Source organism: Notamacropus eugenii, chromosome 3 (genome assembly GCF_028372415.1).
Source record: "Notamacropus eugenii isolate mMacEug1 chromosome 3, mMacEug1.pri_v2, whole genome shotgun sequence".
Lineage (NCBI taxonomy): Eukaryota > Metazoa > Chordata > Mammalia > Diprotodontia > Macropodidae > Notamacropus > Notamacropus eugenii.
This window is the reverse complement of record NC_092874.1, coordinates 222,439,871-222,683,351: the sequence shown is the minus strand read 5'-3', so window position 1 is coordinate 222,683,351 and position 243,481 is coordinate 222,439,871. Positions and strand designations below refer to the sequence as shown.

Sequence of the window (243,481 nt, the reverse complement as noted above, 5' to 3'; positions counted from 1 at the left end):
AAGTGTCTAAGGCCAAATTTGAACACAAGTCTTTCTCACTCTAGGTCCATGCTCTATCTACTCTGCCACCTTGTTGCATTTAAGTGCCTACTATATGGTAGAGACTGTGCAAAGTCATGAGGATACACAGAAAGGCAAAAGACAGTCTCTGCTCTCAAGGAACTCACAATATAATGGGGGAGATAACATACAAACCAAAATGTACAGATAAGTTATAGACAAGATTACCTGGAAATATTTAACAGAGAGGAAGCATTAGAATTAAAAGGGACTGAGAAAAGTTTCCTGTAGAAGGTGGGATTTTAGCTGTGATCCGAAGGAAGCCAGGGAAGCCAGGAGGCAGAGATGAGGAGGGAGAGCATTCCAGGCATCAGGGACCATCAGAGAAGATGCCTAGCACTGAGAGAAGGTGTGTCTTTATTTGAGGAAGAGCAAGGATTGTCAATGGACTGAAGACTATATGAGGGGAAATAAGGTAGAAGAAGGCTAGAAAGGGGAGGAGAGCATGTTACAAAGTGCTTATTTTGGTAAGTTTAAAAATTTATTTTAAACTTAAATACAGAAGAAAAGAAAAAAAAGCATTGTCATGTACACAGAAGAACATGAGAGGTTTCAGTATAAAACAATATATTTACATTTCAAGAATTTTGCTGGGTAAAGTACTCTTGGTCTTAATCCCAGCTCTTTTGCTCTATAAAATATAGTATTTCAAGGCCCATGGTCCTTCAACATAGTAGCTGGTAGGTCTTGTGTAATCCTACTACATTTAAATTCCTTTTTCTTGTTGCTTCCAAAATTTTCTGTTTAACCTGGGAGCTTTGAAACTTGGCTATCGTATTCTTGTAACTTTTCCTCTTGGGATCCTTTTCAGGTGTTTTTGTTTTTTTCTATTTCTGCTTTGCCTTCTTGTTTTAGAACTTCAGAACAATTTTCTTTGATAATTTCTTGTGATATTGTATCAAGATTCTTTTCTTTAATCCTAATTTTCAGATAATCTGACTATTCTTATATGATTTCTCCTTGATCAGATCAGGTTGTTTTTGATCAGATCAACCACATCAATTGTTTTTCTGATGAGATTTCACATTCTCTTTTATTTTTTCATTCTTTTGCTTTTGTTTTATTATTTCTTTGTGTCTTAGAATGTTATTAGTTTCCTTTTGACCAATTTTAGTTTTCAAGGTATTATTTTCTTCTTTAAATTTTTGATTTTCAATTTCAAATTGGTTGACTTTCTTTTCATAATTTTCTTGGATTGCTTTCATTTTTTTCTTAATTTTCCCTTGATCGCCTTTATTTGATTTTTAAAGTCCTTTTTAAATTCTTCCAAGAAATCTTTTTGTGCTTGGGATCATCTAATGTTTCTCATTGAAAGAGGAATGGCTTTTTATGCTTTGTTATCTTCCTCAGAATATGAATCCAGATCTTCTCTATCCCCATAGTAGCTGTCTATGGTTGGATTCTTTCTCCTTTGCTTAACTCATTTTTATTTTTTGTTTTACTTTGTTTTTAGCAGTTATTGGTGTGACCAAGTTCTAGTCCTGAGGTATGGCGAATAATGCCCCAAGCCTCAGGTCCTTTTCCTATTATTTTCTGAAATCCGTTCTGGAGCTAAATCTTGGGCTTTCATCTCCACTCCTAAGCCTCCACTAGAGCCCCAGGTCGTGCTGTCCTGCAAGTGATCTTGCTCCCTGTGGTTCCTCCAGTGGCTGCAAACTACAGTTGTCCTCTCTGCTTTGGAACTGAAATCAGGGATTCTGCTCTCCTGCAAGTGCCCACAGCCCTGAGGGTCCCTGCCTCGGTGCTACTGCACTCACCAGATGTGTATTAGCTTCTCTCTTGCAGCGGCAGGATGCGTCTGGTCCACACAGCTGTGCTTGGTATTCCTCAAAAGTGAAAGGTCCTTCAGTTTTCTCCTACTCAACTGTGATCCCAGACATTGTCCTTGAGGTGAAAGTTTCTAAGGCTGAGTCTGCCTCCCAACCCCAGCTGCCCCCAGGGCTTGTTGTTTGCTGATTCTGCAGAGCTGACCTGGAGGTGTTTGCCTTCTGTCAGGCTGAACCTCAGTCCCTGGAGGTTAGGTCTTTCCTGGGGTCTTCTTAGGTGATCTTAGGAAAATAGCTGCTTATCCCTGGCTTTTATTTATTACCACTTCTCCACATTCTCTTTGAAGCAATATTCTGTCTTTTTCTGTGGAGGAAATTTGGAGAGATGAAAGCTTTCTGACCTACTCCTCCAAATTCCTAGAATCCTGTCCTATAAAGCACTTTAAATGCCAAGCAAGAGATTTTGTATTTGATCCTGGAGGCAATAGGGAGCCACTAGAGTTTATTGAGTAAGAGAGTGACATGGTTGGACCTGTGCTTAAGTAAAATCACTTTGATAGCTGAATGACTGATGGACTGGAGTGGGGAGAGACTTGAGGCAGGCAGGCCCTCCAGCAGGCTATTGCAAAAGTCCAGGTATGAATTCAGAGGAACTGTACCTTGTTGGAAACAATATGAGGACATCCTTAATGGGGCATTCAGAGTTAGTCGGCATGACCTGCAAGAAGATCCAGCAAAAGAGATTGAGAAGGAGTGGTCAGATAAGTAGGAGGAAAACCAGGAGAGCACTGAAAACCTAGAGAGAAGAGACTGTGAGTGTGATCAGCAGAGAGGTCAAGAAGGATGAGAATGGAGAAAATGCCATTAGATCTGGCAATTAGAAGATCGCTGATAACTTGAATGCTTAATAGATACATGTTGATGTATCTATCTTTGCCTTCTACTCTCTCCCTCAGTGGGCATTGATGGCCATGCTGTTCTTTATGTTATCACTGCATTTTTTAAGATAATCGATAGAGCCGTGGTTCTGGGCACTAATGGTATGAGTAAGAATGGGACCATATTAATATCTTATTGCAGAGCCTAGAATTGTAAAGAAGATGGATGATTGTAAATATTATCCTAGGAAATTATAAATGTGATAGTTTAACAACTTATTGCTTCCCATTATACTCTGTTGCTCTGTGAGGACAGCTGTCTGATTGATATAACTTGGAGATCTGAGTAGCACCTGAGTGTCCTTATTGCCTTGAGAGGTGAATAAGGTTTAATTAGATACCTCTCACTTAAGCCAATAGCAGTTTCAATCTGGAAGGCACTTTTAGGCCTAGAAAGAGACCACTAGTTGGTACAATCAGCTCCAGATGGGTTTTGTGAGTGCTCCAAATCATTTCTAATCTAGGGAGCCACAAGATAACTCTCCTTTGCTTATTGATAAATGTGATTAGTGAGAATAAAACATGCTCTGAGGTCCAGAATTTCTTGAATGATCAGCTGTGGACCATATCATCATCACATTAATATTGGTGTGACAGTTTAAACAAAAAAAATCAAGACTCTCTCTGAAGTTTGGCAATGGATTTATGCTTTAGAGGTTCTCAGATTTGGTATGTCCTTTCTAAGACAGTGGACTGATTAATCCTTCATGATGTGTTGGGAGATTAGTCCTCTGAGACAGCCTCCATTCATAAATTGGAATAATGCTGGATATTTGGTATGAAATACTTTCTGACCTTTCCAGCTATCCCATGCAGTATACACAGAATTTAGAGATGAAGATATCATTGCAATACACAACAAGATTTGTAGGGTTATACAATGAAAAGGAAGTACACTTCAGATGAGAGTTAGGACTGTATTGGAGCAGTTTGTTTGGTCCTGCTCTATATCATTAGGGGATTGCCAATTCTTCCACTTGGTACTATGCTTTTCAAGGACCTCAGGGACATCTCAGGTCATTGAACTACAAACTTTAAAAATTCTGGGGTGTTGTCTGATTTAGTTAGAGTGTCCTCCTGATTCCCAACCTAATCCAGGGTTGTTGTCATCTGGTTGTTCATTCATGTTTGATTCTTTGTGACCCTGTCCATGGAGTTTTCTTGGCAGAGGTACTGGAGTGATTTGCCATTTCTTTCTCTAGTAGATTAAAACAAACAGGAGTTACATGACTTGCCCAAGGTCTTATAACTAGTAAGTGTCTGAGGTCAGATTTGAACTCAGGTTTTTCCTTACTCCTGGCCTATTGCTTTATCTACTGAGCCATCTAGCTGCCCTAGTCCAGAGTTAGAATAATACAATGGTAGGTCACAATTGTAAGTATCTTTGGTTTAATCCTGATGTGCATTCCTGTTCTTGGGTTGGCAGTTATATATCCTAGGTATTCTTGGCTTTCCCGTGATCTGTACTTCCATCTTTCTGCCCTGTGTACACAATTATTGGTCTCTCTCTCTCTATTGTTCCTGGTGTGCTAGAAGGCTTCTAGTGCTTCCTCAGCCTGGACTTTTCTAACTTAACCCTTTCTCTAGTGTCAAAGGCTTCTGACTTTTTTGGGTGGTACTGTACTTACTGTAGTTTCTATTTGGATTTCTTGATCATTACTCAGTACAATGCCCTTTTTTTTTCTAAAATAAATCTTTGTTGGAATATTTGCACAAGAACTGGGCTATTCTGTTCCTGTGTACTCTTCCATGTTAGCTAAAAGTCCATATGAGACATATAACAGACATATTGAGAAATGTCTGTTCATATTCTTCGAACATTTGTTTTTGAGGAATAGTTCTTGTTCTTAAATATTCAAATCATCTCTCCATCTTGGATATCAGACCTTCATCAGAGAAATTTGCTGCAAAGATTTTTTTCCCCATTTAACCTTTCCCTTTTAATTTTAGGTATATTGATTTTTTTTTTGTATAAAAACTTTTCAATTTTGTGCAATCATAATTGTACATTTTCTCTCATAATGATCCTTCCTATCCCTTGTTTGATCAAGAGTTCTTTCTTTATCTACAGTTTAAAAATATCTTCTCTGTTAATTTAATTAATTTATGGTGTGACTTTTTACAATCTGGAACTAAGTTTGGTAAATGATTGAGATACTACAGGTCAAAACCAAAGTTTCTTATCTTTTTTGTATTATGATCTCTTTTGTCAGTCCAGTGAATTTTGTCATTATTTTACCTAGTTCTATAAAATAATCTTTTGGTAGTCTGGTGGTTATCACATTAAATCTCTAAATTAATTGATGTAGTGTTGTCATTTAAAAGATTAAATTAGTATAGCCCAACCATGAGTAATTAAATCTATCTCCAATTTCTAGATGTCTTTATTTTTATGAAAAGTGTTTTTAGTAGTATTCATATAATTCCCTTGTATTCCCTTGTATGTAGAGGCTCAGACCTTTTTCATCATGGAGGGAATTTCCCTCATTGGATTGTGAGCTCCTTATAGGCATGAATTGTACTTGCCTTGATTGTGTCCCTAGTACTTAGTACAGTTTCTGGTAGACAGTAGTTACTTGACAAATGCTTGTGGACCTGACTTGATGACTTGACATTACTATTGACAATATATAGTTTCAGATTATAAAGAGTCATTGGGATTGTTACTAAGAGCTTCCTATTTGTTCCCATGATGACCCTATTAAGAGCTTGTTTTCATCCTCACTGAAGCAAAAAGAAGCACCTTATACCATTTTGAGTTGATTTACTTGCTTTTCTAGGTTATGTGAACAACAAGATGGTAGATATTTTCTTCAGTTCCCATGACCTCTCAAACCTCTCTAAAGTAGGAGTTATGTGTAAGAGATAAAGAAATTTCAGGGTCTCCACGGTCTAGGACAGAAGTCACCTAACTATGGCTGAGATCATTGAGTAGAGAAACAGGCCTGAAAGAGCATAGACTCAGCCTCACAACACTGTTAATAAGTGAATCAGTGTTTTTTGTGGGACTAAATTACAAAATAGGAGGGGACATAAAAGAGGAGAGGGAAAAAGGAGACAGAAGAGACTATGTGATGTATCCTAATTAAGTTAGAGGTTAGCAGTGAAGGGTAAATAACCACTGAAGGAGAGGGAGGGACCAGGAAAAGGGGTAAAGAAAGGAGGAAATCTTGTTTCAGTTGTGGGAGGGGGAGCCATTCCATGAGGGAACAGTGATATTCCACAAAGAGAGATGGGGACCTTATAATGTGTATAAGCTATAGGAATTTGGTGCCTAGTCCAGTTATCCTGCCTTGGGAGAAAGAGAATTGGAAGTCTTGGGAACAGTTGATACTAGAAAATGAAAATTTAAAAACTAACATGTGAAACAAGTAAAAAGGGAAGAAAGAAAGGAGAAATGTACTTAACTACTTAACTGGGAGAAAAATAGGGGAATTATCAAATAACTAGATAAAAGCAAGAAATCGAAAGGGATGATAAGTTAAGCAAAGTTCTGAAACTTGGGAAAAGAATAACAAATGGAAGAGGGAGGACTTGAAGGAGAGAGGAAAAAAGCCAGTGAGAATAGGGTTGCCTTAAAGTAGATGAAGCTAAAACTACTGAAGAGACAAAGTGCTATGCTTACAGAACAAGAGGGAAGAAAAATGCCAGTTTTGAGGAAAAAATTTTAAGTCAGGTCAAGAAGCATTTATCAGGCACAAGCAACAAGTGTGTACCAGGAAGTGCTGGAAATACAAATACAAGTGGAGAGAGATATTCCCTGCCCTCATGAAATTTAAAGAAACTGAAAAGCAGGGAGAGAAAGAAAGAGATGAAAGTATGAAGGCACCCAGGATGGGAGCTGTGAAGGGAAAGTCAGAGTCAGGGGCGCAGTTTAGAGTGGAATAAGGGCACAACTATCCTGAGTGTCTTCTTTAAAATGTAGCTTCTGGAAGAAATTAGCCGGTCAGAGGAGAGAAATTGCAGGGGTGGTGGGTATGTCCAGTGTGAGAAGTCCAAGCAGTGAGCAAGCTTCCAGAATTAGTAGATTTCTGGGGTATTGTAGAGTCCAGATATCTCACCCATAGCAAGAAAAGGATATTCATCAAGTTCAGGCATTGTGGACATTTTGAGATGATTCAGTTGAGTTAAACTCCCCTGCCTGGATTGCCCGTCCATGATCCACCAACCAAACATGTTAGATTCAAGTAGAAGAAAATATCAACCTGACTTTTATAGGTTTTAATGTGAATGGATCGAACAATCGAATGAAATGGAAACAAGTGACATGTTGGATAAGAAAACAAAATCTTAACCTGTTGCTTCCAAGTAACACATTAGAAAAAAAAGACATACACAAAATAAAAATGAGGGGCTAGAAAAAATTACTCTACATCCATGAATCCAAAAAAGCTGAGATTGTGACTATGATATTGTGAGAATTGAGTGAACCATAATGACTCCATCTTGTGATTCAATTCAGGATCTAGCTCATTTTCCTTTCTCTTCAATTATAGGTCTAGTCCAGCTTCTGTCTTGTGAGAAAGCTTTATTCAGTTATGTGAACTGTGAGAAAACTTCATTTGCGTTGTTTGAACCTAGCTCTGCATAGCTGGGAAACTGGACCACCTCTACCTGGTGCTTAGAGACTCTTAACTAAGAACCTAAGTTGTGCTGACCAGAAACCCAGTCAGATCTGAAGACTGATGCAAGGAGTTTTCTCAAAATTACACATCTCAAGCAACCCATTTGTTTTATCTGAAAACTAGCCCCATGCTGGTCAATAAGCTACTGTTTCCATGTTCCTGTGATTGAATCACTTGGGGGAAGTGAGATACCTCTTTTTCTGATTTCAGGGAATTACATCTGTTCACTCTCCCCCCTACCAATTCTTGAAACTCACTCATACCTCTCCCCCTAACTTAGAAACCCCCTAATCTTTCCTCCATTTAGAAATCAGATTACCTAATCTTGTATCTTGGTTTATTTCCTGTTGTTTTCTTTTAATGCATAAAAATCTGTCTCTTCCTATATTCAGGGCACAGTGCTAAACTGAGAAAGCCTGATCTCCATTTGTTATGTAATTGGCATATACTGCTCAATAAATCAATATGCTTGGTAGCTTAATCTTTTGTTTCCTCATTATTTCAGGTTTCACTTATCATACTATCAGACAATGCCAGAACAAACATTCTAAACCTAAAAAGGGATAAATAAGGAAATTACATTATGGTGAAAGGAATCATTGACAATAAACCAATATCAGCTATTAAAATTATGTGCTCCAAATGTCTTAGCATCTAAATTTGTTAAGGAAAAATCAACTATACTATAAGAAGAGATAGGCAGCAATATAATAGTGAAAAGAAATTTTAACATCCCTTACTGGATTTTGATAAGAAAGATACACAAAAGGGAAAACTAGAATTGAACAAATTACTGTAGAAAACTAGAACTAAAAATTTATACTGCCTTCTAAATGGGACTGCTAAACAATCTATCTATTTCTTAGCATCACATAGGAATTTTAGAAAAATTGAGCAGGTGATTCTATGCCATTAGGGCACAGAGATATTAGAAACAAATGTAAAAACAAGCAGAAATAGTAACCATCCTTTACATACCATAATGTAATAAAAATATAAATCTATTCAGGGAGCGTAAACAAAAACAGATACAAAAGGATACTAAAATGAAATGCTAAATAATGAGTGAGTGAAAGAACAAATCATAGAAATAATTAGTAATTATGTAAAAGAAAATTATAGTTATCAGACTGCATACCATACTGATTTACTCACATTTTTCCCCCAGTTTAGTAATGTTCCATTTCTTTTCTTCATTGTACCCTTTTCTTGGGCATGGTTTGGGTATTATAAATTGTTTTATGCTAGAGTCTTTGGAAATTACCCCTTTTCTATTTAATTAATTTATTTGTTTTCAGTTTTCAATAATCACTTCCATAAGTTTTAAATTTTCTCCTCCTCCTTCCCCACTCCCTCCCTGAGATAGCATGCAATCTTATATGGGTTCTACACTTACATTCTTTTTTTAAAAATTAATTTATTTGTTTTCAGTTTTCCACAGTCACTTCCCTAAGTCTAGATTTTCTCCCCCCTCCCCCATCCCAAAGATGGCATGCAATCTTATATAGGTTCTACACATAAATCTGGTTAAGCACATTTTCACATTGGTCATGTTGCATAGAGGAATTAAAACGAATGGCAGAAATCATGAGAAAAACCAAACCAAACCAAACCAAAACATAACACAAGAGAAAATATTCTGCTTCATTCTGCATTTCAATTCCATAGTTCTTTCTCTGAATGTGAATGACATTTTGCCTCAAGAGTTCTTTGGGAATGTTTTGGGTCCTTGCATTGCTGGGAAGGGCTAAGTCTATCAGAAACAGTCCTTGCACACAGTGGCTGTTATGGTGTATAATGTTCTCCTGGTTCTGTTCATTTCTCTCAGCTTGAGTTCATAAAAGTCTTTCCAGGTTTTTCTGAAGTCCACCTGTTTGTCATTTCTTATAGCACAATAGTATTCTATTACATTCATATACTACAACTTGTTCAGCCATTCCCCAAATGATGGGCATGCCCTTGATTTCCAGTTCTTGGCCACCACAAAAAGTGCTGCTATAAATATTTTTGTACATATGGGACCTTTTCCCATTTTTATGGTCTCTTTGGGATACAGTCCTAGAAGTGATATTGCTGGGTCAAAGGATTTTTGTAGCCCTTTGAGCATAGTTCCAAAATTGCTCTCCAGAAAGTTTGGATCAGCTCACAGCTCTACCAACAATGAATACTGCTCCAACTCTCCCACATCTTTCTATTTTGTCATGTTAGCTAATCTGATAGGTGTGATGTGGTACTTCAGAGTTGTTTTGATTTGCATCTCTCTAATCAATAGTGATTTAGAGCATTTTTTCATATGACTATAGATGGCTTTAATTTCTTTCTCTGGAAACTTCCTGTTCATATCTTTTGACCATTTATCAATTGGGGAGTGACTTGTATTCTTGTAAATTTGACTCAGTTCTCTATATATTTTAGAAATGAGGTCTTTATCACAGACACTAGTTGTAAAAATTCTTTCCCAGTTTTTGGAAATTATTCTTAAAGCAAGGTTTTGGAATGACATATTCCTTTACAAGCAGAAAGGGAAGAGAGCTTAAATTTTGCAAATAAAGGAAAACAAGGGGAAAAAAGGGAATAAATATTTCCATAGCCCCTTCTTTGTTCCAGGCATTGTGCTTAGTGCTTTTTACAAGTATTATCTCATTTAATCCTCATAACCTTGAGAAGTAGGTACTATTATGATCCCCATTTTACAGTTGAGGAAACTGAGGCACAGAGAGATTAAATGACTTGCCCAATGTCACACATCTAGTAAGTGTTTGAGACTGGATTTGAACTTAGGTTTTCCTAACTCCAGGCCCAGTACCCTATCCATTGTGCCACCAGCTGCCTCTAAAAGCATTGCCTCTTCTCATTCTAGGAGAGACTAAGAGACTCCCTCTGTCTGTCTGTCTGTCTGTCTCTCTCTCTCTCTTAGAGAGAGATGAGCAAACATTGGGAAAAGATGCCAAGAGCACACAGTTTGAGTTGGTAGCTTCAGGAAGCTGCTGCTGCTGCTACCATGGCAGTCCCATATGCCAGGGACTGTAACTGTAACAGGGACTGTGTAACTGTGTAAGAGGGAGACTGGTCATGGAGTCTGGAGTCGACACTTGGTGGCAGGTTTAGTTCTAGTTTCATATCTGGTTGGTCATTTGAACAGAATTGAATAAGGATACAGAATCAAGTCCTAGAAGTAGAAGCTAGAGGCTGGAGGCATTGTGGTGGCTGATTGATGAGTTGGCATTCAAGTGGCTGCCTGAATCATCTCTGCATTTTGGGACTCCAAGGAGAGGAAACAAACTGGGGAGAAAGAATCAAAAAGAGTGGCTGGCCAAGGTTGGTGTTGAATCTGACTGAACTGCACAGTGACCATCAGGCCTTTGTCCACTGGGGCAGATGAAATGGCTAAGACCAGAGCGTGAGGTAAACCCAGTCAATGGTGAACTCTTTGACTGAGAGTGAATGTTCGTGGTGAAGTTTCTTTCACCTTTCTGTTTGAGGGTATGAATATCTCCTTAAAGGTTTTGCTTGCTCTTTTAATTTAATTTAATTTAATTAGTATCAAAGCTGGCTAAATAAAGGATTAATCCCAAGTTGTCTTTATTGTAAGGCTTCCTCTTGATCAAGAATTCATACAGATGGTGAAATGTTTCTTTCCCTTTCTCTCCTTACTCTCTGAGAGGAAGTTTTTTTCTGTTTACTTATTGTTTTAATTAGTACCAAATCTGGCTAGATGAAGTATTGATCCCAACCATTCCTGGTTTTGTGCTTCATTATTTGTGAAGAGCAAGGCATAAAAGGGGGGATGGGCTGTTAATGACATGTGCTATATACAGATAAAGGAATTATAGAGATAAAGAAATTTATCTAAGATTTAAGGTCTAAGTTTCTTCTGGAACCAGAGTGGCAGAATGAGGCAGGAATTCACCTGAGCTGTCATAAATTCCCCTCTAAACAACTTTGGAGTAATGCTTCAAAACCAACTTTGGAACAGTGAAGTGGTTTTCTAGCCTAGGACAGCTTGGAAGGTCAGCAGAAAAGGTCTCATGGTGGGTGTGAGGGGAGTACAGTTCAGCACAGGTGGCACCCAAGCAAATTAATGGCAGGCTATACCCCAGGGAGCCAGCAGTGAGGCCCAGAATCCCAGGGGAAGCCAGCAGAGAGGCCCTTCCCCAAGGTCAGCAATGAGGCCTTGCCCCCAAAATGGGTACATGAGTTAGACATACAGGGTGATACCAAAAGCAAATTAAGGAAGAATGGAATATTTTACCTATTAGATCTATGGATAAGGGAAGAATTTAGGACTGAACTAGAGATACAGATCATGAGATTTAAAATGGATAATTTTGATATTAAAAAGTTTGCACAAACAAAACTGATGCATTCAAGATTAGAAGGAAAGAAGAAAGCTGAGAAAAAAATTTTACAGCAAGTATCTGATGATGGCCTCATTTCTCAAATATATAGAGAACTGTGTCAAATTTATAAGAGTACAAGTAATTTCCCTATTGATGAATGGCCAAAGGCAATGAACAAGAAGTTTTCAAAGAAATCAAAACTATCCATAGTCATGTGAAAAAATTCTCTAAATCATTTTTTTTGGTATTTTTAATTATTTCTTGACATGGTAAAAGATTTTTACATTACAACCCAGGGAAGCTGGGGTAGCATAAAGATTAGGGAAGCTGGGTGAGAACATCAAAACAATCCAATGAACAACAATGCATTTAGAAATATTCAAGAGAAATGCAAATTAAAACTACTTTGTGGTACTACTTCACAACTATCAGATTGACTACTGTAACAGAAAAGGAAAATGACAGATGTTGGAGTGGACTGGGGAATATTGGATGCTAATGCATTGTTGTTGGGGTTGCAAACTGATCCAGCCATTTTGTAGAGTGATTTGGAACTATGCTCAAAGGTATGAAATTGTGCATACCCCTTGATCCAGCAATATCACTGTTAGGTCTGTATCCCAAAGAGATTAAAAAAAGGGAAAGGACCTATATTTACAAAAATATTTGTAGCAGCTCTTTTTGTGGTGGCAAAAAATTGGAAATTGAAGGGATGCCCATCAATTGGGGAATGGCTAAACAAGCTGTGGTATATGATTGTAATGTAATACAGTTCTGCTATAAGAAATGACAAGCAGGATAATTTCAGAAAAACCTGGAAAGATTTATGTGGACTGATACAGAGTGAAGTTAGCAGAAATAGGAAAACATTGTACACAGTAATAGTAATGTTGTAGGGTATTCATCTATGAATGACTTCACTATTCTCTGCAATACAGTAATCCAAGATAATCCCAAAGGACTGATGATGAAAAATGCTATCTGCCTCCAGAGAAAAAACTGATGGAGTCTGAATGTAAACTGAAGCATAGTATTTTTCACCACCTTCTTCTTCCTCCTCCTCTTTCTTCTTTTGTTTGTGTTTTCTTCCACAAAATAACTAATTTGGAAATATGTTTTACATGTTGAAAATAAATAACTTATATCAGATTGTTTACCATCATAGGGAAAGAAGAGGGATGGAAGAGGAAGAGAGAATTTGGAACTCAAAAATAAAGTGAAAAAAGAATGTTGAAAATTGTTTTTACGTGTAATTGTGGAAAAAATAATCTAAAAAAGATTTTAAGCACATAGTGATAAAATAAAAGGCAGGAGTAGAATTTATGTTAAAAAAGCAGGAATAGTAATCATGATTTCAGACAAAGTTAAAGCTAAAATAGATTTAATCAAAAGAGAAAAATGGGGAAACTATACTATGTTTCAGTAATATTATTCAATATTGTTTTAGACCATTTAAAATAACTAGACAGTATAAAATACCTGGGAGTGTACCTGCCAAAACAGATACAAGAACTATATGAACATAAACATAAAATACTTTTTATATAAATACAGTCAAATCTAAACAATTGAAGTAATATTTGTGCATGGGTAGATATAGTCAGTATCATAAAAATGGCAATTTTACCTAACTAATCTATTTATCTAATGCAATCTCAATTAAATTGCTAAAAAATTATCTTACTGAGGTAGAAAAAATAATAACAAAGTTCATTTGGAAGAAGAAAAGTCAGGTACTTCAAAGAAACCAGAGGAAAAAGATGTAAGGGAAGCAGATTCAGTAGTATCAGACCATAAACTGTATTATAAGGTGAGAGCATTGTTGAAGTGTAAAATGGATATTTTTGATTAAATTAAAATTTTTGTATAAATAAAACCTATGCATCCAAGAATAAAAGGTATGCAGAAAATTGGGGGAAAACTTTCAAAGACAATCAATCTCTCAGACAGGATGTGATTGCAGAACCTGTGACTTAAATCCTTGATTGCAGCCTTTTAATTGAGTGAGTCTAGGTTTTACAGAACATATCCTTTCATTAAGAGGATTTGTTCCGTGCAGTTTGGATTCAGTCAAAGGACCATGTTTGAGGACCTAGAGGGTAACATGTGGCCTTGAGGCTGCAGGTTCCCCACCCCTGGTTAGAATATTGTTGTGGTGTAGGAAATGATGAGCTGATTGATTTAGAAAAACATGGAAAGACTGGACTTAGGAAGCAAAATGCTTTCCACCTTCAGAGAAATAGATGACAAGTGAAAAGAAGCATAGTATGGTCTTACATATATGTGTAAGAGTGTAAAGGTGTAATGTGTGTATATGTATAGATATCTTTGTATATATCTGTATCTTTCTATCTATCTGTCTATCCGTCTATATCTCATTGCTTAGCTGTAGCCTTCTTTAGGGCAGAGTAGGGGGAGCGAGGGGAAAAAATTAAGCAAAAAGTACATAGCAGAGAACAAAAGAAAACCTAGGAGGAAGCAAAGCTGGGCAGCTTTGACAACAATGTATTATATTCATTATGTAGGTTTTTTTTTTTTATATAGTCTTTCTTGAAATGGAAATTTATTCCTTTATATTGAATCCTCTCTCATGTTCTGCTGTACATATAGCATTTTTTTCTTTTCTCATTTTGTATTTAAGTTTAAAAAATTTTAAAATTTACAAAAAAAATTTTTAAAAAACCATTTAAGGCCTAAGGCACAGGTTTCTATCCTGGCTGGGGTCTTGTGTCAAGTGGAGAGAATTAACTGATATTGATGATTATAAATCTTATAAAAATGGCAAGTAGGGTAATGAGCCACATAAAGTCAGAATGTTAAACTTAGGTTGGGGTTCCCAATATTTTTCAGTTGTGTGCCCCTTGACTTTTAGCCAACCTTCTCATACCCCCACTTTAATAAGAAAGAAGATAAATTCTAGAATTTACCATATATATGTGCAATAATTACGGCATAACAAACTTAGAGAATTGGAAGGACCTCAGTGACCAGAAGTCTAGTCCTTGAATGGAAGTGTTAGAGACACTCTTGACACTAATGAGGTATCAAAGAAAATTTATTGCAGCAGAGTTCAGAAGAATTGAATGCCTTGGCCAAAGTGGGCTCAACCCCCCTCTTTTAGGAAGGAAGAGTACTGAGTACAGAAGCGAGATGAGCTATATACAGTTAATTCGAAACAAATCTTCCCATCAGGGGTCGGATTGGTCAGTTCCCCTTTAGGACACCAGTTTCTTTACATACCCATTACATACCTCCTTAATATATTTCTCTCTTTCATTAACATATGAAATGTGCCTAATTTTGTGCTTTTTATTCCCCTGGGCGAAGAAATTAATATGCAAGTGCAAAGAAGAAAAACTTTCTCCTGGTTATTCCCGTTCATATTTCTGAACCAGGTCAGGCCAGATCGGCCCCTATCCTGATTCTGTGGTTTTCTGAAGGCTGCTGTCTGTTTCCTGATTGGTTGAGTCCACCTGTAGTCTGCTAGCCTTCTAATTATCTGACTTATTCTCAATGACTTCATCAACTAATAATAACTTCTGTAGAAATTTCACTTTTTGCTGTCTCTCACAGAAGGAATCCTTACTGTAACATACCTGGCAAGTAGTAATTCAACCTCTGCTTGAAGACTTCTAAGAAGGGGAAACGCAATACTTCTTGATATGATTCCATCTACTTCTAGGCAGCTCTAATTGTTAGAAAATTGTTCCTAAAATCAAGCCTAAATTGGCTTCTTTGTAACTATCTACCCACTACTCCTGATTCTGTCCTCCTGTACTAAACAGACCAAATCTAGCCCTTACTCCGCATAACAGCTGTTCACATACTTGAACACAGCTATCATATCCCCCCTAAATATTCTCTTCTCTAGGTTAAACATGTTCAGTTCCCTCAGTTGATCTTCATTTAACTTGGACTCAAGGCCCTTCGTCATGACAGTTGCTTTCTTTTGGATGCTTTACAGTTTATCAATATCCTTCTTAAACTATAAAATCTAGAACTGGACTGAATATTGTAGTTGGAATCTGAGGAGGGCAGAGTACAGTTGTACCATCATTTCCTTATTGATGGTACTTATATCCCCTTAATGGAGCACAAGACTGACTGCATTAGCTTTTTTGGACTGCTATATCATATTGCTGACATATTGACATACCTCTAGCCCACTAAAATACTTATATGTTTACCAGAAAAACTATGATCCATCCATACCTCCCCATCTTTTACTTGTTTTGTTCATTTTTTTGTGCCCAAGTGGAGGACTTTACATTTATCCCCATTTAATTTCATCTTCTTAGAGTCACTTCAGTAGTCTAGTCTCTCAGGGTCCTTTTAGATCCCGCTCATTTCATCCTTTGCATTAGCAGTCCATCCCAGTTTTGCATCCTCTGATAATCTGATGAGCTATCCAATCAAGATCTTAATCCGTCTTTATAAAATGTTAAACAATATCAAGCCTAGCACGGATGCCTGGAGACCTTCTACCATGCTGAGGCAGGGAAAGTGTTGCAGCCCTGACTGTTGCAACAGCCAGGACACTTCTTTTAGAGAGTTCATCAACAAGAGCTACATAGGCATCCCATTAACAGTAACAAGGATAAGGTAAACAGAATGGCATTTAACTGTGATGATGTGGGGGGGAGGTCATCTTTAGTAGCTGTACTTACCAAGTAAAATATCCACATTGATATCAAAGAGCACCAAAATTATGCCCTGAGTTATAACAGGAGTCTGTGTAGTTATTTACAGTCTGACTCCTAGGTGGGGTTCAGGCCTGAGTGGGGTAAATAAGCTCAGTAACCTAGGCAAAGTTCATAGAAGGAAAGGAAGCACTTTCCAGCTCCTTGTGAACTGAGATAATGGAGTATCTAGCAACCATGAGGATGGTCAATACTCTAGTCATGAATGAACAGGAACAGTGATGGGTTTATGAGATAAAAATCCTGGAGTTCCAAGTGAGACAAAATAGTGAGGGAGTGAGAGCTACATAGTCATACAGTTTTCCCCCTGAGGCATGGGATCTTATATCAGGGTGACCAGCAATAGAATGATTTTGGGTCTTTGCCATAAGGAATAAAGCCAGTAGTGAATGGGAAACCAAAAAGGTTAGGGATGATGTGATGTGATAAGTTCTGTTGGATTAAAAGGCTAGCAACTGTAACAACTCAGAGGCAAAAGTAAAGAGGGAAAAGCCATAGCCATGGGGTCCAGATGGGATCTACAGTACTCAACAAAGAGATCCTTGCCTGATAGAGGTAGAAGGGGAAAGGTGATGAAGTTACCTGTTAACTGACCTCTTTATTACCTAGATATGGGAGGTTAGTTGTTGGAGCCTGAGGACTCAGTTCTTTAAAGATATTCATTCTTCTAGTATTCCATTTTCTTATAGAGTGGTTATTTCCCAGGGAGCTCTTACTGCTGGAGAGTGGCTGCCCTAGCATCATTGTCCCAATGGGGAATGGTGAAATCTTCCTGGTCCTTTTGACCAACAAATGGAGATCCCCTGCTCCCTCTAGAAAGAAGGGACAGGAAAGTCACTGAGTTGATGGACTTAAAGGCTATAGGGGTTTTGCTACTTACTGCATTTTGTTTCTCTTGACCTTGAGTATGGTTGTCAGTTCTCTGCTTTGGTTTCTCAAGGGTCTCTTCCTCCTAACCTCATGGCACTGTTTTCAGTTCCTTTTGGATTACTCCGAGGAGTCCCTTAAAAGAAATAACACTTAGTGTCCAGGGGACATTTATTAAGGGTTGATATCCCAGAATAGTGCTCAAAATTACATAGAACAAAATAGTTCCAAAAAGTGCATGAGATCTCTTCTTTATTTTGGTTGCATTAATTTTTGACTAAACCATTCCCTGTCTCATCTGCGAGGATGGTTTCAATGAGACTCTTCTGAGTTTACTCCGTCTATTGGACGTCATCCAGGGGTATTGATGCCTTTGGCCATCCAGCTTCAGTCTGGAGTTTCCTTAGCTTATCATTGAAGAGAATGTAGTGAAAGAGCTAATTACAGTTCTGCCATGTAGAGTTGTAATTCTCAAAAACATTCTATATCAAATTGCTTGCCTTCGTAAGGTGGGGGGAGAAGAAGGAAGGAGGGAGAGAATTTAGAACTCAAAATTAAAAAAAAATGAATGTTAAAAATTTTTGTTTACATATAATTGAGAAAAGAATTAAACACAAAAGAATCTTAAGCATCTCTTGTAATTTATCAGGACTCTGTGAGTTTGGGGAAGTTGGAGTCAAGGGTTTTCAGGTCTGTGACTGACCTAGGGCTGGGAATCAAACCCCTGGACCTTCTGGCATTTGCCTTAGGTGGGGCAAAGAGGGAAAGATCTTGGCGTATGTTTGAGGTGCTCCTCCTAGTGACTACTGAGGGGAGATGGACCTTGGCTGCAGTGCTAGTTGCTTGAGGGCTCTAGAGGGGAAAGGAGACTTAGGAAGAACTCCTTAAAGGAAGAATTAGTTGGGGTGCTGTTAAAATCACTGAGCAGATGGAAGGGCATTAGTCTTATTAGGCTAAGGAAGCCTTATTTTTAAGGGTGTTCTGGTTTCGCTTTATTGCTTTTATTATAAAAGGAAAAGTCGTTCGGAAATCTTTTGACAAAAAGGCAAAGGAATATGTGGCACTCAGAAAAAGATACAAAGCAGTTTTTTTTTAAATCAAGTGTTTGAACTCAGCCTGGTCATCCTTAAAAGCACTTCATTCCTACAAGAGTAGAAACAGGGAACGGGACTGATTGAACCCTGGGACATACATGCTTGCAACTGTAAAACTGTACAGTTTAGGACCCTATAAACATTATTAAAATCTAAAATTCTATTGTCTTTTTATAGAAAGGTTTTTAAGAAATATATCAAAAGGCCTGCTTTAGTGACATGCTTGTTCCATCAGAAAATAAACTCCCAGCCCCTTCCCAACTTGTTAGTAACACAATTAAGATGATTTGGCAACTCATATGTTTAGCTACTCCTTCCCTCCCAATTCCTCCACCCCCAACAAACACATATATGCGCGCTTCAATCAGTGGATGCTTGTTAAAAGTACAGACAGCAGAGGCCTCTTGGTAAGTGCTGCAAGAAAGAGATTGGTCAAGAAACTGAATCACAGCTGAAGTAAAGGATGGTGGACATCAAAGTAGGCTTTTTTGTCCAATTCTTTTCTACCACAAATAACTTTTTGTACTTAGCAGGAAAGCTCCCTGGAGAGAGAGAGAGAGAGAGTGAGCCAGCTGCACTGTAAAACCAGGACTTTATTATCTTGAAGCAGGTTCAGGTATATCTACTTGATATTTTTCTTCAAGTGAGAGTGGCTGATGGATGGAAGGATGGTTTAGCATGTAGAAATGAGACTAAAGTGGAGGGTGCAGGATATTCATTCAAATGGCTGGCTGTTCTAGCTGATTGTCATGAAGGTGGTGGTGACTAATCACAGTAGTCATTTCCATTCTCAGGCTTTGCCGGGGAGACCCTTTAAAGTAGGTAGACAACAGAGTCAGGCTGGGGTGACTTCCTCTGTTGAGACTGAAAGATTAGGGCTAAGACTGAATATTTTCATGCTTGAGACAGGGTTTTTCCTGTGAGTCTTTATGTCCTTTCAGTTTGGGTTCAATATTGTGTTTAGAAGGTTCTTTAAGCCAATCAAAATGCATTGACTATTGAACTTAGGGGCCTTTTGCCTCTCTTAGGTGACCAATCATGTCAAAGTTGAAAATTCCAGGGAAAACTGCAGTTTGGCCTCAACCTGAGGAAGAAGTTTCCATTTGTTTAAGAACTTTCAAAGTTTGGAGGACATAGTATACTTGAAAGAAGCTGGTATTCCTTTAGGAGGCAGAGAGGAGAATACATTTTTGAGGCCTTGGTCCTTCTTTCTAAAAATGAAATGTCTCCTTTATCAAATACCCTCTTTTCCCAGTGACTCAGAATGGTAGTCCCCCAACCCTTGGTGTGCTGGATTCTGCCAAGTAAGTGAGTTAAGTAAGAAGAAGGGATATGAGGCTGAACAACCTCTCTCACCAGCTGCCCCTTTCATTACATTGTAAACAGTGTTACAGTAGTTAGCTCAGTTGAAGAGGAAGTTTCAATAGAATGGTCTCTGTACATCAGTTTTGGGGAGTTTATTTTAGATGAAAAGTTCTAAGCTCAGTCACAATTGTTCCATTCTCAAGTTAGTAAAACTTTTTGATATTCAGGGAGAGGTTGGGTTCTCTGCCTAATCTCACATTTATCTCTCTCTTGTTCAGCAATTCTCAATCTTTTTGGTCTCAGAACCTATATATACCTTTAAAAATTATTGGGAATCCATAACAGCTTTTGTTTATGTGGGTTATATCTATTGATATTTGCCATATTAGAAGTTACAACTGATAAACTTTTAAAATATTAATTTATTAAAAAATTAACCTATTACATAGTAACATAGATAACATTTTAATGAAACATAACTATCTTTTCCAAACCAAAAAAAAATTAGTGAAAAGAGTAGCACTGTTTTACATTTTTGCAAGTCTCTTTAATGTCTGGTTTAGTAGAAGACAGCTGGATTCTCATGTCTTGTTTTCTGCATCCAATCTGTTGTGATATGTTGTTTTGGTTAAGTGTATAACAAATCTGGTCTCATACAGATATGTAGTTTTAAAAGAAAGGAACATTTTAATAGTGTTTTCAGATACTTGTGGATATTCTTCTTTGGAATTACAGCAAAACTTGATAAGTGGTAGTTTTGTAAAGGTTAGTAGCAACGTGTAATCTGAAACCACATCAGTGAACTTTTTGTACCCTGTTACATTAAAATAAGCTCATTGTTCTCCTACTTTGAATGGATCTTTTACTCATGCATGATTTTGTAACATCATGCTTTGATCTTTTGAAAAGTATTGGTTCAGTGAGTTATGCAGATCTTCCAAATTTATGCATTTCATTATACAATGTAAAAATAAATCTCATTTGTTAATATCATTACCTATCTCAGAAAAGTCTTTAAGTATTGGAAAGCTGTCAAATTCATGACTATGAATAAAAATCTATTGCATGGTTCACATTTATAGCCTATTTATTGGTACATATGCTAACTAATGTGATGGAAATACCAACTAGACTTACATTTCTCAATGCATGCACTCAAACTTTATTAATCATTATGGGCAAACAGTACAAAATTCAGCCCAAGAACAGACCACCAACCTGTTTCTTAGAAGTCCAGATAAGTCTCTTATACTAGTGCTCATGACCAAAGTTCGCACCTTGACCTGGTATGGGCTGTGTGTCTCCCTTTGAAAGGGTTGTCTGGCAAGTCTGTCAATCAGCACTGCCTTCAAACCAAGGTGGGCTGCCTAAGTCTCAGTGCTGGGAATGCAGAAGTCTATTCTAATTGCACCTAGGAAGAGGCTAATGGCAAGGGCTTACTATGGGTTTCTTAAAGTTCTAACTATCGTCATTCCTAATTTATTTACCACATAGTTTGATTGGTAGTTAGTCCATTACATAAGACAGTGATCAAGTATATGTGGACCCTCTGGTAGGAGAGACCACCAATGGAAAAATGTAAACAAGGGTCTGAGAACAGATTTGAACTTCTCTGTTTGAGTCCAAACCCAGTGCTGTATCCACAGTGCCAGAGTGATCAGAGCAATAATATCTTAGTATTATTATGAAAATAGTTTTAACCGCCTCCCGAAAGGCTCTTGGGATCCCTGGGGGATCTATGAGAACTTTAAGAACTATACTTTGAGAACTGTTGCTTTAACCCTAGGCTTCTTTGTGTTGAAGCAAAATTCAGTTTACTGTGAACATTTGAGTAATAAAACAGCAGATTATATCATAGTGCTTGTGGATAGATAGGCGTTGGGAGAGGAAGTTAGGGGGAAAAACATTTCTATATCATGATGCCTAAAACTAGGGCCTCTCCTTGAGGTGTCCCTTCTTTGCCACAATTCAGTGCTTCATTTGTTCCATGCTTGCTCCAATCTCTCAAATCCAGATAATAAAATCTTCTTCCCTGATTCTGAGATAGATTCTTCCTTTTAGAAAAAATGCTTAGGATGTAACCCAGGCTCTCACACAATGGCTTTGATTGATTCAAGGAGGGGTACAAGTACTGATCACAGTCAGTTCTTACTGATTCCATTGGTTACATTTTGAGTTCCAAGTTGTTTCCCTCCCTCATCCTTCCCAATCCTGCATTAGAGAAGAAAAACATTTCTATGTATATATACATTCACACATATATGTATATACATATATCTATACATATATGTATAGATAGATACAGAGAGTATATATGATATATATATATGCAGAACTATGCAATACATTTATCTATATATCAGTTATTTTTCAGAAAGAAAGGTCGATAGCAATTTTCTTCATAGTTGATATGAAGGGCAGCCAGCAGATGTAGTAAACAGAGTAGCAGACTTAGATCAGGACTCATCTTCCTGAGTTCAAATCTGGCCTCAGACACTTACTAGCTGTGTGACCCTGACCAAGCCCTTAACCTGTTTTCCTCAGTTTCCTCGTCTGTAAAATTACCTGGAGAAGGAAATGGAAAACTACTCTAGTATCTCTGCCAAGAAAACCCCAAATGGGGCCACAAAGAGTTGAATATGACTAAAAGTGACTGAACAAACTACAAAAAATTGTTATGAATGATCATATTATTCCGAATAGCTTAGTCATTCACAAGTACTCTTTGAACAATATTGCTGTTACTGTGTACAAGGTTCTCTTGGTTCTGCTTATTTCACTCTGTATTGTTTCATGTAAGTCTTTCCATGTTTTATTAAAACCAAACTGTTCATCGTTTCTTACAGCATAGTAGTATTCCATCACAGTCATATGCCATAACTTACTAAGCCATTTCCCAATTTTTTTACATTTTGTTTTCTCAATTACATGTAAACAAAAAATTTTAACATTTAAAAAAAAAATTTTGTATTTCAAGTTCTTTTCCTCCCTTCCTCCTATTCCCCCTCCCTGGGAAAGCAAGCAACTTGATATAAACTATACTTGTGCATTCATGCAAAACATTTCCATATTAGCCATGCTGCAAAAGAAAATACAGGCCAAAAAATTTATTAATTATAGTCTTATAAATCTGAGAAAGTTCTTTATATATTTGAGATGTGAGACCTTTGTCTTATAAGCTGTCTATAAAATTTTTTTCTCTCAATTTTCTGTTTTCTTTCCAATCTTGGCCACATTGGTTTCTTACAAAATCTTTTTAATTAATGTAATAGAAATTATTAATTTTATACCTCACAATGCTCTCTATCTCTTGTTTATTCATTGTTCTACTATCCAGAATTCTGATAGATAATATGTTTCATGTTCTAATTTTTTTATGACATCTTCCTTTATGTCTGAGTCAGGTATCCATTTTGACCTTATTTTGGTAAGTGGTGTAGGATATTAGGCTATGCCTAATTATTATATTAGAGCAATTTATTATTTAGATTATTAGAACAATTATAAATAATTAATTAATAAAATAAAACTATTTTTTAGAACAATTATAAATAACAATTTTTCCAGACTGCTTTCCAGCTTTCCCAACAATTTTTACCAAGTAATGAATTCTTATCCCAAAAGCTTAAATCTTTACATTTGTCAAACACAAGATTACCATAATCATTTACTACTGTGTATTATAGGTCTACGCTGTTCCATTGATCTACCACTCTGTTTCTTAGCCAGTACCAGACAGTTTTGATAATCTTGCTTTATAAGATAGTTTGAGATTTGGTAATGTTAAACCTCCTTCTTTTATGTTTTAAAAATCAGTTCCTTTGATATTCTTGACCTGTTGTTCTTCCAAATGAATTTTATTATTATTATTTTCTAGCTCGGTAAAATAATTTCTTGTTAATGTAATTAGGATGCCATTGAAAAAGTAAATTAGTTTAGGTAGAATTGTCATTTTTATTATATTGGCTCTGCCTACCCATGAATGATTAATATTTCTCCCATTACTTAAATCTGACCTTTTTTATATAAAAAGTGTTTTGTAATTATGTTCATGTAGTTCCTGGGTTTGTGTTGGCTGGTATACTCAACAGGTATTTTATATTGCCTCTAGTATTTTAAATGAAGTATCTCTTGCTATCTCTTCTTGCAAGGTTTTCTTGGTGACATATAGAAATGCTGATAATTTATGTGGATTTATTTTATATCCTGCTACTTTGCTAAAATTGTTTTAAATAGCTTTTTAGTTGAATCTCTAAGTATATCATCACATCATTTGTAAAAAGAGATAGTTTCATTACCTCATTGCTCATTCTGATTCCTCCAATTTCTTTTTATTCTCTTATTGCTATTGCTAGCATTCCTAGTACAATACTGAATAATAGTGGTGATATTGAGCATCCTTGCTTCACTTCTGTTCTTATTGGGAAGACTTTCTAGCTTATCACCATTACAAATAATGCTTGCTAATGGTTTTAGGTAGATATTTCTTATTATTTTAAGGAAAAAAATTCATCCATGCTTTCATAGATTTTTTAACAAGAATGAGTATTGTATTTTATCAACATTTTATTTTCTATTTTTCTGCATCTATTAATATAATTGTATGATTTTTGTTTCTTTTGTTATTGGTATAATCAATTATGTTAATAGTTTTCTTCATTTTAAACTATCCCTGCATTCCTGATATAAATCTCACTAGGTTACAATGCATTATCTTTGTAATATATTGTTATAGTCTCCTAGTTAGTATTCTATTTAGGTTTTTTGCACCTATATTCATTAATGAAATTTGTCTATAATTTTCTTTCTCTGTTTTTGCTCCTCCCGGTTAGGTATCGGTACCATATTTCATTCATAAAAGGAGGTTGGTAGGACTCCTTTGCCTATTATTCCAAATGACTTATTTAACATTGGAATTAATTGATCTTTAAATGTTTGGCAGAATCCATTTGTAAATCTATCTGGTCCTCATTTTTTTTTTTTTAGGAAGCTCACTTCTGTCCTGTTCAATTCCTTTTTCTAAAATAGGTTTGTTTAGAAATTCTACTTCCTCTTCTGTTTATCTATGCAGTTTATATTTTTGTAAATATTTTTCTATTTCACTTAAATTGCTAAATTTATCAGCATATAATTGGGCAAAATAACTCCTCATAATTGAATTGAATTGATTTCATCTTCATTAGTAGTATATTCATCCTTTTCATTTTTTGATACTAGTGATTTGTTTTTTTTCTCTTTTTTTTTGAACCATATAAACCAATGGTTTTTCTGTTTTCTTTGTTTTTCCATAGAACCAACCTCTGGTTTTATTTATTAGTTCAATGGTTTTCTTACAATCAATTTTATTAATCTCATCTTTAATTTTTAGGATTTCCAATTGGGGATTTTTAATTTGTTTTTTTTTTTTAGTTTTTTAAAATTATATACCTAATTCATTGGTCTGCTCTTTCTCTATTTTGTTGAGATAAGTATTTAGAAATATAAATTTTCCTCCGATTACTGCTTTTGCTATATTCCATAGATTTTTGTATGTTGTCTCAGTGCTGTCATTCTGTTTAATGAAATTATTGATTGTTTCTATGATTTGTTCTTTAACTCACTCATTCTTTAAAATGAGGTTGTATAGTCTTCAATTAATTTTAATGTGTTTCTATAGTCCCTTATTATATATAATTTTTTGTCTTGTGATCTGAAAAGGATACAGTTAATATTTCTGTTTTTCTGAATTTAATTATAATTATTTTTGCCCTAACATATGGTCAGTTTTTGTAAAGGTACTACTGATCAAAAGGTATATTTGTTTCTATTTCCATTCTCTTCTTTCCATTTTCTTCAAAAATGAAGGACAAACACAACCTATGAGTAGTTCCAGCTGCTTGAATGGAGAGTCAGCCAATTGGATAACTCAGTTCATCCTTTGCCTCCCCTCTCCAAAGGAAGGTAAATCTTGATGGCCAGAAGCTGCCCAGTTAACTTGAGGTTTACTGGCTAGATTCCTTCCTGTCTTCCTATTTTCCTTCCTTCCTTCCTTCCTTCCTTCCTTCCTTCCTTCCTTGCTTCCTTCCTTCCTTCCTTCCTCCCTTCCTCCCTTCCTCCCTTCCTCCCTCCCTTCCTCCCTCCCTCCCTCCCTCCCTCCCTCCCTTCCTTCCTTCCTTCCTTCCTTCCTTCCTTCCTTCCTTCCTTCCTTCCTTCCTTCCTTCCTTCCTTCCTTCCTTCCTTTCTTCCTTCCTTCCTTTCTTCCTTCCTTCCTCTCTCTCTCTTTCTTTTATTCTTTTTCTCAAAGACCAAACCTTAAACCCATTTCACTTTGGAGCTCACAGATTGGACCACAATAGGTCCCTGTCCAAGTTCCACTTAATGGCTATATTTTGGGCCCTCCTGGATCAGAGTGAATGTCAATAGTAACTATTTCTCTTTTGGCCAGCAACCCTGAGGGTCTTCTCCACCCAATTTGATTTTTTTTTTTAATTAAAAGGGCCATCTCTTGACTCACTTCTTAAAGAGGCCTATTTGTTGAATGGACATTACCTCGCTCAAAGTGAGAACCTAGAAGGGCCAGGGTCTCCCATTGCATCCTGGGCCATCTGTAGTCATCCTGATGATTATCTGGTCACTGGACTTAGATGGCTCTGAAGGAGAAAGTGAGGCTGGTGATCTTGCATAGCCCTCCCTCACTCAAATCAGAGTCAACTACAAGTCATGTCATCATTTCCCTGATGTCATGGTCCTCTTTGAAAATGAAGGACATTTTACTTTTAACTACTGCCTCCTGAATCTGAGTCTTGAAACTACCTAACATTTTAAGGAAAGCTCCATTCATTCCTATGTTCTCTTATGTTTTGAATAGGAATTGGTGTTGTATTTTGCCAAAAGCTTTTTTCTACATCTATTGAGATAATTATATGATTTTGTTGTTTTTGTTATTGATGTGGTCAATTATGCTGATAATTTTCCTAATATTGAACTAGCCCTGAATTCCTGGTATAAATCCTGCTTGACCATAGTATATGATCTTTGTGACCTGTTGTTGTAATCACCTTGCTAGTGTTTTATTTAAAATTGTTACATCAATATTCATTAGTGAAATTGGTCCATAAATTACTCTCTCTCTCTCTCTCTCTTCCTCTCCCTTTCTCCTCCTGAATTTGTTATCAGCACCATATTTGTTTCATTGGCCCAACTTTTACAATGGTATTGATGGTCCATTTGTACCCAGCCCCTTTAATTCCATGAGCCCAACAGAATTTGCCACATTTTAACTATGTCATACTTAATTTCTATTGGACCCAAACTAACAAGACTTCAGGGAGTAAAAACATGCAGAAACAAAATATGAAACAAATATCTGAGAAATGACGATCCTGTGGCTTAAGTGGACCCTTTCTAGGAGGGCAAAATGTGTCTCCTTACCTGCTAATGAAGCTATCTTGTGGGTGCAGAGACACTAGATCTTAGACATCTTAATAGGATCTCTAAATTGTGGCCTTAGACTACACTCCAGTTTGTCAGGTAAATCTTTCAAAGTTCATTATGTGAGACTGCCCAGTTGGGGAAGGTGCATAGGAGAAGATTCCACTAAGATTAGAAAAACTGCTGTTTCTATTCAGTGAGATAAACTATACAAGTGTGGGATGTTCCTTTTTCAAAGAAATGGGTAATTTCACCACTTTTCATTACAAAGTTACTCTAACTCAAACAAGAAAGGGTCACATTTGCCCCAGACTATAGTCTGTAATTTTTCACTAATGTATTGCTCTTTGGCCCATAGCACTATATTTTTCTTATACCTATTCTTTGTCTTTCACATGACTTACAGTCTCTCTGTCCTTCAGTATTTTGCCAGGCTATTGGCTCTTCTCTGACTTGAGTGTTTTCCCTTCTTAGTCTTAACTCTTTAGTTATCTAGTTCAACATCACACTTTTGGCTACTCTCACAATCCTGGATGACTTCCACCATCAGCTTCCTCTGTTCTTAATTCCAGTCTGATGAACAGAATTGGGGAAAATCATGAAAATGCTGCATGGATACAAATTTATGTTCCCTGATATCAAATAGATCCTCAGGGGATTGCAGCAAAGGAGTCCTTTCACTCCTCCTGATAGATTTTCTATCCCACTTCCCAAAGATTGTTTTTAATTGTCTCTTCTAGCCTCTCATATTATGTATCCTCAGTCCTCAATTTTACAGATCAGAATCTTGCATTGTACTTTACTGAAGATATACAGACCATTTGTTTGCTGTGAGCTCCCTTTTCTCCCCTTTCCTACATTTCATAAACCCTTGACACCATTTTCACTATCTCTTCATTTATCCACATTCTTACAAAGAGGTAACCCTTCTCTGCCAACCTTTTGATTCCATCCTCTCCTATCTTCTCTAGCAAATTATCTCCATAATCATCCTCTCTTGCCCTTATCTTCTGTGTCTACCTCTTTACTTGCTCTTTTCCTGTTGCCTACATTCTCAAATTTCCATTCTTAAAAAACAGACAAACCTTCTCTGGACTCTACCATCTCCACAAGCTACTATCCAATATCTCTTCTTCCTTTCCTAGTCAGATTCCTAGATCAAGTTCTCCGTGTTCATTGCTTCCACTTCCCTCCCTTTCATTAGCTTTTCAACTTCTTTGCAATATGGTTTCTGGCTACATCACCCGACCAAACTTCTCTCTCCAAAATTACTAATGATATAATAGCTAAATCTGGTGGCATTTTTCAGTCCTCATATTCGTTGACCTTTCTTCAGCATTTGATCTCGTTGGCCCCTCTCTCCAGCAAGATACTCTCTTCTCTCTGGGTTTTTGTTACTATGTACTCTTTGAGTTCTCCTCTTACCAGTCTGACTGCTCCTTTTCATCATCCATATACCACCCCCTGACAATAGATGTGCCCCAAAACCCAGGCCTGGGACTTCTGTCCTCTCTCTGTTCTTTTTTTCTTGTTTACTTCATTAACTCACATAGATTTAATCATATTTCTAAGCTCAAGACTCAGATATCCAGTCCTAGTCTTTCTTTTGATCTTCAGTCATGCATCATAAACTGCCTGTTGGACATTTTGTACCGGATGTCTCATAGATATCTCATTCTCTTTTCCCTGCCAAATCCACCCTTCCTCCAAACTTCCTTATCCCTTTTATGGGCACCAGATCCTTCTAGACGTCCAGATTCACAGTCTCAATATCACTCTCGGACTTCTTCATTTCACATAATACACATATCCAATCAATTGCCAAATGTTGCCATTTCTACCTCCACATTGTCTCTTGTATCTGTTCCTTGTTCTACAGTCGCATGAATATCACCCTAATTTAGGCCTTTATCACTCACTTCTTTCCAGGACTATTGCAAAAGTCTTCTAACTTGTCTCTCTGCCTTAAGTCTATTTCTATTCCAATCCATCCTCCACATAGCTGATAAAGTGTTTTACCCAAAGTTTAGGTCTGACCACGTCATATCCTACTCAGTAGCTCCAGTGGCTATATATTATCTTTATGATTACATATACACTCCACTGTTAGGCATTTAAAGTCATTCGTAACCTGTTTTCTCTTACCTTTTTGTATTTATTAAATATTATTATTATTTTATTGCTATTCATGCATACTACTGCGCTGGCAAACTGGCTTTCCTATTGTTCCTCACACATGGTATTCCAACTCCCAACTCCCTTTGGGAAAGGAAGAAGAACCAAGATGGTAGAGTAGCAGGAAGAAATACAATGATCTTTGCCCTCCGTTCCCCTTCACTTCTCCTAACAGACTGAATTCTGATCAGGAAAACCAAGAAAAAAATAGTAGTAATTTTTCCAGCCCAGGTCAGCACAGGGTTTCAGACAGAGAAGTCTGCAAACATTGGGCATGGGGTCTGACTAGGGGCATGGGGGAAGAGCATTTTAGCTAAGGGAGAGGCTGTTCACCAGGATAAGAAGACACCCCTGACTTAGCAGAAAAGGGCATCAACTTGCATAGAGTGCAGGAATAGGGGCAAAATGGCAGCTTTTTTGCTAACTACCCAGTTCTGGGTTACAGATCGAGGGCAACTAAGGAAGGGGCCTAAGCCAAGGGGAGGCTTTCTAGAGTGAGGCATAGTCATAGACCCTAGGCTGTAGACTTAGCAAAGAGCAGGTTCAGTAGCAAGCAGCAGTTGTGTGGTTCTAATCCCAGGAGAAGTCCCCATTCCAGCTTCTAGTTCAGTCTGAATATCCAAGCTGTGGCCAAAGGTTATTGACTTCACCTTCGCAGCATCTCTCAGATATACCCCCTTTACTCTTCTGAAACTGTCACCACCCTAGTCCAGGCTCTCACTACGTTACACCTGGACTATTACAATAGCCTGATGGTGGGTCTGCCTGCCTCAAGTCACTCCCCTCTCTAATCCATCCATCATTTAGACACTAAAGTGATTGTCCTAAAATGCAGGTCTGATCATGTCATTTCAATCCCCCCTCTGTAAACTCCAGTGACTTCCTATCACCTTCAGTATCAAATACAAAATTCTTTGCTTTGTAATTAAAAATCTTCATAACTTAGTCTTCTCCTACTCTTTCAGGTAGAAACCTTACTTTCCAACACATCCTCTTCAGTCCAGTAACACTGAGCTCCTTGTTTTTCCATGAAAAGACCCTTAGTCTCTGAATTCTGGATTTTTTTTTCTGGCTGTCTTCCATGCCTGAAATTCTCTCCCTCCTCTTCTCTACTTCCTGGCTTCCCTGACATCCTTAAGTCCCAACTAAAATTCCATTTTCTACAGGAAGTTTTTCCCAACTCCTCTTAATTCTACCACCTTACCTTTCCTGTTTACCCGGATATAGCTTGTTTGTACATGTTTGTTTGCTTGTTGTCTCCCCTGTTAGATTGTGAACTCCTTTAGGTCAGAGATTGCCTTTGGTTTCTTTATTGTGCTTGGTACAATTAGATGCTTAATAAGTGTTTATTATCTGACTGACTGGACAGAGCTTTCAGAGGAATCACCAAGGTAGGAATCCTGTATCAGAGGGCAGTTCTGTCATTCCGAGCCAGCAGAACTTTCCAGCTTGGTGATAGTGGCTGAATCTAGCAGCAGTTTACTGGAACTACAAATGGGGCCAGCATTTTTAGGCCTATTATTCAGGCCTAAATTTGGAATTTGCAGAGCTCATCCTATAGGGCCCTCCTCCTGAGGAAGATCACTTTGGAGCAGTGAAAGCTTTCAAGTCTCCAGCCTCACCAAGAAAAAAAAATTCCTTGAAAATTAAAATGGAAGCTATAAATAAAAGCTAATAATGTCACATGATAGCAAGAAATATTAAGAAAAGGTCAAAAGATTGAAAAAAAAATCCTGAAGAAAATGTAGTAAAAACAAGTGATCTAGAAAAACAGATTGAGGGGAAATAATTGTAGAATCATTGGGCTACCTAAAAGTCATGACAAAAAAAGTCTAGGTATCTTATTTCAAGAAATTATAAAAGAAAACTCCAGGTTTCTTAGAATCAGAAGGCAAAGTTGGAAATAGGATCTACTCGTTACCTGAAACTCCAAAATGAAATCTCCTAGGAACAAAACTCAAAACTTCCATATCTATCCAAAAATATTTTAAACAACCAGAATGAAGGTGTTTAAGTACCAAGGAGCCATGGTCAAGATCACATATGATTTATCAGCCACCAATACAATATAAAGACCTGGAAAGGTTGGAATATAATATTACAGAAGGCAATGAGTATAGGTTTGCAAGAATAACTTACCCATATATAACTTATATACCTTGTGTATAATCTCACAGGGGAAAAATGGAACAGAGGACTTAAATGAGACAGAGGACTTTCAAACATTCCTGATAAAAAGACCAGAGTCAAATAGGAATTTTGAAGTGCAAACATAAGAATTAAGAAAAACATAAAAAGAATGTACTTGCTATTCATTTCTGCCTCTAGAATCCTTGGTTTACTTTAAATCTCAGCTTTTTTTTAACAAAAATTAATTTTTAAGAAGCTAACAGACACACAAAATGAATGCTTCCATATACTAAGTAGAACAGGAAGGGACAACTTCACATGAAACTGCAAATACTTATTCCCTACAGGTTGATTATTTAAAAAAAGATTTAATAATGTAGTATTACTTTCCTTTTTAAAAAATACACATTTATTTTTTTTAAAATTCATTAAAAAAATGTTGAGTTCTAAATTCTCTCATTTCCTCCAGCCCCTCCCCCACCCATTGAGGAGGTCAGCAATATGATATCAATTATACATGTTAAATAACACAGAACATTTCCATATTAGCCAGTAACATGTTACTTTCAAAGCTGTTTTACTTGTCTGCATTTCTTTCTGAATTTTTTACTCTTCTCTTCTGTACTGATAGAGATGTTTCAGTGGCTGATAGAGAGCAAAGTAGAACTAGTATAATATAACTAGCGTAAAATGAAAACAATATGAAGGAGAAAAACAACTGTGAAAGTGCTTTAGAATTTTGATTAATGCAGTGATAAATTATGAGTTCCAAAGACCAGAGATGAAACATGCCGCTCACCTCTTGCCAGAGAGGTGATGATCTTAAAATGCAGAAAAAGATAATGTAATGCAGAAGAAATATATGGTCAATGTGGGAATTCTTTTTGCTGGACTAAACTTGTTGGTAATGAGAATTTCCCTCCCTTTTTTCTTTTCTTTTCTTCAGTGTTGTTTTTACTGTTTAAGTAGTTCTGGTTTTGTAAATTTAACTGTGCCTCAGTTCTTACCTGTCTTCCCAGGTTTCTCTAAATCTTTACCTTTAGTCATTTCTTAGAGTGTTTTTTATCATATTGTCATTCTATGATTTGTTTGCCCATTCCCCAATTGAAAGACTTCCATTTAGTTTCTAGTTTTTTGCTACAACACAAAGTGCTGCCATAAATATCTTTGTACTTCTTTATATTTCTGGGATATGCTTAAATTTATCACTAGGTCAAGGGGTATAGTGGCTTCTGGGGGCAATTGTTCCAATCGTTTTCCAGAATGTCTGAATCAATTCATAGCTCCAACAACAATGTATTAGCATGGCTGCCTTCCTCAGCCCCTCCAACCGTTGTTATCTTTTTTTTTCTGTCATCTTTGCCAATCTGGTGAGTTTCATGTGAAAGCTCAAAACCTTTTAGAATTTGCATTTTTCTTATTAATGATTTGGAGCATTTTTTCAGATAAGGTTGATATCTTTCCTTTCTTATTTTGAGAATTGTCTGGTCATGTTCTTTGATCTATTGGAGAATAGCTTTTGCTCTTATCTAATCTATTTTTATATATCTTGGAGATCACACTTTTATCAGGGAATTTTTTTGTAAACATTTCCCCCTAATTTATTGTTTCCTTTATAATTTTAACTATATTGATTTTGTGCAAAAACTTTTCAGTTTTATGTAATCAAAATAGATCAAGTGCCAAACTGAAGATCTGAGTTCAACTCCTACTTTAAACACTAATCAGCTATGTGATCATGGGCAAGCCACTTAGGGCTTCAGTTTTTCATCTATGAAAAAGAGGAGTTCTGCTTCAAGATCCTTTCCATCTCTAAAGCTGCGATTCATTTTTTAACTCCTGGGATGTTCCCTATCCATTGTTTAGTTAAGGACTCTCCCATGGTTGTAAAAAGTATCTCTTTCCCTGATCCCTTTATTTATCATGACTTTACATTTTGAACTTATGCTTATCGACGATGTGAGATATTGGTATAATTTCTTTCAAAATGCTTTCCAGCTTTCCCAGCAGTTTCTGTTGAATCCTAACCCCAGTAGTTGGAGTTCTTGGTTTTATCAATGACTGTGCTATGATATTATTTCATCTTTTTAAAGCTCTATCTTAGGGGAAGCTAGGTAGCTCAGGGAATAGATCACGGGCCCTAGAATCAGGAGGATCTGAATTCAAATCTGGCCTCAGAAACTTGTCACACTTACTAGCTATGTGACCTTGGGCAAGTCACTTAACCCCAATTGCCTTGCCTTCCTCCCTCCATAAAAAAGGTCTATTTTACATTGTTTTATAATATACATAATTATTAGTCTAGTAGTATATGGATAAAACTTATGAATAAGTTACTATACATTTGTAAGGAAAGAAGGACTGTTTCTCTTCCTTTTGCCCTTCCCCCACAGCTCAGTTAAAGTAATCATAGGATATAATCATAAATGATGAAGTATTAATGCATTAACAAGGTATTCCTTCATAAAGCATGAACACCTCTCGGTGTTCTCGGTGAGTCATAAGGGAACTTCCTCTTGTTCAGTTTTGTGATGTGGAGCAGGAGGACAGTGATCCAGTGCTGAGGTCTTACAAGAGAAGAGGAGCGCTGGACAAGGGCACTCGGAATCCAAAACAAAGAATAGTGTTGGATTGAAATGGCTAACTGCTGGGTGAAGGTGGTAGGTATTCACCAGCTCACCTTGGAGGGACTTCTCAAGGGGTGGCCTCAAACTTGAGAGAGGTTCAGAAAACTTGGCAGATGCAGCACTTTTCATGATAAGTAGGGCTGAGAATTTGAGGGCTAACCATATAGCCAAGCTCCTGGCTTTTGGATTTAACTAGGTACTGGTCAGAGTTCCCACCCTGTCCTACTCTCCACCTGTTACAGGTGTAAAAACCATGATTCTTAGCACCATCTGTCTCATGAAATATGAAAGTATGCAGGGGGTGGGGCATGGAGGCTTACACTTGTAATACCAGCTGCTGGGGAGGCTAAACTTGTAAATTTCTTGAGTTTAGGAATTCTGAACTGCAGTTGACTGTGCATATCAAGTATCCACATTAGGTTTGGTGTTATTGTGGTAAGTCTTTGGGAACAAGGAGAAATTACCTCAGGTTGAACACAGAGGATGTCAAAACTCCTGTACTAATCAGTAGTGGATCAGCTCCTAAATTTCAGGTCTAGATAGGGAGAACCCATCTTTAAAAAAAAAGAGAAAGTATATAGGTACTCAAAACAGAAGACAGATACATTCAGAATGTGTAACAGGTTGACAATATGGAAGTGAGGGGATTTAAGAAGCCAAGAAGAAATGCAGTCAACATTTGGGGAAGAGATCAAGAAAAACATGCGTCCAAAAAAGGTTTGAAGTTATACAAAATACTTGTATGTGATTTAACTTGTGAGCCAGCATTGTTTTAGCTGTGGGCACGTGATACCCTCTGTTTTGCCCTGAATGGGCTTCCGCTCTCATTTGCTCCTTAGGTTTCTCACATGGCAAATAGTTTTATCTGGGAAGTTATGGATAGGACATTAAACATCTGTATCTGAGTCCTGGTTCTGTCATTTAATAACCAGAGCATCTTACTTCGGCAAATCACTCCATCCCTAAAATAAAGGAGTTGAACTCAGTAACCTCAATAACATCCCTTCTAGCTCTAATATTCTATGATTTTTTTAAACTGGTCTAAATGAACATATGTTGTAGCTGAGTTGAGAAGTTGTGGTGACTGAAACATATAATTCTTAAGTAAAACTTGAAGAGGAGGGAAAGAGAACCAAGAATAAGACCTGGATTATAGCAATTATGTTTTATTAAATTCTTTGAGGATGAGGCTCATGTCCATTCTTTTATATTTGCTTCCCTTTTGACCATTCCTCTCTATCCCCTCTAGCACACCACACATGAAATGCCTACTATTATTCTCTATATCTAGTAGGCACTCATTGAACACTTACTGAGTCAATGACAGTGCCACAGAAAATCCATTCCGACATCACTTGAATTGGAATTCTATGGTTAGCAACCAATCTTGTTATCAGTAGACCTCTGGGAGCAGAACAGACTCTTGCTTGCTACCTAGAGGTTCTTTCTATTGGCGTTTGTCTATATTCTATAATGAGAGAGGAAAGAATCTCCAAAATATCAAACATGCCTATCAAAGTTCATACCATGAAAGAAAGTTCAGAATCTGAAGTAGAATCTGAGAAGTCTACAGAAATAATACCTTGTAGGCTTCAAGTACCTGACTCAGTGAAGACAGTGATATGTAGACTAGAAGAATCTCAGCTAACTCGAGCCAAAGAGGTAGGTAGAGAATCAGGTTTCTGATTTAAAAAAAAAGATTTAGTTAAATGGTCTTGGAATTATTTTAATACCATTCCAAAGCTGTCTTTTGGGAACAGCAGTATTTTGAGGAGGCAAGAGAGGGAGAAGATGGACAATTTATATATGTGGGTAGATTTGTTTTCAAAGGACTCCTCTTACTTCCAGATGGCAAATTTCATCTGACTCTGTAGAATTCTAGCCAACCTCATATATATATATATAAGAACACAGGCTTCAACTTAATGTTCATTTATTTTGATAATTTGTTAATAATCAATATTAATGTCATTTTTACAGCAGTAGTTTGATGGCTCTAAGAACTCTATTCAAGGCTGGGGAATGTAAAAAATAAAGTACAAACAGTGACACTTGGAACAGTAGTAGTTCCTTCCATATTTTAGTTTTGAAAGGAGCACTATCATTATGCCAGAAATACAGAGAAATAGCCCAGAAAAGAAATAACCCAGTATTGGTTACACCAGTTAATTATACAAGTTTTGGACCTTTCCTAGGAGCTCAAGACATTCATTAAACCCCTAAATTATCCCAACCTGGGGTGAAGGATTCAAGCAGAGCTTGAGGCAGAGCTTTTTATCATCTGAGGATATCCTGGTTCTTTTGCAACTTGGAGCAGAAGGTAGACAGACTGTCCCTTCCACCCCCATATTCTTAGACCCTGATATGATTTCAGGAGAATGAGAGGACTTTTACATTAAAAAAAAACCCAAAACTTTCCTGCCTGTTGATACCTGAAATTCAGCTCTTTTCTTTTACTCAAGGCTTTGTGTCTGATCAAAAATGGAGATGACTATGAAAAAGAAAGCGTTAAGAATTATCAGTCTTTTGTAGCAGCATATATAACATTTAGCATTTAGGAATGAGCTCAAGGGGACAAAAAGGGAAGCTGAAGAACAGGGGCTGAGGATGAATTTTGCCGCTTGACTTGCCTCCAATCATTCTACTGTTAGGTTGGAAAAAAAAATTCCCCTAGGCATAGAGGAGGAAAGCAGCCATTCTATCCTTTCTAGCTACTGACTAGCTTTTCCTTTAGAACCACCAGCTTGGTGCCAGGAAAGGATCATTAGATTTGGAATCAGTGAAACCAGATTAAAGTAATAGTTCTGTTACTTTATAACCTTAGGAAAGTCAGTTCACCTCACTTGGCTTTAGCTTCATCCTCTTCCTCCTCTTCTTCTTTTTCTTCTTCATCATCATCATCAGTATCATCATGATAGCTAGGTGGCACAGTGGATAGAGCACTGGGCCTAGAGTCTGGAAGACCGGCTAGCTGGGTGACTCTGGGCAAGTCACTAAACCTCGATTTACCTCAGTTTCCTCATCTGTAAAATGGGGATAATAACAGTACCTACTTCCCAGGGTTTTTGGGAGGAACAAATGAGATAATAGTCCTAAAACATTTAGTATAGTGCCTGGCACATAGTAAATACCATTTAAATGTTAGCTGGTATTTGTAGCTAATACATATAGTTCATTGAGATATACATAGTACCTTACGTATTTTATTCAATCCTTACCACAACCTTGAGGGCTAGGTGCTAGTCTTCATTTTCTAGATGAGGGAATTGAGGGAGATTAATTGACTTGCCTAGGGTCACACAGCTAGTAAGCCTGAGACCTGCCAGAATCCCAGTTCAGAACACTATCAGTAGGCCCCACTCCCTATTTATAAAATAGGACTAGATGACCTCTAGGCTCTAGAGATCTAAATGTCTGATCCTTTACCCTGAAATATATGTACTTGGGAGAACTATTGAACTGAATTAAACTGCTAACTGAGCTACTCAAAGACCTCCAGTGACGAGCCTGCAGTAGTGAGTGACATGAGGCATTTATGTAGTATCTATTGTTTTGCATTTAACTTGATGAACTGGATCCCCTAAATTCAGGTAAGGTCAGAGGGCCATGTATTAGCACTTGGTGAGGGTGGTCAGATGGATAAATTTGTAAACTGACTAGTAGGGTCCTAGGATTCTTTTAATGGTTGTATGTATCAGAGTGGGAGGGAAAATAGACTGGATCATCTCTAAGTCTCTTTAGAGATTCTGCAGTTAATGGCCATCAGATTTGCCATGCCATCACGCAGTGTTCTACCAGCCAAATGAGAGAATAGAATGTACTGTATTTACCTCAAGGAAATGAATTGGTAATCCCCTCATGAGTTCAGCAAGGATTTATTGGCTAACAATTAGGTGCACATTTCTCAACATGTCTAAAACAGAACTCATTATCTTTTACCCCAAATCTACCCCTCCTCTAAATTTCCCTATTTCTGTTAAGGGTGTCACCATCCTTCCAGTTACTCAGGCTCATAGCTTTGGTATTGTCCTTAACTCCTCACCCTCATGCTACATATTACTCACTTGTCAAATCTTGTTTATCTCCATACCATTTCTAGCATCATTCCCCTTCTCTCCACTCATAAAGATACTACTCTAGGTTATTCTCACGTTTCTTCTTGCCTAGATTAGGATAATACTTTCCTAATTGAAAATACCTGCTTTGTGACTTCTCACTCCAATCCACTCTTCACAAAGCAGTCAGAGTGGTTTTTCTGAAGTGCAAATCTGACCATGTCGTTTCTCCCCTGGTCAACAAACACCACTGACTCCCTATTACCTGGAGAATAAAATATAAATCCCTCTTTTTGACACTTAAAACCCGAACCAACCAGGTTTTAAACCACCTTTCCAATCTTGCACATTATTTCCTTGTATGAACACTGTGGTCCAATCAAATTGACATTCTTGCTGTTCCTTATACATGACACTCCTTTCCCTTGCCTTCTAGTTATTTGTAGTATGGTAAAAAGAAGACCGAACAGAAAATTAGGAGATTAGGGAACCTTATCAGGAGATGTGATTTTCAGTCTTTTCACTATGCTATACTGACAAGGGTCATAGGATCATAAATATGGATCTGCAAAGGGACCTTAAAGGTCACCATGTCCATCTCTTTCATTTCACCAGTGAGCATACTGAGGCTCCAAAAGATTGTCCCAAAGTTACAGAGCTAGTAAGTAAAAGAGCTTGGATTTCAACTCATGCCCCCTGCCTCCAAATTGAATATGCTTCTCACTGTACCACACTGCCTTTCCATTAACTTCCCTTTCTTTTCCCAGTCCTGAGTTCCCTAAACCTTAGTGCTTTCTTATGCTTCCTTTTCTAAACTTCCCCATGGAACTCTTCTGTTCCTTCCTCTCTCTTTATGACTTTAAAATCTAACCCTCACCTGTAAACCTTAGTTTCAATTGCCAGATGGATCTTCCTCTCTCCTGTCTGCTTCTGTCTTCCTCTTTCTCCTGTGAGTTCATCAATAGAAGAAATTCCCCCTACCAGTGCAGGTTGGCCATTGTCTTACAACAGTGTTAAAGAGACCTGTTGTACATTACCATGGTATATCCTGTCACCATCTCAAACTCAACCTGTTAAAAACTTGAGCTCAATTATCTTTTTCCTCAAAGCAGATTCTCATTCTTGACTACTCTGTTTTTAATATAATCTTCCAGCCCAAGTGCTAACCCCTCTAGAATAAATACAAATTTCTTTTTTTGGTATTTAAAGATACTTCACAGTCAAGTGCCAGACCACCTTTCCAAACTTATTTTTTATTATTCCTCCTCAAAAACTATAGGTTCTAACCAGAGTAACATATTGCTTTTTCCTGTATGCAAGGATGTATCCATCCCTTTCTTCCTCACCTTTGCATAAGCTGTCTCTTTCCTTTAAGATTCTCCCCTTCCTCATTTTCTATCTCTTGAAACTCCTATAGTTCCCTTCAAATATCAGTTCATACAGTACCTCCTTTGTGACTTTTCCTCTTGCTACCTACTTGTTGTCACATGACTATTTTCTCCCATCACTTTAAAGCCCTTGTATCTGTAGCAGGTTTTTGGAGATCAGTGTCTGCTGGCATATAGACCTTTCTCACTGTTTGCCTACTGAAGCCCCTGGGGGTCACTAGATCATGACAGATCAGATGGTCCTCTCTCAGGACTGTGGGAGAAGGAAGGAGTAAAATCTCATGAGAGGTGGGAGATGGACATGTAAGGGGGTGGTTGTCAGGAGATCTAGGATCGGGGGTTGTGTTGCTACCTTGAAAGAGAAAAGGATTGCAGCCAAAATAATGCAAGAGGCCAGAGGACTGCACTGGCCCTTGCCACTGCCTCCATGCTCATGCAACTTCAATACCAATGCCATATCTAGTACCTCAGTAGCTTCAACCATGGTGTGGCTGGAAGAGAGAGGGAGAGGATGGGAGATAAGCCATTCTGGAAGACCACCCAGTGCTGCAAACACTGCTGTTCCTGCTGCCCTAACTGGGAGCAAGAAATTGAAAAAGGCAGGAAAGAGAAGAGAAGAAGCATTTTTAATGACCTGCTCTGTTCTAGGCACTGTGCTAAGTGCTTCACAAATAATACCTTATTAGACATACAATCCTGTAAGATAGCCACTGTTAATATCCCTTTTTTACAGTGGAGGAGACTTGAGGCAGGGAGTGAGCAGGTGAGTCACTTGCTTCAGGTCACATAATGTAGTGTGTGAGGCCAGATTTGAGCTTAGGTCTTCCTGATTCTAGCCTCAGCACTCTGTATCAAAAGATAGTAACTAGACTATATGGAAATCACAAAGACTAGATGCAGACTGACTTTAATTATCTTTGGTACTGAGAATAAAATTGGTGACATTACTCCTTTCTTATTTCTTGTATCACTTTGGCTCTAGTGCTTTACCTATATCCCCAATATCATATATATGTACGCACACAATCAATGAATACAAATTGTCCGGGACATGGAGTGAACCACGTGAGAGGTGATGTAGGATCCTCATGCAACTTCTCTTTTCATTTAAAAGAACATCCTATCTCCTCCCAAAGGAAGGAGTAAGAGTGTTGACTAAGGAGAAACTTAAACCCATGAAGGCCACTGAAGGAAACAGCTCTGGAATCTTAGTGTTACCTTCATGAGAATGGGGACCAAAGAGAGAAATTAGCTAGTTCTCAGCCCCAACCACACACACACACACACACACACACACACACACACACACACATTTGGATGTACATATATATGTATATTTGTGTACAATATAATATGCACGTAGTATATATACATATATGTACACATGCAATATATAGTATTACACATGTAGGTATGTGGGCGTGTATTATATACATGTATATTACACATATGTGTTTATTAATTATGTACATGTTTTTCTCCACTAGTAGAATATAAACTTGAAGGCAGGGACCATTTTTTTTCTTTTTTATCTTTGTATCCCTATGCCTAGTACAATTTCTTAGTAGGCCCTTAAGAAATACTTGTTGAATTGAGTCAGACCTCCCCAAACCCCTTTTCTTTATCCCTATTACTTATACTTATTGCCCTAGGTCTCTTGCCTTGCATCTTCTCTAATTTTCTCTCATTTCTATCATTCTAAGAATCATTAATTAGCCCCTTACTTTGTACTCTGCATAGTGAGTAAATTTTTATTGTGATTACAACCTTCTTAAATCCTCAAGTTTTATCTTATCTTCTTATTTTAACTAAAACCTGATTTTTCCCTAGACCAGTATATCTCAACCTGTGAACCATGGCTCAATTTATGAACTGTGGGGTTATTTCAAGGGCCTGAGATTTCATGTAGACACCAAGCATGACTTTTGAGTATGATTTCATTCCAAACAAAATATTTATGTCAATGTTGTGATTAAGAAATACAAATTCATTCTATAAGGTCACTGAATTCATAGTAGCTTTTTTGTGAATGTATGTATTCTCAATGATTAATCTGACTCCTATGAACTTTTTAGATTTTAACAGGAGTTCAATGGATAAAGTGCCAGGCCTGGAGTCAGAAAGACTCTTGAGTTCAAATTTGACCTCAGACACTAGCTGTGTGACCCTGGGCAAGTCACTTAAACCTGTTTGCCTCAGTTTCATTATCTATAAATGAACTAGAGAAGGAAATGGCAAACCACTCCAGTCTTTGCCAGGAAAACCCCAAATAGGGTCATGAAGAATTGGATACAACTGAGAAATGACTGAACAGTTACTTCATACTTTAAAAGGTTTGGAATCATTGCCTTATACTATACCACTTTTCCTGAAGCTCATTCTAATTTGGGCAACATGCCTTAATCTCTGGAAATCACAAGAAGAGTGATGGACCTATTGCCAATTCCAGATCATTTTCCCACTATCCTTTCTGAAAATCTTTTTTTTCCCCCTTCAATGCCTGACACCTGCTCTCACCAACTTCTTCATATTCTTATTGCCACCGTCTATAATTTTGCGGTGGAAAGAGAATTGGAACTGATTGAAGAAGCTAGGTGGCACCACAGTGCACAGATCACTAGACCTGGAATCAGGAAGACTCAAGTTCAAATCCAGCCTTAGACTCTTACTAGCTGTGTAACCCCTGGACAATTGATGTAACTTCTGATTTCCTCAATTTCTATAAAATGTAAAAACAAAACTGTAAAATGGATATAATTACAGCATTTGCCTTAAAAGTCGTAACTTCAGAGGACTGATAATGAAGCATGCATGACTCCTACTTCTTGGTGATGGACCATAGGTGTTGAACAAGGCATATACTTGAAGTATGGACAATGTGTTGATTGCTTTGTAAAAAGACAAGGGGTGTGTGTGTGTGTGTGTGTGTGTGTGTGTGTGTGTATGTGTGTGTGTGTGTGTGAAATCTAGTTGGGAAGTACTAGTATACTAAGAAAGTATTAATTTTTAAATTAACTTTAAATTTTAAATTTAAAAATTTAAACATTTCTTAAATTCAAAAAATTAAGTGTCTTAGAATAGAAAAACAAAATACTATTTATTTGCTTAGGGGGCACTAGATGGCACAGTAGATTGAACCCTGGGTCTGGAGTCAAGAAGACCTGAATTAAAATTCAACCTTATTCACTTACTAGCTAGGTGACCCTGGGCAAGTCACTTCACCTTTGTCTGCCTCAGTTTCCTCATCTGTAAAATGAGGATAATAACAGCACCTACCTACCAGGATTTTTGTGAGAAAAAAGTATGCTTCAATCTGTATTCAGAATCCATAGTTCTCTCTCTGGATGTGGATAGCATTTTCTACCCTGAGTCTTTTGGAATTGTCTCATTGCACTGCTGAGAAAAGTTAAGGTGGTATGATCCAAGGAGAGGTGTTTACTCCTCTCCTGGTCCGTCCTCTGGTCTGTGAGTGACCACCACCACTCTTTTCTTCTGGAATTGTAAAGAGGTTCCCCCCTCCACTGCTGCCACAAGTTCTGCTGTGTTAGTGCTCCTCCTTGCGCTAGGACTGGCATCCATGACTGTGACCCACATCCATGTATGGGCAAAGCAGTAGAGTCCTGCCTCAATGCTAGTAAACAAGCCTCTGCAATATCCTTCTTACCAGTTGTTCAACCTTGTTACTGTCTGTGTGTTCAGAGGTCCAGAAGCAGCCACTGCCCTGACTGCTGCTGCTTTAGTTACTCCCAAGGCCTTCTCCTGGTTTGCCAGGACTCTACTGGCATGGCCTGCGCTGGGCTGTGCTCCACTCTCACCTAAGTGTGACAAGACCTTTCCTGCTCACTTTCTAAGTTGTTTTTGGCAAGTGTGGGCTGAGAAGTCTGGCAACTGCCACTGCTGCCAGTGATTCAGTCTCCCCAAGGCCTGGTCCTAGTTTGCTGGAGCCTGATCTTCACAGGTGTGGCCTGTGCTGGACTGGCCTGTGTTGGACTGCTCTCTTCCTTCACCTTGGTACAACGGACCTTTTCTGCTGACCTTCAAAGTTGTCTTGGCTGGAAATTTGTTTCATTCTGTCTTTTTGTGAGTTCTTCAGCTCTAGAATTTTTGTAGAATCATTTTTAAAAGGTATTTTGAGGGGCTTGGGAGAGGAGAGCACAGGTGAGTCCCTGCCTTTACTCAGTCATCTTGGCTGGCTCCCCCGCCCCCCCCCCCCCCCTTCTTAGAAACTTTAGTGGCTTTGCTATTGCCTCAAAATGAAATTGAAATACAAATTCCTCAGACTGACACAGAGTCATAATTAGGAAATGGAGTATCTGGGGCCAAATTCTCAGCTTGGAAGGGGAGATATTGGCCCCAGTGGATCCAGTTCAAATGCAAATATAGTAGCTTGTCCCCTCCCCCCAAACTCCATACATAAGCTAATGATCCCATTTTCTCTCTGATAATAACCCAACCACCTTGGGGCCGGGAGGGGGGGGTTTGGATCAGAAAACCAGATAGCACTGGAAAGGAACAGTACCCCTGGGTTGCAGTGGGGAGGAAGTTATTCTCCCACCCAGAGTGGGAAGCTAACCCTGCCCCAGAATTTTTTGCACCTGGGCAAAGCCCTGGTTATATGACTTTGACTTAGTGTTTTAATCCATTCCCAATCTGACTCCAGAATATGTTTACTCCCAGTTTCATACACTTTATGTTCCAGCCAAACTAATCTATTGACTAGTCACTAAACTTGGAATTCTATTTTTGTGTAAAGATCTTTATACAAGCTGTCTTCCATGCTCTTCCATTCTCTTCAAATTAAGAACCAGCATTTGTATACTGCTTTTATATACCCTAATCTCATTTGATCCTCCTTATGGTCCTGTGAGAGGATGCTGTTATTTTTTCCATGTTATGGATGAGAAAACTGAGGCAGAGAAGTTATGATTTTCCTAGGATCATACAGATAGTAAGTGGGTGAGGAAGGATTCAGACTTGGGCTAACAGTATTCACAGTGCCACTTAGTGGCCTGTGAGGGAAATAGCGTGTGGGTGTCTTGCTCATAAACTATTTCTTAATACCCCTTAGTGTTTAGTTCCTAGTGCTCTTATGCACCCTCACCTGTGCACTTCCCTTTAACAAACTGTCAGCCAATAAGCAATTATTAAGTGCATACTATGTGCCAGCCACCATGCTAAATTCTGGGTCTACAAAGAAAGGCGAAAACAGTCACTGCCTTCAAAATACTCACAATTAGTCTCTCCCCTTCCTCCCCTTCCCTGTCTCTTCCCCTCTCTCTACTGCCTCTCCTTCTCTGTGTCTGTCTCCTTCTCTTTCACTCAGTGACCCTCTCCATCTCTGACTCTGTTCCTCTACTTGTGTCTGTGTGTCTCTTGCTCTCTTAAGTGTTAACAAAGGATTTCTGGGGTGATATAAAAATAATAATTTTAATTCAGAGGCAGCAGTGGAATGATGGGGGGAATTTCTTTGCCAAACTAGAAGCTGCCAGAATGCAAGTCTTACAGCAGAGACTCTGGAATCCAAGGAAAGTATTTCTGAGCAAAAGTGAGTTTCTGGACCAAGCAAGACACCAAGTCATGGTCTGAAGGAGCTAATCTGAAACTTGCTCTTTGTAAATCCTGTGAATCATGTGGACTGTGTCTGAGGTCGTCTGAGGAGTGGGAAAGACTATCAGTTGACCGTAAATACTTTCCCTGTTTGTGTATGTGTGTGTATATCTATGTATGTGTTTATGTGCATATGTAGTACATGTATATGTATGTTGTATATGTGTATATGTTTTTATGAATATATGTATGCTAGTGTGTATGTGTTCCCAAACTTCAAGGATTGTGTAGATATCTGAGAAGGTGGGAGACTTGTCAGAGAGATAAAGACAGTTGTCTTGACTGAATCCTAGGTGTGGTACTCAAAAAAAGAAAAGAGTTCAATAAAGCCTGTTCTATGTTCAAAGTATTGTTTTTTAAAAATTCATTTTATTTTAATTATTTATTTTATTTCCAACCCACTTCACCACTCTACCCTACCTCATCACTGAATAAAGAAAACCTGCATAGTCAAACAAATCAAATTCCTGCGTTGTCCATGTAGAAAAACACATCTCTCTCATCTTAAGTCTGTCACTTCTCTGATAAGAGGTGGGTAGCATAGGCTTGGTCTTCAGTCCTCTGCCATCGTGGTCGATTATTGCATTAATCAGAGTTCTCAAGTCTTTCAAAGTTGTTTTTCTTTATAATATTATTGTACAATTTTTTTTCCTGGTACTATTCACTTCATACTACATCAGTTCATATAGGTTTTTGCCATTGTTTTCTGAAACCAGTATCATTGGATTGACGAGTATGCGGTGGGAGTAAGGTGTAAGAAGAGTGGAAAGGGGAGGGAGCATTAGTTAAGAAGGGTTTTGAACACCAGGGGATTTTGTATTTGATCCTGGAGGTGATAGGGAACCGTTGGATTTTATTAAGTGTGGAGGTGATAACAACTAATAAACTTATCATAGTCAAGGATATAAAAGATTCTCTGTCTTGAATTGCCAGTCTTTCATTACATTCTAAATATTTAATAGTCCTTTTGTTTTAATTTCTTTTAAGTGTTGCTCTAAATAAATTGTTATATACTTACTGCTTCCATTTTGCAGGAAAGGGATGATGCCTTTGGTGGGTGGAGGCACCCCAGATTGTATGTTCTGAGAGAAATTGTTCAGACAGGTTCATATTTAAATACATCAATTTTTAAAATCCTTGTCATGTTTCATAATATAACTGACATTTTAAAGCATCGGAGTCAATTTTCTAATTATTATTATGGTCTATATTTTTCAAATTCATAAAGGATTTTCTCTTCTTACACACATTCTTGAAAAAACTGCTGTTGTCTTTTCTCTCAGTTTAAAAATCTGACATTTCTGCCTCCCCTTTCTCACAGACCTGTTGAGTAAACATTCTTGTAAACAGAAATAGAGTTGAAAACTCACAAACTGAGACTTTCCAATGTACTTTTATACTTTTGCTCAACTTAAGCTAACCCATAATACTCTTGGGAATGCACATTTAAGCAACTATGAGATTTAACATAAAGAGTTTCTTCAGGAGAAGTTTGCCCCACCCTAGACCACAAAAGACCGCAGGTTCTCGACTATAAATTACACCTCAACACAGTTGAACAGTAATTGCTTTTGTGCCCCGCAGATTCCATCCATTCCAATCACAGTGGGTACTTTTGAGGGAAAAGGAGCAAGAGCAGGGAGGAAAGCAGGGAGAAAATACATTCTGGTCTGGGTGCATTTTTGCACAAAACCTCCACTTTAAAGCAGAGTAGATCCTAAAAAACTGAACTAGGAAATTCAGCACATAAAGCAATCAAAAGTCATTTTCATCACATTTGGAAACCCACATTAAAAAAAATTCATGTTGTCTCATTTAGAGTTACATATTTAGTCCCTTTTTATTTTTCAATACAACATATTTTGAGAAAAGGAGGTAGAGAAAATCCCCTTTTTCTTACTTTTTGTCCCTTCTCTCAATTGGTTAGAAAGGGAGTGTAAGAAAACTGCTGCAGGTGTCCAACCACTTAAATTCAGAGAAGTTTTCTTATTAGAAAGAAAAAAAAAAACCACTTTAATTGTGCCCATACCAATTAGGGGCTATCTCAGCATTCTCACTAAACGAAACAAGTCTAGGTCCCTTTATATGCAAAAAGTTCAGAGTATAAATCAAAGATCTTAAATACCTAGAACTTTGATAGCATCCCTTTTCCTACATAACAAAGATCAGATGACTAACTCTGAAAACTTCTATCCTAAGATTTTGGTTTCAGGATTGCTGGGAGAAATATCAACAGTTTTAGACATGCAGATGATACCATTCTGATGGCAGAAAATGAAGACTTAAGAAGCCTTAATGAGGGTGAAAGGGGAGGGTGTAAAAGCTGGCTTGAAGCTTAACATAAAAAAAACCCTGAGATCTTGGCAACTGGTCCTGTCACTTCCTGACAAGTAGAGGGAGAAGAAATGGAAGCAGTGTCAGATTTTATTCTTGGGCTCAAAGATCACTGCAGATGATAACTACAGCCATGTAATTAAAAGACAAATGTTCTTTGGAAAGAAAGTTATGGCAAATCTGGATAGCATACTAAAAAGCAGAGACATCACCTTGCTGACAAAGGTTCATATAGTCAAGGCCATGGTTTTTTCCATTAGCAATATGTGGCTGTGAGAGTTGGGCTTAAGGAAAACTGAACACTGCAGAATCAGCCTTCTGAATTGTGAAGCAGGAGAAGACTTTTAAGATTCCCTTGGAGAGCAAGGAAGTCAAATCAGTCAAATCAGTTCAGGGAGAGGATTCTGAGAAGATGGCAGAGAAGGTCAGAAAGCTATCAGCTCTCCAAATTTCTTCACACATACACACACACACACACACACACACACACACACACACACAGAGAACATCAACTCAGAGTGAATGGAGAGCAACAGAAGTAAACAGGAGTAGGGGTAAAGCAGTCGTCCTAAGACAACTTGAAAAGACCCCAGGAAAGACTTGGCATCCAGGTACAGAGATTTAGCCTGAGTGAAGGGCAAACACCTCCAGGGTGACTCTGCAGAATCAACAAACAACATCTGGAGTTGGGAAGCAGCTTCATTCTTAGGAACTTTTACGTCATGGACAATGTCTGGGGTCAGACAGTTGAGTAGAAGACTGAAGGACCTTCTGCTGTTGAAGGACACCAATCACAGTTGTGCTGATCAGAGGCATCCCAAGCTGGGCTGCTGCTGCAGGGGAGAAGCAACTAGCGTACACATGGTGAGTGCAGGAACAGAAGGGCAAGGGACTCTGCTGGCTGCGGGCACTTACAGGAGAGCAGAGTCCCTAATTTTAGATCCAGAGCAGAGAGGACAGCTGTGGTTTGTAGCCACCTGAGAGACCACAGGGAGCAAGAGTGTTTGCAGGACAGTGACTGGGGTCCTAACTGTGGCCTGGGGGTATACAAGAGTGCCCAAGGCTAGGCCCCAGGACAGAACCTAAAAAATAAAGTAAGATTGGGACATCATTCCCTACACTTCAGAACTAAAACAGCCATATTAATAGCTGCTAAAAAAGATAAAAATAAAAATGAGTAAGCAAAGGAAAAAGAATCTAATCATAGATAGCTATTATGAAGATAGAGAAGATCTGTGTTCCTATTCAGAGGAAGAGATCAGAGCTTAAAAAGTCACTCCTTTTTCAATGAGAAATGTCAAATGATTCCAAGCACAAAAAGAGTTTTTGGAAGAACTTAAAAAGGACTTTAAAAACCAAATAAGAGAGGTTGAGGAAAAATTAGGAAAAAAAATAGCAATAAGAGCAAAACAAGAAAATCAAAATTATGAAAAGAAAATCAACCAACTGGAAATAGAGTATCAAAAACTTAAGGAAAAAAATAATTCACTGAAAACTAGAATTGAGCAAGAGGAAACTAATGATATTGTAACACACCAAGAAATAATAAAATCAAAAGAATGAAAAAATAGATGAGAATGTGAAACCTCATCAGAAAAAAAACTGATCTGGAAAACAGATTGAGGAGAAACACTATAAGAATAGTCGGACTCCCTGAATGATATAATAAAAAAAACAAAACAAACATGATATAATCTTACAAGAAATTATCAAGGAAAATTGTTCTGAAATTCTAGAACAAAAAGGCAAAGCAGAAATAGAAAAAATTCACTGATTGCCACCTGAAGGAGATCCCAGAAAGAAAATTTACAGGAATATAATAACCAAGTTTCAAAGCTCCCAGGTTAAGGAGAAAATATCGCAAGCAACAGGAAAAAAATTTTAATATCATTGAACTATAATAAGGGTTACACACCACCTAGCAGCTACTATGTTGAAATAGTATAGGTCTTGGAATACTATATTTTGTGGAGCAGAAGAGATGGGGTTACAACCCCAAGAGTAACTTATCCAATAAAGTTAAGTACAATCCTGAATGAAAAAAAGGACGTTTAACAAACTGAAAGACTTTAGAGTGTTTGCGACAAAAACAGCAGGGTTTGATGGAAAATTCAACATATAAGATCCAGGAGAAATATGAGGTAAACATCAAAGACCAATTATAAGGGACACAATATGGTCAAATTGTTTCCTTTTTATTTGTGAAAATGTTATTAGTACTCTTATGACTGTCATCATTGTTTGGGTAGTTTGAAAGAAAGGCTTGGGCTGAGCTGTGTGTGATGGGATGATTCTAAAAAAATAAAACTATAAGGAGAGATGAAAAGTAGCAATTATCTCATACAAATGAGTTTTGAAGGAAGAATTGACACAGAAGAAGCAAGTTGGGGAGATGGCGGGTAGTGTCAGAACCTTACTCTCACTGGGAATGGGTTAAAGAAGAAACAACATACACACACACACATATACACACATATACATACATATATACAGATATGGGTGTATGTGTATACGTGTGTTGTATGTGTATGTTTGTATGTATAAAAGTCTTCTAAATTCAAAAAGAAATAAGAGGGCTAGGGGATAGGATGGGCAGAGAGGATAAGGAAGAGAGTCTCAGAGGGGTGGGTAGAGTTAGGAATAGGAGGGCAAGGTAGTGGGGTAGAAGTACAAGGAGGGATAGGGTAAATAGGGTGAGAAGGCTAGTGAAAAAAATAGGAAGGAAAAAATACTCAAGTAATTATAGCTTAGAATGTGAAGGGGATACATTTACTCATAAAATTGTGTTTTCAGGAAACAATAAAAATGAGAGCTACACACAAAGATAAAATAGTAGAGTTTGTTGTGTGTGGAAGGCAGGAGTAGTGATTATGATCTCAGACAAGGTAAAAGCTAGAATGGATTTGGTTATAGGGGAAAGGTGGGGAGAATACACTGTGTGTCACTAATATTATTCGGTATTGTTTTGGACCATTTGGAATAGCTGGACAGCACAGGATACCTGAGAGCATACCTGCCAGGGTGGATGTGGGAACTTCACCAAGAATAGACCCTTTATCTGAGTAGAGTTAGATTTGAATAATTGGAGTGATAAATGTTTGTTCATAGGTAGGTGAAGCCAATGTAATAGAGTGTGGCAATTTTACCTAACTAATCTACTTGTTCAATGCTGTCTTAATTAAGGTACTAAAAGTTATCTCACCAATTTAGGAAAAGATAATAAAATTTATTTGGAAGAACAAACAGCCAGAAATTGCAAAGAAACCAGGGAAAGAAGATGTAAAGGAAGGAGATTCAGCAATATCAGACCTTAAACTATATAAGGAAAGAGCATTGTTGAAGTGTAAAAATGGATAATTTTTATTATTTTAAGTTAAAATTTTCTTGTATAAGTAAAGTCCAGTGTAACCAAGAATAAAAGAAATATAGAAAACTGGGAAGAAACTTTTATTGACCATCTCTGAGATAGGTTGTTATTGTGTTGGAATACTGCTGTGGTGGAGGAAATGATGCGCTGGTTGATTTAGAAGAACATGGAAAGATTTGGACCAGTGAAGAAAGATGCTATCCATCTCCAGAGAAAGAGGTGACAAGTGGAAATAAGCATAGTATGTTTTTACATATATGTAGATGAGTGTATATATGTATATATGGGTATGTTAATAGATATCCAGGTATATATATCCTTGTTTAATTGTAGCCTTCTTTAGGGAGGAGTGGGAGGAAGGGGGGAAAATAAAATAAAAAGTACACAGCAGAGAACAACAACAACAAAACAGCCTAGAAGGAAACAAGAAGTAACTGAGTAGCTTTGAAAACAATGTATAATATTTATTATATAAGTTTTCTTGAATTGGAAATTTTTTGTTTTATATTGAATTCTCTCCTTTGTTCTGCTGTGTATATGGAAATGTTTTCTAAGTATTAAAGTTTAAAATGAATAAAGTAATTTACTTAAAAAAAGACTATTCACTGGAAGATCAAATACCGAAGCTGAAGCTTAAATACTTTGGCTACATAATGAGAAGACAGGATTTATTGGAAAAAATCCTGATGTTTAGAAAGATTGAAGGCAAAAGGAGAAGGGGATGGCAGAGGATGAGATGGAGAGATAGTGTTATGGAAATAATAAACATGAACTTGGACAGAAGACTTCGAGAGTTTATGGAAAGGCCTGGTATGCTAAGGTCCATGGGATCATAAAGAGCTGGTACCACCGAATAACTGGTCAAAAAAACAAACAAAAAAAAAACCAACCCAAAACCCTGTTCAGAAGGACTGAGAGGTATGTCCTTGTAAATTCTGTCTGCTAAGCTCACAAGTGATTCTTTCCTGTTCTCCTGAAAACTCAGCCTTTTAGCTTTTGGTTTCTACTGCCCTCTCCAACATCTGATGCTTAAGAGCCTCAACACTCTCTTTTACTTGGCTGTGTTAGCTTCTCTAGCAGCAGAGCAGCGGTACATATGCAATGTATCATCACCCCTCCTTTCTCCTACCTTGGTATTCTAGCCCCTACTCCCATATCACTGTTTATCTGAACAGTGATGTATATGTTTCTATACACCTAGGAATGTAGATTCTTCAGTTTCTTCTCCCCTCCCACCCTCTTTCTTCTCTGAATGATGACATAGTCTCATTCTGGGACTCCCCACATTCCTAACCTTGATGCCCAGGGTTGACCATGGATAGTCTAAATTTAGGGATTGTGGGGAATATTAAGGCAATAGCAAAAATAACCGAGAAGAGCTTTACACTTTTAATCCCAATAATATCCCTGTGGAGGATTCTGGGAAGTCCTAGAATCATGGATTTGATTTGGGTTGAAGCCACTTTGACATAGGCTAGAGCAATACTTTTTATATGAACTCGAGTTCTTTGGGAACTGGATCAACAACTGGATGTTGTATTAACTGGTGTTAACCAATGGTTCAGCAAACACATGTAAGGGAATCTGGTGGCCCGCTCAGAAAGCAGTCTTTCACTACATGTCTGAAAATAGAAGAGACTTTTTGTTCAACCTGTCTACACAAATGTGTTTAAATTTTTCTCTCTTTTTTGTTATAAGCTTAACAAGAATAAATATAAACATTTCAATTTGCAACAGAAAAAGAAAATTCTGAATTAAACTGTGAATTTCTAATACATGTAACCCCATTTATGATAAACCTAGGACAGTTTTCTGATGGAGAGCCCCATTATGGATACTGTGTATACAGAGGGATACATGACTCCTGACTGGGAGAACTTTGAGACTATAGTGCTGTTCAGGAGAGAGAGAAATGAGACAAATGTGAACTTCTTAATAGTGGATGGGAGATCTTCCTAGAGCTGTAAACTTATGGAAAAGCAGTCCTTCCCTGCCTGCATGTGCCTTCCTTTTGTTTAGAGCTGGCATCTCTAAGATCAGACTCCCTCTCTCTTCTTCCCCCATCCCTCTTGATCATTCTTTCCTTCGTTGAATTGAGGTTTTAATCTGGTTCCAGCTCTTCTGATGCTATTATTTGGTTTAAATTTAATCTGTATAACTTCTGTGATTTCAGCTTATTTTCTGAAAGAGCTTTACTATAATAAACCTCTTTCATGGTCTTTTGTGTAACCAGGGTTGAGAGAGAGAGAGAAGGAGAGAGAGAGAGAGAGAGAAAGAGAGAGAGAGAGAGAGAGAGAGAGAGAGAGAGAGAGAGAGAGAGAGAGAGAGAGACAGACAGACAGACAGACAGACAGACAGACAGAGACAGAGACAGAGACAGAGACAGAGAGAAACTAAAACTAAGCTAGTCATAGTAAGCAAAATCTTACCCTCCACTTGGGAGCAATCTGGGAAAGTGTCAATTATTCCTGGATCCAAAATTACTGTGTCTGCAGATTACCAACATTTGAGGTGTGGAAGACAGATATCATTGTAGCCTAATATTCATCCTTGAATATAGGTCAGAGAATCGACAGTTATCCCACCATGGCCCTCCTCATCCTCCTCACAAAGGCAGAATTTGAATCTCCTTTGGAGAGGTGGGCTAGATCCCAGATCAGATGTCTGTCCCTGATACTTGTGGGTTGTCTTTGTTTTATTATACAGATTCCAACACATATATCATATATACACACACATATACACACATATACATATCTTGTTATTTTTAAACGTATATTAAATTTAACATGATAGTACTAAAGCTTTCTTCCTTTTCTTTGTCCCCTTTTGAATCTTCTTTTACTTTCTTCTGTATATTTAAAAAAATTTTTTTTGATGCTTCCTCTCCTTTCCTTTCTTTTTCTTTTCTTTTCTCTTCTGTGTCTGTGTCTAGAAACGTATGTCTCTTTTTGATAGAGTTCATCGCTTCCCTGTCAACGTGGTGGAAAGCATGCTTCATCCATCATCAGGTTTCTGGAATTATGATTAGTCAAAGTTCTTAAGTCAAAGCTGATTTGCTTTATATTATTGTAGTCATTGTGTTGTATAAATTATTTCCCCATTTCTGCTCACTTTACCTCGCATTAATAATAGTTTGCAATAATAATTTATAATTTTGCAATAATGATGATGATGAGAATAAGAATAGCATTTATATAGTTCGTACACTGTGCCAGACACTGTGTTAAGTGCTTTACAAATATTATCTCATTTTTGTTCCTTGTAACCTGGAAAGTACATGCTATTATTTTCCCCATTTTATGGATAAGAAAACTGAGGCAAACAGATGTTAAATAACTTGCCCAGGGTCACACAGCTTCAGCAGTTGAGGTTGGATTTGAATTCAGGTCTTCCTGACTCTAGGCTCAGCAGTCTGTGGACTATGGCACCCCTTAACTGCTAATTGGCCATCAGTTGAGACAAATCTTCCCTGGTTTCTCTGACTTCTTTCCTTTTGTTATTTCTTATGGAATAATAACATTCCATTCCATGTATATATCGAACTTTATTCAGCCAATTCCTAATTGATAGGTACTCACTTTTTTCTTAATTTTTTACTACCAAGAAAAGTGTTCTTACTATTTTTGTATAGGTGAGCTCTTTTCCTCTGCCTTTTATTTTTTGTTTTCTATGCTTAGTATTGCTGGGTCAAAATATGTACATTTGGTGATTTTTAAGGTATGGTTCCAAAGAGATTTCCAGAATGGCTAGACCAACTAATGTGTCCTCTAGTAGTCCCTCCCACCATTGTCATTTTCCTTTTTTGTTATTTTTGTCAATCAGATAGGCATGAGTAGGACCTCAAATTTGCATTTATTTTCTATTAGGAATGGAAATAAGCATTTATATAGCACCTATTGTGTGCCAGAACTGTTTTAAGTTAATAATCTTATGAGGTAGGTGCTATTATTATTTCCATTTTAAAGTTGAAGAAGCTGAACAAAGCAAAAAGTGCACAGCAGAGAAAAAAAGAAAATTTACAAGGAAGCAAAAATGGACAGCTTTGAACATAATGGATAGTACTTACTATATAGGCTTTCTTGAAATGGAAATTTGGTGCTATATATTTTGAATCCTCTTTTACATTCTGCTGTGCACATGGAAATGCTTTTGTTTTCTTGTTTTGAATTTGTTTCAATATTTAAGTTTACAATATGTTTCTTTTTCTTTTCTTATCGTGTATTTAAGTTTAAAATAAAAAAAGAAAAGAAAAAAAATTGAGGAAACTGAGAATAAGTAATTTGCCTTGGTAAGTATCTGAGGCCAAATATGAAGTCAGGTCTTCCTGACTCCAGGCCCAGTCCTCTATCCATGGCACTACCAGCTGCCTATTAGTTATTCAAGTCATTTTTAATATGGTGGTTGACATATGATCTTTATTTTGAGAATTGCTTGTGCATATTGTTTTTCAAAATTATTTTATTTGTTTTCAGTTTTCTACAATCATTTCCATATATCTTAGATTTTTTCCATTCCTTCCCCCTTCTTCCCACTCCCCCCGCCCTCCCCGAGATAGCGTGCAATCTTATATATGTTCTACACATACATTCTTATTAAATACATTTTCACCTTAGTCATGTTGGATAGAATTAAAATGAATGGGAGAAATCATAAAACAAAACAAAACATAGCACAAGAGAAAATGGTCTGCTTTGTTCTATGATCCAGTTCCATAATTCTTTCTCTGTATGTGGAAGATGTTTTGCCTCGAGTCCATTGGGAATTTTTTAGGTTCTTGCATTACTGTGAAGGACTAAGTCTACCAGAAAAATTCCTTGCACACTGTTGTTGTTGCTGCATACAAAGTTCTCCTGGTTGTGCTCCTTTCAGTCAGCGTCAGATCATATAAGTCCTTTCAGACCTCTCTGAAGTTTTTCTGTTCATCATTTCTTATAGCACAATAGTATTCCATTGCATTCATTACCACAACTTGTTCAACCATTCCCCAATTGATGAGCATCCCCTTGATTTCCAGTTTTTGGCCACCACAAAGTGAGGTGCTATAAATATTTTTGTATATGTGGGACCCTTTCCCATTTTTATGATCTCTTTGGGATTCAGTCCTAGACGTGATATTGCTGGGTCAAAAGGTATGCGTATTTTGTAGCCCTTTGGGCATAGTTCAAAATTGCTCTCCAGAATGGTTGGATCAGCTCACAGCTCCACCAACAATGAATTAGTGTTCCAACTCTCCTACATCTCTTCCAACATTTGTCATCTTTCTGTTTTACCATGTTAGCCAATCTGAAAGGTGTGATGTGGAACCTCAGAGTTGTTTAGATTTGCATCTCTCTAATCAATAGTGATTTAGAGCATTTTTTCATATGACCATAGATAGCTTTAATTTCTTCCTCTGAAAACTGCCTGTTCATTTCCTTTGACCATTTATCAGTTTGGGAGTGACTTGTAGTCTTGTAAATTTGATTCAGTTCTCTATATATTTTAGAAATGAGGCCTTTATCATAGATACTAGTTGCAAAAATTCTTTCTCAGTTTTCTACTTCCCTCCTACTCTTGGTTACATTGGGTTTGTGTGTGCAAAAACTTCAATTTAATGTAATAAGAATTATCCATTTTGCATTTCATAATGTTCTCTATTTCTTGTTAGGTCAAAAATTTCTCCATTCTCCATAAATCTGACAAATACACTATCCTTGCTTTCTTAATTTTTTTTTGTAGTATCAGTCTTTATAACTAGATCATGCCCATTTGGACTTTATTCTTAAGTACAGTGTCAGGTATTGGTCCCTGCCCAGTTTCTGCCACAGTGTTACCCAGTTTTCCCAACAATTTTTGTCAAACGATGAGTTCTTATGCCAGAAGTTGCAGTCCTTGGGTTTATCAAACAGTAGATTGCTTTATTCATTGTCTACTGTGTCTTGAGTACCTAACCTATTCCAACTGTCTACCTCTCTATTTCTTAGCTTGTACCAAAATGGTTTTGATATTTGCTGCTTTATAATACAATTTGAGATCTGGTAGGGCTAGGCCACCTTCCCTAGCTGTGCATATTCTGAATCAGTTCTATATCTTGGACATCAGGCTTTAATCAGAGAAACTTGTTGCAAAGATTTTTCACAGTTTGATGTTTCCCTTCTAATAACTATGTTGATTTTGTTTATGCAAAAAATTTTCTATTTTAACATAATCAAAATTGTACATTTTATCTTTTGTGGTCATCTCTTCCCTTTACTTAGTCAAGAAATTTCCCTCTCAGAAAGAGAGAGAGAGAATAGAATAAATAAGGGGGATAGAACTGAGGGAAATACAGTTATTCATTCACAGCATGACTTATGGAAGTGTTTTACATCACTCCACATATACAACCTACATCGATTTGCTTGCTTTCTCAATGAGGAGGAGGGAGAGAGAATTTGGTATTCAAAGTCTTAAAAATGAATGTTAAAATTGTTTTTGCATGTTTTTACATTTTTACCCCAGGGGAATATAAAATACTAAATAAAATTTTTTTTAAAGGCACTCAAATTTTAAATGTTTATATTTCCCCTAAAAAAATTTCCTCCATCACCATAGTTGTGAAAATATCTCCTTTTCCTTTAATTTTTTATGATATGTCCCTTTATATTAGGTCATGCATCCATTGGGATAATACTGTTTTGTGAGATCCTGGTATAAACTTAATATTAGTTTAGTTTTCCAGTTTTCCCAGTAGTTTTGTTAAATAGAGCTCTTACCTCAGTAGTTGTTATTCTCAGTTACTAAAGACTGCATTACAATATTTGTTTGCTTCTGGGTCATATTTATCTAATCTGTTCCATTGATTATTTTTTCTGCTTTTTAGCTAATACTAAGTTGTTTTGATGATTATTGCTGAGTAACATAGTTTGAGATCTAGGATAGGTAGGGCCTTTCCCTTCCCACTTTTTTTCGAATTATTTTCCTTGAGAGGCTAGACTTTTGTTTCCCCAGATGATCTTTGTTATTATTCTTGTTAGTTCTCCAAAATAATCATTTAGTGGCTAGTTATGGCATAGAATAAGTAACTTAATTTAGGTACCATAACTTTTATTTGATTAGCATGGCCCAAGAATGAGTAATTACTATCTCTAGTTATTTAAATCTTTATTTTTTTCCCCACAAGGAGTGTTTTCAGTTGTATTCATATAATTCCTTTTTGTGACTTGGTAGGTGGACTCCAGATGTTACAAACAGTCTCTAGTAATTTTAAATGGAATTTCTTTTTCTAAATCCCCCTTTTGGATTTCTTCATAATATGTAGAAAATTGTTGATTTTTGTGCTTATTTTATAATCTGCTATTTTAACTGAAATTTTTTTAAAATTAATTTTAGTTGAATCTCTAGGCTTCTCGAAGCAAATCATATTATCTGCAAAAAACTATAATAATTTCTTCTTTGTCTGCTAACCCCTCAATTTCTTTATTTTGTCTTACTGCAATAGCTAAGTATTTTTCCAAGTGTACCAGATAATATTGAATATACTTCTTTTACTTCTGATTTTATTGGAAAGGCCGCTAGTATTTCTCCCTTGAATTAAGTTAGCTTTTCGTTTTAGTAGATAGATAGTGTTGGCCATATTAAGGCAAGTCTATTTTTTCTTTTTTTGTTGTTTTTCAGAGGGGTGTAGTATTTTATCAAAGGCAGCTAGGTGGCACAGTGGATAGAGTGCTAGGCCTGGAGTCAAGAAGAACTTTAAATCTGGCCTCAGATGTATACTAGCTGAGTGACTCTGGGCAAGTCCCTTAACCCTGTGTGCCTCAACTTCCTCATTAGTAAAATGAGCTGGAGAAGGAAATGACGAACCACTCCAGTCTCTTTGTGAAGAAAACCCCAAGAAAACCCACACAAAGAGTATGGGACACAATTGAACAAGAGCAACAATTTTATCAAAACCCTGCATCTGTTGATATAATTATGGTGCAGGGGAGTCTGTATGAAAAGCATCATCATTGCATATAGATATAGTTTTAACAAACTTTATTGCTACTCACAAAGGAAAGAGGAAGACAGCTGCTAGCTGAGAGTTTCAGTGTATGTCTTATAGTGCCCACAGTGACAGTGAGCATAACCCATGGAAGGGGTATGGTATCCACACTGCAGCAGGAGGCCCTGAGATCAGTACTCAACCTTATGTATCATTTTAAACAAAGAACCAGTATGATACCAATGAGAGACTGTTCTGTTATCTATAAGACCAGTAAAATGAAGGACTTCTCTAAGTTACCTAGTAAGGAGATTGGAATGCAAAGCAGGGAGATAGAAAAGAAAAACAGGGACATAGAAAAGTTACCCTTCCAACAAAAGGCTAAAAGGGCGGAGCTGGGACTGGTACAGTCAAACCATGTTTTACCAGTTCATGATAATATTTGATTTTTATTATTTTTGTTATTATCTAATATTTTTGTTAATATTTAATATTGAACCAATCTTCCATTCCTATTATAAATACAACCTAGTCATTGTGTATAACCTTTTTTAATGTTACTAAAAATCTCTTTGTTAATAGTTTATTTAATATCTTTGCATATTACTAGAGCTTTTGGTCTATAGTTTTCATTCTCTGCTTTCTGTCTCCTCACTTTAGGTATCAGGACCATATTTGTCTCATAGAAGGAATTAGTAGTGTGTGGGATAGCATGACCCTCCCTTACTCAAATTGACTGCTCAGAGGAATCTCAAAGTAAAAACAGAAAATCTCCTTTATTCGGTTCTTGTGAGAAGCCAGTGGTCCCTTCCCCAGTAAAGCTGGAGTTGGGAGACGCCTTACAGAAGCAGAATGGCAACTTATATAGACCCTGACACAGAAGTCCCCCTCCCACCGCTGACCATTATTCTCATTGGCTGAGAAGCAAGGTCTTACATTCTAGGCACGAAATCTAACCAATCCCTTTTGGAACCCGGTTCAAATTTCCTGCTCCCGGACCGTTACAAAGCCCGTGAAAATACACGTCATCATATGTAAATTAGGCATTGAAAACATATGCAAATGAAGCATTGACAACTCATGCAAATTGGGCATTGCAAACTTATGCGAATCAGGCAGACCAAAGTGAGGACTGCAGACTGCATTGCGCATATGCAAATTAGGTAGTGAGGAGTTAGTGAGCCATAGCCAATCATTGATCCTAATGCACTGTATAGCCTTATATGGAAATCACCTGACTCTGGAGGAATCAGAACCAGGGCCTAAGGTCTCTTCGACTCTAGGGAGGAGTCTCATACCCCTGAGAAGTCTTCACTAAAAGTGTTCCCATTCAGTAGTGTGTTATAAAAGCAATATTACCTCTATCTAGGGTAGGCTAATTTTTTCTTAAAAGATAATGAAATTTGTCTCACAAGGAAAGAGCCAACTACTGAGTTAGCTTCCTTGTCACTCGAGTATAAAACATAGTATAAGAGGAGCTGGCTTGCTCTTAAATCTTAACATATGCTGTTAAAGTGCATTACCATAGCAAAAGTGAAGCCAGGGAAGTTGCTTCAGATGGAACCAATGCTATATTCTTTTTTTTAAAATTTAATTAATTTTTTTAACTTTTAACATTCATTTTCACAAAATTTTGGGTTCCAAATTTTCTCCCCCATTTGTCCCCTCCCCCCACCCCAAAACACCAAGCGTTCTAATTGCCCCTATCACCAATCTGCCCTCTCTTCTAACATCCCTCCCTTCCCTTGTCCCCATCTTCTCTTTAGTCCTGTAGGGCCAGATGACTTTCTATACCCCTTTACCTGTATTTCTTATTTCCTAGTAGCAAGAACAGAACTCGACAGTTGTTTCTAAAACTTTGAGTTCCAACTTCTCTTCATCCCTCCCTCCCCACCCATTCCCTTTGGAAGGCAAGCAATTCAATATAGGCCATATCTGTGTAGTTTTGCAAATGACTTCCATAATAGTTGTGTTGTGTAAGACTAACTATATTTCCCTCCATCCTATCCTGCCCCCTATTGCTTCTATTCTCTCTTTTAATCCTGTCCCTCCCCAAGAGTGTTGGCTTCAAATTGCTCCCTCCTCCCATTGCCCTCCCTTCCATCCCCCCCCCCCTTATCCCCTTCTCCTCCATTTTCCTGTATTGTAAGACAGGTTTTCATACCAAAATGAGTATGCATTTTATTCCTTCCTTTAGTCCAATGTGATGAGAGTAAACTTCATGTTTTTCTCTCACCTCCCTTCTTTTTCCCTCCACTAAAAAGTCTTTTGCTTTCCTCTTTTATGAGAGATAATTTGCCCCATTCCATTTTTCCAATGCTATATTCTTGCTGAATATCCTTTCTATGTCATTGCTAAGTAAACTTCTGATTTAGGCCTATGAGTGCCTTGTTTCATTTCAGTCCTGAGCCTGAACCACTGACTTGAGTCAGTACTGGTCCAAAAGTTTTCGTGTTAGTTGGAGGAATTATATTTTAATGACCTCATAGCTGACCTGTTTGGATGAAGTGAGGGAAGGTCAGGATCTCTGGGCAAGCAGAAAGAATTCCATACCCTGTGGCTATTGCTCTATACCTTAAGACATATCAATGGTATAGGGAAGGGGCCCCCACTGACCTGTGAGAATTAGGAAATAAACTGTCCACCTGGGTTCAAGTGTAGCCCTAGAGACTGAAGGACCTTGGTGTTCCAGCAAGGAAGCTCCAGGATGGTCAGGTACGGAATTCTCCTCACCCCTGCATGCAGAGACTGGAAAACAACAACATAGTACCAAAGTAAGGAGTCAGTGAAGTAGCAAAGTTCAAAAGAAAAAGGGCAGCAGTAAGGGTTTAAGAGGAAGCGTAGAGTAAGAGAGGGATTAGTTATAATTAAAACAAACTTCAACTATGGAAGGCAGATTTTGAAGGGACTTTAAATTTAAAGAAAAAAAAGAAAAGTGAGAGGAAGAGAAGAGAGCTAGTAGAGGAAAAACAGATGACAATTTTTTAAATACTACATTGTTCTTTGTAAAGAGACAGGGGGATAAGGAAACAAAAGTATAAGGATAAGATGGAGGAAAATGCATAATTAGAAATCATTACTGTTAGTGTATATAAAGATTTGCCACAAATGGCATAATATCTAACTACTTGAAGGAAAAGTTAATTTATTTATGAAGAGAAATAGACAGTAAAACTATAATAGTTAAGTGTTCTTCCAGTGTTCCTCTCTGAGTCTCAATCAGGTAGATTCCCTCTTCTACTTTCACCTTCAGCTAGTTCTGTTTATTAGCTTTTAAAGTGTGTGTGTGCCCCTCTCCAAAAAGAATTTCTCTCACACTCTTCATTATCTATTTTCTTTTTCTCTCTATTCTAGATTCTTATGTACTGATTCATTAATTATCTGGTCTCTCTCTTTCCTTCTGTATTTTTCATACAGTCAAAGCTTCCAAGATATCCATTCTAGGCTTTCTCCTCTAAGTACTCTCTGCCACTGCCTTATAGGACTTACCCCATGAATTCCCCCTTTCCATGGTGCCTCACTTCCAGAACAATACTCATTATTGCAGGGCTCAGAGAGGACACTGCCCCATGGTAGGGCCTCTTTCCCACCATGTCCCTGAATATGCAGTCCACCATTGATCCATTCCCTCCCATTTACCCTTCCCCCCCCCCCACATTCGATTCTAAATCTCTCTGTCTTTCTGCTCACTTATTCCTCCAGATGCCAGTTGCCCCAAGAGGTTCCAACTCCACTCCCCATCCCATGACAAGTATATTTTTCAGGAACCAAATCCACCAGACTCCATCCAGTGTAAGGTCCTCATCTCCCTTCACTGACCATCTCTCTTCACCCATAAGAGCATTCATCAATGGAACCCCCTCCCATTACTAAAGTAAAGCCTCTTTCTTCTCCCCTTTTCAAGATTCCCCCACCTCTTACCCACTCTTTGGTTACCTTCCCCTTATAACCAGCCCTTGATTCAACCTCAGCATATCACATGCTCCTCTCTATACCCCTGCTCTTATCCCCCCCTTTCACATATCCTCCCTTGTTTTAATGAAATCCCACAAAAAATGCACTAATTCACCTGTAGCTTCTTTACTGTTACCTCTACCAGATTTCCACCTTCACACCTGTCTCTGTGTACAATTATAAGGAAGTCTTTTACTGGTCTGTTTGTTGTCATTCTGTTGCAGTTGCTGCCCTTGCTTACTATGTGTATTCACTTCTCCTGCATTTCTGTAGTTTGGGGTATTTGAGAAGCAAATAATCTCTTTGTTTTCTTTCTTAAAATGTATCAAACTCTTCTTTATTATTATTGAATGTTCATTTTTTTCCCTGTATGATTAAATTCAGACTGTATCTTGAGCTCCTTTGTTCTTTGGAACACACTATTCCATTCCCTCCTACATTTTTAGTGGGCACAGAATAGTGTTGTATTATTTGAATGTCTATTCCTTTGTATTTTAAGGTCTTTCTCTTGATGGCTTGCAGAGCTTGTGGTTTCTGAAGTGAATTGTTAAATTTAACCATTATGTGTCTTAGAGTTTGCAGCCTTGGATTCTTTTCTGGAGGTGATCTGTGAATTCTTTCAATTGGAATTTCATTTTCTATGTATCATGGAGGAGAAAGTGAAGCTGATGACTTTGCACAGACCTCCCTCACTTAAATCTGATTCACTTACATGTCATGACAACACCTCCCCTGATGTCATGGCCCTCTTTGAGAATGAAGGAGAAACTACCACAGCATTTTCTATGTTCAGAAATTTTATATGATTTTCTTCTATTATTTTCTTTATTGTGGTGTTTGGGTTTTTTTTTCTTGACATGTTCTTCTGGGAGACCTTATGGTCTTTAGGTTTTCTCTATGTAGTTTAGTGAGCATATTTTCTTTTAGTGTTATTGGATTTTTTTGCTACTCTTCTTCTAGATAGTCCTTCACTTCTGTGTATTTATATTTACATGTATTTACAGTCTGTTGTTCTCTGTTTTGTTTCTTTGCATCTCAGGGTGCAGATTCAAGTTTTCCTGTTTTGCTCATTATTTTTGCTGTGCAGGGCATAAATTCTCTTCTTGTAATTCTCATTTCTCTTTTAGACCACTCAGGAACATTGTATTGTAATCCCATGTTCTCAAATTCTGCTTTCTCAAAGGGTCTGCTGTCTCATAAAGTGTTGGGTCATTTTCCTTTTGTTTTGCAGTTTTTATTCCTAGATACCTGAACTAGTTTACTAGATCTGGAGGCCAGATTTCCTTCTGTTGTTACTGATTTATCAATTTATGTTCAAAATCTTTAAGTTTCTTTTCCCTGAAATCTTTAGTAATTTTAGTCTTCCCTCCCTCTCCCTTTATTTTACTATCATTTACTTTCTTACTCCCTCCCCTCTGATTGTAGTTTCCTTGGGGATTGGGTCTCAAAGCATCTCAACCTTCTCCCCTGTTAGGAAATTAATGATTCACCAGCCTAAGTCTTTGTTCCAAGTGACTTTTTGGTGGTCAGAACTGGCTCCAGCTGAATGCTGTGCTCATTCCCTCAGGCTTGGTGGAGTGTTGCTCAGCCCATATATGCACAGTTTCTTATCCTGGCAAACTGTCCTGTTCCCTCTGTTCTTCATTTCTCTGGGCCAACATCAGCAGTTCAGAGCTTTGCAGCTCTATTTTCCCCAGTATTGGGAGTGCCACTAGTAGTTCAGTTTTGCAGCACTTGGTGCCACAAGGTTATAGCCCCTGGCACATTTTTGCTTCTGAAGGGCTATATACAAGTTAGCTTTCATGGCCCAAGCAAATATCCACATCCTGGATCTCTAGGGATCTCCACTGCACTGGAAGAGTGAGGGGGAATCTGGGTGTGGGATTGGATTTTAATGTAAACCTGTGTTATAACCATGGATCTTCTAGTTCAGTCTCAATACTGGTAGCATGGGAGGTGGGGGAGATATACTATGTGAGTTCAGGGTCAGTAAGGATCAGTTCATAGGTTTTTTGTTTAACATTCTTTTGGATTCTGAGTATCCTAGACTATAGAGACAGCTGAAGTTGCTTGATCTTTGGAGCATAATTTCTGTTTTGGAGAAGCTAAGAGGTTGTGGGAATCAAGAAAATGTCCATACTCTATCTTGTTGCTCATGTGAATCAGAAATATCTTTTTTAGTCTTAAATCTTAGAAAAAGATAAAAAAGAAAGAAGTTAGCCTGAATAGAATTTTTAACCATTAGATGTCATAAATTGTTGGCAGTTACTGAATGGGAATAGAAAGTTATATACATATTTCTAAGGTGTCTATGGAACTTTTACAAAAATTGACTATGCATTAGGGCATGAAAACCTCAAAAGTTCACAAAAACAGAAATATTAAACACTTATTGGCCACAGAATGTATTGCAAATTACATTCAACAAAGGACCTTTTAATAAAGAATTGAAATGAATTAAAATTAAAATGACTTAATCATTTAATCTTTAAAAATTCATGAACTAAAAAACATCATAAAACAATAGAAAATTTCATTAAAGAAAATGAGACAATATTTCTTTTAGACACTTCCATCAACAAAAAAGAGAAAGAGCAGATCAGTGAATTAATTAGATGTGCAAGTGAAAAAACTAGGAAAATATCAAATTAAAAACAATTAAACAGGAATTCTGAAAATTAAAGATTAAGAAAATATAAAACAAACAATTAAATCAATAAGTATAACTAGAAACTTTAAAAAATAGGTAAACCATTAGCTACTCTGAAAAAGGGAGAGGAAAAAGAAGTTGTCAGTATAAAAAAATGAAAAAGAAGAAATCAACAAAAGCAGAAGAAGAAAAGGAAATTATTAGAAACTCTTTTGCTTATTATATGCCACCAAAACTGGCAATTTAAATGAAATAAATGAATATACAGAAAGTATATAAAACACCCAGATAAAGAATAAGAAATAGAGGATTTAAAAAATCTAATCCCAGAAAAGAAATTGAATAAACCACAAATGAATTCCCAAAGGAAAAAAAATAGTCTCAAGATCAGATGGATTTGCAAGTGAATGCTATCAAACATTCAAAGAACAATTTATTCTACCATTACATAAACTAAATGCAAAAAGGAGAAAAGAAGAAATTCTACCAGATTTCTTCTATGATGCAAATATGGTCTTTGTCTAACCTAAGGAGAGATAAATCAGAGAAAGAAGATTGTAGGTGAATATTCCTAATAAATATCAGTGCAAGAATTTAAAATAAAATAATTGGAAAAAAGCATACAGCAACACACGCACACACACAAAATTTTTTTTAACAGGTAGCATTTACTTGAGGAATGTGAGGCTGGTTTAATATTAGGGAAACTACAAACTATATTAATAGGAAAAAATCATATGATTATATCAATGTTTCAAAAAGCTTTTGACAAAATGCAATACTCACTTCTGTTAGGAAAAAAATTGGAATAAATGGAACTATCTTCAGTGTATTAAATAGTATCTGTTTAAAACTAGACCCAGATAGTAGAGTAGAATGAAATAGTATGGCTCAATTCTATCCTACCATTTAGCAAATTGATTACTAAGCTGATTGGTTGGTTGTTGTCCTTCATTCTAGAAAAGGACCAAAATCACATCACCTTGATAAAGTCAAGTTTCAATGTGTTCAGCTGTCTGATTAGACCAATATGAGCTCGGAATGCTCTACCACAGATTGGGCACAGATAGTCTGCATGAATATTTGTGTAGATTCTCCAAATTTGTACATCCTACATTTCCTTTGTGCTGTCTCAATTCTGCTTTAGAGCACAGCACCCTTTCTGATGTGGGCATGCCATGGTGAGCAGTCCTGTGCCAATGTCTCCCATTTTGCACAATCAAATCCAAAGTGCTTGAGAGAGACCTTGAGAGTGTCCTTGTATCGTTTCTTCTGACCACCACGTGATCGTCTGCCCCATGTGAGTTCTCCCTAAAATAGTCTTTTTGGCAAATGTACGTTTTGCATTCAAACAATGTGTCCAGCCCATCGGAACTGCACTCTCTGAAGCATAGTTTGAATGTTTGGCAGTTTAGTTTGAGCAAGGACCTCAGTGTCTGGCACCTTATCTTTCCAGGTGATCTTCAGAATCTTCCTAAGACAGTTCAAATGAAAGCAATTCAGTTTCCTGGCATGGTGCTGGTAGACTGTCCATGTTTCACAGATGTACAACGAGGTCAGCACAACAGCTCTGTAGACCTTCAGTTTGGTAGTCAGTCTAATACTTCTTCTTTCCATTACTTTTCTTCAGAGCCTCCCAAACATTGAGCTAGCTCTGGCAATGTGTGCACCAACCTCATTGTCAATGTGTACATCCCTGGAAAGTACCCTACCAAGGTAAATGAACTTATCTGCACCATTCAAAATGTCTCCATTTATTGTAACTGATGGTTCCACATATGAATGGTGTGGTGGTGGCTGACGGAGCCACCTGTGTTTTCTTGGTGTTAATTATTAGGCCAAAATTAGCACAGGCAGCAGAGAATTGATCCATACATTGTTACATCTTAGTTTCAGAGGCTGCATTGAGTGCACAATCATCTGCAAACAGAAAATCATGCATCAACACTCTGTCCACTTTGGTCTTGGTTTGTAGCCTTTTCAAATTGAAGAATTTACCATTAGTATGGTAGCTGACCTTGAAGCTGTATTCATCCTCATTGAAAGCATTTGACAACATGGATAAAAACGTCATGCTAAAAAGCATGGGAGCAAACACACAACCCTCTTTCATTCCATTGATGACTGGGAAGGCATGAGAGCATTTTCCACTATCCAGAATCCGGGCAAACACGCCATCATGAAATTGATGTACAATACTGATGAACTTTTCTGGGCAACCAAATTTTGATATAAAATTCCATAAGCCCTCACGACTAACAGTGTCAAAGGCCTTGGTCAGATCTACAAATGTTGTGTACAGACCTCTGTTCTGCTCCTGGCATTTCTCCTGGAGTTGCTGGGCAGCAAACACCATATCAGCCACTCCTTACTTGGCCCTTTTTGAAGCCACACTGATTCTCAGGTATATGACCATCTTCCAGGTGAAGGATTAGTTAAGGAGAACTCTAGCAAGAATCTTGCCAGCAATGACTAAGAGAGAGGAACCCCGCCCCCCCCCTGCTTCCCCCCCCCCCCCCCCCCCCCCCCCGCCCCAATGATTGTCACAGGACAGCCTGTTTCCTTTTCCTTTATAGAGAGGGACAATGGAGGCATTCTTGAACTCCTGGAGATAACCTCTTGCCATATAACCTGGAAAATTTCAGTCAACTTTTGCATGAGTAATGGTCCCCCTACCTTGTAAATCTCAGCTAGAATAGAATCAGCACCAGGTGCTTTGTCGCATGAGAAGAACCTAATGGTACTAAAAAAATCTCTTCACCCAATCCTGGCCTGATTACTAAGCAACATCATAGTGAAGGACTTTCAGACTTCAAGTATGAAAATTCTGAAAAGTGGAAGTGAAAAACTTAACCTTCAGCTGTCTTAGCAAGAGGATATCCCCTGAGGACCTGAGGTGAAATGAACAGACTTTGGTGCTAAGGTTAAAAAAAAAGAAAAACCTAGACAATAAGGAAAAAAGAAAATCTTAGTGTGGAGAAAAGGAATCCTAAGCTCAGACTGTTATCTGATTTAAAAGAAAGGTCCTAAACTACACAGCAGGAAGAAATCCTCTGAGAGACTAAAGCAGGGGTGGGCAATCTGAAGCCTTGAGGCCATATATGGCCTTCTAGGAACTTGGATGCAGCCTTTTGATTAAGTCCAACTTTTACAGAAAAAAATCCTTTTATTAAAGGAGATTTGTAAAGTTTGGCTTCAGTCAAAGGGTTGCACTTGAGGACCTAGAGGGCCACATGTGACCTTGAGGCCACAGGTTTCCCACCCCTGGACTAAAGTGAAATTGACAGACTTTGGTGCCAAGGTGTTTTTTAAAAAGCCTACCCAGTAAGGAGGGAAATACACACACACACACACACACACACACACACACACACACACACACACACACACACACACACACACACACACCCCATTTTTGGAAGGTAAAAGAACTCATTTGCTCAGGCTGATCTGAAAGAAAACAGATTGTGGAAGGAAAGGACCTTAACCTATCTCCTCCTCTCCCACAAATAAGATACCTGAACTAGATCTCTCACATTAGAGGAGGACATCTTTGAATTTTATTTTATTTTTTTATTTATTTTATTTTTTTATTTTGTTTTAATTTATTTATTTAACTTTTAACATTCATTTTTACAAAATTTTGGGTTCCAAATTTTCTCCCCATTTCTCCCCTCTGCCCTCCCCAAAACGCTGAGCATTCTAATTGCCCCTATCACCAATCTGCCCTCTCTTCTAACATCCCTCCCTTCCCTTGTCCCCATCTTCTCTTTTGTCCTGTGGTGCCAGATGACTTTCTATATCCCATTACTTGTATTTCTTATTTCCTAGTAGTAAGAATAATACTCCACAGTTGTTCCTAAAACTTTGACTTCCAACTTCTCTTCATCCCTCCCTCCCCACCCATTCCCTTTGGGAAGCAAGCAATTCAATATAGGTCATATCTCTGTAGTTTTGCAAATGACTTCCATAATAGTCATGTTGTGTAAGACTAACTATATTTCCCTCCATCCTATCCTGCCCCCCCATTGCTTCTATTTTCTCTTTGGATCCTGTCCCTCCCCAAGAGTGTTGACCTCAAATTGCTCCCTCCTCCCACTGACCTCCCTTCCATCATCCCCCCCCAACCTGCTTATCCCCTTCTTCCCCACTTTCCTGTATTGTAAAATAGGTTTTCATACCAAAATGAGTGTGCATTTTATTCCTTCCTTTAGGTGAATGCGATGAGAGTAACCTTCATGTTTTTTCTCTCACCTCCCCTCCTTTTTCCTCCACTGAAAAGTCTTTTGCTTTCCTCTTTTATGAGAGATAATTTGCCCCATTCCATTTCTCCCTGTCTCCTCCCAATATATTTCTCTCTCACCCCTTAATTTCATTTTTTAAAGATATGATCCCATCCTATTCAACTCTCTCTGTGCTCGTGTGTGTGTGTGTGTGTGTGTGTGTGTGTGTTTGTGCAATCCCACCAACTACCCAGATACTGAAAAGTTTTAAGAGTTACAAATATTGTCTTTCCATGTAGGAATGTAAACAGTTCAACTTTAGTAAGTCCCTTATGACTTCTCTTTGCTGTTTACCTTTTCATGCTTCTCTTCATTCTTGTGTTTGAAGGTCAAATTTTCTTTTCAGCTCTGGTCTTTTCATCAAGAATGCTTGAAAGCCCTCGATTTCATTGAAAGACCATTTTTTCCCCCTAAAGTAGTATACTCAGTTTTGCTGGGTAGGTGATTCTTGGTTTTAGTCCTAGTTTCTTTGACTTTTGGAATATCATATTCCACACCCTTTGATCCCTTAATGTAGAAGCTGCTAGATCTTGTGTTATCCTGATTGTATTTCCACAATACTTGAATTGTTTCTTTCTAGCTGCTTGAAATATTTTCTCCTTGACCTGGGAACTCTGGAATTTGGCCACAATGTTCCTAGGAGTTTCTCTTTTTGGATCTCTTTCAGGAGGTGATAGGTGGATTCTTTCAATATATATTTTGCCCTCTGGTTCTAGAATATCAAGGCAGTTTTCCTTGATAATTTCCTGAAAGATGATGTCTAGGCTCTTTTTTGATCATGGCTTTCAGGTAGTCCCATAATTGTTAAATTGTCTCTCCTGGATCTATTTTCCAGGTCAGTTGTTTTTCCAATGAGCTATTTCACATTACCTTCCATTTTTTAATTCTTTTGATTTTGTTTTGTGATTTCTTGGTTTCTCACAAAGTTATTAGCCTCCATCTGTTCCATTCTAATTTTGAAAGAACTATTTTCTTCAGTGAGCTTTTGAACCTCCTTTTCCATTTGACTAATTCTCCTTTTTTTTCCATTTTGTTTACTAACTTCTTGGTTTAACTCATAGTCATTCTTTTCCCTGGACTCAATTCTCTCTTTCATTGAATTATTTTGTTCAGTGAGCTTTTGAACCTTCTCCTCCATTTGGCTAATTCTGCTTTTTAAAACCTCCTTCTCCTCGTAGGCTTTTTGGACCTCTTTTCCCAATTGAATTGGCCTCTTTTTAAAGCTGCTATTTTCCTCAGCTTTTTTTTGGTTCTCCTTTAGTAAGCTGCTAACTTGTTTTTTAAGGTCTTCTATTTCCTGAGTCAAGTTTAAGTCCCCTTTGGAGGGAGGGCCCTTGACTTCCTCTGACAGTATGCCTTGTTCTTCCTCATCTGAAGAGATGGGAGGAGACACCTCTTCTCCAAGAAAGTAACCTTCTATGGTCTTATTTTTTTCCCCCCTTTTCTGGGCATTTTCTCAGCCAGTTACTTGACTTCTGAGTTTCCTCTCCACACCCACCATGCCTCCAGATCTGCCCAGCTAACACTTGGGATCTGAGATTCAAATGCTGCTCCCCAGCCTCAGGGCTTTCAGTGGGGGTGGGGCTGCTATTCAGTGTGAGATTAAGTTCAGGTGCTCAGGTGGGGGCAGGGCCACCACACGGGGCTCAGTTCCCTCAAGGGGTTTACTTGGAGACCTTCAACAATGGATCTGAGCTCCTGCTTGCTTTGGGAGCCCCTGTCTGCTGCTACCTCCGCTGCTGCCTCCTGAGGGGACCTGGGTCATGGGGACACCCTGCTCCCCTCTCAGCAAGCTGAAAAGACCCTCTCACTGACCTTTGGCGCCTATGAGTGGAGGACCCTGTGCTGCTGCTGGAGATTCTGTCCCTCAAGCCTGCTGGGATCTGCTCCTCTCAGTGCTGAGTGGCCAAGGCAGGGCTGGGCTCTGCTCCAGGTCCAGTGCACGACAGACCTTTGGTGTTGGTTTTTCAGATCTCTCTGGAACAGAAATCTCCTCTACTCCATTGTTCTGTGGTTTCTGCTGGTCCAGAATTTTTTGGGAGTTCTTCTTTACAGGTATTTTATGGGCTGTGGGTTAGGAGCTAGCATATGTGTATCTTTCTACTCTGCCATCTTGGCACCTCCCCCAGTCATGATAAATTTAACCAAAAAATAAGCAAGAAAGAATTTAAGGACCTGGATAGAATTTTAGAAAAATTAGATACATTTGGTTGCTAGTAATTATTGAATGGAAATAGAAAGGAATATTCATATTTCTTTTGACACCTTTTTAAAAATTGATAAACCTAAAACACTGGCAATAAAAAGCCATCCCTATAGGAAGAGACAAGCAGAGATTTTACGAAATATCAGATTATAGAATTCAAGGAAGCCTTCCAGCTGTTTAACAGAACAGGGGATAGGAAGGTCTTGTATAGCCAGCATGGGGATGTGATATGTATCTTGGACCAGAACCTTAGCAATGGTAAGGTACTCAAGGTCTTAAGGAATCCCAAGAGTTATGAGATGAATGTGAAGGTGCTGGACTTTTAAACACTTTCTTCCTGTGCTGCAGACAGTGACAAAGACTTGGGACCAGGGCACACATGAATACTAGGTAGTGGGAATTTGAGTGTTGGATAAGGAGAATGGTAGTGTCATAGCAACTGAAATATGACATGTGCTCATTTCCCTGAGTCAGAAGATCACAGAGGAAGTAGTGGAAGTGTTGGTGGCAGAATATGAGGATAGCTATGGTTACATAAACTATGAAAACCTAATCTAGAAACTGTTGAAAGACAGAATGACTTGCCTCTTCTCATAATAAACTCTCAAACTTTGTGAATGTAAAAAATCTTCCCCTTGCTTCTGATGCAGCTACATTCTCAGGGGTATCAATATCCTTACTCTCAATTCCCATCATATGTCCTCAGACTATATGTTCTCAACATTCACCAAATAAACTTGTTATTTGTTCCTTTTAAAAAAATCGTATCTATGGACATAAAAACCTCACAAACAAATGCACCACAAAAGAAGAAATATATGCATCCTTTACTGATCATAAAGCAGTAAAAATTATGTCAAATAAAAGGACTTTGAAAAAAAGTATAAAAATGGACTGGAGATTAAATGACTTAATCATAAAGAATTGTTCAATCAAAGAACAAATCAGAGAAATGATAGATGATTTCATTAAACGTGACAACAATGAGATAATATTTCAAAATTTTTTTATATAGCAAAGCAGTCCTTAGGGAAAATTCTATATCTTTATTGTTTTAGTCAGTTATTTTAGCTGTGTCTGACACTTAGTGACATCATTTAGGGTTTTTTGTTTTGTTTTGGTATTTTTTGGCAAAGATGCTGGAGTGGTATGCCATTTCCTTCTCTGGCTTATTTTTCAGATGAGGAACTGAGACAAACAGGGTTAAGGGACTTGCCCAGAGTCACATAGCTAGTAAGTGTCTAAGGCTGGTTTTGAATTTAGGAAAATGAGTCTCCAGGCCCAACACTCTATCCACTGCACCACTTAGCTGCCCTTTTATATCTCTAAGCACTTTTATTAATGTAAAAGAATAAGAACAGTTCAAGGATTGGGAATTCAACTAAAAATAAATAAAAAGATTCTGTCCTCTTCTTCTTCTATACTACATCAGGTGATCTCATCATCTTCTATGGATTGAACTACCATCTCTATGCTGATGATTCTCATATCTGCCTCAACTTCTCTGCTGACTTCTAATCTCACATTTCCAAGTGCATTTCAGAAATCTCAAAATGGATGTCCAGTAGACACCTTAAATTAAACATGTCCAAAACAGAACTTCCCAGTAAATTCTTCCTCTCTCCTGTTTTCTCTTTTATTATAGATGGAACAATATCTACCTAGTCCCTCAGGATCATAAACTAGGAGATAACCTTGACTCCTCTCTCTTTCTCTTACTCTCCTCCCCCACCCAACATCCAAGCTCTGTTGATTTTACAAATGCAACATCTCTCAAATCCCCCTCCCCACCCCTACCCTCTGTCCTCTGACATTGCCACCACTTGTAGCGTAGAGGCTCATCACCAAACACCTAGACTATTGCAATAGCCTGCTGGTGGGTATGCCTGCCTTAAATCTCCCATTTGAATGTAAGGTCCTTGAGGGAAGAGGCTGCCTTTTGCTTCCTTTTTGGTATCCCCCATGCTTAGCACAATGTCTGCTACATAATACGTACTTAATAAATATTTATTGGAGGCAGAACCAACAGGGCAAAGTAAAGGCAGGGACTTGCCTGAGTTCTTTCCTGAACTCCTCCAAATAACCTTTAAAATATCACTCTAAACAAATTCTAGAGTAGCAGACCCTACAAAAAGATGTACTGAAACAAATTTCCAGCCCTAAACAACTTGAAAGGTCAGCAGGAGAAGTTTGTTGCAACAGGGTGAGAGAGGAGCACAGTCAAGTGCAGGCCACAGACTGGGCCCTAGGAAAATCCCAAGCAGGGCTGGGACTGAACCACTTGCAGCAGTGACAGTTGTCAGACCTCTCAGCCTACAGATGCCAGAGACACCTTAAAAGGTCAGCAGAAAAAGTCTATCACTCCTGGATGACAGTGGAGCATATCCTACTGCAGGTCGCCACAGCAGAGCCCTGATCCCAGCAAACCAAGAGCAGACCTTAGGAGGAACTGGATCAGTAGCGACTGCTTCTGGAGCTCTCAGCCCACAGAAAGTAAGGAAGTCGAACAACTGGTCAGAAGGATATTACAGGGGTCTTTCTGCTAGCACTGAGGCAGGACTCAATACTCAGATCCAGGTCACAGTCCTGAGTAACAGTCCTAAGGTGAAGAGGAGCCTGTGGCTATAGTGGAGGGTGTACCCCTCTTACAGTTCCAGGGAAGAAAAGAGTATTTGTGCTCACTCACAGACCAGAGCACAGACCAGGAGAGTAATGAACATCTCTCCTTAGATCATACCACTGTGGAAGAACTGAAAACTTTCAGGTTCCTAGGAATATCTCTGAAAATGGCTGCACAAAACCCTAAAGCTTGGGACAGTAAACTCTCCACCCTGGAAGCAGAGCCCTACTTTAACAAATAGTTATAAGTCAAGTAATAAACTGGGAAAATTAACAAACAATGGAAAAAACTATTGAAAGTTATTGTGATGACAGGGAATATCAAAAAACACATACAAAAGAAGACAACAAATTCATAGGTCTTATATTTGAACCCTCCAAGAAAAATACTAATTGGTCTCAAGCCATGGAAGAGCTCAAAAAGAATTTTGAAAATCAAGTAAGAGAGGTAGAAAAATTGGGAAGAGAAATGAGAGTGATGCAAGAAAATTATGGGGGCGGAGCCAAGATGGCGGAGTAGAAAGACGCACATACACATAGCTCCGAACCCACAACCCACAGAACGGCTAGAGGGGACCAACTCACGGTGAATTCTGCACCCAGAGGCCACGGAATATTGGAGCGAGGGAGATTTCTGTTCTGGAGAGACCTGCAAACCTCTCGTTGGGGGTCCTTCGCGCTGTGGACTGGGCGCCGGGACTGGGAGCTGAGTGCAACGCTGAAGCGGCCATGACACCGTGAGGAAAAGATCCGAGCGGGCTACGGGGATGGGATCTCCAGCGGCCACGCGGGTCCCTCCACCCACAGAGGGACCTGCAAACCTCTCGCAAAAGGTGCGTCGCGCTGCAGACGCGGAGCCCAGCCCAGACCTGCGGCGGCCATGGCTCTGAGAGGTACAGATCCGAGCAGGCTTCAGAGACGGGATCTCCAGCGGCGGCACAAGCCCCTCCACCCACAGGTGACGAGAGTCGGTGAGAGAGTCTCTTTGGCGGGTCGAGAGGGGAGTGGGGTGCCCCCATGATTCGGGCCCCCCCGGGAGATAGAAGCTGAGAGGCGGCTGCAGACAGGGGCTCCCCAAGCAGGCAGGAGCCTGGATCCATTGTGGAAGGTCTGTGCATAAACCCCCTGAGGGAACTGTGCCTGAGAGGCAGCCCTGCCCCAACCTGACCATCTGAACTTAATTCTCACACTGAATAGCAGCCCTGCCCCAACCAAAAGCCCTAAGGCAGGAAGCAGCATTTGAATCTCAGTCCCCAAACGCTGGCTGGGAGGACCAGGAGGCGAGGTGGGTGTGAGGAGAATATTCAGAGGTCAAGCCACTGGCTGGGGAGAATGCCCAGAAAAGGGAAAAGAAATAAAACTATTGAAGGGTACTTTCTCAGAGAAAAGACACTTCCTCCCTTCCTTTCTGATGAGGAAGAACAATGCTTACTATCAGGCAAAGACACAGAAATCAAGGATTCTGTGTCCCAGCCCACCCAATGGGCTCAGGCCATGGAAGAGCTCAAAAAGAATTTTGAAAATCAAGTTAGAGAGGTGGAGGAAAAACTGGGAAGAGAAATGAGAAGGATGAAAGAGAAGCATGAACAGCAGATCAGCTCCCTGCTAAAGGAGAACCAAAAAAATGTTGAAGAAATTAACACCTTGAAAACTAGCCTAACTCAATTGGCAAAAGAGGTTCAAAAGGCCAATGAGGAGAAGAATGCTTTCAAAAACAGAATTAGCCAAATGGAAAAGGAGATTCAAAAGCTCACTGAAGAAAATAGATCTTTCAAAACTGGAATGGCACAGATGGATGCTAAGGACTTTATGAGAAAGACAGATATCATAGAACATAGCGAGAAGATTAGAAAAATGGAAGATAATGTGAAATATCTTATTGGAAAAACAACTGACATGGAAAATAGAATCAGGAGAGACAATGTAAAATTTCTGGGACTACCTGAAAACCATGATCAAAGGAAGAGCCTAGACATCATCTTCCATGAAATTATCAAGGAAAACTGCCCTGAGATTCTAGAACCAGAGGGCAAAATAAATATTCAAGGAATCCACAGAACACCGCATGAAAGAGATCCAAAAAGAGAAACTCCTAGGAACATTGTGGCCAAATTCCAGAATTCCCAGGTGAAAGAGAAAATATTGCAAGCAGCTAGAAAGAAACAATTCAAGTATTGTGGAAATACAATCAGGATAACACAAGATCTAGCAGCCTCTACATTAAGGGATCGAAGGGCATGGAATAGGATATTCCAGAAGTCAAAGGAACTAGGACTAAAACCAAGAATCACCTACCCAGCAAAACTGAGTATAATACTTCAGGAGAAAAAATGGTCTTTCAATGAAATAGAGGATTTTCAAATTTTCTTGATGAAAAGACCAGAGCTGAAAAGAAAATTTGACTTTCAAACACAAGAATGAAGAGAACCATGAAAAGGTGAACAGCAAAGAGAAGTCATAAGGGACTTACTAAAGTTGAACTGTTTACATTCCTACATGGAAAGACAATATTTGTAACTCTTGAAACATTTCAGTATCTGGGTACTGGGTGGGAGTACACACACACACACATGCACACACGCACACATACATAGAGACAGAGTGCACAGAGTGAATTGAAGAGGATGGGATCATATCTTAAAAAAAAAATATGAAATCAAGCAGTGAGAGAGAAATATTGGGAGGAGAAAGGGAGAAGTTGAATGGGGCAAATTATCTCTCATAAAAGAGGCAAGCAAAAGACTTATTAGTGGAGAGATAAAGAGGGGAGGCGAGAGAAAAACATGAGGTCTATCTCATCACATTCCACTAAAGGAAAGAATAAAATGCACACTCATTTTGATAGGAAAACCTATCTCATAATACAGGAGAGCGGGGGACAGGGGCACAAGCAGGGTGGGGGGGAGGATGGAGGGGAGGGCATGGGGAGGAGAATGCAATCCGAGGTCGACACTCATGGGGAGGGAAAGGATCATAAGAGAATAGAAGTAATGGGAGACAGGATAGGATGGAGGGAAATATAGTTAGTCCTATACACCACAACTAGCATGGAAATCATTTGCAAAACTACACAGATTTGGCCTATATGGAATTGCTTGTCTTCCAAGGGGAAGGGGTGGAGAAGGAGGGAGCTAAAGAAGTTGGAACTCAAAGTGTTAGGATCAAATGTAATGTTCCTACCACTGGGAAATAAGAAATACAGGTTAAGGGGTCAAGAAAGCTATTGGGCCCTACAGGACAAAAGAGAAGACGGAGACAAGGGCAGGGAGGGAGGATAGAGGAGAGAGCAGATTGGTCACAGGGCCAATAAGAATGCTTGGGTTTGGGGGGGGGAGGGGATAAAAGGGGAGAAAATTTGTAACCCAAAATTTTATGAAAATAAATGTTAAAAGTTAAATTAAAAAAAAATATAGAGAGCATTAAAACAAAAAAAAAAGAAAAGAAAAGAAAATTATGAAAAATCAGCAGCTTGGTGAAGGAGACACACAAAAAATACTGAAGAAAATAACACCTTAAAAAACAGAGTAGGTCAAATGAAAAAAGAGGTTCAAAAAGCCAATGAGGAAAAGAATACCTTAAAAAAAAGGAACTGACTAAATAGAAAAGGAGGTCTAAAAGCTCACTGAAGAAAATAATTCTTTAAGAATTAGAACGGAGTGAATGGAAGCTAATGACTTTATGAGAAACAAAGAATCAATAAAACAAAACCAAAAGAATGAAAAAATAGAAGACAGTGTGAAATATCTCACTGGAAAAACAACTTCACTCCAGGAGAAATAATTTTAAAATTTTTGGATTACTTGAAGGCCACGATAAAAAAAGAGCCTAGACATCATCTTTCAAGAAAATTATCAAGGAAAGTGCCCTGATATTCTAGAAGCAGAGGGTAAAACAGAAATTGAAAGAATCCACTAATCACCTCCCCAAATGAAAACTTCCAGGAATTTTGTAGCCAAATTCCAGAGTTTCCAGGTCAAGAAGAAACTATGGCAGGTAGTCAGAAAGAAATAGTTCAAGTGTGGTGGAGCCACAGTCAGGATCACAAAAGATTTAACAGCTTCTACATTAAGGGATTGGAGGGCTTAGAATATGATACTCTGGAGGGTAAGGGAACTAAGATTACAGCCAAGGATCACCTACCCAGAAAAACTGAGTATAATCCTCGGGATGGGGGGAGGAGTGATGGATATTCAGTGAGATAGAGGACTTTCAAATATTTTTGATGAAAAGACCAGAGCTGGCTAGAAAATCTGACTTTTAAACACAAGATTCAAGAAAAGCATAAAACAGGAAAGGTAAATCATAAGGGACTTAATAAATTTAAACTGTTTACATTCCTACATGGGAAGATGCTATTTGTAACTCATAAGACCTTTCTCATTATTAGGGTAGTTAGAAGGAGTATTTATAGACAGAAGGTACAGATGTGAGTTGAAAATGAAGGGATGATATCTAAAAAAATCAAGAGGTGAGAGAGGAATGTACTAGGAGAAAGGGAAAGAGAGAGATAGAATGGGGTAAATTATCTTACATAAAAGATACAAGAAAAACTTTTACGTTGGAGGGGAAGCAGGAGAGGTAAGAGGGAAGGAGTGAACCTTACTCTCATCAGAATTTGCTTAAAAAGGGAAAGACATATACATGGAAATCTATCTTACCCTACAGGAAAGTGGAGGGGAAGGGGATAAGAGAAGTAGAGAATGTAATAGAATGGGTTGTAGATTGGGGAAAGGATTAGTCAGAAGCTTTTGAGTAGGGACAGAGTGAAAGGAGAGATCTCTCATAGAATATATGGGGTGATAGTAAAATAGAATAGATGGAAATAGAGTTAGCAATATTAAAGAAAACATTTTGAAGCAAGTTTCTCTGATAATCAAGGCCCCATTTCTCAAACATATAGAGAACTGTCAAATTTCTAAAAATAAGATCCATTCTTCAGTTGATAAATGATCAAAAGATATGATCAGTTTTCAGATAAAGTGATCAAAACTATCTGTAGTTATATGAAAAATACTGTAACTCACTATTGATTGGAGAAATGCAAATTAAAACAATTCTGAGGTACTTTCTCATATCTATTAGGTTGACTAATAGGACAGAAAAGGTAAGTGACAAATGTTGGAGGGGATGCGAGAAAAATGAGACATTAATGATTTGTTGGTGGAGTTGTGAACTGATTCAACCATTTTGCAGAGCAATTTGGAACTATTCCTAAAGGGCTATAAAGCCATGCACACTCTTTGACATAGCAAGACCACCACTAGGTCTGTACTCCAAAAGGGATAAAAACCAAAAAGGAAAAGGACCTCTATGAACAAAAATATTTGTAGTATCTCTTTTTGGGGGGTAAATAATTAAAAGCTGAGGGGAAGCCCATCTAATGGGCATGGCTGAACAAGTTGTAGGATGTTATTATGATGGAATACTATTGTCTTATAAGAAATGATGAGGATGCTCTCAGAAAAACCTATGAAGACTTGCATGGGTTGATGCAAAGTAACAGCAATATTGTAAGATGATCAGTTGTGAATGACTTAGCTATTCTCAGCAATACAACAATCCAAGATAACTCTAAAGGAGTAATGATGAAAAATGCTACCCATCCCCAGAGAAAGAACTGATGGTGTCTGAATATAAATTGAAGCATACTTTTAAATTTTTTTTTATTTTTCTTGAGTTTTTTTGTCTGTTTTCTTTCACAACATGACTAATATGGATTTTTTTGCATGACTATACATATATAAACTATATTGAATTGCTTGCCTTCTCAATGGGGATAGAGTGAGGAGGAAGGGAGATAATTTGACACTCAAAGTTTTAAAAATAAATGTTAAAAGTTATTTTTCATGTAACTGAGGGAAAATAAAATACCAAACAAAAATAAACACAGATAAATAAAATCCTTAAGAAAAAAAATTTATTGATTGAAAATACTTGAAAAACAACAAAAAAAATTTTAAACTACACTTAAATGCTAAAATAAAAATCCCAGAAGTTAAAGAATTGGCAAAATTGAAAACAAAACCCCATGAAATTAAAAAAAAATTAATTTTTAAAACTGTTTATTTTTTATATTAATTTTATTTATTTTTAGTGTTCTACAATAACTACCATATAACTTAAATTATTATTTTCCCCTCCCTCCCTTTCCTCCCTCCTCCCTCCCCAAGATGGCCTACAATTTTGTATAGGTTCTACACATACATTCCTATTAAATACATTTTCACTATAGTCATGCTATGTTGAAGAATTAAAATGAGTGGGAGAAATCATCTAACAAACCAAAATGCAACACACACACACACACACACACACACACACACACACGAGCATGATCTGCTACAATCTGCAATTGAATTCCATAGTTCTTTCTCTGGATGTGGAAGGCATTTTGCCTTAGAAGACCATTGGGAATTTTTTTTTTTAAGTCCTTGCATTGCAATGAAGTTCCAAGTCTAAGAGAAAAATACTCTCACACACTATGGTGGTTGCTGTGCACAGAGTTCTCCTGGTTCTGCTCCTTTTACTCAGCATCAGATTATATAAGTCTTGCCAGGCCTCTCTGAAGTCTACCTGTTTATTATTTCTTATAGCACAATAGTATTCCATTACAGTCATATACCATAATTTATTCAGCCATTCCCCAATTGATGGACATCCCCTTGGTTTCCAGTTTTTGGCCACCACAAAGAGTGCTGCTATAAATATTTTTGTACATGTGGGACCCTTTCCCATTTTTATGATCTCTTGGGGATACAGTCCTAGAAACGTTATTGCTGGGTCAAAGAGTAGGCATATTTTTATAGCCTTTTGGGCATAGTTTCAAATTGCTCTACAGAATGGTTGGATCAGCTCATAACTCCACCAACAGTGTATTAGTGTTCCAACTCTCCCACATCTTCTCCAACATTTATCATCGTCCTGTTCTGTTATGTTTGTCAATCTGATAGGTGTGATGTGGTATCTCAGAGTTGTTTTGATTTGTATCTCTGTAATCAAAAGTGATTTAGAGCATTTTTTTCACATGACTATAGATATCTTTAATTTCTTCCTCTGAAAATTGTCTGTTCATATCCTTTTACCATTTGGGGAATGACTTGCATTTTTATACATTTGACTCAGTTCTTTCTCTATTCTAGAAATGAGGCCTTTATCCCTGAGATTAGCTGTAAAAATTCTTTCCCAGTTTTCTACATCCCTCTGAATTTTGGTTGCATTGGGTTTGGTTGTGCAAAAAATTATCCATCTTGCATTTCACAATGCTTGCTGTCTCTTCTTTAGTCAAAAATTCTTCCGTTCTCCATAAATCTGATAAATACACTCTTCCTTGCTCCACCAATTTGTCCGTAGTATCCATCTTTATAGCTAGATTGTGTACCCATTTGGATTTTATTCTTGTGTACGGTGTCAGGCATTGGTCTATGCCTAGTTTCTGCCACACTTTTATCCAGTTTTTCCAGCAATTTTTGTTGAACAGTGAGTTCTTATCCCAGAAGCTAGGGTCCTTGAGTTTATCAAACAGTAGATTGCTATATTCATTGTCTACTGTGTCTTGAGTACCTAGCATATTCCACTTGTCTACTCTTGTGTTTCTTAGCCAGTACCAAGTGGTTTTGATAATTGCTGCTTTATAATATAATTTGAGATCTGTTAGGGCTAGGCCACCTTCCCTAGCATTTCTTTTCATTAGTCCCCTTGATATTCTGAACCTTTTGTTCATCCAGATGAATTTTGATACTATTTTTTCCAGCTCTAGAAAATAATTATCTGATAGTTCAATTGGTATGGCACTAAATAAGTAAATCAATTAGGTAGAATTGTCATTTTTATTATATTGGCTCAGCCTACCCATGAGCAACCGATGTTTTTCCACTTATTTAGATCTGACTTTATTTGTTGGAAAAGTGTCCTGTAGTTGTGTTCAGATGGTCCCTGGGTTTGTTTTGGCAGGTAAACTCCCAAATATTTTATAGTGTCTACCCTAGCTTTAAATGGGATTTCTTTTTCTATCTCTTGCTATTGGGCTTTGTTACTAATATATAGAAATGCAGAAGATTTGTGTGAGTTTATTTTGGAACCTGCAATTTTGCCAAAGTTGTTTATTATTTCAAGTAGTTTTTTACTTGAATCTCTGGGATTCTCTAAGTATATTCTCATATCATCTGCAAAGAGTGATAACTTAGTTTCTTCTTTGCCTATTCTAATTCCTTCAATTTCTTTATCTTGTCTAACTGCTATAGCTAACATTTCTAGTACCATATTGAATAATAGTGGTGATAATGGACATCCTTGTTTCACCCCTGATCTTATTGGAAATGCATCTAGCTTATCACCATGGCATATAATGCTTGCAGAAGGTTTTAGGTAGATACTGCTTATTATTTTGTGGAAAGTTCCCTTTATTCCTATGATCTCCAATATTTTTATAGGAATGGGTGTTATATTTTGTCAAAAGCTTTTTCTGTGTCTATTGAGATAATCCTGTTACTTTTGTTGTTGATATGTTTGATAATGCTAATAGTTTTCCTAATATTGAACCAGCCCTGCATTCCTGGTATGAATCCTACCTGATCATAATCTATTACTCTCATGATAAGTTTCTGTATTTATTTTGTTAAAATCTTATTTAAAATTTTTGCATCTATATTCATTAGAGAAATAGGTCTATAATTTTTTTCCCCTGTTTTGGCTCTTCCTGGTTTAGGTATCAAAACCATATTTGTATCATAAAAGAATTTGGGAGTACTCCTTCTTCCCCAATTTTCAAAAATAGTCTATATAGTATTGGAATTAACTGTTCTTTAAAAGTTTGATAGAATTCTCTTGTAAATCCATCCAGCCCTGGAGACTTTTTCCTGGGGAGTTCATTGATGGCTTGTTCAATTTTTTTTTCTGAGATGTGGTTGTTTAAGTATTCAACTTTCTCTTCTATTAATCTGGGCAATTTGTATTTTTTTAAACACTCATCCATCTCATTTAGGTTGTCAAATTTAGGGGCATAAAGTTGGGCAAAGTAATTTCTAATTATTGTTTTAATTTCCTCCTCATTGAAGGTGAGTTCATCCCTTTCATTTTTTATTTTAGTAAATTGGTTTTCTTCTTTCTTTTTTTAAATCAGATTGGCCAAAGTTTTATCAATTTTATTAGTTTTTTTCATAAAACCAACTATTGATTTTATTTATTAATTCAATAGTTTTCTTAATTTCAATTTTATTAATCTTTTCTTTGGTTTTCAGTATTTCTAATTTGGTATTTACTTGGGGATTTTCAATTTGTTCTTTTTCTAGCTTTTTCAGCCACTTGCCCAAGTCATTAATCTCCTCTTTCTCTATTTTATTCATGTAGGCATTCAAAGATATAAGACTTCCCCTAAGAACAGCTTTTGCAGTATCCCATAAGATTTTGTAAGTTGTCTCATTATTGTCATTCTCTTGGATGAAGTTGTTGATCGTTTCTATGGTTTCTTGTTTAACCCACCCCTTCTTTAGAATTAGATTATTTAGTTTCCAATTAATTTTTGGTATATCTTTCCATGGCCTTTTATTACATATAATTTTTATTGCATTATGATCTGAGAAGGATGCATTGACTATCTCTTCCTTTCTGAACTTGATTTTGCATGGTCAGTTTTTGTATATGTGCTATGTACTGCTGAGAAAAAGGGATATTCCTTTCTATTCCCATTCAGTTTTCTCCAGGGAGCTATCATATCTACCTTATCCAGAGTTTTATTTACCTCTTTAACCTCTTTCTTGTTTATTTTGAGGTTAGATTTATCAAGTTCAGAGAGGGGGAGATTGAGGTCCCCTACTAGTATAGTTTTGCTGTCTATTTCTTCCTTCAACTCCCCCAATCTCTCCTCTAAGAATTTGGATCCTATACCACTTGGAGCATACATGTTTAGTAATGATATTGCTTCATTGTTTATTGTGCCTTTTAGCAGGATATAGTTTTCTTCCTTATCTCTTTTGATTAGATCTATTTCTGCTTTTGCTTTGTCTGAGATTAGGATTGCTACCCCTGCTTTTCTTACATCTGCTGAGGCACAAAATATTTTGCTCCAACCTTTTACTTTTCCCCTGTGTATATCCCCCCATTTCAAATGTGTTTCCTGTAAGCAACATATTATTGGATTGTGGCTTTTAATCCATTCTGCTATCCGTCTCCTTTTTATGGGAGAGTTCTCCTATTCACATTCACAGTTATGATTACAATCTGTTTTCCCCTTCATTCTCTTTCCCACTGTTTGTGCTTTTAGTTCTCCCCTCTCCCTTCCCTTCCTCAATAGGGTTTTTACTTTTCACCACCACCTCCTGCAGTCTTCCCTTCCTTTTTTCAGCCCCCCTACCTTTTACTCCCCTTTACCCTTACTACTTATTCCCTCCCTTTTAGCTTCCCCTCCCCTTTCTTCCCCCTTTCCTTCCTACTGCCTATAGACCTAGTTAGATTTATATACTTTATTAAGTTTATTGCTCCCTTCTTGACCCAAATCAGATGAGAGTATCCCTCAAAAAATGCTCATCTCTCTCCCCTCTTTTCCTCTACTATAATTTTGTACTTCTTCATGTGATGTAATTTACCATTTTCTGCTTCCTCCTTTTCACATCTCCTGTTACAATCCCTTTGCATGCTCAAATCGTATTTTTATTATCACATCATTTACTTTATGCCCATTCCCTCTATGTATATCCCTTTTATATTTCAGAATAGATGTACAATTCTCAGAATTAACAAGTATTATCTTCCCTTATAGGGAGGTAAACAGTTTGCCCAACTTGAGTGACGAGTTTTTTTTCCCCCCTGTTTACCTTTTTACACCTCCCTTGAGACCTGTGTTTGAAGATCGAATTTTCTATTGAGTTCTGGCCTTTTTGTCAGGAAGGTCTGGAAATCCCTTATTTTGTCAAATGTCCATCTCTTTGCCTGAAATACTATGCTGAAATTTGCTGGGTAATTGGTCCTTGGTTGTAGTCCCAGCTTCTTTGCCTTAAGGAAGATCATATTCCAATTCCTTTGATCTTTTAATGTAGAAGCTGCAAGGTCCTGTGTGATCCTGACTGTTGCTCCTTGATATTTCAATAGTTTCTTTCTGGCTGCTTGTAGTATTTTCTCCTTCACTTGATAGTTCTGGAATTTGGCAACAGTATTTCTTGGGGTTTTTAATTTGGGATCCCTTTCAGGAGGTAAATGGTGGATTCTTTTGATGACTATTTTGCCCTCTGGATATAGCACTTCTTGGCAGTTTTCCTTCATAATGTCTTGGAAGATATTATCCAGACTCTTTTTTTCATTGCTTTCTGGTAGGCCAATAATTCTTAAATTTTCTCTCCTGGATCTATTTTCCAGGTCAGTTGTTTTTCCAATTAGATATTTTACATTTTCTTCTGTCTTTTCATTCTTTAGATTTTATTTGACTGATTCTTGATGTCTCACAGAGTCATTAGTTTCTACTTGCCCAATTCTAATTTTTATGAAATTGTTTTCTTCAATTAACTTTTGCATCTCCTTTTCCATCTGTCCAATTGTTCCTTCTAAGGAGTTATTTTCTCCAGTTAGTTTTTGTACTTCTTTTTCCATTTGTCCAATTTTCCCAGTTAGATTTTGTGCTTCCTTTTCCATTTGTTTAATTTTTATTTTTAAAGAGATGTTCTCATCAGTGAATGATGAGTGAATCCGTTCTCTCCCCATGAAATTAATAAATATAACTAGGAACTGTTTTTTAAAAAAAAAATAATCAAATTTGATTAAAAAAAGAAAACAAAATTACCAGTATCAAAAACAAAAAGAAGAATTAACCAATGAAGGAGCAATAAAGGATATTATTAAAAATTTTTGTCTAATTATATGCCAACAAAACCAACAACTTAGATGAATGTTTACAATAATATAAAATGCCTAAATTAACAGAAGAAGAAATAGAGAATTAAAAAACTCAGTTTCAGGGGAAGAAATCAAATGCCATAAATGAACTTCCAAAGGGGAAAAAACTACAGGACCAGATGTATTCACAAGTGAATTCTATCAAATGTTCAAAGAACAAATAATTACAGTGTTACATAAATTGTTTGCAAAGGTAGCAAAAGGAGGAATCCTAACATTTCTTTTATGACACATGGTCTTGATACATTAATCAGGGAGAATCAAAACAGGAAAAGAAAACAGGTCAATATTTCTACTGAACATATATGCAATCATTTTAAAGAAAATACTAACAAAGAAGTTAAAACAACATCATAAGGATACACATGATGAATAGATTGTATACATACCAGAAATTCAGACTTAATTTAATAATAGATACAACCATATAATAACAAGATAACAAAAATCATGTGGCTATTATTAGATGCAGAAAAAGTTTTTGACAAAATAGAACATCCATTTCTGTTTAAAAATACTAGAAAACATAAGATTAAAGTGATAAATATATCTAAATAATATTTGAACCAAGAGCTACAATTATCTGCAACAGAGATAAACTGGAATCCATTTCACTAAATTCAAGGGTGAAACAACGATATTCATTACTACCATTTTTATTAAACATAGTACCAGTAATGCTGGCTAGAGCAAGAATTTTAAAAAATGAGAGAATATTTATAAGTAAAGAACAAACAAAATTACCACTTTTTTCAGATGATATGACAAGATGTCAACTAAAAATTAATTGAAATAATAATTTCAAAAAATTTGCAGGGTATAAAATAAATCCACAAAATCATCAGCAACACTATCAATAAAATATAGCTGGAAGAGATAGAGAAATTTCATTTAAAATTAATGGTATATAAAATACTTGGGAATCTACTTTACAAAACGTGCATGCACATGCACATGTATACGTGTGTGTGTATTCAAGATCTTTATAAACAGAATTACAATCAACTACTTACAGAAATAAAGATGGGCCTAAATCATTGGAAAAATATTAATTGCTCATGGATAGGATGAGCCAATATAATAAAAATGACAATACTACCTAAATTAATTTAAATTAATTTAGTCAATGCCCTGCCAATCAAACTGCCAAAGGATTACTTAATAGAACTATAAAAAATAATAATGAAATTCATATGGAAGAAAAAAAGGTTAAGCTTCTCATGAGGAATAATGAAATGAAAGGGAAACAAAGGAGACCTAGCAGTGCCATATCTCAAACTATACTGCAAGCAGTATTTATCAAAATAATTTGATACTGCTTAAAAAATATCAGTCAGTGGAACTGATTAGGTACCTGACATGCAGAAACAAATGTATCTTAAAATTCCACCTAGTATTCTGTCAACACAAAGTCTCTAGCTACTGGGATTACAACACACCATTTGACAAGAGCTTCTGGGAAAACTGGATAGAAGTATGGAAGAAATTAGTTTTAGACTAACACCTCATACATTCTAGAATATAAATTATACAAAGATAAGTTCCAAATGAAAAAATGACCCAGATAAAAAAAGTCACATCATAAACAAATGAGAGAAACATGGGAAAAAATAACTGCCAGAGATATGGATAGGAGAAAAGTCATGATATAACAAAGAATAAAGAGGATCACAGATGATAAAAAATATATATATATATTGGATTACACTAAAAAGCTTGGTGTTTGCCATCCAAACCCTGTGATGAGCAAGAACTACTATCCAATATCAGGCAGTTCCTCAGATTCAAGTAGGCAACAGGCAGATCATCCATGTCCACCCTAACATCCCCAACCAGATCCATATAATCCTTGGAACCAACCAAGCCATGATTGCTCCTTAACTGCTCAGCTGCAAGCCTGTTCCAACCTAGGGGCAGCTCATTGGATATAGCTATGGGCCTACAAGCAGGAAGACCTGAATTCAAATCTGGCCTCAGACACTTACTAGCTCTCTGACCCAGGGTAAGTAACTTAACCCTATTTGCCTTTGCTTTTTCCCTCTAAAAATGGGGATAATAGCAACCTCCCAGGATTATTTTGAGGATCAAATGAGATAACAGTGATCAAGTGCTTAGCACAATGCCTGACATATTAGTAAGTGCTATATAAATGTTATTAATTATTATGCCATTCTCATTCAGAAGATAGGCAAAGGAGAGCCTCCATAAAGCACAAGTAAAGTAGTGAAGCTGACAGATGGTGGTGCCAATGTGATTTTATTTTACCTATCAACAACTTAGTGAGTGCTAGTGATACTGGTGCCTTTCTTTAGATTCTCACTGAGAACACCATGGCCACACTGGCTAATTCTAAAAAACAATGAGGAAAAAGTTCTCCCCGTTTGGCAGCTTGTTATTGAAGTAGTTGAGCAAATGGAAACAGCACTCATGGAAACTACAGAAGAAAAATCTTTTCAGTGATGTGAAGAGTCTTGCAAAGGGCCAACCTGCCATGGTAGGATAGATCCCAGCAGTTCCTCATAAGACAGAGTAGCAATAAGGGGTGTAGATCCCCTGTAACAAGCCATTGATGTGGGCAGGCTCAGCTATGCTTCCCACCTTCCCCCCAGAACTCCCAGAATTTTCAAATCCAAATGACAGAGTCAACGCTCAGATAATAATAATAGTAATTTATATTTTTATTCATATAGTGCTTACTATGTGCTAGGTACTGTGCTAAGTACTTTGTGATTATTATCTTATTTGATCCTTACAACAATACCCTAAGAGGTAGGTGCTGTTATCTCCATTTTACTGATGAGGAAACGGAGGTAAACAGAGGCAAAGTGATTTGACCAGGATCTCAAACCTGGTAAGTTTCTGAGGCTAGATTTGGATTCAGGTCATCCTGACCACAGGCCTAGCATTCTAGCCACTGTGCCACTCAGCTACCTCTAAAGTCTGTATCAGAATTGTTGTGTTCGTCCTTCGCTGCCAAAGACCATGCCGTTAGAGAAGTAATGACATGACTTACACTTGACTTTGTTTTGAGTGAGGGAGGGCTGTGCAGGTCACCAGCCTCACTTCCCCTCCAGAGCCATCTGAATCCAGAGATCTGATATTCATCAGGATGACTCGAGATGGCGCAGGATTCAATGGGAGATCTTGGCTCCTTTAGGCTAAGGCCTTTTCAGGTACTGACTTAAAAGGAGGTAATGCCTATTCAGTGAATAGGCCTGTTTAAGAAGTAGTAAGGGGACGGCCCCTTTAATGAGGCAAAGAAAAATAACTTCATCAGGCTTGGAGGGAAACAGCAAAAGTTACTGTTATCACTATTATATTATTATTATAATATATTACTTTTATATCAGAATGCTTTCTGGCGAATGGCAGATAGTACTCCCATAACATGCCCACCCCCACTTTGCTGACAGTACCTGTTACCTCCCGCTCTTGTGGTAATCCTGTAGTCTGTGGCCCTTTCTTAGAGTGAGTCAATAAAAGGCCCTTGGCTGCTGCTTCGCAAAGAAGCATGCCAAAGATTGCTCCTGCTGAAGCCACCATTAACCTGAATGAAGCACAGTAGACAATAGCTGCTCAAGCTATGAAGATCACTAGTTGTAATTGACAGGAATTATGTAGACTGCACAGTACTTTCACTTTAGGTTCGAATCTAAAGATACAATGACATGTACTAAAACAAGCTTAATAGGCAATTAAGTTTTATTACAAGTAGTGTAAGTTAGCACTTACAAATAGTGTAAGTTAGCAAGTGTATACATATAAACAGTAGATAATAGTTAAGACAATAGAAAAAAAGAGAAAGTATACATCACCAGCCAAGTCTAAGCTCCAACTCTTTGGTGACCACGGAAGGGGGAAGCACTTGGCAAAGGTCCTGACTGGGAGAGCAGAAGCAGGCATCCTCACCTTTGCATCAAAGACCTCCAAAGATCCTTCTCCCACTCAGTCCCTTTATACATGTAACTTCAGGGAAAAGAAGACCGTTAGAACAAAGAAGCAACTCTGGTTACATTTCTTATGTTAGGTCATATGGTGTTCATGTAAGGGGCTGGGGAGAATATTCCTCAGTTTCCCCGCACCAATATAAATGGTATTGAGGTTCAAGGTGTCTCTGTCAGTATTGTCAGCACCAGAGGGCAACAACAGACACCTACTGCACAGAATATTTCTGGAAGGAACCTGACCATCAGTGCACTGAACTATGAATCCCTCATATCCTGTAGCAGAAGGAGCAGATACTAGTTGGAGAAGTCCAACAGTGGACAAGAAGGCTTTGGATGACTTATGCTTGCCCTAGTTGCAAGGCTGGGGAAGAAAAGTTCTGGAGAGTAGGGCTAGGAAAACCATACATGCCATGTTCCTGATTATAGGGATGACCTTTACAAAGATAAGCTCCAATAAGCATGCCCGAGTGGACATGCTTATTGGAGACTGACCCTTATCATTCAACTGCCTGTGATGAAAAAAGGTTGATGCTTAATGATGAACTTCAGTTTCAAGTGTGTCTAGTGTAAGAAGTTCACATGATATGTGAACACTTAACCAATAATTACCAAGTCCTTATAAATCCAAAGAAGAATTTTTACTTTTAAATAATATATAATTTCAATTTGAATCCAGAATTTGATTTAAAAAAAGAACTCTTCCACAGAAACAGATATATACACTGCTCCTTTCCCTTCCTACTATTTTCAATCTCATTCTCCCCACCCAGACTCCATTTGTACATAATATATATTGTATAATAGGCAATATTGTGTTCACGGCATGCTTCAAAATGTGCTACTTGTTATTCTTGAGGCATATTAATGAGAACAAAAATGCACTTTATTTTTAGTTATAGCTGCCAGAGGTATGTATTTTCAAGTTAAGTGACAGATTTGATATCCTTTATTAATGACATACTGTGTCGATCATCACTAAACTGACAAAGAAGTTTTTCTTGCTAATGTAGTTGTCTAAGGCAAAAAAACAAAACAAATAAAGCCAAAAGGCAGTATTACAAGTAATGAATATAAATTAGAGCTTATCCACTAAAAATAAGGGTAAACTAAAGATGTCCATTATAGCTATTATTATTTTACATTGTGTTGCTAGCAATGCCAACTTTAGCAATAAGAGAAGAGAAAGAAATTGATGGAATAAGTTTAGACAAAAAGGAAACAAAATTATCTCTTTTTGATGAACCCCAAAGAGCCAATTAAAAATGAATTAAAATAATTTCAGCAAAGTAGCAAAAAAGAAAATAAATCCACTTAAATCTATGCCTGTCTATATATTATCAAAAAAGCTCAGGAAGAAGAAGAAAGAGAAATTCTATTAAAATATCTATTAAAAATATAAAAATAAAAATATCTATTAAAATAAAAATTAAAAATATTTTAAAAATCTAAGTAATTGAAAAAACATCAGTTGCTTGTGGGTAGGCTAAGGTAATATAACAAAAATGACAATTCTACATAAATTAATTTACTTACATACCAATCAATCTACCAGAAAATTATTTTCTAGAGCTACAAAAAATAATATCAAAATTCATCTGGAAGAACAAAAGGTCCAGAATTTCAAGGGAATTAATGAAAAGAAATGCCAGGGAAGGTGGTCTAACCGTACCAGATCTCAAATTGTATTATAAAGCAGCAATCATCAAAACCACTTGGTACTGGCTAAGAAATAGAGGGGCAGATCAGTGGAATAGGTTAGGTACTCAAGACACAATAGTCAATTAATATAGAGGTCTACTGTTTGATAAACCCAAGGACCACAGCTTCTGGGATAAGAACCCACAGATTGACAAAAACTGTTGGGAAAACTGGATAAAAAAAAAATGTGTGGTGGAAACTGGGCATAGACCAATGCCTGACACCATACACAAGAATAAAACTATCTATAGTCATATGAAAAAATGCTCTAAATCACTATTGATTAGAGAGATGCAAATGAAAAATTTGGGAGAGTTGGAACTCTTAATTCATTTGTGGTGGAACTGTGAGCTGATCCAACCATTCTGGAGAGCAATTTGGAACTATGCCCTTTGACCCAACTGTATTGCTTCTAGGACTGTATGCCAAAGAAATCATAAATATTGGAAAAGATCCCACATATACAAAAATATGTGTAGCAGTTCTTTTTGTGGTGGCCAAGAACTGGAAATCAAGGGAATGCCCATCAATTGGGGAATGGCTGAACAAGTTGTAGTATATGAATTGACTGAACAAGTTGCAGTATATGCATGTAATGGAATACTATTGTGCTACAAGAAATGATGAACAGGAAGACTTCAGAAAAACCTTGAAAGACATATATGAAGTGATACTGAGTGAAGTGAGCAGAACCAGAACATTATACACGCTAACAGCCACAGTGTGTGAGGACTGTTTCTGGTAGACTTTACCCTTAGCAATACAATGACCCAAAACATTCCCTAAAACATACCCTTGAGGTAAAATGCCATCCACATCCAGAGAAAGAACTAAGGAATCCAGAATGCAGAGTGAAGCAGACTATTTTCTCTTGTGTTTTGTTTTGTTTTGGTTTTTCTCATGGTTTCTCCCATTCATTTTAATTCTTCTATGCCACATGATGAATGTGAAAATGTGTTTAATAAGAATATATGTATAGAATCCATGTAAAATTGCATGCTGTCTTGGAGAAGGAGGGGAAGAAAATTTAAAACTTATGGAAGTAGTTGTTGAAAACTGAAAACAAATAAATTATTTAAATTTTTAAAAAATCTATGGATTATACATAAAATATTTAGGTGTCCATCTGCCAGAACACACACAGGAACTATGCGAATTAACATTAAAAAAACACTCCTTACAGAAATAATGACAGACTTAAATTACCACTTAGTGATATGAATTGCTTTTGTTTGGGGCCATGACAGCATAATAAAATTGACAATATTACCTAAATTAATGTACATATTTAGTACCATAACAGACTAACAAAGGATTACAGAGCTAGAAAGGTCAAGATTCTCAAAGAAAATAATGAAAAAAAATAGTAGGAAGGAAGGGTAGTACCAGTTCCAGATCTCAAATTATACTAGAAAGCAATAATCATCAAAACTCTTTGCTGTTGGCTAAAAATAGAAAAAATTAATCAATGAAACATTAAAACATACAGAAACAAACAAACCTAATAACAGTGTTCAATAAAACTAAAGACTACAAAGACTTGGAAGGAAGGAAAAAAACATTTATTATGATCCTATTGTGCTAAATGCTTTGCAAATATTACACATTTGATCCTTGCAATAATCCTGGGAGGTAGATATTTTCTTCATTTTACAGTTGAGGAAACTGAGATAGAGGTTAAGCGACTTTCCCAGGGTTCCTAGTAAATGTCTAAGTAAATGTTCAAACTCAGATCTTCCTGACTTCAGGACCAGTAGGTAAAGGTTCAATATTCACAACAAAACAACCTGTTGGGAAAACTTGAAGTGGTCTAGTAGAAATTTGGCCTTGATCAACATCTCATACTAGATATTACAATGAAGACTAAAAAGATATAAGATCTAGATATAAAATGTCGCATAAAAAAATTTAGAAGAACAAGAGAAAATATTCTTTACAACTTTAGAAAAGGAAAGAATTCATAAGCAGACAAGAGATGAGATAGCTAGGATCATGTAAGACAAAATAAACAATTTTGATTATATGAAATTAACTTTTTTTTGCACAAACTAAATTCAAGGGGAAAATATTTGCAACAAGTTTTTCTGATAAAGGTCTGACATCCAAGAAAATTAAGGAGTTTGTTCAAATACATAGGAATAATAGCCATTCCCAAATAGATAAATGATTAAAGGATATGAACATGTAGTTTTTTAAAGGAAGAAATCTAAACTATCAAAAATCACAATAAAAGTGCCATAATTTACTAATAAATTAAAGACATGAAACCTTAAAATAACTGAGATTACAAATGGGCAAAGGTGACAAAAAAAGCCAAATGACAATTGCTGACAGGGCTACAGGAAAACAGGAACATTAATACACTGTTGGTGATGCTGTGATTGATCTGTCCATTCTGGAAAGTAATTTCCATGCTTAAAAACTCATAAACTATGAGTTTATATAATTATACCCTTTTACCTAGTGATACCACAGTGAGTTCCATACCCCAAAGAGATCAAAGAAGGGAAAATGCTTATAGGTACAAAATATTTGTATATATACTTTATGGAGACAAAGAGAGTATCTAATAATTAGGGAATGGCTGAACACATTATGATATACAAATGTAATAAAATATTTTTGTGTCATAAAAAATTATAAAAGGAACTGTTTCAAAGAAATTTGGTTAGACTTGAGCTGTTGCAAAGTGAGATGAGTAGAATCATGAAGTCAATTTATACAGTAAGAACAGCATTGTAAAGAAAAAACAGTTAATTCTTTCAACTCAAGAATTTTGATCAAGGCAGTGACCAACCAGAACTCCTGAAAACTGACGATGAAGTATGCAACCCTTTGCTGATAGAGAGATAATGCAAGTAAGGCACAAAATGAGACATTTATTTTGGACACAGTCAATAAGGAAGTTTGTCTTGCCTATTTGTTACAATATAGATAGTACAGATGATAGGATCAAATAAAGTGGGAGTTTTTTACATTTTTTTTTTTTTTAGGATGGAGGATTGATGAGTGTGTTTGTAGGCAACAGGGAAGGAACCAATGGGTAGGAATTAATTGAAGATAAAAGTAAGAATTGTATCTCTCATTTTAAAAAAGGAATAGGATGATAAGGGATGAGGTTAAGGGAAGGATTTTTTGAAGGGGTGTGGATTATTAGTGAGGCAGTGGTTAGAAGCAAAATAGGTGTTTGAGGAGAGATAGGGTAAAAGGAGAAGGAGAAGAATAAATAGCAAGGAAAAATAGGATGAGGGAAACACAACTAGTAATTATAACTTAGAATGTGAATGAGATAAATTCACCCATAAAATGGAAATGGATAACAAAATAGATTAAAACTGGAAACTGACAATCTATTGTTTATAAGAAACATATTTCAAAATGAGAGATACACATAGAGTAAAAAAGGGCTAGAGTAGAATCTATTATGCTCAGTTGATGCAAAAAAAAAAAAAGTGAGGGTAGCAATCATGATCTCAAAGTTAAAGCTAAAATAGATTTAAGTAAAATTTAATTAAAAGAGATAAACAAGGGAACTATATTATAATAAAAGATACCATAGATAATAAAGTAATATCAGTACAAAGCCTATATACACTCACATGCTGTCACATCCAAATTTTTGACGGAAAACCTAAATGAATAATAGGTGAAAATAGATGGCAAAACTATAATGTATTCGTCCTTCATTGCTGAAGAAGACCATGCCATCAGAGAAATAGTGACATGACTTGCACTTGATTTTGTTTTGAGTGGGGGAGGGCTGTAGGTCACCAGCCTCATTTTTCCTCCAGAGCCATCTGAATTCAGTGACCAGATATTCATCAAGATGACTGGAGATGATCCAGGATGAGGCAATTGGGGTTAGGTGACTTGCCCAAGGTCACATAGCTAGTGATTGTCTGAGGTGAGATTTGAATTCAGGTCCTCCTGACTCCTGCACTGGTGCTCTATCCAGTGCACCAAAACTATAATAGTGAGAGATTCAATTGTTCCTAAGGCCTGGTGCTGGTTTGTCAGGGTGTTACCTGCACTGGACTGCTCCACCTTCACCCTGATGCAACAGACTTTTCCTGCTGACCTAAGTTATCCTGGGCTGGAAAATTGTTTTAGCATGTTCTTTTGTGGGTTCTGTTGCTCCAGAATTCATTTTGAGGCATTATTTTGAAGGTGTTTGGAGGGAAATGTTGGGAGAGTTCAGCTAAGTTGTATCCTCTATCTACTCAGCCATCTTGGCTCCACTTAGTCATTTCCTATTAAAGATAAGAAAATTAATGCCTGGTGTGTGTGTGTGTGTGTGTGTGTGTGTGTGTGTGTGTGTGTGTGTGTATGTGTATGTGTGTGTGTGTGATTCATGCAGGGTCATACAGTTATGCATGTTCTCTCTTTTATTTACCATGTAATTGACAGAGGTTCTTGTTGAACTGGTACTTATTAATTGATAACTTTAGACCAATGGCTTCTAGCCAATCTACTACCTTCTGTAGCTTTTCTTCATGTTTTTCCCAGTATATTTCTATTGTACTTTTCCTTGTAATAAATCCTTGTAGGAGGATATTTGCTTTAATATGATGGCTAAGTTTTGCTACTGGATTACTGGCTACTGAGAAAAGATTGAATGTCAACTCTACCATTTATTATCTATGTGATAATTGGCAAGTCACTCAGCATTTCAGGGTCTTGGACTAGATGGCCTCTAAATTCCTTTCTAACTCTAGCTGAGTGAGTATGGGCAGTGCTCCTGGGTCACCAGATATTGCAAAAGACGTGAACACTGGGCCACCAGTTGCCAAAGATGATAGGGTCTTCAGAAAGGCTTTTATATAATTTTCAGTCCATCTTTTTTCCAACTTTGAAAGTTTTAAACCTATTCATCTGATACTTTCCACAAGTAGGAATTTTAATAACTTGCTGCAGAATTTCTCTTTGATAGTTATCTCTTCGAGTATCTTGAAATAATTCCATGGTTTTAGACTGCTCACAGGTACAGCTACGATTTTATATACTTTAGTTTCTAATATTCTTTTAACAAAATTTTTAAATTTTTTCCCAGTTACATGTAAAGACAATTTTAAACATTCATTTAAAAATTTTTTGACTTTCAACTTTTCTCTTTCTTTCCATTATCTCTCCCCTACAATAAGCAATTTAATAGAGGTTATGCATTTTCTATCATGCAAAATATACTACCATGTGAAAAAAGAAAGACTCAAAGGGAAAAGAAACATGAAAAAAATACAGAAAATGAAAAGTAGTATGGTTTGAACAACATTCAGACTCCATCAGTTCTTTCTCTGAAGGTGGATAACATTTTTCATCGTGAGTCCTTTGGGATTATCTTGGCTCATTGTATTGCTGAGAAGAGCTCAGTCATTCACACAGTGTTCTGGTTTTGCTCACTTTACTTTTCATCAGTTCATGTAAGTCTTTCATAATTTTTCTGAAATCATGTACTTGTATTTTCTTATAGCACAGCAGTTTTTCATTACAATCACCTACCACAACTTAATCAGCCATTCCTCAGTTGATGAGCATCCTCTCAATTTCCAATTTTTTGCCACCACAAAAATAATTGCTGGAAATATTTTTGAACAAATAGGTCCTCTCCCCCTCCTTTTAAAAATCTCTTTGGAATATAGACCCAGGAATGGTATTGCTGAGTCAAAGGGCATGCACAGTTTGATTGTGCTTTTGGCATAGTTCCAAATTGCTCTCCAGAATGGTGACATCAGTTCACAACTCCACTAACAGTGCATCAGTTTTCCAGTTGTTCCACATTCCCTCCAACATTTATTATTTTCCTTTTCTACCATGTTAGTCAATCTGATAGGTTTAAAGTGGTACCTCAGAGTTGTTTAATTTGCACTTCTCTAATCAGTAGTGATTTCGAACACATTTCAAAAATAGGACTATAGACAGATTAGATCTTTATCTGAAAACTCTCTGTTCATATCCTTTAATGATTTATCAGTTGTATAGTTGTATATACATTAGAATGTATTCTAATCAGTTTGACTCAGTTTGCTATATATTTGAGAAATAAGGCCTTTATCAGAGAAATTTGCTGTAAAAATTGTTTCCCAGATTTTTGCTTTCCTTCTAATCTTGGCTGCATTGGTTTTGTTTGTGCAGTCTTTTTAAATTTAATATCATCAAAGTTATCTATTTTACGTCTCATAATGCTCCATATAGCATTATATAGAATGCTATATTATCTTGTTTGTTCACAAATTCTCCCCTTATCCATAGCTGATAGGTAAACTATTCCATGCTCTCCTCATTTGCTTATGGTATCACCCTTTATGTATCCATTTTAATCTTATTTTGATATATGATATAAAATGTTGTTCTATACCTTGTTTAAATCATGTACTCATTTTGATCATATTTTGGTATATGATGTAAAATGTTGGTTTATACATTGTTTCTGGCATATTGACCTTGATGGACCTATCTTGACATTTCAGGAGGTCCTCCCAAGTTGATGAGCAACCCCATGTTCTGGGCTGATAAACACATGTCAACACATACGTGACTTGATGGGCTGATAGAAAGGCAGGCCAGAAAATGGTGGAGTAAGGCAAGGACTCACCAGAGCTCTCTTCCAAAACCTTCCAAATACCTTTTTAAATGACTTTAATCAAATTCTAGAGCAGTAGAAGATAGAGTGAAATAAATTTCCAGCCCAAGACAACTCAAAAGGTTGGCAGGAAAGGTCTGCTGCACTGAGAGAGGAGCACAGTCCAGTGCAGGCTGTGCCAGCACATACTTGTCCCTGGTGATCCCAGAGAAGGTCTTAGGGCAACTGAATTGTTGGCAGCTGTGGTGGTACCTAGACCTCTCAGACCATGAACATCAGGGACAATTTACAAGGTCAACAGGAAAGCTCTGTCATGTCAGGATGGGTGGGAGTGGAGCATTGTCCAGCACAGTCCCAGACCCAGAAAACCAGAAGGCTGTGGGAAAAACTGAATCAGCACTGGCAGTGGTAGTAGCAGTAGCAGCGGTAGCAGTCTATTTCCAAAGTGTTGAACAACTGGTCAGAATATAGGGATCTCTTTGCCAGCACTGAGGCAGGACTCTCTTGCTTTGCCCATACTTGGATCCATGTCATGGTTCTGGGTGGCAGTCCCAGGGTGAGAAGGATCACTAGCATAGCAGAGCTTGTGGCCACAGTGGAGGGGGACCCTTCTCACAGTTCCAGGGAAGAAAAGAGTGCTTGTGATCACTCACAGATCAGAGCACAGGCCAGGAGCGTAGAAAACACCTCTCCTTAGATTACACTACCTTGGAAGAACTGAAACTTTACAAGTCCCTAGAAGTATCTCTGAAAACAGCTGTACAAAACCCCTGAAGCTTGCGACAGTGTGCCCTCATCTCTGAAGTAGAGTCCTACATAAACAAAGAGGTAACAATTGATAGGCTGGGGAAATGAGCAAACAATGGAAAAAAAACACCTCTTAATACAGAAAGTTATTATGGTGACAAGGAAGATCAAAACATACACTGAAAAGAAGATAGAAAAGTCAAAACTCCTCCATCCAAAGCCCCCAAGAAAAATACTAATTGGTCTCAAGCTATGAAAGAGCTCAAAAAGGATTTTGAAAATCAAGTAAGAGAGGTAGAGGAAAAATTGGGAAGAGAAATGAGAGTGATTCAAGAAAATCGTGAGAAAAGAGTCAATAGCTTGGTGAAGGAGACATAAAAAATACTGAAGAATATAACACCTTACAAAAAAGACTAGACCAAGTGGCAAAAGAGGTTCAAAAGAGCAGAATAATGCCTTAAAAAGCAGAACAGACCAAATGGAAAATGAGATCCAAAAGCTCACTGAAGAAAACCATTCCTTAAAAATTAGAATGGAGTGAATAGAAGCTAATAACTTTATGAGAAACCAAGAATCAATAAAACAAAACCAAAAGAATGAAAAAAAATAGAAGACAATGTGAAATATTTCATTAGAAAAACAACTGACCTAGAAAATAGATTGAGGAGAGATAATTTTAAAATTATGGGGACTACCTAAAAACCATTATAAATAAAAGAGCCTACATATTATCTTTCAAGAAAGTATCAGGGAAAACTGCCATGATATTCTAGAACTAGTGGGTAAAATAGAAATTGAAAGAATCCACCAATCACTTCCTGAATAAGATACCAAAATGAAAACTGTCAGGAATATTATAGCCAAATTTCAGATTTCCCAGGTCAAGGAGAAACTATTGTAAGTAGCCACAAAGAAACAAGCCATAGTCAGCATCACATAAAATTTAGCAGCTTGTACCTTAAGAATTTTGAGGGCTTGGAATATGATATTCCAGAGGTCAAAGGAGTACCACCAAGAATCACCTACCCAGAAAAACTGAGTATAACCCTTCAGGGGAAAAATGGACACTCAATGATATTGAGAATTTTCAAACACTCTTGGTGAAGAGATCAGAGCTGAATAGAAAATTTGACTTTTAAATACAAGATTCAAGATAAATATAAAAAAGTAGACAGGAAATGGAAATCATAAAGGACTTAATAAGGTTAAACTGTTTCCATTTCTACATGGAAAGTTGATATTTGTAACTCATAAGACCTTTCTCATTATTAGGGTCATTGGAAGGAGGGCACAGATGTGCGTTGAATATGGAGGGATGATATCTAAAAAATAAAGTTAAGGCATGAGAGAGGAATGCATTGGGAGAAAGAGAAAGGAAGAGATAGGATGGGGTAAATTATCTCACATAAAAGAGGCAAGAAAAAACTTTTACAATGGAGGAGAAGAGGGGACAGGTAAGAAGTGTGTGAACCTTACTCTTATCAGAATTAGTTCAAAGAGGGAATTAGATATACAGGCAATGGGGCATAGAAATCTAACTTGACCTACAGGAAAGTAGGAGGGGAAGGGGATAAGAGAAAAGGAGGGTGATAGAAGGGAGGGAAGATTGAGGTAAAGGGCAATCAGAAGCAAAACACTTTCAAGGAAGGATAAGGGTGAAAGGAGAGACAGAATAAAATAAATGGTGGAGGGGGAACAGGATGGAGGAAAATACATTTAGCAATAGCAACTGTGAAAAAAAAATTCTGAAGCAAGTTTCTCCGATAAAGGCCTCATTCCTCTAACATGTAGGGAACTGTGTCAAATGTATAAAAATAAGAGCCATTCCCCAATGGATAAATGATCAAAACATAGCATCCATTTTCAGATGAAGTAATTATCTATAAACTTATGAAAAAATACTCTTAACTCACTCTTGGTTGGAGAAATACAAATTAAAACAATTCTGAGGCACTACCTCATACCTATTAGATTGGCCAGTAGGATAGAAAAGGTAAATGACAAATATTGGAGGGGATATGGGAAAAATGAAACACTAATGCACTGTTGGCGGAGTTGTGAACTGATCCAGCCATTCTGTAGAGCATTTTGGAACTATTAAAAGGGGCTATAAAAACATGCATAAGACAAAGCAATACCACTGCTAGATCTGTATCCCAAAAGAGATAAAAAACTAAAAGGAAAAGAACTATATGTATAAAAAAAATATTTGTAGCAGCACTTTTCTGGGTGTAAAGAATTAGAAGTTGAGGGGAAGCCCATCAATTGGGGAATGACTGAACAAACTGTGGTATGTAATTGTGATGGAATACTATTGTTCTATAAGAAATAATGGGGGAGGAGCCAAGATGGTGGAGTAGAAAGATGCACATATGCTAGCTCCAAACCCACAGCCCATAAAATACCTGTAAAGAAGAACTCCCAACAAATCTGGGAGCAGCAGAAGCCACAGAACAATGGAGTGGAGGAGATTTCTGTTCCAGAGAGACCTGAAAAACTGACCTGAAAGGTCCCTCGAGCACCGGACCCAGAGCAGAGCCCAGCCCTGCCTTGGCGTGCGGCACTGAGACGAGCAGATCTGAGCAGGCTTCAGGGACAGAATCTCTAGCAGCAGCGCAGGTTCCTCCACCCACAGGCGCCAAAGGTCAGTGAGAGAGGCTTTTCAGTTCATGGAGAGGGGCGTGGGGTGCCCCCATAACTCAGGCCCCCCTCGGAGGCAGCACCAGAGGCAGCAGCATACAAGGGCTCCCAGAGCAGGCAGGAGCTCAGATCCATTGTTGAAGGTCTCTGCATAAACCCCCTGAGGGAACTGAGCCCCATGCAGTGGCCCTGCCCGCACGTGAGCACCTGAACTTAATCTCACACTGAATAGCAGCCCCACCCTGCCAAAGCCCTAAGGCTGGGAAGCAGCATTTGAATCTCAGACCCCAAGCGCTGGCTGGGTGGAGGCTGGGTAGATCTGGAGGCAAGGTGGGTGTGGAGAGGACACTCAGAAGTCAAGTAACCTACTTTCAAGCATTCTTGATGAAAAGACCAGAGCTGAAAAGAAAATTTGACTTTCTTTTTTTTTTTTTAAATTATTTTTTAATGTTTAACAATCACTGCCATACAATTGAGATTTTATCCCCCCTACACCTACCCTCCACTACCCCCCTCCCTCCCCATGACTGCATACAATTCTGTATAGGTTCTACATATACTTTCCTATTGAGAATATTTTCACTATAGTCATGCTATGTAGTCAGACTAAAATAAATGAAAGAAATCATATAACAAATCAAAACATGATACACAAACACATACACATACACAAACATGATCTGCTACATTTTGCGAGTGACTTCCATATTTCTTTCTCTGAGTGTGGAAGGCATTTTGCCTTGAGAACCACCTTTGGGATTTTTTTTTTTTTTATAAGAAGTTCTTGCGTTATTACAAAATTCCAAGTCTACCAGAAAAAACTCTCGCACACTGTGGTTGTTGCTGTGCACAAAGTTCTCCTGGTTCTGCTCCTTTCACTCAGCATCAGGTCATATAAGTCCTTCCAGGCCTCTCTGAAGTCTTCTTGTTCATCATTTCTTATGGCACAATAGTACTCCATTACATTCATATACCATAATTTATTCAGCCATTCCCCAATTGATGGGCATCCCCTTGACTTCCAGTTTTTGGCAACTACATAGAGTGCTGCTATAAATATTTTTGTACATGTGGGACCCTTTCCCATTTTTATGATCTCTTGGGGATATAGTCCTAGTAGCGATATTGCTGGATCAAAGGGTATGCACATTTTTGTAGCCCTTTGGGCATAGTTCCAAATTGCTCTCCAGAATGGTTGGATGCACTCGCAGCTCCACCAACAATGAATTAGTGTTCCAACTCTCCCACATCCTCTCCAGCATTTATCATTTTCTTGTTCTGTCATGTTTGCCAATCTTATAGGTGTGATGTGGTACCTCAGAGTTGTTTTGATTTGCATCTCTCTAATCAATAGTGATTTAGAGCATTTTTTCATATGCTTATAGATATCTTTAATTTCTTCCTCTGAAAATTGCCTGTTCATATCCTTTGACCATTTATCAATTGGGGAATGACTTGTATGATTATACATTTGAGTCAATTCTCTATATATTCTAGAAATGAGGCCTTTACCCCCGAGCTTAGCTGTAAAAATTCTTTCCCAATTTACTACATCCCTCCGGATTTTGGTTGCGTTGGGTTTGGTTGTGCAAAAACTTCTCAGTTTAATGTAATCAAAGTTATCCATTTTGCATTTCATAATGCTTTCTATCTCTCCTTTAGTAAAGAATTCTTCCCTTCTCCATAGATCTGATAAATACACTATTCCTTGCTTCTCCAGTTTATTCATGGTATCAATCTTTATACCTAAATCATGTACCCATTTGGACTTTATTCTTGTGTACAGTGTCAGGTATGGGTCTATGCCTAATTTCCGCCACACTGTTATCCAGTTTTCCCAGCAATTTTTGTCAAACAATGAGTTCTTATCCCAGAAGCTGGGGTCCTTGGGTTTATCAAACAGAAGGTTGCTATATTCCTTGCCTACTGCATCTTGAGTGCCAAGTCTATTCCACTTGTCTACCTCTCTGTTTCTTAGCCAATACCAAGTGGTTTTGATAATTGCTGCTTTATAGTACAGTTTAAGGTCTGGTAGTGCTAGGCCACCTTCCCAAGCATTTCTTTTCATTAGTCCCTTTGATATTCTGGACCTTTTGTTTTTCCAAATGAATTTTGATATTATTTTATCCAGCTCTAGAAAATAATTGTCTGATAGTTTAATTGGTATGGCACTAAATAAGTATATTAATTTAGGTAGAATTGTCATTTTTATTATATTAGCACGGCCTACCCATGAGCAACTAATGTTTTTCCACTTACTTAAATCTGACTTTATTTGTGCAAAAAGTGTCTTGTAATTGTGTTCATATAATCCTTGGGTTTGTTTTGGCAGGTAGACTCCTAAGTATTTTATACTGTCTACCCTAGCTTTAAATGGGATTTCTCTTTCTATCTCTTGCTGTTGGACTTTGTTGCTAATATATAGGAACGCAGAAGATTTGTGTGGGTTTATTTTGTAACCTGCAACTTTGCCAAAGTTGTTTATTAATTCAAGTAATTTTTTACTTGAATCTCTGGGATTCTCTAGGTAAATCATCATATCATCTGCAAAGAGTGATAACTTAGTTTCTTCTTTGGCTATTCTTATTCCTTGAATATCTTTATCTTATCTAATTGCTACAGCTAACATTTCTAGTACCATATTGAAATAATAGTGGTAGAAAATTCTACCACTATTATTCAATATGGTACTAGAAAATTTGACTTTCAAACACAAGAATGAAGAGAAGCATGAAAAGGTAAACAGCAAAGAGAAGTCATAAGGGACTTACTAAAGTTGAACTGTTTACATTCCTACATAGAAAGACAATATTTTTAACTCTTGAAACTTTTCAGTATCTGGGTAGTGGGTGAGATTACACCGACACCCACCCACACACTCACACACACACACACACAAACAGACAGAGAGCACAGAGTGAATTCAATAGGATGGGATCATATCTTAAAAAAATGAAATTAAGGGGTGAGAGAAATATTTTGGGAGGAGAAAGGGAGAAATGGAATAGGGCAAATTATCTCTCATAAAAGAGGCAAGCAAAAGACTTTTTAGTGGGGGGGAAAAGAGGGGAGGTGAGAGAAAAACATGAAGTTTACTCTCATCACATTCCACTAAAGGAAGGAATAAAATGCACACTCATTTTGGTATGAAAACCTATCTTACACTACAGGAGTGGGGAAGAAGGGGATAAACAGGGTGGGGGGATGATGGAAGGGAGGGTAATGGGAGGAGGGAACAATTTGAAGCCAACACTCTTGGGGAGGGACAGGATCAAAAGAGAGAATAGAAGAAATGGGGGGCAGGATAGGATGGAGGGAAATATAGTTAGTCTTACACAACACAACTATTATGGAAGTCATTTGCAAAACTACACAGACATGGCCTATATTGAATTGCTTGCCTTCCAAAGGGAAGCGGTGGGGAGGGAGGGAGGAAGAGAAGTTGGAACTCAAAGTTTTAGGAACAACTATCGAGTACTGTTCTTGCTACTAGGAAATAAGAAATACAGGTAAAGGGGTATAGAAAGTTATCTGGCCCTACAGGACAAAAGAGAAGATGGGGACAAGGGAAGGGAGGGATGATAGAAGAGAGGGCAGATTGGTGATAGGGGCAATTAGAACGCTTGGTGTTTTGGGGCAGGGGGAGGGGACAAATGGGGAGAAAATTTGGAACCCAAAATTTTGTGAAAATGAATGTTAAAAGTTAAATAAATAAATAAATAAAAGAAAAAAAGAAATAATGAGCAGGATGCTCTCAGAAAAATCTGTAAAGACTTTTATGGATTGATACAAAGTGAAATATACTGGGTACAAAGTAACAGCAATATTGCAAGATGATCAGCTGTGAATGACTTAGCTATTCTTGTAATGCAATGATCCAAGACAACTCTGAAGTATTTATGATGAAAAATGCTATCCATCCCCAGAGAAAGAAGTGATGGTGTCTGAATACAGACTGAAGTATACTTTTTGTAAAACTTTATTTTTCTTGAATTTTTTGTCTGTATTTTCTTTCACAGCATGACTATTATAAATGTTTTGCATGACAACACATGTATAACATATATTGAATTGGTTACCTTCTCAATGAGGGGAAGATGGGAAGGGAGAAAATTTGGAACTCAAAGTTTTTAAAACAAATGTTAAAAATTGTTTTTACATGTAATGAGGGAAAATTAAATAATAAATACAAAAAGAAAGACCACAGGCTACTCTATAGTTTTCTTTCTCTGTTTTAGTTCATTCTGGTTTAGATATCAGCACCATATTTGTGTCACAGAATGAATTTGGTAGGACTCCTTTGCCTATTTTCCCAAATAATTTATGTAGCATTGGAATTAATTGTTCTTTAAATGTTTGATAGAATTCATTTATGAATCCATCTGATTCTGGGGATTTTTTTCCTTAGGGAATTCACTGATGACTTATTCAATTTCTTTGTCTAAAATCAGGTTATTTAAATATTCTATTTCCTCTTCTGTTAATCTGGGCAATTTACATTCTTGTAAATATTCATCCATTTCACTTAGATTATCAGATTTATTAATATATATTTGGGTAAAATATCTCCTAATTATTGCTTTAATTTCCTCTTCGTTGGTGATGAATTCACCCTTTCATTTTTGATACTAGTAATTTGGTTTTTTCTTTCTTTTAATCAAATCAATCAATCATTTATCTATGTTATTGTTTTTTTCCATAAAACTGGCTCTTAGCTTTATTTATTAAATGGTTTTCTTATTTTCAGTTTTATTAATCTCTCCTTTGATTGTCAGGATTTCCAATTTGGTGTTTAATTGGGAATTTTAAATTTAAATTCTTTTTCTATATTTTTTAGTTGCATGACTACCAAATTAATTGATCTGTTCTTTTCCTATTTTATTGATATGAGTTTAGAAATATAAATTTTCCCCTAAGTACTACTTTGGCTGCGTCTCATAAATATTGATATGTTGTCTCATTGTTGTCATTCTCTTTACTGAAATTATTGATTGTTTCTATGATTTGTTCTTTGACCCACTCATTCTTTGTAATTAGATCATTTAGTTTCCAATTAATTTTTAATATATCTTTCCATGACCCTTGATTGAATGTAATTTTTATTGCATCATGATCTGAAAAGGATATATTTAATATTTCTGCCTTTCTACATTTTATTGTGAGGTTTTCATGCCCTAATACATGGTAAACTTTTGTGTAGCTGCCATGGCTCACTGAGAAAAAGGTATATACCTTTCCATCCCCATCCAGTTTTCTCCAGAGGTCTATCATATCTAACTTTTCTAAAATTGTATTCACCTCCTTAACATCTTTCTTATTTATTTTGTGGTTAGATATATCTAGTTCTGAGAAGGGAAAGTTGACGTTCCCCATTAGTAGTTTTACTGTCTATTTTTTCCTCTTATTCATTTAACTTCTCTTTTAGAAATTTGGATGCTATACCATTTGATGCATACATATTTAGTATTGATATTGCTTCATTGTCCGTGGTCCCTTTTAGGAAGATGTGGTTTCCTGTCTCTTTTGATTAGATCTATTTTTTGCTTTTGCTTTGTCTAAGATGAGGATTGCTACCTTTGCTTTTTTTTTACTTCGGCTCAAGTATAATATATTCTGCTCCAGCCTTTTACCTTTACTCTGTGTGTGTGTTCTAGCTTTGAATGTGTATCAATGGCTCCTTGATATTTGAATTGGTTTTTTTTGGCTGCCTACAGCATTTTCTTCTTGACCTAAGAATTCTGGAATTTGGTTATAATATTCCTGGGAGTTTTCATTTTGGGATCTCTTTCAGGAGGCAATCAGTGGATTCTTTCCATTTTTATTTTACTCTCTGGATCTAGGATATCAGGGCAGTTGTTCTTGATAATTCTTGAAAGATGCTATCCAGGCTCTTTTTTTGATCAGGTCAGTTGTTTTTCAATGAAGTATTTTACATTTTCTTCTATTTTTTCATGTCTAAAAATTTGGTTTGATTGATTCTTGATGTCTCTTAGAGTCAGTAACTTCCACTTGCTCAACTTTAATTTTTAAGGAATTATTTTCATTAGTTAACTTTTGTACCCCCTTTTCCATTTGGCCAATTCTACTTTTTAAGGAATTTTTTACTTCAGTGAATTTTTGTACTTTCTTTTCCATTTGGCCAATTCTACTTTCTTTAGTGGATTTTTGTACATCTTTTTCTGTTGGTTTTGTGTGTGTGTGTGTGTGTGTGTGTGTGTGTGTATGTGTGTGTGTGTGTGTGTATGTGTGTATACTTCCAAGCTGTTGATTCTTTTTCCATTATTGTCTTGTATGACTTATTTCTTTTCCCAGTTTTTCATCTTCCTCTCTTATTTGACTTTTAAAACTCTTTTTGAGCTCTTCCAGGAGGTCTTTTTGGGTCTGCAACCAATTCTTATTTCTCATTGAAGTTTTGCATGTAGGTATTTTGACATTGTTGTCCTTTTCTTAGTTTGTGTTTTGATCTTCCCTGTCACCATAGGAGCTTTCTCTGGTAAGAATTTCTTTACTGTTGTTGTTTGCTCATTTCCACCCTATTTTATGACTTTTAAGGTTGAACTCTGCTTCTGGGGTATAGGGAGCACTGTCCCAAGCTTTTTGCCAGGGCCCTGACCACTAGCTTGCTGCATCCAGGCTTCCAGGGCTGGTGGCTTGCTTGCTGTGCAGGGGCCTCTGGTCCTGCCAGGCCTAGCCACTAGCCTGCTGCACTAGGGCTGGACCCCTCACAGCTGACCTGCTGTACCACTGGCCTGCTGAGCTGAACCACAGGGCTTTGGTTGCTCATCTGTGCTGGGGCTTAGGGGCCCTCCCACTCGTTTGCCCAGACACCACCTACACTGGACTGTGTTCCCCTTTTACCCAAGTGAGACAGACTTTTCCTGCAGTCTTTCTAAGTTATCTTGGGCTAGAAAATTTTGACCCAACCATTTATGCATTCTGTTGCTTCAGAATTTGTTTTTAGGCATGATTTAAAGTTGTTTCAAGGGGAATGGGCACCTTCCTGACTTTTCTTTGCCATCTTGGCTCTGCCTTCACTTCTAATATTCTTCTACATTGTTCTCAGCATAGAGTAATGTCTTTTCAGTCCATCATTATAGTCAATCATATAGTACTTTCAAAATAAGGAAAGGGAATAATACATGTATCTCAACTGTGAAGAGGAGGAAAGAAGAATCATTGAGCAGATGAAATAAATTATTGGAGATAAGCTGGAGGGATTTGGTTACATATGTAGTAAAGCTTGGGGGCCACCCCATAAAGTCACAGTCATAAGTTGGGTCCCCCAACTTGATGACTATGCCAAATTAGTGTGAAGTGAGTAGTACAACAATATTTCAAAGACAATCAACTTTGAAAAACATAAGAGTTCTAGTCAATGCAATGACCAACCATGATTCCAGAGGACTGATGATGAAGCATATTTTTGAGTCCAAATTCCCAAAACTATAGCTCACAAGCCCCTAGCATTGTGATTATAGTCAGCCAGAGGATACAATTAACTCAGAGCAAAAGTATTTATTAAGATATGACCCTCAGAATAGTAGCTGTAAAATATTCTCTCCAGAAATCTAGGACAAATATGCACAGTGTCAGGATCAAGAGTTGAAACACACATGAAGTACAGTAGTAGGGAGGAACACAAATTGGGAAACATGTATGACCAAGGAAATTTGCTACTTCAGTGTTGCAGAGCCCCTGTATTCTTTATTTTTTAATTTATTTCTTAATTTTTAAAAATATTTTATTATATATGTACACGTAGCATATTATTTTATTTTATATTTCTTTATTTTTTCATGTTGCTCTCCCTGGCTCAGCCTTTATGCTAGGCATATCACTTGTCTCTGGGTTTACTCCCTCTAGGGCACAGTATCTCCTACAGGATAAGTAGCTGTGATGCAAAATGTTAAGACAGAAGATGAACATCTATAAGTCTACAGTACTATAGAAATAGTTTATAGGACTGGTAGCAGATGCTATGGGTATGAATGAAATTAGTAAGGAAGAGAATGTAGAGAAGAAGGCAATGTAGACCATTGGGGAACAGTAACATCTTTAAGGGAAGAGAGAGAGTAACCTGCAAAAGAGACAGAAAAGATACAAAAGAGTCAGAGAACCAGAAGATGTACTCTCATGGAAACCAAGGGAAGAGAAAATAGCAAGGAGGAATAAAGAATTATTAATAATGTCAGACATTGCCAAGATTTCAAGGAAAATAAGGTCTGAGAAGAGGTCATTGGGGTGAGCAACTAGGAAGTCATGTTGCTTTATAAAAGAACAAATTCAGTTTAGTAGGAGATTAGAAATCATATTGCAAGGGCTTGATGAATAGTTTCCAACACAAACTTTAGAACTACCCTAATTTGTGGCTAATATGACAAAAAAGGAAAATGATAAATGTTGGAGGGGATGTGGGAAAACTGGGATACTAATGTATTATTGGTGGAGTTGTGAACTGATCCCACCATTCATGGTGATTTCTCTATACCTTCTAACTCTGACCTCCAATGTTCCTGACATTAGTTTAGGAAATCTGATTCTGTTCTCCTATACGACCCTCTGCTTTCTTGTGTCCCTGATCTTATTTCTTATTTATTGCAACTGCTTTACCCTAGATCCTATTTGACATACTTCCAAACCCCAGTAGGTTGATCTGCTCTAGAGACAGCTGAGGTACAGCAGGAAAGTCTGGAAAGGGACTCAAGATAATATGGGTACTAGTCACAATTTTGCCAATACCTAGATGTGCGACCTTAAGCAAAACACTACCTTTCTGGGCCTAAATTATTTCTTCATTTGCAAAGTGAGGGGTTGAACTAGATAACTTTTAATGGTTTTTTTCCTATTTATAAATTTATAAGATTATAAGGTGTGATAATTTGAAAAAATTATATTTTTTCCAATTAATAAGCATTGACTTTGTTCTCTCTCTCTCTCTCTCTCTCTCTCTTTCTCTGTCTCTCTCTCTCTCTCTCTCTCTCTCTCTCTCTCTCTCTCTCACACTCTCCACACTAAGAACAAAGACAGGAAAACAAAATACTTTTTAACAAATATTCATAGTCAAGCAAATTCCTGCATTGGGCAAGTCTGAAGTTATATGTCTCATTCTGCATCTTGAGTCCATCATTTCTCTGTCAGGAAATAGGTAGCAGAGTACAACATTAGTTCTTTGGAATTGTGGCTGGTTATTGCATTGATCAGAGGTTTTCAAAGTTGTTTGTCTTTGTAATGTTATTATTATGAAAATTGTTCTCTGGGTTCTGCTCACTTTGCTCATTTTACCTGAAAGAATCTAACGGACCTATAACGGAAGATGGATTTAAAAAAAAAAATTTATTCCTCCCCTAGTTACATATAAAGACAATTTTTAACATTCAGTTTTGAAAAAAAATTTGAGTTCCAGATTTTCTCTCTCCCTCCTCCCCCCTTCCTGAGACAATAAGTAATTTGATATAGGTTATACATGTTCAATCAGGCAAAATATACTAAAGATGGATTATTTTAAAATTTATTTCTTCTGAAACCCTGGAAAGAAAGGTGTCCAAAACACTCTGCCAATTTGTTCTTAAAAGTGGTTATTGGTTTACAACTGTCCCTTTCTGCCTCTGTAGGACATGAGAGCACAGCTTGATGACATAATGCTGCAGGTGAATCGGATCATAAATCGCTACCAAGGAGATATTGAACTGAATGCATTCAGAAAAAAGAGAGAATCTTCCTTGATAGAAAAAGATTTCAAAAAATGTAGAATCAGCACAATGGAACAAATACACCAGAATATGCAGTCTGCTGATGTTAAGGAAAGGATTCTAACTGAACTTCTAGTCTGGTTTGAAGACTGGCGTAAGTTACAGCGGGTGTTTTACAAGTGAACCACAGTTTTAATAAAGAAGAGAGATTAGAACAGGTTGAATGAACTACTATTCTTCAGAGTCAGAAGTTAAGGGTTAGCTTTCTAACATTGAATTACTTTCTAAATAATGGTGACTATTTTCCATATTAAGGAGGCTAAAATCAACAATAACAAATGAGTTAAAACTGTAAGGAGAGGCATTTAGGTTAGTTGTTAAGCAAAATTCCCATGTAATGACATCATGATTGCTAGATTAAAACATTAATTAAAAAAATAAAAAAAAACCATTTGGCCAGGATTGTAGTCCTTCCTGGACGGTAATAAATGCTCCAAATTCATTTGAATTAACATACCCAAGATCCTTTGCAAATCTGATTCTCAGTTGTAGACAGGATTACTCACCTTTTTTTAGTCTAAATATCCCCATTCCCCTATTCCATCTTTTTACATCTGGAGAAGCCTCATCGTAGAAGTAAATTCAAAATGCCCATGTTCCGTTTCAGATTGCTATGTAATGTTGCTAGCCAACATTTCTCTTTCAAAGTCTTTGACCCTTTTATTTTGTCTCTTCTCAAGATACCATTTTGACTGAGGTGACCAAGAGTGAAGAATCTCAAACAGATTACTACAAGTGGATAGCAGCCATGGAAGCTTTGTCAAGTAACCTCAGTGCTGCTGAGCTCAATGTCAATTCACTGATTGCCTTTAGCATTTATTTCTTAAAAGACAAGAAAAGACGCAAGAAAAGATTAGGTAAGTGCTTCAAGCAGTTGAAACTGTTTAGCATAATTTGCTTCTTGTCTCCAATTTATGCTTTATATGATGGTGCCCAAATTAGTTTTAAACTCTAAAGTTAGAATTTCCAATGAATCTCAACTACATCTAAGTTGAAGATAATCAATATGACTCTTTGCCTTCTACTCCATGAACAGATGATTTAGGGAAGAGAACTGGGGTCCTGAGTGTTGGGGAAACTCCCAGTGATACCTGTCATCACAGTAAGGGGGAGTCAACCCTATATCTAATGTCATACTTGATCATTGGAACCCTGCTAGATTCTTGCTCCAACCTCCATAGAAGCAATACCTCTAATGGATTATGGTAGAGTTGTTCTTCATTTAATATCCCTTCTGTCTGGGGCTGGTGGTTTTTCCAGGTATTGTTTCCTAATAACAGCTCAACAGTCAGACTTTATATTCTTGCCTTGGTGTCCCTTTCTTCCAAAGCTTGCAAGGCTCAAGTCTTCATCTCAAGGCCAAGCCTATGTCCCCAGTTTATATTTCAGAGAGTTTATGAAGGCCATTGGACCATACCCTTACTACTCGAGGACATTAGGGTTTATGGAGATCCTACTCCTTTTACATTTTGTGCTTTTTTTTTCATGGAACAGATGAAAGAACTTCAACTGCCTCTCATGCTAGATTTGTCCTTTGTTTAGGCTTAAACCCTAAATGGGTTGTATTATCAAGGACTAGAGTTCAGTGCTGGGGGGATGGAAGGGCAAGGTGAGACATGACATCCATTTCCTGTTGTTTCTCTGATGTTTCTCAGCATCCAAAGGTACCATGTGGAAAACTTGGAGAGAAAAGGTTCTACGGAAACCTGCAGCAGGAACTCCTTTGAAACCAGAGCAAATGATCAAGGAAGAAACCCTGACAAACAACAAAGTTTCTGAAATCCTCGGCATGTTGCAGGAGCTCATCAACTCTAACATGTTCAACAAAGGTGAAGTTAATGCTATTAAATACATATCCTCAACTACAGCAAACCTTCACAAGGCTTTGGGGTTCCAGAATCAAGAGATGAAAAACCTAATTTTCCAATGTACCACCATGGGATCAGAAATAAAAGAATATTATGGGCTAGAGAAACAGACCTTCGAGAGGACAGTACAGATCCTCAGTGATAAAAATGAGGCACTCGAGAAGGAATTGCAAAATCAAGAAGAAAAATACATGGAACTTCTTCAGGCCAAAGCAAATTTAGAACACCAGCTGAGTTTGGCAAATGCAGGGGTAAGCTTGCCTTCTGAGGAAACTATTAGAAAAAGGAGGAATATGCTACTAAGAATACAGGAAAAAATTAGGCAGCAATTTGAGGAGTCAGTCTCATCTCCGGAGTCTTCACAGTTAGACCTGCCCTCAGCCACAGAATACCTGGAAGTCCCCAAAACAGAGCCTTCAGGCAGAAGACTGGCCAGAGGTACTTCTATTAAATGGGACCTAAGCCAAACCAAGGTTGATTCATCTTCAGATAGTAAACCTGGCTCGTTGACAATATCCTCTACCAGTCCTGGGAAACCCCCCCTAAAATCTTCAAAAGATACCCCTGAAGATCATTCTAGAGCCTCTTCCCCTGAGGGGATGTCTCCGACAACGATCCCAGTGGATCGCACTAGGCAGCAGATCTCCAAAGAGAAAATGAGAGGAAGTACGGAGACAGTAACTGAATCAAAATCCCAGGAAAGCAGGGGGGAATATGGACTTTTGACAGATAGTTCTAAGATAGGCAGACGTCAGGAGCAGCTCCTTGAGCCATCAGAGAGAAAGAGGTTCAAGGAGGATGAAGTGGGAAGTGTAACCAAACTTTCCGAATTGCAAGCCGAGAGAAAGAAACAAAAGGAAAGCCCAGGGACTGCTGAGGGAGTTTTGAGAACCGGGGAATCTCCCTCGTTTGAACAGGTTGAGGACGTGGGAGGGAAACCTGACCAGGCTGCTAAGCAAAAGACAACCAAAAAGGGAAAGGGAAAAAAGGAGAAGACGGTGCCGGAGGCTTACCAAAGTGACGATCGGCAAGCCCTGCAGGACTATCAGAAAGCCATAATGTCTTTCCTGCAGCAGAAGATCGACGGCCTAGGGAAAGCGGATTCCAAGAGTGAATTTAAGGAACAGATACAGTTAAAGAACCTGGAGGCGCAAAAGTCATTAAAGACAGTAAGGGAGAAGATGGAGGAATATTTCCAAAAAATGGTCGAGATTCTGACTAATACCTTGAAGAAACACAGAGAGAAAAAAGAGAAGCCTGGAGAGGCTGCTAAGCCTGCAAAGAAAGGCTCCTTGCTTCCACCTCATTCATTTAGCGAGAAAATGGATCCAATGCTGTCCAACATACTCAAAACGCTCTTGCCTCAAGCAGACACCGCGAAGGAAGAAGCGGGAGAGAAGGCGGGGAGGGCTCGACGCGAACGCAAAGAGGGGGCGGAAGACAAAACGGACACGGAGGAGCAAAGCTTCCCCAAGAATCAAGGCATGCAATTCATAAAACAATTGCAGGAAGAGAGACGCCTCTGGAAGGAGACCCAAGAACAGATACAAAGAAAATTACAGGAAGAGAACGCGTGGTTCAAGAGGCAGGATGAAAAGAGGCGCTGGGAGCTGAAGCAGCGCCAGTGGCAGGCGGAGGAGGAGCTGTGGCTCGAGATGCAGAAGCAGTGGTGGGAGCAGGAGAGGGAGCACGAGGAGAAGCAGAAGCGCTGGGCCATGGAGGCGGCTCAGCACAAAGCGCTGGACCCTCAGGAGCTGGAGCGATGGAAGGAGCAGATCGCCCAGAAGTATCAAGAGCAGGTAGAACTGCAGCTGCAGGAATTGCGGAGGCAAGAGGAGGAGCTGCGAAGGCTGCACCCCGAGAAGTTCGAAGAGTGGAGAAGAGCTAAGCACCAAAAAGAGCAAGAGCAGCAGGCCCAGAAGCAGTCACAGGCGTCGGGGCCACAGGCCCAGGACACCCTGGCCGGGCAATCCCTGACGGCCCTGGCTCCCGGCAGGGAGCTCCCTCCAAAGATGATGACTCCAGGGGCCCAGGAGGCAGTGGCTCCAGGCCTAGACCAGTCAGGTTTAAGAGGAGCCTATCTTCCTGGTCAGGAGGTCCCTATGAAACCCACACTATTGGGGCCTCAACCAGGGGCTGTCCCCGGGGAAAGGCCAGTGGTCACAGCTGTCTCTCAGGAAAGTCCAATATCAGGGGGCCCACCGGACTCTCGTGAAAGCCCAGTATTGCGGCGTCTTCCTACACCTAGGGAAACCACCACATCAGGGTACCCTACTACCTCTGGGGAAACTCCTATCTCAGGCCCTTATTTGGTCCCTGGGGAAACCCCAACATTGCCGGCACCTGCTGCTCCTGGGGAAGTTACCAGAGGGTGGAGCTCTGCTGCTTTTGGGCAGCCTCCAACACTGAGACCACCTTTAACCACTGGGCAGCCCCCAGCACCAAGAGCCCCTGCCCCACCTGGAGGAACCCCAGCACCAAGCTCCCTTGGTGCTCCTGGGCAGCCCTCAGCACCAATGGCCCCTTCCCCACCTGTAGGAACCCTAGCACCAAGCTCCCTTGGTGCTCCTGGGCAGCCCCCAGCACCAAGGGCCTCTGCCCCACCTGTAGGAACCCCAGCACCAGGCTCCCTTGGTGCTCCTGGGCAGCCCCCAGCACCAACGGCCCCTGCCCCACCTGTAGGAACCCCAGCACCAGGCTCCCTTGGTGCTCCTGGGCAGCCCCCAGCACCAACGGCCCCTGCCCCACCTGTAGGAACCCCAGCACCAGGCTCCCTTGGTGCTCCTGGGCAGCCCCCAGCACCAACGGCCCCTGCCCCACCTGTAGGAACCCCAGCACCAGGCTCCCTTGGTGCTCCTGGGCAGCCCCCAGCACCAACGGCCCCTGCCCCACCTGTAGGAACCCCAGCACCAGGCTCCCTTGGTGCTCCTGGGCAGCCCCCAGCACCAACGGCCCCTGCCTCACCTGGAGGAACCCCAGCACCACAGTCCATTGGTGCTCCTGGGCAGCCCCCAGCACCAAGGGCCCCTGCCCCACCTGGAGGAACCCCAGCATCACAGTCCATTGGTGCTCCTGGGCAGCCCCCAGCACCAAGGGCCCCTGCCCCACCTGGAGGAACCCCAGCATCACAGTCCATTGGTGCTCCTGGGCAGCCCCCAGCACCAAGGGCCCCTGCCCCACCTGAAGGAACCCCAACACCAAGCTCCCTTGGTGCTCTTGAGCAGCCCCCAGCACCAAGGGCCCCTGCCCCACCTGAAGGAACCCCAACACCAAGCTCCCTTGGTGCTCTTGAGCAGCCCCCAGCACCAAGGGCCCCTGCCCCACCTGGAGGAACTCCAGCACCACAGTCCATTGGTGCTCTTGGGCACCTCCCAACATTGAGACCACCTTTAACCACTGGGCAGCCTCCAGTGCCAAGGGCCCCTGCCCCACCTGGAGAAACTCCAGCACCATGGTCCCTTGATGCTCCTGGGCAACCTTTGCCATCCAGGCTCCCTCCTATCCCTGATGAGACCACAATGTTGTTGGGCCCTCCAGCACCTCAGGAAGCCCCAGTATCCTGGGCCGCTCCCCCCTTTGGGCCTCTCCCCAAATTGCAGGTCCCTGTTGCCCCTATTGGGCAGCCCCAAATGTCATGGGCCCCTACAGCCACTGGGCAACCCCAAACATCATGGGCCCCTATAGCCACTGAGGAACCCCAAATGTCATGGGCCCCTGCAGAATCTGGGCAACTCCAAATATCATGGGGCTCTACAGCCCCTGGGCAACCCCAAATGTCATGGGCCCCTGCAGTATCTGGGCAGCCCCAAACATCATGGGCGCCTGGGCAGCCCCAAGTGTCATGGACAACCACGGAACCTCAACAGGTCTTTCCAACACCTGTGGCCGCTGGACAACCCCAAATATCAGAGTGGCCTACTACTCCTGGACAGTTCCAAGCTTCATGGGATTCTAGACAGCCCCTTCCACCTGTGGCCCTTGCTGCTCCTAGGGAGCCCCCCATACCTGTGACCCTTGCTGCCCCTGGGGAGCCCCCCACACCTGTCACCTTTGCTGACCCTGGGGAGCCCCCCACACCTGGGGCCCTTGCTACCCCTGGACTGCGTCCCATACCTGTAGGTCCTGCTGTCCCAGGACAGCTCCCCACACCTGTGGCCCTCGCAACCCCTGGACTGCACCCTATACCTGTAGGTCCTGCTGTCCCAGGACAGCCCCCCACATCTGTGGTCTTTGCTGCCCCTGGACTACCCCTTATACCTGGGGTTCCTGCTGTCCCAGGACAGCCCCCCACATCTGTGGTCTTTGCTGCCCCTGGACTGCCTCTTATACCTGGGGCTGCTGCTGTCCCAGGACAGCCTCCCATACCTGTGACTTTTGCTGCTCCTGAGGAGTACCCCACATCTGTGACCCTTGCGGCTCCTGGGGAGCCCCCCACACCTGTTACCTTTGCTACCCCTGGGCAACCCCCCACACCTGTAGCCTTTGCTACTCCTGGACTGCGTCCCATATCTGTAGGTCCTGCTGTCCCAGGACAGCCCCCCACATCTGTGGTCTTTGCTGCCCCTGGACTACCCCTTATACCTGGGGCTCCTGCTGTCCCAGGACAGCCCCCTATACCTGTGACCCTTGCTGCCCCTGGGGAGCCCCCTACACCTGTGACTTTTGTTGCCCCTGGGGAGCCCCCCACACCTGTGGCCCTTGCTACCCCTGGACTGCGCCCCATACCTGTAGGTTCTGTTGTTCCAGGACAGCCTCCCACACCTGTAGCCCTTGCTACCCCTGGACTGCGCCCCATACCTGTAGGTTCTGCTGTCCCAGGACAGCCTCCCACACCTGCGATCTTTGCTGCCCCTGGACTGCCCCTTATACCTAGGGCTCTTGCTTTCCCAGGACAGCCCCCCATACCTATGGTCTTTGCTGCTCCTGGACAACCCCTTACACCTGTGGCCCCTGTTGTCCCAGGACAACCCCCCACACCTCTGGTCTTTCCTGCCCCTGGACAGCCTCCTACACTAGTGGCCCCTGCTGCCCTTGGGCAGCCCCTGACATCGTGGTACCCTGCTGCTCCTGAAGAGACCCATGTGCCACAGTTCACTCCTTCCCCCGGACAGATACTGGTCCCCCCCGAGCGACAGCCACTGAAGCCATTTGTCCCTGACAGCAGTAGGCAGCCCTTAACAACACAGCCACTTTCTGCCCTTGAGAAACTCAGCACCAAATTGGCCCCTCCTACATCTCTGAAGCCATTTCTGGGTCCTCCTCCTGCTCCAAAGTATGAAGTGCCACAGTTCCCTCCCACTTCTGAAAAACCCCCAACAGAATGGTCCCCAGGAATCTTGAAGAGTACTCAGCCTTATCTCCCCGAGGAAGAGACTGGCCATAAGGCCCTATCACCTCAATCATCTTTTATTGCTGAACATTCTTTTCCTCCTGTCAAGTTTCCAAAATCACCATCTCCCTCAGCTCAGTTTCTCCAAATATCACAGCTCATGTCTTCTGCTCAAAAATACCCAAAAGTCTGTCTTCCTCCCATAGATAACAAGCTGTTGAAGTCATCCTCTTTTAAAGTCACTGAGAAAGCCAAGATGACAGTGCCCCCTTCCTCTCCTGGAGATTTCTTTGTATCTGCTCCTCCTCCTGAGGAAAATCGATACTTTATTGATGTTAAGGGTCAAAGGAAGAACCTGGTGATCCTTCACCGGGCAGTGGAAGACCTTCAGTTGCCCGTGATACTGCATCAAGCAGCTAAGGAACTCATAAATGAGACACATTATTTGAATCTAATCAGACTGGGGTACCTGTTCCGCAAGTACATTGCCTATAGGATGATCCAGAGTGCCAGGTAGAGTGTGTACATTTAATTTCACTGATGATGGAAGGGAAACTCTTTGTAGAAGGGCAGAGAAGGGTTGAGGGTGGGAGATTAAGAGTTGGTTTGAAGAGCACAAGGAAATGTTATTTTAAGAAATGTATTGCAATTGTTCCCCCCCTCCAAATTTTTGTCTCTTACAAAAAAAAAGAATACTTTGTAGGAGGTCTTGATTACCTTATATAGTCTCAACTTCAAAAAGTTAGAGATAGACTTCAAACATCTCTGACTTCTCTTTATTGACAGAATATGTGACCTGTATATTTCTAACAGGTTAAGGGTGTGTGTGTGTATGGGGGGTGGGGTAGAATAGGGTGAGGGTGAGAAGGGTTACTGCTACCTCTGATAAGATGGGAGCCAGTTGAAATCAGGTGAGAGGTCAGTATCTTACTGAGAGGCAGGGAAGACAGTATGCTGCATTGGAGTCAGGAAGCCCTGGCTTCAAAAAAACTTCCCTCATTACACTCACTTGATATGTGACCATAGGCTAAGTCATTAACATCTCTTAAGTTTCAGTTTCCCTCTTTGTAAAATGATAAGATTGAACTGAGGTTCAACTCTAGCTCTGATCCTATGATTCTTTTTTTAAAAATTCAAAAAATCATTAAGACCCTACCTTCCCTTGGTGTCATGTTCACACTTCTGCCAGGCTAGAAAACCAGTTTCTTTTATAAGCAGCATCTTTTGCTGAAGTATGTAGTTTCACGTCAAACAATAACAACTTAACAGCAGTTAACATTGTTGTGTATTCCAGGATCCCAAGGACAGAATGGATACCTTTAAGCTTTTAGTGCTCTCAAAGTCAACCAATCTAGGGCATAGTCTGATTGCTTGCCCCTTGGTCTGAGCTCTGTAAGTTTCTGACCTGGATTTCAGTTTCAGCAATAGTAGACTTTTTTTTTCTTTATTCAGGTAGATTTTTTTAATTGAATTATTTTATTTGTTTTCAGTGTTCAATAATCACTTCCATACATCTTAGGTTTTTTTCCTTCTTATTCCCCTTCCCTCCCCACTCCCTCCCTGAGATGAGTCCAGAAGACTCATATTCCTGAGTTCAAATATGGCTTTAGACACTCACTAGCTATGTGACCTCTGGGCAAGCCAAACCTATTTGTTTCAGTTTCCTCATATGTAAAATGATCTGGAGGAGGAAATGGTAAGCCACACCAATATCTTTGCAAGAAAATCCCAAGTGGGGTCAAAAGTGTTGGACATGACTGAAACATGATTCAACAACCTAATTCTTTCCCTTCACTCTTTTGGTAATTCTTTGGCTTCTGCCTTTGTCATTCAAATGTATAGGTTCTACACATACATTCATATTAAATGCATGCTGCATAGAAGAATTAAAATAAATGGGGGAAACCATAAAACAGAACAAAACAGAACATAATACAAAAGAAAATGGTCTATTTCTGTTTGTGATCCAATTCCATAGTTCTTTCTCTGGATGTGGATGGTGTTTTGCCTCAAGAGTCCATTGGAAATTTTTTAAGTCCATGCATTTCAATGAAGCATTAAGTATGCCAGAAAAATTCCTCACACGCTATGGTTGTTGCTGTGTACAAAGTTCTCCTGGTTCTGCTCCTTTCACTCAGCATAAGTTCATATAAGTCTTTCCAGGCTTCTCTGAAGTCTTCTTGTTCATCTTTTCTCATAGCACAATAGTATTCCATTACATTCATATACCAGGGGCAGCTAGATGGTGCAGTGGATAGAGCACCAGTGCAGGAGTCAGGAGAACCTGAGTTCAGATCTCACCTCAGACACTTGACACTCACTAGCTGTGTGACCTTGGATAAGTGACTTAATCCCAATTGCCTCATCCTGGTTCATCTTCAGTCATCCTGACGAATATCTGGCTACCGTATTTAGATGGTTCTGGAGGAGATGTGAGGCTGGTGACATTGCATAACACTCCCTCACTCAAAGTCAAGTACAAGTCATGTCATTATTTCTCTGATGGCATGGTCTTCTTTGGCAACAAAGGATGAACACACACATTCATATACCACAACTTATTCAGCCATTCCCCAGTTGATGGGCATCCCTTTGATTTCCAGTTTTTGGCTACCACAAAGAGAGCTGCCATAAGTATTTTTGTACATGTGGGACCCTTTCCCATTTTTATGATTTCTTTGGGATAGAGTCCCAGAAGTGGTATTGCTGGGTCAAAGGGTATGCACCTTTTTGTAGCCCTTTGGGCATAGTTCCAAATTGCTCTCCAGAATGGTTGGATCAGCTCACAGCTCCACCAACAATGAATTAGTGTTCCAACTCTCCCACATCTTCTCCAACATTTATCATCTTCCTTCAACAGCAGACTGTTGCTGGACTCAGTTCATATCAACTAGCTGGAAAGTTGTGTTGGTTCAGTGACAGAATTGCAGACTCATCTTTGGTCTGGAATTCATGCCCTAATTATCCCTCCAAAGATTGGGCAATATGTTGGAGCAGAGACCCCACTCTGCTTGTGGAGCTTCTGAATTTCCTAATTTCTTGGTGCCCTATCCAGGGCCTCCCAAACTGGAAATCATGGCAATGGAATGCCACCTCAAGTGCAAGTATCCTTAGTCTGTCTCTATATCTGTGACCCAGAACTGGGTAGTGACCAAGCTGTCATTTGGTACCTATCTCTGGCATGGTATCCTATAAGGGTTTGGGACCACATCTTGCCCAGGTGAGCAGCTTCTCCTTGGGTGCTAGAGTGTTTCATTCATGGCATGCTTCTGGCCTGACCTCATACTCAGTATCCGCATGCTGACTTGGGCTGGACAAAGGACTCACTGTGACTTTTTCTGGATTTCCCTATCAGGATTCAATATTTTGCATTTTCTAGGTCTGTTTGGAAGAGTTATAATGCTTCCATCAACTCTGGCATTTTGGTTTCCCAGCCTTATTCTTTAAGGTAAGCTAGAGGATGCGGTAGATAGAGTGCCAGACCTGGAGTCCAGAAGACTCATATTCCTGAGTTCAAATATGGCTTTAGACACTCACTAGCTATGTGACCTCTGGGCAAGCCAAACCTATTTGTTTCAGTTTCCTCATATGTAAAATGATCTGGAGGAGGAAATGGTAAGCCACACCAATATCTTTGCAAGAAAATCCCAAGTGGGGTCAAAAGTGTTGGACATGACTGAAACATGATTCAACAACCTAATTCTTTCCCTTCACTCTTTTGGTAATTCTTTGGCTTCTGCCTTTGTCATTCAAATGAAACTGCTTTCTCAAAAGTTACCAAGGATCTCTTAATTGCCAAATTTGATGACCTTATTTCCATTCTCATTGTTCTTGACCTTTCTGCAAGGACAGTTAATCACCTTCTTGTCTTTGATACTCTCTCTTCTCTCTAAGTTTTCACTGATCTCTACTTGTTTTTCTCCTGCCTGTCTAACCATTCTTCAGTCTTCTTTACTGAATCTTCATCCAGTATCACTGCAACACATGGATGTCCCCCTGGGCTTTGTCATGGATGCTCTTCTCCCTCTATATTATTTGGTGAATTTTACTTCCCATGGTTTCAGTGGTCATATCTGCAGCTGACTGTCAGATCTACTTCTCTCCTAACCTCTCATCTCTCAACTGTCTTTGAGACATTTTGAATTAGATGTCCTGTAGACATCTTAAATGCAACATTCCAAAACTGAATTCATGATCTTTTCCCCAAAACCCTTCCCTCTTCTGAACTTCCTTATTATTGTTAAGGGTTCCACCATTCTCCCAGTCAGCCAGGCTCACAATCTAAGTGTCATCCTCAACTCTTTTCTCTCAATCCCATGTCTAATCAGTGGTCAAGTCCTGTCAATTTTACCTTTGAAATACTTCTCATATGTTCCTGTTCTTCTCTGACAATACCATCACCTGGATGTAGATCTCTGTCACCCCATTTCTGGAATATTGCAGTAGCTTTCTGATTGATCTGTCTGTTTCAAATCTCTTCCTGACCCAATGGATCCTCCATTCAGCTGTCAAGTTGACTTTCCATATTACTCCCCATCCTCCACCACAAACACACAATTCAAGAAACTCCAGTGGCTCCCTCTTTCCTCAAATAAAAAAAATCTTTGGTTTGGCATTCAAACCTTTAATAACCTGTTTTCCCTACTTTTCTAGGCTCCTTACATCTTTCACCAGCCCCACTCCCCCAGACTATATACCTTTGATCCAGTGATATTGACCTCCTTGCTGTTCCTTGAACAAGAAATTCCATTTTCCAATTCTGAGTATTCTCGCTGGCTGTCTCCTATGCCTGGAACTTTCTCCTTCATCTCCACTTGCTTTCTTTCCTGGCTGTCCTCAGAGGAAATCCACACATTCCCTTATTTGAGAATTAATAGAATCTATTTTGATCATTTTGAGTTTCCAGCTGGCCTTTCTAGTGATAATATAGAGGATCTAGTTCTGTTTAATATCTATCAAAGTATAAAATCTTGTACATATCTCTCCAGTATACTTTATTGTTCATGGAACCTGATCCTTTTATTGGCTGAATTTTACCTAAAAGGCTACACATAGAAAGTCAATACTGAAACGAATGACCATGGGATCTCAGAAGAAAAAAAACCCAACCTATTTCTTTTTAAAATAAATAGTGAAAGAGAAAGCTAAACAAATTCTTAAGGAAACAAACCCTGGTAAAGAAGATTCACCTGTCCCTAGGGATAGAATGAGGTGGCAGGAAGAAGGCAGAGGATGTGGGTATAGAAGTCTGGGGTATTGGGGTCTGTTTCTTCCTATCCAGCTCACCACACTCGGCTCTAATCATCACTTCTGATATCAGTCACATGGTCAGCCTCTTATCACTCTCTGCAACATAGTTGAAGTTGCTTGGTCAGGAGCCTGTGTCAGGAGAAGGTAATAACCCCCAGCCTCTCTGACACCATTGTGCTGTATGTGCTCTTTCCATTACATTGTGCCATCTAAAAGCTTCCCTTTATGGCACTGTTCACTTCTTGCTTCTTACAAGATTTAAGCTCTCTCCCTTCTCCTTTAGGATAAAAAGGGGAAACTGTTGTTTTTAGACAACAGCCCTCAGTTTCTGTAATGAACTTGCCAAATTACCATTTATTTATGCTAACTAGTGAACAGAAACATAATTCGACATACACTTTCAATGCATGCAATCAAACTTCATTAATCAAAGCATGCAAACAACACCTTCCTCTAAAAAAAAGCGCCAGCCTGTGCTTTGGAGGTTCCAGTAAGCATCTTCTATATAGGACTTGACGAGGTTCCCTCCCAGCCCAGCTGGAGGCTGTGTGTCTCCCTCCAAGGTGGTCATCTGGCAAGTCTCCCACTCAGCACGCCCTCAAGTGAACATGGGCTACTTGAGTCTCAAGTGTGGGAATGAAGGAGCCAGTCCCAGTTGAATGCTAGGAAGACATTGATGGCTGGCCCTTCAGTTGAGTTTTTATATTTTTAGTGATGGGTATTCCTATATTGTTTACTACATAATTTGGTTGCTAGTTTATTACATGAATTACTTATGAAGTTGGTTACAGTACTTTTTTCATTCGTGGTCTTATTAGTGAGTCCACATATGTTTGTCTGTTATTTAAGAACTGTTATTTACTATATCATACCACACATGTGCTTATCTCATTACTAGAAAACAACTTATTTAAAAAAAAAAAAACTTACTCAAAACTTAGCCACAAAATGGAGGCTTAAAATATAGTCAGTCAGCTGTGCTAAATTGACAAACTTATTCCTACTATCTTATTAAGGTACAAAAATGTATTCTCATTAGTTCCCCTCAAAAGACATTACTAAATATCTTTTCCCTTTGTCTTTGATCTTTTTGGGGCATATGCCTAGTAGTAATATTCCTCAGTCACAGAGAATGCATAGTCATAGGAAATGACTTCCTAAGTATAGTTCCAAATTACTGTCCAGAATAGCTGGAACAATTCACAGATCCACCAACAGAGCATCAGTGAACCTGTCCTCCAACAGATACTCTGAAAACTGTTAAATTCCCTTTTTTGTCATCTTTGCCATCTAGATGGGTGTTTGATAGAAACTCAGTTTTGTTTTAATTTGCATTTTAATAGCAATGGAACACTTTTTCATATGGGAGTTGATTTTTGCAAACTGCCTCCATATCATTTATTTATTTATTTGTTGGGGAATGACTATTGTTCCTATATAGCTATAACAAATCCCTGAGAAATATACTGCCCAGATTCCCTTCTAATTCCAACTGCATTGTTTTTATTTGTGCAAGACAATAAAATTTTTTCATTTTTCTCCCGTTATCTTTTTTATCCCTTGTTTGGTCAAGAACTCCTTTCCCATTCACAGTTGTAAATTTGATCCTCTAATTAGTTTATGATCTGACCAAATTTTGTTTCTAGGTCATGTGATCATTTGAAGTTGTGGGACATGGTATCAAATCCTTATATAAATCTAAATTCTGTGGGACTTCCTTATCATCAGTTTTTGTCATATCATGAGTCCTTATTCCAGTAGTTGGAAATTTTCTCTTTCACCATGTTACTATATATGATTACTTCTGGGTCATACATATCTAATCTATTTCACTGAAAAATTTTCCTATTTTTTATCTTATACCAGGTAGTTTTTATGATTGCTGCTCTGTAGTATATTTGACATTTAGTTCTGCTAGCCTCCATTCCCTCCCACATATTTTCATTATTTCATGTGAGACTCTTGACCTTTTCTTACCATAGGTTAACCTGAGCTTCATTTCTGGTATATTTGCATAAGATTCTCCTCACTGGCACAGAGAAAGATAACGTGATGCACCATGTATTTGTGCAGGGCAGAATTGGTAAAAGCTTGGAAAAGGGGAGAGTTGTTCTGGCTTCAAGAGAAGACAGATGTGAACTGGGAAAAAGATATGAGGAGGAGCTGTCATCTAAACATGTATCTGATTTCCAGCTAGATGGATGCCTTAGAAGCTTCAAGGAATTTCTTTTGAGTGCTAATTGAGAGTTCTCTGGCAGTTGAGCTAGACATTTGGGACACAGCACATTTTTTTTCACTTGAGTGTTATACAAATGCACCTGGCTTGAATCCTGAGTTCAATTATTTCTAGTTCTATAAAATAACCCTTTGTTAATTCAGTTGGTATGGCACTGAATCTGTAAATTAATTTACATTCTATTGTCATTTTTATTATATTTGCATGATCCAACCATGAGAAAACGATATTTCTCCAATTACTTATGATTTCAATTCTGTAAAGAACTTTTAATTATTGTTGTCATAAAATGCATGCAAGTATTTTGGTAGAGAGAATCCTTGATGGTTTCTACATTCTGTAATTACTGTGAATAGAATTACTTTTTCTTGTTCTTCCTCCAGGTTTCATTCATTATACACAGAAAGGTTGATGTTTCTGTATGTTTACTTTGTATCTTGCTGATTTTCTGATTATAGTTTTCTTTAAAAATTTAGTTAAATCTCCAGTAGTCTTTAAATAAATTATGTCATTAGCAAAAAACAATATTTTGGGGGGTTTTATCTCGGCTTATTCTCTTAATTTCTTTTTCTTGGGTCATTACTATAGTTAGCCTCTCTTGAAGTATTTAAAATAATAGTGGTGAAAATGGACATTCTTAATTTACTCCAGTCTTATTGGAAAGGCCTCTGTAATTTCTCCATTGTAGACAGTGCTATCTCTTCATTTTAAATTGATGCTACTTATCTTACATTCAGTAAATTGTTAAATAGTTTGAATAAATAAACAGTCTGCAAAATAAGAAAGACTATCAGCTACCATATAAAAATGCTCTAGATCACTAATAATAAAAAGAAATACAAATTAAAACAACTCCAAGATTCCACCTTACACTCATCAGATTGGCAAACTATCAAAGGGTTAATTTACTACTTACCTCAAGGAAAGGTCCATTTATTTCTATGCTTTCTACTATTTTTTAAAAAGATATAGAAGGGAGCAGTCTTTTCTCAAAATCCTTTTCTCAAAAACCACAATCATGTGGTTTTTACTATTTTTGTGATAATTATGTTTATGATTTTCATAATATTGAATCTAATGTAGTGATGGTGTATAATCTTTTTTAACATGTATCTGTAGCATCTTTGGTAATAATTTTATTTGATTTTGCATTAATAATCTTTAGAGATAGTAGTCTATATTTTCTTTCTCTGATTTATCTTTCCCTGATTTGTATATAAGAAGTACATTTGTTTCAGAAGGATTTTGGTAGAATCTCTCCTTCTTTTGTTTCTGCAAAAAAAAAAAAAAATCTATGTGATATTGGAGCTAATTGTTTGATAGGATGCACTGTTCTTGGATTTTTTTTTCCCTTTGGAACTTCCTTTATTACTTGTTCAATTTCTTTTTCCAAAAATCTGGTTATTTAAATTATCTATTTTTATATTAATTTGGGATGTTATGGAACTATTAATTTATGTTCTTTAAGCTATCAATTTTGTTGACTTGTAAATTGGCAAAACAATTTGTAATGATTTCTTCATTTGAGGTGAATTCTTTCTTTACATTTTTTATATTGATAAATATTGATGATTTTGGTCTCTCCTTTTAAATCAGATTAGCTAGTAGTTCATCTGTTTTATTAGTTTTTACTTAAACCAAAGTCTGGTTTTATTTATCAGTTCAGCAGATTTTTTTTACTTTCAATTTTGTTGATTTCTTCTTTGATCTTCAGAACTAATATTCTATTAATATTTAGTTGAGGTATTGTGATTTGTTGCTTTTCTGGTTCCATGTACAATTCATTAATCTATTCTTTGTGTCTTTTGTTGATGACAGTGTATTTAGAAGTATAAGTTTTCTCCTCAGGATTCCTTTTCCTACATCACATTTTTTTTGTTATATTATTTCACTGTCATAATTTTATTGTATGAAATAATCTATTTTACGATTTATTCTTTGACCTACACATCCTTTTGAATTGTTAGTCCATTTGAATTTGAATCATTTCTTCAAATGACCTTATTAATTAAATTGCATTATGGTCAATATAGAAGGTATTTGATATTTCTGGTTCTCCCAGTTTGCTTATGAGGGTTTTGTGATCTAGCCATAGCCATTTTTTTGTGAAGGAACCATATACAGTTGTGGTATATGTATACTGCTGTATTATTCTCATTCAGTAGTCACCAGAGAACTATCACATCTAACTTTTCTAAAATTCTATTCAGGTGCTTAACTTCTCTCTTCTTTATCTTTTTCTTAATTTATCTAGGGAATTCATTAAGGTCGTCCACTATGGTTTTTCTGTCTATTCTTGCTTTCCATTTAAGTGTTTAGATGCTATGTCAATCAGACCATGATTAAGTACTGTTGTTCTTTTATCATCTGTGGTGCATATCTCTTTTAATCAAGTCTAGATTTACTATTGTCTTACCTAGAATCATGTTTGCTACCCACTGCTTTTTAAAATTTGTATGAAGAATAATAAATTGTCTGCTAAAGGTTGTGTTCATCCTTTGTTTTTGAAGAGGACCATGACGTCAGAGAAATGATGATATGACTTGCAGCTTACTTTGATTTGAGTGAGGGAGGGTCGGGCAAGGTCACCAGCTTCACTTTCTCCTCATGAGCCATCTGGATTCAGTGACCAGATATTCATCAGGGTGACTGGAGATGGCCAGTCTACTAAAACAAATTCTCACATTGGCCATTCCTGGAAATGTATGTCTCTCTCCATTTTAAATTAATCATCTCTCTGACAGAAGATGATGATGTGTTTCATCTTTAGTTTTCTGGACTCATGGTTTATCACTGCATTGATTAGAGTCCTGTTGTTATTCAGAGTTGTTTTTCTCTATAATCTCATGGCATAAACTATTCTACTAGTTTTGCTCATTTCACTCTGTTTATAGTGTCCTCACAGTATTCTCTGAAACTATTCATCTTGTCATTTTCTATGGCAAAATAATATTCTATCACATTCATAATTTGTTTAGCCATCCCCCAATAACAGGATACTCATACTAATTTTCATTTTTTGGCTACCATGAAAGAACTTCTAGCACAGTGAACAGAGTGCTGGACCTGAGTTCAAATACAGCTTCAGTATTTACTAGCTCTGTGACCCTGGACAAATCATTTGATCTCTGTTTCAATTTCCACATCTATAAAGTGGAGATAGTGATAGCACCCATGGTTGTTAAGAGGATAAAATGAGAAAATATTTGTAAAATGCTTTGCAAATGTAAAGAGCTATATGAATACTAGCTATAATGGTTATCATATATATTTCTTTTATATCTTAGAGTATATGCACAGTTAAATAACTTTTTGGGCAAAGTTTCAAATTGCTTTCCAGAATGGCTAGATCAATTTACAGCTCCATCCCTGGTGTGCTTCTTTTTCCCATATCCTCTTCAACATTTCACATTTTCCTCATTTGTGGGCTTTGCCATACTGTTTCTTCTTCCATCTGCTTTGTTATTTCAGTTGCTTGTTAACATTTTTAAAAATCGTATTGATACTCTCCTTCACCTTTGTTCATTTCTTATTTTGGTTGATATTCATAATCTTGTGGAGATTTTTTAAAGATGTTATTCTTCTTTTTCTTTTTTTTTTTTATTTAACTTTTAACATTTATTTTCACAAAATTTTGGGTTACAAATTTTCTCCCCTTTTATCCCCTCCCCCCCCAAACCCAAGCATTCTAATTGTCCCTGTGACCAATCTGCTGTCTCTTCTATTCTCCCTCTCTGCCCTTGTCTCTGTCTTCTCTTTTGTCCTGTAGGGCCAGATAGCTTTCTTTACCCCTTAACCTGTATTTCTTATTTCCTAGTGGTAAGAACATTACAGTTGATCCTAACACTTTGAGTTCCAACTTCTTTACCTCCCTCCCTCTCCACCCCTTCCCTTTGGAAGACAAGCAATTCAATATAGGCCAAATCTGTGTAGTTTTGCAAATGATTTCCATACTAGTTGTGTTGTATAGGACTAACTATATTTCCCTCCATCCTATCCTGTCCCCCATTACTTCTATTCTCTTATGATCCTTTCCCTCCCCATGAGTGTTGACCTCGGATTGCATTCTCCTCCCCATGCCCTCCCCTCTATCCTCCCCCCCACCCTGCTTGTGCCCTTGTCCCCCACTCTCCTGTATTGTGAGATAGGTTTTCCTATCAAAATGAGTGTGCATTTTATTCTTTCCTTTAGTGGAATGTGATGAGAGTAGACCTCATGTTTTTCTCTTGCCTCCCCTCTTTATCCCTCCACTAATAAGTCTTTTGCTTGCCTCTTTTATGAGAGATAATTTGCCCCATTCAATTTCTCCCTTTCTCCTCCCAATATTTCTCTCTCGCTGCATGTTTTCATTTTTTTTTTAAGATATGATCCCATCCTCTTCAATTCACTCTGTGCACTCTATCTCTATGTATGTGTGCGTGTGTGCATGTGTGTGTGTGTACTCCCACCCAGTACCCAGATACTGAAATGTTTCAAGAGTTACAAATATTGTCTTTCCATGTAGGAATGTAAACAGTTCAACTTTAGTAAGTCCCTTATGACTTCTCTTTGCTGTTCACCTTTTCATGGTTCTCTTCATTCTTGTGTTTGAAAGTCAAATTTTCTTTTCAGCTCTGGTCTTTTCATCAAGAAAATTTGAAAATCCTCTATTTCATTAAAAGACCATTTTTTCTCCTGAAGTATTATACTCTGTTTTGCTGGGTAGGTGATTCTTGGTTTTAGTCCTAGTTCCTTTGACTTCTGGAATATCCTATTCCATGCCCTTCGATCCCTTAATGTAGAGGCTGCTAGATCTTGTGTTATCCTGATTGTATTTCCACAACACTTGAATTGTTTCTTTCTAGCTGCTTGCAATATTTTCTCTTTCACCTGGGAATTCTGGAATTTGGCCACAATGCTCCTAGGAGTTTCTCTTTTTGGATCTCTTTCAGGCGGTGTTCTGTGGATTCCTTGAATATTTATTTTGCCCTCTGGTTCTAGAATCTCAGGGCAGTTTTCCTTGATAATTTCATGGAAGATGATGTCTAGGCTCTTCTTTTGATCATGGTTTTCAGGTAGTCCCAGAATTTTTACATTGTCTCTCCTGAATCTATTTTCCAGGTCAGTTGTTTTTCCAATAAGATATTTCACATTATCTTCCATTTTTCCAATCTTCTCGCTATGTTCTGTGATATCTGTCTTTCTCACAAAGTCCTTAGCGTCCATCTGTGCCATTCTAGTTGTGAAAGAACTATTTTCTTCAGTGAGCTTTTGAATCTCCTTTTCCATTTGGCTAATTCTGCTTTTGAAAGCATCCTTCTCCTCATTGGCTTTTTGAACCTCTTTTGCCACTTGAGTTAGGCTAGTTTTCAAGGTGTTAATTTCTTCAACATTTTTTTGGTTCTCCTTTAGCAGGGAGCTGATCTGCTTTTCATGCTTCTCTTTCATCCCTCTCATTTCTCTTCCCAGTTTTTCCTCCACCTCTCTAACTTGATTTTCAAAATTCTTTTTGAGCTCTTCCATGGCCTGAGCCCATTGGGTGGGCTGGGACACAGAATCCTTGATTTCTGTGTCTTTGCCTGATGGTAAGCATTGTTCTTCCTCGTCAGAAAGGAAGGGAGGAAGTGTCTTTTCTCCGAGAAAGTACCCTTCAATAGTTTTATTTCTTTTCCCTTTTCTGGGCATTCTCCCCAGCCAGTGGCTTGACCTCTGAATATTCTCTTCACACCCACCTCGCCTCCTGGTCCTCCCAGCCAGCGTTTGGGGACTGAGATTCAAATGCTGCTTCCCACCTTAGGGATTTTGGCGGGGGCAGGGCTGCTATTCAGTGTGAGAATTAAGTTCAGGTGGTGAGGTTGGGGCAGGGCCGCCTCTCAGGCTCAGTTCCCTCAGGGGGTTTATGCACAGACCTTCCACAATGGATCCAGGCTCCTGCCTGCTTGGGGAGCCCCTGTCTGCCGCCGCCTCTCAGCTTCTATCTCCCGGGGGGGCCCGAGCCATGGGGGCACCCCACTCCCCTCTCGACCCGCCAAAGAGACTCTCTCACCGACCCCCGTCACCTGTGGGTGGAGGGGCTTGTGCCGCCGCTGGAGATCCCGTCCCTGAAGCCTGCTCGGATCTGTACCTCTTGGAGCCGTGGCCGCTGCAGGTCTGGGCTGGGCTCCGTGTCTGCAGCGCGATGGACCTTTTGCGAGAGGTTTGCAGGTCCCTCTGTGGGTGGAGGGACCCGCGTGGCCGCTGGAGATCCCGTCCCCGTAGCCCGCTCGGATCTTTTCCTCACGGTGTCACGGCCGCTTCAGGGCTGCACTCAGCTCCCAGTCCCGGCGCCCAGTCCACAGCGCGAAGGACCCCCCGCGAGAGGTTTGCAGGTCTCTCTGGAACAGAAATCTCCCTCGCTCCAATATTCCATGGCCTCTGGGTGCAGAATTCACCGTGAGTTGGTCCCCTCTAGCCATTCTGTGGGTTGTGGCTATTCTTCTTTTTCTAGCTATGTGTATTCTTCTCTTAAGTCACTTACCCTTTCAATGCTCAAAACAACTTTCTTTTTATTATATGTGAAGCATTTTTTTATTTTATGTATTTTTTCCAATTACACGTAAAAACAATTTAACATTTTAAAAAAAATATTGAGTTCCAAATTTCTGTCCCTCTACCTTTCAAAATAGTAAACAATTTGACCAGTCATGTAAAACATGTTTCCATATTAGTCATATTGTAAAAGAAGAAAGTGACCAAAAGAAAAAAATCCCAAAACAAAATGAAAATAGTGCGCTACTTACTGCATTAAGGTTCCACAATTCTTTCTCTGGATGTGGATAGCATTTTCCCATCACATGTCCCTTGAAATTGTCTTGGATCATTGTATTTCTGAGAATAACTAAGTCATTTATAGTTGATCTTTGCACAATGTTGCTGTTATATGATATGTTGCTGTTTGTGATATTCCCCTGGTTCTGCTCACTTCACTCAGCATCAGTTCATGTGTCTTTCCAGGTTTTTCTGAAATCTGTTGCTTGTCATTTCTTATAGTACAATAGCATTCCATTACATTCATATGCCACAACTTGTCTTTATTAATTTTTGAGGGATTATGAGATTCTGGATTCCTTTTGAACCACTCACTAAATCTTTCTTGCCTAGAAAATCTTGATACATAGTATTTACATTGTTACAATCCTTAAAACAAACTGTTTTTGTAATTCTCCTTTAAATGGCAGATTATTCAGTAAAGTGTTCTTTTAATTCCCATAGTAACCTTCATGTTTCCATCATGTTACCACAGTTTACTTCTAGTTACATTATATTTTCAATAAAAATATCTAATATTTCTGCTTTTCTCAGTTTTCCTAAGATTTCTCTATGATCAACAAACAATATGATCAGTTTTTTGTGAGCATTCCCTATGTAATTATGAAGCACACACAATGATCACCATTATCTCTCACTGTAACTTCTAAAGTGATTTTCCTCAAGTCTTACTATGTCACTCCCTCTACTCAATAAATATCCTCAATACCTCTGGGATCAAATATAAATTCCTCTGTTTAGTGTTGAAAATCTTCACAACTCATCCCTTCCTATGTTTACAAGTTTCTTATACATTACTTTCCTCCATGCTCTCTAAAGTTCAGCCTTATTGGCCTACTTCTCCCTCTGTCTTCCATTGCCCATCTTTGGCTTTTGCGCTGGCTGTCCTCTGTGTTTGGAATGTTTCTCCCTCCTCAACTCCACTGCTTAGAATCCCTAGGAAAATCACAGAACCTCTCAGGAGTCCAGGCAACTGTCTCATAGTCAACATGGCAAAGATGGTGCAGATGTACATTTGGAAGAAAAAAGGAAATATTATCATTTTTATGACAGGGAGAAAGCACCTTTAGGGAATGTGATCCTTCATGGTGGTGAAGAGAGCTGGCAATGGCTTCAAGAAAAGGAGCAAATTCTGGAGCCCTTGCTGAGTGACCCACCCTGCATTTTAAAGATGGGGGCCAGAAGAAGAGAGAATGCAAATCTTGATCTTTCTTCTTGTTGATCGATTGATTGATTGGTTAACTGACTGATACTCCTGAGATACTAAAAGAATGATATAAAGACCACTAGTATGTTGGGTAAATGACCTATGGAGGATTTGTGAGGAAATATAGGCATGAATTAGACAGATCAGAAGGCACAAAAGTTTTGTGATCAGCTTTAATGGAAGGAATGTCCACACTGATGAAACCATAAGCCCACCAAAAAATGACTTTCCTCTGTCATTTCATTATATTCATGACTTTTTAAAAACCACTGATAGTGAATGCCAGCATACTAAGTATGTAAGAAGAAGTAGTGCATCCCCATGCTTTATTTCTATTTCTCAAGAGAATGGCTCTCCTGCACTTTGATTCACTTTAATATTAACTCTTGCCTCTTAAAAAATTACATTTAGAAGTCTCTCATATCTATTTCTTTTTAGAGTTTAAATGATTCATTTCTATTTTTTATGGAATTGTCTCTACATCTGTTAAGACAATTTTCCACTGTTGTCTTAACATAATAAATTATGTTTCTGTTTGTTGTATCAACTTTGCATTTCAAAATAAGCCCTACATGGTTATGGTGTATATTTATGTAGTTTTTCTTTAATTATTTAAATAATTAATAGTTATTAATTATTTAAAGAATTAACAATTTGAACTTTTCTAGGATGTTCACATCTATATTCATTGGTGAAATTGTTCTATACCTTTATTTTTTTGGTGTTGTTTTTGTCAGATCTTGTGATCCAAACCTTGTTTGCTTCGCAACACAATCTGGAAATGTACTATCCTGATCTAGACTACAAGAGTGGGACTGTGAGGCCTGGAAAGTTCTGTGGCTGAAGAGGGGAGTGCACCAAAACAGACTAACAAGAGGGCAAATACAGAGGCAAAATCCATGGAAGCAGCCAGGCAGAAGTTGGATCAGAGGAGGCAGTCAGTCAATGAAGGCTGCCACTCAGCAGCACAAATCCAGAGATGGCTTCTGGAAGGAAAGGCAGGGAGAGATTCTGAGGGAGCTGACAGAGCAGGAAAAGATGTAGGATAAGAAGGGAGTCTGGGAGTAGCTGTATGGAAACAAGACCAACAGGTTCCAGATTATTTTTTTCTTCTTTTATTAAAATTTTTGAATTAACAAATCTATTTTCTCTCTTCTTTTCCACCCAGTGAAGAAAAGCAAAGCAAATTAATTGTAACAAATATGCATAATAAAGCAAAACAAATTTCCCTCAATGACCATTTATCTATATTGATATAAGTATAAATATAGGTATAGCTATGGATAGATATATACACATGTATTCACACACATCCATACATACACGTCTCATTCTGCATCCGAAATCCATCACTTCTTTGTCAGGATATGGATGTCATATTTCATCGTCAGTCAGCTATCGTCATGGATGGTCATAACATCTTCAAAACTGTTCGGTTTTTAATTGATACATTGTTACTCTTGTTCTGTTCATTATTCTCTGCATTAGTTCCTACAAGTCTTTCCATATCTCTTTGAAATCACTGATTTTTTACAGCTTAAGAATATCCCATTAAGTTCATATACCATAATTTCTTCAGCCATTCTCCAATTGAAATTACTCACTATATGGGAGTGAATGGAGTATTGCAACTCTGAAGTCAGAGGAACTAGGTTCACATCCCACCCCTGATACTTACTATTTGTATGACCTTGGTCAAGTCATTTAATGTCCAGTCTGCTGGATGTTAAGTGTCACCTCTAAAAAGTACCACCTCTAAAATGAAGGGTTTGGACTGGAGGATTGAATGAATGAATTCAAGTATTACTATCTAAGTATTTCTTATTATAATTATTATATAGTTATTATATATGTTACATATATATATATGTAATTAGTATAATATCTAAGTATTTCTTAGACATCTATTGTGTCCAAAGCACTGTGTGCTAAGTTCTGGGGATAAAAATAGAAAAGAACTCCTGTTCTCAAGGAGTTTACATGGAGGCAATCTCAAAAATAGACTCTAAGATCCTTTCTAACTACCAGTCTATGATCTGAAACCCAGACATTGCCTTTTCTCTTTATAGTCAGCAGTTATGTTGTTGGCAACACTGATATATGTCATTTTATGTTGCATGAGGATTACATGATCACTAAAAGTTTATAAGTATCCAGTGAATCCATTATGGAGGAAAGGCAGAATCTTTTATTTGCATACTCTTCTTTCCTCAGTTGGCCTATATACATCCTCTATTTCTTGTGTGTCAGTTTAGGTATATTGTATTTTTTCAGATAACCATCCATTTTTGCTTGGTAATGAAATTATTAACCTATTGCTGAGAATAATCATTCTCTCTCTGATGTCTCAAATTTCTTTTGTATTGGGTACTCTAGCTCCTTTCTCATCCCTGGCATTATTGATTTATACTTTCTTCTCTTAATGATGAATTCTGCTAATGTTTTTTCAATTAATTTTTTTATCAAAACAGAATATTTCATTCAGCCTATCTCTATGCTAGTTTTAGTATTTTCTTTTTTCTGCTTCTTTTTGGTTTACCACATTGTTATTTCCCCAAATCTTTCAGGTAGAGATTTATTTCATGATCTTTCTCTTTTTCTTTCTGACTAGCATAGGCATCTGGAGTAATAAATGTTCTTCTCAATGCTGTTTTGGCAGCACCATATCTATTTGGAACACTGCATTTATAATTTTAAAAAATATTATATCTTCTGGGTTTTTTTTTAACCTATCCTAGTCACTATCTAAGAGAGAATTTTTTTTCATCTTTGTGCATTTGGATGTATGACAAGGGCTCTTGGAAAAGGAGGCAGGGTTGTGCAGTAAGACTGCAGAGGAAGATGGAAGCTAGGACATTAAGGGATTTCAATGCCTGTCTAAGAAGCTTGGATTTTATTTGGTATGGAATAGAGGGCCACTGAAGGATTTTAATTAGATACATGATGTGAGCAGTTGGATTTTGGGGAGATTTATCCCATAGTGGTGTGTAGTATGGATTAAGGGAAAATGAAAATATCAAGACAAATTAGGAGATGATTTCAATAGACCAGTATAGAACTAAGAGGGCTTGAATTTGGATAGTGTCAGTAGGAATAGAGAGAAAGGGATAAATGAGATTTATTTCATGGGACTTGGCAACTTATTGACTGGGACAAGGGAGAGGGAAGAGTCAAAGATGACTTCAAGGTTTTAAATATGATTAAGGTGGAGAATGGTACTGCCATCATTTGCAATAGGGAAGTAAGAAGAAACTGGTCTTGTGGGCAACAATTGAGTTTTGAGTATGTCAAGTTTGAGGTGCCCGAAAGATACCTAATAGAGATGTCTACTAGGCAATTATAAATGCAGGAAAAATTCAGGAGAAGAAAATTTAATTCAGGAGAAATGCTGGAACTTGAAATAGAGATCTGGGAAGACATCTTTATAGAAGTCAGCACCATGGCCAAGGGTAGTGGAAGAACTGGACACAGTTAACTTGGTCAACATTGCATCTAGAGAAAGCAGCAAAAAAAGCTGACCATAGATGGACTGTGTTGTGCCACCATTATGGGCAATGTAGAGTAAGGAGATTTAGACAGAGAAAGAGAGGTACATTTTTCTAGTAGAAACTGGACTGGTTGCAACTGTGGAAACTTTTAGAAGATTTAGTTGCTATTTGAGAGAAATTAATTCCCACATAAACCTCTAGGCCTTAAGAAGGGTACACTATATTGTATGGGATGGCTGAGAGACTTCCTTGGTGTAGCAGTATCCCTTCGGTATGCCCTTCCCCTGTGATGAACACATAGGCTTATATAAAATCATCATCGATTACCATTGCCAAATTTGTTGATGTCAGATATTTTGGCAACAGTTTAGCTACTATGGAGCTCTTCCAAAATTACCAAAGATACATAGCTTCTTTAGAATTAGGCTAAGGGATGAAAGGAAGACAGACTTTCAGATAAAATTTGGACATCTTTAGACTGGATGACGTGCCTATAATTTTCTAACAATGTGTCCTAACTTATTTAAATGACATTCTGATTTTCTCAGCATGAATAGAAATGTATCATACACCTTGAAGAAAGTACTTACCTGATAGCTCTGCCGTAGTTTATACTGTTCACCTCAGGAAGTGTACCTTTCCCCAGAGCCAGGTAACCTTTCTGGAACCCATGGCAGAATGATTATGAATGGGTCAAATGTATGAATAGGCCATGTAAGACTGACTTCTGTCAGCAGGCTCTGAAGTTTCACTAAGGGATGGGGATCTTTTATATTCTAGAACACTAAAAATTGAGAGAACTCTTCGTGGAATTGTAGAGAAAGGAGGCAAATGAGTATTAGCCAGAAGGGGTCCTTCCTGATACTGAAGAAAGTTTTCATGTCCATTCCCTTGGAGATAACACCCAAACTCAGACTATCCATTTTTTGTGGGGACAGACACCTTGGGGTAACTGGTTAGGCAGCCCTAACTCAGCAAAACTTGTCAGAGAGGAGAGGAAATGTCAGAGCCTGGGGGCTGAATGCCCCCACATTGTATATTATTCCTGCCAGTTGATTTTGGCAGAAAGAAATTACATCATGACAGACTGGGAGCTGCCTGCTATCAATGTTTCCCTGGGGACTTGGCAGCTGTACTTGAAGGAAACTAAGCCCCCAGCTGTGATGTTAACAGACCACAAATATTTAATTCACATTAAGGAGACAAAATATATCGGGATGCCATTCCAAGTGAGCGTTATAGTTTGTAGATTTTTTTTCTTCTTCAGGCGATTCAGGTGTCTGGAATGAAAAACTCTTCTATTGAAGAATTTGAAACATTATAAAGATAAGATCTGGACAGAACCCTTTTTATCCCCAGGATATGTGTAATAGCCTTAAAGAAATAGGAAAAGTTCCAGCTGTGGTTCTTTGAGAGGCAGGTCATAGTGTTGTTGCAGAAGAGAGAAGTGATTGGCTCACTCTATCACCTTGCTGTCAGCCAGATAAAGAGGAGAAGTGAAAACCAAAAATTTTAAGTATTGGCACTATTGGTCCTCCAAGATCATTTTGAGTTATACTCGAGTGTGGTCAATTTCAGCCCATGAAAAGACTCCAGCGGAAGTCATGGAAAATCCTACAGCCACTGACAGGACCTGTTCAACTATGGTATTGCGTGGGCTTGGTTTTAACTAGATTAACTGCTTTATTTAACTAGATTTATTTTGAGCTGTCACTTTATTCTGATTTATCAGTATCCCAGGGGAACATTACCATTCTATTATTGTTTATTTCTTAAGAATATGGTGTTTGATCCTTTGTCCCAAACTACTATCTACTGTATAGATGGTATATGTTATTTTCTAAGGTAGGTCATTCACTTACATGAATTTCCCATACAGATTTGACATAGAGAGGGGTCAAAATTTGTAGCCAAATTCTAGAAGGGAAATGAAGAAAGTTAGAGTTTTAGCTATTACATACTACAGTCTAAGACCCACAAACCAATGGAAACATAGAGTATATATAAACTAGGTTATTGTCAATCCTGTTAAACCTTGCACTTGACTACAAGATTGGGTCTTGTTCCTGGTAATGGCTTAATTTACCAAGAATACAGTACACTTTGCTCATGGAAACTCTACTTTTCAGGCAGCCTATGGTGCCATGTGGACATAGTTGAAATAAGAAAGACTTAGCAAACTCCATCTTTAATAAGCTGAAAATAACACCTACAAAAAGAAATCTGGGCCACTTGGCATGCATTAAGTTGGGCACAGGAATAAGCAAAATGACAGGGGAACCAGTGAAAAACAAAGGCTCTGCTGTAGAAAACTGGAGGCCAAGTCTGGTTAGATCATACTCATCTGCTGGGTTTGTTTTTGGTGGGGGAGGTGTCCTCCCAGGCTTTTAACAATAGATTGATATTCAGGTCCATTCACTATCACTTGGGGATGATTTGTGATGTAGGATTGTGATGAGGTTGGATTACAGTGAATCTGGAAGATTCACCCAATCTTTAATTTCAAAAGGCAAGCTGATGCAGAAGGAAGAAAACAAGCGAAGAAGCCAGGAATATCTGAGTTCAAGGTCTGCCTCTGCCATATACTTGCTGTGTGACCCTGAACTAATCATTTAACCTCTCAGGGTCTCAGGTAATTTTCTAAGACTTTAAGTTGCAGAGAAAGTGCCAATCTGCATTGATAGAGATTCCTCACCTGAGAACTCATTATACCAAGGAAATCAGAAATTCAGTCCCTGTCTCTATCTCTAAATGATATATTTTTTAGCATTCCCTTGATAATAGGAAGGACTCACCCCTTGTAGATGCATCCAGGAGGTGAGCATGGGAAATTTTGGATTTCCAACAAGGAGAGAGAGAAGTACTGTTTGATTTACTGGAAGGAGTATGATCTCTAGGACCAATAGTTAGTTGTAGTTAGTTGAAGATGTTTATTGCTTCTTCCTGGTTAGGGATTTTTTGTCAAATGCATGCAGATAGCCTGTAACAGGGAAGAAGGGAAAGGGTTGCCAAAGGGAGGTATTCATGTAGCAAAACAGTTCAGTCTGCATTTAGGTTAAGGACAGAAGCATTGCCATCATATTCTCCAGGGGTGAGAGGATAGTGAGAAGATAAAAGATAAAGATGAGCAGTGTGTATTGTCCATTGGTCCATAGGAAGGTAGTCAGGGAAGCAGTGTGTTGTGTATGTTTTCTTTTCACTTGGGAATCTTGAGTGTTGCAATTACAATTGGTATAATTCTGATTATTGGGGGTTTAGTCTTTCAGATCAGATATGTCTGTGGTGATAAGGTCTTTCTGAGACAGCATAGACTTCATCTAAGGCTGTCTTATTAATACTGAGCCTTTAGGGGGGGCCCTAGCTACAGCCTAAGAGGTGATTATAGAAGCACCAAGAATGGTTGAGATGGGCAAGGGAATGTAGAGAAAACAGGGACAAAATTTTGGGGGAAAGCCTTCCTTCAGGAGGAAGAAGGAGAGACAAAATAGCTAGGAGGTAGCACTGTGAGAAAAGATTGCTATGTGAGGGAATAGCCTCCACTCTTTATAATTTTCATTGGACTTGCCCCAGAGTGTGGTCACTCTTTCCTGACCATACCTTTCTCATTCTGTGATTCTACTCCTGCCTTTATTCTGGAAGTTTCACTGTAATTCTTGCTATTTCACTGCATTTTGCAACCTCATGACTTAATATCTTAGGTGTGAATGGTTCCAAGATAACTTAGTTCATTAATTTCAGCTACTTAGGAGTTTATGAGTTACTAATAAAATAAAAACCATAAGATTCTCTTTCAACCAGCTCAACCCCTTTCTTTACAGAGGTGGGAGCTTATATTCTATTGGTAGAAATAACATGTACATAAATTATTATCTACTGTGCTATATATATATATACACAGAGTTTTTGGTTGTTGAAAAAGGCAGAAGAAATAATGATAAAATTGACTTGTGAAGAAATACAGTCTCTCACATAAAATATTGAGGAGAGATGCAGATTGTTCTAAGGTCCAGATAGAGAACTGCCCCTCAAACAAATATACTGAAAGCATCTGTTTGCAGGCATAGCAATAACTGATACAATGATGGCTATAGGATTTTATGATCCATTAGCTTGTTTGTTTGTAACTGTTTTTAAACTTTTGTATTTTGTAATTGAGATATTGTAAATGAAATAACTGTTTGGTGCTTATGGGTAAATTATATAAGAACTATTGGTTTCATATTTGACAGCAATGTGGATTTCTTGCATTTTCTCTCATAAAGATGAGTCAGTGTCCACCAAGAGTCTCTGAGGCTTTGGAAGATACAAGAAGCAAGTAAGGGAAGAAGCTATGTGAAGAGATGAGAAGGAGGAGAAGGAAGAAGAGGATGATAAACTGGGCTCAGGAGGAGCCACAAGAAGTCAGAGACAGAAGTCTATTAGAGAAGATATGATGGAGAACATAGCAATTGAACTGATAGGAAGATGTGACAGCAGCTTTGCTGAGAGTCCACTGATTAAAGAGGTGTATTGCTTTACTGATCACCTGGGTCCACTGAGAGATGTCTTCATCTTCTGGGTTGATTGCCGAATTGAATTCTGCAGCTGTATACAGCTATTTGAGCTTATTGTTTTCTAGTCCCACCTACAGCCTGAAAGGAAGGAAACCTCTACAGGATGGTTGGTTGCCCTTCACTGCCTTCTTTGGTTTGAGAAGGAGAACATAGGGGGAAAATGCCCATCTTTGTGTCTTTCTATAATGAGAAGAGACTTGGCTTTCAGTTGATCAGATAAAGTAGAATCCGCTGCCATCTAGAGATGAAGAGCTTGGTGCTTTTCCAGCTTAAGGGAACTTCTGGTAATTATAATAGTATATAACATTTTCACAGCAGTACTTTATGCACTCTAAAGCAAAGATGCTTAGATTTAATTAATACATTTGTCTTTGGCAGATTTGTTTCTACAGTGGAGAGTACAGAATTTTTCCTTCACACTTAAATGGTTCTGTGACTGAGATATGAGCTAAGGAAAAGGTGGCTATGAGCTAATAAGCTTGTTTGTCCATTAGGAGAATGGAACAGAAAGAGAGTACATAGCAGAGAAGCAGTTTTGTGTTGTGTAAATTGATTCTGTAGAGACCAAGGACATCAAGACTGATACTCTAGAGTTGTGAGTTGACCTGAACATGTGAATTTCCTCACTCTCAGTCTCCCTGTGAGTTTTCTGTGATTACTTCACCTGCCTCACACACACTGAATGTATTGATGGAAGAGCATAATCCAGATTTCTGGGTAAACTGTTATATTATTATTCCTTCCCTGATCTTATAGTGAATAAATATTATAATTATTGCTTTTGTCTAATCATTTAGTAAACATTTTATGTTTAAGAGTTAATGATGTAATGGTGGCTGATTTTGTGTAAATGGCTCACACAATGAGGATCAGAAGCTACAGCAATGAGTAGTAGGATTGTATGACCCTTCCCACATATTTTAGGGTTGCCCATAGAATCCTAAGAGAGAGTAGAGAGTTTAAAACCCCAAACCTGCCGCTGTGAGGACAGGTTGGGATGAGTGAGATAACCTAGTAAGAGAGAAAGAGTTAAGGTGTCATGTCAGTTGACACATCCACAATAAATCCTAAGCCATGCCAAGGATATATATACAAAATAAATTCAAGGTAAATGGTGGGAGGGGTGGGAGTGGACAGGAGGGTACTTGTGTGTGTTTGTCCTTCGTTGCTGAAGAAGACTATGCCATCAGAGAAATGATGACATGACTTGCACTTGACTTTGTTTTGAGTGAGGGAGGGCTATGCAGGTCACCAGTCTCACTTCTCCTCCAGAGCCATTTGAATCCAGTGACCAGATATTCATCAGGATGACTGGAGATGACCCGGGATGAGACAATTGGGGTTAAGTGACTTGCCCAAGGTCACACATCTAGTGAGTGTCAAGTGTCTGAAGTGAGATTTGAACTCAGGTCCTCCTGACTCCTGCACTGGTGATCTATCCACTACCCTGGAGGGTACTAGTAACTAGAGTATCAAGAAAGGCTTCAGAAGAGTTTTGAAGGATACAAGTAGTTCTTAGGGGGTAGGGTGGAAGCATATGCCAAGTATTGGATTCAAAGAGTACAAAGACTCAGTGATGGGAGATGTAGCGTTGTGTTAGGAATAGCTAGATCTTGACTGGATTGTAAATGAGATTACTGTATAATAAGGTTGTAAAGGTAGGTTGTGGCTGGGTTGTGAAGGGTTTTAAAAGCTCAGCAGAGCTCTGTCCTCTCCTCTTTGCCCACTTATCCTTATGAGATTAAGAATTGACCCTCAGAACAACTCTACCATCCACAGCTGTGTAGACTAACTCATTTCCTCTGTCTCAGAAATTACATGTCCTAACATGAACTTGAGCTTCTGCCAGCCTGGCATGATTAAGTTGATGACCAATGGCTGTCATGCAAATTCCACAATGAGAACAGGATTCATTGTTTGACTGTACAGAACAAGGAGATGATTTCTGTGGGAAGCTGCAGGCAGGAAGTACTGGTAAATCACAGCTTTGGACATTTGTCAGGTACTCAGAAAAGGCTCAGAGCAGGGACCATCAATGCGCCTGCTGCTAGGAGGCAAGGACCAGCTAGTAGGTTGTGATTTTGGACTGTGCTGGACAGAATACTCTGGTCCATAAGGAGCTGTAAGTGCCAGGATACCACTCAAGGAATCCCTTTGGTGAAGGGCAGAAAGAGCTCATAGGGCCACTCCCCCTGAGATCAAGGGGTTGAGGGTTCACTGTGCCCACAGTCACCCTCCTAAGCCAGCAATATTTCTGCATCATACAGTCCTCAGGGTTTTTTCATCTTTTCCTTTTGTTCCTTAGAAGAAAATATTTTCTGATTTTTTTCCTTACCTAATATTTTAACTTAACTTTTACTTTACTTAACTAACTTACTCTTTTTATTCTTAATAGAATCATGCAGAGTACCCCTCCCCCCCCAAAAAAAACTAAGCAGAGTTTGTATTTGATCCTAGAGGTAGTAGGTAACTTTTAGAATTTCATGAGTAGAAAAGTGACATGGTTTTTGATTGACAAAATGGAGAGAAAGAAAGTATTTTTATTCTAGGGAGAACACAGGTCAAGGGTCTATAAAATGTACAGATGGGGAAATGAGGGAACTTTTGGAGAATGGCATCAATTTTTTCAGTAAAGTATGAAAAGGAATAGTTGTGGAGGAGACCAGTAATCCACAGGAGCACAAAAGGGGGAAGATGGACAGTAACATATGCTCACAAACGTCTACACACAAATGTACAGAGTATGAGTAATATTGTGAATCTGAGATGTTAACATAAGGAAGTAAATATGTCCTCATAAGTATTAAAGGTTGATAGGCTTTTAATTGGAACTTGACAATGGAAGCATAGACTTTATTCAAAAAGACAAAATTATACCAACTGGGTCTGGAGTTTCATTTATCAAGAAGATAGGTTGTGGAAAGCCGTGAAACTTAGTGGGAAAATATGTGAAATTCAGTCGAAGACAAAAGGAAGGAAAAGTATGAGTGATATTGTGTTAGAATAATAATGCAGGTGAGCTCCTAACAAAAATCATGAAGATGAGGCATATTATAGGAGTGTTTAGGAACTTTAATTTTGCAAAAATCTCTTGGGGATCTTTTTTTGCTAGAGCAGATTTATCTTGCCTATAATTTTATATTGCAGGAAGCAGAGGAAGCAGTAAAGGGAACAGAATCCACTTTATAAGGAAATTGGATTCAGGATCTCATTCTGACCAATATGGGGAACAGTTGGAGGGAGAGAAACAATGGGAACCTTTTCACAAAGTGATTATGTCACCTTCAAGTTTTAATTAGATAAGAAGGAGAATGTTGGCATAGCCTTGTGTGTACCTTAAATTTATGGAGAGCAGATTTCAGTGTTCCATGAAAAGATAGTTTAGAATTCCATGACCTGACAAACCGAGCTTTATTTAATTAATAAATTTGTCCCTGGGAGATTTATACCTAAAATGCATTTCCTTCCATCCTCAAATGGTGCTATGACTCAGATTTCCAATGCCTGACAGGAAGCAGTGTGTGACTCCGAAATTCCCATTCTGAAAGATGTCCTTAGCCAACTAAATACAGGTGAGAGACATTTTGAGTCCTTTTAGGAAATTTTTTTCAATGCAGACTGCCCAGTCCTGCTGACTCATTTAGGTTTACGGAATTTGACTGTTTAAGAAAAAGACCAATAGATATGTCTGACATACTAAGATATATTGTATATGTTTTTATTTCTGCTTGTGTCTGTAGGTATCTTATAGTCTTCAGTCTATCTCACTATAGTAGGATAGTTTAGTATTTGTGGAGTAGATCAGTTGTGTGTATAAGATTGTCTAGACAAAGAGTTGGCAAGAAACTCAAATTTGCAAAACAGCAGTAAGGCCTGCAGAAATAAGGCCAAGTGCTCTGTTACATGGATGAGGCTTAGACTGAATTACTGCCATACAGTGAAGTGGAGAGCCAATCTTCCCTCATGGAGATTTAAAGTCATAGTCCCCCGTCGGCTGGAATCAGGTGACCAACAGGTCAGTGGGCTTTGAGATCTCCCTACTACACATGAGATCAGAACTGAGTGTCCATCTTTGGAAAAGTTAGAATGGGAAACAAAACATATTAAAAAACTCCCGCAAAAATTCATATCATACACTAGAAGAAGGAAACTTGAAGGTGGTTTGAGAGAGTATAAAGCATTACATAAAAAATGCAGGCCATGAACAATCTTTGGAACCTTTGTTTTTATGGACTGCATGAAGTCTATACAGAGAGATTTTTTTTTCAGAAGTGCAATCTAAGGCCATCCTGGGAATAGCTAGATGATCTAAAAATAGGAGGCATAGGAGACTCCTTAGACTCTCTATCTATATATCTATTTTCTCTTTTATTTATAGTTTCATTTTCTTATCTTCAGGCAGAACAATTATTATTTTGTCTTACTTTTTCCTAAGCTTCTATTAGTTGGACCTTGCTATTTTACAAGATCAGCCCATTTTTAATGAAGGTAATTCTTTATCTTGTTCCTATGACTGGATAAAAGATTAAAGGGGTCAATTGGTGTTACTGCAGTCCAAAAATTGGTTGGCCAGCTAAATTTTTTAATAACCCAACAAATATTATTGTACCTTACTCATGCCAAGGCATATAATGCTAGGAAACCCAGAAAAAGAGAGCAGATTACTTGATGGACGTTTTTCTTTTTGTTAGTCTATAGGTTGGTTTTATTTAGATGGATAAATGGTTTCATTATCATAGATCTGTTTTAGTATAGATGTCTTCAGGATGAGTTAAAGTTTATTCTAGCGCTAAAGTTTATCCTAGTGCTTCCAAATCCATCACTCCAAAGCAGTTTCAGAAACTGCTGAAAGACTTTGTAAGCAGAGACCATTTACCACAAATCTGCTGCTCAAAGCCAAAGCCTTTAACATTGAGTTCATATATCATATGAAGGAAATAATATATCATATAAAGGAACTTTTGCTCCTATGGAGTTTAGAACAAACAGGGTAGCTGTTCTGGTATCCATCTCTCTGACAAAATGAAAAAGATGTCTCACTCTAGGGCAAAGAAATTGTGTCTGCCACCTCCAGAGCAAACTGACCCTACATTCATTCCTGATGAGTGCCTTTTTAGAGGTAGCTAGGAAAGATTTAGCTGGGAACATTGTTACCTCCATTTTGAAGCTGCCTTTATTGTGATGTACCTTGCCCACCGCAAATGTGATTTTTAAAAGCAGGTATTTGGTTGATGTTGGTATAAAATGTCAGTAGTGACTTTTGTACACATTGTTATTATCTCTGTCCATACACTCCTTTGCAATGATTAAAGATACTAGCTATAGCCATCATCCTTGGTACTGATGATCTGAGTGGGACAGGCCCATATTGCTAATCTAAAATTGAGAAAGAAGCTGGATAGTTGTAAATGCTATGCTGGATATTCTCCACAGCTCATTGTTTCTCAGTACAATCATTGCTCCAAGGGGACAGTTATTTGATTGGCCACACTTAGAATCCTGATTAGCACCTGAATGTCCACACTGCCTAGGAGAGGTAAGCAAGATTTAATCAGATACTGTTGGGATACAAATAGTTTTCAGCCTGGAATGTTCTTAACGCCCAGGGAGAGAAGACTAGTTGGTATAATCAGAAAGGCCACTGTCAGGAACTTCACTGAAGCAGATTCAGGTGGGGCTTGAAAAACGTGCTTGAAAAACGTTCCTATCACTTTTGCAATGTGCAGCCACATGATAACAGTACTCTTCTGATAAATGAGGAGAGGATGGCAGAGCATACGCTGAAGACCAGAATTTTTTGATTGACCGGCTAGGTTCCAGACGTGATATATAAATCTTCATCTGCCAGTTTAATCTAAGAACCAAGAATCTTTTCTGACCTCTGACCAGGGATTTATATGGAGAGGTTTTCAGATTGGAAGTGTGACCAATGACAAATGCACCTTCTATGTCTATGGTTAAAATAAAAGAGCCTGATACAGCTGGAATTGAGAAATCCATAAAGATGTGTAGGAGGGAGGTTAAATCCCTTAGAGAGTCAAGTTTAGAGAATTAGGGACACTTTTCGACTTTTACAATTGTCCAGTTGGTATGTGCATAGCACACATATGGCTGTTGGCACGGTGAATAGAACTTGGCCTGGAGTCAGGACTGAGTTCAAATCCAGCCTCATACATTTACTAGCTATGTGACTCTGGACAAGTCACTTAGCTACTGTTTGCCTTGGTCGTAAAATGGGGATAATAATAGCACCTACCTCATAGGGTTGTTGTGAGGATCAACTGATAAATTTGTAAAAAGAACTTAGTGCAGCACTTGAAATATAGCAGGAGCTAGATTAATGCTTGTTCCATCCACTTCTCCTTCCTCCTTGCACAAGAATTAGAGATAAGGGTGTTGTTACAGTACATGAGATATGAGAGATTGAACTAAGATTAGTACACATTCTTGATGAGTTACAGCTATATTGGAACCATCGATGTATAAATTCAGAGTATCTATTTGGTAATAACTATGGCTAAGGAGATCAGGCGGTCTACTTGGCCAACTGACCAAAAGAATAATGTTAAAGTTCCAATCCACTTTGACCCCATATAGCTTCTTTAATCTATTTAGCCTTATAGCTACTATTCAGGACATTGAAGGGGTAGAGGTTAAAGTATGTTTGAACACTTAGTCTTTGTTTCTATACTCTGTATGGCATTCTGTACCCCAATAATAGCTTTCTATACCCCATGATATAATCTAACACATTCAAGACCCTATTATTCCTCTTGTTGTGCTGTTAACAGCATCTAGAATAGTTTTCTTCATCTTGTTTTGATACATTCACTTTATTAAGGTAAAAAGACAGAGAGCTCCATATTTATAATGAACCAGCTAGAGTAATGTAGTTAAATGTGGTCTACAGAACAGAAAGAGAAGGTACAAAGTGAGCTCCTCAATTAACAAATATAGAAGATGCTTCATATTGGTTGGTGGAATGCACAAAAGGGAAGAATTTGGAAGCGTCCTGAGTTCCTTTCTTTCCTCTCCCCCAACCCCATTTCCTCTTTAGGCTATTATATATTAGAAGATAATACTAATAAAGTACTTCATTCTGAAGACCTTAGTCTAATTTGAATGAGAAATCCTTATCAGTACTTTTCTTTATCAGTTCTGAAACAGTGTCCTTCACTGAATTTTTTAATAATATTCTTATTAAAGGTTAATAAGTTTCTAAAGGGAGAGGGCTGATGAGCCTAAGAAGGACTCCTCCACCAGGAAGTAATGAGGGTAATGATCAAATTACAAGAATGAGGAAGTCTTTGACTAATTTAATTAATAGATAATAATTATCTCTTGAGTTTTTCTGACCAGATTGAAAGGAGAATCTTTAGAGGGAATGGTGTATCAGTAAGCACCCTGACATACACAGAGGGGCCTGCTATCACAGGTTCTTGGATCTACTTTTTTTCAAATTTATTTATTTTTAGTTTTCCACATTCATTTCCACAAGGTTTTGAGTTGCAAATTTTCTCCACCTCTCTCCCCTCTCCCCTGCTTCTTCTCTTTCTTTCTTTGTATCTAGGTGGTACAGTGGATTAAAGCACTGGGCGTGGAGTCAAGAAGACCTAAATTCAAATCCAGTCCCAAACGCTTACTAGCAGAGTTACCCTGGCCAAGTTACTTAATCTCTATTTGCCTCAGTGCTTCAACTATAAAATGGGAGTAATAACAGCATCTCTCACAGAGTTATTGTGAGGATTAAATGACATAATATTTGTAAAGCCCTTGGCACATAGTAGGTATTATATAAATGCTCATTCTCTCCCGCTCCTACTCCCATCTATAGAGGTAGCATTGGTCACTTTCCTGAACTCCATTCTAGTACCATCAACTGGCTATTGAACATTTTAAACTGGATGATCCATGGAAATATTAAACTCAACGTATCCAAAATAGAGCTCATTATCTTTCCCCAGAAACCTTCCAGTCTTTCAAACTTCTCTATTTTCCTTTGAGGGTACCAGCTTCCTCAAGTTGCTCGCAGGCTGGCAACCTAGTAGACTCCTTCTTCTGCCTAACCCTATTTATCCATTTATCAGTTGTCAAATATTGCCATTTCTGCCTCCCGATTGGTTCTCACAACCTGTTCCCTACTCATTACCTACATAACTGCCGTCTTTGTTTAAGCCATCATTAAAGCCCTTTGCCGTCTAGTTCCGTTTTATCTTTCCAGCTTCATTATGCGTTACTTCTGTTGTGGTTCAGTTGGTTGTGGTTCAACTCTTCACGACCCTGTTTAGGGTTTTCTTTACAAAGAGACTGGCATAGTTTGCCATTTTCTTTCCCAGCTCATTTTACAGCTGAGGAAATTGAGGCAAACAGGATTAAGTGACTTGCCCAAGATTACACAGCTAGTAAGTGTCTGAGGCCAGATTTTAACTTAGGCCTTCTTGACACATCTAGCTGCCCCTATTATGCCCTCATTAATGTCCTCATTATGCATTATTTTCCTTCCTACAATCTGAAATCTAGTCAAACTGGTCTTGCTGTTCTTTGAATACAATATTAACTCCTGTCTCCCTGCCTTTGCACTAGCTGGTCCCCACCCCTGGAATGCTTTCCCTCCTTACCTGTGCTCCATAGAATCCCTTACATTATTCCTCTGCTTTTTTAAATTAAATTTTATTTTATTTTTAGATCCAGGTTCTTTCCCTTTCACCTCCCTTTTATTTATTTATTTCTACATGAAACCTTTCCTCTTGCCCCCAACTGCTAGTGTCCTCCTTAAACTATCTTCCATTTGTTTTGTGTATACTGCTACATGTATATGTTGTCTTCCTTTTAGAACATAAACTCCTTGAGGGCAGGGACTGTTTTATTTTTGTCTTTGTGTCTCTAATATCTAGCAAAGGGCCTGACATGTCCTAAGTGCTTAATTAATTCCTATTGATTGATCAGACTAATTCTGCCATGTAAACAAACAAATTTTCCTCATTTTCCGCATTTCCCTTCTCCTGTAATTTCTTTGCTTCTCAAGAGTCTAAAATATAGCTTTTGTTTGCTATTTGTCTTGTTTTTGTGCTGTTTTCATTCCATTTAAAACTTTAAACTTTCAGTTTTTACTTTTAATTGTTAATTAAAGATATTAAGAATTTGTGACATGCTTTGGTTTTCTAGATTTATTTCTGCAAATCTCTTTTTTATTGCCCTTATTTGGGAGATATAATCTCAGAGTTTTCTACTGGGCACACCCTCTAGATATTGATTTAATGTCTTTCCACAGGTCTTCAATAGTTTTCTCAGGCCACTTCTACCATGATGGTATCTGGTGTCTATCCTTAGAAATAATCTTAGGTAACTCCACCTTCCTCCTATTATCTTTATAGTGACATTAGCTACAGTATATAGTGCTGTGTGCATATGCTGAAATGTTTTTTATACTCTGTCAAATATTGTGGGAAAAGGCATTCATTCATGACTGCTAAAGCAGAAATCAATTATTTAAAATGCGTTTGTTTCAATATAATTGGTCTACTAATTGGATTCATGCCATCAAACTCCAAGAGAGCTGTACAGAATTTCATTCTAAGTATACTCGTCTCCTTTCCAAAATCATTCAAAGTGCTGCCATTCTGACCTTTCTGCTAAGTATAGATTTTTTAATATCTTCAAGTTCTTCACAATTTCCTCCTTCAGATTTAAGTAACTTCTCAACTTCTGCTCATATCTCAACTAATTGGGATTAAGAATGAAGTCATTTCATATGATTACCTGGCATTGATCTGCAATAAGTTATTGTCGTAACTTTGCGCTGAGAATATTATAGAACAAAAGCAGTATAAAATCCTGGGTTATAACTGGTAAGACCTGTTCCCTTTTTGTTATGATGTGAAACTGGTACCTAATAGAAGCATTCCTACCTTCAGTTCATTTACTACACATTCATAGTTTATCCATTTTAGTGGACCATACCATCCACACTGAAGTATTTGCATCAAGGTGTGTATTGGTATTTCTAATTTGTTCCAATGCAGCCTCTCCTTGTGATACCAGGATGCAAAGCACCACCATTCATTATACTGTCCAGTAGGTCATGCTGATATAGCATCCACATCCCAGAGATATTATAAATAAAAATGAGAGAATCATTGCAAAGTATTTAATACAAAGTAAGCATGATAGGAATGTTAGCTGTTATTATTAAGAGATTTATTAAATGAAGGTCTTTGCTTCCTACGAAGCATTCTATTTCATGTTTCAATTTTGACTTTCAAGTGTTATTCTAGAAGAATTGATATAAGTTGATTGTGCTTTTTTACTACTCATACTTGTCAGTTATTTGATGTAGCCATATGAGAAAGCATTGGAAGAAGAGGTTTCTGAGGGTAAGAAAACTTTAACTCCAGAATAACCTTCTTAAATATTGACATGTACAAACTAGTACTAATCAGTACTCTAAATGAACTAGATCAGTGCTGGATGAACTAAAATTATAATTTTATTGATTTTATCCACGTTTCTCTATTACATTTTTTCCTGTATGTTTTGTTTCCTAACTTTTTCTTTGGATCATGAAAGAAATCATTTTTTTAAACATTAAAATTACAAAAAAATCTTTGCCATACCATTGTGACTTTAATAAGACTCGTGAAAGGCTTAGTGACAATTTTAGAGGCTGTTAAGATTTTTAAGAACCAACCTAAGGATGTTGAAACATCTTAGAGTTTGAAGTTTTTGTTTCCTCATATATGAAATAGGAAGAATAATCTCTGCCTCTAGCTCCTAGAGATCTTGTAATAGTCAAAAGTGATGATAGATGTGAAAATGCCCTAGAAATACATGTGATTGTTCTCAGTTTATAGAGCCAAAGATGTGAAAGTTCATCAACTATATAATTTGAATTCCTGTTTTCTCTTTTAAGGCAAAACATAGCCAGTCGAATAAAAGCCATCAGGAATTCTGGAAGAGGTTATGAAACCCAGATCCTTTACCTGTTTTTGAATAGAATTGATGCCTATAAAAAAAAAGTGATGGAGGCATGGACAATGAAGCAAAGGATTGTGGAACAGAGACGCAATATATGTGCAACAAAGATGATAGACTTATATGGCCAGGTAGGCTCTCCCTAAGCTATTGAAAGTATGCAATGAGAACTGATAAGGGTATTATGCAAAGAACAGTCATGTTGGACTGTGGAACTGAATCAAGAATATATTGGTAATTATTTAACAGCCAGCTCTCTGAAAAAAAATATATATAGGACAGACTTTTAAGTTTAATATGCATTATTGACATTTTTTCCATAACTTTCTTAAGACTACACAATCAACAAAATAAAACAAGATCTGATTGATAGCATTTGTTGATTTCCAAGGTATAAATACCTCACACTGAAAGTTTAATAGTTGATTCCTTTTGAGCTGTATCCAGAACACACCTGGACTGAGTCTTCTCTTTTTCCTAGGCTGAGGGGATATGAGCATATTGGTAAGATTCTTTGAATCTGGAAGAGTTTTAAGTTAAAGGAGACAGTCATCTAAGAATTGTTCAACTCACTCCTAAGTGGCCTAGGACCTCCTAGCTTTTAGAAGGCTGAGTTGCTAAAGCTCTTGATGGCATTGTGTTTCAAATGAAACTTGGTGGCAGAGCCACAACTAGCATGGGGAGCATTTGGGTCAACTGACCAATCTGCTCCCTTATGTGGTTCCCCAAGGCTACCACTTTGTGACTTATGGCCTTCATAATTCTTTCCTGATCTAGTCTACCCACTGGGGCAGGGTGCCCCTTGTAGGATGCCAGGCCTGGAAATCCATGTTGCCTTGAGATAATTGAGGGAATCAAAAGCTAATGTGGTATGTGCTAACTGCCACCTCCCACCTCTCAGTGGAAAGATTATTCTTTTCCCTCCCTGTCTGCTGTGCGTGATGAAATTCCCCTTTATCATGCTCTATTCTGCTCATAATTCTTTCCATTTTCTCATGCTCACTGAAAGCTAGCTTTCTCTGCATCTCTTGGCACTGTTTTTTTTAAAGTTTATTTAACTTTTAACATTCATTTTAACAAAATTTTGGGTTCCAAATTTTCTCCCCTTTTGTCCCCTCCCCCCCCAAAACACCAAGCATTCTAATTGCCCCTATCACCAATCTGCTCTCTCTTCTATCATCCCTCTCTGCCTTTGTCTCCATTTTCTCTTTTGTCCTGTAGGGCCAGATAACTTTATATACCCCTTTACCTGTATTTCTTATCTCTTAGTGGCAAGAACAGTACTCGATAGTTGTTCCTAAAACTTTGAGTTCCAACTTCTTTTCCTCCCTCCCTCCCCACCCCTTCCCTTTGGAAGGCAGGCAATTCAATATAGACCAAATCTGTGTAGTTTTGCAAATGACTTCCATAATAGTTGTGTTGTATAAGACTAACTATATTTCCCTCCATCCTATCCTGTCCCCCATTACTTCTGTTCTCTCTTTTGATCCTGTCCCTCCCCATGAGTATCGACCTCAAATTTCTCCCTCCTCCCCATGCCCTCCCTTCCATCATCCCCCCCACCCTGCTTATCCCCTTATCCCCCACTTTCCTGTATTTTAAGATAGGTTTTCATACCAAAATGAGTGTGCATTTTATTCCTTCCTTTAGTGGAATGTGATGAGAGTAAACTTCATGTTTTTCTCTCACCTCCCCTCTTTATCCCTCCACTAATAAGTCTTTTGCTTGCCTCTTTTATGAGAGATAATTTGCCCCATTCCATTTCTCCCTTTCTCCTCCCAATATATTTCTCTCTCACTGCTTGATTTCATTTTTTTAAGATATGATCCCATCCTCTTCAATTCACTCTGTGCACTCTGTCTCTATGTGTGTGTGCGTGTGCGTGTGCAAGTGTGTGTGTGTAATCCCACCCAGTACCCAGATACTGAATAGTTTCAAGAGTTACAAATATTGTCTTTCCATGTAGGAATGTAAACAGTTCAGCTTTAGTAAGTCCCTTATGACTTCTCTTTGCTGTTCACCTTTTCATGCTTCTCTTCATTCTTGTCTTTGAAAGTCAAATTTTCTTTTCAGCTCTGGTCTTTTATTCAAGAATGCTTGAAAGTCCTCTATTTCATTGAAAGACCAATTTTTCCCCTGAAGTATTATACTCAGTTTTTCTGGGTAGGTGATTCTTGGTTTTAGTCCTAGTTCCTTTGACTTCTGGAATATCCTATTCCATGCCCTTCAATCCCTTAATGTAGAAACTGCTAGATCTTGTGTTATCCTGATTGTATTTCCACAACACTTGAATTGTTTCTTTCTAGCTGCCTGAAATATTTTCCCCTTGACCAGGGAACACTGGAATTTGGCCACAATGTTCCTAGGAGTTTCTCTTTTTGGATCTTTTTCAGGAGGTGATCGGTGGATTCTTTCAATATTTATTTTGCCCCCTGGTTCTAGAATCTCAGAGCAGTTTTCCTTGATAATTTCATGAAAGATGATGTCTAGGCTCTTTTTATGATCAAGGTTTTCAGGTAGTCCCATAATTTTTAAATTGTCTCTCCTGGATCTATTTTCCAGGTCAGTTGTTTTTCCAATGAGATATTTCACATTATCTTCCATTTTTTCATTCTTTTGGTTTTGTTTTGTGATTTCTTGGTTTCTCATAAAGTCACTAGCCTCCATCTGTTCCATTCTAATTTTGAAAGAACTATTTTCTTCAGTGAGCTTTTGAACCTCCTTTTCCATTTGGCTAATTCTGCTTTTGAAAGCATTCTTCTCCTCATTGGCTTTTTGAACCTCTTTTGCCAACTGAGTTAGCCTATTTTTCAAGGTGTTATTTTCTTCAGCATTTTTTTGGGTCTCCTTTAGCAGTGTGCTGACCTGCTGTTCGTGCTTTGACTGCATGTCTCTCATTTCTCTTCCCAGCTTTTCCTCCACCTCTCTAACTTGATTTTCAAAATCCTTTTTGAGCTCTTCCATGGCCTGAGCCCATTGAGTGGGCTGGGATACAGAAGCCTTGACTTCTGTGTCTTTCCCTGATGGTAAGCATTGTTCTTCCTCATCAGAAAGGAAGGGAGGAAATGCCTGTTCACCAAGAAAGTAATCTTCTATAGTCTTATTTCTTTTCCCTTTTCTGGGCATTTTCCCAGCCAGTGACTTAACTTCTGAGTATTCTCTTCACACCCACTTTGCCTCCAGATCCTCCCAGCCAGTGCTTGGGGTCTGAGATTCAAATGCTGCTTCCCAGCCTCAGGGCTTTGGGCGGGGGCAGGGCTGCTATTCAGTGTGAGATTAAGTTCAGGTGCTTAGGTGGGGGCAGGGCCACCTGACGGGGCTCAGTTCCCTCAGGGGGTTTATGCAGAGACCTTCAACAATGGATCTGAGCTCCTGCCTGCTTGGGGAGCCCTGGTCTGCTCCCACCCCTGCTGTTGCCTCCCGAGGGGGCCTGAGTTATGGGGGCACCCCACTCCCCTCTTGACCCACCAAAGAGACCGTCTCACCAACCCTTGTCACCTGTGGGAGGAGGGACCTGCGTGGCCGCTAGAGATTCTGTCCCTGAAGCCTGCTTGGATTGGCTCCTCTCGGTGCGGCACGGCCATGGCAGGGCTGTGCTCAGCTCTGTGTCTGCAGCGCAATGGACCTTTTGCAAGAGGTTTGTAGGGCTCTGTGGAACAGAAATCTCCTCTGTTCCACTGTTCTGTGGCCTCTGCTGCTCCAGAATTCACCAGGAGTTCTTTTTTACAGATATTCTATGGGCTGTGGGTTCGGAGCTATGTGTATGTGCGTCTTTCTACTCTGCCACCTTGGCTCCGCCCCTCTCTTGGCACCATTTTCAAAGCCAGATGAGAGGCAGGAGGCAGAAACCAGTAGTTACTACCTAGGTGACCTTGGGCCAGTCACTCAACTTCCTCATCTTTAGGAAAAAGAGGGGATTGGACTAGATAGCTTCTGAGGTCCTTTGTAGAGCTAAATCTCCTTTCCTTAACCCCATGATACACAGGGCCAGGTGGTTACATAGTACCTGGTCTCCCTGCCACTTTCAGACTGTTCCTCTGCCATATCACCATCATCCACTTCTCCTCCTTCAATGTTCATTCTGTCGGGTCCAATTTTTTATTGTTGCCATCCATGGACTTCCAGGCCACTCTTCCTTCTCTCTTGACCTCTCAATTCCTTAGTCTTTTCAGCTCCTATTACCTCCAGTCTACCTCATCTACACACAGGAGTAGCCATAACTTAGACATCCTTCCCCACAAATGAATTTGCTCTAGCTATTGGAATTCCTAGTTATAACTGAGCTTGGTAATTATTTTTCTTTTTAAAATGAGACTCTGAGGGGTGTATCATAGATTTAGACCAGAGGGGCTTTTACCTGCCATCTAGCCCAATCTATTAATTTTACAGATGAGGAAACCAAGATACATTGATGTCAAATATCTTACTTGTTCAAGACAGATAGTCAGATAGTAAATGAAGAATGAGGATCCAAAATCACATAGGACATAGGATCATAGATCTAGACCAAGGGTTCTTAACCTTTTCTGAGTCTTAAATTCCTTTGGTAGGCCACCTGTGAACCCCTTCTCAGAATAATTTTTTTAAAGACTTAAATGTATTTATTATTAAATTATTGAACATATTTCAGAAATGGCACAGAATGAAAGTTTTCCTTCAGCAAAACCTTCGTAGTTTTCTTTCAGGGGACAGTGGAAGATATTTGTTTTAGCAATTTAAATTACCTCAAGGTTTAATATTTAGTTATAACATAACCCAGAAAGGGAAACATACATAGCTCTAGGAACACATGTATTTCCATCAATTGATAGGTTAATAAATCAAACAAATATTTATGTGATGAGATGTCAAAACAAAATTAACACAATTCATTCAGTTTTTTTCAAAAACTTGTTAATTTACAAAGGCCATACCAGAAATACTCATTCTCTTAACCCAAAAGAAAAATGGAAGCACACAATGATTTCAACTAATTTTCTAATGACTCACCTCATGACAATGATTCTACATATCATGTCTTCTAAAATTATATTTATAACAATAAATAAAAATGACACTAAATAAGTGGCTACAAAGAATGAACCCTAGCAGTTTTAACTTGCTTGTTTTTAAATAACAGATCACCAAAAATTAAAATTAATAAAGTTACCAAAATAGTTTTTAGAGTTCATGGGCCACAGAGACCACTTAGTCCAACCCCTTTATTTCACAGAAGAAGAAACTGAGGCCCCTGGAAAAGCAAGCAACTTACCTAAAGTCACATAAATAGGAGCATCAGAGGTAGGTTCTCTGACTCCAAAAGTAGTAATGCTTTTCACTGCATCATACAGAGACTAGATTTTGTATGTAAGAGGGGATGAATGTGCCATGAAAATCCTAACATCTGTTTTTGAAATGAGCACTGATCTTGGAGTCAGAAGTCCTGGATAGCTGTGACCCAGCAGAAGGCACATAAATACTCTGAGCCTCAGTTTCCCCATCTCTAAAATGTTGTGAGGAAAGTGTTTTGTAAACCTTAAATCTTATAGAATATGACTTATCATGGGATTCAGAGCTGGAAGACCTTGGATATCATTTAGTCTAACTTCATCATTTTAGAGGTTGTCATTTTCCTCTTCTTCTGTCTTTTCCTCCTCTTCCTCTACCTTTCTTCCTGCTTCTGTTCCTACTTTTTTCCACTGACAGTGCTTATTATCTGTGATCTTGAGTAAATCATTTAACCTCTGTGATCATCAAATTCCTTATCTTTAAAATGAGATAGAATTGGACTAGATAGACTCTAATGTCCATTTCATCTCTAAATCTATGATCCTATGATCTAGGAACATCAATCAATCAACAAGCTTTCTATTTTCCAGGCAAGTTGCTAAGCTGTGGGGATAAAAAAAAGCAAAAATAGTACATTTAAGGAGCTAATGGAATTCTAATGGAATACCACCACTGTGATAACAATCTCCAAAGTGATAAAGTGATAGGAGTTTTCTATTGTGTGTGAGAATAGCCAGAATGTAGGGGTGTGAGGTCATATTGGCTCTGGGCTCTTCAGGCTTTTAAGTCATGGGTTGATCGATAAAGACTTGAAGACTCTAGAAATCTTCTCAGTCTTCTTATTAGCACATTAGTATTTAGGATAACTGATTACCTTAGAAGGATAAATGCTGAATAGATGATATATTGAAGTGGTTACTTTCAAAGGGAGAGGAAGAAGAAAGAGATTTTAGCAACAAGCCCTGTAGAACTGGGATAAAATTGGGGGTGTAGCTTGAAGTTGTTGATTAGGAGTGGCTGGTCTTTATAGGATAATTCAATGGAGAAATCCATGGCAGTTGGAAAAGCAATACAAGGGAAGAAAGGGTAATATAGTAAAAGGAGCTAGATTTGGGGTCATAGGACCTGTGTTCACATTCTGGTTATGCCACTTGCTTCCTACATCAAGAATTTTTAACCTAGGGCCATGAACTTTAAAAACAAACAAAATTTGGATATTAGTATTTCATTTTAATTGATTTCCTTTATAACATATTATTTTATTTGATCCCTTTAAAAACATTATTCTGTTGGTGGTGGTGTCACACATTTACAATTTCTGAAAGTTGAGGAAACTGAAGTTGGTGAATTGCTTGAACTCAGGAATTCTGAGTTGCAATAGGACTAAGCTAAGTCTGGTACCAATATAGTAAGTCTCAAGAGAAAGGTACACCTAAGCACCTTGGGAGATATAAAGGAGTCTGCCAGAAACAGCAGATCAAAAGCTTAAGTCAGGAGTGGGGAATATGCACAAAGCATTTTTAAAAATGTTTTGTGAAGATAATTCTACTTACCATCAGTACATGGAATGTGTGCACACTTATGAAAACATGAAACCCAGGAAACCTAAAAGATAAACAGCTGTTGTTGCAAGAGAACTCAGTAGGTATTGCATCCAAATAGAAACCCTAGGTGAAACAAGACTGGCAAATGAAGGCCTCTACCCAAGTCAGAGCTGGATATATATTTTTCTGGAGTAGTCACAATGAAGGGGAGCAGGGTTGTGACTACAGCTCCCAGTGTATCCACAATAGAAACAACATTAGGATAACTCCTCAAAACAAATTCTGGAGTGGCAGAACCAACAAAAGGACAGCATGAAACAATTTTCCGACCCAAGACAACTTAGAAAGTCACCAGGAAAGGTCTGATTCCCTGGGGTGAGAGTGGAGTGAAGCCCAGCACAGGTCATGCAGAGGAAGCCTGGTAAGCCTGCAGAAAGCCTTAGGGGTAACTGAATCCATGGTGGCAGACTCTGAAGCTCTCAGCCCACAAATGTTACCATCTGTGGACAACTGGTCAGAAGGAGCCTACAGATGACCTTTGCTGTCACAGGAAGCAGGAGTTTATTGCATTGCCCATATGTAGTTCTGGGTCATAGTCCTAGGGTGAAGAGGAAAATTAGCAGGAGATAAGGAAAGAAACTACATTTTGCTAAAAGATACTATAGATTATGAAGTAATATCAATTATATACATATATACATACTATATATAAAAATACACACACACACACACACACACACACACACACACACACACACACACACACACACACACACACACACACACCCCAAGTGACATAGAATCCAAATTCTTTAGGGAAAAGTTAAATGAGTTATAGGAAGAAATAGACAGTAAAACAAGTGGAGGGGTCTTGACTTTCCTCTCAGAATTTGATAAGTTTTTTTTTTTTAGAACTAGATAAATCTAACAACAACAAAAAACTAAACAGAAAAAAAGTTAAGGAGGTGAATAAAATTTCAGAAAAATTAAATATGATAGACCTTTGGAGAAAACTGAGTGGAGACAGAAAGAAATATACCTTTTTCTTAGTGGCACATGGCACCCACACAAAAATTGACTTTAGAGCATAACAACTTCACAAATAAAAGCAGAAAAGCAGTGTTAAATGCATCCTTTTCAGATCATAATGCAATAAAAATTGTGTTCAATAAAGGGATATGGAAATATAGGCTAAAAATTTATTGAAAATAAAATAATCTAAACCTAAAGAACAAATGGGTCAAAGAATGAATCATAGAAATTATAATTTCAAAGAGACAGCATACCAAAATGTATGGGATTCAGACAAAGCAATATTTGGGGGAATCTTTATATCTCTAAATGCTTACATCAATAAAATAGAAAAAGAATAGATCAATGAATTGGGCATGCAACTAAAAAAAGTAGAAAAAGAACAAATTTAAAACTGTCAAACACCAAATTAGAATCCTGAAAATCAAAGCAGAGATTAATAAAATTGAAAGTAGGAAAACCATTGAACTAATAAATAAAAGTAAGAGATGGTTTTATGGGGAAAATAGATAAAACAGATAAGGATAAAAATAGATAAATATGATTTTAAAAAAAGAAAAGAGAAAACCAAAAAATTACTGTTATCAAAAATGAAAAGGATAAATTTACCACCAATGAAGAGGAAGTTAAAGCAATTATTAGGAGCTATTTTTGCTAAATTATATGCCAATAAATCTAACAATTTAAGTAAAATATATGAATATTTACAAAAAATAAATTGCCATGATTAACAGAGAGGAAATAGAATACTTAAGTAATCCTATCTTAGAAAAAGAAATTAAAAAACCATCAATGATCTCTCTAAGAAAAAATTCCTAGGGCTAGATGGATTCAGAAGTGAATTCTACCAAACCTTTAAGAGCAAGTAATTCCAGTACTATAGCAACTATTTGGAAAAATAGGCAAAGAAAGAATCCTACCAAGTTCCTTTTATGGCACAAATACTGATACCTAAACCAGGAAGCGCCAAAACAGAGAAAGAAAACTATAGACCAATTTCTCTAATGAATATTGATGCAAAAATTTAAATAAAATAATAACAGAGATTACCCCAATACATCACAAAGATCATATATTATTACCAATTGGGATTTATACCATGAATTCGGGACTGGTTTTTGACAAAATACAGCACTCATTCCTATTAAAAACACTAGAATACATAGGAATAGAGTTTTCCTTGAAGTGACAAGTAGTATCTATCTAAAACCATTGGCAAGCATAATTTATAATGGAGATAAGCTAGAAGCCTTCCCAGTGAGATCAGAGGTGAAGAAAGGATGCCCGTTATCACCACTATTATTCAACAATGTTGCTAGCTATAGCAATAAGACAAGAAAAAGAAATTAAAGGAATTAGAATAGGCAATGAAGAAATAAAACTATTACACTTTGTTGATGATATAATGATATACTTAGAGAATCCTAAAGAATCAAATAAAAAACTAGTTGAAGTAATTGATAACTTTAGCAAAGTTGCAGGATATAAAATAGACCACATATATCATCACCATTTCTATATGTTATCAACAAAGTTCAGCAGGAAGAAACAGAGAAATTCCAATTAAAATAAATACAGACTATAGAACATACTTGAGAGTCTATCTGCCAAGGCAAACTCAGGAACTATATGAACACAATGACAAAATACTTTTAATACAAAGAGAGTCAGAGCTGAAAAAAATGGAAAAATGTTCATTGTTCATGGATAGGTCAAACCAACGTAATAAAAATGACAATTCTACCTAAATTACTTATTCAGTGCCATACCAGTCAAACTACCAAAAAATATTTTATAGAGCTAGAAAAAAATACAAAATTCATCTGGAAGAACAAAAGGACAAGAATATGAAGGAAATTAATGGGAAAAAAATGAGGGAAGATGGCCTAGCTGTAATCATCAAACTATTTGGTACTGGTTAAGAAATGGAATGGTGGATCAGTGCAACACATTTGGTATAAAAGACAAAGTAGTAAGTGACCATAGTAATCTAGTTTTTGATAAACCCAAAGATCCAGGTTTTGGGGACAAGAACTCATTAATTGACAAAAACTGCTGGGAAAAGTGGAAATCAGTTTGGCAAAAACTAGGTATAGACCAACATCTCACACTGCATACCAAAATTAGGTCAAAATGGATACATGATTTAAGCATAAGCAGATTAGAGGAGCATGAAATAGTTTATCTGTGAGACTATATATGAGGGAAGCATTTTTAACCAAACGAGAGAGAGAGCTTTACTAGATGTGAAATGGATAATTTGGATCACATTAAACTAAAAGGGTTTTGCACAAGCAAAGCCAATGCAGCCATGATTAGAAGGGAAGCAGAAAACTAGGGAAATTGTTTTATAGGATGTCTCTCTGATAAAGGCCTCATTTCTCAAAAATATAAATAACAGTCAAATTTTTTAAGAATAAAAGGTTTTTCCTAATTGATAAATGATCTGAGGATATGAGCAGTCAGTTTTCAGAAAATAAAATCAAAGTTATATCGTCATATGAAAAAATGCTCTAAATCACTATTGATTAGAGAAATACAGATTAAAACAACTGTGAGGTACCAACTCATATCTATCAGATTGGCAAACATGACACAAAAGGAAAATCACAAATGTTGCAAGGGATGTGGGAAAATTGAGACACTAATGCACTGTTGGTGGAATTGTAAATTGACCCAACCATTCTGGAGAGCAATTTAGAACTATGCCCAAAGGGCTATAAATCTGTGCATACCTTCTGATCCAGTAATATCACTACTAGATCTGTATCCCAAAGAAATATTTTAAAAAGTAAAAGGACCTATATTTACAAAAACATTTATAGCAACTCTTTGTGTGGTGGCAAAGAACTGGAAATTGAGAAGATATGCACCCACTGAGGAATGGTTGAACAAGTTGTGGTATATGATTGTAATGGAATACTATTGTACTATAAGAAATGATGAGCAGAATGCTTTCAGAAAAACATGAAAAAACTTGCATGAGCTGATGCAAAATGAAGTGAGTAGAATGAAGAGAACATTATACACAGTAAAGCAATATTGTACAGTGATCAGCTGTGAATAATTTAGCTTTTCTTTGCAATATAATAATCTAGAAAATTCCAGTGATGAAAAATGCTGTCTACCTCCAGAGAAAGAACTGGTGGAATCTGAATGCAGATTGAAGCATACTTTTTTTACTTTATTTTTCTTGTTTTGTTTTTATTTTGGTCTGTGTTTTCTTTCACAACATGACTAATATAGAATTATGTTTTGCATTATTGCACATGTATAACCTATACAAATTGCTTGCCTTCTTAATGAAGGGCAAGAGGAGGGTGAGAGGGAAAGAATATGTTATTCAAATTTCAAAACAAATATTACAGATTGTTTTTACATGTAATTGGAAAAAGTATTTTTTAAAAAAGGATATTCTCTAAAGGGGAAAAGACATTAAAAGCAAACTTTTACCTAGGGCTTGGTACACAGCTGAATTTTGCTTGAAGATTTCTGACTTTCTTTATTGATTCTTTTCTCTGTCTTCATCTTTTAGATCCAAAAGAATTATAACATTAAATTTAATTATCCAGTACCCTTGGTCATCCACAGAAAGGAGCCAGACCATCCTTTGAAAGCTGTCTGCTTCAAACATGTTGTCCAATGGCCACTCCCAGACAGAAGGGAAGAGAAAAAAGAATTTGAAATATTCAATAAACTTGAGTATGTGACAAATATACTATTAGAACATTCTCCACGGTGACATTATGGGGGCATGATGTTTCTCCCTTCTTCTTAATGTAGTCTGGTCCACTGGAATGTTTGTGTCAGCTATTTGACTTAGGTTATTTATGGACATTTCCCTTAAAGTATGTAGCTTTATTTCATTGTTGTTTTTTTTTAAAGAGCTTTATTCTCCTTCAGAAAAGGTCAGCCTTTCTTAAAAATTCAAAAGTAAATATTATAAAGCCAACCCCCTTTTGTGTAGGTATATATGGGGAATAACAGGAATTGGAGGTAAGAAAGAATTATTTACTCTACTTTATTTATGTCCCAAATAGGTTTTTAAAAAAAGTTCCAGAAAGGAAGTTGTTCATTCTACAATGAGTAACAATTGAGAAAAACCATATAAATGTGGCCTTAATGGTTCTCTCAGGAACCAGTGCTCATTGGATTTTTCTAAATGGGCACAGTGTCCTTTTCCTAAATCAGGGTGGGGGTAAAGGTATGTGGAAGAACCATAAGCAAAACAGAATCACAGTGGAGGGAGAAAATGGTGAAGGAGGTAGTAAGAAAGTACTAGTGGATTGCCCTTCATGAAAAGAAGGGACTTGGACATGGGATATTTGGGTTGTTTGTACAACCCAGAAGAGCTTATTGCTTCCTAATATAGCTCCCTAATTTTTTAGGAAACCGAAGGACAAGGAAGAGGCCATTTGGAGAGCTGATTTGTCCACCTCCAGTTTCCCAATAGAACCAAAGATACCTATCAAAGTCCTCTGGGATCAGGTTGGTGGGTATCCAGATATTCCCAGACTGCTGGAATTAGATATCTGTTCTGCCTTCAGCAAATCTCTTGCATCTATTCAGTCAAGGTAAGTACCTGACTTGGATGTGGGCAGTTGAGTTGGTTGGTTGGTTGGTTGGCACTTGAATAAGCCCAATGGCTTATGGTTCTGCCTAGCATTTGTAACTTCATTTCCTTTCACTCTTGTACCCTGGAGTTTTCACTGTAAAGTACTGGAGAGAAGCAGGTAGGGTTCAGACTTGATAATTTTTCTCTCCCTGGACTGTGGAAGTGTCCTTAAGTTCTTTCTGTTTTAGCTGAAAGCTGAATTCAGGGCAGGTTTCTAGTGTTTCTTTATATTGTCCTGTAGATGTCACTATTTAGCAATGCAAGACTTAAAAATCTTACCTTAGAGGCCCATCTAGTCACAAAGTCAAATTTCACTGAAGATCTTTTTTAGAGTTTATTACTGAAAGTAGCAGAAGGACAATGTCATATTTTTTTCCACTGTATTGCGTGGCCCAATGCCCTGGAGCCAAGGACAAGGTAAACTGTTTTCTAGAGTACCCACAGTACTTTGTCCTCATAAGGAGTATTGTGTTCAGTTTTGCATGCCATAGCACAGAAAAGACCATTGAAAAGATGGTGAAAGCCTCTATATCTATGTCATATGAGGATCAATTAATGGAACTGGGAATGTTTAGCCTAGAATGGTGAAGACTTGGGCAGGGAGTGGGGTGGAGTATGTCAAGGAGTGATATCTGACTTCAAGTATTCGTAGTTCTATCAAGGAGGATGCCTTAGTTCTATTTGACCCCAGAGGGCAGTACCAACAGAAATGAGAAGGTGCAAAGAGACAAATTTAAGCTTGAAAAACTTCCTGACAACTAAACCTATCCATAAGTGGAGAAAGGAGCCTGGAGAGGTGCTACGTTCCCTATCCTTGGAGGTCTTCAAGTAGAGGCTCAATAACCATGAAACATGATAAAATGAGGATTCTTTCTGAGCACAGATTGGACTAAATGGCCACTGAAGTCCCTTCCTAGTCAAAGAGTATGATTCTGTGAAGGCCAAAGTGAGACTTTAGTGTAATACTGTTACAGAGAAGCAGTCTTAGGCGTTTGTTAGTCTTGTTACTTGGCCCAAGTTTCATGTCTAGGCCCAATTTAAGTTCAGCTTTAGGGTGGTCTGCCATACTTTAGGGTCTGATGGCCCTTTTAGCAGATTAGGTGAGGTGGCTATTTTACTATTTCTAAATCATGTTGAAATTATTGTTTTCCCCCACTCTCATTACTCAAAGGTAAGTGAAAGCCTTTGCAATCTGCATTAATTCTCCCAAATCAGAGAATTATTCCATATCCTGAAAACTTCGGTAAATTGAACTCTTGTCACTTGGAAAAGGGAGGACCCCACACATATAGTCAGACTCAAATTGTTGAACTAGTATCATGAAGTCCTAGGAGACTTCATTTGTTCATAGAGTATGAGTATCGTTTTCTTATCTCATCCCCTCTTTTTAAGTAAGAAAATTGAAGTTCAGTGTTACCTAAGGAGTTAGAAGCGAAGTTCTGACTAGACTTTGAGTCAACTCTCAGTCAACTGAGATTTCCAAACATTTATTACCCAATTAGTATATACTATGTATGATAAAAAGATTACATAGCCTAGTTAGTAGGGAAAATAAGACACATATTATATTAAAACATATTATAATGTAATGTTTGGAAGGTTAGTTAGCCAGTTACTCAATAAACATTTGCCTACAAACAAGAAACATTGCCTTCATGTTCCAGCAAAACCAGGCTTCAGGTGATACAATGTCATTGAAAGGGAAGATATCAAAAGTCAATAAACATTTATTAAGTATTTCCTACGTGAAAGGTACCATGCTAAGACTTGGGACATCAGAAGAATGGATCAGGTTGCTATGGCAAAGATCTTTTCTTGCTGGAGTTATTAGAAAAGACTTTCTAGGGAGGTAGTGTCCTGGAAAGAGATTTGAATACCAGTTTTGCTATTTACTCCCATCCCAGTTTACACAGATGATTCACTCAGAATTTAGTTCCAAAGGTCACTGATTCAAGGTCTTATACTTTGGAAGAGAGAACTCAGTCTGATAATGTCATCTGAGTGGTAAACTCCTACTTCACTGATTTCTTGTGCTAGCATAGGCTTGCCATTGACAGAACAGGATATGGATCTTATAGGCTGCATAAATTAGAACACAGATATTCCCTAACCAAGACTTCCAAATGCTGCTGCTCTTACTCAGGTACAAATGTGATCAATATACACATACTGTAATGCTAATGAGGATGCCTCAAGACCATAGGATTTTAAAGCTTGAACTTGTATAGGTTTGCTTTTCATTTGTAAAATGAGGGGGTTAGACCAAATAATCTAAGGTTCTTTCTAGCTAGGTGGCAAAATTGATGGAATGCTGGACTTGAAGTCCAGAAGACTCATCTTCAAATCTGGCCTCAGACACTTACTGGCTGTGTGAACCTGGGCCAGTCACTTAATCCTGTGGGCCTCAGTTTCCTCACCTGTAAAATGGCCTGGAGATGGAAATGGCAAACCACATGAAGAAAATCCCAAATGGGGTCACAAAGAGTTGGAACTAAACAACTAAACAGCAACCACAGCGATCCATCTCTAAATCTTGTGATCTTAGAGACCATGAGGTGGCCCTTGAGCTGGGTGGATACAATGTCAACAAAGATGGATGTTCCAAGAAGAGAGAGTAACTAAGTTTTCAAAGTGCTTTCCATACATTGAGTTTCACAACCACCCTCTGAGAATTGGGAGTATGGAACAGCAATCAGTCTTCATTTTCTGGAACAGAAGGTATACGGAGGAGAGGGTAGTGAGAGACAAGACTGGAAAGGTGGGTTGAGGGCAACAAACACTTCAATATTTTATATATATACACACACATATACATATATATATATTACTATGTGGATGGCACTGTAATAAACTCTGGATAGACAAAGACATCCATTGTAATTTAAGATTGCCCCCCACCAAGGGATAGATAGCTGAGGAATGCACTGGATGATGGGATTTGAAAATATCTCTACAGGTTAGAGTTGAGCAAAGCATCTTCATCACATTACAAAGCATCCACCCAAAAACTTCTTAGGGATTTTTTTTATTTCCAGTGGGCTTGGAAGTCTTATCCCTATTAAGGAATGATGAGTTGTGATAAATATATTGATATGCTAAGAAATAGAATTGTTCCAGAATTAGATAAATTACAAAAGAGGGTTGGAATGCTGCAATACAATTTTGTACCATGACATACATCGTATCCAAGAGATAGAGATGAACATACTTACATGACCTGAGAACTCACCAAATTTAAACATTATTGAAAAATCTAATGAACACTATGATCTGAGACAATTCCAAAGATGTGATGAAAAATTCTATCTACCTTCAGAGAGAGAACTGATAAACTCTGAATTCAGACCAAAGCATAGTTTTTTAACTTTATTTTTATTGTTTTATTTTGTTTGGGTTTTCTTTTGCAACATGGCTAATATGGAAATATGTTTCACATAACCTCACATGTATAATCAAAATCAAATTACTTACTTTCTCAAAGGGAGGAGGGGAGGGAGAAAATTTTGAACTCAAAAATTTTTAAAATGATTGTTAAAATTCTTTACATGTAATTGGTAAATATTTAATGAAACAAAAAGAATTTTTTAAAAAGATAAAGACAAATCTATAGGCTATACAATGTAAGACTAGAGTTGGAAAAATGGAGTATTCATCAAAGTATTCATCACCATTAAGATATTGGTTTCCCATTGAAGAATTAAAGAATATGTGTCAAATTTATGAAGATTCAATGCCACTTCAACATATAACAAGTAACTGAAGCAAATGGAGGATGTATTACATTTTATCATGTATTATGTATTACATTTAAAATGTAAAACGTTAAAAGGCTTATTGTATAAGCCAAGACACTGAATTATTTTACTTTATCCCAGTTCATTCTCAACCCTATTGAGAACTGTCTGAAAGTTGAATAGACTGCCTGAGAGGGTGGTGAGTTCCTTTCTCCTTGGCAGTTTTCAAACAAAGCCTGGACATCCACTCATTGGGAATGTTGCAGAATGAAGTATTTTCTAGTCATTTTTTTCAATAAACTAGGCTACAGACATACAAATAAAAAAATGGAAAATAGTCTCTATCCTAAAGGAACTGTTACAGTCAAAATAAGATAAACTGAGACATAATGTTCCAAGCACAATGAATGTATTAGTAAAGTGAATTTGCAAATAAATAGGATCTCAGCTTCCTCAGCAAAATTAAGACTCCAAGGTGAGGAATGGCTACCCTTTTTATAGTTTTTAGGAAAGTGCAGACCAAAGAACAGGACTTCATAATGGGGGAACAAGTTATGATTAGTTAAAAGAGCTCGACATCATGAATGGCAAAATCAATAAGACTGATAACTAATCATAATTGGTAATCAACATGATTGGTTACAGAACTGAGGTATGGGGGACAATATGATTGGTTGGAAATTGGAAATGAGGCATTAGCAACAACATCCTCCTTCCTTCTTATGACTAAGAGGTTTGAGTTCACCTACAAGGTTAGAGATAATGGACCAGACTAGTTGGATAACAAAACAGACATCCTTGAAGGATAGTTTGGTAGTGTAAAGATACTAGAACGCACTCCCTGGTGTCTACCTGCATCCCTCAAGTATAAAAGATTTCCTTGAGGCAAGAATAGAACAGTGATTAGCAGGAGAAATGAACTTTTAAACTACTCATTATGGGCCAGCTAAATTTCTGAATTAAGTTCAGAGACAAAGAATCATGACTTGGGCAGTTATAGGGAAATAAAATATATACTTATAAATAAATGAAAAATACATACAACATCAATACAAAATAATTTCCCTGGGAGGAGGCCACTAGTGATTGGGGAGGATAAGAATAGGTATAGTATATAAGGGATCACTTAAGCTGGGACCTGAAGGAATCTGGGAATCATACATTTTCTCTCTTTCCATATATATGGAGAGAGAGAAAATGTGTGATGTGTACTACCAATGTAGTATACCCACATAAGGTTCATAGATTTATATATTTCTCATATACATATATATATGTATATATATAAGGAGAGAGAAATATATAAATCCATGAACCTTATGTGGATATACTACATGGGTACCCACATAAAGGACTCAGAGGTGGATTCCATGCAGCTGTTCATTTGACATAGTTCATTCTCAGTACCTGACCAGGCTTTCTCTCTTTGCAGTCATCATACATCTTTTTGATGATATCTTATTTATACCTGCTTAATGTCTCTCCAAGACCCTTTGGGTGACCTGTAATGTGGTGTTCCATATAAGCTTGAATGACTGACCTTCTTTTGCTGCCACTCAGGACATAGCTCTTAATTTTAGTGATTCATGTACTTTTTAAGGCTTCCCTTTGTAAACTTGTAAACTTTGCCTTATATACTTTGTAAAGTTAGCTCTCTATCTGATAATATGATCTGAGTGGAAAAACCCTAATGCACAGATTTCTGGTGCCATCAAAGGGTTGCAACTAATAGAACAACACTTTCCAGACAGGCTTTCAGAAGTGAGAACCTAGATGTTCCTTAATCCAGGCTTCTGCAGATGCTGCTGCTATTCTCAGGTCAAAAACAGTGGCCTACCTATACACGGCTAGTAATCATAGGCTTTAAAGCTAAAGGGGGCCTTAAAGATCAATTAAATAGAGATTCTTAACTTATTTTTGTATCATGGACTTCCTTTAGCAGCTTGGTAAAAGCTATGGGCTCATTCTCAGAATAATGCTTTTTAAATCCATAAAATAAAACACATAGGGTTATGAAGCAAGGCAATTATATTGAAATACAGTCATCAGGTTATATATTTTTAAAAGCAACAGAACCCAGGGTAAAAATCTTTGATGTAGTCCAAGACCTTCATTTTGCGGATGAGGAAATAGAAGACAAGAGAGATGAAATATCTTGCCTGAGGTCACCAAAATATCAAGTGGCAGAGCCAGTTGTCTTTCCACTACATGAATCTTCTGATTCATCCTTGACTATGCAAAGTTTGAAGGAAAGGACATTTTGGTGGGTAGGGATAGAGAGGGGACAGATCCCTGACAGTTACAGCTTTGCAGAAAGAAGGGGGAAGTCTCCATGATGGAAAATGCTATCCACATCCACGGAAAGAGCAATGGACTCTGAATGCAGATTGAAGCAGACTATTTTCACTTTGCTTTTAATTTTTCTTTCTTGTGGTTATTCCCTTTTGTTCTGATTCTTCTTTCACAACATGACTAATGTGGAAATATATTTAATGTGTTGTCCATGTATAATGTATATCAGATTGCTTACTATCTTGGAGGGGGGAGGGAAGGAGAAAAATTTGGAACTCAAAATCTTACAAAAATGGATGTCGAAAACTATCTTTACATGTCATTGGAAAAAAAATACTATTAAGTGTAAAAATAAAGAAGGGGAGATTTCACTTTTTTGGATTGTTTTTCAGTCTTTAAAATTTCCCATACTGGTGAAAAGTCTTGGGAAGTCAGGCGTAATAACTGACTATTTCTATACTTGTATAGGGCCTCTACCATTGATATTAACATGCCCAAGTCCCAGATGATTAGCCCATGGGATAAGAAAAAAGTTCAGTCTTTGTGATCTCATGATCTCTTAGACACTATGAGTAATATGTGATTTAACACATTCCTTGAGGCTCTACTTTATATAGGAAAGATTAGAGATTCCCCAAAAGACTCAACAAACCCCTTTTTTTTCAGAGTTCACAAAGAGACTCAGTATTTTTAAAAACCAAATTATGAAAATGTCATCTAGTTGTGGCTTAGCTTTATGAAGAAGGTGCTGCCTGTGAATGACAGTCAGGATGCCTGACCCTATCTGACGCTCTCAGTCTTTAATCTGGCTCTGTGATTTATGCCAAGTCAGAATTATAGAATGTTAGAACTGGAAGAAGTCTTGAAGATCACTGAGTCCAGACCCCTCATTTGCAAGAGGGAGAAACTAAGACCCAATGTTTAGTCACATAGCTGAGAAGGCTATATTCTAACTAGTAATTATCATTTTTAAAACCTTCACTGTATATATCTGTGTGCAGCTCCAAAAAAAAAAAAAAAAAAAAAAAAAGAGACCCAGCTTCCTGCCCTCAAAGATCTCACAATGAAAGGAAAGGAGGTTAGACAGGGTGACAGGTACAAAAAAAAAGTGCCTACATATAGCAGTGTTCTGGTAAATGTTTATCAACAGACATGATATATTTTTAGCAAATCCGTCATTTAATAAATAAATGACATAAGTTTAATCTGCTTTTTTTCCAATCATTTCACTGTCTAGAAAAACCACAAAACAATAAACCAAGCCTAGACTTTTATTTCTGTGGTATAAATGTTCACCCTCAAAATTTAAAGCTGAATGTAATAAAAATGACCAGTTTACCTCTATTAATTTACTTATTTAGTGCCATGCCAATCAAACTAACAAAAATTGTTTCGTAGAGCTAGAAAAATAATAACAAAATTCATCTGAAAGAAAAAAAGATTCAGAAATGCTAGAGAAGGTAGCCTAGCCATAACAAATCTTAAATTGCATTATAAAGCAGCAATCATCAAAACTGATATTTTGTACTGACTAAGAAATGGAGTGGTTAGGTACACAAGACACAGTAGTCAATGACTCTAGTAATCTACTGTTTGATAAACCCAAAGCCTCTAGCTTCTGGCATAAGAATTTGCTATTTGACAAACACTGATGAGAAAACTGGAAAATAGTATGGCAGAAACCAGGCATAGACCAATATCTTACACCATATACCAAAATAAAGTCAAAATGGGTCCATGATTTAGATATAAAGGTTGTTACTGTAAGCAATCTGGGAGAGCAAGGAATAGTTTACCTGTCAGATTTATGGAGAATGAAGAATTTATGACCAGACAAGAGATAGAGAAAATTATGAAATGCAAATTTTAAATAAAAATAAAATTTAAAAATAAATTTAAAAATTTAAAAATAAAATTTAAAAATTAAAAAGGTTTTTTTGTATTTAAATTTATTTATTTAAGTTTTCAACATTCATTTTCACAAAATTTTGGGTTCCAGATTTTCTCCCCATTCCTCCCCTCCCCCACCCCAAAATTCCAAGCATTCTAATTACCCCTATCACCAATCTGTCCTCCCTTCTAACATCTCTCCCTTCCCTTATCCTCATCTTCTCTTTTGTCCTGTAGGGCAAGATAAATTTCTACACCCCATTACCTGTATTTCTTATTTCCTAGTTGCAAGAACAATACTCAACAGTTGTTCCTAAAACTTTGAGTTCCAACTTCTCTTCATCCCTCCCTCCCTACCCATTCCCTTTGGGAAGGCAAGCAATTCAATATAGGCCACATCTGTGTAGTTTGCAAATGATTTCCATAACAGTCATGTTGTGTAAGACTAACTATATTTCCCTCCATCCTATCCTGCCCCCCATTTCTTCTGTTCTCTTTTGATCCTATCCCTCCCCAAGAGTGTTGACTTCTAATTGCTCCCTCCTCCCACTGCCCTCCTTTCCATTATCCCCCCCTACCCTGTTTATCCCCTTCTCCCCCACTTTCCTGTATTGTAAGATAGGTTTTCATACCAAAATGAGTGTGCATTTTATTCCTTCCTCTTAGTTGAATGTGATGAGAGTAAGCTTCATGTTTTCTCTCTCACCTCTTCCCTTTTTCCCTCCACTGAAAAGTCTTTTACTTGCCTCTTTTATGAGAGATAATTTGCCCCATTCCATTTCTCCCTTTCTCCTCCCAATATATTTCTCTCTCACTGCTTAATTTCATGATTTTAAGATATGATCCCATCCTATTCAATTCACCCTGTGCTCTGTGTGTGCGTGTGTGTGTGTGTGTGTGTGTGTGTGTGTGTGTGTGTGTGTGTGTGTGTGTGTGTAATCCCACCAACTACCCAGATACTGAAAAAAGTTTCAAGAGTTACAGATATTGTCTTTCCCTGTAGGAATGTAAATAGTTCAACTTTAGTAAGTCCCTTATGACTTCTCTTTGCTGTTCACCTTTTCATGCTTCTCTTCATTCTTGTGTTTGAAAGTCAAATTTTCTTTTCAGCTCTGGTCTTTTCATCAAGAATGCTTGAAAGTCCTCTATTTCATTGGAAGACCATTTTTTCCCCTGAAGTATTATACTCAGTTTTGCTGGGTAGGTGATTCTTGGTTTTAGTCCTAGTTCCTTTGACTTCTGGAATATCCTATTCCATGCCCTTCAATCCCTTAATGTAGAAGCTGCTAGATCTTGTTATCCTGATTGTATTTCCACAATACTTGAATTGTTTTTTCTAGCTGCTTGCAATATTTTGTCCTTGACCAGGGAACTCTGGAATTTGGCCACAATGTTCCTAGAGTTTCTCTTTTTGGATCTCTTTCAGGAGGTGATAGGTGGATTCTTTCAATACTTATTTTGCCCCCTGGTTCTAGAATATCAAGGCAGTTTTCCTTGATAATTTTATGAAAGATGATGTCTAGGCTCTTTTTATGATCAAGGTTTTCAGGTAGTCCCATAATTTTTAAATTGTCTCTCCTGGATCTATTTTCCAGGTCAGTTGTTTTTCCAATGAGATATTTCACATTATCTTCCATTTTTTCATTCTTTTGGTTTTGTTTTGTGATTTCTTGGTTTCTCATAAAGTCACTAGCCTCCATCTGTTCCATTCCAATTTTGAAAGAACTATTTTCTTCAGTGAGCTTTTGAACCTCCTTTTCCATTTGGCTAATTCTGCTTTTGAAAGCATTCTTCTCCTCATTGGCTTTTTGAACCTCTTTTACCAATTGAATTAGCCTATTTTTCAGGGTGTTATTTTCTTCAGCATTTTTTAGGTCTCCTTTAGCAAGGTGTTGACCCACTTTTCATGCTTTTCTTGCATCTCTCTCATTTCTCTTCCCAGTTTTTCCTCCACCTCTCTAACTTGATTTTCAAAATCCTTTTTAAGCTCTTCTGTGGTCTGAGACCATTGAATATTTATTTTGCCTGTTTGGGATACAGAAGCCTTGACTTTTATGTCCTTCCCTGATGGTAAGCATTGTTCTTCCTCATCTGAAAGGATGGGAGAAGATATCTGTTCACCAAGAAAGTAACCTTCTATAGTCTTATTTTTTTCCCTTTTTTTGGGCATTTCCCAACCAGTTATTTGACTTTTGAGTCCTTTGTTAAGAGTAGGGTATACTCTGAGAATCTGTAAGATCTCAGTTCCTCCAAGGTGACACAATCAAGCGTGTACTGCTCTGGGCACAGGAAGGGAATTTTGTGCCCAGAATCTTTGCAGTTACCTTTCCACAGCCACCTGGCCTCCAGTTCTGCCAAGTCAGCACTGGGGGCTGATTTTCAGATAAGCTAGATGGGCAGGGCCACCATTCAGTGTGAGACAAAGACCGGCTCCCCCAGGGCCTCCACACAGGGCTGAGGCAAGAATCAGCTCCTCAGTGCTCCCAGGGTTTTTACGCTCCAACAATGGGTGCAGCAGCTGTGCCTGCTGATGTAGCCTCTGTGGTAGCTGCCTAAGGCCAGAGCTATGAGAAGGCCCTTTTCCTTTCCTGGCCAACTGAAAAAACCCTGTCACTGACCTTTGGTGCCTGTGGGTTGAGGGATCTGCGAACCCGCTGCTGCTGGGACTGAGGATTCCACAACTGGAGATTCTGCCTCCAAGGGCTGTTTGCGAGCCGTGCTCAGAGGCCAAGTCTGGGCTGGGCTCCGCTCCTTGTCTGGTGCAACAGACATTTCCTGTGGGCTTTTCAGGTCACCCTGGGCTGGAAATCTCCTCCACTTCTGTTGTTCTCCACTTCTGCTGCTCCAGAATTTGTTGAGAGTCCCTTTCTACAGGTATTTTATGGGCTGTGTGGGGAGAGCCTCTGTATCTGTGTCTTTCTACTCCGCCATCTTGGCTCCACCCCCCAAAAATAAAATTTTAAAATAAAAAATAAAATTTTAAAAATAAAATTTAAAATAATGACTCCATCATATCCCTGTCCATATATTCAGAAAAAGAGGATTAGAACTACACAAAAATAAGAGGAGGGGGCTGACCAGACCACGTCTTCAACACTGTATTCAGTTTTAGCCTGGAGCATGTCCAGTAAGTGACCAGGATCTTTAGGTAACTTGAAATCATATCAAAAGAAGATCATTTGAAGGACCTAAGGATGTTTAGCCCAGAGAAAAGAAGACCAAGGAACACATAATGACTTTTCAAATATTTGAATCATGTGGGCAGTGGATTATACTTGTTTTCCTTGGTTTCATAGAGAAAACTAGAAATATAAGAGAGGAGAGTGAGGGAGATTTTAGCTGTCATCATTGTAAGGTGGAGAAATTCTCCCTGTCTTATACTAGCACTAGACATGAAAAGGCAAGTGGGTAGCTACTTGGAGTATAATCTCTACATAAATTCTCAAGTGGCAATCTCAGTTTGAACTGCTCCTGCACCCAGGTCTTCTTAAATTTATGAGTCAAGACCCCATTTGGGTCCCTGAGGGTCCTAGGTGGACTTCTCCTGTCCATCTTCTCTACATTGTGGGAAGAGACCAGTCAGGGTTTCCTGTGGCTGCAAGTCTTTCTTTGACACATTCAAATTAGCCCATGTTCTATCTTGTAATGTTTACTCCAGGGTTAAAAATATAAAGATAACTTCATTAAAATGGCTCAGCCCCCATCACATTGAGATTCTTATTTCTTTCCCAGCTTCACATAATTCAAAAGAGCTAAACATTCCCATTATGGATTAGAATTGCATTTATTGAATGGAATAAAATAACAAAAAGATATGGCATTACAGTTGGTGACTGACTGACTACCCACTGCTTTTAGCAAAATCTAAAAAATCTCACTCCTCCATGGTGAGCAGCCTGTTAAGATGCAAGTTCTTTGCTTTACCTTTGCCCAGGGATCAGATATGCTTGGAGGTCACCTGTGGAGAAGGGATAACAAGCATCCCCTTAAGTAAATGCAATGTACCAGGCACAGTGCTAGTCAGAGGGGCTACAAATATAACAGAAAGACAGTCTATGCCCTCAAGGAAATTTTGTTTTATTGGCTGATGGGTGGTGAAAGGGGGGAAGGGAAAATGTTGCAAGATAAATAAATAGTGATTAGCATGGGACACTAACCACTGGAAGAACTGGAAGGGGCTTTTTGAAAGAGATGACAATTGCTCTGAGTCCCAAAGGGACCAAGAGATTCCAAAAGGTAGAAGTGAGGAGGGAGGGCATTCCAGGCATGGAGAAATTCACTGGCTTCCTTAAAGTCTCAACTAAAATTCCATCTTTTTTTACTTGAAGCCTTGCCCAATTGTTCTTAATTCTAGTGCCTTCCCTCTCTTAATTGTCTTCCATTTATCTTATATGTAGTTTGCTTTGAATGTATTTGCTTACATATTATCCCCCCCATTAGATTGTGAGCTACTTGAGGATAGGGACTATCTTTTGTCTCTTTTTTATTGTCAGCACTTAGCAAAGCACCTGGCACAGTAGGCACTTAATATATGTTTATTGATTGATTGAGAAATGGGAGTTGGAATATCACATATCAAGTAGGTTTTTGGCAGGAGTATAGTGCATGATGAGGGAAGTAATATATGACTAGCCTAAAAAGATAGGCTGGAGCCAGATTGTGAAGGTCTTTAAACATCAGCAGAGTTTGTATTTTGTCCTAAAGGCAGTGGGGTGCCATTTGAAGCTTCTTGGGCAACGAGTGTCACGGCTGACAGATAAATGTCATGTTGTGGCAACATCTTTCATATTCCCTTTCATGTCTTAATTCAGGCCCTCATCACTTCCAACTGGAACTAATGCAATGGCCTTCCGATTATTCTCCCTGCCCTAAGTCTTTCTCTGAACCAATCCATCCTCAGCTGCCATAGACATTTTCCTGAAGCATATTGTCAGACAATGTCACCTCCTTATTCATTAAACTCCAATGGCTTCCTATTACCTCCAGGATCAAATATAAAACTCTTTCCTATCTGATCCCTTTCTATCTTACCCATGCCAGCAATAGTGGTCTACTTGTTCTTCGAATACGATCCTCCATTTCCTATCTCCCTCACTTTGCACTGACTCTCCCCCATGTTTGCAATGCTTTGCCTTCTCATTTTGGACTCTTCAAATTAGTGGCTTCCTTCAAGATTCACCTCAAATGCCATCTTCTGCAGGAGGCCTTTCCTAGCCCTGTTCCCCAGCTGTTAGAATTTTTTCCTCTAAGGTTATCTCCCCATCTACTCTGTATGCATCTTGTATTATGCACCTAATTATTTTTTAATTAGTTTGTTTTCAGTTTTCAACAATCACTTCCATAAGTCTTAAATTTTCTTCCCCTCCTTCTCCCCTTCTTCCCTGAGGTGGTATGCAATCTTATATGGGTTCTACACATATATTCTTATTAAACACATTTTCACATTAGTCATGTTGCATAGAAGAATTAAAACAAATGGGAGAAACCATGAGAAAGACCAAAACAAAACGAAACATAACACAAGAGACAATACTCTGCTTCATTCTGCGTTCTGATTCCATAGTTCTTTCTCTGGATGTGGATGGCATTTTGCCTCAAGAGTCCTTTGGGAATCTTTTAGGTCCTGCTAAGTCTATTAGAAAAGGTCCTTGCACACTGTGTATGCACCTAATTATTAGCACAGCTCCTGACAAGTCTTTTATAAGTGGTTGGTTGATTGATGTGCATTAGACTGTCACATGTTTATACAAGAAGGAATGATTAGAAAGGGAAAATATTGGTTGCGGGGAGTGAAATTAGGAACCTATTGTAATATCCCAGGTGTAGGTGGTGGTTTAAGTAAAAAAGGGAAAGATGTGAAAGATGTGGAGGAGGTAGATTCAAAAAAACTTAACAGCTGATTGGACTTTTTTCTTTCTCTTCCTACCCCCTTAAGATATTTGCTGTCATGCCTCCTCCTTTCACTACCAAAGAGCTGCTCCTTTCCTCCAAAAAGGAATCGGTACTCACTCACTGCAGTCACTTCTTGTCAATCTATTTACTTCTTCCACTTGGCCTTCCATCTCAGGCATCCTACAGAAATTGTCCTCTCCAAGACCCTGATTACTAAATCAAAGGTATTTTCTCAATCCTTAGTCTTTTTCACACCTCCATAGCATTTGACACAATTGTCTAATCCTCCTCATTAAAACTCTCTTTTTTCCCTTGATTCCAGGGTACTACAATATCCTGATTCTTCCTCCTCTGGTTCTTCCTTCTCTGGCTTCTTTGTTTTCTTTTCTTTATCTTCCTGCCCTCCAAATTTAGGTTGTTCCCCAATGTCCAGGCTGTAGGCTTCCTATCTTACCTCTCCACATAATGAGTGACCTCACTCACTTTCATGGGTTCAGTTTTCCATTCCGACTATCCATTCTCTCTCTAGTCCTGACCTTTTTCTGAGTTCCAGTCCTGCACGCCCATTGGCCTACTACACATTTCTGCCTCTATCTCCTGCAACACCTCAAACACAACATATTTAAAATCAAACTCCTCATCTTTTCTTCCCAGAATTATACCCTTCTTATCAACGTATCAATCAGTTATCATTAGGAGAGAAAAATAGAACTCTTCTCTCCCAACCCTCTCACTTACTGCTAACCCAAGTATACCCAAGTGAAAACAAGCAAACAAACAAACAGTCTCTCAGATGTGCCCAATTCCCAGGGCCACAATAGGATCTGGGTTCCACTCTCTCTCCCCCAGTACTTTATATAGCTAAAATCAGGCTAGAATAAACTGCCAGAGTGATCTTGAAAGGTGAATGATACAGAAGGACAGCATGTAGCTTGAGGGATGGGTGTGGAAATGGGGAATGTGTTTGCTGGCAAATACATGCCTTTTTTAGGCCTGCCTGGTAAAGGCACACCTCTCATCCTGACCATTGTTTCTGCTTTCTCAGCTTCAGGAAATATTTACTCTCACCTGAGTCATCATTTAAAAGCAGGATATAGGAAAGGAGTTTTTTAAAAAGTTATATCCCAAATCTCCTGAGCTGTCCCCATTTCCTCCCCAAAGTTACCCTTTCCCCTAGAAATAAAGGAGTATAGAAGATAATGATTCCCTTACTAAGACGGAAAAATAGTGTTTTTCAGATCTTTTAACCAGTATTTCCTAATCTTCACACACTACATTCTTAGAGAATTGCCTGGGGGCACTGAGACATTAAGTGATTTGTCCCCCTCAGCTGCCAATGCCTTTCCCTCTAAGGTTACATTCCTTCTACTCTATATGTATCTTGCAGGTACATGTTGTTCCCCCATTAGAATTTAAGCTCCTATCCAAAAAGAAAAAAAAAAAGGAAAGGGACGTATTTGTACAAAAATATTTTTAGCAGCTCTTTTTGGGGTGGTTAAGAATTGAAAATTGAGTGGAGACCCATTAGTTGGCAAATGGCTGAACAAGTTATGGTATATGATTTTAATGGAATGTTATTGTGCTGTAAGAAATCACAAGCTGGATGATTTCAGAAAACCCTGGAAAGACTTACAAGCATTGATACCAAATGAACTGAACTGAACCAAGATACCACTGTACATAGAAGTTGCAACATTGTATTAAGAAGAACTGTGAATGGCTGGGCTATTCTTACCAATACAATGATCCAAGAAAATCCTAAAGGACTCATGATGAAAAATGCTGTCTGCCTCCAGGGAAGGAACTGCTGTTGTCTGAATATAGACTGAAGCATGCTATTTCTTTCTTTCTCCCTTCCTTCCTTTCTGTTTTTTCTTTCTTTTTGAGTCTTCTTGCACAAAATGACTTGTTTTACATGACTGCATATGCATAACCTATATCAGATTGCTTACTGTCTCAGGGAAGGAGAAGGAAAGGGAGGGAGAATTATGTGTGTGTGTGTGTATGTAGTATGAGTATATGTACATATATATATATCAAAACTTTTAAAAAAGATTGTTAAAATTGTTTTTACATGTAATGGGGGGATGAAATGTTTCTGTTTTTTAATTTAAAAGAAGTGATACCTTAAAAAAAATTTAAGCTCCATGACAGCATAGACTTTTTCTGCTTTTTCTTTTGTCCTCAGTACTTAGAACAGTGCCTGGCATTTCATAAATATTAATATTTAACATTAATTATTATTATTGTGTTATTACATTTATCAATAAATTGATTGTTTAATATTTAATAAATATTTGTGGGTTGATTGATTACTATGATTTACACAGCCAGTCTGTGTCAGAGGCAGGACTTGAACATAGGTTTTTTTCCTTCCAATGCCAGCTCTTTATGCACTGTGTCAGGGGGCTCCAAAGTGAGGCTTCTTGGGGACTATGGCTTGATCCTAAGGTTTGTGAGATAAACTAATAGGAGAGTGGGAAGATGTCACATCCTATCCTTCCTATATAATACAACCAGACCTGCCTTTATTCCCCATTCTTTCACTCCATCTTCTCCCAACCCTGCGCAAGCTCCCAACCTGCCCTCCTTTGAACCAACGGTCACCTTCTCAGGGCAGTTATAACCTTCTCCATGGCCACTTGCATACCTAGCTCTTGTTCCCTATAACATCTTGTGACTAGGACAGATGCCCTTTGAAGGTCAGGCTTTATACTCCAGGACAGTGACCAGCCAATTAGATCCCACTTCTTCTCTTTTGATTTTGGGTTAGATAGACTGAGTTGTTCAGGATAAGCAGGCATGGATGGGATGTGATAAATTATAGTTCCATCTTATTACATTATCTTTCCATTCAAATCCACCCCTCTTCCAAAATTCCCTCTTACTGTTTTTTATACAGTCTTAATTTTTTTTAAAATTCTGAACTTAACATCAAATAAAAGGAGCATTTCCACATACAGAGTAGAAAAGAAAAACGTGAAGCTATGAATCTCTATTATCTGCAGCTTGCTTTTCCTTTAAGTATATAATAATTCAACTTGTAACTTTCGAGCTGTTCTGCTTGTGTTTCCTTTTGGTTTTCCTTTTCTCTTTTGTACATTAAAAATGCCTCAATGACTGTCAATGGGTCGGTCAACTTTGCTCTCTTTTCATATTCACATAAAGGGGAGATAGATGAAGGGAAGACTTCATAGGGGACAGAAAGTGAAGAGGTATCGATTGGATTTAGGTGTGGAAACAAAAATTTTAGTAAAGAGAAAAGGGGAGAGTTTGTGGGAAAACAAGAGTTAAGTTTTATTTCCACACTATGATGGGGGGGTGGGGGTGGCAGTGACCTGATACATTGAGGTGAAGATCAGAAAAGTACTGCGCATACTCAATAAGTTTTTTGAGGGAAAGCCTGTCAGAGGAGGACATGAAGTCACATGGCCAGGGGACAGTATCACTGGAAATCCAAAGTTTGGAATTCTATAAGGGTCCTGCCTCGTCCTAACATGGTTGTAGTCCTTCTGGTGGCCATGCTGAAAGCTACCCATTCCTTCAGGGGAAGGAATGTAAAAGGTCTTCCTGCCTCTGAACTCCGTTTTAAATAAATTTTTCTTGATAACTTTAAAAAAAATGCTTCAATGAGTTCTTTTTTTTTTTTTTGGCAATCCTGTCACTTAAGTTCCAATCTGTCTCCCTCTACACTAGAGAAGATCAGTATTTGACCCAGATATACAGATATACATCCATATATATTCATATATACATGTAAAACCATAATATGCATATTTCTAATTATCAGTTCTTTCTCTGGATGTGGATAGCATTTTTCTTCATAGGTCTTTTGTGGTTGATTTGGGTATTTATAATATTTAGAATAACTTAGTCATTCATAGTTATTCCTAAAACAATATTGCTGTTACTATATACAGTGTTCTCTTGGCTCTGCTCATTTCACTCTTCATTATTTCATACAAGTCTTTTCATGTTTTCCTAAAATTAATCTGCTCATCATTTTTTACAACACAGTAGTATCACTTCACAATTACATACCACAGCCTGTTTAGCCATTCCTCAATTGATGGGCATCCCCTCAGTTTCCAGTTATTTATCACCACCAAAATAGCTGCTATAAATATTTTAGAACATATAGGTTCTTTTCCTTTTTCCCTGATCACCCTGGGAAACAGAACTAATGGTGGTATTGCTGGGTCAAAGGGGATACACAGTTTTATAACTCTTTGGTCATAATTCCAGATTGCTCTCCAAAGTTGGATCAGTTCACAGTTGCACCAATAGTGTATTAGTGTCCTAATTGTTCCACATCTCCTTCATCATTTGTCATTTCCCCTTTCTATCATTTTGGTCAATCTGATAAGTGTAAAACAATATCTCAAAATTGTTTAAATTTGCATTTCTCTAATCAAAAATGATTCAGAGCATTTTTTCATATTTTTCACATGATATATGTGTATGTATGTGTATATGTTCTCTTCTAATTTACTTATAATATCCCCCTTTATATGTAGATCATGTATCCATTTTGACCTTATTTTGGTAAATGGTATAAGATCTTGATCTATACCCAGTTTCTGCCAGATTGCTTTCCAGTTTTCTAAGCAGTTCTTACCATAGTGTATTCTTATCCCAAAAGCTTAAATCTTCACATCTGTCAAACACAAGTTTATTATAATAATTTGCTACTATGTATTGTATGTCTACTCTGTTCCACTAATTCACCTTTCTACTTCTTAACCAGTGCCAGATAGTATAGTTGAAGATAGGGTACTGCTAAACCTATTTCTTTTACATTTTTTCATCAATTCTTTCAATATTCTTGATCTTTTGTTCTTCCAAATGAATTTTGTTATTATTTTTTCTAGCTCAATAAAATATTTTTTGGTAATTTAATTGGGATGGCATTGAATACAAGTATATTAGTTTGCATAGAACTGAAATTTTTATTGTATTGCTTCTACCCACCCATGAACAATTAATATTTCTACAATTATTTACATCTGACTTTATTTGCATAAAAAGTATTTTATAATTTTGTCCATGTAGTTCCTGGGTTTGTCTTGCAGGTATACTCCCAGGTTATTTGATGCTGTCTATGGTTATCTTAAATGAGTTATCTCTGACTATCTCTTCTTATAGTGTTTTGTTGGTGCTATGTAGAAATGGTGATGATATCTGTGGGTTTATTTGATATCCTGCCACTTTGCTAAAGTTGTTCATGATTAAAATCAGGTTTTAGTTGATTCTTTAGAATTCTCTAAGTATACCATCATATCATCTGCAAAGACTGATAGTTTTGTTTCCTCATTAGCTCTTCTAATCAGCAGTTTCTCTTTTTTATTGCTATAACTACCACTTCTAATACAATATTGAGTAATATTGATGACAACAGCCATCCTTGCTTCTCTCCTGATCTTATTGGGAAGGCTTCTAGCTTATCCCCATTACAAATAATGCTTGCTGATCATTTTAGGGAAAAATCCATTTATATCTGTGCTTTCAAATGTTTTTAATAGGAATGAGTGTTGTATTTTGTCAGAAGCTTTTTCTGAACCTACTAATATAATCACATAATTTTTGTTTTTGATATAATCAATTATATTATTAATTTTCCTTATGTTAAACCAAGTGAATGTCAGAATGTGTAATCTTTGTGATATTGTTGTGGTTTCCTAGAGAGTATTTTATTTAGGATTTTACAATCCATATTCATTAGTGAAATAGGTGCATAATTTTCTCTCTGTTTTTGTTCTTCCTTGTTTAGGTGTCAGCACCATATGTGTTTCATAAAAGAAATTTGGTAGGACTGCTTCTTTGCCTATTATTCCAGATAATTTATTTAATATTGGAATTAGTTGATAATTCCCTACTACTATTGAGGGTGCCATCATTCTTTTGATCACCCATGTTCCAAACTTCAATGTCATTCTTGACTAATGACTCTCACCTCATGTATCCAATATGTTGACAAATCTTGCCAATTCTACCTTCAAATGTCTCCCATTTGAACCCCTTTTCTCTAGCCACATAACTACAACCTAGTTCAGGCCACCATTGCTTCTTGCCTGGACCATCACAATAGTCTCTTAATTGTTGTTGCCACAGTGATTTCCCTAACGCTCAGGTCTGATTCCCCTTATTCAGTAAACTCTAATGGCTTCCTATTTTCTCTAGGATCAAATATTTCATCTTTATCTCCTCCTTTTTTTAATCTATATTTTTGCACAAGTTTTATATATAATGTACATAATTTACTAGTATAGGTAAAATTTATAAATCAGTAAATATATATGTGCCTATTGGCATTACTAGTCAAGTACTTCATTTGCTCATACCCAGTGTATTGCGACTGCCTCCTAAATTATGTCCTTGCCTCTAAATACCCCTAATTCCTCTCCCCACCCCATCTATCCTATATGCCATTGCCAGTTTAATCTTTCCAAAACATTGCTTTCGTCATGTCATTCCCTTGCTCATGCACTTTTATTACTCACAAAAGTCCAGACTTCTCATGGTTATACTCAAAACTCTGTACATTCCAATGCCACTTGATTTTCCAATATTTAACTCCCTCTGCTCCACAACATAAAATGGCCACTCTAGGATGACCCCATCCCTTCTTCCCTTTCCCACACTTCTTCTTCTATGTCTTCACCACTATTTTGCTTCACCCCCAACCGATATGCCTTCCCCCTTTTTTGCCTATGCAGCTCTTATCCATCCTTCAAGACTTAATTTAAGTGTGACTTCCTTCATGAAAACTCTAATGACCACTGAATTCCATGTTGATGTAACAATTCAGAGGGCTGGTACCATGTCATGAATATAGTAGGCTCTTAATAAATGTTAAAATGTTTAATAGAAATGAACTAAATTGTACCCATCTTATTGGTACTCAGTTATGTAATGCTTTGTATTGTTAGGTAAATCTCTCACACATGTAGGTCTCTTCTCTCCAAGTTGGGTCATCCTTCTATTGTAATCAACCTAGTATTTAACACATTGTTATTTACGCTTAGTAAATAGCTGTTGAATGAGTGAATGAATTCCAAATGGTGACTTGAGAAGGTTAGATTAGCTGAATGAGAGGGTATCTTTGTTTAGAGTAGTGGTCTTGAAAATGGGAACTGGAGCCTCCAGTGAATTCTGGAATAACTCCAAGAATTATATGATCAAACATTTAGAGAAAGGGAAAATGGGTTGCATCCCACTTTCCTCTCCCTGTAGCTGAACTTGGGCTTGGCTCCAGAACAACTACATCACTCTCTTCGATTCTTTCTCATTTTACTCCTTTCCCTGCCATTGGCCTCCTGTAGAACCCTCAACATGGGCCCCTAAGGACTGTAATTACCTAACTTGACCCAGGCACTCTGTAGGAGCTCTGCAGGTAAAATCCTCACCCCAATCCATAAATACATAACCCATTCCCCCTTGCCCCCCACCTCCTGCCTTCATTACCTTGACGCTATGCCCACAACAACAAAGGCACAGGGGCCACTTGGTTGTCAGATTCTGTGCTCTGTGGAAGGGGCCAGGTGGTGGATAGGGCCTCTTCTCCACTCCCAAACACACACTTTATTTTTCACTGGGAAAGAATGAGTAGCGTAGGATGAGCAGGCAGGTTGTGATTGCTATCTTTCTCACCAAATCCATCGCTCTTCTGAACTGCTCTATTTCTCTTGAGGGTTTTACCACCCTTCCAAGTATGCCAAGTTCATAACGCCTTTTTATCCTTGACTCCTCACTTGACTGAAATGGTTTTCTTCCAAGTTACCAATTTCAGTAACCCAGGCCAGGATAGCCTGCTACTTCATTTTGAGGTTGGGATGAGATGAGATACTTGTGGAACATCTTGCAGTTACGAAAAGGAGGTTTACTTAGCCATAGAAAGGGAAGGATGTTCAGAGTAGGGAAAGGATATTCAGCAAGGATACAGTCAGTTGAGGGCAGCTTCCCTGCACCTGTGTGGTTATTCTTACTGTTCAGATACCTGAAAGAAGAGCCAAGTGACTGACTATTTATGACCTAGTTTTTATCCCTAAGGCACCAGGAAGAGATGTCAGTGGCCTGAGACTTGCACCCTAGGCAAATGAAATCTCCAGGAGAGTTTCAATGCTTTTTAAGGAAAAACTAGCCTAACCTGAGTGGGAATATTGTTATATTTTTCATATATATATATATATATATAAAATTATATAAATAAGTAAATTATAAATATGTGAATATATAGATATTAAATTATAAGTATAAATTTCTGTATTATATAAATGTAATTTATATAATTATATAATATTGTTGGCTAGAGTATTGTTCTCACAACACCAGTGATTTCTTAATTGCCAAATCTGATGATCTATTCTCAATTCTTATGCTTCTTGAACACTCTGCTATATTCGATACTGTTGATCATGCACTCCTCCTGTATAATCTTGACTTTCTGGATTCTCATGATACATTCTCTCTTGGGTCCCCTACTTGTTTAATCATTTCTAAATTTCCTTTTCTAAATTGTCATCCATATTCTACCCTCTTACTGTGGGTATTCCTCAAGGCTTTGTCCTGGACACTCTTCTATATTTACATACTTTTTCTTGATGAACTCATTGACTCCCATGGATTTAATTATGCAGATGACATCTCTATGCAGATGACTCTCAGTTCTACATATCCAGCCCTAATACTTCTCCTGAAATCCACTCTCACATTATCAATACCCATTAATTATTTCAAACTTGATAACTTGAAAGTATATTAAATTCAACATATCTGAAACAGAATTCATTATCTTTTTCTCCAAATCCAAACCTTTTCCAAAATCTTCATTTCTGTTGAGGGAACCAATATCGTTCCAGTTACTAAGACTTGCAACCTTGATATTATCCTTGACTCCTCATTTTCCCTCATAGCAAATCTATAATCAGTTGTCAAATTTTTGTCCCTCCCTCGTCATCTGTCTCATCCATCCCTTTCTCTTACAACACTACCACCATAGTTTAGGCCCTTATCACTTCGGATCTGAAATACTGCAATAGCCTCCTAATTAGTCTCCCTGCCTCATCCTGCTTCTTTCCTACCCATCCTTCTCACAGGGGCCAAAGTGATTTTCCTAAAGCTCAGGTCTGAACACATCACTTCCTTAGTCTGTAATCTCCAGCAGCTCCCTGTTAACTCTAGAGTCAAATGTTATCTCATTTTTATCTCATTCTTTTTTCATGTCTATTTTCAGTAACCTTTACTACATGCATAATTTTAGTATCTATATGCAATTTACAAATAAGTAGATCTAAATATTATGCCCAAAAATTCTGTAGTGATTAGAATCCATAATCAAATAAGTTTGAAGGAATAACAGGGACTTCTAACTAGAAGTATTAAAAAAAGGAAATCCATAAACAGAGAATGTTTTTCTAAGTGTACAAGAAGGAAAAGAAATACAGCCAGCAGCAGTTTCAGGGAAAATCACACAAAAGTTAATAAAATAAATTTGACAAAATACTTCATTTTTGGACTCCTTCCTAAAACATTTACTTTTCACTTGAAACTCTGGAAAACAACACAAGCTAAAACAGGGGAATTTACCAATTACTGGAATTTAAGAACCATTGGGGAAAAGATTTCTCTTTTCCTTTTGAAGATCTAAAGTCCTTCCCACTTATGATTCTGTGATGAAGGAAAACCCTGTGAGGTTTTCAGTCAACAGAACCAAATCAAGCCAAAGACTTTGTGAACAAGAATGATTTGGACATTTTGTTCCCTCTTTTTTCCCCCTTCTAATTGTAAGACTCTAAAGTGGGGTAAAATAGAATGACTTGAGGGAATTGAAATTTGAAAGGGGAAAAAGAAGGGGGAGGGAGAAAGTTATAAAGGTTAGGAAGTGGGAAGAAGGAAAGAAAGGGAGAGCAGAGGTTTATAGCCAGGGTATAAAAGGAAGGGTTTGGGGGGCGAATTACTTTGGAAATGCATAGCAATATTATCATCTCTCCATATTAGTTGTTGTAAGATTTAAATAAAGTCTGGCCAGAATCGAAAAGGGACAGAAAACAAGGAAGTCTCTGTGGCTTAATTCAGTTTCTAGTGAAGGACTGGTCGGGTAAGTTTACCTGCCAAATAGAAAAACAACCTAAGAACAGTCTATGAGGCTCTGATGCTATGTCACCAGGACAGTGGCTGGAGGAAGGAGGGTAGATGGTTAGGCATTTATTTATATGAGAAATTTTATAGATTTTTTATAGATTTATTTTTTCCCCCAAGATTTTCTGATTGTTTCAAAACCCTAATAAAAGCTAATTCTGTTCTACAAACATTTATTTCTACTAAGCTTATATTTTTGGAGAAGGAGAGGCATAACCAAAGAAATATAAAATAATCCTTGTACTAGCTTAGCATCAAGGCAGCTATGTATCACAATGGATAGAGTGCTAGACCTGGAGTCAGGAAAATCTTAGTCCAAATTCAGCTTCAGACACTTACTAGCTATGAAACTTAGAGCAAGTCACATAACTTGTTTGTCTCAGTTTCCTTATCAGTAAAATAAGGATAATAATAGCACCTACTTCCCAGGGTTATTATGACAGTCTAATGAGATAATATTTGTAAAGGGCTTTGTAAACCTTAAAGCACTATATAGATGCTGGCTATTATCATTATTGCCATTGAAGAGAAAAGACTTGCACGCACAAAAAAGAAAGCAATACGAGAAAGGATATAGTCAGGTGATTGTTAAAAGTCCTCGGTTGTGTGGTACAAATAATAAACAATATGAGAATTCAGAGAAAGAAGAGATCAGTATGGACTAAACTAGTTGGAGAAAGTTCCATACTGAGGTAGAATCTGATTTGGACTTTGAGTAGAATGTGCTAAGTTAAAGGGGAGGGGAGGGGAGAAAATACTGAGTAGCAGAGAACAGTATGAACAAAAGGATAGAGGGAGGAATGGCCTGTGAATGGGGCCAGATATGTGTGAAAACAACAAAAAAAGAAACATATGTCAAGTGAGAGACTGAAGATGCTAGAGAATGAGGTCATACTGTGGAGTCAAGATTCCTCAGGGCTAGGAAGAAAGAAAAGGATAACCCATAGTGGGACTACTAAGCAAGTCATTCTATATGCTGCTCCTCCCCCCCTCTCCCAGAATTTTTATATAGGTTATAAAAACATTACACACAGACTGTAACAGCAAGCACCCTGACACACATCCAGGATGATCTGCTACACCGATTCTTAAATCTGCTTTTCCAAGAAAAGTAACTTAAAAGGGGGTCAACAATCTACTTTAATTACATTCACCAATAAAGAAAATGCAAGCAGAGAAATAAAGATCAACAGACAGGGCTTCTAACCATCTGACCGTAAGTAATACATGCATCACAGATTAACAGACAGATCTATTACATACACATATATTTAGTTACCAGAGAGAGAAGCACCAACATCTGAGCTTTCAAAGCTAGGGGTGGAAGGTGGGGCTCCTTGACGGCTACCCCGAGTCCCATGTAGCACATGAACCTTCTTCCAAAGAGTGAGCCCCAAAGAAAAACTTCATTTCAGAGTATATATACATTTTTCAGAGCCAGAAGGCATCACAACCCTCATGCTTCAGTGCCTAATTAACAAAAGGTATGAAAGCCTTAAGCAAACCAACCTCCTCATAAGCAAAATTTCCCTCTAAACATGTTCCTCCCCCAATGAGCTCCTCTTGAGGCCTGTTAATGAGTGGGAAAGATCTTTAACTCCCATTAACATAAATATAATTAACATTTTACACACACATATTACATGCATATATATGGATACCTATAAGTATGTTTACACATACATATAGAACCAGTTAGAAAGCATTTAAAGTAGTCCAAGTTAAAGAAAAAACTTAAAGGGGATCATTAAAGGCAAAATATGCAGCCTCAAATGTCTGAAGGGAAATATAGAAGAGCAATTCCAAGTCTGCCTCATTGATGATAGAAGCTGGACTTCACAGATGTCTTTTTGAAGACCTATACCAAAGCAACATCCTGCTGTTACCCACCCTGAGAAATTACCTGAGCAATTAGTTGAGTCAGATTGAGCCCTAGAAAGTCAACAGATGGCACTGAGTGGTAAAGTTAGCTTTAGAGAAGTTCAGCTCCTCAGCACAGCCAGCAGCCCTTCTTGCTCCTCAGGGGTCAACTATAATCCCTGATGCCCCACCAACCACATCACAGGGACCCACAGTTGAGATGGACCTTATCTTGTGTGGGAGTCTTCCATCATGGAAGTCAAGACCATAGCTGGGGACACCCACTTGAGTGGGAAGGACTTTGACAACTGTACAGTTAACCATTTCATTGCTGAATTCAAGCAAAAGGACATCAGTGAAAACAAGAAGGTTGTCTACTATCTGTGCACTACTTGTGAATGTGCAAAGTACAACCTGTCTCCAGCACACAGGCCAGTATTGAGATTGACTCCCTCTATGAAGGTATCAACTTCTATATATCTATCACCTGGGTCCATTTTGACCTCTTCCATGGCACACTGGGTCCTGTGGAAAAGACCCTAACAGATGCCAAGCTAGATAAATAACAGATTCATGATATCATCTTGTTGGGTGATTCCACTCAGACCCCCCAAGTCCAAAAGTTTCTGCAGAAATTCTTCAGTGGCAAAGAGCTCAACAAGAATATCAATCCTAATGAGGCTTTTGCCTATGGTACAGCTCTCTAGCCTGCCATCTTGTCTGGAGATAAATATAAGAATGTCAAAGACTTGTTGCTGTTGGACATCACTCCCCTTTCCCTTGGAATTGAAACTACTGGTGAAGTTATGACAGATCTGATCAAATGCAGTACCACCATCCCCACCAAGCCGACACAGACTTTGCTACCTACTCAGACAATGAACCCAGTGTGCTAATTCAAGTTTATGAAGGTAAGAACAATGACAAAGGATAAGTAAGAACCTGTTTGGCAAGTTTGAGCTCACAGGAATTCCCCCAGTTCCCAGGTGTATTCCTCTAATTGAAGTAGTATTTGACATTGATGCAAATGGCATCCTCAGTGTTTCTGCTATGAATAAAAGCACAGGCAAAGAGAGCAAGATCACCATCACCAATAACAGAGTAAAGAAGACACTGGGCATATGGTCCAGAAGACTGAAAAATATAAGGCTAGAATGAGAGGAGAGACAAGGTATCTTTCAAGAATTCTCTTGAATCTTCTGCTTTCAACATGAAGGCATATGTAGAGGTGAGAAAGAAACTGCAAGGCAAAATTGGTGATGAAGACAAACAGAAGATCCTTGAAAAATGTAATGAAATAATCAACTGGCTGGATAGCAGCAGACTGCTGCCAAGGCAAAACTTGAAGATCAGCAGGAAGAATTGGAAATGGTCTGCAACCTCGTCATTACTGAGATATGCCAGAGCAAGGGGGCATGCCAGGAGGTGGGGGGTGGGGGAGGGGAGCTCCATCTGGAGGGGCTTCTTCTGGACCCACCTATGATGAGGCCAACTAAACACACTAGAAGAAAAAGCATTCCACACTGCTTTCTAAAGACTGAAGGACTCAGATTTGTACCCAAGGCAGTAGCAGTTTAAAAGTAACATTTAAGCTACTGAGCAAATCTGGGCATTCTGAATACCTGAACATGTGCAGAGGGAGAGAAGAGAACAACATTGCACTTGATCAATACTGTAAAGAAGTGGAAATACAATTCTTGTCCTGGGGAAGAAAATCTATGTAAAATTGGTACCATCAAAAAAAAAAATGTTCGTTTCTTTCTCTAAGATTAGAGGAGGTTGTTATGGTCGCTTGTGCTGGATTCATTACAATTAAAAAATATTTATTAAGCATCTGTAGCTCATAGTTCTCCTGCTCTAACATTTGGGTGACCCAAAAAACTTTCCTAAGTTTAAGGCACTCCATGCATCAGCATTCTCTCAAAAGCCATAGGTCTCTCAACCCCATCAATATATTTCTTTTACTAAACCAGAGGACACATTAATTTAAAATAATAGATATTTACTTAAACACAGCAAAAATAAGTGACAAAAAAGATTCCCCCAAGCAGACAAATGCAAATTCTCTCAAAGTTTGTCACACCACCAGCAGGGAAGGAGGCATGCATAAAAACCATGTGACCAAGGAACATGCCTGCCCAAGACACATGGTTTTGTCAACTCTTATCAATGCAAGTGATATCATGGGCTACCCTTTGTTGCTCTCTTTTGAACATATCCACAGCCTTCTAAGCATTTATCCTGAGATACTGCTGCTGCTATTTGCTGGCCTTCAGCTGCAACAGGTCTTCTTCCCCAAAGCAGAGTGACCTGTCAGTGACCTGTCTCAGGAGCTCTCTCTTGGTCTTTTCTGATATAGAATCTAGCCAGGTATCTAGAAGAACTCATGCACTTTGTGTTGTCTTTATCCCTCCCTCTTGGCATTGGGCAGGTCTTACAGTTTAAACTCTAACTTGATTTAGGGTAATTACATTCCTTTCAACTATTTTATATTCCCACAATGCTGATTATGGTCCATGCAAATCAGAGGCTGAGTGGAGCAGATGGAAAACGGTTGGAGATCTTTGTTTTAACTATGTTTCCCCCGTATTTCTGTCAGCAACAAAATCATTGTCTTCCTAATACAGGTGCTACATGTAAGGTATAATGGTAGACACTAGGGCTAGAGATAAAATTAGACATAGTCTTTGCTCTCAAGGAATGTATAATCTAATGGGAATAAGACATTTACACAAATAATTACAATATAAATTAGAAGATGGAAAGTGTTGTGGGAAAAAAAAATCCAGAAGGTAGAGATCACTTCCAGTTGAGGGAAATTATGGAAAGTCTTATGGAAAAGATGGTATCTGAGCTGTACCTTGGAAGAATGGAAGCATTTTAGCAGGGAAATGATGATGAAATCCATTCCAGAAATGTGAGGAGAGTATGAACAAAGCATGAAAACTGTAGAAAGCAGAATAAGGAGAGAAGGTGGAGAGTAAAGACAAGAAAGATAGACTGAAGTGTTTAATGTTAAAAGAGGTGAAAACTTTACTTAACTAAAATAAGTAGTCACTGAAGATTTTTGAAAGGTAAATGATGTGGTCACAATGATATATTAGTACACATTTAGAGAGCAGTATGAAAGATAGATTGGAACAGAAAGACTATATATAGGAGGACCAATTATAGGACTAATGAAATAGTTTAGGAAAAGATAATGAAGCCCTATACTAGGTTGTTAAAAATGAAGGGAAGAATTCAAAAGAGACTGCAGAAGTTGAATCAATAGAACTTAAAAACTGATTGGATAGACAGTATGTTAAGAGAAAACAATTAAAGTCTACTTCAAGTTTTAAGTCTGAGTGAAGTAGGATGGGGGTGGCTTTGGTTCAGAGGAAAAGGTCACTTCCATTTGGGACATTATGAGTGGCAAGATCTATGAGATAATTGGACGTAGAAGACTGGAGTTCAGGAGAGAGGCTAAGGCTAGAAATACATAAATATATGTATATATTTACAAAAAGGTGATAAATACATGTTTACTTACAACAAGATGATAACTAAAGAAATGGGTGTGGATAAGATCATCAAGACAGACTATAAAGAGAAAAGAGAAAAAAGACTAAAGTCAGAACCTTAGATTTCAAATTTAGGATGTGGAAGGGTAAGGAGGAGCAAGGAAAAGAGGGAGAGAGAGCGCAGGCAGTGGGGCAGGAAGAGGACAATAAACACAAAGCCATCATGAAAACTAAGAGAAAACAGAGTATTGGGGTGGGAGTAAAGAGTGAGGGAGTGGGAAGGTATATCTAGAAATGACTATAACATAAAAAACCAATAGTATCAATAAAACTTTCATTTAAAAAGCAGCACCCCTTTGGGTTGCACCCCAACTTGTACTCATAGTCCATAATAACTGGAAGAGAGTGACTCCAGGTTCAAGATATTCTGTGGGTCTCCACTCCTGAAACTGTAGATCACAAACCCCTATAAATGTGGGGGTTTCAATAGTCAGCCAGAGGCACAACTATCTTAACCAAAAGCATTTACTGAAATGACATAGCAAGAACTTTAAGAATGTTAGACCTTCCCTGGAAACAGCAGCAAGGGACAGTGCGCCATTCCCTTTCTCCAACCCTTCAGGATACATATATAGTTATTACAATATGTCTTTCTTTATCTTTCTCAATTTTAGATTTCGGAGGATTCCCCACTAAACCAAGAAATGAACACTGGTGTATGCAAGTAAATTCTGTTTAGTTTAAGTAAAATGCCTATTTTTCTTTCCTACAATATGTGCTGCTTTTCTTAATAACCTATTGCTTTGAGACAGAAATAGTCTGGGCATTTTCACGTTGAAGGACTTCATTCCAAATTTCCCTGATTCAGTGATACTCCATGTCAGAAATGTATCCTTGGCTTCAAACCTTTGGATGATAGATATTTCATCCAGAAACACAAAGTTCCTAAAAGCAAATAACTTCCCCCCTCTAGACTTCAATTTCTTCATCTGTAACATGCATGGCAGAATTTGACTAGATCTTTAAAACTTCCTTGCAGTTCTAAATTCTATGGTTTTTATGACTCCTTAAAGTAGAGAGTTTAACTCTTGAAAGTGACATCACTGAAAGATGGCTCCTGTCCCTGTTTGCCAAGACCATGTGTGTCTTATCTAACCCATTCTTGTTAGGAAAGTCACATTTTTTGAATAACCATGTTAACCAGAACAGGACTCTAGAAGTCACTGGCCACCCCGCTCTGGTCTAACCTGGCATCTTCTCATTTATATTGAATACCTGACTTACAAATGTTCCATGTCTGACACATGAACAAAATGACCTGGACTGTTTTAGGGGATTGTGGTGGGTACTCCTCATAGAGTGAAAAGTGTTATCTTCTGACTGGGGAACCATCTCCAGTCATCCTGGTCTATTTCTTGCTACTGGACCCAGATGGTTGTGGAAGAAAAAGTGAGTCTGGAGACTTTGCACAGATATCCATCATTTAAATGCAATTCACTCACAAGTCATGGCATCATATTTCTGATGTCATGGTCCTTTTTGAGAATGAAGGATGAACAGCAGTCTTCTGGCTGCTGTGGGGTACAAAGGAGGAGAGGATACATGGTTGCCACAGCTCTAATAGTGGTGGGAAAAAGGAGTATTTCTTGGTCCCACTCTTTTCCCTTTGGCCTGTAGTGTCAAAAATCAATAAATCAATAAACAAACATTTATTAAGTGCTTGCTATGTGCCAAGCATTAGAGATCACATTTTCTCCTATAAATAATATTACATCTGATGATTAAATTCCCAAATCAGCTAACAAAAGCAAAAGTTCATTCATTTCTTAACTTTATCTGAAATGGTACTAACAGTTCAGCCAGTGTCTAATTTATAAATGTTTTCCAAATGTTTCTGTAGCACCTTTCCCCACCAGGAACTTGGGGTTGGTAAGTTGAAGTGAGGTTTAGAGGAGGTACAGCAATAGTAACGGGAATTGTGCTATACTCAAGGAGAAAAGGATATAAGGAGACTTGTCATACTACTCTCTGCCTTAACTGGCTACTGATTCCACTAATCCTGTTCCATGAGGAGCTAACTGTGACCAGAAAAGTTTGGAAGTTCCTGCCAGCAACCAAATATCAGCCTTCCCGACTTTTCAGTTCATACTGGATCCCATGTTTCAACTCTCAATATCACAAATGAGCTGAGACCCTAAATCCAGAGGTGCTGCATTTGTACTTGGTCACTAGTCCCAATGGAAGCATGATTCAAATACCCTAGAGAACTGCATCTTTGTACTACTTTGATTGGGAGGACTCAAACTGTACATTCATTGCCTGGAACTCATAGGTCTAGATCGAACCAACAACTAGCCAGACTTTTGGTGTGTGTGTGTTCGTCCTTCGTTGCCAAAGAAGACCATGCCATCAGAGAAATAATGACATGACTTGCACTTGACTTTGAGTGAGGGAGGGCTGTGCAGGTCACCAGCCTCACTTTTCCAGAGTCATCTGAATTCAATGACCAGATATTCATCAGATTGACTGGAGTAAGTGACTTGCCCAAGGTCACACAGCTAGTGAGTGTCAAGTATCTGAGGTGAGATTTGAACTCAGGTCCTCCTGACTCCTGTTGCTCAGTTAATGTTTATATAATTTATTATGTGGTTACTAAATTCTGATCATATGCATTTCTATACTGAGTAAATAATGAGGTACTCAGCATTCTAGCATGTATATTTGCTTCTGTGGGAAATCATTGCCATGATATCAAGGTCATGTGACTCAGATGTGAATTAATCTATTCACAAGGTAGTAGAGTTAGCTCATGGGTATGGGCTAGGAAGTAAATTGCAGTTGGTAATGAGGGGTGCCACCCTGGAAAGAGAGAGAGGGAGATATAAAGTCACTGATTCTCTGGTAACTATGAAGATCCAGATACTTCAGCCCTAGTGAATATAGGACGCCCCAGCAAGTAGCTATTAGTGTTACCTGGTGGATAAATTTTTAATGTACCTTCTCATTGGAAGAAAGTTATGAATTGAGATTAAGCTTCCAGATCAGCTCCAGGAAACCATAAATACACTACATACCATCATAATGCTGCCAAACTCTGCCTACATGCCTTGATACCTACTTGCCTACCAAGCTAGCTACCGCAGTGTAGCCATCCTGTAGGAAGAACAGCAGTAGAGATGTCCCAAAATTCATGGAAGATGAATCCAAGAAAGAACTCAGAAGTAAAACCCATGGCCTGTGATTTCTACACATAAATGAAATTTCTACATATAAATGAAATTCACCAACAGGTTGAACTGGAAATCTTAATTTGAGGTGGCAAATTTGATTGCAGAGATCCTCTGGTTGAATGAGGGCCATGACTGGAATTTGGCTCTGAATTGGTATACCATATTTAAGAAGAATTAGGTAAGTAAAAAGGGAAGGGAAGGTTGTTGAATAACAGTGATTTTTAAGAACATATACTCATGATAAGAAGAGACTATTACATCTTGGGATTTTTACTGGGAAAAGAAAGCTGGTGATGGTATGACATGCTCTCTAGATTTGGAGAAGGTAGATTTAAAGAATTACAGAAAAAGGACAGGTAGGAAAGTGTAGACAGACTATAAGGGAAAGCATATCCCAAAAGGAATAGGAAGCTTTCGAGGAGGAAAATCCAAAAGCACAAATGGAAACAGTTCTGAAAAGGAGGAAAAGAGGGAACTGCTTAAAAAAAACTCATTTGGATCCAAAGAGAATCCATTAACAATTGCTCTCTGTAAGAAATGTGGCTGCAAACTTCATAGTGAGCATTTTTCACATGGGACCCATGTGTATGTGGACCTGTAATTCATCCCTGTGGGGAATTTGAGTTTTGGAAACTCCCTCTGATAATATATGTGATTTATAGTCTACGTGATAATAATCTATGTGATTATAGAATTGCTTGGGGGCACTAAGAATGATTGTCTGTGGTTACACAGCTACTATGTGTCAGAGGCAAGACTTGAACTCGTACCTTCTGCACTCTAAGGTTCATCCTTTATTCACCCTACCATCTCTATTGTTTTGATTGATTATAAAATATTTTTATGTCAATGTCAGTTTTTTGTAGAGCTTCCTGAAGTATAGTCAAAGAGCTCTAAAGTGAAGGTCTCTTATAGCAGACTAATAGACACACAGATAACTGTAATACATAATATTGAAGTGATATGTGTAAAATTTTTGTGAAAAATAGTTTCTGATAGGAGTGATTGAGGAATACTTCATTGAGGAAAAAAGGGAATTCAGGACAGGAAAAGGAAGGAAAAAAAAGGTGCTGCATCAGCATCTTTGAGATTAGTGATACCCATGTGTTGGATACACCAGAAATCTGAAAATGGTGTCAACCAAGTGGGGAAGTGGGTATCAGGACTATAATGGGATAAAAGATTGCCAGAATAATGTATATATAGAAAGTTGTAGTAGCCAGGAAGACCCTCCCTGCCTCAATACAACTGAAAAATTGATTAACTAACAAATTTCAATTCTTGAGGTTGACCTTTCCACTCCTAAAAGTCCCAACCTTCTAGGCACCAGCTGAACAAATATGCAAATTTTTGTAAAGATATATGTAAAATGACTATTTTTTAAAAAAACGAAACGAATGCTGTACTGGAGATACTAGTTCCTATAACACTATTTAAAGCCTTGTCAATAGGCTAGAACCTCTCTCCAAGACTAACAGATGACATGAAAAATAACTCTTACTTTTTGGTTTTGAAAGAAAGTGCCTAATAAAATGTAAGCTCATAAAGGCATGGAGTATTTTGTTTTCATCTTTGTTTTCAACACCTGGCACAGTACCTGGTACATAGTAGATAATGCTTTCAGAATGGAATTTGATTGAAAATGCCCTTTCTGGTGCCCAAAGGAAAGTTGAAGAGGATTCTCTCTAGGACTATGTTGGAGCCAGTTTTGACAGGCTCTTAAGCAAATTGTTAAAATTTCAGAAAGAGTGTCTCAGTAGTCACAAATTGGGGCTTGATTTATTGTTTTGTTGTTTGTCTAGACTTAAGAATGTGATGAAAAATGTCAATAATACAGATTAAACTTAAAAGTGTGTCCTAAGCACATTTTTTTGGGGGACAGTCAGTTGTTATACTTACCAGCAAGTCCCTGATCCTGTCCCCTACTGTCTCCTTCATGAGTTTTTCCCATCCATCATTTCCTTTCATCTTCAAGGAAACCCGAAGATTTTTGTAAGCTAAGGGGAAGGGAACAATTATTTATTAAGCACCTACTATGTGCCAGTCATTTCACAAATATGTCATTTGATCCTAACAACAACCCAGTGATGTAGGTTTTATGATTATCCCCATTTTTACAGCTGAGGAAATTAAAGCAGAATGAAGTTTTATGTGTCTGAAGGCAGATTTTAATTCAGGTCTTCCTGACTTCTTCCTGACTGCCACCTAGCTGCTCAGGGAAAGGAGTCTATGGTTATTCCAAGAAGGGTGGAATCCTCAGTATTTTTAAAGTGTTGCATACTAGAAATCTATGGAACTGCTTTTAAAATACAGGTATATATTGTGTCTCAATGAAGTTGTTACTGCAACACGGATGAATGAATCCATCAGCAAGCACTTACTTTATGCCAGTTACCGTGACAGGCATTGGATATAAACGCAAAGAATAAAACAAGTAGCTCACTTAGGACTGAGTCAGGTGTGGACAGAGCGAGGACTGTCCTCTTGGCCAGGGGCCCACTATAAGGTGGCTACTGTTGTTGTAAGGCATTGGAGGTATAAGAACAGCACACAAAGAATGTCATGAAGCTTTCCCTCAACTTATCACTTCAGTGTCTTATTATCATAACAGGTATAATCTGACAGGCTAAGCCATCAGTCTGCTTGTGAAAAGTCCCCCAGCTCTTTCCTTCACAGAGGCATGGATTCATTCAGTTCACTCCTCTAATGGTATCTTTCCTAGGAACTCTCTCTTTCTCCATAAAGGCATAACTCTTTTAAAACTCTGATAGCAGAATTAGAGCGAACACCAGGGGTTGGAAGGCAAAAGTAAAAATGATCCTTGAAGATTATTGGTCCATAATTGAGGAAGTATTTGAAAGATTATTTTCTTTTTCCGTCTTATGCATCTAGTCTTAATACGGTAAACTTATGAAGTCCCAGCCACTTTGCACTGCCAACATCCCAAATGGGTTGATGACACCCCAATAATTTAAATTTGATTCACTTCAGAATTCGTTCACCCTCCTTCTCCCATGTCACCACTTATATTCAGTAAGCAGAAATGTTTCAGATTTCAATAGTTGTCTTGACTTATAATATAGTATCACCACACATATCAAAGAAATAAGTTGAAAGGGGCCAGATGCTCCTCTCAAACTTGTGTGGAAGAAGAAACATCAAAGATGATTTCCCATTCATCCTTCCCTCCAGGGAAGGAACAAGTCAAGGAAGAGAGTAGATGAGGTAGATGCATAGAAAATGAAACTTCATACCCCACAAGATCACAAGGGTGGGGTGGAGGGAATCTCTAAATCTGTTTCACCAGTAAATCCTTCTCCTACATCTCAAATGGATGTTGGGAAGCCCTGGAATGTCATTCTCAGATCCCTGGGCACTCCTCTAGTACCCTTAGTGTTGAGGGGTGAGCCTTTCAACACATAGTTCTACCCATGATGAGAGAGTTCAGTATTGGAACCTGGCAGATATGCTTACCTGGCTCTAATTTCAAACATTCTCCTTGTCAATCAGATTTTGAGTACCTACTCTGTGCCAGACACTGTGCTAAGCTAGGAGGCAAAAGTCAGCCTCTCCTCTAAAGGAACTTAGAATTGAATCAGGGAGACAACATGCAAACAAATATATACAAAGAAAGTTTATCTACAGGATAAACAGGAAAGAAAAGACAGAAAACACTGAAATTAAGAGGGGGTTAGAGAAGACTTCCTGTAGAAGGTGGGATTTTTTTGGGGGACTCATGGGGAGGAAGAGCAGAAAGAGGGAGAGCATTCTACACATAGAGAACAACCAGAGAAAATGCCTGGAGTTAAGGTTTGGAGTATCCTGTTCATGGAAGATCAAGGAGACCAGTGTTACTGGATCAGAGAGTATGTATCAGGGAGTATAGTACAAAGAGACTGGAAAGATAGGAGGGGCTGGTTTATGAAAGACTTTGAATGTATTTGATCCTGGGAGAAATAGGGGGCCACTGAAATTTTCTTGAATGAGGGGGTGGGGGAGGGAGAGGATAAGATCTATGCTTTAGGAAAATCACTTTAATGGCTGAATGGAGGATGGATTGGAGTGGGGACAGATGAGGCAGGTAGACTTACCAGCAGGATATTACAACAGTCCAGGTGTGAGGTGATAAGGGCCTAGCCTAGAGTGATAGCAGTGTTAAAGGAGAGAAGGAGGGCATACTCAAGAGATCAGCATCTTGAAATTCACAACTGAACTGATAGTCCTTGGCAACACCTTGGATGTGAGATTTTGTGAGATATAGTGAAGAATCCAGGATAACTCCTAGGTTGTAATCAAGAGGATGGTGTAGGCCTCTATGGTCATAAAGAAGGTAGAAGAATAGGAGGGTTAGGGGAAAGATGGTGAACTTTTATTTGGATCTCCCTTATGGTCAAGTCTCTGTCACTCTCAGCCACATGGGACAGGAATTTGTCACTTACCTAAGACCCAAGATAGCCAGAAGCTCTCTGGACAAAAATGCCTCTGCTTTCAATCTAGTATCCAAACTTCCAATACTCTAGATCAGAGGTTCACAAACTTGTTTGACCTACTGCTCCCGCTGAAAAAAAATTACTCAGCACCCCCCTTTAGTGGTTTTTTTCTTTCTTTTGAAATTTTCATTATTTCAAAAAATATATAAAAAATTTTAAATGACATTTTAAATTTAATAATTTATTGTAAAGTTGTGGGTTTTTTCCTGCATTGAAGTTCTGATGATGCAATATTGCATCATGTAAACGTATAATATTGTATTGTAAACAAGTCATTATACACATATATGCCAATGCATTCTGGACTTCTTGACAAGCTGTGACAGGCTCACCTGCCAACACTTGCTTGTTAAGACCTGACAGTGGTCTTGATCACTGATCAGTTATAGCTTACATTTTGTATGTTTATTTTGAAAATAATGTAATCACTATGTCTTTAACTCTGTTACACAACAGATAAAACGTGTGAATAGCTTTTCAAAATTTTCTTCTCCTCTTTCCTTATGCTTCCACCATCCTCGTATCTTTATTCAACACCCCTCAATTGCATCCAAGGCTACTACCACCATCCAGATCATTCCAGTGCCCCCCAGGGGGTGGTATTGCCCACCTTGGGAACTTCTATTCTAGATGATCTTTGAAAGGAATACTAAACTCTGTTTCTCTTATATTACAGTGTAATACTCACTCTGGGCTCACTCCCCCAAACCACACTGGCACTGGCAGTTTGGGTCCCCAAGTGGTGAGTGTTATAGCTTTAAAGGTTCTAGGGATAACCCTCTGATTAGCTATCCTCCTAATGCCAGTTTATGAGACCTCACTGGTGTTTTTTGTCTTAACAATCAGTTCTTCAGCAAAAGTATTTACTCAATTGTCATAGCAAGAACAGTACTCACAAAGTATTTCCCTCCAAATCCCACCCACACTCACAGAGCCTTTGGAGGAGGTTTGGAGAGAAGAATGATCACAAACTTAAAGTACAATATTGGTGAGGCAAGAGATAGGACCAAGGCAACTCACAGCTCTGGAACTTTAAGGCTTCAATGCCCTTTCTCTCTACAGAAAGTTATCACGAAGTCTGCTGTGGGGTGTGGCACTGGTATGGTACAAGCCACTCCACTGCTCAGTTGGGTCAGCTTCTTACAGAGTACAAAATCTCTGAGCTGGGACTGGGTGTCCAGCTGGGCTTGCACTTCGTAGGGTATGATTTCTTGGCTGCATGGTCAATCAGCTACTGGGCTGAGTCAAGCAGGTCCTTGGCTACTCAGCTCTCTCCTTTGGAAGCCCAGTAGTTTCCGGGCTGGATTGGGCAGACTCTTTGGCCACTGGGCATGTCTGATGCTGAACCGGACTATCTAGATCATTTGACTTCTAGACTGCTACTCGACTGGGCCAAGCAGGTCATCCTGCCTTTGGGTAGCTGATGCAGAATGGGTCATGAAGATTCCTTGGCCACTGGGCTCTTCTCAGTATCTGACATCTCTGCTGGGTGGATAAATCTACTAAATTCGCTGGACTCACTCTTTCATGAACAGCTTCAATCATTCCCCACATTCCCTGGTTTGGCCAAGTAGTATTGAAGTATCTTCTGTTAGAGTTTGCAGTGTTTTTGTTGCTTATTTTTGTTTTGTTTTGCAGTTGGAGAGAGCTATTGTGCTCTTTCAGTTACAGTAATGACGCTTAGCTGATTGGCAGAAACCTTTCCCCTTTGACTCCCTCAAAGGCTCATCTGTTTGTCATCTCCAGGAACAAAATGAGAGAGTGCTAGCCTATACTGTTCAACAATCTTCCTTGGTTCAGCCATCTGGATCTATGACAGTTCTAATTGAGTCAGTTATATTTCTCAGATCTTTTTTTGGGACTTTAAGCAGATGATTGGCAAGGTACAAAGTAGAGAGGCCCTAGAGGCCAGAGATCTTTGATAACCTTCTGTAGGTGGAGCTGCAGCTGATAAAAGTCTGCACCTGGAATCAGAAAAATCTGAGTTCAAATCACCAGCCTTAGACACTTACTAGCTATATGGCTCAAGGCAAGTCACTTAACATCTGCGTGCCTTGGTTTCCTTATTGGTAAAATGAGGATAATAATAGCACCTATTTCATAGGGTTGTTGTAATGGTCAAATGACATAATTTTTGTTTAGTTTCCAGCACATAGTAGGTGTTCTATAAATGCTTATTGCTTTCCCTATTAAGCTGTTCAAGTCTCAGCCCTTCCTAAGGTATGGAATATATTTTTTTCACTTTGCAGCTAAAGGCTTTCCCTTTTATATTTCAAAGTCTATTTTTTAAAAAAATATTTTAGACTTTCCACTTTTGTTGAAGACTCATCAGATACCCTCTTACATCAGTAATGCCCCACTCCACACACCAGGTTCAAAGCTCCTTAGATAGGCACCGTCTCACCTTTGAGTGAATAAGGAGAGAAAATATGGAATAGGAAAGAGGAGAGAGCTTATGATGGATGCTCTTAATATTCTTAGTAAGGGGAGAGAGAAGATCATCTACAGAGAAAGAGAGCTATGAAGTGGCATTTGATGCTCAAGAGAGAAAAAGTTTTGAAATAGCTGGTGACTGTGATAGAAAGTCAATCAGAAATTAATAAAAAAGGCTTTCTCCTTGTGGTGAGGACAGAGAATAATTTTAGGAGGAATGAGGTAGGGGGAAAGATGAAAGGGATTGATGAAGATTGTGTTCAGAAAGGGGAATTTCAGAGTTCAAGTTTATGAAAGTGGAATAATTTTGAATAATGTGTAGCCTAAGGTGTTATCTTCCCTTTTGGTAGCAGAGGGGGAGTGGAGATGGAGGTTATTTTATGTGTTAGGAGACAAACCAGGAGGCCTACGAGATGATAATGGTTATAAGTCTGATATGTCTTTATGTTTCTCATATTTGACATTCATAATATTGATATAGCACTTCATTACATCCATACACCACAGTTTGTTCCTCTTCTATTGGTTTTTTAGATTGTTTCCAAAGTTTTGATATTATAAAGTTAACTATAAGCGTCTTCACACAAATAGCCTATTTTAAAAAAAAAAACATTTTAGTTACACCCTTTGGATATATACCTCAGTTAAGGGGAATTCTATGATCAGTCTTATGAGTTTTGTTATGGATGGCCATATTACACCAGTTTGGAGTACCATCGGCAATGCATGAGCTATGTGTGTTCCTGCAGCCAAAATTGTTCTATCGATCTTATTTATTTCTGCCAACTTGGTGAATGTGAGAGGAATCTCCTAGTTGTTCTTAACTTTAAATTCTTTTATTATTAACAAAGTTGAACATTTCTAAAAGATCAATAGTTTATTTTCTCTTTTGTGAATTACGTTCATAAGTCCATTATTTGTTCAATAAATTATAATTTATCTGCCCTCTATATTTAAATTAAACTCTTTCATTTTCTTTTGAGATTTTGTGGTCTTTTATGTTTAAATTCATTGATTTAACTAAAATTTATTATGGTGTATGGTATAAAGTATGGATTCAAATTTATTTGTGACCATATTGCTAACCAGTTTTCCCAACAGCATTTATTAAATAGTGATTGCTTTCCCCATTGCTTAATATCCATAGGATTATCAACACCAAACTTTTATATATATTTGGTTCTAATTTTGGAATACTTATTCTCTTCTGTTGATCTATTTTTCTATGCTTTATCCAATGCCAATTACATTTTAAAATCTTACAGGATAAATCTCCCCTCTTCGGGGACCAACTACTTTTTTATATGAATTTCACCATCACTTTGTCTTAGTTTTGTAGTGTAAACCATTGATTAAGTCAATAAATTAGTTTGAGGAATGTTGACATTTTTCCTGTATCTTTCTTTCCGGTCCATGTGAAATATCCCTGGAGTTGTTCAGGTACTTCTGTCAGTTTCTATAAACCAAGTTTTGTAATTTTCTTTATAAAGATCTCATGCATTAACCTTGGGTAGGTTAATACCAAACATTGAATCATTTTTTTCATTACCTTAAGAGTCATCAGATTAGGCTCAAAGTCTGGTGGGATAGATTTTAAGGTTCAAGATCATGGTAATTCTATCCTTTGAAGTATAGTTATGAAATATATAAATGATTTATGACTAAGTCTCGGTTAGAAGAAAAAGATTCTTTAACAACAGATTGGGAAGCAGAGATCTCAGATCTGAGCAAGGAAAGGTCACTCTCTCCTGTGTGGCTCCCTGGCTTTGCCACTTAGCCCTTCAGCTTTCACCTCTATAGCATGACTTTTAGGAAGGGATTTAGCAATTCACTACCTTCACAGCTGCTACCACTGCAGCTGCTGCTGCCTTTCTACACTCTATGTTTGGCAAAAGCTCCGTCACCTCCCTCCTCTCTCTCTGTTCTTTCTCCACCTTCTTTAGAGATTAAACAACAATGGGTTTCTTTTATCCTATCACATTGAATTCAACTAAACAAATATTTATTAGATGCCTACTATGTTCAATGAGACCCTAGAGATAAAATAACAAAACTAAAACAGTCCTTGGCTTCAACAAACTTCCTTTCTACTGGAGGTATGCAACATGTGCAGATTAATAAGTGTAAAATAATTTTAGAAGACAGAAAGCACTGACAACTGGGCATCATGTCACATCCCTGCTGAACTCAATTCATCTCAATTTGCCTATGGAAACACTAGAAAACTGGATGTTGTAGGAAGATAATTGTATTATAGTAGGGTCCACAAAATTTTTGGTTGATGGGAGAATGTAATAGGTACTACAAATTTTTCTTTCCTCAGTGCACACTAATTGAATGTTTGGCTTTCTCCAAATCAATTCCCCTATTCTGAGTGGAAAAGGAAGCAATCCTGGATAATTTGAATAACTTCATTTAGTCACCTCAAATTTTGAGGGGAGAGAAGGAATGGTGCCCTCCAGACTCTAGACCAGGGGATTCTTAAACTTTTTAGTGTCATAGACCCTTTTGGCAGTCTGATGAAGCCTACAGACCCCTTCTCAGAACAATGTTTTTTGTCTTCAGTCATAACTGAAGAAGATGTTATATTTCAGTTAGAGCTGAATGAAAATAAAAATGTAATTTTTTTCCATTTAAATTCATGGAGCCCCTGATAGCTATCTATGGACCCCAAGTTAAGAAGCCTTGCTCTTGACTTATGGAAATTGTTAAAACAACCAGAAAACTAGAGAACTGAACCACACTACCTGCTGGGTAATAAATACTGAAGAAACTGAGTACTCATACCATCTGCTGAGAGCTAAGGAGAATGGTTAGATTTATAGTCTAGAGGACCTAGGTTTGAATACCAGTCCTATCATTTATTACTTATATGACTTTGGACAGGGCATCTAAACTCCCTGAACCTTTTTTTTCTCCTGAAAATTAAGAGAGTAGGACTAGATGACCTCTTAGATCCTTTCCAGCATTCAACCTGGGATCCTATGAGGCTGTGATGTCAGTAGGGAAGTTCCAAGATTATCTGGGCTGGGTCAATGGGTCTGAGAAATGAGAAATCTCCCAAGATGCCTCAAGGCCCTTTATGACATAATAGAGCCTGTGACACTAGGTTTAAAATATTCTCTGGAGGCAGAGATGAATCTTAACCTCATTATTTCCAATATTTATCTTTTTTTCATATCTCATTACTACGTCCAAGAACTGGACCTGTCATTTCCTTTGTAAGGAAAGCACCTGGTCAAGAACTTCCACTGCCACTCTGGATCAGCAACTTCTCTGAAACACACAGCCTCAGAGATTTACTTGGGACCCTAAGAGATTAAGCAATTACCCAGGATCATGCAACTACCACGTATGTGTCTCTCCCTCCTTGATATATTAAATAACTATATCAAAATTAATCAACCTTGTTTTGTTTTTACTTTTAATTAGTACACTTTCAGTATCACCTCTTCCTATAAGCAACTAGGTCATGCAGGGGATAAAGCCTGGAGTCAGGAAGACCTGAGTTCAAATTCATCCTCAGATACTCTCTGTGTGATCCTGGGCAAGTCATTTAACCTCTGTTTGCCTTAGCGTCCTCATTTTTAAAATAAAAAACAACAGAACATACCTCTCAGGATTGTTGTGAGGATCAAATGAGATAATATTTGTAAAGAGCTTAGCATGGTACCTAGCACATAGTAAGTACAACACAAATGCTTTCCCTTTTCCTATATTTAAGGTTGAGTTCTTATATTCCTTCACATCTTTCAGAGTATTATCCAATATAGTTTTTTCTCTAGGTATTTTATTTTATTTTCCTAAAGAAATTTGCTTCAGAGATATAGTAAGAACCATATACCAATATTTCAGTCTATAGGGGTGTAAGTTCAAAACCTGAGTTCTGTTCTTACATAACATTGGTCCAGATGTGCCATGACTTCCAGAGGAATTCTTGCACTGGATTGGGGTCTCAGAAGTTACTCCAGAAGGTTACTCCTTGATCTTTCAGACATCAATACTCTGATGGCTGCAAAACATAGCTTGAATTCCAGCTGCTAAATCCCTATGTCTCACTCTCCTGACCTTTGAAACTCTCTTCCCCAAGAACGGAAAAGAATGAGGGTAAAGGCCATGAGGGCTCCATTTCTTTGAGACCATATGGCCTCACAGGGGAGAGCCCTAATACCCTCCCCCTTACCACATGATTTCTCATTGAACACTGAGAAAAACTCACCAAGCCCACCCAGACTTGAATGAAGCAAAAAGAGCCATCTAAACAGTTGTTGAACTGTTTCTGTTGTTGCATCAACATGTATTTCTCCTATATTTTTATAACTTTTTTTTTGTGTTGCAGATTTTTAAAAAGATTGGAATTTATCTTCAATTTGCTCATTATCTTTCAGGTTAATTTTAATTCTTTCTAAAAGTATTTTATTTTTTCTTTTTTGGTATTTCCATAGTTCTTGTTTAGGAGTTCCCTAGAACCCAGATATATTCATCACTGATGAACAGTTGTCCAATCAACCCATCTTCTATATCATATGCTGTTAAACATATAATAAAGTATAGGAGTGAACAACTACATAAAGACATAAGAAGTTTATTTCCAAATTTCCCTTGTGTTTGTTTTGTGTGACCTTGACTGTTAATCTTCTGGAGAGGATAGCTAGGAACTCATGTGGCAGATCTACATATTCCAAGGTGACTACGTGTGGTTCACAAATTGGGCCTTGTATTTCAGACACAGAGCACAGGGTTCATCAAAACGGAGAATAATAGTTATCACTGATTTTCCTCTTGATTATAAGTAGCATTCCTTGTTTGTGTATGACCGGCCACATATGCATATCTGTGGCCATCCCTGACCAAAAATGCCTCTTTCACATCTCTTCCCTTCCACTCCTGCCAACACAAAGAAGGCTTCTTCTCAAGTTTCTATAAGTCTAATTACTACCTACCTCATCTTCAAAACTGTCAGCTACTACTTATTCCATGTCACATTCCCTGATCAGATCTATAATTTTTATATCCCATGTGGAGATATACATATAGCTCTAGATATTACAATGGCAGAGAAACAGAGACAAAGGGACACAGAGTATTTATTAAGTGCTTACTGTGTGCCAGGCACTATGTTAAGTGTTGGAAAACCATACCTACCCTCAAGAAGCTTATATTCTATAGGAGAAAAATGAGCTGAAAATTAGGGGACAGAACAGAAAGAAGAATACCCACATGGGGAAAGGTAGGAAAATCAAAATAATTAGGAATAGAACTAGTACTAAGTACAAATGTACTTGGCAATTCATGAAATGGTGGTCCCAGGCAGAAATTCACCAATCAGAGGAGGGGACCTCACTGGTGAGTCCCTGCCTGGGACCACCATTTCAGGAAGTGACCAGGAATATTATTGCCCTGTAACAAATGGCAAAAGGGATAAATACAGAAAAACCTGGTAGGATTTTTTGAATTGATGCATCATGAAGTAGACAGAACCAGGAAAACAATGTATGTAATGGTCACAACATTATAAAGGAAAATGTAAAAAACCTGAGGAATACAGAATGAAGCAGAATATTTTCCCTTGTGTTATGTTTTGTTTTGTTTTGGTTTTTTCGTGGTTTTTCCCATTTGTTTTAATTCTTCTGTGCAACACGACTAATGTGAAAATGTGTTTAATAAGAATGTATGTGTAGAAGCCATATAAGATTGTATGCCAGCTCAGGGAGGGCAGAGGAGAAAAATCTAAGATTTATGGAAGTGATTGTAGAAAACTGAAAATAAACAAATTAATAATTAAAAAAAACCCCTGAGAATTCTAATATAATGCAATAAGCAATCATAATTCCAGAATAATCACAGGAAATGAATCATGCTTCCTACCTCTTGAAGACAGTTGATGGTCTAAAGCTGTAGCATGGGGCAAACATTTTCTTATTTTTATTTAATTTATTTTTTTGGTTACATTTTGAGTTCCAAGCTGTCTGTCTTCCTCTCTCCTAACCCTGAGTGGAGAAGGCCAACATTTGATATAGATATATGTGAAACTATATGATACATACTTGCATATGTCAGTTCTTTCTTTGGAGCTGGATAGTGTTTTCCCTCATAAGTACTTTGTAGCTGATTAGAATGATTATATTATTCAAAATAGCTTCATCTTTCACAGCTATTCTTCAAACAATATTGCTGTCACTCTATAAAATGTTCCCTCAGTTCTGCTCATTTCACTCTTCATTATTTCAAGCAAGTCTTTCCATGGTTTTCTAAAACCAACCTATTCATTATTTCTTACAGCACAACAGTATTCTGTCAGTTTCATATACCACAACATATTCAGCCCTTCCCGCAACTGATGGGCATCTCCTCACTTTCCAGTTCTTGGCCAACACAAAGATGGCTGCTATAACTATTTTAGAACATAAAGGTCCTTTTTCCCTGATCACCTGGGGAAAAAGACCTCATAGTGGTATTGCTGGATTAAAGGGCATACACAGTTTTATAACTCTTTGGGCATAATTCCAAACTGCTCTTCAAGGATCACACATTTTCTGATGGATGTAGTGTATATTTGTCTGTGTATGTATGTCTGTGTCTATGTTTGTGGTGTGTGACTATACTATATACTAAATGGTTACAAGATGAACCTTTTTTTATTGAGGAAAAATTTGGGAGGAGTAAAAAAATCACTGATAATGCTACTAGAAAAAAATGAGTATAAGGAAAGAGCTGATGAATTGTTTAAAAAAAATAAACAGAAGAGTAGGACAGCACTTAGAACTGAACACAGATAAGCAGTTTGATATTAGAACTGCCTTGATATATTTGAAATATTCATAATAAAACCCAAGCTGTACATAGTAATTTTCTGTTCCTCTTTGTATAGGGAAATGTTTATGATTGTTGATGTTTATCAAATTCATAGCAATAAAAAAATTAAAATAACAATGTTTTTAAAAGAAAAATAGCCTCAGTAGAAGGTGCCGACTATGTTGGAAACACATTCCTTACATCCTGAATAAGGGAAGATAAATGTAATAGGAATAATCAACTGAGTACCATCTCCCACCCCATCTATAGGACCCTGGGCCAATTCCAGTAGGGCATATTCAGGACTCAGTGAAAGGGATTTGGTTCTTTCAGATACAGTTCCACCTCTGTGATGGCAGAGAGGAGAATAAATACGTCAGACAATGGCTACTGAGTCATTTAGAGCTCACTGCTCAGTAGACTTTTTTTCTTCCTTTCCTTTTCTCAAAGCAGGTCCCAGAGGGGCTCCTCTCCCCTCTCTTGAGAGTGATATCACCCACAGTTCTTCAAACATATCAGCTGGGGCATTTGCTTCCTAGCAAGCCTGAGTCTGGGCCTTAGGTCTCTGGCTACATCATGCTTTGTTTCTTTCTCCTCTAAGGATAGATGAACAAATAATCCTGAGATGGATGGCTAGAGCCTGAGAGGCAACCTTATGCATCCTAGATGGTGGGAGCTCCATCAATGAGTCAGCCTGATTGCCTTGCAGAAGGTCCATTCTATAACCTTCTTGGAGAAGGTGACAACAAAGGGTGATGATGAGCCCAAATCCTGGCCTGGCTGATCAGAAGACATGGACTTTGAAGGAGTTCTTCAGAGAGCACAGAACCAAGGTGAACGTGAAATTTCAATTGAACAGTCACATTAGTACTCTATATTTTAATGTTTTAGAGATCAACTTCCTATGAGAGTATAATAAGAATTATGGCCATTCTGTGGGAGGCGTAGCCACTCTGATCAAGACAATGATCCAAGGCCAATTCCAAAAGAACCATGATGAAAAATTCTATCCACCTCCAGAGAGAGAATTGATGAATTCTGAGCGCCAGTTGAAGCATACTTTTTCAAATTTAATTTTTCTTGAGTTTTTTTATGTGTTTTCTTTTGCAACATGGCTAACATAGAAATATGTTTTGCATGATTTCACATGTATAATCAATATCATATTGCTTGCCTTCTCAATGGTGGAGCTAAGGGGAAGGGGAAGATGAGAATCTAGAATTTTAAATTTTTAAAAATGAATTTAAAAAGTGTTACATGTAATTGGGAAATACAGAAATAAAAACATTTAGAAAGACAAAACAAAAATAATTAAAACAAAAGAATTGTGAGTTACATGTCTTTCTCAGTATTCACTTTTTTGTATTTTATGTTTTCAGCATTTCATTTGTGTGGAGGAAATAAATAGCTATCCTGTATCTGAGCCAAAATGGCATAGTAGATAGGGAATCATCCTTGAAATTAGACCTGGGTTCAAGTCCCAACTTTGACATGTACTGTATGACCCTAAGCAAATCATTCTGCTATGTCCCTAGGACTGTAAATTGTAAACAGGTGTCAGCCTGCATTAACAGGAGTTTGCTCACCTAGGAGTCCCCATACCAGTGAAATCAAAGGTATAAAAAGAGCCAAAGTGAATGAAAAGACCAAACCCAGAAACAACTCTTTTCTTGCTTGGAAATTTGACTATGAAGAGCCTTAGAGTATAGAGACAAGTCACAGATTATAAGATTATGGATAGCTAGTCTAGTCCTTCTGTGGGTATAGGTTTAAGGAAGCAGACTTATAATGATGATGATGAGCCAGTACCATCAACTAGTTCAGGTGTAGGGTCAGAAAGGTTAGCAAGTCACAAAATAGATCCCTTGATTAATTTACGGTGTTAAAAGTTAACTGAATAAAATAGTCATATAGAGAGCTAGGGGATAATATTGAAGATTGCCCATGTAAAGTGTATCTTGAATCTAACTGCGTGTGTTTATTGCTGTATACTCATTACTATATTTGAGTTATGGTTTATCTTGTTATTTCAATGTTTATTTACTTGTACACTTGCTACATTGTTTTGCTTTTTTTCCAGTATTTCATTTGTGTGAAGGAAATAAACAGTTGTCCTATACCTGGACTAATTGGCATGGTAGATGTAACATGTAATATACTGTTTTGCTCATTTTTTTATATATAAGCTAATGACCACTTATATTTTCTCTATAGGCTTATTGATACTGTTAATGCTAATTAGCTTGGTTTTTCCTTTGCTACTTATGATTATTTCCTTGGGTACCATGGATCTGCTTGTACTCTTGGGGTGTTTGATGGCCTACATGTAATTTAGACATTTGGTTTCTGTCAATTGATGCGATATATGATTCTATAATAAGTTTATTGCATTTATTGTTAATGAACATTTGTTTTCACTGCTGTAGTGGGATGATTGGCAGACTAGAATAGTCATTCTTGTTATTTTAAAGTGTTGATGTTTATTTTTATGCTTGTGCTATATAATTATAGATTATAAATATACCCCAGCTGATTTCTGCAAGAAGCTGCAAAATTTCTAGACTAGGAATGAATATAGCCTTAGTTTCCTAAACTTCTCATCCAGACAGTGTTAATGTGAAGAAAAGATACTCAAAGAGACACTATCCAAAATTTCATTAGTTTGTAATATAATTGAAACATCAATTTCTGGGGCTATTTTTGGAGGTTTCTGTGAGACAAAAAAAAAATGGAAGCCAAGACAATCAGTCATTTTTTTGTTCCCCGCTACACCGGAGAAAGCATGGACAGAGTCACACTGGGTATCCAATCTCTGGCTAGCAGCTCTCCTGTCTCTTCTTCTCTCACCCATTGTTCTGGTGGCAAACAATGGGAATCAGCAGTTAAGAAGCAGTTTATGAGCAGCTGAGAAGTTACTGGTGAGAAGATTGAGCAGCTGAAGGGAACTTGGCTTTCCCCCTCACGTACCTGTTAAAGAGGATTAACTCAAAGCTAATATATGCATTGAGCTGGAAGATGATTTCTTCTCCCTTTGGGAAAGGGCTGAGCTTAGAGTAAGAAGCTGATCCCATTCCCCATCTGTAGCAGCTCAGGCAGCTGTTTCCTTACAAAAGCATTTGTTCTTCAATTGTGTACCATTATCACTATCATTTGAGAACCTGTTGACTCTTTTTATGTATATATTAAAAATCCAGTAAGGGATAAAGATTTGAGAATATACTTTTGATGACTGAAGAGGGACCCAGGACACATTTTTCCTACAGCAAGGCTGAGCTACAAGGGAAAGAACAGACATTGACTCCATTTGGAAATTCTAAACACAATAAAGATATGTTGAATTCAGACCCCTGGGCAAGGGCAAGTTTCTATAAATGGGAGTCTATAAGCAAAGAGAGAATTGCACATATACATACCTAATCCAGGAGTTCTTCACCGTTTTGTGGCAAGAACCAAACCCTTTGGCAGTCTGGTAAAGTCTATGGACCCCTTCTCAAAATGTTTTTAAAAGCATAAAATAAACTACATAGAGTTGCAAAGGAAGCCATAGAAAGAGAGATATCGAAATATTTTTAAAACAAGTTTTAAGAACAGGTTAAGAACCCCAGACTAGAACTGAAGGAGATAAGTCCCTGAGGGGAGCAGGAGAAGCACCAGACCCAGGAAAGGGGAATGTGCAGAAACTCATGAGACATTCACCCACAAAGCTTCCTGTGGTAAAGGAAACATTTCTTAAATTCCACAAATTCCTTACATATCTTACAAGTGAGATCAGCCCATACCTATGGTTGGAGCTCCTATATCCAGATTTCCTCCTGCTTGCCACCCCTTTCATCTTGGTTACCATTGGAACCACCCTTTAAAGGTGGCTATCTAAAACAGGGATTCTTGAGCTGAGATTCATGAACTTATTAAAAAATATTTTTGTAAGAGTATTTCAATATAATTAGTTTCTTTTATAATCCTGTATATTTTATTTTATGCATTTTAAAATATTATTCTGTAGACCCTATGGGTCCATAAGCTTTGTCAGATTGCCAAAGGGGTCCATGACACAAAAAAGATTGAGAACTCCTACCATAAATATTATAAGTGGGAACCAACCTCACCATATATCCCTTATAACATTACATGTGAGGGCTTCAACCATGAAAATTAAATTATGTGCTTGGGATTGTTAGTGACAGCTTGGAGTCTGAACTGACTCCTGACCCAGATCTTGTTGATGTTAGCTGGAGGAAATTTTGTCTCATTCACTTTTCTTCTAATTTTATGTCTCAGATGTATGATGTTAAATATCTCTGCACTTATTTATATTTTTTCATTCTGATATTTTAAATATGTTTTTTATTTTATTTCATTTCTTATTTTGAGTCTTACCAATTTGAACATATGCCTCAAGGCATTTAGAGGTTATAAAATGGATGATGAAGAAAGTAGTCAGAGATATGATTTATGTTATGAAGGACTGAAGTATCATGAAGCATTAATTGAACTTGAAACATTTTTTTAACACTTAAACATGTTAAGAATGTTGAGACTGGAATAAAAATCTCAATGGAGATAACATGTAGCACTTCTAATCCATTTGTATATCTTTGCCAGGAATTAAGTCCCAGGCTTGTCATGAGTGCTTATGGTTGGATGAGAGCCATATCTAGCAGTCTATTTTTGCTTTGGAGTATCAAAGGATGAAGGTTATTTTTTTTAATTAATTCATTTATTTTTAGTTTTCAACATTAATTTCCACAAGATTTTGAGTTCCAAATTTTCTACCCATCTCTCCCCTCCCCTCCTCAAGATAGCATGCATTCTGATTACCCCCTCTCTCAATCTGCCCTCCCTTCTATCACACCCCTCCCTTCCCTTATGCCCATCTCCTCTATTTTCCTGGAGGGCAAGTTAGATTTCCATACCCCATTACCTGTATTTCTTATTTCCAAGTTGCATGTAAAAACAATTTTTAACATTCATTTTTAAAACTTTGAGTTCCAGCTTCCCTCCCTTCCTCTCTCCCCACCCATCCCTACTGAGAAGGCAAGCAATTCAATATGGGTTATACATGTGTAGTTATGCAAAAGACTTCCATAAAAGTCATGTTGTGAAAGACTAACTATATTTCCCTCCATCCTATCCTGCCCCCCATTTATTCTATTCTCTCTTTTGACCTTGTCCTTCCCCAAAAGTGTTTACTTCTAATTACCCCCTCCTTCCATTTGCCCTCCCTTCTATCATCCCCCCCTCCACTTATCCCCTTCTCTCCTACTTTCCTGTAGTGTAAGATAGATTTTCATATGAAATTGAGTGTGCATATTATTCCCTCCTTAAGCCAAATGTAATGAGAGTAAGCTTTACTTTTTCCGTCTTACCTCCCCCTCTTTCCCCTCCATTGAAAAAGCTTTTTCTAGTCTCTTTTATGAAAGATAACTTGCCACATTCCATTTCTCCCTTTCTTCTCACCCCTTAATTTTCTTTTTTTAGATATCATCCCTTCCTATTCAACTCACCCTGTGCCCCCTGTCTATAATGTATATAATCCCTCCAACTACCCAAATACTGAGAAAAGTCTCAAGAATTACAAATATTATCTTTCCATGTAGGAATATAAACAGTTCAACTTTAGTAAGTCCCTTATGATTTCTCTTTCTTATTTACCTTTTCATGCTTCTCTTGATTCTTGCATTTGAAAATCAAATTTTCTATTCAGCTCTGGTCTTTTCATCAAGAATACTTGAAAGTTCTCTATTTCATCAAATGACCATTTTTTCCCCCCTGAAGTATTATACTCAATTTTTCTGGATAGGTGATTCTTGGTTTTAATCCTAGCTCCTTTGACTTCGGGAATATTATATTTCAAGCCTTTCTGTCCCTTAATGTAGAAGGTGCTAGATCTTGTGTTATCCTGATTGTATTTCCACAATACTCAAATTGTTTCTTTCTGGCTGCTTGCAGCATTTTCTTCTTGACCAGGGAACTCTGGAATTTAGTTACAATATTCTTAGGAGTTTTACTTTTTAGATCTCTTTCAGGAGGTGATTGGTGTATTCTTTCAATATTTATTTTACTCTCTGGTTCTAGAATATCAAGGCAGTTTTCCTTGAAAATTTTATGAAAGATGATGTCTAGGCTCTTTTTTTTTATCATGGCTTTTAGGTAGTCCCACAATTTTTAAATTGTCTCTCCTGGATCTATTTTCCAGGTCAGTTGCTTTTCCAATGAGACATTTCACATTGTCTTCTATTTTTTTCATTCCTTTGGTTTTGTTTTATAATTTCTTGATTTCTCATAAAGTCATCAGCTTCCATCTGCTCCATTCTCATCTTTAAGGAATTATTTTCTTCAGTGAGCTTTTGAATCTCCTTTTCCATCTGGCCAGTTCTGCTTTTTAGGACATTCTTCTCCTCTTTGGCTTTTTGGATCTCTTTTGTCATTTGAGTCAGTCTATTTTTTACAGTGCTATTTTCTTCAGCATTTTTTGGGTCTCCTTTAGCAAGCAATTGACTTATTTTTCATGATTTTCTTGCATCACTCTCATTTCTCTTCCCAATTTTTTGCTCTACTTCTCTTACTTGATTTTCAAAATCCTTTTTGAGCTTTTCCATGGCCTGAGACCAATTCATATTTTTCTTGGAGGCTTTGGATGGAGGAGGACTTTGTTTTCTTCTGTTTTCATGCTTTGGTCTTCCTTGTCAACAAAGTAAGATTCTATAATTTGATTCTTTTTCTGGTTTTTGCTCATTTCCCCAGCCATTTACTTACTTTTGAGCTCTTTGTCAAGGTATTTCTCTGTTTCCAGTGGGGGTGGAGGGTGTACTGTCAGCAACTTGATCCTCCCACAATCTGTGGGTCTAGAGTTCCAGAAACAGTGGCTGCAGCTGCCACTAATGCTGCTGTGGCTGTGGTGAGGGTTCCTCCACCCCCTTCCCCCTCTGCCACCCTAGGGCTGGGGCCAGACCACTCTACTCTCCTGCACTGGTCCCACAGACTTTTCCAACTGACCTTCCCAAGGATGAAGATTATGCTGATATATTCTGTATATCTCTCAACTGAGAGAAGCTAATAGATCCCTAACAATCAGCCACAACTTTGGCAAGTCAGAAGAGCTATGATGCAAACAAATGATGGCATAATGGCTAAGTGCATTGTTGAGACTTCCAACAAGAAGACAGAATCCTGTTCAGAAAATTAGGTGTTCAGAGACCTGAGTTAGCAGATAGATAAAAAGCTAACCCTTACAGAATTGTTGAAAGGCAACTTACCTGTCTAGAGAACAGACCCAGAAACTGAAGGGTGTCCTAGCAAGATAAATGACACCAATGAAAAGGTAACTGAACTTTCTGATAAGTAGGTAGAGAGAAGTGAAGGACAATGGCTGTACAATGGCTATATGTCTACACTTACTTCATTTTTGTATACATCCTAATACCGCTTCTCTTCCACAGTTACTTGTGGAGCTTCCCAAATGCTGAGCTAGCTCTGGCAACACCTGCATCAACCACATCATCTATGTTTGCATCCCTAAAAGTATACTGTCAAAGGAAGTGAACTCATCCACAGCATTCAAAATTTCTCCATTTACTGTGACTAATAGTTCAATGTATGGATCATGCGTGTTGGCTGGTTGAGGACCTCTGTTTTCTAGATGTTGATTGTCAAGTCAAAATTAGCACAAGCAGTAGAGAATCAATCCATACTCTGTTGCATCTCAGCCTCAGAGACTGCATTGAATGTACAATCACCTGCAATCAAAAAGTCACACTCCAGCTTTTCTTCCATTTTGGTCTTGGTTTGTAGCCTTTTCAAGTTGAATAGCTTACCATCATCGTGGTAGTTGACCTTGATGCTATTTTTGTCCTCATTGAATGTGTCTGACATCATGGAAAGTATCATGTTAAAAAGCATGGGAGCAAGTGCACAGCTGCTTAACTTCATTGGTGACTGGGAAAATGTCATCAGGCTCCTCTCCAATAGCAAAGCACTTGACACTGATTCCATCCCAGCAGAAATCTATGTGGCAGGGGGTCCACTGCTCACACAGAAATTGTCTGAAATTTTCTGGGTTATATGGCAAGAGGAAATTATTCCCCATGAGATCAAGGATGATTCTGTTGTTCTGCTCTATCAAGGAAAACAGGCTATCCTGTAACAATCATAAAGGTGTCTCTTTCTTAGTCATTGTTGGCCAAGTTTGGCTAGAGGGCAACTTGGGGCATACAGTCAATGACTTCAGCTTTGTTTGATGACATTGCTTGAAAACACTGGGGGGGCAGAGCCAAGATGGTGTAGTAGAAAGATAGACCAGCTCTAGCTCATAGCCCATAGCCCCCCATAGCCCATAAAAATACCTGTAAAAAAATGACTCTAAACAAATTCTAGAGCAGCAGAAGCCACAAAGTGAAAGAGATTTCCAGTCCAAGACAGCCTAGAAAGATGACAGGAAAGGTCTATTGAACTGGACTTAGAACAGAGCACAACCCAACTTTGGCCACGTGGCATGGCACAGACAGGACTGGAGCAGGCCTCAGGGCGAGTAATGAAGGGTAGCAGCTGCCATTCCCAGATTCCCAAAAAACATCAAAGACAGCTTCAAAGGTCAGTGAGAAAGCCTTTTAACCTGGGTGAGAAGGGAGCAGGGTCTACCCCAGCCCTGGCCCCAGGTCAGCAGCAGCCACTGCAGCAGCAGCATCCATTTTTGGAGTCCACCTAAAGACCTTGGGGAAATTGAGCAGCCAATCTGGGTCTCAGTCCTGAGTGGCAGTCCTGGGGTGGACTGCCTCCACTGGCATGGTGGAGCTAGTGGAGACTCTGGAGAAGCAATCCTACTCAGAGATCCCGAGGAGAAAAGCTTGTGTTTGCTCCCAGATCAGAATGAAGTAAACTCCTCTCTCTTGATTGTGCCACTTTGGAGGAACTGAGAACTTACAGTGTACCTTCTCTTGACAAAGGACTCAAAAGTTAAGTAACTGGCTAGGAAAATGCCCAAAAGAAAGGGTCTCACGTATACAAAAATATTTATAGCAGCGCTCTTTGTGGTGGCCCAAAACTGGAAATCAAGGGGATGACCATCAATTGGGGAATGGCTGGATAAACTGTGGTATATGAAGGTAATGGAATACTATTGTGCTATAAGAAATGATGAACAGGAAGACTTCAGAGAGGCCTGGGAAGATTTATGTGAACTGATGCTGGGTGAAAGGAGCAGAACCAGGAGAACTTTGTACACAGCAACAATCACAGTGGGCAAAGAATTTTTCTGGTAGACTTAGCACTTCACTGCAATGCAAGGACTTTAAAAATTCCCAGTGGACTCTTGAAGCAAAATGCCTTCCACATCCCAAGAAAGAACTGTGGAACTGGATCACAGAATGAAGCAAACCATCTTCTTTTATATTATGTTTTGTTGTGTGTTGTTTTATGATTTCTCCCATTCATTTTAATTTTTCTATGCCACATGACTAAGCTGAAAATGTATTTAATAGGAATGTATGTGTAGAAGCTATATAAAATTGTACGCCAAAATCTAAGATATATGGAAGCAATTGTAGAACACTGAAAACAAATAAAATAATTTAATAATAAAAAAAAGAAGAAAAAGGAAAATGCCCCAAAAAGGGAAAAAATAAGACTATAGAAAGTTACATTCTTGGTGAAAGGGTATTTTCTTCCATCCTGTCAGATGAGGAAGAACAAAGCATACCATCAAAGGAAGGCAACAAAGTCAAGGTTTCTACATCAAAAACCTCCAAAAAAAAATATGCAATAGTCTCAGGCCATGGAAAAGCTCAAAAAGGATTTTGAAAATCAAGTAGGAAAAGTGGAGGAAAAATTGGGAAGAGAAATGAGAGTGATGCAAGAAAATCATGAACAGCAAGTCAACAGCTTGCTAAAGGAGACCCCAAAAATGCTGAAGATAACAACACCTTTAAAATAGAGTAACCCAAATGGCAAAAGAGGTCCAAAAAGCCAGTGAGGAGAAGAATGCTTTAAAAAGCAGAATTGGCCAAATGGAAAAGGAGGTTCAAAAGCTTACTGAAGAAATAGTTCTTTAAAAATTAGAATGGAACAGATGGAAGCTAATGACTTTATGAAAAACCAAGAAATTATAAAACAAAACCAAAGGAATGAAAAAATAGGAGACAATGTGAAATATCTCATTGGAAAAACAAGTGACTTGGAAAGTAGATCCAGGAGAGATAATTTAGAAATTATTGGTCTACCTGAAAACACTAAGCAAAAAAACAGCCTAGACATCATCTTCCAAAATATTATCAAGGAAAGCTGCCCTGATATTCTAGAACCAGAAGGTAAAATAGAAATGGAAAGAATTCACTGATCACCTTCTGAAAGAGACCCCAAAAGGAAAACTCCTAGGAATATTGTGGCTAAATTCCAGAGGTGCCAGATCAAGGAGAAAATATTACAAGCAGCCAGAAAGAAATAATTCAAGTATTGTGGAAATACAATCAGGATAACACAGGATTTAGCAGGTTCTACAATAAGGGATAGAAGGGCTTGGAATATGATATTCCAGAAATCAAAGGAGCTAGGATTAAAATCAAGAATCACCCAGCAAAACTGAGTATAATACTTCAGGGGGAAAAATGGAATTTCAATGAAATAGAGGACTTCCAAGCATTCTTGTTGAAAAGACCAGAGCTGAATAGAAAATTTGACTTTCAAATACAAGAATCAAGAGAAACATGAAAAGGTAAATAGGAAAGAGAAGCCTTAAGGAACTCATTAAGTTGAACTGTTTACATCCTACATGGAAAGATGTTATTTGTAACTCATGAGACCTTTTTCAATATTAGGGTAGTTAAAGGGAATATATATATATATACATATGTGTGTGTGTGTGTAGGTATGTATGGGTATGTATGTATATGTATATTATATATGTGTAGGTATGTATATGTACATGGGTGTATGTGTGTATATATGTGTGTATACATACACACATCTATACATACACACATAGCTAGAGGGTACATGGTAAGCTAAGTATGAATGGAGAATACCTAAAAAAATAAAATTTAGTATTGAACAGAATATACTAGGAATAAGAGAAAGGAAGAGGTAGAATGTAGCAAATCATCTCACATACAACAGAGAAGAAAGAGCTTCTACAATGCAGGGGAAGAGGGGGAAGATGAAAGGAAATAATAGAGCCTTACTCTCATGGGATTTGGTTTAAGGATGGAATAGCACACACTCAGTTGGATATGGAAATCTATTTTATCCTTTAGGAAGGCAAGGGGGAAGGGAATAGTAGAGAGAAGATAACAGAAGGAACAGAAAATTGGGGAAAGGGATAATCAGAAGCAAACACTATTGTGGAAGGACAGGTCAAGGGAGAGAATGGAATAAATGAGGGCAGGATAGGACAGAGGGAAATGTGGTTAGTCTTTCACAACATAAATATTATGGAAGTGCTTTGCATTGTTACACATGTATGACCTATATTAAATTGTTTGTTTTCTCAACGAGGTTGGGTGGGGAGGGAGGGAGAGAATATGAAACTCAAAGCTTTAAGAATGAATGTTAAAAATTGTTTTAGCATGCAACTGGAAATCAAGCTATATAGGCAATGGAGTATAGAAATCTATTTTGCCCTGCTGGAAAATAGAGGGGAAATGGGATGGAAGAAGGGTGACTAATAGAAGGGAGGACAGAGTGGAGGAAGGGGTGGATGAGGTGCATGCTGTCCTGGGGTGGGGGATGGGGAAAGATGGGGAGAAAATTTTGAATTTAAGTTCTTGTGGAAGTGAATGTTGGGAACTAAAAAATAAATAAATTATATATTAAAAAAAAAAAAAGAAAAGAAAACACTATGGAAGTCTTCAGACCATCTTTCCAGGATCATGTGTTTATCAGTGTGTTGGCTCCATCAGTACCAAGTAGTTGAGATGCACCAAAGGTCTTTGGCCCATAAATAGTCTCTAGGGCACTGTAGAAGTGCTTTCTATTGTTGCTATCAGCATGAAATTGAATCTCATCCACCTTCTTATTGAGCCAAAAATCCTGCATCTCTCTACACTTCATTTGCACTTCACTTTTGATGGAGTTAAATGCTGCCTTCTTGGAGACAAATGAGCCATCCTGCTGGTAAACTCTGTGGAGTTCATATTTCTCATTTAGCAGCTTCTGAATTCTCCCATCATTTTCATCAAACCAATCCTGATGTTTGCAAGTATCCTTGGCCAGATGAGCAAACGCAGTGCTGCATACCAAATCTCTGAATGCTGTTCACTTTTTTTATGCTCCACTGTTGCTAACTGTGTGCTGATTCAGCTTTCCCTCCAGGTTAGCAACAAACTGTACACATGAGGATGAGGGCTCTAATCTGTTAACACCAAGTCTCTCGACAGTCTTCTCACCTTGGAGCCACCACTTTTGTTCAGTGAGATAACACAAAATTTAGTAGGCCTGAGACAGGAACAGCTTTTGTTGCAACTCAGCAAGTACCACATCCAAATAGCCACCCTGAGTGAAACAAGGCTGGCAAATGAAGGGCAGCTTCCTGAAGTTGGAGCAGGAAACACATTTTTCTAGAGTGGTCACAGTGAAGGGGAGCACTGTGAAGCTGGCATAGGTTTTACAAGCAGATCTAATCTAGTCAGTAAACTTATTTGCCTCCCGAAAGGAGTGAATGACATGCTCATGACAATGCAACAGCCACTTGCAAGAAAGTGCCATACCGCCATCATCGGTGCATATGCTCCCACCTCGACGAACAATAATGAGGTCAAAGAAAATTTCTATGAAGACCTAGAGACCCTCATCATCAATGTGTTGAAAGAGGTCTTGTGATTCTGGATAATGTTAACACCAGAATCAGGCACAGATTATCAGATATGGTAGGGAATCCTTAGGAGGAATAGAATCTGAAAAAGCAACAGCAATAGGCACTTACTGCTGAAGACTTCTGTATCTCATGACCTTCATCACCAACACTGTTGTCTACTTACCTAACTGCAAGAAAACATTATGGATGTACCCACAAAGCAAGCACTGGCATTTAATAGATTAACATATTGTAAGGAAAAGAGGCAGGATTTGAGTGATGAAGGTGTGGTGCAGAGGGTTAGACTGATCACAGACTCATCCTCTCCAAGCTAAATATAGAATCAGTAGACTCCAGCCCACCATTTATACAAAGACTGCTGGAACCTGTGACAGGTGAAGGATTTATTTTGTACTTTATCCTGACAACCTTGCCTTAAAGGGGAAGCCCAGTTAAGAAAGTTAAGCCCAATTGTACCCAGTAATAGCAACATTGTGTGATTTGATGAACTTTGATATACTTAGCTCCTCTCAGCAATGCAATGATCTAAGACAATTCCAAAATACTAAAGATTGAAAATGCTATCCATACCCAGAGAAAGAAAAATGGAGTCTAAATGCAGATGGAAACATACTATTTTCTCTTTTTTTTCCTTTCATGATTATTACCTTTGGTTCTGATTCTTCTTTACAACATGACTAAGGTAGAAATATATTTAATATGATTATACATGCATTGGCTATATCACATTGCATGCCATCTTGGGGAGGGGAAAAATTTTAGAACTCAAAATCTTATAAAAGTGAATGTTGAAAACTAAAAATAAATTTTCCCCCTCCCCAAGATGGCATACAATGTGATATAGCCAATACATGTATAATCATATTAATATATATGTGTATATATATATTATATATACTATACCAGGAGGTAAATACTTAAGACATTAAAATGTGATGTACTTATTAGAATTTTGAAAAGAAATTTCACCTTCATTTCTTCTCTGTGTTGTCTGAACAGTACTCTCAAGGTCCGTATCTTCTGACCACCCAGGGCAGGGCTTACATTTGCTACCTTTTTATGGTCATCTTTTGTGTAAAGGATATAGTTTCAGAAAGCAACTCCCACAGTACAATCTGTACTGACTGAGGGATCTAGGAATCCCCAACCATTTGAATTCACAAATCTTCATCTCAGGCTAAGAAACATTCAATTCTATTTGAACTTGTTCAACTATGCTTGGTGGAAAAAAAATCCAAAGCAAAAGGGGCATCCAGGGGTCTAAGAACAAGGTTCAGGCTTGCCTAAGCAAGCAGGTATGCCAGCTGTCATGAGCAAGCAGCTGTTATTGCTATTATATTCAAGGAGAGGGAGGGGGAAAGGAGCCCTTCCTTCACCCTTAGAGGGGTTCCAAAGAGAATTCTATGCTACAAGTGCTAGAAAGACAGAAAAGAGTGAGAGCAGAAGTTGTCTCTCTTTTTAAAGTATACCAAGTGGGAGGTCTTCTTGGCTCAGTGGCCATTTTCCTTGATGTATCTCTCTCCCCGCTGCTACCATCACCAGAACCAAGCAATTACTGCACCATCTCAAAGCACCAAGACCTTTAGCACTGTATCTCATGAATGGCCCCCTGGAAGCAGCATGGGTCCCACAGATAAGAATTGGGAAGGGGGGCAGTATCAGTTGATTACCCTCATCATATGAAAATGAAATTTCCCTAACTCACATAATATTTCTAATCTGAATATAATCATTAGTAGTTGGACTCTTGTCTGGCTCACTGACTAGCAGTTATCTGCTGAAGCAGAATTTTGTTGTTTCCACTGCTACTAGTACCTGCTGAATTTATCTCCTGTTTATTCTCCCCTTTTCCTGTTTCATCTGGTCCAGTAAACTGGCATTTCTTACCCTTAAAACTTGCTGGTGTTTTTATGATGCGTTTTGTTTCCAGATTAAAATAAGCTAATTTTGGGGGAGGAGCCAAGATGGCAGAGTAGAAAGATACACATATGCTAGCCCCTAACACACAGCCCATAAAATACCTGTAAAGAAGAACTCCCAACAAATTCTGGAGCAGCAGAAGCCACAGAACAATGGAGTGGAGGAGAATTCTGTTCCAGAGAGACCTGAAAAACCAACACGAAAGGTCTGTCACACACCGTACCCAGAGCAGAGCCCAGCCCTGCCTTGGCCACGCAGCACCGAGAGGAACAGATCCCAGCAGGCTTCAGGGACAGAATCTCCAGCAGCCAAGCAGGTCCCTCTACCCACAGGCAGCAAAGGTCAGTGAGAGAGTCTTTTTGGCCTGCCGAGAGGGGAGCGGGGTGTCCCCATAACTCAGGCCCCCCTCGGGAGGCAGCAGCAGAGGCAGCAGCGGACAGGGGCTCTCAAAGCAGGCAGGAACTTGGATCCATTGTTGAAGGTCTCCATATAAAACCCCCCTGAGGGAACTGAGCTCTGTGGGGCGGCCCTGCCCCCATCTGAGCACCTGAACTTAATCACACACTGAATAGCAGCCCTGCCCCTGCTGAAAGCCCTGAGGCTGGGAAGCAGCATTTGAATCTCAGGCCCTAAGCTCTAGCTGGGCAGATCTGGAGGTGTGGTGGGTGTGGAGAGGAAGCTCAGAAGTCAAGTCACTGGCTGGGGAAATGCCCAGAAAAGGGAAAAAAATAAAACCATAGAAGGCTACTTTCTTGGTGAACAGATATCTTCTCCCATCCTTTCAGATGAGGAAGAACAATGCTTACCATCAGGGAAAGACACAGAAGTCAAGGCTTCTGTATCCCACACATCCAAAATAAATATTCAATGGGCTCAGGCCATGGAAGAGCTCAAAAAGGATTTTGAAAATCAAGTTAGAGAGGTGGAGGAAAAACTGGGAAGAGAAATGAGAGAGATGCAAGAAAAGCATGAAAAGCATATCAACACCTTGCTAAAGGAGACCCAAAAAATGCTGAAGAAAATAACACCTTTAAAAATAGGCTACTCAATTGACAAAAGAAGTTCAAAAAGCCAATGAGGAGAAGAATGCTTTCAAAAGCAGAATTAGCCAAATGGAAAAGGAGGTCCAAAAGCTCACTGAAGAAAATAGTTCTTTCAAAATTAGAATGGAACAGATGGAGGCTAGTGACTTTATGAGAAACCAAGAAATCACAAAACAAAACCAAAAGAATGAAAAAATGGAAGATAATGTGAAATATCTCATTGGAAAAACAACTGACCTGGAAAATAGATCCAGGAGAGACAATTTAAAAATTATGGGACTACCTGAAAACCTTGATCATAAAAAGAGCCTAGACATCATCTTTCATAAAATTATCAAGGAAAACTGCCTTGATATTCTAGAACCAGGGGGCAAAATAAGTATTGAAAGAATCCACCTATCACCTCCTGAAAGAGATCCAAAAAGAGAAACTCTAGGAACATTGTGGCCAAATTCCAGAGTTCCCTGGTCAAGGACAAAATATTGCAAGCAGCTAGAAAAAACAATTCAAGTATTGTGGAAATACAATCAGGATAATACAAGATCTAGCAGCTTCTACATTAAGGGACTGAAGGGCTTAGAATAGGATATTCCAGAAGTCAAAGGAACTAGGACTAAAACCAAGAATCACCTACCCAGAAAAACTGAGTATAATACTTCAGGGGAAAAAATGGTCTTCCAATGAAATAGAGGACTTTCAAGCATTCTTGATGAAAAGACCAGAGCTGAAAAGAAAATTTGACTTTCAAACACAAGAATGAAGTGAAGCATGAAAAGGTAAACAGCAAAGAGAAGTCATAAGGGACTTACTAAAGTTGAACTGTTTACATTCCTACTTGGAAAGACAATATTTGTAACTCTTGAAACTTTTCAGTATCTGGGTAGTTGGTGGGATTACACACACACACACACACACACACACACAGCACAGAGTGAGTTGAATAGGATGGGATCATATCTTAAAAAAATGAAATTAAGCAGTGAAAGAGAAATATATTGGGAGAAGAAAGGGAGAAATGGAATGGGGCAAATTATCTCTCATAAAAGAGGCAAGAAAAAGACTTTTCAGTGGAGGGAAAAAGAGGGGAGGTGAGAGAAAAACATGAAGTTTACTCTCATCACATTCCACTAAAGGAAGGAATAAAATGCACACTCATTTTGGTATGAAAACCTATCTTACACTACAGGAAAGTGGGGGATAAGGGGATAAGCAGGGTGGGGGGGATGATGGAAGGGAGAGCATGGGGAGGAGGGAGCAATATGAAGTTAACATTCTTGGGGAGGGACAGAATCAAAAGAGAGAATAGAAGCAGTGGGGGGCAGGATAGGATGGAGGGCAATATAGTTAGTCTTACACAACACGACTATTATGGAAGTCATTTGCAAAACTACACAGATATGGCCTATATTGAATTGCTTGCCTTCCCAAAGGGAATGGGTGGGGAGGGAGGGATGAAGAGAAGTTGGAACTCAAAGTTTTAGGAACACCTGTTGAGTACTGTTTTTGCTACTAGGCAATAAGAAATACAGGTAATGAGGTGTAGAAAGTTATCTGGCCCTACAGGACAAAAGAGAAGATGGGGACAAGGGAAGGGAGGGATGATAGAAGAGAGGGCAGATTGGTGATAGGGGCAATTAGAATGCTTGGTGTTTTGGGGTAGGGGGAGGGGACACGGGGAGAAAAATTTGGAACCGAAAATGTTGTGGAAATGAATGTTAAAAGTTAAATAAAGAAATTTAAAAAAAATAAGCTAATTTTGTTTTATTCTGAATGAGCTTGCTATGAACCAGTGGACCACACTCCAAGGAAAGAGAAAAAGGAATGACCCTATGTTACCCCTACCCGAGATGTGGTCCATGTCTTGTTAGTTTCATGCTTGCCCAGGAACTGATAATACCTAGGTAATACTTAGAAGGGTACCCAGTTGGATGGGGAAAACATGAGCCATAGAGATTATGAATTATTGAGAAACCTTCAAGACTGAACCTGGTCCATATGAGCTCATAGCTTTAATAATGAACCACAGGTTAGATTAAAAACAAAATATTTGATAATCCTATCCTCCCTTTATTGACACTCTTTCCTCTCTTCCATAACTCTTCACTCTCATGGTGCTCTTCTTACTCAACTACCTGCTCTTTTTCTTCCTCCTTCATTACTTTGTTTTGTTTCAGTGTGGTTCTCCTTCCTTCAGCTCTGCAACATGTAGGCGTAAGAGGGATGGGGACTTTTTTTTTTCCTGTAGCATCAGGAATGCTGATCAGCAAGTCATGCCCTCCTCCTCCAGGGTTACTAAGGGCATCCTTGAGGCTTATGAAAGCTTCAAGACATTTGCCTTGCTTGAGCACTAGCTGCTGAGGACGTGACAAGAGCTAAAATGGCAAAGAAAAGCAGTACATGCATTTACACCCAAACTCAGAAAGACTCACTGGGCATTTGAGACACATACCAAAGTAGAGAAGTAGAAGAAACTTACCCATCCTGACCCTGTGTACACGTTAGGGAAGAGAAGAGGCAGAAACCATTTAGTAATCTTATTGTGTTTAGGAGTGGGGGCTTAAACCTTTCTGTAATGTGTATTAATTACAAAAGCTTTTAACAATCACCCAAGAAACCCTTTTCTGTGTTGGTAAAGTGTGGAAGAACTGAAAATGTATTGATTTGTGCGCAAGGCATTGTTGGCTCAGGGCAGTCTCACAAAAGAGCAGATATTAAGTACTATGTGACAGTTCCAGAAGATGACAATATCAGAAGCAGAGAATGACAAAAGGGAACCATGTGTAGAATGCAAGAGCTGCAAGATACAGCCAATTGTCAGGAAATGGAGCCATGTAAAGTGTTCTAGCCATGATACAACCCTTCCGGATCTAGGAGCATAACCATGAAGTGTTCCTTCCTCTACAAGCATGGGAGTCTAAGAGAAATTATACCTCTGTAACAGTGATACCCTGGTTCCTATTAGATGTGGGATCCTAATGTCAGTAGCCCCCTGGTTCAGGGATCCAGAGAAGCTAAGGGCCACTATCCTTGTTGCATATTCTTTCTGTGTTAGGATAAAATAAAATTCCTTTGTTAAATGTTCAATGACTTATAAGTACCCCTCCTCCCCACTTCCATCTGGAAATGTACCTGACCAATGGGTCATCAGAGCATGGAGGCTCACATAGTCTTAGGCACCCACCAAGTCTGAAAAAAAACAGAATCCATCTGGCTGGTTCTTCTTATGCCCCTAGAGAATCAGAAATCTACAACAGGGAGAGCAGAGCCCATCAGGTTCCAAGGGCAACTTTGCCTTAGGAAAAAAAGGCTACAGTCTCCCATAGCATCCAGGGCCATCTCCAGTCATCCTGATGAATATCTGGTCACTGGATCCAAATGGCTCAGGAGGAGAAAGTGAGGTTGGTGATCTTGTACAGCCCTCCCTCATTCAAAACAAAGTCAAGTGCAAGTCATGTCATCATTTCTCTGATGTCATGGTCTTCTTCGTAACCGAAGGAAAAACACAGCCTGTGGGTAGACTAAGCTGCCTGAATGGGGACCCAGATAGCTGGGTAACTCAGTTCATCCTCTCCTTTCTGTTCCCCCCTCCTTCCTTCTCTCCAAAGGAAGGTAAGTTTGGATGGCTAGAGGATTTCCAGTTAACTTTGGGTTTACTGGCTGGATTTCTTTCTTTTTTTTCTCCCTCCCTCGCTTCTTTCTTAGTTTCTTTCTTTCTTAATTTCTTCCTTCCTTCCTTCCTTTCTTTCTTTCTTTCTTTCTTTTACTATCCCCTAAATTTGGGGGTCCCCTGCATCCCAGTTCCACTTAGCCCCTTAATAGTCCAATGAGATTTTATAAGGGAATATTTAAAAGTATAGCAAGAACAAACATACAAGCATTTCACCTACATCCTGACACCTGCAGGAAGTGGGATAATCCCCCCCTCTATATCATCTTATGAGAGGAGAGGGGAAGGAGAAGGGAAGTAGGTTCATAGCTTAATTCAGTTACTCCACAGTATTAGTCTCTCCAAGTTCCCAGTCCAAAATCACTTTGGGCTTGAATCCCAGAATCTGGGCTTCACTAGGCTTTCTTGCTGGGCTTGAAGCAAAATCTGGCCTAGATTCCTGCCTCCAAGGTCACCACAACTTGAGCCCCCTGTGCCTACAACAGAAAATGACAAATGAAAACAGACCCAAACCCCAAAACCAATTCTTGGGAAAATAGATCCCAAAAGGGGAGGAGAAATATGGTCTTCCCCCCCCCCCCCCACCAAGTTTAGTTTATAGTGTCCATGCTCTGGGTGAACAGGATCTTCATAACTGCTCTGCTGCCAGAGAATGTATTGGGTGGTGGCTTGATTTACATTTGCATGATATTGAATACCTCACACAACCTGGAGGGAGAAACAGGGGATTCCAGAAATGAGTGGAGTTCATACTACATGAGCTTTCTCTTTTCTCTCTTTCTCTTATATTAATCGTGTCTATTACCACATTTTCATCTATAGCTTAGATGACTCTCAAATCTATATCTCCACACATGTCCTCTCTCCTGAACTCGCAGCATTCATTTCAAACAGTTTGTCTGACCCTAAATGCCTCTATGGAATTGGTATCCTCCTCAGATTCCACACGCATAAAACTTCAAACTCAGTATGTACCAAACTGAAGTTATTATCTTCACCCCCAAACTTGCTCTTTCTGCTCTCTTTCCTATTTTTATTGAGGGCATTTTCATTCTCCCAATTATCCAAGCTTCAAACCTTAGAATTACCTTTGACTTTTTTGTCTCCTTGTTCCCCATAGACCAGTGACAAAGAGGGGTGAGAACATTAAGTCAAATAGAATACTAAGGAGAGTTAGGAAAGTCTTGGAATAAGTGATAACACTTTGAAGTGAACTTTCAAAGCAAGTTCAAATGTGCTAAGAAGGAAAAGCAGAGAGGGAATGAATTCCAAGCAAGGGGCAAAGGCCCAGTGAAGGAAGATGGAGCTACAGCTAATTGGGCAGTTTTGCTGGAAGAGTACACATGAGATAAAAATTGAAAAAGAAAATTGCCCCTTTCTATTTTTTCTGCCTCCTTACACCTTATGACTGCAGTCCAGTGACACTGATGCTGTTTCTCTCCTTTTCTAAGTCTGGGCATTTTCACTGAGTGACCTGAATGCCTGGAATTTTCCTTGTCCTCATCTCAGCCTCCTGGTTTCCTTCATTTCTCAGTTAAATTCCATTTCCCATTTCTCCTTAATCTTAGTGCCTTCCCCTTGAGATTATCTCTAATTTATCCTGCCTAGATCTTACTTTTACTCCATTGTTTTCATACTGTTGTAAGGATAATGAGAGTTAAAGATCTTCCCCTTAATAGGCCTCTCTTCAAGCCCATTAAGGGAAGGATCTTTTAATTTCAGTGAGGTACTGCATCAGGAGGGTCATGAGGGCTTTCAGCTCTGAAAAGTGTATATATACTCTGAGATGAGGTTTTGCTTTGGGGACTTGGAAGAAGGTTCATGTGCCAGTGGAGACTCTGAGTAGCCATTAAGGAGCACCCCCATCCCCTCTTTGAAAACCCAGATGTTAGTGCTTCTCTCTCTGGTAACTATGTATAGATGTAATAATCAGGCTGTTGGATCTGTCTGTTGATCTGTGAGGTATATATTGTTTATGGTAAGACAGTTAGAGGCCCTATCTATCGGTCTTTATTTCTCTACTTCTATTTTCACTGTTGGTGAATGTAATTAAAGTAGATTGTTGACCCCTCAAAAGTTGCTTTCCTTTGAGAAAAGCAGATCTCAGAACCTGTACAGCAGGCCCTCCTGGATGTGTCAGGGTGCTTGCCTTTACAACTGTCTCTGATTTGATGGAGCCCTCTGAAAGTTTTTGAGTCTCTAGTGCTTGGCACATGTTTTTTGTCCTTCATTCTCAAAAAGGACCATGGCATCAGGGAGGTGATACTATGACATGCAAATGGATTAGATTTAACTAAGGGAGTTTGGGAGCCAAGATGGTGAAGTAGAAAGATGTGCCTATTCTAGCTCTTCCCCACAGCTCACAAAATACTTATAAGACATGACTCTAAACAAATTCTAGAGCAGCAGAAGCCACAAAACGACAGAGTAAAAGAGATTTCCAGCCCAAGGCAGCCTGGAAGGCCAACAGTAAAGGTCTATCACATGAGGTGCAGAGCAGAGCATAGCCCAGGGTGCGTGGAGTGGAGTGCAACCCAGCCTTGACCTTGTGGCACCATCAGGAACAGGACTGGAGCAGGCGTAGGGGGCAGAATTCCTGGCAGCATCTGTGGTTCCCAGATCCCTTGCAAATACTAAAGACAGTTTCAAATGTCAATGAGAAAGCTTTTTCACCTGGGTGAAAAAGGAGCAGAGTCCTCCCCTAGCCTGGACCTCAGGAGGTGGCAGTAGCAGCAGCGTCTATTTTTGGAGCCTAAAGACACCTGGGGAATTGAGCCGCTGATCTAGGTCTCAGCCCTGAGTGATGGACCTGAAGTGAGGAAGAGTGCAGGCATGGTGGAGCTGGTGGAGGCTCTGGAAAGGGAATTCTACTTGCAGAAAAGCAGTGGTAGCTCCCAGACCAGAACACAGGCCAGGAGAAGAGTAAACGCCTCTCCCTTGATTGTGCTATGTTGGAGGAACTGAGAACTTACAGGTCCCCAGAGTATACCTTCTTCTTGACAAAGGACTCAAAAGTCAAGTAACTGGATGGGAAAATGCTCAAAAAAAGGAAAAAAACTAATACTATAGAAGGTTACATTCTTGATGAAAAGGTATTTTCTTCCATCCTTTCAGGTGAGGAAGAACAATGCATACCACAAGAGAAAGGCAAAAAAGTCAAAGCTCCTATATCCAAAACCTCCAAAATAAATATGCAATGGTCCCAGGCCATGGAAGAGCTCAAAAAGGATTTTGAAAATCAAGTAAGAGAGGTGGAGAAAAAACTGGAAAGAGAAATGAGAGTGATGCAAGAAAATCATGAATAGCAAGTCAACAGCTTGCTAAAGGAGACCCCAAAAATGCTGAAGATAACAACACCTTTAAAATAGAGTAACCCAAATGGCAAAAGAGGTCCAAAAACCAATGAGGAGAAGAATGTTTTAAAAAGCAGAAGGGGCCAAATGGAAAAAGAGGCTCAAAAGCTCACTGAAGAAAATTGTTCTTTAAAAATTAGAATGGAGAAGATGGAAGCTAATGACTTTATGAGAAACCAAGAAATTATAAAACAAAACCAAAGGAATGAAAAAATAGAAGACAATGTGAAATATCTCATTGGAAAAACAAGTGACTTGGAAAGTAGATCCAGGAGAGATAATTTAAAAATTATTGGTCTACCTGAAAATCCTGAGCATAAAAACAGCCTCAACATCATCTTCTAAGAAATTATCAAAGAAAACTGCCCTGATATTCTGGAACCTGAGGGTAAAATAGAAATGGAAAGAATTCACTGATCACCTTCTGAAAGAGATCCCAAAAGGAAAACTCCTAGGAATATTGTAGCCAAATTCCAGAACTCCTAGGTCAAGGAGAAAATATTACAAGCAACCAGAAAGAAACAATTCAAATGTTGTGGAAATAAAATCAGAATGACACAGGATCTAGCAGCTTCTACATTAAGGGACAGAAGGACTTAGAATATGATATTCCAGGAGTCAAAGGAGCTAGAATTAAAACCAAGAATCACCTACCCAGCAAAACTGAGTATAATTCTTAATGGAAAAAGATGGGATTTCAATGCAATAGAAGACTTCCAAGCATTTTTGTTGAAAAGACCAGAACTGAATTGAAAATTTGACTTTCAAACACAAGAATCAAGAGAAACATGAAAAGGTGAACAGGAAAGAGAAGCCTTAAGGAACTCATTAAAGTTGAATTGTTTACATTTCTACATGGAAAGATGTTATTTGTAACTCATGAGACCTTTTTCAGTGTTAGGGTAATTGGAGGGAATATATACGTGTGTGTGTGTGTGTGTGTGTGTGTGAGTGTATAGATGTGTATGGGTATGTATGTCACATAAGAGGCAAGAAAGAGCTTTTACAATGGAGGGGAAGAGGGGGAAGATGAAAAGAAATAAGAAATAAGGAAATAAGAAATGAGGAAATACTCTCATGGCATTTGGCCTAAGGAGGGAAAAACACACACTCAATTGGATATAGAAATCTATTTTATCCTTCAGGAGGGCAAGGGGGAAAGGGATAAGAGAAGGGAGATAATAGAAGGAACAGCAAATTAAGGAAAAGGATAATCAGAAGTAAACATTATTGTAGGAGGGCAGGTCAAGGGAGAGAATGGAATAAATGGAGGGCAGGATAAGACAGAGGGAAATGTGGTTAGTCTTTCACAACAAAACTATTATTGAAGTGTTTTGAATTGTCACACACATATGACATATCGAATTGTTTGTTTTCTCAATGAGGGTGGCTGGGGAGGGAGGAATGGAGAGTATATGGTACTCAAAGCTTTAAAAATGAGTGTTAAAAATTGTTTTAGCGTACAACTGGAAATTAAGCTATACAAGCAATGAAGTATAGAAATCTATATTGCCCTACAGGAAAATAGAGGGGAGGGGATGGAAGAGTGGGAGTTAATAGAAGGGAGGACAGAGTGGAGGAAGGGGTGGATGAGGTGCATGTCATCCTGGGGTAGGGGGTGGGGAGAGATGGGAAGAAAATTTTGAATTCAAATTCTTATGGAAGTGAATGTTGAGAACTGAAAAATAAATAAAATATATAATTAAAAAAGGAAAAAAAAGGTCCTTCTTGATCTAGCTAACCTAATTTATGTCCCTACCTAACCAACCTAACTAGCCTTATTTCCCACTGCTCCAAGTATCTATATTCCAAAACAAAATAGACTAGTTGTTTCCTGGAACAGGCCTCCAGGCTTTCCTTTATTTACATGTCTTTGCTTATGTACTTTCCTGTGCCTGAATTGTCCTTTCCTTAAAATTCTGCCTGTTGAAGATAGAATCCTTCAAGGCTCAATTAATGAATACCTCTTCCACATTAAGTTTGCTATGAAATCTCCTAGAAAAAAAATGACTCCTTCCTTTTCCAGCACTGAATGCACTTTGACTGTTGCTTATATACAAAAAAGACAGTGAAAAGATGTGGATGGAATTATGGAGTGGTAAGTAGTCTACGGTGGGCAAGAGCTACAGTGTAGGTGATCCAGGTGAGCTGGGCTGGGCCAGTTGTCTTGGGTGGAGGTATCAGTGATCTGGGCTGCTGAAATGTATGGGAAAATTCAAGGACCAGGCTGCTTTCAAAGACATGGTCCTTTTCTTTTAGGGTTCACTTCCCATCTCCCCACCATACTCATCTCCTGATAGAGAGATAATAGATTAAGAGTGAAGAATGAAACATATACATATGTATTCCTATATGTGTGTATAGATATATGTGTATATTATATATAATTATATGCATATATCATTTGTATGTGTGTGAATGTATATACATTCACATATATACCAACAATTTGGGGGATTTGTTTTTCTTGACTATGAATATTTATTATAGGGGTTTGGTTTATGGGGTCTTTTTTTCAATGATGAGGGAGTGGGAGGGAAAGAAAATCTATTTTTATTCACTAAAAAATAAAATTTAATTTTTAAAAAGACCTTCATAGTTTTTTATGCATCTTAGTAACTTGAAACCATGTCCAGATTTCTGTCCCCTTTCAGACTCTCCTATTTGTTTCACAAATTTGTTTTTCTTATCAATTTTTTAAACTTTCTAGGAATCTTTACCATTTGTTAAAACTTGTTTACTTGCCTCTTCTAACTTGACAACTACCTCCTTTCTTTCTCCTTAAGACTCTTCCATTCCTTACTCTTTAAGTCTCCTTTATCTGATTGTCTCTTCCCTTCTCTCACAAAACCATGAAGCAGAAACTGGACATTTAAATCATTCTCCTTCAAGTTTTCCTAAGTATCTCTCAAATTCCTACTTCCTAGATTGAATTTCTGGACGTTTTCACAATCTAAATGCCTTCAAATCACCTTCACAATTTCCTCTTCCTTATTCAACTCTCTTTTCCTTTTATCTTTCTCTACTTTTCCTACAACTTTCTTCTATAGGGGAAAAACCCTACAAGTTTCACCTCACTAGAGGTTTTCAGGCAAAAGATGAATGACCAATTGAAGGGGATCTTTTAGGAGAGATTCTTATTCAGGTAGAAGACTAGATATCTTCTCAGGTTCCTCCCAATTTTGAGATTCTAAGATTCAGTGAAAATTTTACTTTGTCATAGCTTTGATAGGATTCTTGGGTGCACGTGCTTGGAACCCAATTCTAAAATCGCATTTCTCTTTAAAATCACATTTCTTCCTAGCCTCAGAACACTATCCCAGGCAGTTTCTCACTAGCCCAAGGACACAGCTTGCCCCAGCAAAACTTTTATTTCTTTTCCTGGTACAGTAGCCAACTGCACCTATAGAACTTATTAATCTGAACCAGCTGTGTACTGGCTGAATGGGTTGTGAACTGGGTCATAACAACATTTCCTCCTCACTGACCAATCACACGTATCCTAGACTTACACACATGTATACTCTCTTACATTTATCTTGTCTCACAAGACATTGATGAGAGCAGCCTGGTATTACTGAGTCAGTCCTGACCACTAGTTGATTTAGTGATGTTTCAGGCCTAAAACCACACCTCCATGTGACCCTCCCTCTTGGGCTATTTCCCAATGAACTCTGGATAAATACCTGTGCAGTTAATACCAAAAGTACATGTTTCTTTAAGAACTAATCACTCCTTAACCACTCCCTAATTCTGCCCTGAATCACCTAGTTAGCATATTTGTCACATGTTTTACCATAGAATATCCTTTATAAACTTTACCTGTACCCCTCTAAGGTTGCAGGTTCCCTAAGAACTCTTGCCCACCAAAAAGTATAATAAATCTTTACCTTGACTTCAAGAATGGTTGAGTCTGAGAATTCATTCCAGGTGACCTGCCCCTATACTCTGGTCTTTGCAGGGGAGGGGGGTGTCTCACACCAACTCCCCCCACTTCCAGCCATCATCAGCATGAGTAGATAGAATTAGCACCAGTGGCTGGAAGTTATAGGCATTTCAACCCAACAATAGGATTTTTTAAAGTCACTATATATTACTGTGTATATGTGCTTTTTATAGCATACAGAGTATAAAGTGAAAACCTAGAGAGCAGGAGAACTAGTTAAGCTTTCTTGAATGGTCTATACCTTCCTGTAGGCAGTGACCTATACTTCCCACTCTTTACTTTCTCTATAAATGACCACACTACATTCTACCCCTAAGGGGGAGGAGTGTCCCTAAACCTGATTGGAAGGAACAAAGAGCTTTGAATTGCCTGAATCAACTGACTTCAGAGGTGCTAACACCAGCCCTTTTCCCATGGGAGTCTGCTATAGGCTCAGGCATTTCTTGGTTTCTTTTGGTCCAGATTGACTTGGTCATTTCTTTGCTTTTAGGAAGTTATGAAATATAAATCAGCAACATCTCTTTTTTAAAAGAGCTTCCATACTGAGAATGTTCCCAAAAGTTATAAAAATATATTTCTTTCCTTGGGCACATCACTACTACCATGACTCATTTGCCTTAGGATTCTGCCTAGGATCATAAATTTAGAGCTGGAAGATTCTATAGAGGTCACCCAATCTAACCCCTACATTTTATGTACGAGGAAATCCAGAGAGGTTAAGGGACTTGCCTGAGGTCTGCATGACCTAGTAGGTGAACAAACAGTAAATATGCAGAACCAGATTCAAATCTGACTCCAAATCTAGTGCTGTTTTCCATCACAATGTACATTTAGCACAGCATCTGGCACAAAAGTAGGTGTTTACTAAATGCTTTATCTGTTTGATGAAGTTATAGGACCTGGACCCTAAAACAAAAAGACCAAATCTCTAGAAACCCGGTCCCAGAATTTTCCATACATTTCAGCAGCCCAGATCACTAGTGCCTCTGCCCAAGGCAACTGGCCTGTCCTAGCCCACCTGGATCACCCAATTAGCTTACTTGACATTCCTTTCACTATAGCTCTTGGCTCACCCCAGACTACTTACCACTCCTTAATTCCTTCCAGAACCTTTCACTATCCTTTTTGTATCTAAGCATCAGTCTCACCTCACTCCTCATTAAGTTGTAGGTTCACTAGGAACCCTGCCCACTCCTATTGGCACCTTGTCATTTGATTGAAAGAAGATTTGAGTGTGTGAATTCATTCCATATGGATGCCACCCTGTACTGTGGTATTTCACGGTTCCCAGCAACCCCAAACCATATCATATCTATTTCCATATACATCTTTGACATTCCCAACCAACTCACAAAAACCTTCTCTTATAACAAAGATAAAAAGTTAAGCAAAACTAGGTTGTACAGTGACTATGACGACTGCATTTTACCCCCAACCACCCAGACACAAATCAGGACAGCAACAACCATAAGGTATTAGAGAAATCACTTTCTTTGAGAAGAAATGGAAGAAACAGAAAGAAAACATAGTTTATTAATGAACACGGATTACAAAAGTGGATTCATTTCTCGCTAAAGAGAAAATAAAATGATTAAGGAAAGAGGCAGAAGATAGAAGTGTAGAGTCTTCACACTGTTCTATCTGGCTTTCACTCTTCCCAATTGCACAGTCCCAATATAAAGTGACACCATCCTCCTTTCCTTGTGCTATGTGACTTCACAACTGAATTGCTTGAGCATGATGCTTAGGAGGATACTCCCCCACCACTGAGGCTCTTCCACCATCAGTGCTCTCTTGGAACTTGTGACACCATCTCTTCATTCTCACAAGGCTTCAACTTTCTTTTCTCCTCATGCCATTGGTCCTCTTTGAGAAAGAATGAACAACAACAGTCTAAAAAAGACAGACTGTCACAGTCACAACTCCTTTAGTCCTTGACTTAGGGTGCCCTAAATATTTCTGCCCTGACCCTTAGAATCCAGTGTCCATTCCAAATCCTTGGCCGTGGAAGTGCTACAAGTTCATTATCTCTTGCCTTACTTTTTCTTTTCTTTTTTAAGTTTAATTGATCCCTTTTGTCTTTAGAGCACAGTCATTTCTCTAAACCCTTTCTGTATTTTTTCTTCTGGACTATCCTTTTGCTTATTTGTATTCCCAGCACTTAGCACAGTACCAGGTACACAGTAAGTGCTTAATAAATGCCATATCAATTTTTCTATCTACTTACTATTCTATCTCTGTATATATCTTCAACAACCTCAATCAAAACATGGAGGCTTCTCTTATAACAAAAATAGTTAAGTAAAACTAAATCACATAGTGACTGACTGCATATGTAACATTTCATACCCATAGCTTTCCACCTCTCCCAAGTATAATAACTCACATTGTGATGCAAAGGAGTATTAAATTTGGAGTTAAATTTGAATTTGGTTCTGTCACTGCCATTAGGTCACATAGACCTTGGGTATGTCCCTTAACCTCTCCAGCTTTTCTTGTACATAAAATGAGAAGGTTAGACTAAGTGACCCCTGAGGAATCTTCTAGCTCCAAATCTATGATCCTAGACAGAGACTTAAGGATTACAAAATGCAGTGTGTGTGTGTGTGTGTGTGTGTGTGTGTATGTGTGTGTTTTAAATGAAATGTTTTGCCCCTGTCTTTAGGCAGAGGCTGAGTTGTTTTTAGAAGTGAATCCTGGATTGCCAAGGAAGCCCAGCGAAACTTCAAAAATCCCATCTCAATCTAATGTTCTGTTGTTCTCTTATCCCAGGTGAAAGTATTCTCTCCCTTTCTAAACTCTTACTGTACTTATTATCCTGTACCACTCTTAAAGAACTCTCTCCCTCCGTATTTTGTTATTTCTGTTTGTCTTATCTTCACAATTACATTGTAAGTTCTAAGAGCAGGAAATGTCCTGGGCCCTTATCTCCTCTCTCTACATTCTTTCCCTTGTTGATCTCATCAGCTTCCCAAATCTATATGGGACTTTACCCAATGCCTAGAATTCCACCCTCTTCACTTCTGCTTCTTAGAACTCCTAGCTCTCTTCAAAGCTCATGCCCAACCTCTGTGCCTCTGCATTGACCTCAGCTCAAGAACCAGTCTTTCCTGATTCCCACATAGCCACTAATACCCTCTTGTCCAAAGACTCTATTATATAACTGTGTATTAAGAACAATTTCCCTGCAAAGAGGGAAAGGATCTGAGACATATCACAGTGCCTGGCACATAGTAGTAACTTAATATGTGCATATTGATTGACATATATGTCTTCACCTTGAGCATGTCCCAAGACCTGGTAACCTATTGATTTCTGCACAAATCACACCTGGATACATTGATGGTACCTCACACTCCACATGTCCAATACTGAAATACTAATTTTCCTCTCACATATTTGCCTCTGCCCTTTACCATGTCTTCTCTACTTCTAGGAATCTTCCTAGCTATGATTCTCAAAATCATCTTGAATTCTTTCTTTCACTTTATCTTTTATCCAAGTCCTGTTGATTCTATCTTTCCAACAATCTTCCCCCTCCTTTCTACTAACATTGAAACCAGTTGAATTCAGGCTAGAACCTGTCTTCATATAGACTATGTCAATAGTCTGCTATGCACTCTTCCTTGCCACCATTCTATCCCCTCTCTTAATTACTGCTGTCTGACAATCTTCCTAATATAGTGCTCTGATCCCCTCACTGGTGTGAGTCAGTCAGTCAATAAACATTTATTAAATACCTTCTATGTGACAGACACTTTACTAAGCTCTAGGGATAATAACAAAAAAAAAAAGGCAAAAAATAGTCCCTGTTTTCAAGGAGTACACAGTTTAATAAAGGAGAAAACATCCAAACAACTGTATTTGTACAACAATATGTACAAATAAGCTATTTCCTATGTGTACAGGAAAGCACTACGTGAGCTGTTAGTATTATTAAAAATCTTCAGCAGCTCCTCCCCTTGGCCCAATGAATATAGTATAAACTATTGATCTTGTCATTCACTTTTAGAGCTAACCTATATTTCCAACCTTTCTCAATATCTCTTCGCCTAGCATTCTAACCATATTTGACTTCTTTGTGGCAGACCATTCTCTGTTCCAGTTTTAATCCTGCCCTCTTTACTATTAGCATATTTGTTTACCTTGTCCCCAGTGCCTTGAATAGACTACCTTTCTTCCTTATTTTGACCTTTTAGAAGTCTCTTCCTGCTTTTAATGGTGACATCTCTTTTCCTATGACACTGTTCCATCCCTCTGATAAAATATGTTCCCATCCTCCTCAAATTTATTTTTTAATTTTGAATTTAAATGAGAGAACATTTCTATGTATAAAACAGAATGCAAAAAGAGAATTGTATGGGAAACTGTGGATCTCAATTTCATGCCACTTCATTTTTTAAAAGTATATAATAAATTCCACATGTTCTCTAAACTGTCCTGCTTGTCTGTGCTTCCTTCTGAGTTTCTATTTGTTCTCTCTTTAGTCTTAAAAAAATGTTACTATGATCATCTTTTGTAATATCTTCATCTCCTCATCCAATGTAATGGGAAAAATGAGAGAAAGTAAAAAACAAAACAAAACAAACCCTTGTAACAAATAACCATAATCAAGTAAAATGAATCCACATAATGGTCATGTACAAAAATGCATGTTTCTTTCC

General features: G+C 38.2%; 1 protein-coding gene and 1 pseudogene across 1 annotated transcript; both read left to right on the top strand.

Annotated features, from left to right (window-relative positions):
* The first annotated feature begins 33,858 nt into the window (after positions 1 to 33,858).
* Positions 33,859 to 195,910, top strand: FAM186A (family with sequence similarity 186 member A). The gene is made up of 8 exons (XM_072654668.1): positions 33,859 to 35,699; positions 111,546 to 111,777; positions 112,364 to 112,540; positions 113,339 to 119,393; positions 153,310 to 153,502; positions 164,751 to 164,917; positions 165,604 to 165,789; positions 195,813 to 195,910. Exons 1-8 carry the CDS (start codon positions 35,511 to 35,513, stop codon positions 195,832 to 195,834), a joined length of 7,221 nt encoding a protein of 2,406 aa, XP_072510769.1. The 5' UTR covers positions 33,859 to 35,510; the 3' UTR covers positions 195,835 to 195,910.
* On the top strand, positions 48,151 to 72,835 carry LOC140531079 (myosin light polypeptide 6-like; annotated as a pseudogene).
* Positions 195,911 to 243,481: the final 47,571 nt, after the last annotated feature.

Excerpts from the sequence above, each read along its gene's own strand:
- FAM186A (XM_072654668.1), top strand. The coding sequence starts at position 35,511 with ATGAGAGAGGAAAGAATCTCCAAAATATCAAACATGCCTATCAAAGTT. Across the intron at positions 119,394-153,309 it reads AGGATGATCCAGAGTGCCAG|GCAAAACATAGCCAGTCGAA; the intron begins GTAGAGTGTGTA and ends TTCTCTTTTAAG. Across the intron at positions 164,918-165,603 it reads GAAATATTCAATAAACTTGA|GAAACCGAAGGACAAGGAAG; the intron begins GTATGTGACAAA and ends CTAATTTTTTAG.